Source organism: Pagrus pagrus (genome assembly GCF_965226575.1).
Source record: "Pagrus pagrus genome assembly, chromosome: 7".
Taxonomy (NCBI): Eukaryota; Metazoa; Chordata; class Actinopteri; order Spariformes; family Sparidae; genus Pagrus; species Pagrus pagrus.
The window spans coordinates 28,135,128-28,423,485 of record NC_140191.1 but is presented as its reverse complement, the minus strand read 5'-3'; the positions used below and the strand labels follow the sequence as shown (position 1 = coordinate 28,423,485).

The window sequence follows — 288,358 nt, the reverse complement described above, 5'->3', positions numbered from 1 at the left end:
CACAACTAATTACTGGTGATTATTTTTGCCTTCAACGTGAATAATAACTACCCAAGCCAGAGATTTGTAAATTAATGCCGTAATGAGCCTGGAAATTGGGCACATTAACACATATCTGCTAAAAGCATGTGACACCCATTTTTCATCCCATTTGCCTGAAGTGCATCCTGCCAGTACGGAGTACTATTAGTTCAGCAGTTTCATGGGAACAAGTCATGCTGCATTTTCTTACACTATCTTCGGTCCCCTCCTAAACTGCAGCACTGCCAAAAGGTTTCATACTACGTTTCATACGTACTTTTTCTTGCAACACACACATACGATAGAAAAAAAAGAAGAAACTTTCAAGCCCACCTGGGCAAAAATGAAAAACCCAGCAACCTTGTTTGTGCAGATTGATTGTGGAGAATATTTGGCTAATGGAATTACATGTGTTGGCCTCTCCCTCAGCCGGTAAAGTGTGTGTGTGTCTGTGCGCACGCGTGTGTGTGTGTGTGCCTTCAGGCTGGTGTAGCGCTGACGAAGGCCTTCCCTCTCTGGTGGGTCAGGCTAATTATTATTCTAATGGCCTCTCAGTCAGATGCAAATAGCTCTAATGGCAAAGCTAGTGCTGGGGGAGGGAGAGGAGGGGTGGGAGTTAACGGAGGAAAGAGGAGAGATGGAAGTGCACAAAATTAGATTTGCATTTTTGTTAGAGAAATATGCAAGTGTTTGTGTGAGGGGAGGGTATTTCATTATGAGAGTATGTATGCGTGCCTGTGTGAGTCTGTGTGTGTGTGTGTGTGTGTGTGTGTGTGTGTGTGTGTGTGTGTGTGTGTGCATGATTGTGGGTGTGTGGGTGTGTGTGTGTGTGGTTCCTTAGGGTCTACTTCAGTGGTTTCGATTTCCCTTCAGTCTAAACTCTTCAGTTCAGAACCATGAACAGCTTAGATTTAGTGAAAAAACATACATGGTAATAAAATCATTTTGGCTTAAGTACTGGTGATTGTGAAACGTCTGAATACTGTGAATCTTTTGCCATTTTCTTTGAACAATTACTGAAATTCAAAACATTTATATTATTGAGGGTTTTGTATATAATCTAAATATGAATTATTTACTGTACCATCACACAGCAGTGGAATGTAACTACGTGAATTTTCTGAAGAAAATGTTTTTAATTAGTTTTCAAAAGTACTGTATGAATTAATTATATTATTTTGATCTTATGCTATTTATACTCAGCTGTTGTGCTTTTATTGTAGGTATATCTGACAGATGTTCACGAAACTTATCACCGTATGATTTTACTTAAATAAAAAAATAAATGATACGCTGTTAAATAAAATGTCATGCAGCAGAATCTGATGCAATTAAATATGTATTAAATGATCCAAACTAAAGATAGAGAAAGGTATTTTTTAAAAAGAAAACATATACATTTGTTTATCAGAAAAGGATTTTTCTTTAATCCTTCCCTATAAAGCATCTCACAGCTCCTCAGATTTATCTTGTGACCCTTCAGAGGCCTGAACCCCAGGTGGGAAACCACTGGACTAGTCCAGACTAGGCAGTTAAAATAAGTTCCTCCTGAGCAGAGATGCTAATTAGTTAAATATACTGCTTATTGATGCATCAATATGAACAATCTAATGATATTTTATATCATAACACATCAGCCGCAGGAGTCATTTTACTGCAGAATGAGTACTGATACTTTCAGTAGATTTTGCTGATAATACTGTTCTTTTACTCAAGTGTAGTTTTGAAAGCAGGACTTAACTTTTATAGTGAGCTTTTGCTGCATTTACTTAATTTAAGGATCTAAATACTTCTTCCAACGCCATTTTCATTTTTTGCATTCTGCAATCTCTCTTGATTACAAAAACATCAAAACAATTATTTACGAAAAGATCATGCAGATTTTCTCACTGTAGAGTAACACCTCTGTAATAAATACACGTGTGAAGTCATGCATAATTATTAATTCTATCACTCAATAACACATTTGGGTACAATGGCTGACATCCAGCAGCACTGCTGAAATCGTCAGTAGGTGGAGGGAGACGACCTTGCCAGGCTATTAAAGCAGAGAAAGACGATGCCACTCTGGCAGAACACACCAAGGCTGCGCAGAGACGAATAGGTGGAGATTGCGTGGTGCATTGTTTCCATGCCCTCTAATTCCCGCTGCATCCCTGAGGTTTGAGAACCTCAGACACTGTAGATCTCCAAGGCCATCTGGGTACCAGTATTTTGTCGGTCTCAAATAGTATTGTGCCATAAAATGAGATAACTGCTGAGGAATGTAAGGGTTCGGTCATTATCATAATAAGACGGCAGGGAGAGAGGAGGCTCTGCAGCACAAACTACAACAAAGGACACATGGTGTGGTTCAGAGCCAGGCTTCATTTGTGGAAGTGTTTCAGCACAATCACTGAGTCAACGTTTTTAAGTGATTCGACGTCAAGGCTGCTGGAACTTTTTTATTTCAGCAACAACACTCGAGGCTGAATAGCTGCTGTGATTTTGGCCCCAAAAGTTGGACAAAAATGGATCCTCAAGTGATCACGTGGAATAAAAAAGGAGATCTGAGACACTCCGTGATCTGAAAAAAGCTTTTATTCTGTTTTTGGAAAGTTTTGAAGGGTGCAGATTTGTAAACCTACAATTACACCAGCACAGAACTAAAGTTATTTTAACTGACTTGTCATTTGTCCAGAAATTCTCCTTTTCATAAAAATAGTCAATGGATAATTGTGACTATCAAATGCTTTTTAATCACGTTTACTTCAACAAGCTTTTGCATTTCCTAATGGAATTATAATCACTTTCACTAAGAGGTTGATGTTTGAAAAAGGTTTAACATAATTCCTTTTTCACCGCTGGCTGTTATTTCAGTGAATTGATGGTGTCTTTTTATGATTTTGCGTGCCTTGAAAAAATATCATTTTTCTGATTTAATCAAAGACAGAATTTAAATGAGTGAATGCAGGATTAAATATTCCACATTGATCAGTCCTTGGCGCCTCTCTGAAGTGAGTGTCCATATTCACCTCGGTGTAAAATGTGATTCCCTGCAGATTCCCAGTAACCATGGTGAGATGGAGGATGGGAGGCAGCATTCCTTTAGGAAGCGGCGATGGGAAGCTCTCACCACAGAGAGACGATTGTTTATTCAAGTTTAGGCCCAATACAGAATGAGATGGAGCCTTTGAAAAGAGGAAGGGAGAAGAGATATAAGGAAGGGTGGAGAAAGGACAAAAAGGGGGAAAATAAGAGAAGTTTTAAGCGTTTGAGAGAAAGAGTGATGGGGAGGAGTGATAGCGATCATTTGTGATTGGTGAAAGGGAGTGTGTGTGAGTAACCTAATATCAGAGGAGCCAGTTTTGGTTTCACATCAAGTCCTCTCACAGCTTGCCATCCTTAAGTAAAAAGCATATCTCCCTCTGCCAGCTCCTCACCATTGAACTCTCTGTGGCAGAATTCAAGTCCCCAGGCTGTGACAGCTGTGGGCCCTGAAGTGGCGTTTCCCAGAGAGCCGGCCAAACATTCCTCCCTGCTTTGTGACTTACAATGGGCACAATAACTTCAGCAACAGTGCTGCACTCAGCCGAGGAGAGGAAGAGGAGAAGTGGTGGCTTGTTTTCTGAGAGTGTCAATTATCTGGCTGGCTATATAGCTCGCTCCGCTTTTTCCTTTTCTTTCTCCACTTTCCCTTTTTTTTTTTCTCGCTTTGACCGCATCGCCTCACATTTGAGAAACATTATATGGTTTGAAATACAACACTTTCCACTTTGTCATGTGCTTGGCAGCGCTGCCCACGCATTGTGTAGGAGCTTAATTTCCATCCACTCTCTTCTTAAGTGCAGCTCAATTCATCTGGAGAGGATGTTAAGGCTTGCTCAGAGAGTTGAAAGAATACTACTAAATGAGCGCTGACAAAGACCACTGCTGCAACAACAGAACCTGCTCTATAAAAACAGACTTCAAACTCTTTCTCACTGCTTTACTGCTTTGACTGGGTGTTAGCCAGCTCACTCACACATATCCTGTTCTCCCGCTTCAGATCACATATCAAGCCAAAACACATTTTCTTCTATTCTGACTGGCTTTGAAATGTCACATCCATCCGAACGGTGCAGGATGCGTTATACCGACACACCTCACTACGCACAGGCACCGACGCCTCATTAATGTATAAAAGCGTACTGTCGCTACTGTCTGTTTGGTCGACCTCCTCGGATGACCCTCACATCTCTGTTTGGATATTTAGGCCTCGCCTCATAAAAACAACTTGGCCTTTTGTGCAAAATCCAGTCGTTATACCTGCAGCGTGTTAATTTGTCTCTGGGTAACAGGGCTTTTAGAAAGCACGAGGCAGAGCACTAGGCAATTTATTAGTCTAATTTAAAATGTCTGTCAGCAAAACGCTTTGGGAAGCGGTAACTGGCTCCATGATGACAGCGCTGTGAATGGAGAATGTCATGTTATAAAGTGGATAGATACAGCCCTGTTTATTATGCCAGGTTTAAGACACTGACCTCTGGGAGGGAGGAAGGGGGGGGCTCGTACATACAAATTCATACAAATGTAAAAACACACACAAACACACACACCACCTGAGTGGATTGATCACAAGAGACTCATTTATTATCCAGCGCACCCCGACCTGAACTACAATTGGCCTCATACACATTCTCCCTATTTTGCGTGTATGTGTCTAACACCGCCACTGACCTTCTGTAATGACTCAGTTCTTGGCAGGGATCCATGCTGTCAAAAAGTGACTCCACAGTAATCATGTATTACCTTTCTAACATTCACCTCTTATTTCCGGACACATTTTTGTTTCCTTCTCTGTCTCTGGCAGGCCTGCCTTTGACCTAACCGTGGTTGGAACTATGGTGTCAGGAGTGAGGATATTATAACTCTAGCTAACGGCGAGAAGGTGGGTCTACTTGGTTAGAATAACACCCAGAGGACAGAGGGGAGAGAGACACAGGGAGAAGGACAAAAGTGATTTTCAGTTTGTGTATATTTAGATCCACAATATTACTATCATCCAGCGTATGGCCTAAGCTGAAAGGAGCTGTTTTTGTGTGTTAAAGCCCTGACAACAGACGGCCGGTTGTGTTTGTTGCCCTTGTTTTTGCAGTGTGTCCTGCACAGATGGCACTAGTCGGCACTTGTCGGCAGCTTTTTTTGGTTGATTGAACATGTTGAATCAGTGGCAGAGCCTGTCGGTGAGAGAAATCACCCAGACTGGCTGTTAAACTAAGTTACTGAATGCACGAGAAGAAAAATAGAAAAAAAAAAAGGGAAAGCCCCTTGAACCTGTCATTGTTTCCATGACTTTGACAACCAAAAGACCAAGGACTGACAATTCCTGTCAATTTTCAACTTTTTATCAGACATGTTCTTTCTTTGTTAGAAGAGGCTATTGCTCAAAGCGCTTTACAACACTTACATCACATTCACCCATTCACACATGCATTCATAGACTGATGGCAGAGGCTCGTCAGGGGCAATTCAGTATCTTCCTCATGAGGCGACACAACAGCTGGCCTTCATTGTCACTAGTTCTTCGAAGTCAGTTTGTTGTGTCAGAGCTGGCAGAGAGGCAACCATGAAGATGGACAGGTGAGTGATGAGAAACAGAAAAAATGGTTAGTATGACGAGGACTCACTGGAGTACAAATACATGACTGGAGAAACAAAGTCCGACAGACTGGGAGAGGTGATGAGCTGATTGCAGACAGGGTGCAATGTGCGATGAGCAGAGCTGGGAACCAGGAGCATGAGGACGGAAGACCATGCTTACACCAACCCAAACAAATCAAAAACATTTCATTAGGCCTGTGTCCGTCCTCGCTTCTCTTCCTTGCATCTTAGCTCCTCCCAGCGACAATGAAGACAGATGCGAGGAATTATACACCTGTGGTAGAGGGGAAGGATTTCCAAGTCATGGGACAGGAGAGGACGTGAGGAAGCATACGTGAGCATACGCAAAGACCCGGCAGAGAGACCAGGGAATCTTCTGGGGGTATGGCCACAGCTCAACATAAGGTTAAGTAATAGAAGCTTTGAATACGGTGCCTCAGTTTGTAGAAACATGCATTAGTATCAGTAGTAATTCTTCATCATGTGACCAAAATCCACTGGAAAGTTTCAGTAGCAGAGTGTCTGGCGTCCAACAGCCGCATATATTTCAAACACACCTGCACAGCTCATTCAGATGGTAACAGTCGCTCTTTAGTTGCACCTGAATATGACAATCTTTTTCACTTCCTACTTTCTCTGTCATCACTCATTTTAGATTTTGTATAGCTTATCTCAAAGCAGAGCTGGTTGTAGTTAATGAGAGTTGCATGTGCATCCTGGCCTTGGAGTGCTCTGGCTCTTTCTCACCTAACATCCTCTATGCAGAACATGGACAGGACTTAAACTAATGGAAACCCTGTACACCTGCAGTGCAGCAAAAAGAGCTAACAACTTCTATGCTCATTAAGAAATCAAAGTGGCCTATAATTACACATCTATCTTATGAAGAAAGTTAATTTAATAAAACTCCTTTGCTTAACGTTTTGTTTCTGTGTGAGGCCCTGTGTTTACATTTTTTGTGTCAAATGTAACTCCACCAATTTTACACATTAAAGGGTGTTTTGCGGTGTACTACCACATATGTGGAAATCTTATAAATTGCCTCCAGTGATATCGTTCAGTGGCTAAGTTGCATTGTGGGTAATTTAGGTGCCAGGTTTTGAAAAGGAAGAAGAAGGTGTGGAATAAAACATCTCTGATTCTCATGTATCAATTTTGATCAGTGTTTTTTTAAACTGTCCATAATCCAGAGTCCAACAGTGTTATAGGAGAGCAGTACTAGACCAGTGGACTGCTTTTCAAAACCCGATGCCTACATTTCCCTCAATGCAACAGCAACTGAGTGACAAATTGTCGGATTACATGCAACATTTTCACATATGCAGTAGTACTCCCCAAGACCTGTAAACATGCTTTAATGTGTAAAATTGGTGGAGTTACCCTTTAAGTGCATCTGCTACCAGCCTGTTCCTCCCCACTGTTGTGCATTTTCAAACTTGCTCAAGGATGCATCAATGCTGACATGGTTGTCCTGTATGGGCATCTGTGCTGGTTATGTGGCCAGGAGTGTGTGTGGTGTGTGTGTGTGTAAGTACACTGTATGCCTGTGTGTCCATCCGTAGCTCTCCCTTTCAGCTGGTGGGTGGCAGGGCTGAGCAGGACCAGCTGGCCAGCTGTACAGGGCACCACGGTGCCCTCTGACCCCCGCCCGGTGGGGGATCCGGGCCAACGGTGGCACGGCCATAAATCCACGGACACAGAGCATGTGGAGGCATTCAGGAGGCAGACACATCACCTGCTGCCTGCCGGCACGCAGCCTCCCTCACTGCCCTCCTCCACCGCAGCGCCTTTGCTCTCTGTCAAGTGCAAATTGTTCCCATGGAAATAGAGAGAAACACTGCTTTTGTTAAACGGGAGAGTTTAAGACAATAGAGTTCAGCCTGTGAGAGTCAGGCGCCGTTTTCTGGCAATTGTCTACTCATTGGTGGATTATACACACATATCAGTGTAGTGCTCTAATGTTCTAACCCTGAAAAATGACTGTCTTTCGTCCCCCGCAGTGAAAAACCAAAAACAGAGAGAAGAAGCAATGAATGACTGGCATCAAATCCATAGGAATACTTAAAAAAAAAAACTCAAGGGAGCGGGGGGTGTACAGAGGAACAAATGAGCAAACACCCCCCCATGAATCACACTTCTATTTGTCAAATGTGTCAGTTACAAATCCACGACTCTGCTGATTGTATTTTGATGAAACTTGGGATAATGATGTATTTCACCACAGCGTTCAAAGACTTTTCCAAATCATCGTTATTTCCTGACTGGATTCTGATAAAAATTAAAAAAAACAAACACATGCCACCATTTCAATTCAGTTATTTCAAAATGGCATAGATCATAAATCAATGATAAACAAAAATAGCTAGAAATACGTCTATAAATACACAAAACAACAACTTAGACTGTCAGATTCAAGCAAAAACAAAGCATTTAACGCCCAAATGTCAGTTGCCCTGCTCATTACATGACATTTCAGAGAGCACCCCTGAAATGACTTGTCTAATTCTGGTATTTGGAGGAGTAAACAAACACAACGCTGTGTAATTACAGACTTAATTAACTCAAGTGCTTGACTGGAAGATGGGGACGCAGAGACCAGAAGCAGAGAGCTCAGTACACAGGGGCAGCTCTGTCCTTGGTTTTTAATATGTTCACTCACTGAATAAAATCCAGTATTTAGTGCATTTGATGAACATTATTTATTCATTCATACTAGTCTTATCCTTGGTATGGTCAGTGTTGGGGGTAATGTGTTACAAAAGCAGTAATACATTACTTTTAGCAGTAGTGGAGTAATATAACACATTACTAATATTTCACTAATATGTTACTACAGTTATGTCAGGTAATGTGTTACAATTACTGTTGTTTTTAAGAACCCATCCACACCAACATGACCATATTAATATAGGCTCTGTGTGTTTCATACAGTCGAGCCTATAAGTTCTTTGTTCAGTCTCTGTGTGACTGAAATGATCCTAATGATGAAGCCTGATCCTCTGAGCGCACTTTAATTTACATTCTTGAATCACATACGTCCATGCATTCCTTGTTCTGTGGACTAAAGTAAGAAGGCATAGAAAGAGAGATTTTAGTCTTGTCATGTCATTATAGGCTACATTATAGAAGCTATATTTCTATTGTGTTTCATATGACTGAGCCTACAATTACAAATTTATTCCTGTCTCATAATATATCAGACTGTGATCCTTTGTCTGCCTGCTCATCCCTGTGTCCAAGGACATTTGCTTATTTAAAAAGATCTCCACTATTCAATTGTTGTATATAGATTATTTGGGCATTTTGTAGAAAGTAACTCAAAGGTAGTGTAATAAGTAATATATTGCTCTAGGCAGACAGTAATATTGTAACGTAATATATTACTTTAAAATGAAGGTAACTAGTAATATGTAATATATTGCATTTTGAAAGTAACTTGCCCAACACTGGTTATGGTCTCTCAGGCAGTTAGCACACAGCACAGACTAGTATGTTCAATCCTCTGTGACAGGAAGCCTCAGGCTTCACTCTCTTCCACCTGCAAAAGCTGCAAAATGTTTACACTAAATAACAAAGACTGAGCCAGATCCATGATGCACACAGGCGCAGCAATAAGATACAGCTCTTGTAAAAATGCAGGAGGGCTTTTTCATAGCAGACATTTTGACTTGTCATAGGAGGAGAAGAGTGCTTGGTATTAAAGCTAAAGCCAAGACAAGACAATTTACTTTGGGAAAGTGACAGAAATGTACTTGTATTATACAGGTTACACATTTTACAGGTACACTGCAAAACGTTTACGTTATACATATTTTATTTGTTTTCCCTGCAATATGTACAGCTAACCTTACCACATATGGGGAAAACATTGCCACTGAACATAAAGCCAGCAGCAATTAAGTTTGCTCTAAACCATTGAGCAGTAACCCCTTTGTGAAGAAGTACAAACTAAACGACACCAGGTGTGACACCCGTCAACATGCTTAGAGTCTATAGCCCATAACTACTCAGGAGTCACTACTACATTATAACATGAGTAGTCAGTACTCATGGGCCAGATCATAGCCATCTTTCTTTGCCTTTATTTTAATCTCAACGACAAAACCTGTAAGGTTTCGTGACTGGATCTTGGAAGGTTCTGATGCTCTCATGCTGACAAAAATCTTCAGACAGACAGACAAACACCTGGCAAAATCCTAAAGACTGCTTGTGGTAGTTCCCACCACAATAGGCTTCTCAATAACTGGATTTGGTTAGTAAACTGAATCTTATAAGCAATCAGACAAAATAATCCACATTACCACATAATAGATGTGGTCTGCCTGCAGTGTGTTTGGTGTGTTCAAATAATGGCTACAGATAACAGCCAGCTAAGAAAAAGAGATCATATGCAACGATAACGTGATTATTCAGTGTGTCCTGTTTAGTTACAGGTACATTTCTGTCACTTTCCCAAAGTAAGCTGTCTAGTCTTGGCTTTAGCTTTACTCCCAAGCACTCGTTTCCTCCTACGACAAGTCAAAATGTCTGCTGTGAGAAAGCCCTCCTGCATTTTTACAAAAGCTGTAGCTTACTGCTGGGTATGTCTGCATGTGATGCTACTGGATCTAGCTTGGTTTAAGCCAAGATGGCATCAGCTGAACTGGTGCTGGTGAGCCATACCTGAGCCTGATGGAACCAGCCAGACAATACCAGCAGCCTGAAACCAAGGCAACTGAATGAAGTTTAGTGTGACTGACATAAAAAAATGGACACACAAGTCACTGTGCTGAGGCTGCAAAAAGCCTCCAGGACCATAAATGTCCACTGTTGTGGATTTTCCTCCATTTTAATTTTTTTTGAAAAACAGGAATATACAACTTTTTGAGTTTAATCATAAGTCTCATAGTGATTGCTGTAAGTGGCCGTGGCCCATCAAATATTTGCTCACTAACTTCAACATACACACCGAGTTTGGTTCAAATGCGATGTAAGGGGGGTAGATGGCAGAATTTTGAGTGCACAGTTAATGAAACGCTGTAGGCTTTGTAATGTTGATGCAAGTGTGTGATTGGTCTCAGTCCTTCTTTACAAAGAATTCAACTAGATGAAGTAACTTGCTCATTATTGCAAAGGTTAAAACCTGGTCATTGCTGTGCAAGACACAATATATATATATATATATATATATATATATATATGTATAGACCTATTAATGATGAATTTCAGTCAAAATTCCACAGCTACTGACCATATGCATTTCATTTCAGTTGTAATATTAGAAACAAGCCTGCCTACACCTGTTACTGAAGTTTCAGTCTGACAGTACAAGACTTCTTTCTTTGTATCTGCTAAGCAGGCCCCAGGAGGAAGGAGGACATACACACACACGCACACACACACACACACACACATACAAAGACGGACACACACATGCAGGTGCAGGTAGGCACAGCAGCACCTAAGTCAACAGAGTGGGTGACAGGGAGACGGACTATTGCCCACTAGCTCAGAGTCATTCAGTCTAGACTCCAGATGTTGGCAGAACATAACCCAGCACACACTCACCCACTCACACACCTACACACACACACAAACGTGAACACACAAACATAGTGAATATAGCGAGCAGGCTCAGTAGAGCCTGTCTTCATGAGGCAGCATCCCTGCCAGATGTCACTAAGTGTTGATAGACTCTCACCACTGTTGGAGACCAGTGTGTGTGGGAGTGTTTGTATTTGTCTGTGTGTTTGTGTATGCGTGTAAGTGCCACCGCATTCATGTGTGCACTTTTGCCTATTTAAATGTGTTTTTCTGCATGTTTTTGTGCGTTTGGCACTCATAATTGTTTGTGTGTGTGTGTGTGTGTGTGTGTGTGTGTGCAGTATATATAAAGCAGAGCATTGGAGCAGCTTGAGAACAGTAGCGCCACACAGCAGGAGTCGTTGAAGACAGGGCTGCTCTGTTTGACGAGGCGCTAAATGTTGTTCTTTTGAATCTCTAATTTGTTGCCATAACATATGCATGTCATCAGCAGCTCAGTGATGATTATGAACGGCAAACTGTGGAACACTGTATTCTGTCATTACAAACGCCTTCAAACTGCAAATATTCTCAACTTTTAGCAGCGGCACAGCAGGAATCTATGACCTGTTCGACAGCAGTTGATTGATAAGCAGCTGCTTTGATTCAAAGAAGCTCATGTCTGATTTCCACAGAGAAATACAGACACATCAAAGAGTCAGTGTCGTCATTTATGATGCACAATGAACGTCATCTGTCTTTAATTGTAAAATGTATTACACTTTTTCATGGTGAGGTGTCTTTTTTGAAGTACTGCATTCTCACATGTTTCACACACAGTACTGCAACCCTGAGTCCAAAAACACTGGAGTGCTGTGGTTCTTCTCACTTTGCATGAGCAGACATCAAATTCAGAATGATTGTACATTTACAAAAAACAATAAAGTTTGAACAGCAAATACCTTCTTTTTATGAAAAGGACATAAAAATCATTTAATTCTATTTTTATCTACATTTAACACACCATCCCAGCTTTTTTGGAATCGGGGTTGGGTTCCTGAGGGATTACCTGTATTATTGCTGTATGAGTTCAAAATAATAAAATATCAGCCACACGACCAAGCAACCCACATCAAGGCCTGAACATGATCATAGAGTTGACTTGGCATGTCACAGTCTTGGAACTTTAAAGTAATATTTCAATATCACATCAATCTACTGTGTGTTTATCACAGAGCTTGAGTCAGGAGCCAAGCCTTGATCTGTCCGAAGACAAAAACCCTTTGAAGCTCACTACTTTCTGCATTCAACACATATGTTTATTCAAATCGCAATGTGACGGCTTGTGGTTTAGTCAATCTAAACAGATGAGCTGCCCAGTTCTTCTGAGTAATGTCTTTTGCTATGGCATGGGGTTACCACATGCAGTTTGTGTGCACAGGTTTTACTCTATACCAGGGCTCTGCAAGGGCATGCTGCTGCTGAATCCAACATCCTCAGTGTGATGACAAGACTGTGATGCTGCGTGCTGTCTCTCCACCAGGCCAAAAAATCTAGTTCCCAAATGCAACTCCTCTTTCATTTTTACATATAAAAACATATATACAGATAAAACAAACGAGATAGATGTTGGAAGGCATTTAACAGAGCCAACAAAGCTTATAGCAGCCTTTATACTAAACTAGTCCTTCCTATATTTAAGGTAGAGATATTCAATCGATATCAACTTTCTCATCTCAACCTCAGAAATATAATGTTGAACATTCTTAGTATTAAGTATTTTTCCATGGCTACTATAATGGATTATATCAGGCTGTACACATGGTCATAATACAGTATTATGTTCACGTACAGCAGTTATAATTACATTGTATCCCCACTGGCTGGCTGCCTCTCCGTAAGTATTTTGTTTGCATTTGGAACATTTGCATGCTTTCATCAAATTAAAAATGATGTGGTTAGCTGAAAGAATACTTTGCCTCAATGCAAATATACAGTACATTGCAATGAGGCAAATATGCAATTTTCATAGTGTATGGCTTTATTTTATTTTCATATATATAGCCCAGTTAGGGTTATTATAACCCTAATCCTAACGGTCTAATTTGGTGAGATGGTTGGTGAGATGATAAAAGAGCAGCGATCAGTACCTAAGAAAGCACTGCAGCTACAGAAAACTTTCTGAAATATAAGTGGGAAAAAAATGTCTGAATGTGTGACTATTTTTTAAATGCAACTTACCAACTGTTCCATACATCCATCTTTATCAATTTATCCTTTGCAGGGTCGCGGAGGGGCGGCAGCTGGGTGAGTGGGCAGGGTTCACGTCGCCAGTTCATCACAGGGCTGACATGTATTGGCAGATTAACCTCACATGCATGTCTTTGGACTGTGGGAAGAAGCCGGAGTACCTGGAGAGAACCCATGCAGGCACGTGGAGAACATGCAAACTCCAAATAGAAAGGCCAGTTCTCGAACCAGGACTTACCAAGTCTTCCTCGACGTAAAATTCAATAACAAGATTTTCAAAGTTTGAGTTTTGAGTTTTGTTTCTGTTCATAATTGCCAGCTTCAAACTGTGTCCTAAATTGTTCTTATCTACATCCACAGACACTGATGAATTCAGGTGTCTTTTAATTCAAGCAATTAAGGGAAATGGCTTTTAATTGAGATTACAAAACCAAAAACCCAACCTTAACAAGTAAAAAACTGAGAAAACTATCTTTGTTAGTGTGTTTCAGATCTGGCGTTCAGCTTGATTGACTTACAGCTTAACTGACCCTGAATAAGACGTACGTGAACAAAGGCAAACTGGACCGTCCATGTTTGGACAATGACTGATAATGGTGTCAACAAGAGACATGAAGGATCACACCTGCATCTGCAGCCATGTTGACCTAACAACACACAGCGAGCCAGGCACACACACAAACACACATACATACACACACACACACAGGCAAGCGGGAGGTGTTGTTGTCTGGCCTCCACTGCAGTCCATCTGTTGTCCAGTCAGTAGGTGAACCTGAGGGGGGGTGTAGGGTGAACCTCAGAGGAAACACTCCCAGTATTGCTCATGTCCAACAGCAGGAGGTAGAGTGTGTGTGATGGCTGAGAGGAAAGCCTTGTACCGAGACCTGAATTCTAACCTGGGCCTCGCTAACTTTGCCTGGTTGTGACTTTGGCTAGCTCTGACCTAGTTCCTACTTTCCTGAACAGGTGGTGAGACTCAGCCGAGCAACCCCACAAACTTGGGGATTTTGATACTTTTGACTTGACCCTGTTCTCATTCTGTTTATTTATAGATCAAAATTATAATGAGAACACACTCACACTTACACCAGGGCACGAACAGCTGACAGACCGTCAACTTCCGCACTTGCTGTGACCTTGTGACTTACTCCAGAACGTGCACCCTACGTGAATGTTTATCAGTGAGATAAACTTCATGTGTGGGCTTTCATAAATTATACTGAGCAGATGTTTAAGACGCTTGTCTAGAATAGTTATTCTGATCCCGCCACCATCCAGCCATTGTGAATAGTGAGGCGTAATTGAACTGTCAAAGGTCTGTGACCTCAGCGGGGTATCACTACATGGCCTATTAAGAAGCACTCAGAGGATCACAAAAGCAATTGATTAGGCATTAAGCTCACATTCAAGACAAGATGCGGAAAATCCAAAGTATGTAAGGAATGCAACCTCAAACTTTACAATGAAGATCAGGAAGCACTGTTGGTCCTTGCTCTTCCCATTGGCCTTTACGAAAAACAATATGGTTGTATAAAGCACCACTGGCCAAAAAAAGTATTTTTCTGTCTATCTATCTATCTATCTATCTATCTATCTAGCTATCTATTTATCTAGCTATATACATATATATATATTAACAAAACAATGGGGAAACTTTGATATTGAACATATTTGTAAAAGGCGCACTGCCAATGCAAAATGATCAGCTTGAACATATTGGCACAGTCCCCTCCTGGCATGTAAAAGAATGTCTTTGTGGTTATGTTTATACAACTTGAAGCAATTGGTTAATGTTAGAGAAAGACTTGGTTAAGTACTGAAAAAGCCAAAGCTGACTTGAAGCATGAGAAGGGTCTACCAATACCCACCTCACATCTGTTCATCTACATAACAAGCTACCATCAAGAGGCAGTTAGCATAGCTTAGCATGAAGACTGGAAACGGGAAAACCAAAAGCTACCTCAGTCTGACGATGCGATAGACAACTAAAATGTGCTGTTGTACTGTTAGCGACCAGGTTAGGATAAGGCTTACTTGCCAGTTTTAGCATGTAGGTTGCTAGCTTGGAGGTTGTTGTTGTTTTGACGGTGATTCCGAAAACAGTGACATTCAGAAAGCAGAAGGAAGAAGGGAATGCTGCCTGAAACAGTCAGCTCACAGCAGGCTAATACCAACAGTCTACATCCAGTTAGTCAGACTACTTTTGGATAGTTTCTAGTCTTTTTGCTATGCTACGTAGGCTAACTGTCACCTGGCTCTATCCTCATATTGAAGACACAGACATTCTCATCTGATGCTTGGCAAGAAAGCAAATGAACGTTATGTTGAACTATTCCTTTTTATTAACTTCATCTCCAGTATCCTTTGCTTTAGTGCCCAATCAGACCAAAAGGTGGAACCAACAAAAAGTATTTGTGCAGTCTTGTAAATAGTAAAAAAGTGACTATACTTTCACTCTAAGGACTCTATCTTACACTCGGAGCAAAGCGGTGCACAGCACAGCACAAGTGTCATGGCTAGTTTCAGACTGACGCAGCGCCATACGAGTGCCACTGTGTAATATGTGCAGGCCCTGATGTACCTGGCTCTTAAAGGGAATGGGAGACGACACTCGGATTGATTTATGTTCCACCCAAAACACACCCATGACTAACTCAGAGTCTAAATACCACCCCTTTGCGCTGTGTGCCACACTTTGCGCCCAGATTATCCGCCGTTAATCTAGCAAAATGGATGCCTAAACACAGTAGCGCATTGCACTTTGGACCATGTGCTATAGACCATCTAAATAGGGCCCTATGTTGCTAACCTGAAAGCATGCTAAGACATAAAATTTTAGGGACTGTGTTCATAGGCCTACCATCTGTACCTCTCAAGACTGACTGCTAAACCTGATGCATCTCTTTTCTGGAACAGTTTGTATTCCAGCAGAGCAGGCTTATACTGTCTAAAATTGGATGGTGAACACAGCTCTGACAGCTTCTGCCATTTACAACAATCAGAGGGTTCATTTCCTCACAGGACAGCACTGGCAAGATGTTAACTTTACATGTCAAAGATCACCAAATTTGAACTCTATTCGGAAGATTCATGAAGATTTATTTTGTATTTGTGACCAAATCCACTGACTGTACTCATTTCACTGAAGTAAATTGATTTTGATGCAGAAGATTGCTCGTCTGACTGGGTCCTCATAGACTTCCAACAATTAATCACACATTATTTCTGTACAAAATGAGCAAGTCAAGTTTTCTGGAAAATAAACTTGCTACTGAACATCATCAAGGCAGCTATCTCTTCCATTTAACTGATAAAAATGACGTCAAAGCTTTTACCCATTGACTTAATTGTGTTTGGATTCTAGGAATTGTAAAAGCACATAAGGAGCCACAGTAAGCATATGGGTGAGATGGTATACCCTCTAAGTCCTCTTCGCTCTATTGGCTTCCACCTTCATTTAATCCATCATCGACTCTTCCCCACCTCCATCAGCCATCTCTTCATCCTAACAGCTCATTAAATGATCTTCCCTGTCCTTGGTCTCCACCCTGCTTTACTCAATCCACCTCACTTAGACCTCCATCCTCTCACTGTCCCCTCTCCCTCCATCCTACCTCTCTGTGCTGTGTCGACACATCTCACCTCCCCACCTTGTCTCCTTCCCATTAACTTTGGAGCAGATGGCCAGGCCCTGCTCTCTCTGTGTGAGCTTGACTGACAGGGGCTGGTCATCAACGTCCATAGACGACCAGTCATATGCCGCTCCGCTCCGTCTCTCCTCTTCATAGTCCTGTCCTTTAACTCTCCTCTTCCAAGTTCTCCTCCAAACCTCCTCTTCTTTCCTATATTCATCCTTGCTTTATTTTCTCCTCCTCTGCCTCTACTGCTTTTCACCTTCTCTTCCAACCTGTTACCTATATCTCTACACAGAGTGCTCATGTACGCGCTTCGACAGAAATGCTCAATATTTTGGGAAAAACGCTTCTTTACTTTCTTATTGAAAATTAGGTGAGAAGATTTATACCATTGCCATGTCACAACACTAAACATGAAGCTACAAGGAGATGGTTATCTTAGCTTAGCATACAGACTGTAAACAGGGGGAAACAGCTAGCCTGGCTATGTCCAGTGCTAACTAAATCAGCCAGTGCCTCTGTTATTCTGTACAGCTCACTTAATCTATGCAAAATGATATTACTTGCCAGATTATGGCTATGTCTGAAATCAGTCTCTATTTACTTTATTGTATACTATATTTCATTTCAGTATACAAATTCTGAGTGTGTACATGTAGCCACTACATAATGCCCTCATAAATTGCAATGAAACAAAATAATGATGATGCAACAGTGTCTGTTTTTGCATGGATCACACAAACAATATAAAACGTGAGTAGTAAGTTATCCTTAAAGTAACTGGACATTTGTTACCTTTAGACAGAACCACACGAGCTGTTTCGCCAAGCTAACGGTCTCCAGGCTGTTGCTTAACATACAGACATGAAAGTGGTATCGACCTTATCATCTTACTCTCTGCAGAAGTGAAAAGGGATTTTTCCCCAAAATGTCAAACAGTTATATTAACCACATGTTCGTGCCTCCTAAATTAATGTCATGCATTTGCAAGATACGAGATGGATGCCGTATATCAGGACAAGAAGTAGAGTTAGACTTGCAGCAACACCACAATAATGGCTACCACAGGGAATTAACATCACTACATAACCACTAATGAAGAGCTATTCTGTCGACACCAACTTAAGTGTCAATATTGGTCCACAATGTGAAGATCAGAGGGGATTCAAGCAGGGGGTGTAGCACAAACTTCATTCCCTGTGCACCCCTCCCCAAAATCCAGGCTATTTATTCTAGAGCTCTCCTCACATTAGGGCCCTGTATACTCAGCCCTATTGTCCAACACTGCTGCTTTCAATTTTTAGGGGAATTGGGAAGGAAATAGTCAGATAGGGTAGTGATCGATGATGTATATGGCCTCAGCTTTATTATGTCACATCATGTGACCTTATTTGACCGTGTGTTTTTGATTTTGTTGATAGAGAATGGTTACAGCTGCCTTATTTGATGAATTAAAATGAATAATGTTGTATATATATTTTACCTTCAACTTTGTTTAAAGGGGACCACTTTTACACATGTTTTTGTAGCATATTAAAAAAATAAGGTTACAAGTCCTTTGAGGGAACCTGTTTAGAAATTATAAAACAGTGGCCTACAATGGTAAACCTACTGGTTTGTCATTTTTCCAACCAAACCAGGAAAATAACACTTCAGGAATACACCTCAGTGACCTCCTGACCTCAGTATTTCTTTGGCTATGGCCTCGCATGCCACAGCAACTTGTTTATGTGTACACATTAAAATCAAATATATAAGCCCTCCTTTTTCGCGCCCACCTCATTCTCCTTCCCTCTACTGGCCTTTTTACAATCCAACCCCTACAGCCTTCTTCTCCCACAGCCATCCACTGCACTCACAGAACCTTGCATGTACAGACTTTCCTGTTAGAAGTCGAAGAAGTGCAGGTCTTGTGTGTGCGTTTGCATGTGTGTGAGAAAGAGACGGAGGACAAAGGATTGTGTTTTAGTCACTTCTAACACAGCTGCCCTCTCTGACCTCTGAGAGCAAGAAAGAGAAACATCCTCCCCATTTTTTCACCTCTCCTCTCCGTGTGTTTTCTGGGTGACAGCTGTGGTGAGCAGGGGGGAGTCTTCAGTTGCTGATGACAGGCCAAAACCACCACATCACCACCTAAACATAAAGACTTTCGGCTCAATGTCAAATCTGCAGTGTCAGAACAGCATCCTACCTGCCACAATGTCATCCTGAAGAAGCAATATCATCTGAAAAAGCTCCTACCGCTTCTGTCAAGGTCTTTGCAAAATAAAAGCAGAAGGAGACACTTACATGACGGCATTCTTTTGTAAAACACTATTCTTCACAGCGGTGATTGATCGCTGAGTCAAATTGATTTTCTTTCTCTCTCCAGGGAAGCCGTAGGACTCTGTCCCTCCAAAGACAGTAAACTGGCAGCATAAATAAAGTGGCAGGATGGAGAGGAAATGAGCGAGGATCCATCTTCAACGCACTGCAGAGAAACAGCTGTTTCAGGTCACAGCCAAAGATAAGCTTCCTCATTTCTCTCTCTCCCTCTTTCCTCTTCAGTCTCTCTCTCACACATTTGACACTCCAGCCGACTGTCTTTAATCAGTCTCTCGCCGCCTCTGTTTCACTGCTTCCCCCGTCCGTCTCTTTCTGATCTGTGGCTCTAATGGGAAAGTGCTCATTGTGCTCATCCTCTCTTAACCTTCACAGTCCCGGGATGCTTTGTTTAAACACAGCACAGATGGGACGTGTTGATGACTAAGCTTAAAATTTCCAGCTAAAATAAAGGATATTCTCAACATCTGGCCATGGGTCCAGAATAATTCATGAACACGACCTTTAAGTCATATGTTTGTCTTGTCTCACTGGTGGTTATTTTCGATAGGAAAAAGCAATATAGAACAGCTGAAGTTCTAATGTGGCCCTGATAATGAGTTTGACTTCATTTTTGCCACAGCAGTTACATACACTGTTTACAAGCTACCTTTAAAAGGTGCATTTTGTAAGATCTAGACATCTTTTTTCGTTAAAACATTAAAGAACAGAACTAACCTCTTGTGTGATGACATAACCGTTCTGGCATTATATCCAAGATGCCTGTGTATGGCATTGTAGAGATATCCACTGTTAAACAGCCAGGGCAGGCGGCCCCTTCTTGTAATACCACCACCTGCTACGAGAGGCGATAGTGAGTCACTGTAACGCGGGGGATGAATAAATCCAGCTGGCTGGATGGCTACTGCAAAGAAGTTTACAACCTCACTTAGTTATTTATTTAAAACAAAGATGTGGAAGCAATGTAAAAAGAAGTTAAACAAGAGTGCATTTGCCCGGGCTTTCCAACGCTGGAGACAGCTCTAGGGGAGTAAAAAGCTGAACTTGCAACGCTTCTTTAGACTGGTAAGCAACAAGTACCAACATTGGCTGTTTACCGAAACATATCTTTATGTTTACTAATGACAACACAAACTGTAACAGTGTGATGTGACTGTTTTCTTGTTACAGTGGCGCTGCTAAAAGTAAGCTTTAATGTAAACTTAGACACAAACACCACATGTGATCACGAGGTCATTAACAATTAGTTTCTGACAAATCGCTCATGAGATTACACATGTGTGTTACTTTGAACGTAGGTGTGCATCCGTATGTCCGCGTGGTTGGATGTGTGCGTGTAGGTTATTAAAAGGAGAGAATGTGAGCAGGCGTTCAGCAAAGCAACAAAAAGAATAACACAACAGCCGTGAGATGCACAGTAGTGGTTCATCTATCAGTCAGAGGTTGGCAAGCGAAGTTAGGTTCTTTACCGTCAGGAACGCGACGTATTGTGGCCACACACAGTGACAAAACTAACACAGGCTATCCACTGAGTGGATCAGTGCAAACTAGCTCGTAGAGAGCCCAAACACAATAGACAGCATCCAGTACATTACACAAAGGATAGGATTCGGCTGTCCTTTCACTTCACACAGAAAAATAAGCAACACGCCATAACTATTTTGTTTTTGCCCAGACAAAAGCTTCTTTCTTGGGTCGCTTGGTGGGACTAGCGTGCATCCTGTCCAACTCGAAAATCAAACTCATTTGGATGAGTGCGGGAACAGCTGCAGCTTCCTAGCAGTGAGTGATGGCAGACTGTCCTCGTGTTAGTAGAGAAAAAGCAGTGGGGTTGACCAGGTTGAAGGAACAGACCTCTGTGCCTCCGTCTCCTCTTGAAGAAATGTTCTTCCTTCTGCTGATGGTGAAGAACGGCTGGGTTGTACAACATTCCCTCTATGGATCAAAAAAAAAAGGAATAGGGAATATTCAGCCAAAAAGAAAGAAAAGACAGGAGTCTCTGTCTCGTCCAGCGAGCTGTGGCCTAGGTCAAAGCAAATTTGACCATTCTAAAACACACCCTTACAGTAACTGCTGAATAAGAGCCGGAGCTCCTTCACAGCGACGCGTTACCTTGTGATGTGTTGGGCAGTGGGGCTATGCGGCACTGAAGCCTCAGTGAAGTCATGGTCACTTTGCCGGATCTTTCACCCAGTGGAGAGCGGGGGCTTGAATTTGGGACAGAAATTGCACCTAGGCACTGTTCCTTTGTTCTAAGGCTCTGCTGGTTTGAGATGACCTCATAGTTAGGCCTCTGGTCTTACCTACAGGCCTCTCTATTGTCTGCAATATTTGGATGAGGTCCCAACAACATAGATAATAGAAACTATTTTAGTCTTCACAATTTTAACAACTTGCAACAATGAATTTGCATAGAAACAAATGAAATATATAAAATAAATAACAAAAAGGGTTTAAACTAAACATTAAGAGGGGGTGAAATACTGCCCCTTTTGGTTTGAAATAGGTGCCTGGGAAATACAAAAAGGTCCTTTAAACTAGTTATCCAATTTGTTTAGTATTTGTAACCTACACAGCCACAGAGAATATTCAGTGTTTTAACCATCTTTCAGTTCACTGTTTTTGTTTTCTATACTGCAACTCTGACATCATTGGCTTTGCTCTCAGCCACAGCAGGCAGCTGTTTTCAGCTTGATACTTCAGCATAGACTCTACCTTACAGCATGCAGGTGTTACTTATGATGTTTGAAAATTCCCCTGACTTGAACTTGACAAACTTATGTCGTTAGACTGAGTTATTGATAACAGATGAGTTGATTTAATAAAGTTGATTCAGAGATTTGATGGTGTAGTTTAATTTTGTGAACGAGCTGGGTGGTGCCTTATTTAATCCTGTTCAACGTCTTACTAGAAGACAACTCTTCTTTTACCCAAAGTTGAACTATTAGAGTAACATAACGTCGGACTTGAGTTACACTAGATGTAGTGATATCTTCCCTTGCTGCATTGAATCCCTCCTCTTTTACTGATAATGCTGTGTGTCTGTACTTGTGCTGGATTACACTATAGAGGCTCTAGACAGCTTATTCAGTGTGTGTGTGTGCAGGCACAATATATATGTGTTAGTGTATGTGCGTTGACCCGGACTGTGGAGACCTCTAGACAGCTTATTCACAGCAGACAGATAGCAGCAGAATTCTTATCTAGCCTACCTTCTCTGATAGTGTATTGATGGGCCAATCTGCCTCAGACTGCTGAATTCAGGAACAAAGGCACTGATAAGTATGGTAGGAGAGTGCAGAGGACTATGGGGGATTTAAAGCACTAAAAAAAATATCCAATTCCCTCCCTGCATTTGTGTTGTAAATGGTGGGAGATGTGAAATAATACAGCTCACCTCCAGGCTGAATTCTACGACACGACGCTGCAGCTGAATGGCTGCTACAGCATAAAAGAAAGAAAGCACAGAAAAGATGATTCAAAGATGTTGTGTTTGGGTCACAATGGGTCACGTGCAGTGTGTCATGAAATAAAGCAAGTGTTAGAGGTGAAATGAAAGCTCTCTGCTTGCATGCAGAACACTGAAGGTACACAGTGAAGGTTTCAGGTTGGGTGAATACGAGAAATAATGAAATGAAACAATTTAAGGCTCTGTTGTGTAGCCAGCTATGAGGTCACTGAGGTCTGGACCTCTGTAACCTTTCCTAAAGAAATAGGCATTTATTTATTTTTTTATAGAAATGGACTTATATTTTTTCCAGTCTACTGACTGCTCAAAACACTTTACAACACTTGTCACATTCACCCATTCACACACACATTCATACACTGATGGCAGAGGCTGCCATGCAAGGTGCCAACCTGCTCATCAGGAGCAGTTTGGGGTTCAGTATCTTGCCCAAGGATGCCTCGCCATGCAGCCGGGGATTTGAGACTGCGACCTTCCAATTACTGGACGATCCACTCTACCTCCTTAGTAGAGTTACAGCTGCCCCAATTATATACAAAAAAAATCGGAGCTACATAACTGTATAATCAGGAGTTGAAACGTCTGGTCAATCCTTTAAGTGTCTGCGTGGCAGCACTGCTTTTATTAATCTATTATTTTATAAATTCATAGATTACGTTAAGAGGCTGTTAGTCAGCTGGTCCCAGGTCTGATGGCGCTCAGTTGTTCTACCAAAGCCATGCCTCCGTATGACTATGGCATTATGGCAGAGGCTGCAGGAGTATGGCTTTCAAACGTCGCCAACCACCAGTATTTACATACAAATTTCCAGTGCACAGTGCAGTACACTGTGAAGTCATCAGAGAACCGGGCTGACAGAGTAAGTGTGTCTTAAGAAAGATAACAGACTGATTAGGCCACATCTCTTATTCTATTGTTTTCACGACACTGGGCAAACCCAGATGTGGGGGGTCACACTGTGGTTGTTTGTGATAAGAACTGAGACTTGGTGCATCTATACTGGACTTGTCAAAGCTTAAGGATCTCTCAAGTGTGAGCAAAATTTTACATTATTATAGTATATTAAGATAAAATTCATTCATTTATTCCTTCAACCTTTATATAAATCTCGAAAAATCATTGAGGGCAAGCCCTCAGAATAGGTGAAAAAATGTGATAAACAGAAACAATGAACATAATCACAGAACAAGTAAACAGAATGGGTACATAAAAATGATAACAGATAAGAAGCAGTATGACAGAATACAAGTAAAACGGAAAAAAGTGCTGAAAATGATAAGAAACTGCAAGCAAATGAACATTACAAAAGAGAGGTGCATAAAAGATAAACCATACAGGGCAGCACGAAGTTAAAAACAGTTACATTCAAATGCAAGTCTTAAACTGACCTATAGGTATAACTGTATCAAGTTTAAATGTGCATTGTAAAATGTTCCAAGTGTATAGAGCACTGAAACTGAAAGCAATGTTCCCAAATTTAGTGTTTACCCAGGGAACTTGCAGCATTATACAATCACTAGAGCGTGTTGAATAGTGACTCTGTGACCAGATTAATAAAGAGCTGATATATGGTGGCATGTTGCTCTTCAAGGCTTTAAAAAGAAACAGAAACCAATGGCTGTCACGTCTTACTGTTAAAGGTGCCTACCTAATCTTTTCATATAGAATACAATGATGAGTGGAATAACAGTCACCAGTAATGAATCTGAGGATGGAGTGATAAACCAAGTCTGGTTGAGTAGGAGTGGAGACAGAGGCCTGTCTATAGATAACATCACCATAATCCAGGACGGATAAAACGACCGCTTCAATCATCTGTTTCCGACAGAACATGGGGAAAGTAGTTCTGTTTCTGTATAAATAACCATTTTTTGTCTTAGCTTGCTAACATGTGTGTTCATATGAAATTTAAATGTAAGTTTCTGATCCAACCAGATACCCAAATTTTTTGTATTCAGAAACACTTTCAATACTGTGTACTGTTAGAGTGGTAACATGCTGACCAATGTCTCTGGCTCTTGAGAATATGATGAATTTGGTTTTGTTTGCATTGAGGACTAATTTCAGGTTAAAAAGAAAATCCTGCAGTTTGTCAAAGGCTTGCTGGAGAATTGTAATGGCTTCATGTGCAGTTTTAGTACAGCAGTACAGGACGGTATCATCAGCATAAAGATGGGCGTTACAATGTGTTATAGAGGATACAATATTATTAATATAGATTGTGAATAAGACAGGACCCAGTATTGAACCTTGTGGAACCCCTTTTACTCAATGGTAAAAACACGGAACGATCATTTCCTACAGTCACACATTGTTGTCTATGAGACAGGTAGTCCTTGAACCAATTACAGGAATTACAATCAAAAACAACATCACTTAACATCTGTATGAGCAAAGCATGGTCAACAGTATCAAAAGCTTTTGTTACATCCACAAAGAGCACAGTATTTACCTTTATCAACAGCAGATATACAGTAATATCATTAGTACCTGAGGTGATAGCAATAACAGTACTATGCTTAGCTCTGAAACCAGACTGGTGAGGATTTAAAACAGGATATATTGAGAGGAATGATTTGAGCTGATTATTGACTAGTGATTCCAGGACTTTAGTCATACAAGCCTTATCACCACCTTTATGCAGTGGGACATGTGCAGTTTTCCAGATCTTACGGATAACCCCAGAAGAAATGGATAGATTAAAAAGATAAGTAATTTCATTAGAAATAAATGGAGCGCAGATCTTTAAAAGATATGGGTCTAGTTTATCCTCCACAGTTGCTTTCCTTATATCTACACCTTGAAGTGCCCCCTTAATAATAGAGGTAGTGAAGTTCTGCAGTGTAAACACAGAGGTATGGTTTTAGGAGGGCTCACGAGGCAGCAGCTGACTGTTAAAAGCAGAACCTGAGTACAACATGTCAAATTGTTTTCCAGCAGCAGCAAAATATTTGTTAAAAGCATCATAAGTATCTGATGGTTTATCTATTTGGCAGTTATTAAATGTTATACTAGAAGGTATAGACATAGAGGATTTGTTTTTCTTTACATTTACTGCTTTCCAAAATTTGGATGGGTTTATACAGGAGCTGGAGATGAATTCTATGTGATAGTTGGCCTTTGCTTTTCTCAATGAAGATATGCATTTATTTTTGAGTTGTCTTAAAAGTTAAACAGTGGGCTTCCTCACCAGTATGCCTTGCTAGAGCCCAGGCTTTGTCCTTTGCATTGAGCATTATTGATTGTTCTGAGCTGAACCAGGGGTTGGTGAAATGTTCAAGAGCCTGTTCTACATCCAGTATTTCAGTAGTATACTGTATATTATTGTTAGCAATGTCGTTTAAAAAGAAGCCTGTTTATTAAAATGCTTTAAATTTCTTTTGATAAAACTTCTTGACGTTGATTTTGCCAATCCAGCACTTCTAATGCAGGCTACAGGAGAGTGGTCACTTAGACCAAGTGCAAAACTCCAGAGGTAGTCATTTCTCCCTCCTATTACACAGAATCAGATCTATCAATGTTGACTTTGAGGAATCCTTCAAATTAGGTCTGGTCGGCTCATCAATCAACTGTGCCAGATTGAGATTGTCACATATCTCTTTTAGACAGTTTGAATCATTTGTTAACCAGTTTAGGTTAAAATCACCTAGAACCAGCATTTCTGAGTTACAGTACTGAGCAAGTAAGTCTGCTAAATTATCAGTTGCACTGGCGATAGCTGAGGGAGGTCTGTATACACCCACAACGATGATTGCAATATTACAAGATAAGTTAACTTTCAGAGCAATAAATTCAAAGGAATGAGGTATAGTGACAGCATTTAAAACAGTGACAGATAAACCTGATTTCACATAAACAGCCACACCGCCCCCTCTTCCAGCTCTGTCTGTTGTGTACAGGTTATAGTTATGCAGAGAAACCTCTGAATCATGAATGCTCTGCCTGAGCCAGGTTTCTGTCAGAACCAAGATATTGGGATCAGTCTGAGATAAGAGAATTTTCAGTTCATCTAATTGAGATTGATTACACAGACTTCTGATATTTAAATGTATCAAACCTAAGCCCTTTCTGCATTTAAAAGCATGTGAGTTGAAAATATTTTGCTCTGAGTCACCATAGGGCTTACTGGCAGAATGCAACTTAGAGCAAAAAATTATATTGTTTGCTTGTTGTCTCCTATATTATAATATGATCCATGTAACTATAAATATGTAACTATGTAAATATAAGCGTGTCAACATGTTGCTGTGCAACCTGGGAATATTGTCCTAGTGTATATGTGGCATTTTATCTAATAAGGAGATGATGATTTGTTATTTCGTCACAAATGTATACAGATATCTGTTCACCTCTTTATCATAGAAGACCATCGGTAGTTGAAATAATCTGATCACTCAGATCCACATTAAATGAATAACCAAAATGTGCTTGGTGTTTTTTATTTTTCTGAAGTTACTCATGACTCAAGTCATTTTCTTCGATAAGTACTTTCGTGCTTTTAGTAGTTATTTTGATTCCTACCTTTACTTCTACTCGAGTTGGCCTACTTGTTTTTGCAAAGTAACAGAACTCATACTTGAGTACAGTTTTTGGCAAATCTACCCACGCTTTCGCCCACTGTCTCTGCATATTTAACTGACAGCAAACATGAGGAAGAACCTCACTGTGGATTTTTTTTCACCAAAGAATAAGACAACAGAGTCAGGTATTAACAGACAACAGCTCCATGAAAAAAGCAATTCAAAAAATCAAAACCCTGGCTATGGCCCTGGTTGTGAACTTAAATAATGAATGGACTCTTGGAGGATACTGATAAACATTAGATGAGACTGTTTTTTTTGAAAAAAAAAGACTGTTACGATTACATTTCATTACACTCATTTATTTGTTAGATTTCCAGTTTAATGTGAGATAGTTAAAGATCCCATTTTTAAGATAGCTGATTTTTGAGTCTCATTCCCAACTTGTCAAATACTGACGCCTTGGATTCGTAGGTTGGGTCACCGAGTTTGACGAGTAGGGAATGAGACTTGGCCCATCCCACATGGAATACAAGACACTGATATGTAGATCAAACAGAATACAATATAAAAACCAAACCCATAAACACACAAAACCAAAAGAAGACATCAATAATAGCTCAAGTTCAGGCATCTGATCAGGATGCCTCCTGGGCGCCTCTCTTTGGAGGTTTTCCTGGCACATCCAACTAGGAGGAGACCCCAGGGAAGACCCAGCTGGAGAGATTACATATCTCATCTGGCCTGGGAACGCCTTGGGATCCCCCAGGAGGAGCCGGAAAGCGTTGTTGGAGAAAGGGGGATTCTGGGATACCCTACTAAGCCTGCTGCCACTGCAACCTGACCCCGGATAAGTCAACGACGATGGATTAATGGATGGATGGAACTCCTTTTGAGTCATCTGTCCTAAGTCTAAGTCAAGTCTCAAGTCCTGAATAACAATTCAAAGTCAAGTCTATATCAGTGTCAGTCAAGCAAGTCTCAAGTCTTCAAATTTGATCAAGGTCATGTGACTTGGTTCCCCCACCTCTGCAACTACGTGTTGAATAGTCTATGTTTAAAAGACCAATTTCTGATTTTATCTTTATAACAATATGTTGCGTAGCTTTTCTTTTATCAGCCTTTCAGTCACTGCTCCATCTACCACTGTAGCAACACAATCCTTTTGCACCGTAAAGCAACCCAGCAAATGTTTAGCCATGCTACAGACGTTGCTATAGTGAAGGTAATGTTGGTTGGTGGTTGACAACTTTGGTCCAGACTGAAATGTCTTTAAAACTACAGAAATAGAGGCGGCAACTACGGCCGTGGTTTGGATATGATGACAGCGACAGGGGACTGTCATCTTGTAAACAATGGCAGCCCCTGAAGAGGTTAGTGTGAATGCTGCCATGCAGCAGTTTTATCAGAACTGGACAACATTTATTCATTACAAGAAGATCAAAGCACTACAGGCTTTTCTTGATGGAAAAGATGTTTTTGCTCTTCTCCCGACCGGCTTCGGTAAGAGTTTGATTTAGCAACTGGCACAGCTGGTGCCTACTGTTGATCTGATTGGTTGAAGTAAGCCTTTGATCGATTCGTCCAATCCAGTAATCCAAAAGTATTTTTTGAAAGCGCCTTCTCAGATGGATTTGTCAAAAAAGCACCTTTTGTGAAACAAACCATCCTGGGTTCCATCATCACAGTGCTGGTGCTTATTTATATTGACTGAGGCGCTGATGGTCATTTTGTCTCAAATGTCTCAAAATTGAAACATTTTATTTATATATGTGACAGAGCACCTTCGGATGCTTTCACAGAGCTTTTTGTTCAAATGCAACAAGACAGATGATGGGATCAGATGTCATTATTACGCTACCTCCTTGACATTTCATATTATTGCCTAATGTTTAACAAGGCTTATTTGATCATGTGTTTTAATAAAGGAGCTACCACACTTTGTTCATTTGACCAATGAAATTCTCATGCAAAAAAAAACTATATTGTCAAATTCTCTTTTACAGCAACAGAAAAAACTGAGTTCCTGTTTCCTTCTAATGAATCCAAATATACTTTACTGAAAAGTGAATTATCACATTGATATGCGAGCCGTGTTTGAGTTTGAAAAAGTTTTTGTAATAAAACATTGGTCCATTAAAAGTTACTCCTCTCCATCCAGCTTGGTAATTTTGCTTGATGGAGTTGAAAACTTCTTTACTCGACCTTGTCCTCCTCTCAGATTCAATCTGAATCTCAGTGATGTGTGTGTGGGTGTGTTCTCTCCTCCTGTTTGTATGAGCAGTTGCTTGTGTGCGTTCTTATGTATGCATACAGTATATGTTTATATATGTCTGTTTGCATCTGTTCACGCGCATGCATGCATGTGTGTGTGTGTGTGAGTTCTCAGACGTCTTATGATTAATTTATGTCTTACCTGCCTTTTTACTGAATTACTCGGCGGGTCCTGAGGGGTTTGTGCTGCACGCAATGCTGCAAATAACAGCTCAAATGAAAAAATGCAAATGATCAGGCTAGATCCAGCACCAAATCCATAGGGACCCCTCACACACACACACACACACACACACACACGAACACAACCACGCAAACAAACTCTCTTGCTCTTTTTCTCTCCATCTTTAACTTTCTCTCTCTCTCTCCATCTCTCTTTCTTGCTATGGGGAGAGGAAGCCGGATGAATATCAGCAGGGGTCAGAGAAATGCTCGCAGTGAATAACAGAGGCATAATAAACAGAAGCCTTCACTCAAATTATGAGTGCTGCACTTTCACACACATACACACACACACACTCTTACACACACATAGGCTCAGAAACACACACACACACACACACTCATACCCATATGCGCACAAAGGAATCCAATCAATCAGCAAAGTTGCCTTATCTCCTGCATATGAAAATGGAACTTCAGAAATTAGCTCATTTATTTTGGACAATTAGGGTTATTGAAGTGTGACAGTGAAAATTTAGTGTTCACTGAGGCATCGCTCGGCAACAATAGCAGGCAGCCAATTGAGTGCGAGAAGCATTTAAAGCTGTAGTATTTACTTATCAATGTAACCGCCGCTCTGTGTTGATCTCATTAAAACCTCTTCCTCTGTGTTCCTTTATTTAGACAGGACAGAGATGGAGAGAGGAGAGTGGGGGAGAGAGGAGACAGGGGCAGTCATCCCTGTCGCATATGATATTATAGCCCGATCAAAACACAGAAATGGAGAAAAGGAACATGCAGAGTTCTCAAAACCAGGCCCTTCCTGTGAAATAAAGGAGCTCTGCTGCTTCTTGGAATTCAGTTTATTGAAGGGTAGAGGCTTCACCGTTCGTCCTTGAATCTCAAACTTGCTATATTACTCTGACGCCCTGCAGACACTCTGATACTGCTCCACACCAGTGCTGAAAAAACCATATGGCAACATTTCAGATTTTTGTTGTCTTGCAGTGGCTCTGCTGTGTAAGAAATAGTTTTTGCTTGGTTTCTCATTGTATTTTCAAAGTGTTTTTTTTTTTTACCCCTATGCTTTGTTGTATGGGGAATTTTTGACCGATTCATGGCTAATTTTATGCTCTTGTGATGTAATTCATTTTCACGTTTGCACCTACACCGTAAAAAAGGATTTGAGGTTTTAGCTATCTCAGCTCATTTTCCCAAGTCAGTTTAACTGAAATGTTGGGTGTACTTAAAATATCAAGTTTAGCTGATTAACCACTATAATCATACTACTAACAAGTACAGTATTATGTACAGCTAAAGCCTGTCTTAGCTTTTGCATTCGTACCAAATGCCTTCCAAATCAAACACACATTCTAAACATAAAACTATGACTTCACTAAGTTTGTGTGATGTATTCTTTGTTGAAATGACATGGCCAGTATATCTTATTTCTCTCAGCTTGTCAAACTAGCAAACCAACAGCAGTATAATCACAGAACAGTGTCCTGAGCATACTGTGCCCAAAACATCCTGTCACTGATCCAGAGATCACCGAGAGCTACTGTTATTAGTTACAAGGAAAAGAGTCAACTCGTCTGGCTGTGGTCATTGCAATGAAGGAAAATGCCTCCCAATGCCCTTTTATGTGTTTTTTGGTTTGGCAGTGATGTGGTAATACAGTATATAGTAGAATAAGCTATAATAGGTATAAGCTACACATATGCTTTTCTGGTACGAGACATTAATTGTATGTTGTATGCCTTATTATAGCCATTATTATTGTCTTATGACTTAAAGTAAAGTAAAAAACTAGGTTTGTGTTGTGTTGGTGACGGCACATGCCTAATGACTGAATACTTTTAATTATGTTCTTTAGACTACAAATGAATTGGACATTGGCCTTTTCACTGTCGCAGAAGAAGATGGAACCAAGCAAGAGTTGCTGGAAAACGATTCGATATTGCTGTTGGTCTGCATCATTCTGCACAACCTAAGAGAAGTTCCTGATGCCTTCTGATACTGATGGCTCTTCTTTACCGCCTTAACATTGATGTTCCCAAAGGACTGAAGTATACATCCCAGTTAAAACAAAAAGTTTACAGTTGTTCACCGCAAGTTCCTGGACTCCTAAACAAAATGTCTCTAGAAAGATAGAGAAACATGTTAAACAGTGGCATTTATTATAATATTCAACCATACCATCTGGTAATATTTTAATATTAAATAGATTCATACCAAAAAGGCCACTGTCAGTTTTGAAATTAAATAAAATAGCAATTGTGAATCTTCTTTAAATGTCCAATATACAACGTTCAGCTTCACCAGACCTCAACTATTTGCTATGTAAAGATGTTGTGGAGTAAAGACATCCTGAACAGAGTGGTGTCACACTCCTTCGATTTGTGCTGCTATTGAGCTTCTCTGTGTTTTGTTTTTTGGTAGTCGGTCTGGCCACACGTGCGTGTTAGCGCATGTGAGTGCCCTCCCTTCAGAACTGTTGGACCACCCATTTTTAAATAGACACAAGGGGCAGGTTGTGTGTTCTGGCTTATCCACATTTGGAGACAAACAACAGAGTCAAGACCACATTGACATGAAGATACGTCTACCTCACCTTCAACTCTTCAAAAGTACCCTGAGTGGGCTACTAAGTATTTTTATCATGGAAAATGGCAATGTCTCTGGTTTGACTTTGGCTTTTGTTACATGTCATTCCATTGGAATTGTTACAGCAGTTACTTGAAGAAATATACACGGCATGTTTACTTTATTAACACTAAATGAAAACCACCTTCCTGTTGTGTGAGGTACAGTACATACATTTAAGGCTACCTCCAAAAAAAAAACTGGGAACATAATCCAAGCAGTGACTATGATTCCTTAAAAATGCAACCTGGAAGCAAATCAGTAGTGTATAAATGGATGTCCAGAAAACAGTTTCCTGTCCATGTTTCCTGTCTGTCTTTACTATCTGTCAATAAAGGCTAAAAAAACAACAACAAACAAACAAATATATGCTGTGTATCTATCTTCTCACCTAGAGTGCACTGCAACTAACCCAGTGTTAACCCACAGTATTCTCTTTCACTTATAAATATATGAGACATCAGTGGGAAAATTTATAAGAATTTTCATTTTGCTTCCGCACTAACAAAACCCAACTTTATGTATATAGTACTTTACACACAAGGTTGATCCAAAGTGCTTTACAGCACACAGAGGAAAACAGCATTAAGAGGGAAACAAACACAAGAGAAGAAAAGAGTGAAGACTGACAGCAATAATAAAATACCATCACTGTTATTGTAGCAGCAACAACAACCACAACAATATAATTATTGTTAATATATTGTTACCATATTGTAACAGCAACAGTAACAACAGCAATAGTAATAATTATAGTAAAGTCCCATAGTCTTTTAAAACCATTAGTGACAACAAAGGCCAACAGAGACTTCAAGAGAAATACCTTAGTTAAGTTAATGCCTAATGAGTAATAAGGTGTTTTAAGATGACTCTTTAAAATCTCAATCGTGGGAGAGTGGGACGATGGGAGGAACTGGAGCAACAATTAATATCTGCACCTGCCTGCAGGAGCTTTATCCTTTTAAAATCTGTTAACAAACACAATCTATCTATTTTCATGTGATTTTTCTGATTCCATATCATCAAAATAGATTCTCGTTTTCATTGACTTTTAGTTATCATCAGGCATATCATCTGTCTGTCAAATGCATGTCTGTGAACATGAGACTGTGCTGAAGCCAGACTCTTTGTGCAGGATGTCTCTGATCTGTACTGTATGAGTCTTAAAGCAATGATTAATACACAGAGGTTATATTTCTCCTTCTTTCTCAAAGTTTTCTTCAATACTTTATCTCATTTAAAGCAAGTAACGATGATGTATCATTGTGCTTCCGTTTTGAATAGCTAACCTGTTTACAGCGTTCATTCATCTCCTTTGTAACGTAAGCTGAAAGCAGGTACGTTTATTTTGTTTATGACTTGATGAAAAAGTACAGAGATAAATGATCATTTGTTGCAGCAACTTCTCTGCTGCGGAAATCCAACAAGTTTGCACCAAACTGTTGACAGAGACAAACCACTGAGGTAGCAGCCGCAGCGGTACAGTACATCTGTAGCTGCAAACTTCTCACCTGTAAAATGCTTCCCACACTGTTAATACATACCTAATCAATATGCAGTGTTCTCCAGCACTCCAACGTCTACCTAAGAGGTCCAAGATAAAATGTTCATACGTACTAACGCATTTTGCTTCATTTCCTTACCAAAGTCTGCATAATTCATCACAATCTACTGTGGCAGTTGATTTTAATCAGGCCATCTCTGAAGGAAAGGGGGGTTGTGATAATCTGAATGGAGTTCATACATTCCCCTTGCCTCAGACAGTAATCTTCAGGGAGACAAATAAGGAAACAGTGACAGGGGCCATCTATAAAGTGATAAATATTTAAGATGCAATTTTAATAAGTAATCCTCTCTACATAAAAGCAGTGTTTGTTATGGCCTCCCGGTTGTCATTACATATTCAGATGCTGGTGTGCTTTTTCTGTGCCATCAGCATCTCTTTAATATTAACACCTCCGCAGATGGATTTCTGATTGCCTGGCTAAATGTGTGTATCCCCTGCTTCTAAATTATTATTGCCATTATCATTATTAATGGCTTTTCTGTTTGCAGTCAATTTACTTCCCACTCTTTGAGTAGAGGAGACACGTCTGTATCTCTGCAACATCATTTCCCCTCCTGCCTTCATGTTTTAGTTCCCTCTCGGCCTCCTCTCTTTCTCTCTCTGTCAGGGAGATGGCTTGGCTCTGTGGTCGGAGAATTTATTAAATCCCAATGCGAACTATGGGAGCCATAACATAAACCTTTCAGTAATGTATTCTATATGTAAATGGAGGAGGGTGACTGCAGCACCAACACATCATTACTCAGAGTATGTGCAGTGTGTGTGCATGAGTGTGCGTTGAAAAGCGAGTATCGGCTGGAGATCTCGAGCTGCAGAATGTATCAGAGGGTGTCTAACTACTGATCCGCTGATCAAATCAATGTCATCGCTGCACTGGGGCCTGCTCAGGATCAAGACAAGAGTCATGGTTAATGAACAGAAATAACACAGAGGAGAATGGAAGTGTGCAGAAAAGAAAATGTGTTTCGTTCGCCATGAAAGAAAGAAAGATCCCATTTTCTTCCCGCTCTGAAAGCGAGAACAAAAGGAAAGAAGAAGTCTCACAGTTCTTCACAATTGCTTTTTGGGACCTACAGTGCAAAAGCGACACACTGCCTATGTAAGTATCAAAATGTAGAAATTATCATAGCATCAAAGGACATTTTACTGGACCTTTGTATAGACTTACTCTGTCTTGCATGTTAACCACTGTTTTCTGTGATAAAAAAATAACGAGTTCTGGTTCCACGCTCCACTCTGTACACTAATAGGACGGGGAGTATAGTTTCCTGCATTGCTTTGTACAGAAAGCAAACACAGTTCCTCTGATAGTTTCCTTGTTAAATAAATATGGTAGTTTCACCTACCTTGTTAGATATGTACTACTAATTTGCTAAGTTTTCTGTATGTTTTCTAATCCAGGAAGTATAGAGTACAGCTTTTGCACACCTTAAGTTCGACAGGTGCGTAGGAGAAGACCAAGGGCCGACAAAATCAGGAAAAAACTCCTGCACACTGTCCACTTCACTTGCAATTAAGTTTAATGACAACAACGTTTCGATACTTAGACTTTTATATCACAACTGTGTGTTGCGATATAAAATGTTGATATAAAATATCACAATTTTATTTTAAGGTCATATCGTCCAGCTCTAGTTTAAACTTTTCCATGGTACATTTCTTCCCAAACTTTAACAATATCATAGTTTGTGCAGATATTATGAAAAAAAAATGTTTTCATTAAAACATGTTGTCATTGAACATAATGCAGGATTTTGTAAAATTGTCTTTTTTGCCTTTTAGTTGTATACAGTATGAACATGATTTTGAGATGATAGGTGTGAAAATAAAGGCTTATTAAATGAGAACCACACAATCTGTCTCTGAATGTTTTCTGATCATTCAGGGAAAATGCAGGTACTCATGCAGATGCTATGACCTCTTAACCTCAGCTACTCCTGCTCCATTCGCAGATTAACAATCCAGACAGATACATGCTGCATGGAGAGCACTAATGCACTCTCCAGTGCAGTAAGGAGCCCTTCTTAGCATGCCACTACAACAGAGGACACTTTCCTCCGCTGCGCTGCTGAAACACACACATAAACACACAAACACTCACAGATGCGCACAGCCTCTACCAGAATGAGCGAGTGAGGCTGGCAGCCAAAGCAGGCTTGGCACGGGGCCTAATGATGCCCGGCATGCGTCTGCTCTCAACAACGGCGGGGTAACACCTGCCAACTTTTACTAAGGTGTAAATGTCTCTATTAGCAAGCGGCTGGTCCCGCGTGTACAGCGCTCAGATCAGAGGAGGGACTCCGGGCGCTCTGGTTGCTGTTCAGAACCTGGTAATCGCTGGGTCCAGTGGGCCTGTTCAGCACACAGCCCTCTTTTTCTACTCTTGTATGCAATCTTTTCACATTATGGAGGTGGCATGAAAGAGCAGGTGCAAATGTGGAAATGGAGCCTTGTACAGGAATGGAAATTTAAGCTTGCTGCCAACAAATGGCCTCACGTCTCTGTTTGAATGCTGCTCAACAGATATTTTAAAACAGCTTGCGCACATGCCTTTAAAACTTAACAAACATGTATGCTTTTTTCTAATTCTGCAAAGATTAGATTTTTCCTCTGGGCCTTTTTGTATTTGAATGGAGGCAATTTTCACACAATCTCACCTCAACTTTATTTACATACAAGATCAGAAGGTCAATTAATTGTCATTTTTTAAAACACAGGTTTAAAAAAATTTAATTATGTTTCATTGTGCTACAAATGATTTAGAAAAATTGATTCTTGATGATGAATTGATGAGTCTCACAGCTCACAGAGAATGAAGCTGCCCTAGAGTCTGGGTGGGTGACCAGACAGTGGCTGGGTGAGTGTTGTCTTTTAGTATCCTTTAATGCACAAACCATACCAGTTTGTAATGTTTCCAGTAAAGATGCTTTCCATTGCTCCTCTGTAAAAGTTGACCAGAATCTGGCTCCAGAATATAGCCCTCCCAAGTTTCCATAGGAAGTAGAGCCTTTTTTTTGTGCTTTTTTAACCAGGGTGGTGATGTGTGATGACTAAGATAGGGTCTCAGTGATGGTAATTCCAAGGACCCTAAAACTATTCATCCGCTCCACCTCAACTCCACTGATGTGGACAGGGGGGCGTGTTTTCTTCCTTCTAAAATCACCAGTCAGTTCCTATAGTTTACTTTACTCCACAGTAGTGATTATAACGCAGGGGAAGTTTTTCAGTATGTATGTCTGACAGTCGGTTCTTCTTGGGGTTAAGGACAAGACTTCCAAGGCTAAAAAGCCTCTTCATGGGTGCACTGGATGGCAGCAATTTTTTCCAGTAACGGATTACTTTTATGAAAAACTAAAATAACGGATTACTTGAATTGCAGAACTAATGCTTTACGTTACTTGTTACGACAAAAAAGTAAACCGTGTTAACCCCAACACTGCCTTCCACATATCTTTAGGGTTGATGGTATTGAGGTCTCTCTCCAGTCTGCTGATATCTCCTCTTTGCCTTCTTGATGCCAGCTTTCAGTCTTGCTCTGGCAGGGTTGTATGATTCCTTGTCCTATTTTGGCTCTGGATGGAGCCCTCACCTCTCCATTTATTCAGGCTTTCTAGTTGGGGAATGATCTTACTGTCTTTGTGATCACCATGTCATCAACCCACATTTGCCGATGTCACTGGAGATGTATATTCTTCAAGACTGATGTTGTTATCCTGAGTGGCAGCATCTCTGAACATTTGCCAGTCTGTACAATCAAAACAGTCCTGTAGGGCTGCTGTAGCTTCATCTGTCCACACTTTAACATTTTAATTGATGGTTTGACCTCTGTATCAAGTGTTAGTAAGCAGGCAGAAGAAGCAGAGAAATATGATCTGATAGGCCAAAGTGAGGACGTGGGAGGGCTTTGTAGCTGCCATCAATATTTGTATAGACATGGTCCAGGATATTTCTTCCTCTGGGGGAGATCCTAACACACTGGTGGAATTAAGGTAAAGCAGTGGGGGAAATGTACACAGCAAAAATAAACACACTCTGGGCAGATAATAGTGATTTGAGTTGCACCTCATCCACTTTATTCTCCTGCGGCCAGACATTAGCCAGAAGAAGGCTTGGTATAGCAGCACCACAACACTTTTGGAGATGTTTTTATCCAGTTGGTCTGGCTGGGCAGATGCCGCTGGTGGAGATCGTCTCGTCTGCTGGACTCATTCCAAACCCCACACTTCCTTTTACGATGTTGATGAGAGCATCTCTATCATCGGCAAAGTTTGCTTCAGTAGGAGGGAGCATATCACCATCCTTACCAACATAGAGCCCACAGTTTCACACATGGCAAACAATACAGACCAAAATAAAGAATAATTGATAAAAAACTATACAGGACTAAAAAGGACAACAATAAGACAATCAATTGTTAAAAATCATTCAGCAAAAGTCAATCAAACAAAATAAACACCATGAATAATATAATAAAAACTAAGGCTATATAAGATATCTCCAAATTAAAAGCCGGATTAAAAAGATAAGTCTTTAATTTCCTCTAAAAAATATAGAGCTTGCTATTCTATCTCACTGGTGTGACATGGCTCATCTCCCTCCCTGCACTTCCCCTCGGCCAGGCCTAGAAAGACAACACACTGAATGTGATATTGATGGGATCTGGCTGGGAAATGGCTTTTCATCTCAACACAAATAAACATCCCACTGGTTTATAGTGTGGCCACATTTGTTTGATTAAGTTTAGCGAACTGAAATGGCCCTTGCTTTGATAACCCTTGGTCATGACTTTTTTCTCTCTCCCTTTCTGGACACGTTCACAATGCAGATAGGAAATTGATTTTTCTGCAAGATCATGTACCATGTTATACAGCCTCTCCAGTGCAAAATGGAAAATCCCAATATGTAATATTTTCTCTATCCTGACCTTAAAATCAGCTTCCCAACCACAGTAAAGCCGGTGTTTGAACAGGGCCTGTGTGAGGATTCTTCCCCGGACAGTAAAAAGACCCTGTTTTATTCCTGTGTGTTCAGGCGAGGTTTATTTTCCTCCAATCATAATCCTTACTTTGTTTTTTCAGCAGCCATTGTATTTGCATTCGCATTCATAATGCCTCCTCCCATATCATACCCACAGGACATATTGTAGGACAGAGTTTGGTACATTATGCATACTGCAGATACCAGGTTACTGGATATGAATTAACATAATCCGAATGGGAAACAGAAGGTATTTGCATATTTTGGCAAACGCTATTGTTACATTTCATTATACAACTTTGAAACCTATATTCCTCTGAGAAATGAATATTGATGCAACTGTGCACACACTTCAATAATACCATTTGTAACGCCATGAGATTAAGTGGGGCCTCTTCTGCTCAAGCACTGTTAGACTTATGCCTAATATGGGTATCATAGAGCTAATGAGGGGTTGGGTTTCTCCTTATTGGTTCATGATTATTACATGTATCACATCCAACAGCAGATCCATGAGCCAGTAAGACACATGCAGTAATATTATACTTATTAGGAGGTGTAATATGATACTTGTTGTGAAGTTGTTTGTCCAAATCCCCAAACCATCTGTAAGGAGATGGGAGGCATCTGCAGTATTACCCCAGTTTTTGCAGAAAGCTGAAGCTGTGCCCACATTGTGCATCTAATTTGGTCATTTTCATCTGATTTTATACTCCAGAGCAACAATCGGTTTTCAGCCATGGTAGCTGACTTTAGGGATGGTTATGATGGTCTGTCGTTTCATCCACTGATATAGTCCACAATGGTCCAGCTACTGAATGGATTGCAATTAGAGCCTGACAATAGATTTTGTAGCCGATCCCGATGTTAGGAAGTAAAACATTCTGATATCAGCCAGTATATATACATTTTTGCAATGATACCTCAAATGTGGTTTTCAGATACAGTACGTAACCGAATCAGGATATTTTACAGGTAAACAATTAACTTTTCATCACTAAAAAAAGTTATTATATCGAGGGATATCTGAAAACATATAAACAGATTCTGATATTTCTTGGATAGGCCAATATCGGGCGATGGGATCGGCCTTCTGATGTATCAGTTGGGCTTTAATTGCCATGAACTTTTGTACAGATATCTTTGGTGCCCAAGATGTGTCCTCATGACCCTGGTGCTAGCTTGACTTTACCTCTAGCTCCATCATCAAGTCAGTATGTCCAATACTTTTAACACCAGACACCTTCCAAATAAATGACATTGCCGTCAGTCTCAACTGTACTTTATGCTCATAAATGTTAGAATGTTGACATAACAACAGAAAACATTGATAAAAAATTGATGTAAACTGTGCAGAAATCACACAATACACATCTAGTACCAAACATATTATATGTACTTTTATTAAGGCTATGAAAACAAATAAAAACTGGTATGATTCGTGCTCAGCCCAGACCAGAAGGCTCTGCAGTGATTAAAACTGGCCAGAGCATCATTGGTACCCATTTACTGAGCATCAGTTATATTAGTGAAGTGAGGTGTCTGCACAGAGCCCAAAGGATACAAAAAGGCAACAGCCACCCCAGCCACAGTCTGTTCACCCTGCTGCCAATTGGAAGAAATTACAGAAGTATCTGCTGCCGTACCACCACACCACAGAGCAGCTTCTTTCCTGTGTGTGGGAGGCTGGGAGACTCCTGAACTCATCCTAAACCCCACCATGAATAGTTTATTATTTATTAATGAATCCGTACAGTTTTGGGGGGTTGTATGTGTGTATAACTATAATTACAATATCATGATACAATCTTTTGTTGCATAATTCATCGTGAATCTTGAGCTGATAGGATGACTTTACTTTAGTGGGTTAACTTTAATCTATCTATCTGTTTGCTTTCTTTACAATTAGTAGAACTGTTGGTGTGACTATTGTATGGAAGTCTTGCTTAAACAGCAGAAAATCTTTTTAATAATTTGTAAATTCTTTTTCATTTATTATATTGAAAGAAAACCAGGCTTGGTCAAGATGATTCCATAAGAAGGAGCGTTTTTGCAGTATGAGTTTGAAGCAGGATGGAGAGCGATAACAAAGATCTAAAGGACCTTAAAAATACGATATTTTAACAATGCACCTGTGTACACCTGTGCTCTTGACACTGACTTTATACTCAACACCAACTCTCATCACTGATGAAAGTTACATTGCTCCCTGAGCTGCTGTAAAAAGTTGTCCATGTACAGTGTGATGACCTTTAGAGATCACAGATGGAGCTCCTGTCAGTCAGCTCGTAGACTGGTGCTGAGCCGGGGCAGGTTGGGGTGCGGTCAGGATGAGATGAACAGGTGTGAGTGGAGGGAGGGCCCGGCATGACTCTGTAACCTTGGTTATTACACTGTGTGTGAGCATGTGTGCGTGTGTGTCTGCATATGTGTATTTAAAAGCAAATACTCAGTGTGTGCAGATAGGTATGTATATATGCCTCGAAGTACCAGAGTAAACCTTACGCACTGTTGAATTTTAGAGAGTGAGAGTGTTGAAAGCTGACATCACTGGATAAGGATATGTACAGTGCGTGTGTGTGTGTGTGTGTGTGGCTGAGGGTGTTAAGGTTAGCTAACTCAGCTTATTTATATGTGGTGCAATCTGAGATGTAGGAATGTGGAAATCAGCATAGTGTATCTGGGTGTTGGGTTACGTTACAGCCTTCAGTGAAGTTTGAGAAGCGGACACGCTCTGTTATCACAAGCTGAGAAGTTCTGGCAGAGCAGGATGAGCCGGTTTCTCCACAGCACACACACTGAAAAGAAAAGTCACTTAGACTTTCGATTTTTCACTCAGACTGACATATCTGAAATAAAACAATACAAAATAGATTTAATATTGTGCACTGACAGTAGTAGTGGCAGTAGCAGCAGCAACACTAACATGAGTAGAACTGGCAGTAGTAGTAGCAAAAGAACTGCAGCAACATTGGCACTAATTACTTTAGTAGCTGTAATAACAGTAGTAGTACAGAAGTAGTACAGTAGCAGTACACTTACAAGAGTAGTGGTTGTGGTCGCATTACATACGTTGACCGAGAGCACATTCCTGATACTGCCAATGATTAATGCCAAGAAGAAACTGCAAACTATATAATTATGTCCTGGTTTAAGTGTTGTGCTACATGTGCTACAGTGATGAATGTCCTTGTTTTTCAGAGTACTGTGGGAGTGTTTCAGAAAATATGCTTACAGTAGACATTTGAAACAACTTTAAGACATTTAAATAAACCATCATCAGAGGGACTTGTAAAATCAGCATTATTTTATGGTGTAATCTGATGAGCTACAGCAGGGTAATCAAAACAAAGGTCAGTGTGTATTTGACCTGTACAACAACAGCACTTATATTTGTCTATGTTTGCACACGTCTGATATTGTACAAATTCAACCCAACCGCCACAATAAATGGCGGCAATGAACATTTCTTCAAACCACAGATATGTTGAAACTCTTTTGGCTCAGTTTCATGTTGTGACAACACTGTGAGTACGGTTAGGTAAATGCACAGATGACTTAGTTAGGGTGAGTATTGCAGGTTCTGACTAGCAGCGATGGAAGGTAAAAGTTCAAGTTAATTTACTCAAGTATTGTATTAAAGAACAAATTTCAGGTATTTGCACTTCCCTTGAGTTTTTCCATTTTATGCAACTTCTACTCCACTACATCTCTGAGGCAAATATTATATTTGTTTGACAGCTTTAGTTACTAGTTACCTTTCAGATTACAATTTTTCATACCCTTCAAAATGTAGGATTGTGTGTTATTAGGATTGTCCCGTACTTCTTAAACTAAATAAACTGAATTACTTGGATTACCTGGAAAATGGGTTGATGCTAACCCCTAACCCTACAGTCTGTCACAAAACTCAAAACAGGGCTGTTTTATTTGATATGAGATATGTGGTTCTCACAGGTTCCCAACAGTATATAAAGTGGTTCAAATAAACTCAACCTTAAAAATCTTCAGCAGTAAAATGCAACATACACAATAATGCAGCCAAATTATTATTCCAAAAATATCAGATATAATAGGGAAATGCGTACATAGGGACATGGCTTTACAGGCTGAGTTGTAATCAACAGACTTGTGATGTCTAAAAACAGTGGAGTGTCCCTTTAAAAATACTGCTCAGGCCATTTCTTTTTTTCAGCTTAGCACAATACTGTTTATGACCGTAGTTAGCGTCAGCTTCAATACAAAGATATCAACTCTAGCTTTCAAAACTTTGCAACAGTCAAATAGAAGCAGACTTGACTGTATGTTTGTTTTCCTGTAATGGGTGAATGAGAAGACGGGTGGAGTTTATCCTACAGATTAAACGGCTCATTGTAGTAGGCAAGTAAGTCCGGATCATGACATCCATCACTGTCCTTTGTCAACCACTGTTTTGAGTTGGTTTATTTTCAGCCACATGCTATAGTATCAACTAATCCTCATATCAACAAAGTAAGGTGTCACTGGCTTTACTGTGTACCCGATGTGACTAAAGGTGAGACCGACCCATGTGTTAGTGTCGAAGGCAGTGTGGGACCTCACCTTTGGCAAACACGATTGTTTTTAATGGATGGAACGACACAGAAGAGGGACTCGAGGAGCCGTAGCTGACCAAACATTTCTTTTTGCCGATCATTAAATATCCCTCGCATGCCTTTGTTCTCTGAGCAAACATGCTTATCGTACTCATGCAGAACACAGGCACTGGGAAAATGATGACTTGCATACTCACACTTTCTTTAAAGAACGTGACGTTATCTATCATTGTGCTTTCTCTCCTTCTCTCGCCACACCGCCCTCCCATGTGAACAAACACAACCGACCCGAGGCGTTACTTACAGAAACAGAGCTAAACATTCCACAACACACCTGCATGCTGTTCTGCTTTGATTGGTTGATGAATGGAGAACCTTTCCTGAGAATACGCACAGATACACGTCGCACCTGCACACTGTTCAACAGGAGAGCTCATCTTCACGGCCAAACATCACATTATCCACTTTTTCAGAGCAGGGCCTTGTGGGCCAGCTGCAGATGCATCTTTTTCAAGCGTTCCAAGCTTTCTTCCCACTCAGTTTTTCAGATTTGCTGGCTTTTATGTATATCTGAGATAATGAATAATGAAATGAAGGCTTGGAAATTTAATTCAGGGATGGTATTAGGTTACTGGACAGTGCCAGGTTCAGCTAAAAATGTTTACAGTGTTGATTTCTTTGCTTAAGACAAAAGCTCAGCAGCTGGTAAATGGTCTCTGTTTGCAAAATAACATGCAAAAGGGATCACAGAAAATTGGTTTTAAAGGAAATTGAGTCCCAGAAATATTGAGTAAGCAGTGATTGTAGCTATATATTGTCTCTGCAGTGGAAACCAAGAGACCTGCTGGGCCTATCAGAAAACAGCTCACAGTTTGATAAATACACACTGGCGCAGGAGGAATATTTCCTTATTAGAAATTCAAAATCCCTCCTGGAAGAATATTGGCCACGATAAATCATTTAGCGCGGCCGTCCGCCTTCACTAATACTGCCGAATCAGCAAGGAGAGCCAAGTCTTATATGACCATCAATTATTAACAAACGCTAATGCTATTAGCATATTCTTCTCAGCTGCAGAAACACACTATGGAGGTGAATGATAAACAGATGCAGAAAAATAGATAGATAGATAGATAGATAGATAGATAGATAGATAGATAGATAGATAGATTGGTCCATCCCCTCCATGGCTCTTCTCCTGCCTTGCTCTCTAATCTTGGAGTCTAACTAAGTAGGAGCTGGATGGAATCTGACAGATGGATTATGAGGTGATTATTTATGGAGACTTTTTAATTAAAAGAAAAACTGCTTATTAGGAATCCTCACTTCCCTCATTAATAGCAGACAGAGGAAGAGTCTGTGTTGTTGGAAGGTTGGCGGGGACCACTAATGAGAAGGTGGTGGGGGGTGGGGGAGTAGGGAGGGGGGTTAGTTAGGGAAGTAGGAGAGATGAGAGACTGTTGCCGGGGTCAGAGATTTCATATGATGAAATGTAATGAGGTGCTCTCAGTCCATGCTAATGGGTTAAACCAGGCAGACACCACTATGACCAATACCTACAGCCTGGCTTCTTAACATGAAAGACCACCTATACCAAATCTATTCAGAAAGGCTTTTAAGCTGCACTTATTCATATTTTTATGGGTCAAATGACTGTTTTGGTTCAGTCTCACTGATCTTATCAACCTGGTGTCGAGCAGTCAGGTGTTTGAAGTGAAAAGGCTCTGATGGGCCTGCTGTATGCTACATGTCCATCATGTAGCATGATGAACATAGTGGAGCATGTCGGAGCTGAGGAGCGTCATGTGTGAGACCAAAAACAGAGATAAAAGAGAGTGAATATTGGACTAACATTTATTATAATAAGTTCCAGAGACAAAGCAAAATTTTCACACGTCAAGATTACTTACAAAGTCAATGCAAGGATGTCACTGGAAGGTCATCAAGCAAATGACACAGCACGCATGACGCTAGTATATGAAATTCGCTTCATTTGCTTACCTGTATAAAATATTCTGCTTTCAGTAACAAATGTGGATGTATCGTGGGGCTTTGCAGAGTGATGTGTTCTATGAACATACAGAGGAGAGGGGAAAAATAAGAGAGAGAACTGGAGTCTCTGGTGAGTGCTGAGTTCAGTATTTGACCTGGAATCAAACACACAGACACGCACACCCTAGCTGCGTGCCCTTGCTTGTTAGCTCATGTCTAATGTACAGTAAAATAATCTGGCTGTTTTAGACACTAGCAAATAAACGTGAATAAACACAAATTATCCAGCCATCAAACTGACGTAAGTAAAGTGAGACGAAAATTTGCTTTGTGTTCTGTTTGAACACACCATTACATAGCCAATGCTAATGTTGCTCTTTGTCTGGTGGATGTGTAACTAGGCAACTGTTTGCTAACATGTTCACCGTATAATATTATAATATCTTGTATTCAGAACTAATTAATACTGATTTTTAGATACAATCTCAATGATTTGAACAGAAAACAAACTGTACAACAGTACGCCTTATTAGAGTCTTGACTAAACACCAGTGACTCATGTGACATATCCTGTTCGGAACAACAACATGCTCATTGTTAACTATTATTTCATGGTGTTCTTTGTGACCAGTAGCTTGGGGAAGCTGGTTGGGTTTTAATCAAAATACTGAATGATTATTGCATGCTAAGGCACGCTTACTGAATAACACACAAATACAAAAGAAGAAAAGCACAATGAGCTCTAGATTTGGCATATCCTGAATGGCAACTTCAAATCTATGATGTTGAAAATAAGCAGAGCTCATCTTTTAGTATAGAGTATAGGATTGTTATAATCAGGCCCATATTGAGGCTACTGCCTTAAATGTGACCATATCAGTTTGTATTGAATATATGTTTTGTATTTTCAAATTGCAATTGCTTGTATTGTTATGAAATCCATTATCTAATACCAATATTTTGTATTTTGATAAATTTTTGTTGCAAGTATTTGTAATTTGTCACAAGGTCAAGTTTGATGTATTTGTGCTGATCACTGACCAACACTACACCAGAATCTAAAAGAACACCATGATATAGATTGATTTTCACCTTACAATGCTGCCTTTATATGTTGCTTTTATTTTATACCCTTATCAATTGACATATTTTTGCAAACCTGTCTTCTACAAATGACTAAATTGTGATCACTGCCTGCACTATGCTTACAGGTACATTTTTCTGAGCAAATGCAGTGCTATATTGTACACCACACTCAATCAATCAATCAATCAATCAATCAATCAGTCAGTCTTTATCTGTATAGTATGTTAAAAACCGAATGTGTTTAAAACCATACTGTTAATGATGTTTGTGTTATTTTATTGTTTTAAATCACTGTAGACTTTTACTGTTAAACCAGACCATGATCTTTCACAACCAAATGCTGAGTGTTCCAACATAACCAATAAAAAAGTTTCAAAATGTTTGAGTTAATTGCCATGTTGTTGATTATCAACATTATTGGGAGATGTCAGATACGTTACATTTTCTTGGTAAACAGTGTGGCTTGATGTTTTCCTACTTACTGGTAACTATAAATAATGTATAAATGTAAATGTGAGTGACAGGGTGGATTTTTTGACACTTGTGTTATATGATGTTGGTTTCTAGTTTCTATGGTCTCTGCCTCATGACCCTGAACAGTTTCTAACTATGTTTTAAGGGAGTTGTGGGTGTGGGCACTGCTGTATAATGTGCTAATTGACTTTGAATTGAAATAGGAAATTAATTTGAAAAAGCTCAACCACTGTAAAAGAGAGAGAAAGACCCTAAATGACCCTGCATTCATCATTAGTAAAATCATCATCATCAGTAATATTGCGGTGAATGAGTCTGAGACAAACACTGTCTGTGGAGAAAGCCCTTGTGTGGATCACATCATGAGAGGGAAAATATTACACTTTGAAAAATGACAAACCAATGGAGCATGAAAGCATGCATTGCCAAACAGCAATTACCATTTCCTCCCACAGCCCCTGCAGAGAAACTCCACACAGCGCACGTCTACCACGCCTATGTATAAACAGCATCATGAATTAACCAGCAGCTAGACAGATCTGAAAACTCATTCCAGCCGAGGTCCGGTGCAGTGCAATGTGTGGCCGGCCGGGGTTTCCACTTGATGTTGTGTATCCTGAGGTAAACCCTGCTGGTTTGAATAAAGTATTTGAATTTGAATGCAATTGTTGTGACTTGAATCCAGAAAGTCTCCCACGCCAGTCAAACGAGCTCTAGAAAACACCAAAAATACCCTGGGAGGGGGGGTTGAGGTCAGGCTACACACACACACACACACACACACACACACACACACACACACACATACACACACAGATAAACCAGTGACAAGCCCTGCTACTGGAACTCTCATATTGTCTCAGTCCAACAATGCAGCAGCTGGCACAAACAGGGAGCTATTTAACAGCCACCAATTGATGCTATGCCACCAGGTGCTACTGTGTGCCTTTCCCATCCTCATTTTATGCATCAGCAGAATTTCGTTTGCCTTTATTTTCATAGCTCAAATGCTGGAAAACATGGGGGGTGGGGGTGGGGATGGTGGGATACCATAAACACTGATATTTACGCCCGGGTCCTGAAATGGGGCAGCGTGAAAGGTGTGACATTGTACTTTCACACACAGCAAAGATAGATAGATTGATACCCCATATCCTGCTGCCTCCCTCCACTGCTCTGTTTGCGCACACATCTATGTTCTGCTTGTTATGTGTGTATTTGCATGTATTGTACATATTTATGGCTGTTTGCATGCACACACGCAGATGCAGACACCACTGGGTGTCTACATCTGCAGGAGTGTGTGTTTCCCAGCGTGTCTCAGTATCTGTGTGGGTTGTAAGCACCAGAAATAACACACTTCCATGGGACCTTTTAAATGGACACCATCTGTCTTTATCAGGGAAGGCTTTGGGAAAACTAATGCCTCGGCTCAGATGCTTTTCACCAGCGGCCAGCCGAAAATGAACTGGCATCGTTATTGTGGAAGAAAAAAGAAAAGAAAAAAAAAACGCAAAACCAAATTTGAAAGAGAGAAAAAATGTTTCTTTTTCTGAGAGGGGAAAGTAGATGGAAAAGAGGGAGAATGAAATCTGACTGCGGACTGCATTTCCAGGGATGGAGAGTGTGATTCAGTGTTGTATTTACAATGTTGGAAGGTGCAGTCGATGGGACACAAAACATTTCTCACATGGATATGACTTGTCATGTTGTCCCAATGCAAACAGATTCTGTATGTAGACACACACAGACACTTTCACAAAGAGCAGCACCTGGGCAAACTCCCTGTCTGCCTCGGCCTATATTAAGAGCTTATCATTCATTGTAATGGCTCCCTTCTCCACTGTATTTCCACTGTCATCTCTATTGTTTTGCACACAACCGACGGAACTGCAGCTACAACTGATGCACCTGTGCCCCTGTGTCATCTGTATGGCCTGCCTGTCTGTTTTATCCATCCATCTTTGCCTTGCATGCGTGGCTGTTCATTAATCAGTCTATCAGCCTGTCTGTGTTTCTGTCTAGCTGTCTGTCCAGCCGCCTGTCATATGCGCTACTTGTCTGACAGCTGTCAGGCTAGCTTTCTCTCTCTCTCTGTGTCTGAAACCTCTCTGCCTTCCCTGTCAGACACACTGAGACAGACACAGACGTGATGTGATGGCCACACTGTCTGATAGCCCCCAGATCCTTCATGCTTTAACTGGGCTTGACTGTGGATGAGCCTCTAAACTGCCTGCTACAATAAGGGACACGTCCAAGAGAATGGGTTTGACCCCACGGGTCATCTCGCAGATTAAGCCTGTTGGAGACAGCGTCGGGCGGACCCGCAGCCTATTCACACCTCAATAACACAGCCACAGCCACACACACACACACACACACATCAGCACATACAGTAGGATTTGATCACATCACATATGATATGTGTGCGCAGGGAGGGAAGGGAGTCCGCACGCCAAAGCCTATGTGAAAGAAATGATCTGTTTGCACGACACATATGTTTGTGTTTGTGTGTGTGTGTACCTTGTGTTGTGTGTCATCTGTAGAGTAAGCAGACATCACACACACACACAGACCACGAGAAGACACCCTTGGGTTTTCTCCTGACTTTAAGCCTACCTAATCCCTGAAAAAGATTTGCAACAGTTTGACGTAATCCTTTTGCATTTCAACCCTCCTCACTCCCAAATGCCTCCTCTGCCATGGCTTTGCCAACAATGCACGTGTGATAGCTTGATGTAATTAGGGCCATTAAAGAGTCCCCAACAATGAAAAGGTTTGTTCATTTTTAACACTGCATGCTAAAAACAGATTTATGTGGTTATTAGGATGCGTAATGGCTCGTATTGAATAGCTAAGTGCCAAACATTGGGCTGAAAAGCAAAAAGGAGTTTTACACAAAAACGTATGTAACTGATACTCCTCTTCATAGCTCATAATGTGCTCGCATATATCAATATCAGGTCTGAATCACAGCTGTAAAGGGGCATATTCACATGTGCTTCATATGATAATCTAAGGACAAAGCTTACAATGACACAAACTCACGGTATCGCTCTACAGGGCTGTGAGTGTCTCAGCTTGATGTTAATTACAGCTCACATGAGTGTTTTCATCAGCTTTCAGAGTATCAGTTGACGGGGGTGTCATGGCAGTTGTGTCATGTTGTGTCCTACCTGAAAACGCTCTTTTCACAAAAGGAGCCACAACTGTTAGAAATGTGTCAGGCCCCCATCCAGAGAGAATAAATTCCCTGTCAACATCCTCACCATCTGCAACACGCAGCACCATAAATAGGATCGTGTCAAACGTTTTGTCACGTAAGTTAAAGGATTGTTGCAAACTGTAGTATAAACTATGGAATGAGTCTGTGTACAACTTACAGTAAGAGCATTAACACAGGCATTTGACAAAAAACATTTCATGTCTTTTACTTTACATTACCATCATGACACAATAGTGTGGGTGGTGTAATAGTTGTATACAGTATAACCTCAGTGGATGACGATTGTTCTCACTGTTGTGTGTCTTATTTACACTTCCTGTATGGTGACACTCCGTCTCCTCCAACACCTTCCACAGCAGCACTGTCACAGCACATCACATATCTTGTCATCACAGATACCTCTTCTTTACCACTGGTGAAAAGACCGTCTTCACAACTTTGGAAATGTGTGTGGTTGTGTGTGTGTGTGGTTGCATGTGTGTGTGTTTTCCAGAGCAGAGCACAGCTGTTGAGACTGATCCTGGTTAACACAAGAGAGGCAAACAGGAAGAGAGGCCAGCATGTCTGCTATTTGCTAATTGTTCTACTGCTATTTGTCAGCATTTGCCTGTAATTAATTACTCCATTGATTAAAAAGGACATATTTCACAAATTAATAGTTACAGGAATCTGTATGTTGATCTGTAATCAGCATTACCTACATTACATTCTGGCTGGTCTTCTATTTTATTAAACAGTACTGTAAAAAAAAAAATCTATTTAGTGTTTGTAGACTGTTTTTAAATATATATATATGCATTCTACGATCAAAGGGACTAAAGCTGAACAAGATCATCTTTTCCACCTCCATAATGCAGTTCTCCTTCTCTTGGAGTTATGACTGTGGCTGCGTCTGCTCTGGTGTAATGATGTCTGCTATATGATGGCAGCAGCAGCAGCATCCTCATCTGTCTGTCTCCATGTATGGCCCATGCATCCTCATTAATGATCTATTTCATGGCACATTAATTTAAATGATTTTAGGGAATGCAACATTAGCACATCTCCCGGCTCATAACTCTTCTCACAGGACAATATTTGGATGTTTCATTTTCTAAAAAGCTCGCTTCATTCAACAATGCTCCTGGTTGTCTCAGATATACGAAGCTATGGGCTCTATCTTAGGCTCTGTGCTAAGCAACACACAGCGCAAGTGTCATTGCTAGTTTCAGACTGACGCAGCTGTCATTTTCACGCCCAGCGCCCACGTTGCGTACATAGCAAATGTACCTGCGCCCACCTGTGCGCCCCTGGGTGTGTTGGTCTTAAAGTGAGGTGTGGTGAGACGCACTGATGACGGATCTTTATCTTGAGGCAGCAGAAAGTGACTGCGCCATAGACCAACAAAAAGCTGGTCTGAAGTCAAAGGCGCAGTCTGTGTCCTTCTATTTAAAGAGCGCATTAGATGCGCCTACACAGGCGGGTTCACACTGTTTATACACTGATTTTATGATTTGAGAGGCTGCTTTCAGTCATTTTAAACAGTTCCATGAACACAGTAATGTGACTGTAACACATATCATGGCACATTTAATCATAAATCATAATTAATCACATAAACCAGCAAAACTAAAAGCTGTAACTAGGAAACGAGTCTGGAGATTTTAAATAATCAGTTTCCTCTTTAAAGACATATTTCTCCCCTCTCATAGCAAAATGGACTTGGACACGCCATAAACACAGTAGCGTGCTGCACTGTAGACCATGTGCTATAGACCGTCTAAATAAGGCCCTATATTATATATTTATCCGTTGGGGTCAACCTGTACAGGTTAGCTTAATAACAGGGCATCAACCATTGATTTTATCATCATATTTAATGCTATAACTAACTAATAATTTTAAGGTTGTGTTTTGGAGGGTTGTTTTTTTTAGTTTTAAAACAAGTCCCCATCTACAGTACTTCAGTTGTGCAGAAGAATACCGCAATGCTGTTTTGCTCTGCAGCCCCAGAAATCTTTTGTGGACTAGTGAATAGAGCATGACTGAACTGTCAATTTTTGGGTGAACATTTCCTTAAATAGATGAGAGCCAAAGTAAAAGTAGTACTTATTGATTTTAAATGATACGTTTCTGTTTTAAATATAAAATACTTAGGCTTACATTTGACTACATTTTCAATTTATCTTCGCTCCGTTTAGATCTTACAGCTCGGTTCTTTGTCACGTTTAATGTCCTTGTCCATTTTCACCTTTACCAGCAAAAGGTCCATGTTCACCTTTTTAAAGCAGATATTTCACCACATTGCATCATCAGACTTTATAAAAGTCTTTCTTCTTCATCTAAATGCTGGTGTTCCCTGTACTTTCTCTCAGTGCTGTTTTTTCTTTGCAGTATAGTAAACCTACAGTGTTTCTCTCAGATTCTTCTCCTTCTCTTCCCCCTTCTGATATATTGCTTCAGTTTGCATCATTGCCCTTGATAAAATCATGAATCCCAGCGCGTTTTATTTTCCTGTGTGCTGAAGTCACTGTGTTTTCTCTCTCTTCCATCCACTCTGTCAAATACACAATCTTTCTTATTCCCTCAGTTTTCTTCCTCATATTTTTTCAACATGTCTCCTTTCATTGTGTAGGTTTGATACCTGTATGTTACGTTTTTCTCTGATGTGTTTTTGTCCTCTCTCCCTGACTCAGGGTTCACTCTCCCTGCAGGTTAACTGTGCTAAAGCAGCTCTCCTGTCCTCCACAGGGCGACCTCCATTTTTTACTGAGAGTAATGTTTCTTTTCATCGTCTGTCACCTGCGATCCTCTAAGCTGTCTCCCAACCACACACACACACACACACACACACACACACACACACAGTTACACTCAGTAAATATGTGACAGACCAGTCTATGGGCTCACAGTTGCTTTTTGCTTGACTGGAGAAGGACATGGTGGCACTTCTGACAAACTGAAAGGATATTGGTTTGGTACCATTACTCTGTCTCTCTTTTTATTTTGTTCACTCTCCCTCTATCTATTCACTCATTCATTCAACTCACTTACTTTTCTTCATATACATACTCAAACACTTAAATACACAGCCCTTCGCCTCCCACCATGTACTAAAACAAACAGTGACATCTGTGGTACACAGACACAGTGATGAAGATGGACTCAACCCTATTTAAAACTCCATCAGCCCTTGCCCTACACTCAATCACACACAAGAAGTGATTACAAGCCCCAACACACATACGGATACATACAGGATATACAAACAGACTATCCTACAATAATAAAGCACCTTTTCCCAGATAATTCCTTTTGATGGAATGCAGCAACCATATGCAAAAGATGAAATGATGAGAAATATCATCAAAGATCAGAGTATTTGAGCTCTAGCAGGCAGTCCTGACTCGTACTGTCTGCAGTAAAATGTAAACCCATCAAGAAACAAGAAAAGCTGCTTGGATTTTACTCTGGTCAGTGATGAATATTGACATTTTATGATTTTATGGCTTAAAATACCACCCATGATGTAAAAATTAGGACATACAAAGGACAATTGGGGATGTAAGGTTTTCCACAGCAAACGTCATAATCATCATAATAACATCCAAGAGTGCGGATCATGGGGGGATTATGGGATGTAATTAAGAGGGTTATTTAATGTTTGTGAGGGGAGGGTCGTCATAAAATAAAAGCGGCAGCCATAGCCGGCGCACAGCCACGCACATTATTACACATTGTGTGTATGCATCGGGCATGTGCACGAGCGCTACATGTGCTCATTTTTAACATATGCACTACACACAAACACATACAGTTGTGCACATACACACATGTGTAAAGAGGGAATCCCAGCGAGAGGTCTAATAAACATAACATGCAAGCATTTAAGCCACATGTCATGATTTTTATTGGACAATTTTGAATAATTACCACAGCTTATTACACTCATAATATTCATTAAAGCCAGAAGCATTATCTTGCTTTAATAAGGAATCTATTGTCTTCTTGGTTTTCCTTTTTTTTCCCAAGTAAGACAGAGCTGTCATTCAATTTAAGTATGTAGGAAAGACTTACACTGCCTTGGATGTTGAAAAAAGCGCTCACTTACAAAAGGATAAGGCTTTTCTATATTTTTCTAATTGTCAAAAAGAAGGCCCAGTAATTTCCTAAAGCAACTGGACATTGTAGTTTTTGTCAAACATTAAGCATTTTACCTGAGTCCATAAAGAAACAAAGTTAAAGGTATAGTTGGTAATGTTGGAGAGCTAGCAAGATTTGAAAGTGGCACCTTGTCTAAGCTCCGCCCCCTTCTCCCCCTCCCGTCAGTGCTCCGTCCAAAGCCCCGCCCCCACAAACTTGAACGCGCATCAGACATCCGTCAGCAGGGCAGAGGAGAGCCGTTAGCATTGGGCTAATACAAGCTACAAAAGTAGCTAAGTTGGCTAACGTTACATATTTCATGAAAATAACAAATCCCCCAGAAGCAAATCAACTAATTACCTGTCCAACAGAAAGACAGCAACCTCTGCATCACTTCTGGAAGTGCTAATTTTAGCTGCATTTTCTCTGCCATCGTTCTCCTGCTAACTGTGCTAACTCTTCTTCTGCTGCTGTTTTATGGCTGTTGGCAAACAACTGTTAGGTGTGCATTACCGCCACCTTCTGACCTGGAGTGTGTATCTCCTGCTAACTCCATATGCAGTGTGCTGAATATATCCGGCAACAGTGACACGTGATGAGTGCGCGCAGGGAGGAGGGCAGGGACAGAGGGGGGTGCAGGCAGGACGAGACATGAAGGCATCTGATTGGTTCCTTCAACTCAGACCGAGAGGGAGGGATTGGTCAGAGTTTTTACAGGCCTGCAGCTGCCACAGAGGTCTGATTTACTTTGTTCCTTTTTCTGAACACATTATGTATGGACTACTCTCAGGGTGGGAAGACCATTTCACCCAGTATAACAAATAGTGTTTCTGAACAGGATTACCAACTATACCTTTAAGGCTGAAGGAACACGAACATATCTGTGATGTGTGGCATTGTTCGCGTATGGCCCAGGACAGGGAGGCTCTGCAGCGGGTGGTTAAAGTGTATTGTATTTTTGGGGGGGACTATTTTCAGCAGATGATTAATACACATTTAGTGCTTTAGTGAGTGTTTCCAGCAGCAGGACAATGTATGTGTGTGACTGTGTGAAAGTAAACTACAGTGTGTATTCATGAAGAAACATGGCACCCAGTGCAACAGTGTGGCACATGATGTGTTTTAGTAATGATTTTAGAAATAAGAAGGGTGTTAATCTAAGCCCCTCCATGCTAACACTAATGATTACATTCACACTTATGTATATATCATATATCATTTATTCACTTAATTATTAAAAACAAAAATATCAGAATTCCCCTTTGTAACTTTTTAATAGTATATAGTTAATGAATAATAAGTAGATAGTGTGCACATCCAACAGTGAAACGTCCACATACTGACATTTCAGTCTGTAGACTTTTTCTTCTTTATCTACCTTTTTTAATTGCAAAATGAACTCGCTATAGGTTCCTTACAGACCCAAATAAAAGTAAACAATTTAGAGGACATGACTATAGTGTTAATGCTAATGCAGTTACCAAAAGAGTCAGAGACCTGAATTGAGCTCTCTGGCACAGAGGAATAAGACGTATCAGGCTCTGCATAAACAGACAGTACCTGCGAGCGAGATACATTCTTTATCGCTTTTAGTCTTTAGTCTCTCGACAGCAACAAAAATCTAGAAAATTCCATGCTCATCCTTTAAGAATTTTGAATATGTATTTTCAATATCTTGTCACTGATTGCTTTTGTTTTTACTTGTTGTTTAGAGAGAATGAAGAGATATGCAAGGACAAAGCAGCTGATGACCTTTCACAATAGATCTTTTTAGCTAGTTTATCTTTTTAATGTTGAATAATTTATATCTGTGTCGGATTTTGTTGGCTTTAGTTTTACTTTGATTAGCCAATGCATGGGAGAATAGCTATAGCTAATAGCTCACCAGCAGTGTATAAGTTAAGTAACACTGAAAAATGCACATCAGTTTTTAGAGCCAAGTATACCATACTCCTTCCTATGAGTATAGCTGTGATGCAAGAGTGCAAAAATCAGTGCTAACAGAGAAAGTAGAAAAAGCAAAAAAATATATTATCTTGCATTTTACTTGAGTCCAGAAAGAAGCAAAGTTAAGGCTAAAGGAACACAAACATATCTGTGATGTGTGGGATTGTTCGTGTATGGCCCAGGACAGGGAGGCTCTGCAGCGGGTGATTAAAACCGCCCAGAACATAATTGGTACCCATCAATTATCAGAGATATCAGTGGGGTGAGGTACTGTACTTGCGCAGAGTCCAAAGGATACTAAAAGACCCACCCAACCCAGCAACAGTCTGTTCACTTTGGTGCTGTCTGACTTTTGATACTTGTGTATCTGCTGCCATATCACCAGACTACAGGACAGCCTCTTTCTCCAGGCTGTGAGCCTCCTCAACTCATCCTCTGCATTCCAATATAAAAAGATAGCTTCATATTTTTATAACTTATTAATTATTCATCCGTCAATGTCATTTTTGTCTTAAGTAATAGCAGTAAGGGACCACAAACTACATTTCGTTACACGACTTGAGTTGTAAGATGATAATAAAGGGATCTTGGATCTTGTCTTATAGACTGTTCTCAACAATATACAAGGGTGTGGAAGGAAGACAAATGTAAAGCTGGTTCCTTTGGTGTCACATACGATGAGTGAGGTCATATTTCAGTCACCCAAAATGAACATCGGGAGGAACCTCTAAGAGAGACGTGGGGGCGGAAGGTGAGAAGAGAGGAAGAGGGAGAGAGAAGGATTTCTGTGTCAGTTGTTTTCTCATTGCTCAATCAGCCAGTTATTCTGCCTGTCAAGGCACATGTGCATCTGTATGACAGCACGAGTTAGTGTGTGCATGATGATTTCTCTGCAGTCAAACTGAATCTGTTCTTCAACTCGAATGTCGGTTTGATTCTGTGAACTTGGCTGTCTCAGGAAAGACACTTTTTAACTGAATATATCAAAAAGTGTTTATCATCCCAGAGGAAAAGAGTGTACTTCTGTATGTGCGTGCATGTGTGTGATTGGAAGTGTTTGAGTTGGTAACAAGTGATTGAATGCAATTAACTTGCTAGGGCATCTCTGGAGAGATGGCAGCACTTTGCGATTCTTTACCAACATAAATTAAAAGGATCTAGCCTGAGGCAAAGTTAGACACTGACAGCCTCTTAGGCCTGACAAGCCTCCAAAGCATTCCCATCATGCCACAGGAGGGCCAAGTGGACTACTATGTTTGCCAATCATTAATATGCTTTCCATGTGTGTTGATGTGTGAGCATTTGAATACCTCATGCTTTCAAAATCTGCGGTTGAGGCACTTCTGACAAAAGCCCTTTTAATACAAGCGACTGCAATAATCAATAAAGCTCAGCTGTCTCTTTAAAATGACATACAGGCCTGAACCACAGATCATGCTTATGGAAACTTTGGCGCATGACTCTGAGATGATCCAGAGGCAATTAATGGGGGAAAACTTCCTTGGCAGTAAGTTTAATCTCATTAACTACAGTACAGTGTTTTTAGGCTTTGTTATTTGTCTGTGCATTCAGCCTGGTCTAGACAATATGTTGTCTATTTCACAAGTAGGAGCACGACAAGCTGTTTAGGAGATCTTGGGGGAAATGTGATGCTGCAATATGGCAGGGCTTTTAGATAAGCCTCCCTCCATAGCACAAAGTCAAACAAGAGAGAGTTGCTCCACAGCCTGCAGGCGTTTGCTGGCGTTATTGACACAGAGCTTCCAATTTGCGCACAGCCATATTTAGAAAAGTTTTTACAGAAAGATGGCAGAGACAGGGTTTCATTTTCTGACAGTGTATTTGTGATGTTTATGGCTATTGTTACTACTGTATTTTGAAGAGGTGCCTAACGTGTCCTTTTATAGGACTTCAAAGCAGCTTAAATATGAACACCTATGCAGCCCATTCATTAAGTAGAAGTATTCCCATGGATTTGGTGGCTGTAAGCAAAATAGGCAAACATTCTTTCAAATATAAAGATTGGCTGCTTGTGTGTTTTATTTGATAGAAATTGACTACATTTGGGTGGGTCTTGGACTGTTGGCCGGATATGCTAGACATTTTATGACGTTACCTTAGGCTCTGGGAAATGGTGATGAATAGATAGTGAACACAGTCTTTCAGTCTTATATTGGACAAAATAGTTTGAAGGTATACTTTGCAGGATTTTTTGTTGCTCTTCAAAGTTGGACCCTCCCCACTGGCTCAGCTGTCGAGACTGCAACTGCTAGTCACTATCAAGGGTGAGAGAGCAGCTAGAGAGTCAATGAAGAGAGGGAGCAGCATTAGCGAGAACCAAGCAGTAAATCATACTGTAACATAGTGTAACATAGTGGTTACGTTCTTAAGCCCAATAAACACACCCACAGCAGGCACGTCTCTCTTCTCTGTGTGTTTGTGTGTGTGTGTGTGTGTGTGTGCGTGTGTGTGTGTGTGTGTGTGTGTGTGTGTGTGTGTGTGTGTGTGTGTGCGTGTGCGTGTGTGTGTGTGTGTGCGTGTGTGTGTGTGTTTGTGCGTAGCTCAGCCTCACCCTTGGTCAAACATCGACACAGATCTGCAGCTTTTTATGACAGACCAAGAGGGCAGGTTTAGGCCTTAGACCTTTAGACACACATCTAGTGGGTCATAAGTAAGAAGTAAGTAAGTTTTCGGAAAATACTGCAGAGTATACCATTAATGTGTATATAGACTTACTTATAGACACAGTCACTTCATCCAAACTCCAAAACATATTTACTTAGTTTTTACCGCTAGGAAGTTTTTGTTTTATTCGTACAAATTTCTAGATGTTAAAGTTGTCTTTCAGAATATTGTATCCGTCCCAATACAATACAGTTGAATAGGATCGATACGCAGCTCAGTGGAGAAGCTGGATACCATTTTCCAAGAAAGTACACACACTGAAAAGTTTCTAAGGGTTCTTTGGGTTTCCATGTTTTTGTGCCTATAGTATGGTGGTCATGAGAACTCAACGTTTGAGAACTCAACGTTTGATTGTGTTTGTGTAAAATTGGTGAAGATGGTTTCTGAAATTGATTGGTGATTCTACTTTTAACTGAAAGCAAGACGAAATATTAAATTATAACAAGGTTACTAGAGTTTATAACAGTTCTTTTGAGTGAAGCCATGTGCAAAATCGTATGTAGGAACTGAAAATTTCTAATTTGCCAGCAATCTGAAAATCTCTAAAAATCCAGATTGCTGATTGTTGTAATGACTGACAAAAAAAACTGGGTTCACCTCTCAGCCCAGCATTGTTCATGGATCACTTATCTGGACAAATTAAACCTGAAATTATTCACTCTAGAGTTCACAATTAATTGAACTTCAACAAATGCAAGATGTACAAGCAAGGAAGGCCCTGGACATCTGGGGGCCCTAAGCAGGATAAGTTTTGGGGGACCCTGTTGCGCAGTGAATAGACACTTTAGTCCTCATAGAACCTGATACTGCACGCAAATATAACCCTTATGTGTTTAATTTATACCTCTATCAACATGATGGGCCGTGGTTCTGCTGATAACTAAACATACTCACTGAAACACTCAAAGTAAAGCTGACTGCACTCGCCATTTTACTTCTATTTTTCTGCTTAGTGTTGAAAATTTTACAATGGCATTAACTGTTTGACCACAAGGCAGCTCTACACCCGCAGTAATAAAACATCTGCTCTTAATGTAGCAGAAAGATAAAAGATGCAACAAAAGATTCTAGTTTGATTTTCTATTTGTTTTTTACATTATTATCTATTCGATATGATAATGGCACAGTGTGAACAACTATGTAAAGTGCAAAACAATTTCAATACAACACAAATCACCAGTGTACACAAAAATGTAACAGGCCAATGGCCATGAAAAGAACAATGCTGTAGTGTAAATACAAGATTCCAGACGTTCAATCAGTGAAATATTAAAATCAAATAAAAAGTGTAATAACCACACTAAATGGTAAGATATATAATGACTTCCTGTTGTGACAAAGACATTATTAATTTACCATTGGAAACATATAGTTCACTTATCAGCAACATCTGTTGAGGTATCATCTATTGCTGAACTAGGAGTTAGAGTAGAATCTCCAGCTGCTGTGTGGGGCAAAAATAAAACATGCATAACATGCAGAATAGATTTTAGAAATTATACAAGGTAAAATCTAAGTAAAAGAAGTCAACACAGTGAATCATGACTTTTTATACAAGTACAAGTAGGTACACAATACTATATGAGAGAAGGCAGTGGCACATTTACACTTACCAGTGCTTTCATCGTCTGTGGCTCCACCACCACCAGAATATTTCAGTATTGCTCCTGCTGAATAAGTGTTTTACCTATTTATCTAACAATTATTGTGAACAAAAAAATTATGCAAGGTGTAAATTAATGTAAATCCAAGGGTAATTGGTATTACTTACCTATGCAGCTTATGCTTAGTATGGAGTTTTTTAATCCTTACATACTGTTCATATTCTGACCTCCACTGTATGGAGCAGGTCGTTTTTGACCCTTTATGGTTATAGACTATGAACCACAGATTTTGCATCCATAGATATCTTATTGGTCATTAATAAATGGGTGATTAATCCTTCATGAATGTTACAGAGAGTAGAGTGTTTTCTTTAGGTTTGACACCATTTAGTCTACAGCTAGCTAGCTAGCTGCAGCCACACCTGTTGACATCTTTTTATACATGTTAAATTAAAAAACAGATTTTTTTTTTGCTAAATGTTCATCACCTGCTAAGCACTCTCTGCATTATTTAACATTTTCTTGATCTTATTTATTTGCTTCCTCAACCTTCTTTTTCCTTTTGTCGGACATCTTCGCCATCCGGCTCACAAAAACATTCACTCCCTAAGACCCCCACCCCCGGCCACATCCAAGGGCCACCACAGGCGACGTCACGTACGTCATTGTTGCTAGTTTTTGGATCAAACAAACATGATGATCCTCCCTTGCTGCCCTATCAACAAAAGTAGGCTACGGTTCACTGTAGATACTTGGGTTGCCAGGGCAGAGCAGAGGTCATACGTTCAGTCAAGTCAGCAATACGATGCTGAATCAGTTTGGGGGGCCCCTAGTGGCCTTGGGGATCTAAGCAGCTGCTTATGCCGTTTTTCCACTAGCACTTTTGACCGCGTCGAGTCAAACCGAGGCACATTGCTTTTCCATCACCAATTTTACTGCATCGAGTTGAGCCGAGCTGCGCTAGCGATAGACCTGCTCCGGAGTAGGGCCAAGCCGGGTTCGCCCTGCCTCTAAGCAGGTCGTGGTGACGTCTCGCGACTGCAGCCAACCTATAACAAGCACCGTCTCCTTCTTGATAGTACTGCAGGGATCGGGGCAAGCACGTCATTGGTTTAAGACACACCTTCAAGCAGGTAGCCCAGTTGTGGTGGAAATGCAAAATCCTGCCGACTGCCACGCCGAGTCAAACTGAGTAGAGCCAGGCCGGCAGATGTAATTGGAAAAACGGCATTAGTTGGCTGATAGGGAGGGCTGGCTCTGTGTACGAGGCAGTAAGCATGCCAAGAAAATCTGTATGTTTTTGTCCATTTGTTGGGCTTGTCTAATGAATAGTTTCTCTCGGTGCAGTAAAAAACAGCAATTGCTGCCAAAAGCACTTATCACGTTGTTATCGAGCAGCAGATATTTTTTCAGGATAAAAAGGAATACCTCCGGTGGCAAAAGCTAATCCAGATCAGACAGTGTCTGTGTGTAAATGAAGCATTTGTTCCAAAAAACAGAGAGGGTATCAAAATTATCTAATCATCAAGGAATAAAATTTGGCAGCAGTACACACAGTGAGCATGGATGAGACTAATTTACTAAACATACCCTCCAGTCTCATAATTACATGTAATTTTACCGGCATAATTAACTAATTTAATTACTACTCCTCAAGAGCATCAATTATTGATATTACAGAGCATTCAGATGGCAGGCTGAGCTCTCGACGTGGCACGCATTCAGAGGGTGGTAAACACATGCTGGCTTTCCGAGAGTCTTGGCCAGCTTCCTGCTAGTGCTCGGCAGAGGGGTGAGAGAGGTAGAGACAGACAGAGGGAGGGAGGATGAGAGAGAAGAGAGGAGGACTAGCGTGTATATGTGTGTGTGAAGGAAAGAGAGAGAGAGAGCGTGCCATCACAGAGGTCCAGCATTCCTTCAGCAGTTAATTAGAGCTTTGCGCCGGCCTCATGAGGAATTTCAGAGGTGGACAAATGAAGCTTTTCGCCCTCAGATGTCTGGATGTCAGCCCAGACGTGTTATCAGTCAGGCTACTGTGTGTGAGAGAAAAATAATATAGTCTAAGAGGTAGAGAAATGATTTAAACATTATATCTCTCAGTCACTGCCTATGGTTCCATCAAATCATACAAAGCAATCTCTTTCTGGAACACCCCCCAACCCCCCAGCACTTCATGTGCAGCAGATTTAGCTGTCCATTATTTGTTTACAATGGAACAACAACAAAACTTATCAAAACGGGTGCTTATAGGCTGGTTCCAAGTCCAGTGGGCACTGTCTCTGCTTCTCATTTTAATGAACTAATCCAGCCCGCTCGGCTCTCCATGTAAAGTGAAAGCAGGTGTGGATGTTGTTGAAACAACACCGTGATGACAGGCAATTTTTATTGGCTTATTTTATATTCTTGGCAGATTACATGTGTAATATCCATATTCAAATGACATCATCACTGCCTGCTAATGTTTAAAGGAGGAGTTTACAGAAACAAGCAGGTCTGCTTGATGCGACTGTTGGCACGCTGCGGAACAAGAGCTGACAAATGTGTTCGGACCACAGTGTGAACATTTGGATTGAGAACTTTTTGATAACACTTTGAGTGCTGTTCATTGTTGTTACACTGCTGAAGGCTTTATTGTACTATCACACAATCACAGATGATTTTAGTTCTGTTTTTACTTCTAGTCTTCTTGTGATACAGTAGATCTATTGTTTTAGAAAGTCCTTCAATGAGTGTTAGCAGAGTGCTGTGTCCTTACATCAAAGATGGAAGTGCACAGGAAAAACATATGTATATAATTACATTATGTGTTTAACAGCTAATAACTGAGCTGCATTCACGGACCTGCTGTAATATTTGAACCGTTACAGCATTTTGATAATATTACTTTTCACTGTAGCGCTGCTTAGTTTCACTGTGCTGGACCTCTCTGTTGTGCTATGTGTGGCCCTGCATTACCACCCACTTTTGATCCATTAGTACCCTTCAAGACCTGCAGCACACTTTTCGGAGCAGTGCTTCAAAATGCTGCATAACTACTACTACTAGAACAATAAATAACTTTCAATAACATGTGGAAACTATTACAGCTATGCAGATGCTGTTCATTTGAATATTGCTTGGTTTCATTTAATAGCTAAAGGGATAAGGCTGTTGTTGTTCTATACTCTTCATATTTTTGTAATAATTCCCATAAAAAGACAGAAATAAGCAAAGTGTTTGACTGCTCTGAAAATGGGATGTAGTAGCCTTTATTTGAACAGCACTTTTAAAAACAGTGATAGGAAGTGCTTCACATGCTTTTGACAACCAAGATAAAACAAATCAGCACCATGTTTAGATAAATTCAGGCAAATTAAAATACAAAGAATGAAAAAGAATAAGATAAACAACAACAATTTGAGAAAAGAAAAGAGAAATTCAGAGCTGAATCAACCAAACAACCACCAAACAAACAACCAACCAATCAAACAAACAAACAAAGAAAAAGAACACGACTAAATCCGTAACAGAGGGAATAAAAGAAACACATGGATAATGTACGGGTACTGAAGATGTAAAAACGGGTCATGAACATGTACTTTTATTATTTTAAAGGGCTAAATAATTACCTTAAAAAGCTGCTCTCTGTAGTTTTTAGCAAACGCCACTGAAACAGTTTTTATTTACTGTGGATTAATCCACAATTGGTGTTTAAAGGTCCTGTTGGTAAGATAGTTGATTTTTGAATCTCATTCCAAACACTACAAATACTGATGCTTTGGGATTGTAGGTCAGGTCGGCCTCCATCCGATATTGTGAGTATGTGACAAGTTGAGAACGAGACTCAAAAGTCTAATATTTTACCAACAGGCGCTTTAAGTAGTGAGAATTTTCTGCAGCTGGACAGAATGTGTGAGACTGAGTTAAAATAAACTAATGTGCGTGTCCGTATAACAAAGCTGCCGAGTGCAACACTGGCTCACTGATGTTGTTTTTGGGCAACAACAGGATGAGTTATAAGGCTTCAGATACACACACAATACTTGTTAGTAGGATACATGCGCTGTTGTTTTTGGTTTTTTTATGGGATTTAATGACGATAAAAAAAATATAAAATATTACCAGACTTATCTTTCACCACAGTGCCTCCAACCTTGGCTGCTTTGTTTTTCTATATTTCTCTCGTCTATTTTTCTAGTACTTCTCTTGTGACCCCTCAGATATATATATACAGTATATCTATACAAGAGTTACTGCACCAACATTACGATCCAAATGTGCCGGAGTGGCTGAGGCCGGTCCCAGGCGAGCTGGCTGGCCCGTACTTGAAGTGGTGAGGCAAGGCACACTGAGCGCTGAGGTGAAAATTAAGTGTCTGACATCACGATAAGTGTGTGTGTGTGAGTGTTTGTGTGTGTGTGTGTGTCTCTACGTCTGTGTGTTAGAAGAAGAGGGATATAAGTCAGAGAGAGTGTGCACCCATATGTGTCATTTTGCACTGTACACGTCAGTCCACATGTGCATGTAAGTGATCATGTTTTGTGTGCACGACAATATACTGCATACACTCATTTGTGTGTGTGCTGACATATGTGTTTGTGCACTCACATATGACTATAAGTGTGTGTGTGTGTGTGTGTGTGTGTGTGTGTGTGTGTGTGTGTGTGTGTGTGGGAGAGAGAGAGAGAGGGTGCCCTGAACATCTCCTCTGTGCTCCTCTCTAATTATATTCATAACAGCAATCTGAATGTGCAGGGCCCATGATGAATGTGCCACCCAAGTGTGACTTGCTCCTAATAGGATTCTGGGATACGCCAGCAGTCGACAACAGGGGCCCCGAGTGGCAGACAACACACCTCGGTGTCACACACAGGCACACACACATAAACACATGCGCGCAGAAACACTCGATCACATACACATTGTATAAAAAGTTCACATAATTGTGTCAGTGAGTCTTTTCTTAACATTCTGTCTTCCTTACTCACTTTCCATCTCATTATCCTTCACTCCCTGGAAATTTGTAGTACACCTCACCCTCACTGCATTGGCGACAGATTGACACCTTCGGAAAATTATTAATTTAATTACATGTATATTATTGAGTTTGCAGTGCTGTGCCCATCTCAGGAACGCATGCATCCATATTATCTAGTATGAACAGGACACATCTCTGACTTCATCTCGACTGAACTAATGGAATGATTTGTAAGACCAGAGAGAGTGGCACAGAGATGGTCACCAACCTATTATTTTTCACAGCACAAGACTGAAGAGCTGGAGCACCATTTAAAAATGCTAAACACAACAAATTTAACTTTAAAGATATTACAAGAAAACAGGAATCACATTGGATCCCCATGAAGTACTGTGATACTCATGCATCTGGCTACAAAAGGACTTCCTTATTCAAGAATATTACCATATTCATATCCGTATTCAGGAATATTACATTGTCCCTTTGTATATATGTATTCTATATGCTGAAATCTAACACCTGTCTAATATTATGCATATTCTGCGCTGAATGCTTGATTAACATAAGAAAGAGCTACGTGTTTTCTACCGTCAGGTTCAATTAGGAGGATGCACCTATTTATGTATGTAGCAGTGAGATCTGAGACTAGGAGTGGATGTATGGCACAAGACATATAGTCAAAGGCCATTCCTCTGGGATGCCATTACCATGGTGAGTTTGGCACAAGAGGCCCTTACTCACAGACACACCACCCTACATCCATCCGTCAAAGTGTCAGCCTGGTTTCTTCTCTCTCTCCCTCTCTCTCTCTCTATATATATATATGTGTGTGTGTGTGTGTTTGGTATATATCACATACCTGTATCTGTCCTGTGACTGACATCAAAGCCACGGCTGTTTGATATGTTGGTCGTCTTGGTTGGTCCCAAATGAGCATGTGGGGGGGAGTATCGGATGGTACACACACACACACACACACACACACACAGTTACATACACAGACGTGCACACACACATGCAGGCAGGGTACTGGACAGCATATCAGGCCCCCAGCAGGCCCCTCAACAGGGCTCTGATGGGCTGTGGCATTGATAGACCATCTGTAACTGTGTCACGTTGGATTACAGTGAGTGGGAGAGAAACACAAAAGAGGGAAGAAGAAGAGAGAAGGAGGGAGAGAGGAGGAGGGGGAGACCGAGGGATCAAACCTTCTCCTCCTCCAAGAGAGCCTCTCCCTGTCTTTCTCTCAGAGACAGGTCCTTATCCTGGAAGAAAAGACTTAATCCCTAATGCCCCCCCCATCCCCCCCAATTTACCATCTCCTCCTCTCCTTCCTCGTCGTCCTCTCGCTGCCCTGCCTCGCTCTCTCTCTCTCTCTGCTGCTAAGGGACAGTAGTGTCTCAGCTGTAAGGCTTTATGTTCCTCCTGGGAACCTGCCTAAGAGATTGATCTGCACAACGTGAGGAGCACAAAGACCTTGGGGTTTACGCGCCACAGAGCCAGCCATGTATCAAGATGTATCCGGCGTGGGAGTAGCCATACCTGTCTTATCGCATCACGGCTAAACGGACAGATGATGGAAGCACGAAGCGCAGAGGGAGGAGAGGAGAGGGGGTTGGATGGGGTTGCGCTGCTTGTATTCGACACAAATTGAACAGCAGTGAAAAGAGAAAGAATTCATGTTGTGTGCTGTGTTTCATTCAAGGCTTTAGGCGAATCTGTCTCTTCGTTGTCATTTTCTTACAACAAAGCTGCTCTGAAAGTTGTAGCTTTTTTAAGTGGTACTCTTGTGCCATAAAAGGGCAAAGCATCTGTCATGATACCGTATTTGGAACGTACATTACCAAATATAGCTAAGTGCATTCCATTAAAGGGAAAATTGAGTGGATGCATGGAGACATATTTTAACTCAAAGTTTGACTTTTACACATAAATATCTTAAGCTAAGTTTGCCTTCTTGGATTTTAATAACTGTTGGAAGTGATTGTAATCCATGAATCAATAACCTTTTCTTTTACATTTAAAAACAAATGATCTGTAATTTGTAATGCAGGTTTTTCTCTTGTCTGTTAAAAGTCTAAAGCTAAACTGATCTTCTTGTGTCACATCAGTGGGGTTCTCCTCCTGAGATTTTATATGCAAAATGTACGACCTCTAAAGTACAATTCATTATAAAAGATTTATAAAGAAGCTCAAATTACCTTCACCCCAACATCAAAATGCTCCTGTCATTACATGACAATAATAAATATTAGTAATAGCAATCCTATAAAACTAAAATACAATCCTCTCAAAAGCAGCTGGACTTCTGTCATGTTTACTAGTGTTGTAATCTCGATGGCTGTACTGTGCTTGCACTCTTGTTTGCAATACAAAAAACAGTTTGTCCACATCCATCATTTTTCTGCATCTTCCAAAACTGTTGCAAAATATCCATTACATGATGTGACAATGTTGATGATAGAAAGAAAACAGGAAACAACAGCAGTCTGTTGACATCCAATTTTTCATCCATCCACTTTGACCTCCTCCATTCACTCTGTAATGATATCACCTTGCTTCCTCGTGTGCTCCTGCCTGCCTATCACTTGACATAATGTCACTTTGGGTGACTTATTGAAACATCTGGGGAGGACAGTCTCTGTATTTCTACTTCTGCTTAAATGAACAGTCAGAAATGCAATTTTGTGACAAAATACCCCTGCCTGAGAGTAACAGAATCAATTAACTAAATATACAGTAGTTCTTTATTTACATAAATATTGAGCATATAAAATAGTCACAAATAAGTGCTTAGGTGGAAAAAAAGCTTATTCAGAGAGCAAATTGCTTAAAATGTCATAAATAATGTCCAAACTTAGGGCTTTAACTCTACCACATACACACAAGATGGTCTGCCAAAATGAAAACAAATACATTTCTGATTTTTGGATCCTTGCTTGCAAAGATTTGAAAGGTTTGTTTGTTTGTTTGTTTTTCTGAAGTTTGAGAGATTTGTGTGCACTACTGATGAGCACTGTATCTGTATTATTTTTACAACTGGAAAGGTTAGCATCAGTTCTATCAGTTCATACTGTATATTATGTGTTCATATCTTTAAATACATGTTCATATCACTAACATAGCACTAGCAGTCAGTGAAAGTTTAGTGAAATATCTTCTGACTTCGTTTCATGAACTGCAGGGGAGGCCCCAATAGGGAGTTGTTATGAACAGTAAAGGCCTTTTTATATGGCTAGTTTTGGAGTTAACTTTTTTTTAAAATATTGTATACTTCACTCGATTACACCTTGACTGGGGCACAACATCTTGGCTCTAAATCTGCGCTCTGTCTCACCAGGCTGTGTGCTGCAGCTCACCCACACACTATAAGCACCCCGGGGCTCTGCCAAGGCCTCTCAGCCTTTGTGATAGATGGCATTCCTTTTTCTCTATTTCTGCTGTTCCACTATCGCAGCATCCACACATGCATGCACACCAACGGAGGAACACACACACACACACTTGGTGTCGTGGCCCATAGCATCAGTGAGATCCGGTCTCTGGCTCCACTGTGTGCTGATGTATCTAAGAATCCTATTTTGCCGTTCTATTGTGTGAGTGGAGATAGAGGCCCATCACTGAGAGCGCAAGGTCACCGAACACATCAGCACAAAAAGCCCCATCTCCCGCTCTCTGTCCGTGTGTGAGAGTGTGTGCTCTCTTTCTATCTATCTATCTCCCTCTCTCTCTCACTCACACACACACACACACACACACACATACTTTATCACTGCCGCAGTCACTCTCTCTTATTCATTCACTCTACAAGCCATGAGCAGACAGCTCCTTGAATGTCCTGACCTCAAATACGCTGAAATTGCCACAATAGGCTCCCTGACTACAAAATATCAGGCTTCTCAATCTGGACTCAGTGACTCAGAGCTTCTATTTATCAGGATGTGGAGAGTGTAGAGAGCTGATCACATTATTAGATTGGTATCATAGACTGCGGGGTTCTGAAGGGAGACGGCAACAACGCGGAAGAAAACTTTACCATACGCCTTCCCCTTCATTAGATGGTCGGATAGAACAAGTCACCTATTAAAGTCATTTCATCATTGTTCATCGCGTGTTTTTTTTTTTACATTTGCAATGCTGTGTCATCCCCCATAGTGATGTTATTATTGATATTAACATCAGTATGACTGATTTCTCATGTCCATCACAATACAATACTGGCAAGTCACATGTAGTTTGAAAGAGTTATTGTTTTGTTACTGTTTTTAATTCCTCCTCTTCATCCTGGCTGTGAAGAGATCTCTTACTGGTGCGACTACATTATAAGAGATGGGGGACAATATTCACAGTCCTTGTTTTGTGCAAAAATACAGTTAAAGGTTTAGTCAGAGCTAATCAGGGGATTCAGCAGTCTCATTTAGCCAATTCAAATAAATACCTTCAAAAGCTATAGTATTTGTAGTATAAGTACCAAAACAAACACGCCCATCCTCATTGGAAAAGTGAGCTCATAGGTTGACTTTGAAAGCAGCTTATTATGACCTATATTTCCTTGTCTTGTTAGATAGCAACCTGTAGTGGCCACATTTATTATTATGGCAGCAAAGGCAGCAGTCAAGTGGAGGAGTATAAAGAGTAAGTCCCCATAGAGAGGAGGTTGAGGTGGATGGATGTGTCAAACAAACTCAGTACTTTCATCCAGAAGGCTGCTCTTTGTGTCTCATATGAAACCAAACACACTGACTTATTTTAAATTTGTAATGTAGTTAACTCACAACACTTACATAAGTAACGTACTTATTTAAACCCATCCACTGTACAACAAAGTCTGTGTCTGTTGCTGGTACACTGGAACAGTCATGTTGTTTTAGAGTCACTGGCAATTAACTTATTCTGTCATTTAGGTGTGAGAATGTGCTGCACTGTTTATGTACTGTAGTGACATTTGCAATGAAAATGTAAAAAGAAGTGGTGAAAAAGTCTTAATGAGAGCTACATCCAATCCAGACCTATTCTTGATACTCTTAATTGTGCATGTATATTGTTGTTGTAATCATGTAATTGTGCTGTTAAAGTGAAATATGGCAGCAACCGGATTTGGAGACTTAAGATTAAAATATTTACATATCCAGTGTTGGGGGTAACGCATTACTCAGCGAGTACTCAGCTTTCTTTTCTGTTGTCACAAGTAACGTAACGCAATACTTCTGCAATTCAAGCAATCCGTTATTTAGTTTCTCAATTATTGATTAAAAAAAGACACATGGGGACATGTTGATGAAGGTTCTCAATCATCCAGGTCATGGTAATTCTAAGTGCTATATCATAAATCAAGTGTCCAGAACTGAAGAAGCCTCTTGGATGACAGGTGAAACATCTTCAAGAAACTGAAACAAGTTCAGTTGCCTATGATACAGCCCTTAGAAACACCAGGTACAGGTATAACTTTCACAGAAGAAAGAAACTGTGCTGCACAGACACATTTAATGTCTGTGTGGAAAGTAAAGAAAAACCCTAAGTAGACTTTTCTCCATGTCCTGAAGGATACTGAGCTTCCTGTCTCATTAGACAAGCAGAACAACCATCACGATCATCTGATGACCTACAATGTCTTCCTCATTACCATAAAGCATACATCATTATCATTAATGATCTGCAGAGTTAAACTCTGCTCTGTTACTTTGAGGAGTTTGATGCACTGCATAGTCTTGTTCTTTAATTAAACGCGCCTCTGAGCCTCTTCAGAAATATATTTGGCATCTCTAAGGAACGTGTTACCTATCTCCTCTTTTCAAATAGATCATCACTGAGAATGCTCCTAGTATAGAAATCCCAAGTGAAAGAAGTCATGGCTGGCCTGGATCCTGAAACAGACACAAACAATCTGCAGTATGTGGGCCAACGCCATGGAGAAAGTGATAGTGTGACATAAAAGGGAATCATCTTAAAGACCTATTACATTCTGTTATTACCAACTAGTGTCCGACACACACAAATGAAACATATGACCAGTGTTGGCTAGGTGTAAAGAGTTTTATGTTGTTATTAATCCACAGAGATAAAGGTAGTCTATCCATATGGTTCTTGGCAGCAAACACCAAGGTTTGATAGGGTTGTGTGTGCGTGTGTGTGTGTGTGTGTGTGTGTGTGTGTGTGTGTGTGTGTGTGTGTGTGTGTGTGTGTGTGTGTGGCAGCACTGCAGTATACTACATAAATATTGTAGTAGGTTCTTAACCATCCTCTAGAGTCTCCTCTTGGCAACTGGAAGTGAATAATGCATTACAGAGATGCTGGAAAGATAGTGCTTTATTACAGTTTTGAAGTATAATATGAGTTGTTTGCCTCTGAAACTGTTCAGCGGGGGAAAAGCAGCTACTTACAGTGGACCTTTTTATGGGCCATTCTGTCTTTTTTTCTCTATTGATACATGTTTAATAATTCAGGTTATCTCACACAAAGGAGAACTGTTTTTGAAGTCACAGAAGTAGCACACGTCAATAACATTTGAAAGCTAAACTGAAGCGTTTTTTGGGGGGGGTTGGCTTTTTGGTTTTCTTTCAGAGTTTTTTGTGCTGGCTATTGGTGTTTCCATGGTGATATAAATCATTCTTCTTCCACTTAACAATGGATCAAATGGAGCTAAAAACTGAATCAAAGTGGCTTGTGGATACAGCACAAACAGTGTTATTCTTTAAAGAAAAAAAAGGTAGAAACCATTCTGGCACCCAGTTGCCCTCATTTACTCTGAAAATGCAAATATCTTTAGTTACATAAAAAAGTAAGAAATGCTCAAAATACAAAAAATGACACAAAATGAAACACTCTCCAGTCTCCAGCGCCTTTCAAAATAATCTGTGACACAAAATAAATAAATGATATGGAACCATACAGAGCATGATTGATTTTCCCAACTTTTTAGGATCTTAACAGTCCATTCAAGTTATGCAGCTCTCTATTCTGCAGCCTTTATTTATTTTGCTACAGAGTCCCACTTCCCACACACACACATATGCAATGTGACATCACATTTAAGCATGGCAACAGTTTCTTCTCAAAATCATCAGAGAGGAAAATAAGTTTTGGGGGGAAATTAAGTGTTAGAAAATGGAACAAATAGTGCAGCCTTGTAACTTGAAATTGACTGGGGGAAGTTCAGGAGATATACTGCTGAGAGGCCTGACTCCGTCCCTCTCTGCTCTTACGATGTGCTGGCTCTTTCATCTGGTAAACAAATGTCTGAGATCTAAAGGCTTTCCCATAGTTGTTATGCTAACCTTGGAGAGCAAAGCCACTCCATTAGCATTTGAAGGAGCTAAATATTAGCTAAGAAAGAGAGTGCTCCCATTTAAAGGCATGAGAAAAAGTCTGCTGCCTTTGGTACCTAACCATCTGTGCTGGCTCCTCTCCCCGCACTGCAAACACAACTTCAGGAGCCGACCAGAGCTCAGGGTGCTGGCGGCACATACTTTGAGCCCTGCCTCTGAAAATAAGCCTCTCTTATGCCACGTCTTTAAATTCAGATAGGCTCCATACTGCGCTCCATCCAAATAAAGCTATTTGGACTCAAGACCAAGCAGGCAAATTTTCCATGACAAGTTTTTGAAAATCTCCAGGTTTCTGTGTGATCACATGTGGATGCTTTGCCAAAGCAAACTACTAGTGTGCAGGAATATAAAATCACCGTGGAAGAAAGCCTCACACCTTGCAAAGTACATCAACCCTTTTCAACATTTCACAATTTTAGGATTCACTCCCACTCTTATCATTAGGCCTAAAAAAAAATAAGTAAAGCCTGCAGTGCTATGTAAGATGTTTGAATGCAAGTAGGTTGGGAAATGTGTGAAAATTAACAACTGAATTTTGAAGCACCAGTTTGATTTTTATGATAACATAAGTTACATTTTCACTTACCACAATTAGACGCAGTCAGCAAAGACAAGACATCTCTTTAGGTCTGCCCCAAACAATTATTTGAGACTGAAAATTCATTGTTGACCCTGATTGAAGGCCACGGTATGCCTGAAACAAAGTAGCTACAAGGAAGTGTGGGTGAACAGTGTTTATGGTCAGAAAAATATTAGCAACTAATAGCAACTCAGAGCAGACGGTGGAAGGCAGGATGAAAAGACCTGTTATCGTAAAGAGGGGCATGACATGATAATTGTCCAATGGAGTACCGACGCCAATTTCCAGGCATTCATGGAAGTGCACTTACCTGTATATATAACAAAATGAGAGGAAAAGCTGTGTGAGGACTGAAAAAGGCTTGAAAGAGAATACAATGTTGCCTCCTTTCTCACCTTCCCACAACTGGCCAGTCGTTGTGTGGATGTTTGTTGGATTTTTGGTATTGGAAAAGTACAGTTCCAACACTGGAAAGAGGGAGAGGAAGGGGAGTTTTTGTCAACAGCTTCACCAATATGGATAATGTCTTTTAAGTGCCCAGAAAAACAATGGAAATTTCAACATCTACAATTCCATGATAACTGGGCAAAATCCATTAAAGGAACTTAGGGCAGGATCAAGAAATAAGACTCAATAGTGACACAACGGCCGTTGCGGCCGTTAGGGTAGCTGCAGCCATCAGCCAAGCCGGCGGGGGAGCGCGCATGAACTCTTCACAGCAGTGCAGCTGATGCCTTATCCCCTACACACATGAAGCAGCCGGGAAGCTGGCTCGCTGTGTGTAGCGACACACAAGTGCGGCGATTTACCGTTACGGTCGATGCAGTCTGAAGGCACAGGTGAAAGCAAAGACGGCTTATTGGGGGACAAAAATATCGTCTCTGATACGGGATTGCTGTGTGTGAGCGGCTAATGTTACTACACAAACACAAACAAACCGTTAGCCTGTGGCTACAGCCAGCTGCTAACGTCACCTCCCGGATAACAGGTTGGGCTTTCGGTCCCATATATAAAGGGACATATTTCTAACTATTCGGTTTCAGACGCAAGGACAGTGGAAAATGCACAGTCTGTAACTATTCAGTGTTACACAGCAGTGGACTAAGTTACATGTTTGCAGCTAACTCTACTTTGCACGTTAGGTCACTCCGAGTCCTCGGTGATCTCATATGATTTTCAAATCAAGCTCTGAACATGACCTGTAATGTTTTCTTACCTGGTTACTAGGAAATGAGCCGCGTCAGCATCTGTTTTCAGTCCCAATTCAAGTTGAAGCTGCCTCCATGAGTCGAGCACGTATCCGATGTGTATCCGGGTGCCAGTCCGGCTTTGGTCGTAATTTCGTTTCAACTCACGACATGCCGCTGATAAAACCTTCTTTTTCTTCCTAGTATGACTTTTTAGTGGACTTTTTGTGGTAGTGGGTCGTTTGCTGGCTGTAGCAGAATCCATTACTACCCAAACATTAGCTCGGGTCCACCGCGCTTGTCTTCTTCGCGTATCCAAGTCGAGAGCCGCCGAGGATGCGCATTCAGCGTCATCTGACGTCACGTCCGCAGGACTGCGCGGGAAATTCGGACACCGAATTGCAGTACGTTATGCAGCACACAGCCTGTTCAAGGCAATGGAGAGATACGTGGGTGGGCTCATTCTTTTTGGTTTTGAATGCTTCATCACCCATTAACATTAAAAAACTTCAAATGCATGTTTATTTTTTCACAGATCCTGCCCCATGTCCCTTTTAACTGAAGAAGATCATCAAATGACAAATGGAAAGCTCCAGAAAGCTGCTAAATGGACCTTCTGGTGAGATTTTAGCAATTGCTTAGTTGATAAAATGTTATTATCAACTCAACAGTCCAAAACCAAAAGTCACACTACACCACAATGTCAGCATGTCCTCATTAGAAACACAACCCTATAAAGTAAGTTGACTGTGAAAGCAGCTTATTACGACCCATATTTACGTTTACTTTTAGAGGCTTTCTCTGGGGGTCGTACTAATTCATTTGGCAGCAAAAGAGGAAGTCGTGACGGTGACGTAGTATGAAGAGCAGCAAAGTCCACTTCGGGAGGAGGTTTGGGTGAATGGATGGGTGTCACAGCAACACAACCCCAGGGACTTGATTTCCAACTTATGAACAGCTTCTGAGGTTTGGTTGCCCAATTATATACTGAATTCTGCTTTTGGCTTTAGGCTATAGGTCTCTAGTCCGACCATGTTTAGCATCACTAATCCAACGACAGTTCATTTATAGACATTTACATGCAGACATTAACTTTAAAACCAAACCTTAGCACTTAGCAGCGAAAAAGGGGGTTCCCCCAGCAGTCCCATCAGGAAATTCTTAAATATCTGTTCACTCTGCATCTCCCAGGTGTTCCAACCTCATGACACCCCTCCCTTTTAGTTGTTAGTATAGGCAAATTAGTTATGTAAATACTATGACATATCTACACTATGTAAGAAACTGAAGTAAAATAAGTAAGGTAGTAATTTTACCCCAAACCACAATGTTTTCCCTAATCGAACCAAGTTGTTGTGTTGCCTAAACCTAACCAAACTGCGAGTGGATGATGACAGTTGGGTGACACTTGTTGATTTGCGAATGGTGTTATATGTCATTTTGGGAGTCACTGGCAATCAACCTTTGCAGTTGTTTAGATATGAAGATGTGATCCAAAATGCTTAATGGTTAATCTTCTGCCGGTTAAACCGGTTAATTGACTAGCTAAATGAGTAACTCTACACCAATTGTAGTCATTAGTTTTTTTGTTTTTCAAGTGGTTTAACGGGAAGTAACACTAATAAAGTCTGACAACGAACAGGTACAGAGGGGTGAAGTGTGTTATGAATTTGCCACTTGGTGCCTGCAGCACTTTGATAAAACTATATTTTCAGGATAGTATGTGGGTGATCTGCCGAGTCAATTGTCATGTTAATGCAGTAATTAGCTACCACATTCTTCGGCTTTTTTCTCAGAAATGGTGCTGGAGCCAGAGGCTGGTGGTCAAGGGCTGATTTAATGGACAGGATGCATGCTGGGCAACAGCACCCACAGGGAGGTCAGAGCACCCTGCCCAACTGCCTTCAGCCCCCAGCCCTGCTACTACTGCTGCACTGGAAGGCACACCTGTTACACTTTCCCAGGGGTGTGGAGGTGGAGAGGGCACAAACACCCTGCAGCACAAAGAACACACACATACACACACTGTGCACACAAGAAAGGCAGCAACAGTAGCCGCCCACACACACTATAGGGCACGAAACCTTCATTCAGCTTCTATCGTCTCCACCACATACCACAACACATTCCAGTACCAGAAGTGGATCTGGACCTCTACCCCCCACAAAACACACACACACACACACACACACACACCACACGCACACACACACACACACGTTTTTCTTTGTGTAAAGAGTCTAATTGAATGGGAAAGGGGGAGGGATGCTTTGCTGTGTGGAGATACACTCTTTTTCAAGAGAACACAAGAAAAACAGAAGGAGGGGAAATGGGAGTGCAGGAAATGTGTTACAGGCATTTTTTTTAGAGAAGTGCTTGGGATTATCCTGGTCTTCAAGGTCAAAAAGTGAAAAAACAAACTGCTTGTTCAAATGGATGCAGAGATCAAAATAGCGAGATCAGATTAAATGTCGCCTGTAGAGTGAGAAGAGATGTGAAGGGATGATGAGACGATGGGTAATAGATGGGGGGTGGGGTCATTCTGCATGGGGCTTCCTTTTCTCATTACGGAGGGTTAGGGAGCGGGCATAATATAATCTCTTGCCGCCACAGGTAAGCTTTTGCAAGACAATAGTCACAAGGTGAAGGAAGATAGAGGAAAAGGTTCACATCCATGTATTTTGTTATAATGATAAGAAAAGTGACTATTTCTTGCTGCAAAGAGCTTAATGTGCTATTGAAATTGTATTCTCTTTAAATTATGATCAAGCAAATTTGCTCAAAGGAAGGAAATATAATAATATTGTGGCTATGCGATTTATACCTTTTTCAAAAGAACTTAAAACTGGTGTGGGACATATTGTAGAAATACCATTTAAACCTCAAGCCTTTCGTTGGCGAGCAGTCAATATCCATGTAGTGCTACTGACTGGATCACATTATAGCCTCGTGTAGCCTACAAACAAGAAATTAATTTCTCTTTTTCAACAAGCACATGGTTGGTTGTGTACTATTAGCGATACAAGACATTTGTTCCAATGTTTGTATTTCATTCGGAGAGTGGAGGCTGGTTTACTGCACAGTAAAATGATCAGAGTAATTTCTACTCAAATTGATTAACATTTCTCTCTAAAAGGGAAAACATTTGCAGGAGTTTTTTTTCTACTTTCGGTGTTTATATTTTACTCTATATGATGATAATTTACTCTGTGAAGCATACAATCAAAACAACTCTACCCCAAATTTAATCGATATAGAGTTCTATTTAACTCAACACAGAATTGTATTTCACTCAATATATAGTTGTATTACACTCAGTCACCATGATACACTTAAAGGTTAGCGTGTAAAGTGTTAATCAGTGTAAATCAAAACACTCACATTTAACTTTTTCCATTACAAATATCATTTTAATAAAACAATTTTGCAATCCAATACATTTGGGTTTTAAAGAGCTTACTGTGCACTTCTCTGGATCACAGGGAAGAGTGTGGAACAATGAACAAACTTGAATCATAACGACTGTATGACATCTGTATACTGTATCAGATGCTTTGTAACAGAAAAGCTCTTTGACATGAACTACATCAGGTCCTTCTGTTGTACACAAAACTGTATATGTATTAAAAAGCTCATCAAGACATACTGTTTGTAGGGCAAAGAAACCAACAGTAACCTCTCTGGATTGTGTGGAAAAACTGGCATCTCATAATGGACATTATTACAACAACTAAACCTGAGTAAACCTGAATACATATTTCCATGGTGTTTGGCTCATCTCACATTTAAAACCTTGGTGTCAATTGGTACCTGAAGAGTCTCAGCTATCTCAGAGTCCCAGTCCATCACATTTTAAGATAACATTTTACCTGGTCCTCCTGGGGGATCCTGAGGCATTACCTGGCCAGATGAGATATGTAATCTCTCCAGCGAGTTCTGGTTCTGCCCTGGGGTCTCCTTCCGGTTGGACGTACCCAGAAAACCTCCAAAGTGAGGCAACCAGGAGGCATTCCGATCAGATGCCCGAACCAACTCAGCTGGCTCCTTTCAATGTGAAGGAGCAGCGGCCCTACTCCTGCCAACCGGAGAAGGCAATCTCCCATTTTCGGGCAGAGAACCATGGCCTCAGACTTAGAGGTGCTGACCCTCATCCCGACCGCTTCGAACTCGACTGCAAACCGCTCCAGTGCCTGCTGGAGGTCACAGAATGAAGAAGCCAGAAGAACCATGTCATCTGCAAAAAACAGAGATTCCACTGTCCTCACCACCACTGTGCCTTGAGATCCGTAAATATCATGAATAGGATCAGGGACATGGGATAGCCCTGGCAGACTCCAACACCCACTGGAAACGTGTTTGACTTTGTGCTGAGCTCGAGGAGGAGCTATCCGGGCCCAGGAGGAGCAGGAAAGCATTGCTGGGGAAATGGATGTCTGGAATACCCTAATGAGCCTGCTGCCACCACGACTCAACCCGTGATAAGCAGACGAAGATGGATGGATGGATTTTACCTGGTCCGATCATCATTCTGTTGCGGTCAAATGTCTGCTAACTGTAAGCTATTTGACTTTGGTGTTTCTTTGCCAATGTTTTAGTTACATTTTTTAACCTTTTCAGTTGCTCTTAAAAAAAAAATATGGGTTGCTTCATAGCTCATGCACAAGCTATGCAAAAGTGGTCCAATTTTAAGAATACATGTAGGGTAACGCACCATAAAAAGATGCTTCGCCAGCAGCTTCTAGTTTGGAAACAAATGCTTAAAATAAAATGTGGTGTTCAGCGATCAAGTGTTTCAAGAAAATGGTACAGTAATACTGTTAGATAACACTGGAGAAAATACAAAGTTTAGAATTTGAAGCAACAACAGCAAATACCAGTGTTGATTTTTGGACAAAGTCTCCAAAGATAAGTAGTAGATTGTGAAGTAAAGACCAGGATTGGAAGGCATTTAACTCCAAGTCTTTTGAGTCCTCTACTAACTTGCAGCAGGTTTGTTGTTTTGTTCTATTTAGCCATATAAAGCTCTTAGTGCTCTTGTCTACTTCCTTTGATGTTGCATATTTGTCTATCAAGTGCAGTGTTAGCAGTTTCATTTCATATTGTGCCATACCCTCCAATACATCAAGCATAATATCAACTGAGATATTTTCCCATGTATTGAAATACTGCAAGGAATTCACAATGCAAGAACGTTTAACACCCATCACATAGAGAAGCCTGGATTTGACGCGATTTTTGTGCTTGAGTTCACGTAACTATCTTTGCTGAACCCTCATTAAATTCTGTCCAAAAGTCCTCTTTCTCAGCAAGACAAAAGTGGCAACAATATCCGGCACTGAATTATTCAACAAAACCAAACAAGCAGTGAAGACCAAAGTTGTCACCTGTAACTTGGACAATAGTTCCATAGTCTCCACCTCCAACACTGTGTCCAGTAATAAAATGTCCTTAAATAGACCGCATCCCAAATTCCTTCCTTATTTAGTGTGTTCACCTGGGTCTTATGTTTGGATCAAAGCCGAGCTGACGTGATAAAAACCCATGTCTACTGCAGAGTCAGTTGACCCAGGTGTAAATGCTGAGTTTACATTCCCATTGCACACAAAAGCCCTTGGCTGGTTTAAGTGGGATTTTTGACCAGTGGAAAAGGGGTATAAGAGGATTTTCTTTCATACTGGAATCAGTCTGCATCATCTCCTTTATATGAGGGTGTTAAAAATAAACTGTAATGTTTTCAAAACTAGGATGTAAACAAATTTATCAGTAAGAACAACCTGATCATAGGCTCCAGTAGTTCGATTGCGCAGGGTATCAATCAATGCTTCCTTGGCCCTGGCACGGTTTGAAGCGGTGTGCTGTCACGGTACGGTTACTCATGCACAAGCACTAGCATGGGTGCGCAACATGGACATGAAGTGTTATTATGCGTATTACGCTGCCTTGCATAATCATGAAATCCAGGAATGTGAGAGTGCCATCTATGACCAAAAAGACACCAAATAAGTCACAAAAAATCAAGTCGTGTGTGTTGTTCTCCATTCTGCTGCGACTGCTATATGACGTGATTAAATATGTACAAGAGGTAACAGTGCTCAGGCCCGGTCGCAGCCGGAGCAATCTGAGTGCAGGCCAGCGGGGGACAGGGGAGGAGGGACAACCATGCTTCGGCACGGTACGGAGCAACTGGGCCAAGTGTGAGTGCGCCCTTACTGAGTAATGAGTGAATCAAAAGGGACACTTCTAGATGGAAAGTTATCGCAATGACTTGCTGCTAAATCTTCAGCTGTAGTGGGGCCTTCACCAGGATCAGATCGTGGTTATATGAGGTACCAAAGACAAAATTAACTATAAAGAGCTCATCAAAACAAGCAAGAGAGTCTGGTGACTTACAAGGTACTGCATGTTTGTCGATCACAATGAAATACTTGAATCACACTCCTCTGCGTCCCAACAGGAAGCAGATAAGATTGAAGAACTCTATTAGTCTATTATTAAAATTAATCACAGTCTACAAACAGTTTGAGAAAACTTTGCAATCCAAAAACAAACTGGATGCTTGTTCAGTACTGCGAGCAAAGTTCGTAGCATTTTAAAATCCTTCTTACTGTACACATACTGATCACAATGTCCTCCAACGTGCTCAATAACAGCAACACCTCGTCATGTCTCAACCCAGGTATGAAGTATTGCGTTATAAGATCTTATAAAACATTCATTGTCACCACTCTATTCTCTTTCAATGTCACACCCACAGCAAGTATTAGCCTATCAACACTGAAGGCTACTGTGCTTCACAGGCAGAAGGACTGGAGCTTCTTCGTTTCTACGGAGAGCAGAGCTGTATTGTAGCAGATATTGCCGAAGATGCAATAAACATCACAATCTCATGATTTACTTTGATGATGGCATTGTCATCATTACACAACCTTAATTCATCTATCATTTATCACAAAATCTTCAATTTTGGCATTTGTTTAAACTTTCTGAAAGGATGTGAGGCAATCTGCAGAGCTTACTTGAGCTAGGCGAGTATCCTCTGCTCTCTTTGTAGCAGGACTACGCTGCAATACTATGGTGTCATCAGAGTCTGCCTCCACTTGTCTTCACTGGAGCTTGCAAAGGAGCTGCTTGCAGGGGGGCTCAGCCAGTGTATCAATCATGTAACATTAAATTGATGCTATTAATTTTCCTTTAATTGTCATAAACATTACACAATTAAAGGGAAAAAACTCATTATCACTACAGGACTGTTTGTTTATGACAAGTGCAATGCAAAAAATTCACAATAGATTTGATTAGGCCCACTATTGTTCCAGAAGGCATGTGACAGGTGAGCCCAAAAAAGATTAGTTGAAATGACCAAAATGAGAACCAACAATTCAGCAGCTGCTTTCCAACACCTCCTCATAAACTTCAGTCTTTGATTCATCATAGACTTTTGAGTCCTAAGTTGGAATGTCTAATTTCTTTGCAAATGTGAAGACTAAATAAGGTTGCACAAGCGTATTGAGGAATCTGGTTTGTATTTGTAGAAAAAACAGAAAAAGACAGAAATCAAAAGGTCATCTTTACTTGAACAGCAGAAACCCAAATTGAATTTGGTGCTCTTTTCCAGGTAAATTCCAATGATATGCAGCCTGTCTACTACTGCCTCGTACTTAACTATTAACACCACTTCTGAGTTTTATCGCAATACACCTCATGTTTCCACGGCAACTGTGGCAGCATACAAATATGAAAGTATCACTTTATAAAACCATTACTGAAAGGCGAAGACAATGAGCACAGCTTACGTTTATACAGATAAGCATAATTACGGATGGCTCCAAAAACACAAACCAATCTTTGATCTGTGATTTAGGGAGGCATATATAACTGATAACTCAAATGAATAATCAGTAAACTAGTCTAATACTAAAGTAACTGATTTAGTCTGCATCCTTGACAACAAAAAAAGTTCATTTTAATTACATCACAAATACTCAGCAATACAAGTTACAATATACGGAAAAAAATCTTGAATGATCGTGATCGGAGATCATTTAAAAGTTTGGTGAAATCAAATTGTAAAAAATCAGCAGTAGAACTCATGGCTATGTTTAAAGTGAAAGTAAGAGCATTACCAGACGCACAATGTAAAGAGAGCTCAAGAGATTGGGACTAAACAGCTGTGTAACCCTTAAGAAAAGCACTTATCAGTGAGGCTAATCGGGGAAAAAGGGCTTCAATTTGTTAGGTAGCATAAAGACTGGACTCTGGAGCAATGGAAAAAGTTCATGTGTCAAGATTTACCCTGTTCCAGAGTGATGGGCCCATTAGGGTAAGAAGAGAGGGGGATGAAGTGATGCACCCATCATGCCTAGTGCCTACTGTACAAGCCTGTGGGGGCAGCGATATGATCTGGGGTTGATTCAGTTGGTCAGGTCTAGGTTCAGCAACGTTATGTGCCCAAAAAATGTGGTCAGTTGACTACCTGAATATACAGAATGACCAGGTTTTTCCATCAAAGGATTTTTTCTTCCCTGATGGCATGGGCATATTCCAAGACGACAATGTCAGGATTTGTCAGGCTGAAATTGTGAAAGAGTGGTTCAGGGAGCATGGGACATCATTTTCACACATGGATTGGCCACCACAGAGTCCAGACCTTAACCGCATTGAGAATCTTTGGGATGTGCTGGAAAAGACTTTATGCAGCGGCCCGACTCTCCCATCACCAATACAAGATCTTGGCGAAAAAATTAATGCAACTCTGGACGGAAATAAATGTTGTGACATTGCATAAGCTTATCAAAATGATGCCACGGCAAATGCGTGCCATGATTTCAAAACATGCTGAGTCATCACAAAACCGGCTCCACTGCCGTGGCGGATCAGAGACGGACTGAACACGGATCTGGTGTGATTTGGGGGTTATTCTGTTTTCTTTTCAATGTTCACTATTGAAGTCCAAATGACATCATTACAGGGTTCAAAAAGAAAGTTTTTATAATGTCATTTTTGGGTGTCTTTACAAAGACATCCAAAGGACAGCTGCTTAGGGGTCAAGATTAGTATTTCATGATGTCTTTCATTAACACAGTCCTTCTAGCTTTCCTCCTTTCATCTGCTAGAGCGCTTTAGCAGTTTATGTTTTACACAGCCTCCCAACTCTTTTAAAAAAAAAATAGAATAGGGGTTGTATAAGCTACAATTCTTTATTGAAATTGGACAAGTATACCTGATTCCTTGGAAAATGTCTGTAAATCTCCCCGAAAGTCTGCCCCTTTGCAACCCTCATGTAATTATGAATAACTGGATAGCCTCACTTGGAAATAGCATAATAATAATAATAATAATAGCATAGCCATTTTCACTATAATTTAATGATTTTTTCTTTATATAGCATGTATTTCACTTTACTATTTGTCAAAAAACTTTGATTGGTTCTGATGTTGAAACTGCGTTAGATACCTGTAGAGGTCTGGCTAGAAGTCAAGATATTTAGCTTTCTTGCACGTCCACAAACATCCAAAAAGTAGTGTCCTAGATTGTGGTTGAGACATTGAACCTGTTTTGCACTTTAAGAGACTTCCAAAAGGGGTCAGACATTCAAATATTTAACCTATTGTGCATGTCCATAAGGGTCCAAGACGCCAGACGTTTAGATACTAAACCTGTGTTGAACGTCCACAAACATCCAAGTGGCTCACTAGCCAGACATTTGAATATTTAACCTGTGTTGCACGTCCACAGATGTCCAAAAGGGGCCAGACATCCAAATATTAAACCTCTCTGAACGTCCATCAGACATACAAAAGTGGGTCCAGACTGACAGATGATAAAAAGGCATGTTCTGAACATCTCCCTGACGTCACATGTTTGCTGGGAAATGGCAACATTGTGTAGCATATGGAGTTATTACAATTTTGACCAAATAAGTACACAAGATGGTGTTTTTGTGGATGTGTATTTTTCTGGCGTCAAGAGAGATTTAACCTTCAGTTAGCTTGTAAAAACACACCAGATTTGAATTTCATCCTCTGCAATGTTTCAAAGGTTTGCATAAAATTTGGATGCTGGTTTAATGGAATGCAAAAGAGGGGAAAAAAAACTGAGATGATGATGATGAGAGAAGTGGAATCCTCCTGCTCTCAAGACTCCATTCTTTCTTTCTCACTTACTGCCTTCCTCTTTCTCCCCATCATCTCTCTCAATAACATTCCAGTCAGTGGTCTGCAGTTGGATCATAGGGATTTAGGGTCTCTGCTGGCGTCCGGGGTCGCCAACAAGAAAGACAAGGAGCAGATGGTGGTCTTTGTCATTCCCTCCTCTTTTCAGCCTCCTGGCAAGCCTCACCACCTCTCTCTCTCTCTCTCTCTCTCTCTCTCTCTCTCTCTCTCTCTCTCTACACCACAGCAGCATTGCGGGCGTCTGAATAGGCCCCAACCTCCGCAATGCAAGCAGCCTCGTAGGTATGGACCTCCACAACCAGATGGTGAGATTATTTGGAGCAATTAATTCTTTAAGAGAATCAGTGGGAACATGTTTGCAGCAGAGATTTGGGGGCGCGCGGTTGAATGTGTTGAATGACATTCTTCCTTAAAGTCCCTCCAAGAAAAAAAAGTTCAGAAGGGGTGGGGAGGTGGGGGGCTTTGGTGGGAGGTTCCAGGAGGAGCAGAGTGAAAGGGAGGGTTTTTATTCCAGGCAAGAAAAGCGCGCGTAAAGCATGAGGCCGAGTATGGGAACTTTTCTTAATGAAAAGGGACAGAGGGTTGACTTTGGAATTTCCACATTCCAGAGCAAAAATAAACAGGAAAAACATGTTTTCAACATAAAAAAAAAACTAGCAATCTGGTGTTACAGAATAATTACAAATGTTTAATCTGTAATGATACGTACACTTATTAATCGGTGAGTCAAATTCTCAAATAAATATGTCTTCATCACATCATAGAAATTATCACTCTACCACGTCAACTGATTAGCTGTCCAAAGCGATCAATCAACATATCAGTCAATCTGTCCATCAACTGCTGCCTTTTCATGTCGAGCAGTCTGTTGTGCTAAGTAGGCGAGCAGTGACATAAGGGCTGTAATCCGTCAACACACTGCATCATAGACCTCCTAATGACCCTGCAGGTCACAGGGTCGAGTCCCTCATTAACTCTGACACCGGTGTCATCATCACTCCTTTCTCTGGATATTTTCTCTGAGGAATTATACTCTTTTATTTCTTCTTTTCCTCTCATTCCCACTCCTGTTGATGAAACATCTGTGGTAAAGACTGGTGGAACAGAAGATCCAAGTGAAACCTGCAGAGAGGTCCCAAGGAAGACTATGTTCAGGAAGAGTGACTATCTCCACACCTCCTCTAGTTATTATAACTGCCTTGCTACTTTGTTTAGTATCTGTGATTTGGGCGTATGGCCCTAGTTCAACGCAAGGAAATCCATTTCTTTGAGGAAGGTTAGAAATGCCGCCACAAACATGGGAGAGAAGCTAATTTTCTGTTTGTAATGTTCATGCAGAAAATGAGACAAAACAGGACCAAAAATGCATGGCAACAAATATGTGAGGAGGTTGGCCTGCAACATGTTATGTTAAAGACAGATGAACCAACCAGACATTTTAAGATCACAGAGGTTGCCATAGAAATGAATGAACATCACAGGGGTTCTGTTTCCAACTTAATCAGCTGACTGAAGTCGTTCACTCAATCAGATTTTTCTATCACTTCAGTGATCCAATCATCTCATCGCTGTCAAAGTGTAAAAACAGGTCCTTCCTTTGCTGCTGTCAGGTGTTTGTGTCAGTTAGGTGTTAAAAAGTCGACTATGTCATGGTAACCTAGCTGCTAGCTGACATCTGTGCCCCAGGCAGCCACACTTCTTTGATGACAACTGGTTATTTTGTTGTTTCTTTTATTTAGAATAACAAAAAATGCTTCTTTTTTTTGTCATGTTTATAAAATGTGATCCTACATAGTGTGGCATGTCACAGTGGAATGCTTAAACATTCTGCATTACGAAATACAATTTTCATTGTTCGTTAGAACTCCTCTCACTGCATCTTTCTTTCATACATAACGACTAGACTACTAGTTAACTGCTACTATGAAAAACTTTTGTGAAACCCTTAGTGTCAGCTCAATGCAACCCTCCCCCACACCATTCACATCCAGTCTTCATCAAAACCAGTCTTCCCAGTTGATCCTTCCAGTGAGCCCTTTAGACGTCCTTCTCTACATCTCATCCATGCAGATCTTCAACATTGCTCTTCACCCCTTCACCACCACCACCCGTGTCTAGACTCCACCATATGATGTCACAGTGGGGTTTAATCACCAAACACTCACTTCATCTTCTTCAACCCTCCTATTGTGCACTATGTCAAAAAAAAAAATTAATCACTCTCTTCAATTTAGTATCTGCTGATTGAACTAGGCTCGGACTAGTCAGCCAGATCAGATGATGGTCTGTGGATGCAGACACTTGAAATTAATTGCATAGTATGGGTGGCTGCAGTAGCCTAACTCCTCATCAGGTGAAAAAGTCAGAGATTGTCTACGCACAGCAAACTAAGTGCAATGGTTATTCTTTTATATTTTGTCCTTGCCAAGGGTAGATCATAAAAATCTCCCACTTCTCCCCTGTCAATTATTTTCTCCTAACCTAGGTACTGTATATGGGAAGTGATGCCATTGATATTCAAAGTGAAGTTCTGCAAATTAATATACTACAAAAAGCAAAAGCTGATGAATGCTTCCAGTTCAATTTCAGGTGTGCAGAATTGTAATATTTAGTCATGTTCAAATAATTGACGATGGTTTTCAGCTGTACACACAGCAATCCTAACCCTATTGCCCACCACCCTCAGAGAATGTATGTACTTCTCATTAACGAGTTGGTCTTTTTTTAAAAATTATTATTATTAATTATTTTCCTATATTTTTATTTTTAGAATATTCCACCGAACCACCAGACTGGGCCACTCATCATTTACAATTAGCTTAATGGCTAAATGGAGCTCGTTTAAAGCTCATTTTTCACTGCTGAGATAATGTTAGTCTCTTACTATTTCTTAACATACCTTATGCCTAAGTGTTACTCACACTATAACAAATGGCATATGGTTGAGTTTACAGGAGGTGCTCAGCACCATGACAAGGAGATCTCAAGGAATGCTTTTGATTTGCCCACATCTGCAGGAACAATGTTTTATGTTAAAAATGAAGTATTCTCTATTCTACAGCAGGGCTTCACTGAGGGTGCCTTAAGGATATGTCGAGCCACAAGCCACTAGATTTGTTCCCATGTTTTTTACTGGACATTTACTGTATGTCTTTAATTATGCCACATTAAAAAAGGCTACATTTACATTACTATATTTTTATATTACTTTTGAAAACATAATAATTCATTATTATATTAAATACACTGTTGACGTAATAAAAAAGACCGGTGACCACAGCTCATGGTCACTAGTTGTCATTGTAACACAACGTGTGTTCCCCGCAGACACATTTTCCAAGAGCACAGCAGTTAAATATAAGGAGCAAATGATTTTCCACTGCAGGTAGAGCTCAAAGAAATGCTGATACATCTCAACTCTCAACAGAGGGACTAGAATCAGGCTGCACAGTAAAAACTACTTGTATTACAGCTTTTCACAGAGAAGCCGGCAAAAATGTGAACTGGTGCAGTCACAGAAAGGTAAATTAAAAACAACACATACATGTGTCCATCTATTTTGCCCTTGAAAACATAAAATGTAAGCTAATTTTCCTTTTAACACATTTTAGCAATGAGCATACTTCATTACTATTCATTGTTTTATTTATGCTCAATATTTATATGCAAATCTGTACTGCAAATCAGCGGAATAAATGTTGGCAATGTACTTTTTTGCAAACCACAGATATGTTGAAACATTTCTGTCAGGTTCAATTTTCAATTTTATTGGTTAGGCTTAGGAACAAAAACACGCAGTTAGGGTCAGCGAAGAACATGTCTGGGTTTAAAATACCTGTTCTGGTTGTCACAAACACAGCTGGAGATGTCTGGACATCTCAACAAAAATATCCAGTTTCTGTCGCCACAAACAGCTGGAAATCGCCCCATGGTCCTTAAATACTGGCTTGGCAGCCTTCTAGCCCAGCTGTATCTCTATCACAATCCCCTCCACCTCCTGATTAAAAGGTCATGTCATAAACATGTAATGTGAACGTGATATGACACGTATTGTAGAATGTCAATAAATGATTCTGGGCATGATGTCATGCACACAGTCCAGCTTACTAATGCTGCTCAGTTCTCACTTTGACGTGTTTGTAGACAGACAGGCGTTGTGTCCTCTGTCTCTCTCTTTGGCTCACATCAACATTTTGTCACCAAACTTGCATCATCAGCAAAGGAAACAAGTATTCAGCTGATGTTCTGCTCAGTTACAGGAAATGTTTGAGCCGTATATATATATATATATATACATATATATATATTATAACAAAACAGAACAATAAAATATGGTACAAGGCTTACCCTGAAAGAGGGGACAATTTAGGCTCGGATGCTAGTAGAAGAGACAACAAGCAGGGCAGCAGCTGCACAACAGGATGCAACAAAGGTGCACCTGTTGTTACACACACACACACACACAGAGAGACCATCACAAACACAAAGAGAACACTTCACACAAATATCTGTCTGCACCTACATGTTTTTGTGTCTCTCTACAGTTTGGAGTACAAACAGGACAAACTGAGCGAGCATCCAAAACGCCAGGTCAGGAGTGTTTGATGTGACCACGGTGGGAAATGGGGAAGTGAAAGTAGCAGCTGGGGGAATTATGAAAAACTCCCAGTGGCGATGACAAGAAAGCAGTGAATTATGCTTTTAGACTTCACTGAACTGCTCGTGACCTAAATGAGTGTGGCCCAGAACACGGCTACCACTTTTAGCACAGTTAATGCGAGGATAGATCATGGCTACTAAACACAAACCCCACAGGTGGACTGGCACATGGTGCGCCTGCCAGCGGAGAGAATTGTCTAAGTGGGTTTTCTTTCCTTTATACGCTATTTTTATCCTATACCACATTTTCCATCCCTTTTATTTACTATAACTATCTCTCAGCTGTCTTTCATGATGCATTTGTGTTTGCAAGTAGGTGTGTGTGCATGTGTGTGTCTGTGGATGGTTACTCAGGTTGCACAGTGTAAACAGTGAATGCACCTGTGTAAATGACACAGTGAGAGATGTTTAGCTGGGAGGCCATCGGGGAATTAGGCCTGTTGTGCAAACTGTGTCACCTGGAGGGAACAAAAAAAAAAAAAGTGGCTTCACCAGTCAGAGCCATAGCTGAGCCAGCTGACACAGACAGATCTGGGTTCAGAAGATTCCCCAGCTCTCCTACACCTGAGAAAGACAGATAGCAAATACTGTGCATGCAAACGTTAGATGTAGTTTGATAGATTATTGACTGTTGTGCAGGCTGTGTGACTTATGAAGACACAGAGAAAGAGTGTCACTACTAAAGCTCAGACAGAATGACAGAAAGCCAGTCCACCTGTTGGGTTTTATTTACAAGCTCTTCTGTCACCCATCCAAACCAGAACCAGCAAACGTGCAACCTGCACAGCTGGGCCAGAGTTCAGGAGTCATGTGATGGTGAAGGTTTCTGAGAATGTGCTGGGATAGGTAGCAGGGTTTCAGGCTGTGATGGCTCGTGTGGGCTTGAGATAAGTTGTGTGACTGCAACCTCTTTCAGGCTGGGTGTGTCTGAGAGGTGGGGGCTTTTTACAAGTCAGTTTCCAGGGGCTGTAAGCTATAGGTTGTTTTAAAAAAACTGGCAGTTATTTGCTGATATCATTTAAAGTTGTTTATTTTGGCATTTGGTTATTACACTGAATAAACCATGTAATTATTCATGCTGTAAAGTTTAAGAGCCAAGGCTTTAAATTTGAGTCTTATGAGATTGTAAACAGATTTGGTCGAGCTTAAGATGTAGCTTCTTTTCCTTGTCAAACATGTTATCAGTACAAGTTTTACACCCAGTGTATTTTGTAGATTGTTTGTTTGCGCTAACTTTTCTGGCACTCAACCAAATGAGTGTTCACATATAGCTTTAAAGGCATGGTAGTAAGTCAGGGTTCAGTGTGAAGTGGAATGGTGCTTTGTGGTTTTCTTAAGCTGTAGAATATTATTTACTCCTACATCTGGATATAACGTGTGTACGTATGTGTACACTGGGATCAAAAATATTATCCTTGTGAGGAAGCAGCCTTCCACAAAACCTTATCAGGCAGTGGAACTGAATATCATTTTTGAGTTATCTTGAATCCTAAACGCCTTCAGTTGAAACATTTCTGTTTCATACAATTGTTATCCTCACAATGTAAAATAGATTCTGTCAACCTAAACATAAATTCAACATTTATAAAACGTGGAAGTGTCAGGTGGCTCTTGTTGTTGGCTACCATCATAACATGCTCCGTGAAATGACCTTACCTCCAGTTTGAAAACCAGGGGGGAAAAGGAGGTGTCACCTGAGAGTGTGTCCCCACACTCAATTCAACCACATCTCACGGAAACCTCTTGCGAAATGTGGCCATCGTGTAATTTCCACTTTGTACACGGTTGCTGCAATGTTGGCCCACTACCAAAAATGTAGCTGAAATACCACTAATGCAAGACTTTCTCTCAGTTTTCTTCTGAACTGCATAAATGGAGTTTTGTCAGAAAGAGCAGACTGCTTAAGTTAGTAGTCTGGTCCCTGTCTCCGCATTGTGTAGTCACAACAAACAGAGGGCTTCGCCTATTAGCCTTATCTAGTAATGAGTCTCTGGTTACCAAGATTCATTCCCCAGTCAGCACCGCTATAAACCTTTGGGGAAGTAGTGCCAGAAGGGCCACAATTAGAGAAGTACATGCAGAGGAAGCATAGGACAGCAAACGCAAAGACAGAAGGGCAGAGAGATAATGCACACTCATGTTTCCTCTTTGTTCTGACCAACTTTGCCTTATTGCATGTGTTAAACCCGAGGTTGATCCATGCATCGTTGACTGTGTACAAGGCGAAAGACAGACAAGAATAGAATATAACAAGGTTATTGAGCGCAAAAAGTCAAAGAGCATCTTGTTTACATTTCTGCCAAAGGACACACAAAACTCTGCATTTATAAAGGTTATTCCTTGAACCTTAACCTGCCAAGAGTAATGAAAGATGTTATATTAAGGCCTGGTCTGGTGGCACAGCAAAATTAATCTGTGCATCCTCATAAATATGTGGTTATGGAAGGGAAAACTTGTAATGTCAGGTTGTAAATAACTGATCTACTGGTCTACCAGCAGCTCTCAGACCTTCTTTATTTTTACTCTGTACTATGCCTTTTACTACCCTTTGCATTTTGTCCTCAGCATTGTACATTATTCCATCCAATAAAGAGTTACCAAAGTGCAACAAAAGCTCTCTCTAAATGGCGTTCATTTTAGCTAGACTAATCCGAGACATATCTGATGCTTTAGCTCCTACCTCATAACTGTCTGCAAATCACTCCTCTATTGTGGAGCAGTTTATACTCCAATAAAAGAGGTTAAATAAAAGTAGATGTTGTGACAGAGCAAATAAGCTATGAAGCTGATAGCTTCCTCAATTTTGGACTCTCCAGCTCTTTGTTCCCTCACAGGTCAGTACTGTCAAGATCAAGCCCCCAGGAGGAGCGCCAGGCTTTGAAGCCAATTTGACATAGTGGCCAAACAGTGTAATTACAAAGTCATGTGACGCCCAAACGACTTTTCCCCATAAACATACATTGTAAAAGAAGTGGCTGTACATTAATGGATACATTTATGTTGGCGTCACAGCTCCAGCGAAATGACTCATTTCACTATGAGACTTTGATCCATTCGGTCCGATAACATTTGGAAAGTCTAGAAGAGCCACACTGTTAAATCATTTTATCCCAGATTAAGTTGGCCAGGGGCTTAACCTGAAGTTAGCCAACTCAGCAAGCCGAATCTCTAGTGTCCTCATTCTATGGGTCCAACAATGTTACAGATCGGGTAATTTTATAACTGGGAAGTCTAACTTTTTTGTCTTTATGCACCACTGAGCAGCTTTAATGAATAGGCACTGTAGGCACTGACACTGTATCCAGTTCTCATTAAAGCTCGATGGTCAGGATGGTTTGGTAAATGGTTGAATGGAATCAAAGTTCACTAAAATTGAACTTGACATTAAAAAATGTGGACATGTTTAATTTTCTATATAATAGCCAATCATCATTGCAGCAAGCCTACATTGGAATGACCATGTTGCTGGGTGAACTGCTATTGTGAGCAGGCCTTCATACTTTAGATAAATCAGGAAAACTTAGAGGATGTATGCTGTATGTAAGAGCCACCAAACACACATACTAATACATTTCACGGTTAAATTTCATTCATTCAAACAGAAAAAAATAATACACCTTTACCCAAAATACTTACACACACCCACACACCACCCCTTTCTTAATAACAACGTAATATACTGTAGATACAGTTGGCCATCCCTTTGTTGTTTATCATTTCTTTTCACAATTAATATAAAAATGTAGCAATACATACTCAGATACAATCAACAACAGTCATCTGGACATATATATCACTCGACGAGTTCATAATGTCTCACTGGTTTTCTGTGTAAATTCCCTAAAGTTGGATCATCAGACTCTGAGCAGAATCTCCAACTTTCTGTTTTTATTATGGACATACATGGTCAAAATGGAAGCATCAGTGAGTCATTGCTTCAGCTCAGCTGGACAGTGTTTTTCTCTCAGACCTAGTCCGTCATCTGCTTGTCATGGGCAAGAGTTCGTGGACCATGTTGCTAGTGGAAAGGCTACTATCAAAGATTTACACCACTGAAACCTTTGAAATTGTCCATGAACCAAACATTGTTGCACACATTACTGAGCAGAACAGTCACTTCCCATGGCAACAGAAAACACAGAAAGAGAGAGACAGAGGCAGGAAGACAGAGACACAGAGAGAAGAGGAAAATAACCATTTAAAGCCATTTAAGCCTTTCAATATTCATGACAGAAGAGACTGTGGTGGTTCCCATAAAGTTTGGGACATTAAACCTCCAAAGAGGCGCTGAGGTGGGTGTCATCCCTGCTTGACTCAGACCTCAAGGCCCCCCTATGCATCCTAGATGGAAAACACTCAGGATTCAGGCTGACCTGAAGCTGAGTGGAGCTTCGGTGTTGTCTTGGCAACCTGTCTGACAAAAAGAAAGAAAGACAGAAAAAAGAAAGAAAGTAAGAAAGAAGGAAAAAAGGAGGAGAGGAGAGGAGAGGAGAGGAGAGTGAATGGATGAGCTCCCCATGTGTGGCGCCAGGCAGTCTACCCGGCGGGGCAACTCAATAGGCGGCTGCGAGGGAGGGAGCGGAGCGGCGACGCGTCCCCGAGAGCGGAGGAATGTAGGAGGCACAATAACACACAGCTGGAGCAAGGAATGGCAAGGAGGCGCCGCCAAATTGGCCTGTCCCGGCTCCCATAGAGCTGCAGTCATGGGTTGTGAGAAAGAAGATATTTCATGAAGTCATATTAACAGTTTCTTCAGTCAGAGATGACGATGAGCTACAATTAGATGTCCTTAACACCACGTTTTTTTTCCAAGTTTCAAAGTAAAATTACAATTCACTGAAAGAATGCTGCATAAATAACGTTGTAATAATTTACAATGAGGGCAAAGTTAGTTAATCAAGTTAACGGTCAATATTAACGCATCCTCCGTCCCGACATGAATTAGAATATTATCTTACTTTTGGCTAGTTTTATTTTTTGGGAAGTTGAATTATTTTGGCTAATGTCAGATTACGTTTACATTTTCATTTCCGCACTGAAGTGGGACAGGTTACTATTTCTAAGCAGGTGGTTCGGCTCGGGATCATCTGTCACATCAGTACAAGCGAGGCTGTGCGTAATTACGCATCAATGACTAAGGCAGTAAACATGCAATCCGACGCCAATCAGCCTGGTGAATTGTGCAAATATACCACCACCACCACCACCTCTGGCTCGATCAGTCAGAAAATATTCAAGATATGCCTCTCAAGATACTTGAGACTTTTTTCTTTGTATGGCGTCAGTAATGCATTATTGAGTGTTTTAAATCCCCCCGCCCTCTTTTTCTGCCTCTCTCTCACACACACACACACACACACATGCAAACACCTCTTCTACCAACAGGCAGCCCATCGCAGCGCACACAGAATGAGACACGCCTTTTTCTCGGCTCCGTTGTGGGGTCGGTGGGCAGCGGGCTGCCGGTGATTGACCAGCTTCTCTCCCTGATCTGTCAGCCGGCTGGCTTGGCGCCTCCCCTCTCCTCTATAAATGTAGGAAATCTATTCATTCCTTTCACATCGAGCCCGCTGAAGTAAGAGGAACTGTAAGGCTCCACGGGATGTGTTGACAGACTAGAATTTCGCTTTTTGATTTCTCTTTTTCTCTCGCTCATTTGCGGCTGTATTAGAGTAGCTTTTGTCGTGTTTACAGCGCCGTGCTGTAATCTCCAAACCTCCTGCTACCAGTAGTGTAATCATTTGTTTGGTTTTTTTTGCGTTGCTTCTCTCTGAGCCGTTGGTTATCTAAGATGAAGGCTGTTACTCCAGTCCGCCCCCAGAACTCCTCCTCCAGCGGCAACGAGCTCTCCCTGCACTATCTGTCGAAGCAGAGCCTCAACATCGCCCGGTGCAGGATGGAAGAGGAGGACCTGTTCTGCCTGCAGTACGACATGAACGACTGCTACAGCCGGCTGAAGCGCCTGGTGCCCACCATTCCGCAGGATAAGAAAGTCAGCAAAGTGGAGATCCTCCAGCATGTCATAGACTACATCCTAGACCTGCAGCTGGCCCTGGAGACGCACCCATCTCTCCATAAACAACAGACCGGGACCTACCCTCCTCCAGCTTCCAACCCCAGCCGGACACCGCTGACGGTGCTCAACACTGACCACCATCAGGTAAGCTTTAATCAGCGGAGAGGACTCTTTCATTCCTCGTTTCTACCGGGACTTACCGGAGACCCCGATTTACTGTAACTCCCCGTGCCATCTGCCAGTCAGACTCAGACAAAGCGCGTCATGCCCTGTTATGTGTCATTGTCCTCTGGATGTTGTGAAAAGAAAGGAATCAAAATACTAAACACTTCACGTTGAAAAAATCGTGCGCAAAAACGCATTTGATGTGGGTTAGATTGCGCACTTGATTGCGGGCTGTATGATTTGCATGATAATGACAGTGTGTGTCAGAGGCCCACCTTATCCCAGGATTGGTGAAGTACCTCAGCCTGCAGCCCACTCCACTGCGCACAATAAGGGCAATTTGTTATTCAGTAGGCAATAAGAGAATTTATTATGGCAGATATCGCGGGCTAATTCTCTGCTGCTCTGCTGCATATCATTTATTTTGCAGTGCTTCGTGGCTTGCTTTTATTTAGTCTTTTCCATGGCTGCTCAAATGGTTTTACATGTTTCTTTTTCTTCTCCTTTTTGTAGAGGACGTCTATAGTCAAAAAGCCGGAGGACTCTATTTTATGCCGCTGAGATGTAAGCACTGCATTGGTAAGTTGAATTAAAATATTACTCAATATTTGAAATGTTTTTGTCTTATTTTTTTATTTACAATCAGAAGTTTAGTTGCTGCTCTTTAATTAATAGATGTGACCAGTAGAAACCACCATGTGCTGGTCACTGAGGCATCCCCATTAACTTGATTATTGTTGCCTATATGTGGTGTGGATTGACAATCTGTAGAGTGCTCTGGGGAGGCCAGTAGATCTCAGAGAAAACAATAATTGAGGAACACTAAATTGGCACCAACCTCACAGGCAGCTGTGCTTTGCGCAATAACTGTCACTGGTGTGGCAATCTGGAAAGAAGAGAGGGTTAAAACCTCAGCGTGCCCTCTCTTTTATTCTTACACACACTCCTTCCTCTCTCTCACTCATTCACTCTCACAGTTTTTTATTCAAGCTGCTGCTCTGGCTCTAAGGTTAGATTTATAGCTTTGAATCTAAACACACCTGGATAAGGCTAAAAGCATGTGTGTGGTGTGTGTTACAGTAAGACACTCTGGCAGTCTGTCTGAGAGCCTCAGCAGCCTCTCGGCAGCCTTGCCCCACAGCCTGAGGAGCTGCGTGGTTGTTGTTTGACCTGGTTTGTTTTGGGTTGTTGATCAAGCATGGCCTCTGTTTTATCGGTGGCGCCAGTCAGTCTGGAGCACTGTAGCTCACCCCCCCGCTGCTATTCATCCCCTCCACAGGTGTGCAGGCTGCTCAGAGCCGCTCCAAAGCCAGCAAAGCTTCGCCAGGGACTCACACCCAACTGGAGGCACAATCACAAGGGGATTTCAAAACCGCTTGGAGGAATTCAACCCAAATAAAATCACTATTCATATCAGCTTTTTTGGTTCCACTGAACAAGGAATCAGTATGTAGACATCTCCCTCTTCTTCCTCCTGTTTAAGTTGCTCTAACTTTACACCTTGTCACTTGAAAATTCCAAAAGAGTGAAAAAATGGAATCCGCACGGTGAGAAGTTTCTGTTGGAAACCCGTCTGTCAACAGCTATGAAAACTGTTTGTGAATTGTGCTTAAAGAATAACTAAAAATGACTCCAGTTTAAAGCTTTACTAAACTGCGAAAATCATTGTACATGTTTTGGACATCTATTGTTTAAAATAGATGATTTGTGTTGAACAGGGATGTCGTCCCTGGAACCTTTAAAATGTTTGATATTGTACAAAAGAACAATTCTGATTCGAGACAATTAAGATTGTACATATAGAGACACAAATGTTCTATAAAAAGTATGTGAAAGGAAGACTTATATGCTTAAAATAGACTATTGTAATTATAAGATATTTTTATTAAAACCTTTTTTTGTCGTTATGTAAATATTGTGTTTCCACTTTTAAGTCTTTAGTAAATGAACGTGGTTATGCTCTGCCAATAATGTCCTCACATGATGATATCAGTTAACTCTTTGCAGTGTTTTTGGACTAGTTTAATATGTAGCATGTCAGGCTCATTGCAGAGATATTGAATGTGCACTGAAGCAGCCCTCCCTGTGTAGATATGTGGTGGAGTTCAACACAAGTTCTTTTATTATTTGCCCTGCTTAGCTTTCTCTTGAATTGTTTTGTACTCATTAACTATGACAACTTTGACCCTCTCAGAGCGAAGGCTTGGTCTGCAGTTTGATCTTTTTTTTTTAAAGGCCTGGTTTGATTCTGTTACATTGCACTCTTGTTGATAATTTAATCAGAGAGGTACAGCACTTCTGACAGTGTTTATAATGTAATAGCTTAACAAAAATCACTGCAACAATGTCTCAGAAATGTTATATTTGCGCAGTCGGAGCTTCTACTTGAGAAGTTAATGATTGACACCATCGAATCATTAAACTCGGGTTATGAATTGATAGAATATGTGAACATTAACAGACTCATTTTGGACAACAACGGATTGTTTTCAGACAGGCAGTGTCTTTAAGTGAATATGAAATGATTTCCCTGTTGGAGAGTCAGCAGTCATTGTTAATGTAAAGAGAAAGAAAAAAACCTTTATTTTTCATGACATTGAACACCGAATTTACCTCACCACCCTCCTGCCAGTGTGAGAGGGCACTTGTACATTACTGTCAGCTGCACTGTTGGACTTGACCTTCACTGGCTTGTGAGGAGTTGTCAAAACAATTAAAGTTTCCAGGAAGAATTGTGTCGTCTCAAGTTTTGTCTCAGGGGGCATCTTTATGTTCATTCCTTTCAGTGCCAACGTGAAATAACGAGGAAAAAAGGGGGGAGGTGCAGGATAACCAACTAAATGTAATACAGTATGTGAGTCTCGTGGAAAATAACGGGTGGGTGAAGATATTAAAATGTTGCAGATGTCATCTAAGTCCTTAAACCTATTTTACAGGATTTAGGGATAAAGCTTTTTGTTTTGTGGCCTTTTTTATTAATTCCACCACAAACATGGCCACAGCTTCAGCAGGACCGCAGAAAGTCAGGAAATCACATGATGAAATCAGATCATGTTAAACAATAACCAGGTGTTAGCCATTTTAAATGTTATAAGCAATAAAATCGTCTTCTTGCAAAAGCAATCGTTGGTCATATAAATGTTTAAAGTAGAGGATTTATTCTTGCAACACATCTCCTTCAACAGAATATGTGCATATAATTGGTAGACAGAAGTAATATTATTGTTCTAAATAATATTGTTTTTTCAAAAAGAAAGGGATAATACAAAACAACCCCAGCAATGGAACATTTGTGGAATCGTATTCACTGAGTAGAGATTTCACAAACTTTATTTATGTCATGCACTCTGTAAATCTTAAACAGGCCTCTGTAGCAAGTACAATGCAAATAGCATGTGCCAAAAATGGAAATACCTCTGTGTGTACAAATGAAAATAGCAAATCACGACAAAAATGCTAAACCGGCATCATTCAGGTGAACCGTACATTTTTGTTTTTTACTTGAGCTGTCTGGCATTCGTCTGACACTTTCACCTGGAGTAACCTGTGATCAGTAAAAACACACAGTAAACACTACTTCCTAGATTACCAGTATTGCCAGTAAATAGAATTCAGGGATTAAAAGTTTTCCATCTCAACAAAGATACTGAAAAAAAAAAAATCAAGTAAAGAAGTGTGACGTAAAAAGGAAGAAATCACCACATAATCGCTGGGGTAAAAAATAGAAAACCAATCATTTCAGTCACAGTGTTAATTGTGAGAAAGTTGCAGTATTTCTGTACAAGGCCTCATCGGGTTTACGGGAGCATTTGAGCAGAAATATCCGGATATCTTAAATGTTTCAAATGTTTCAAAGATTTGAAAAATAGTCTGATTAATGTTATAACGCTGATGATGATTTTCAAGTGCGGGGGAAAGAAAAAAAATCTTAAAAGAAAAATTCAATCCGTAAAATTCTTTTCTAAATATTTTCTTGATTTTCTAAGGCAAAGTGTGGAAATGCAGTGAAATAACGATTACATTTATTCTAAATAACATTACTGTAATCGCTTGAAACAACTGTCCTCAAGTATCCACCTCACAGTAATTAGTTACAGTGAGTATCCTTTCTTTCCTCCTCCTTTCTCACGGAGCTGCAGCTCTTTCTTGTAGACACACTGACCCTTGTTCAGCTGTCCCCACATCAACCTGCTGAATGCGGGTTAAAGCGCCTGTTTGACACCGACAAGCCCAGCGACAGAGATGCCATGTGGGTGCTGCAGACACCTTTCAGACATGCTGCTCCACCGTGACCATCTGAGGATAAGCAGGCCGTGCAGGCCACCTGTATGTGTTTATAGTCCACACTGCCCTTGACAAGAACTGTCCTGGTGATGTGAAATGTGTACGTGTGTGAGAGTGATAACAAAAACAAGACAGAATTAAAAACTATGTTAAAGCGCAGGTGGCCAGCTTTACAGTTAGACCTCCCTGATATGATAAAATATATTCTGGTTCTCAGAGGGAGTGCAACACGAGTCTGACAGTCCAGAGCAGGCTTCATTAGCCGTGACTACATAGTTGGTGAGAGCATCACAAATGAATTTTGTCTGAGAAATGCTGCTTTTCATAGATAAATACAGGGATACGGTGGAGATAACCCAAGCTGACCCTTTAACTCAGTTAACCCTGCTAACCATCCATCATATGACATAGCCATTTACTCACTTTATACAACAATGCTGGTCATTTTATCGCATATAGATCAAAGACGTATCAATATTCAACGGATGTTACCAGGAAGGTAAGGAGGATTTGAACTGAAACATTATGACAAACCATAATATGAATGTTTATTTGCCATGTGCATTTTCTTGGCTACATTAAAATATTCATACAGTGTTAAATGTTTAGTGATCAACTTAAAAATGTGCACAGCTCCTGTTGGAAAATCAGTCCTGATATATGATTTTCCTCCCACCTCATGATCATTTTCACATTCAAAGTGTTCGCCACTGTAGGCCGCACTTTTACAGAAAATATCATTTTTACATTCTACATAGAAAACACATTTATCTATATAGGATGTAATAAATGTGCCATTTTCTGGCAGAGACATACGGCTTTAATTCAACAGCCAATCAGCTATACGCTTATATTCATATGCACTACATGTACATATTAACTTTATCCTGCTCGCCATTACATGATGTTTCATAAAGACACGTTTTCCCTCACAGCTGCAGTGTAATAGAGCATACACACAGGACAGGACTTACCGCTCCATGATCTGTAGGTCTAATTCTCTCTATTAGTCAACACTCAAACTGCTGCCATCCCCAGATACATTATTCATTTATGCTCCTATTATACTTTGCTGCAGCCATATGTTGACTCACTGTTTCGCTATTAGCTACCACAGTGGCGCCCCATCCTGCATGTCTCCAGCATTAGCACTGCAGGATTTTCCAAATAATCCCTGTTGGGAGAGAAACAGCCGTGCAGCAAACGTCTGGGACTCTTCATCAGCTCTTTCTGCCTCTTTTCTTTTTTCCACCAACTGGTTAAACATTACGGTTCAATTCTTACCTGTGGCCTTGCTGTGCTCCCTGCTCCAGATCGTGGGAAAGCATCACATCCTGTTTGATAAGGAGGCCCAAACCGCATCGGTCAACCAGTTTTCCACCCTTGAGCTGAGGCTGAGGGAGTGGACGTGCAGGCCCTGTGACCAGTCACTTGGAAATGTCTTTATGAACACAGTATCATTATTATCAAAACAAGGGACTGGCCGGGCTGCAAGTGGAGCCAATTGTTTGCACAGGTGTGAGCGTGTGAGAGTGTGTGCTCTTATTTCTACGCATGCAATTGTGTGTTTTCCCTATGTCTTTAAAATGCCTGTCATGCATAAGATTCAATATAAAACTAAAATTACAAGGGGGATTTTGCAGTTTTGCGAGATTTCTGATTAAACCTCCCATGCTCATTGTCTAGCCTTCTTTTATGCTCCTCTTTCAGGTGAAACTACCACCACTGATTGTATCTACAAAATCTATTGTTTTTTTCTAGTGCGGTTCCAAACAGAAGAAACACAGCGGCTCCTAATTTCACAAATTTGTACTAGGCACCGTGACACAAACGCATAAAATGAGGATGCTCGCCATCGTCTCTGCCTTGAATTAACCTTCTGCATATGTTAAACTGCAATAACAGGTTTGGTTGTCGTGTCTCGCCTCCCGCTCTCCCTGATTTAACTCCGCATTACGGCGTTCCACGGGGGCCTATATCCCTGCGTGTTAATCACTGCTCTTCCTGGCGCACAGAGAAATATATGGCGGGTGCTTGCAGAGGAACAGTGGAGGACAAAAACGTGCTCGCTCTTGGACACTACTTGATTACAGACTAATTGGTCTAGAGTGATTAAATATCTCATGCTTCTCACTAATTGCAGCTATTTAAAGCAGCTATTAGCTTAAAATGCCTGCCACCAACAGCCGTTTACTCATAAACAAAATGTGAGCTGCAGCAATTCACCTGTACTGCTGCGACTGGAAAACAAGAGTTGGAGACGCACAGGAAGCTTCAGCTACAGCGAGACATCACAGCACATCTTAAATATTTAAAGTCTTATTTTTTTCAGAAAGCCAGTGAATACTTTATGGAATACTCTGCGCTGCTTTTTAAAGAATACCTTTGAAAAATGAACTGCTATCTATCTTTTTTCTCCTCACTGCTATTCCCAATAAGTAACAGATGCACATTTGTTACTGGAGCCTAATTAATCACAATTATATTTTCCACATTCATATTGCTAGTGATAATTGATGTGTAATTATTTCTTCATTTGGGCTGTTTGTGTCTTAATGATTTGACACTTATGTTTTTATATATTGAAGGGAAAAAAATGAAGAAACAATAATCCCAACGTGGAACATTCGTTTTAATTTAGCAGCCGCGGTCGACGCTTTGCTCTCGGAGATACTCGAGGAAGAAGGACGTGCACGCACACACTCCACGTTTTCATGCGATCTGAGCCTGGAGTGGCCATCAAACACAATCACAAGAGTTAATGTGTGTACACCCACCAGTTTAGCTTTAGTCAGGGCCTCTTTCAGGGCAACAACAAACAACGACAGGGGTGAAAGAGAGGAAGACGGAGAAAAGGGACGCAATAAGAGAGGAGGAATAGGGATAGGGAGTGTGAGAGAGATAGAAGAAGGAGGGAGGAGGGAGGACTTGGCATCACCAGTGCCAGCCGCAGCTCCCGGGAGACAGGCGATGAATTACAGAAATGAGATCTCAGACAAATGCCAAGCTTTTCCAAAGAGCAGCGAGAATGGCTGCACCCCCCTGGAGAACACAGTGATTAGAGAGGGGGAACCAGGGGTCTGCCAAGCCCCTTAAAGGATCTCTGTTAGTCTATGTGTGTGTGTGTGTGTGTGTGTGTGTGTGTGTGTGTGTGTGTGTGTGTGTGTGTGTGTGTGTGGCACTGGGACAACAGCCATGTCACAGAACATGACCCTGAGGTGCAGCCATCAGACAGCCAATATGGCGAGTTAAATACCGCTGCTGCATCAGAGCGGAAGGGCTCCAACTGCCTCCAATCAAACAGGTTTCTGTTCACCTAATGAGCTTAATTAATGAGGCTTAGTTTACACTTCTTTGCTCTGAAATAGGCAACAATGTGCCGCATTTCCAGAATAATATGATATACGTCTAACTCAGGTACAGGTGCTTTTCAGTGAGAGGTCTTCAGCTGTTTAAAGCCAGATTAAAAGGAGAGTGAAGAGGGAGCACATGCTGGATGACAAAGAGAGGATAAAACTCATTCAGCTGCTTTTTGGGGATCCATTTCTCATTTGTTTTTATTACTCTCACCGGTGTATTTATCTGGATCTAGCCTGTATGAATTTACTCTGATAGATATGTGAGGGACATGTGCCCTTACCTTTCAAACTCCTGCTTTTCCTCTGTGATTGGTTGATGTCAAAGTTGAACGAAGACTGAGAAGAGGAGCTGCAGACATTGTCAATGGCTGCAGAAACTACTGCCCGCTCCTCTGCATGATTTTCAGTCAAAAACAAATTCTCTAATTGTGATTTACAGCTAATATTCTCTATAATATACGGCCATAAGATGCTCTATTGGGGACATATGCAAATACAACCTTATCCGTCAAAAATCAAAAAGATTATTTATTATTATTTGCTAGATTTTTTGTTACCAATTCTAAAATTTTAACATAAGCATGGATATAAAGAAATGCATTGACTACAGGGGCCATGTAGGCAAATCACACAACAAGCAAATAATACCAAACAAATCAGCAGCAACTTGAAATAAGAGTGTAGGCCAAACATAAGTCTTTGACCACATAATGTTTTTTTCAGGCAGAAAAGTGCTGGCAGTGCGTTTGGTAGCACTTTTGAAATGATAACACGCTACACATTGGTTTTGATTAACAGTAGCAAACACTTGGGTAACAGAGGGTTGACTACAACGAGCTTACAATGCATAGGGTGATATAACACTCAGCAGCAAAATTCAGTGTACGAGGTTCTGCCCCTGCAAATGTGCTTTTTGTTTCTGTTATGATAGTTTCTGCTAATAGAGCTCAGGATAGTCAGATACAGCCAGAACAAGCTTCTCCTCCATTCTCCTGGTTACCAGAGTGACGGATGACAAGTCCCACCTGATGTCAGTCTAAGTCTGTGGCCCAACAGGTAAATGAGGCCTCCAACATGATGTTAGTGAAAGTGTGTTGTAATTAATGAGGTATGGAAGCATCGAAAATGCATTTACAGGTAGGGTGAATGAGATGTTTACACTGAAATAACATCATGAAAAAGGACACTTAAACTGTATGTAATCTAGTGTGCGATGCTGGGGTTTTCTACCTGGAAGTTACTGTAAACAAACTTAGTATTTGGTTCGATATATGATTGGTTGCCTAAAAACAGCGACATTGATGACACCAGCGTCTTTCTGAAAAGTTCAGAGATTTTGAACTCGTAGCACTCAGGGTGGCTGTAGATAAAAGGTGAAGAGCTATGATGCAGCCGGGTGCTGCTGCATACGCTCTCTTCTTATTGGAAACTATTGAAAAAAGACACTGGCTCTCAGAAAAAAAATGGTTATGTAGACAGAGGCCCTAATGGATAATGAAACTGGGCAGCATATTACATAGATTACATCACTACCAGAGAGGTCACGACACTAAGTGTCCCTTTTTCCTGACCTACATCATTAAAGCTTCTGAGCATTACAGAGTGGAGATAAAGAAGAAGAAAGAAAGATACCTGTCTACCCTGAGACCAACCCCTAAAAACGATTCAATCACAACTCAGCAGAGAACTGAGACAAAGAACAAATCCACCAACAAGTCAGCTAGTCCAGCTACACACCAATATTACAATAATTGTATATTATGAATTGTTTGATTGTTTCATGTTGGCAGCATTCAGTCAGCTGCTAACCAGACAAGATTTTAAAAAACACAAATGATTCCACCAGCAGAAAATCATTCTCTTTATTACTGTTGCAGCCATAAATAATATAGATATTTCATAGACTGGCAGATTAAGCAAAGAAGTGCCATGAAGTCATGAAACAGACCATGAAAAAAAAGTCACAACTGGACTGCAGAACCATAGCAAATGATATGTATGGATTGATGTAAATGTATAAATGCATGAATAGCATTTACATAGTTTGACAAAATGATCTTATCTCAAGGTCAATTTCCTCAGGAGATGGGAGTTAGTATTATTGTGAGCTGCAGAACAGGTTAATATTATTTTGACTAGATAGATAGATAGATAGATTTTTAAAAAAATGTTAATTGAAGGTCATGACAGAGAAAATCTCATATAAATCAGTGTTTCTGTCTTGATTGAGGATGACAGGAGTCTGTGTGTCACTTTCTGAAATTCTTTATGGGATTCAGACATAACCCATCAGATTTCCTCAGACAAAATTGTTTCTGAGTGGGAATACCGATTTAAAAATGGGGATTTTATTTCAGCGACTGCCTGAGGGGAAACTACATCAAACCAAACAGAAATCACATTGGAGTCTGAGATGACGAATGGGGACCTTGAATAACTGCATTACTGCTATTATATTTGGAAATGGAAAAAATTAATTTCAGCGCACTGCAATGTTTCAGTTTCTTACAGATTGCGCATCCAGCAGCAGATATACGTTTTGATATAGATCATTTACAATTTCATTAGAAAAGCATTCGCCCACATTTACAGCAATCTATATTTGTCTGTGTTATCTCCCTGCACGGTGGCACTGAAACGCAACTGAAAGCAGAGACACTGAGGGGAGATATGGTGGACAGGAAAGACACGATAGACACATAACCATAATCTATGAATATGCAAAACATTTTTCATTTGAAAAGTTTAACTGCCGAACACAAGATGTCTGCAAACTAGTTGTGATGTCATAAATACTCAACCACGCCTCCTCAATAAGATTAAACTTTTTTCTTGTTTCCTCGCTCAGAAATGCGGGTGTGTATCTCATGCCTTTACATATTTAATTAAATAACTATTGTTGTGATCTACTTGACACGTGTGTGCGCGCGTGTGTGTGTGTGTGTGTGTGTGTGTGTGTGTGTGTGTGTGTGTGTGAAAGTCATGGATATAGACCACCTAATTAAGTAAGTCACTACTAACAGCAGTATCCCAGTCTCCCTTACATATCGAGTTGCATGAGGGGAAACATCTACTCATTGGTGCCTTCTTGTCAATTGGGCATTCAGAACATTTTCCTCGTAAAAAGTGTTAGTTTGTCGCAGCATTTCTTTGTAGAAAGAAGAAAGCGGATAACCAGACTCCCTTTAAAAAAAGCTCAATTTTGAAGCTTGTGCCGTTAGGGGAAAATGTATAAACTTTGTGAAAGACTGTCTACAACACATTCTTAAATATTTGGGCCTACTTGTTCAGTCGTTGTTATACATTATACATGAAGATATTTCTTTTTTTGTGTAAAAAAATATTGTTTGCGTTTGTTCTAATGATGTAGGTGTAGGCCTCTAGTTGCATATAATGCAAACAGAGGCCTAGTACTTGAGATCCAATCACAAGTGGTCACTCAAGACGCATGTCGAGACACATTTAATGTCAGGTGGGAATTGATGGGCTTGAAGCTGTCCACTTATTGTCGGATCACTGGTGGGTGGTAAAACCAAACGTGCTGTTTTTTTTAATAACAACTTCTCTCTCTCTCTTTCTGTCTCTTAGAACACACCCGTTGTATTCACAACTATCCTATTTATCTATTTCTGCCCTAACGTTGCTTCAGGTTTGTTCTTTTAGAGACCCCACAAGTGGACAGGCCGCCATTAAAAACAACATCATTGACAGAGAGACACATAATGACAACAGTCATAACATTCATAAAACATGAATGTTAAAATCCCCATCAACAACATTACTGTCAAAGTCAGTGAACATTATAGAGAGCATGAACTGCTGATAACTCGAAAACTGAACTGAGCAGCAATAAATAGCACTGGGACAACAAATTCACCTCCTTTCATACGTACTCAAGGTTACAAACATTATTTACACATATTTACAGAAGTGTTTTTGTTACCTGAGAAAGCAACTTTAAAATTCTTCCACGAAGTCGGCCTTGTTGCACTGTCACGTTTCTATAGTAGCCCAGAACATAAAAAACAAACACTGGCTCTCGAGATGACCTTTCTCAATTTTAGTGTTTTTTTAGTGGCCACTGTTGGGGAGGCTGAGAAGAGGAGTATTCAGTTGGTCGCAATCTGCAACCACACCATGAGATGCCACCAAATTCAACACGCTAGATCTTTAAATCAAGGATCTGACTACTTTTGCAATAAGTGCAAAACATTTTTGACTGGAGGGGGAAGTTAAAATATATCAAAAACATTGTCGTCCAATCAAAGGACTTCAAATATTCACAAGATAATGGCCTTTCATGCACTTACAGTGTGTGGAAAATTTAAATATAACCTTCTACAAAGGGAAAGCTTCAGTTTCAACAGGCCTCAGTTCATCAGAAATAAAGCACTACATATATTTATGTCATTGCTGAAAATGTAATTTTTTTCTGACGCGTTTTCTGTTGCACACTGGTAAAAAAAAAAAATTCTCACATGCTGAGCTAAAATTCAGCACAAACTGGATCAAAATGAAGCAGCACAGCCTGTGTGCCTGATCCCGCCATATGTTTCCATATAGATATCAAGCCATCGATTAGGGGAATGCTGTCATCAAGTTGGCAGCGATTAGGCTGCTGGCTTTGGCACCCAGTCAACAACTAATTCACATGCTAATGTCTTCCAGATCAGGTCTCGCCCCCAAACTGGTTCCCCTTATTGACTTGATTCCCTGATTGGACAGATGGCCACCTTTCAATATCACAAACGTCTGTTTGTGTTTAGGCTCGGGGTATGGGGTTGTCAAGAGGAGGGGGCAGGATTCCCAAGCTTATGAATAAACAACAACAATCATCTAGATAAACAACAACATTATCTGGCGTCTGAACCTTGACGACGATCCATTATGGCCATTACTGTCACATCATGTGCTACAGTCGGCTTTTAATTGCTTTTATTCGCTATTGAGAATGGGGGGAAAACTCAGACACTGTATCAGTCGAGGCTCTTAATTGATTTGTCCTCGCGCTTGCCAAGACTGCAGTCAATACAGTCGAGTGTGCTGAAACCTATCAAAGCGGAGCGAGGACTGAAGGCACGAGCACTGAGGACAAAACAGCTGAGGCTTGTGGAGAGAAAAGGGAAAAATAAAGCAGAATTTTTATTTCTCTCGACCGTCCCCCCTCCTTCTCCTCCTCCCCCACACATCTCTCCCTCACCTCTTGCTCTGCTCTTTCTCTCTCCGCTCTCTCCATTTTTGTGCCTGGCAGCAATCTTTCTCAGGAGACTTTCTCTGCAGTTGTGTAAGGGGAATGTCAGTCCTGTGTAGTTGTGTGTGCTTCTATCTGTGTGTGGGTCTGCCTCTACGAGAAACGTCCCCTGGATGTGCTCATTAGCAAAACACAAGTGCGTATGGCTCCCCAGAACAAGGCATTCTGGGTACTGCCACTGTCTATCTCAGCTTTGTGAGTTCGGAAGCAACTAATGAACAGATTCAGGCATGAATACAGGGCAGCGCACTGCACGCATTAACACACACACGCACACACGCACACACAAAAATTAAGTCTTTAAAATGACCTTTCACTCATAACAGACACAAAGAAAAACATTCTACAAACTTAATATTCTAATTTTGTGTGGGGACGGTCTGAAGCTCTGTGTTCTGGTAAAAACAAAGAAGAAAAAAATAAAAAATTCTGCTCTAAAGGACGTTTTTTCCAACACATAAGTGCATATTGAATATTCAGTATTTAACACACAGAGGAGTCTCCTGGTCGGCTGGGAAGAGGTTCCGTGTGATTTGTGTGAAGGGATTTTAATAAAAGGTACTATTTTTTGTATCTTGTCACGTGAAATGTGGCACCCGACTTTTTACATTTCATTCAGTTTTGTATAGGTGACTTCTCATCTCCTCCTTCTGTGAGCTTGTTACTGTAATATACAGGAACGGCTCCACAATGTTTCAGTTATGGGCTTTGGTGAGCATTAAACAAGACAGCAAGTGTCATCTTTCTAATGCCGTACTTTGAAAGTCTTCAAACTTCATTAGTTTTATGACAAGCTGCTACTTTCTCAGGTTGAAAAATGTTCTTTTAAATTGACAGACATCGTATGTGTGATTCATTGCACAATTCAAAGAGGACCAAAAAATAATTTGTCTCTCGCCATTCATTACCATGAATGTTTTTTTCTGAAATCCCATAATGCGCCACCAGAAGGGGAGGAACTTGACTCAAAATACACCCATGCCTTTCAAACTCTATGTTGTTTGTAACAAGGTTTTTGTGTTATACATTTGTAATTTGCAAGCTCAAGGTGAGATATCTCTGATTTGACAACGTTGCTCCGGCAGTGCTCCCAAATACACGAAAACATATCGTCTGGTGTGAAATCAATGAAGAAAGCTATCCTGGTTGCCCACACTGTCCACATGTTCTCCATACACACTGTATTAGAATAATAAACGCACCCAAAAAAGAGCATATTCCCTGTATAAACAAGGTGCAAGGTGCAGTAATTGATCAGTGCCAGAAAATGAAAGCAAGTATACAGCATGTCCTGGAATTCAATTTCAGTGTCGCATCTATCTGAAGACACAGAGTATCTAAAGATAGTGTCCTAAAGTATTGTTCTGTGAAATTAATTACATAACGTATTTCAAGCTGAGCATAGGCACTCATAAATATGCATTTTCATGTACAAAAGGAAACAAATTTAGACCCAATCACATTGCCACTGTTCAAAACTAATCAGTGCATAGCAACGAATGGAGAGACACTGTAATCTCACATGCAATAAAACGCTGTGAAATGAGCAGAACAGGTGCATAGGTGAACAAAGATAAATATAGCCTGGCTTGATGAAATAATTTCTCTGTCCTGGATAATAACTCATTATGTTAATCACAAGCCCTATTAATCATTTTCTCATTTGAACTGTCAGGATGTGATTGTCGTACGAGGAGATTGTGTAAAGTACAGCGAAAAGATTCGCCTTTTGCCATTCATCAAAGTCGCGTGGGCACAAGAAAAAAAAAAAAGGAACGTCAGAACGGAAATCGATGCTGGAGCTGCTGCGATGGTTTTCACCCGAGCCATAACAATGAAAAGCCTCCTCATATCTGGGGAAGTAAAAAGAAAAGAGATGATTAACACATTTGCACCCACTCCGGCTGTTAGAACCTGATGGCGCTGTAACACAACAGCACAACAGGAACCATATTAGCAAGAGCCAGGAGAGTGTGTGTCTCTGCATACTGTATGTCCTGTCCTGTGTGTGTGTGTGTGTGTGTGTGTGTGTGTGTGTGTGTGTGTGAGAGAGAGAGAGACAGAGAGAGAGACAGAGAGAGAGAGTGTATATGAGTGAGTGTGTGGCACCAGGCTCATATATTGTGATTGTCTCATTGTGAGAATGCCCTACTGGGGTGGCCAGCTGTTCCTGTGCCCATAAAAAGGAGGCAGGAATGTCTGGTGGGATGAAGGAGGCTGCAGAGACACACACACACTTTAGAGGAGCAGATGTAGGGCAAACACACACACACACACTTACACACACACTTGTATCTATACACATACGTAGCAATGCAGCACACACAAAAACTCCCACAAACACAGAAAGACGCACACACACAGATACAATGCACAACCTCAAACACAGAAAAATTCCACACAAAAACTGCAAAGACATATCCACATTCGTAGATACCTGGATGTACGTGGGGTACAGCACTACACACATCCAGATACAAACACAAAGACACACACACACACACACCAGCCGCAGCAGCAGGCGAGGTGGTGGAGGCGTTATCGGTCCATATCTGTGCTTGGAGCCACAGCAGTCTCCAAGGCTGCTATCAGCTCCCCCATTATCTCTGTCTGAGAGTGTGGAGGAGGAGAAGGAGGAGGAGGACAACGATGAAGCCTGCCCCCCCACCCCCTATCAACCAGCTCCCCTCATAGCTTCCGTACGCACACACACACATATTAACACACACTCACCACCAACTCGTTAAGAGGGCGGAAATGAAATGTCTGTCCCCTGAGTCGCCTGAGTAGCAGAGCTTTGCTTCTGTGGCACAAGTTTGGAGACGACAACAGGCATCCAATAATAAATCTACAGACAGAGAGTGAGGGGAAGGAGCTGGAAGGAAAAGAGATGGGAAGAAGGAGAGTGAAAGAATAAGAGAGAGGATGAGAGAGAGAGAGAGAGAGAGAGAGGGCGACATAAGGGGATGGCGGGGGGAGGAAAGGGAGGGAGCAGCCTGCTGCAGCCGCCCCTACCTCAGGTCTCATTAACTTAATGGTCTCTGTGGATGCTGAAGGGCTGAGCAAGGATAGAGGGCAAGAGGGGAGGGGAGGAGGTCTGCAAACTAAATTTAAAGCAATGTTTTCTTTAGGATGAACTTTTTAGCACACATGTCAGCAGTGAATTGAGGAGAATGCTTTTATTTTGAAGATCTATGCGAGCCTCAGCTGGTTTCAATACCTGGATTGCTGGGGGAGAGTGTGAAAGGAAAGCAAGACACATAACGCCAAAGTAGTCCTGTGGAGCTGCCGCAACAGTGGTGAACATTTGTATTATATTATATTTATATTGTGGGTGATGGTTTACAACAAGATAATAGTGAGGCTTAGAGTGAATATAGGGTTTGTTGTATATTAATTTTGTTAAAATCTTTGTCGCACACGAGTGTCTGTTCTGCACTCCTCCACAAAGAGGAGTAGCTATAGTGCAGAGAAAAACAAATGAAAAGATCCTGGTTTAGGATTCCGGTGTTGTCCATGGAAGTATGCTGCACTAGGGGCAGAAAGGCTAAACATTTGTGAGATGTCATACTGGATCCATTAAGTGCTATGCATCTAACAAGGATAGTGTGCAAAGTCTATCCTCTAAAATAAAGCAAAGACATATTTAAAATAAAATGTGCAAAAGTGTAAAGTACAAACAATCAATCAATCTGTGTATAATAGCGCCAGTTCACAACAAAAGTCATCTGATGACACTTTTCAAATTGAGCAGGTCTAGACCATACTCTTTAATACCTTCACTCTTCATAATTATTTACAGAGACCAAACATTTCCCCCATGGGCAAGCACCTGGCGACAGTGGAGAGAAAAAACTGCCTTTTAACAGACAGAAAGCAGAACCGAACTCAATGGTGGGCAACCAGCTGCCTCGACCTGCAGACAAGACTGGCATTCAATCTTCGATCCGTTGCTCATTTTGTTCAGCAAGATAATCTTCACAGATGATCACCACTTTTCTGATTTTCAGAGCAAAATAAAAGCGCTGTAAGTAAAAATTAACTAAACAGGCTACATTGGTCACATGACTTAAACGTCACCGCCACTATGCGTCTTACTACACAATTATTATACGTTTATTATTATTATATGATTAAAAAGTGAATTTATCTTCACTCCTGTTTATTAACCTGACTGCAGCAGAGGTGTGTTTATGGGGTGTTTATGTTCTGTAATGTTGACTAGAGTTGGAGGGAAAATGTCCTTTACATCATGAGCGTAATGTAACAAAGGGGAGTGAGAAAGAAGACGAGAGAGAGAGAGAGTCTTTCATGACTGTGAGTTCAGAGAGCGGTTGACCATAATTCAAACTCACACACACCCTGGGTGCGTGCTGTTGCTCACTATTTTACGGCAAATGTAAGGTCAATAATCTGGCTGTTTGGGGCAAATAAACACTCGCACTAGTCACGTGAATAAACACAGATGATTTTGCGGCCAAACTCACATGAGTAACGCCTTGCTGGTAGTGAGCACACCATTAAACAACCAACATTGCTGATGAAAATCTATCTGACGTGACTCAGGCAGAAATGTGTACAGACGAGGTAATGTTTTAAAGTCTTGTTCATGTTTTGTTTAATCACGTCACTTCTTTCGTCATTCTCTCCTGGAAGTTCCAGGTCAATGGAAAGTACCATTATCTTGAGTAAGCTTGTGGATGTATCCAGGTTTAAACTTGAAACATTTGAAATAATGGAAATACACTACATAAATAATTAATAAATAATAAATAAATAATTTTGTGCTGTTTCAACTTCAATTGCTGTTCAATTGCTGCCTTAAATATTTGAATTAACTTAATTTAGGTTTACTAGTTTGTATTCTTTTTTTTTGAAATACAATTTAAAGTTTACTGAAAAAAAACTGCATGTATTCAGTTCAGTGACAGTCTTGTTATTGAATTTTCTGTAATAGATGGTGTCTGAAAAAGGTCCAATGTGGGACATCTTCTTGTATGTTTTTCTTTATGGTAACATAGATTTCAGTTCATGTAAATCACTGGTGTAATATTTTTAACCAGCCTCCCAATTTTTGAATTCCTTTCTTGGACCAGTTAAGAAGGGGAGAAGTTAAAAGACAGATTTTTGTTTTTATAAATGGAGTTTATAAGTCACATTTTTGTATATATCTCCTCTGTACAATGAAACACTTACTTGTCTCCATGAGTGTGCCACAGCAGCACTCATAGTTCTTTTGTGCTGGTGTCATGGCCGTCAGTGTTGACAGGGTATCAGCTGCTATCATCTGGACTGTCCAGCCACTGGCGCCACACTCAGAGGGGTGTCTGCACCACCTGAGGTCTGACATGGACACACTCAGACAGACACATGGGACGGCAGTCTGGAATATAGATGTAGAAAGGGTAGAGAGGTAGCTTCCTGCTACACTGCTGTTGAATCTTAATATAATATCATTATTGTGTGTGTAGGATGGATGGGAATCAGATTTACAAAGCCCAACAAGGCGGCCATCAGAAAGTGCACTGAAATGCTGCTCTCGCCATGGTAACACATTAGCTTTCTGCGGGCCACCCACTGTATTGAAAATGTATTTCCATGACACTATTAATCAGAGGTGTCAAGTAAGTGTAGCGTGTAAAACAACCATTCAGTAAAGTGAACTGGAATGGAAAGATCATTCTTCATTTTCTAACTCTCTGCTCTGGTCTGAAAAAGCTAACAGCTGCTGATTTGCAGCATGACAGGGCACAGGCCACTGCAAGAGACAGAGACAGACAGGCTGAAGAGCAAGAGAGATGACAGACCTCAAACCAGTCCACATACTGTACATCAGACTGCCACTGGGTGAAAAGCAAAAGGGACACTGCAGTGATGAATGGAGAGAAAGGGAGCTGGCGAGAACAATATTTAACATAGAGGGACCAATGGGAGAGAAACGTGGCAACGCTGGACCTAATACAAGTAGAAAAGCTATAATTCATGAGAAATGCAGAGTGAAATAATTTGTCATTTCTGTTAAAAGCACTGGTGGGGGAAGCATCGTTAGAGAATTGCTTACAGCAACTACACTATATTCAAGTTTGAATTTCACATGCAAGGTTTTCTGTAAGTTAATGTGACACAAGCAAACAAATACACAAATACACAGCGACACACTCCCTCTGTCTCTCTCTCTCTCACACACACACACGCACATAAAGTCACACTGCAGGGACCATCTGACAAGGCCAAAGTGATGTTGGTTTCAGGGGACCATGAGTCGGTCCCTCCACAGATGGGCCGAGGCCCTGCACCCTCTCCCTAATGCTCCATTCTGCAGCTGTGTGAGATTAGCTAGGTACCATCAATGCTAATTTGTGCTGATACAACCAAAACTTTTATTGAGAGGAGGGAAAAAAGGAGATAAAACACACACAGCTTTGGTACAAGGAAGATGTCTCCTTGAGTCTGCTGCAGAGGTTGCACTCAAGGTGTACCCTGCACAGAGGCCAAGGTGTGTATTTATGTACATTATTATACTGATTGTTATAGCTTGATATATAATGATCGTTTCTAGGGATTGGAACAATCTTGTTAAGCTTTGTAGAGGTTTAAATCATGTCATGTCAAGATTTCATAACATATTTTGCTGCACAGTAATCTGTCTATCACAAAATACATTTATATTTCACTAGTTTGGTTTGCTGAATACATTCTGGAGGTAAAGGCACTTCAAACTTTGACACCAGAGACAAGTGTTCACACCCTGCATCACACATGGTGGGAAATTTGGTTAAAGTTAAAGGACTTTTTGTAAGAAAAGTTGATTTATGAGTGTCATTCCCAACGTTAAATAAAGACTCTCTGGGTTTCCCAACTCGTCAAAAACTGATGCTTTGGGATTGTAGGACACCCGGCCTCCAACCCAAAGCATCAGTTTTTGATGAATTGGAAGTGGGACTCACATTTTTTTTTGAAGACGAAGAGGGTTTCGGGACAAAAAAAAACCCTAAAAAGTGCTTTAAGTCAGCATTGACTTTTATATACAGGTATAACCATGACCACAATGTTCCCTTACCTTACTGATCTACCTGAATATAACCATAAAAACTTGCATGCAAATCATGCTTTGTGGTTGGTAGTTGCTATTGTAAGAAATCAAATGAAATACATTAAGAGTGAACGTTTTGCATATGTTCATTTTATCATTATGTTGATTAAACAAAAAACATATCATTATTATTTCTTTCAAAACTTGTTGCAAAACTGGGGAAGCCTATTCCTTCCAAAAGTCAACCCACTCCTTTATGAGATACTATCATAGTAAGTATTTTCAAGTGTCTAGAGTGAGCTTCTATACAGTACATAGTTGTATTTGGATGTAGGATTTTTGTAAACAGGGTTGTGTTTTTGTTTTGAAAAGTTTGACACTTTGGGAAATACACTTATCTCATTTCTTGATAAGAGTTTGATGAGAAGATCGATGCCACACTCCTATCAAGCAGCAGCAGCAAGCAGCCGGTTAGCCTAGCTTAGCATAAAAACTGGGAATGTGGGGAAACGGCTTCGTGGCACCGTCCAAAATGAACAAAATCCACCTAGCAGCACCTATAAAGATCACTGATTAACACGTTACATCTCCTTTGTACCACTCTCATGTCTACATAGTTCTCTCAGGATTATCTATCCATCTGTAATCCTTAAGTGAACTGCAGAGTTAATGGGTCCTCAATCAGTGTTTAAAATAAGCCTTTTTTACAGTGGACACTTAGACATGACATATAAGAAAAGCACAGATGTTTCAGTTAGCATTAACAATGGCTCACCATCATACCTTTCAATAGAACATATCTAAGGGTGAGGTAGCAGGACCCTGAAACTGAAGCAGCTAAATAGAACTGAGCCATTATTTGTACTATTATTATTATTATTTACGCTGTTCCTTTTCAAGTGACATGTCAAAATACTTTTCATAAAAACAGGCCTGGAGGACAGAAATGTTCACCAGTGAACAGAACTATAAATGAACAACACAAGGATGGATATGTGTATTTGTTGAGACATGACACGTATAAAGACTTCAAATCCTCTCACCCCCTTTTATTCATCATTCCTTTCCTCCGTTCCATTTGCCAGTCATCATCAGTCGTATACTGTCTAATAAAATGACTCTCTTGTAAATGTCTCCCAAAGGGTTCAGAGACTGTGTAGAGGGTTTCATGTTTTTGTTATTGTGAAGAACAGAATGTAATTTATTTTGTGTCATGGCAGAATTTTAGCCCCGTAACGTTGCACACAGATCATCTATTTACAGCTCTTTACACTTGATGCATTTATTCATTTTCTTTCCTGCTATGTGTTCCAAATGTCTTCCACTGTAATAACCCACTGAAATACATCAGACCTGTAAACCACAATAACACACACACACACACACACAGAGAGAGAGAGAGAGAGAGAGAGAGAGAGAGAGAAATATCCCACATATGGCTAACCCTAATATGGTAACTCTGACTGAATACATTATTCGTCATATACATAATGTCTCCCAGCCAGCTTATTTTCCCCAGATAAGTAATATACAGTGTAATGTCATTGGCACGCATGCTGCAGTAGGAATAATGGGAAGGTTTGCTCTCTTTATGAAATAGTATTCATCACAACAGAGACAAACAAATTTGATTTCAGCTGTGGATTATTCACTGGTGGAGATTGATATTGTTTTCATGCAAAACCAATAAAGAGGCATCATGTGGATGTTTTGATTACATTATTGGAGCTACAAATACAGTTAATAATAAAAGTGTACTAGTGCCTCATGACTGAATCATCCTACAGTATGGTATATTCCTTGGGGACCATTAATGTTGTGTGGCGCTGCAAAAATAACTCAATAATGACGGCTTACATAACCTAAACCTCCCTCCAGACTTGTAGTATGCAAATTTATGGGGCAAGTTCTGTGATCTCCTCTTTTAATTTGCAACAAGAAGTTCATGGCATCTATTGTGGCCCTTTATATCAAAGGTTAGAGTGAAGTTACTGTCTAAAAGCTTGACAATTATATTTCTAAAGGCATTGAAATGGCCCCTCCATAAAAATGGTGTCTTTACTTGTAACGTACAGTATCATTCAGTTAAAAAAAGGCTTTGTAAGGGCCTCTTAATTAAAAATATGTAGATCAAAGTGACTCCGGATTTCATTACCTTGATTACATACCTGTAAATGTCCTATTTGTAAGAAAAGTAGATTTTTTTTGTATTTTTTATTTTTGTTAAACTAATTTCCAAAGCATAATTTTTTGACGTGTTGGGAATGAGACTCAAGAATCAACTTTTCTTACAAATAGGACCTTTAAATATGGCTTCATTGAAACTAACTATATCTCTTTGCATGTTGTGCAACTTAAAAAGTGCATATGGAGCTAAAAGCCATTATCTTAGCTAGCATGAACACCGGAAGCAGGGCCTGACTCTGTCCAAAGCACATTGTATCACGTAGTTTAATATGTATACATACACAAAATGTAAAGTTGAGGAAGTTACAGTGTGCACTATAACAATTTCTTGGTTAACAGCAGCCAGGTTTAGTGACTTCCTGGAGTTTTGTCATCACCATGAGGTCACCAGACAACCAACGGAGACTTAGAGAGTTAACTTGCTGCTTTCTTTCAAGCATTATGTTTCTGGAGGGAATGTTTACAAAAACAAATGGAAAATGGTGGCTATCACATTAGTATCTGTGGGGAAACAGTATGTTTAGGAAGCACTGAGCCCAGCTGCTACCAATTCTGACATTAAGACGTCATAAATTAGTTGTGTGCATTACAGTCCATTGACCCTCTTGGCTACTGGTAGCTCCTTGTAAGTGTTAAGCTGTGTTTCCAGCGCATGGTACAGTGCAACTCAGCTTGACCTAACAAGCTTTTGATACCAGCTACTTTTCTCAATTTCATTTTCCACTGCAGCTGGTACTCCTTCGATGAAAGCAGGAGAGATCCTTTCATAGGCAACCAAATTGGTCAATTGACCAAAGCATGTGTTTTTGGGGTTCCTGTTTTAGAATCTGGGTCTAGTGAAGTGATGATGTGTGCAAGACGTCGGTACAAGTGGCGATTCTAGTGACAGTTCCCTCTGTACAGTCAGTGGTCTGCAGTGTTTTCACTCCACTGTTTGGCATCAACTCAGTTCACTTTGAATCTCAACAGAGGTGTTACTAAAAAGTACCAGGTAGTATTCTTTTTACAATGGAAACCAAAAAAGAACAAGCCAAGCCAAGCCAGGCCAAGCCAAGCGGAGCCGTGCCTCAGTAAGAGGCATGTACATTATCCATTCAGCCTCATTCATTTGTAAACAAGGTGTGACAAGCATAAACATTCTCTCTCTCTGTCTCTCTCTTACTCAGATCTGGTGGCAAGTGGGCATCACAGGTGCACCGTGTGTTTGTCTAATGGCTACCTGCTGCCTGGCATAGTTACATATGGACACAGGGAAATCTGATTAACTACGCAGCCACACTCTGCAGTGCCTTTAATGCACCTTGTAAACATGCATTTGTCTGTAAATACTCTCTATGGTACTGCACATAACAAGAAAAAAAATCCTGTTTTGTTTTGTCAGGGTTTTTTTATAGCTTCATCACTAGAACTACATTTCACATTACATATAACATTTCATTTTGCATTGAATTCCACAACTTATCGGTCCACCTGTGTTTTCTTCATGACTTTAATTTGTTAACCTTACATCTTCTATGGCTTTGTTCAGTGCTGTCAGAATTGTCCAATAGGGTCACAAGTTTCTTTTCTTAAGCTTCGAAATGAATAATAAAAAAAAACTTCAGCGATCATGGCTCATTATGTGAATTACTGTATCTCCTTCTCCTGTAATTTTCTTTCTTATTTCAAACACATTTCTGTTGTTGCTGCTGCTGCTGCAAACAATGAGATATCATGTCTTGTTTCCAGATGATTCTCTCCGAATGTTGCCTCCGGATTGTAATAAAATGGACTGTTTTTAATGAAAATAAAACATTATTTTATTTTAAAGATTTCAAGAAAGGAGTATTTGATCTCAAGCAATTGAATCGTCTCAACCTAGCGAAAGAATGAGCTCATGTCGAAAACATATTCAAGCTAGTCACGAGAGAAATAACAAGACATATTAAAAATGCACCATCTTGTGACAATGTTGCTTTGTTTTCATCTCCCAGTTCCATAAAGATTTAAATGAATCTGTTTTCAGAAGTAAAGCGGCAAACAAGGAACAAGAGCTGACACATTTAGATGCCTCTCCTTCTTTCTGCTTTCATCTCTCATAAACAATTCTTCCTGTCTCTGTCTCTGTCTCTCCCTCGCTCACTCTCACATTTTACCGTTGTGTCAATTACTGTCCCAGTGGTTTTCCTCCTCAGTCTGACACATCCACAGAGTGTGTGAGCATTCATCAGAGCTGTTTAACCCTTGCATCGCCCCGAACTGGAAAACAGCCAGGGAACGTCACAGAGGCAGCCAGTTGTCAGTGACTATCATCCCCCCCCACCCCCCTCGTCAACGACGAGCACATCAGACAGGGAGCAGGCCTTGTTGATGAGAAGAAATTCACTAATTGTTTGATTATACAGATCTTCATGATAATGAATCGCTACTCCACGGTTCGGGAACATGGTGTGCAACCCGAATTACCACCCCAACACTCAAGCTGTGAAAGTTGATTACTCATTAGCGGGTGACTGAGTGGCACAAACAACCCTGGCACCCCCTTTAAATCCCCCTACTCTGTTTTTTACTGTATGTACTTGTAATTGCTGTACAGTACACTGTGGCTCAGGAGACTGCCCTGTGCCAACATGGATAGATTAAAATCCAATCCATGATCACAAGGTAGCATGTTTTCACCTTTTTCCACCAGCTCTTTAAACACTTCACAAAGTTGCCTTGTGTCTCCCTGCAGGTTTGGAAATCTGCAAAATGTAACTGAGACACAGGACCAATTTCTGAAGCTGGTACACCTCGACTCAGTATGTTCATTTGTACTGACATTGCTGGTTGCTGCGCATGAAAAAAAACTACTAGCAGCAGTATGTTCTGTCTGCTGTTTGGCTTACAAGTGCTACATGTATGGAACATTTGTTCACATTACAAGTAGGTGGACAATACAATTGGATTTTAAGAACATATACTGTATAAAGCCATCAAGACTACATCACTTTAATCCTAATACACTAGACACAAAAGTGACTGTGCACTACATTTAGTGCATTTAGCAGACGCTTTTGTCCAAAGCGACTTACAATAAGTACATTTGTCACAAGAAAGAAACCACAACATATCACTGTTGACAAAGTAGAAAAGAAAAAATCTAAACAGTTTTAAAGCCCTCATCTGAGCATGGTAGCTGCTATTTATCAAGGATACCTTAATTACATAAGTGCTACTATGTAGGGTCGTGGTGAAGTCTGAACAAGTGAGTCTTGAGTCTTTTGCGGAAGATGGCGAGTGACTCTGCTGTCCTGACATTGGTCGGGAGTTCGTTCCACTACTGGGGCACCAGAGCAGAGAAGAGTCGCGACTTCGCGGTACCAGCCGGCCAGCTGATGTCGTAGAGCGAAGTGCTCACGCTGGGGCGTGTGGCCTGACCAGTGTTTGGAGGTAGATGGGTGCAGTTCCGTTGATGGCCTTGAAGGCCAGCACCATCATCTTGAATCTGAATCTGAAAAAACTAACATGTATTATTAAAGGGAATCTGGGAGATTTTCAAAAGATCTGGGGGAGCTTCATCAATTTTTTGAAACAAACTGTTGGTAATGATCAATAAAGCCTAATACTGGGGCATGGAAATGGGGTCTAGGTGCTGTGTAAATACTGGGAAATTATCAGAACGTTCCGTGGAGAAATGCTAACAGCCCATATTCAGAAACTGTGCCTTCAAACAAGCTGTCAGGACTTCCGTAAGGTTCTGATGTCACAACTATACAGTCAACTCACAACTAGTCTGCAAGGCCGTGACTATGGAGCTGATGTGGAAACACAGTGGGTGGTGCCTGCTCAGGCCTGTGAGTGCTGACCAATCAGAGCAGACTGGGGTTTTCTTAAAGAGACACGCACTAAAACAAAGCGTTCAGACAGAGGGTGAATAGAGGTGCTGCAGCAATGGACAGTTTGAGAAAAATAATGTTTTTTAATCATTTAAAGGTCCCATATTATACTGTTTTTCATCAATTTCACACAGCTGTCAGAGGTCCAACAACACTGTATTCGAAATGTATTGCCCCAAACCCATCCTGGTCCTGAAATTCAGCTGTCTGAAAGTTGCTCAAGTGAGCTCTACTGAGAGCAGCTGTTTCTGTGCCTGCACCTTTAATGCTAATGAGCTCCGTCCTGCTACACGCCGCTCTCAGGGAGAGGATGCCGTTCACGCTAGCGGTAGCATGCGCTAATGTTTACGGTGGATGTATCGCTATGGCTCGCCGAGATGCTGTCGTTCAACCATACCAGTTTGACCCAGAATCGGACCCAGAAGGAGAGGCTCAGAAAAATACAGACTCTGCGGCTGCAGCAGGACTCCCCAACACAACCACCCGGCTCCCATCCCCCACTGACCTGCAACAGGTAACGTCTAAAAACAGCTAGCGAAAGATGTGTTCCAACACAGTCTCCAAACTCTTGGACACTGTTCATGGACACTATCCCCCCTCTCGGATATCTCCAGGGAGAGGGGGGAGTGTTTTCGGCCTATGCAAATCACTCTTTTCATTACGTAACGAAAGGAGCTGAATCTGAACAGCCTGTAGGAGCCCCGTTTTACCAGTGGGTGGGCTGCAGAGACCATGCAGGACTTGTTAGCTTTCCTCATTCTGGGAGTTGGTAGGCTCAGGGAGGACATGTAGGACATGAGTTTATACATGTAGAGACCAGAGAAAACATGTTTTTCATAATATGGGACCTTTAAACATGTAGACACTTTCTGGTGAACATACCAAAATGAAAGTATGAACCTGAAAAAGAGCATAATATGGGACCTGAAATAGTCCATATTAGATATAACATGCACATAGTAAATACTTAAACATCTTTATAGTCCCCTGTTTTAATTACTATGTTTTTATATATTTATCTCTTCATTTGATGATTCACTGTATTTTGTGCCAAGACTGACTATTTTATCGCTATGTGATATTGAAAACGGGGAGGACCAACTTTATTCTTTTGAACTGTCAAATAGATTTACCCACACCTCTATTCCCAGATTATATCTCAGCTGAACAGTTTTCTTGATTCAATCAGATATGTCCTGGACCAATTAGTTAAGTATGAGACTGTGAAGATAATGATGAAACCTTATTGACGACAATTAAAACTAGATATAAACTGTGGTAGGTTTCTGAAAAGACATGACCTGTCTTTTATTAACTCAAGTCTTGGTGGATGGCTATTTGGTGGATCAGGTGATTCTCGAGCACAGCAGACATCCTAGGAAAAAGAGGGACTGGAGCACACTAATTGACTTGCAGCCTTTAATTGTGTTAACAGACTACTGTTTCAAACTACTGTTTTTTTATCAGAGTAAAAATAAGACATGAGGCAGACACGTGTAGTAAACGTAGAACAAGTGTACAATTGTATCTCAGAATTTCAAATCTGTTGGATGATCAGCATGCACAAGACCTTTTTTTCCCTTGGGTCTCGCACGCTCACAAGGATACACATGCACGTGTAGCAATACTTCAACAAAGTGAATGGGAAGGAAATGGTTGGCTGTTAAACATGGATGTGAAAAATGCAGGATTTAAAGGTGCTATTTGTAAGGAAAGTTGATTTTTGAGTTTCATTCCCAAGTGTCATTATTTGACGAGTTGGGAATGAGACTCAAAAATCAACTTTTCTTACAAATAGCACCTTCTAAATATTTCCAAAACTACTCAACATGCTTGTTCAACCATGAGGGATACCAACTTTTGTTTCATTTAAAGAAAAATCCAGTGCGCACCTTTTAATTCTGTCCATCTTACAGAGACTCAGCCTTTGTGCCTGAATGATTCATCCACTCCAAGTCAGCAACAGAGGTACTAATTCACACAGTATCAGCCGCAGTGCTCAATGACCTGCATCAATCCGACAATATGACACTGTGATTGATTACGCCCATTTTTGGAGACCAGCCAGCTGGCAGTGAGGTTGTTGCCAAGGTAGGCAGACAACAACTGTCTTAGCCTTGAAAACGTGTGTTGACATGCAAACTCGCCTGCTGCTATATGTATGAAAGAGAGACTGACACATTTTAATTCATTTCTACATGCAGAGCAATTGGACTTGATCGCTTTGAAAAATGCTCGATGTGTGAGTCGACCCATTGCAAGTCAACATCAGTCTGTATCGTTGATATTAGTGAGTAAATTTAATTGTTTTGATTTGATAATGACATTCATATGCTCATGAACCAGTTATATAACAGTAATGATCACAGTGGCAATCAAAGCAAACATCCGATGCATAAATACTGCGTGGGTTTATTATATATGTTGGTTGTAGGGAGAACTTCAGAGCCAAAGATGGACAGCTGGATAACAAGAGCAGTGTGTGTGTGTGTGTGTGTGTGTGTGTGTGTGTGTGTGTGTGTGTGTGTGTGTGTGTGTGTGTGTGTGTGTGTGTGTGTGAGTGTTTGTGTGTGTGCAAGCCAAACACAAAATGAATTTGTGTGTAATTGCATGTGAAGTACAACCAGGAGTGGGTGGCTGGGTGTTTTTGTGAGCACATGTATGTGTGTGTGTGTGTGTGTGTGTGTGTGTGTGTGTGTGTGTGTGTGTGCGTGTGTTCGACTGCCACAACAAGACAAAAGTTAATGAGGTTTGAAGGCTGCTGTGGCAGCGACGGCCTCGTCTTTGTCTCCGTCCTCTGCCACCCTGCTTCCTGCCCAGGCCTTTATTAAAAGGATAATGCAGCAAGGGTCTTTAAGTGTGCAGCTGCAGAGAGAAAGACAAGGGCGAGAGAGCAGTAGAGCAAGGTAGAGACAGAGAGAGAGAGAGAGAGAGAGAGAGTTTGGGGTGGTGAGCAAAAAGGAGAGCCAGGAAGAGGACAGCGGAGAAAAAGAGAAACGGGATGAATTCATGGATAGAAGAAGAAGGAGGAGGATTTAAACAAGCCATGCAGAGATGGATAGGTAGATGGATGTATCGAGACAGCAGACATAAAGAGAGAAACGACTCAGCCCTGTAGATCAGGGATGAAGCCAGAAAAGAAACTGAAACAGGAGAGAGAAATGAGAAAGACATTAAAGAGCTGCAGAGCAAGAATAAGAGGAGAGATTCAGAATGACAGATGCAGGGATAAGGACAGGCAGGAAGACCGATTGGAGAGATTTAGAGCAGGAAAAGCTACTGTAGCGAGCAATACAATATGTGAGCACAATGAATACACAACAGAGAAAAGCCCATAGATTAAACACTTAAACAGAGCACGCATTAGGACAGTATTTGTTCTGACATTAAACAGTGAGCCATTTTCACTGTGAGTAAACTTAGGTCTGTATATGAAGAACATTAAAATAGAGATATTATGTTTAAATATACATTTTATGTTCTTTCTATGTTGATAATGTCAATGTCAGCAGAAATCACAAACGTGCACCACCGTCATATGTAGAAGGTAGAAGCCAAAAAAAGGCACTCAAACCACTTGAGCAGAAATCCATATTCTATAGTTGGCAAGAGGTGAGGGGCACCCCAGAGAGATCGACAGTCCGTCATTGTCATTTTTTACCCTTCAAAACCCACAAATCTTCTGGTGGTGGGTCAGAGTCACCGAGATTATAACAAATGGACTTTTTGATTTTTGATTAATGAGTACTCTCAAGTAGCAAGACCTATCTCAACAGCGCTGCTTCAGCACTGGAGAAAGGTCTGTCTGCACCAATTCACATTCTGGTATAGGGGACAAAACACTGCCTTGTTTGTATTCTTTAAACTAATCACAATCATCTTGGGTGGTACTAAGCCCAGGAGGCAGCATCAGTGCCCTGCAGAGTAGTGTTGGGGGAACTTGTTTTGCACGTTGGGAGGTGAGCCCTGACATTAAAATGGTTAAATCCCTGCAAAAGAAAGGCTGAGAGCTGCGGGCTTGTTTAGTTTTGTTACGTTAGCGACACAGTTAGGGTTAGGAAATCTTGCCTTTTAGTATTTTAGCAGATAGCGGATGGGAGAAGAATGCCGATTAAAATAGTCAGCCAATTAAAGGCTTATGCCAGCAATCCACATCCGGTGAGTCAGACTCTTAAATGAATTTGTACATAAAGTTGTCAAGAACTATTGGACTGCTTTGAAGGTAGGGAGACATTTTCATTTTCTGCCCTGCTTTGTACATTATTTTTACAACAGGACTTTCTTTTTGGAAATGATTATGTGTTTGTGTTCATGGAGGCTATCTTTTCATTGTGCTAGCAGCCAATGAATGTTTTAGATAGCGCTGTATGGTTGCTGTGTGGAACAAGAGCTGGGAGGTATTTAGCTTAGCTTAACAGAGGTAAACAGCTAGCCTGGCCATCTGCAATAGTCAAAAACACCTTGTTCAACCTGTTCAAAAGTAGATATTTAAAAATGATCTTTGATTTTACAACTATTTCTAGATGAACAGCAGTTTCCATTGAAACAGTATCTCTGTGAAGCATGTTCCCTAGACACCTGACAAACCCATTACCACTTTAATTTCCCTAACACCCACAATTTGCTGTTTTTACATATGTGCACTGGTTTCGAAACGAAATGCAAAGTGTTTAAGCATTCCTTAAACAATAGCTTCTGAAATATACCAACAATGACTCTGTTTCTAAAATCTGTTGCTTTCTGACTGATCAACCATACAACACACAGTAACAGCACACTTCCTCCCCTGTGGATCAATCAGTCTGCTGAGGCAAACAGATATTTTTTGTTATGTCCTGCTTTGTACTGGCCAATTAGTCACCTGTTAATTGGCGCAGGTGCACATGTCTGAATCCAGGGGCATCGTTATTTTTTAAAGAATCTCTGCAGACCTCCCGTTGGCTGAAATGAGCCGTCCTTTCGGCCAGTGGCAGGTCTCAGGTGTGGGTGTTGTGGCTGAGACGTGTGCCTGTTAGTGTTGGTGAGTACATTGTAATTAGTCTGTGGCTGTAATAAGTCTCTCTCTCCTCTCTCTGTGTCTGCTTGGCCTCTCTCACCAGCTGCCCCTCTCCTTTGCCCCCTGCTTTTCCCATCTTTCTTAACTCTACCTGTTTGTTGGTTGAAACATAATATACTGTACAGAGTCTGTACTCCATTCTTCAGCTCTGCATCTGTTTTCTTGTTTTGTTTCTCTCACATCATCTGTTTCATTGTCCTGTTTCCAAATTTGAATATGTAAATTTCGCATCACATTAATACTGGGCCAGATTTTCAGACTCTCAGCTCAGAGCAGGTAAAGCCTTAAAGCCTCACCAGGTACACTTTAATGGAAAATTCTCAGTCAGAAGTGATAACTTGTAGAAATGTAAAAATGTGTTGTTTGTGACCTTGCTTGTAGAGAGACAACACTGGCTTTAACATGAGAATTGTACGACAAACAACAGAAGGTGGAACATATGGACGCAGCAGAAATAAAAAGTTTTACTTTTAGCTTTGTGCAGTAACCTTCAAACATCCTGTTTTCATCTTTTTTATTCAAGTGGCAGTTAAATATAAATAAAAATATGGACATATTTGTATTTGGAAAAATTGTCTATGTTGATCTAGTCATACAGTATATTATGTGCGATCTAGTGACAATGTAGAAAATCGATACAACAATGTTTATACAAAATTAGGATCATAGTAAGAAATGTGCTTTTCTTGTGTGCTTAAATACACATCTATATAATTTCATTTTATTTACACCATGAAGCTGTTTAGTGTACGAGTAGAGCTGAAGTAGCACACAGCTGAAGTAGCACACAGGGTTCATGTGAGTTTTGTGGGGGTCTCTAGCCTAACTAACATTAGGAGTGGAGATTGATAAATTATTAACAGCCTAACGGGTGCACTTTCTGAGAGAGCGAGAGAGAGAGAGAGAGAGAGAGAGCTCAAGTGAGAATGAGCGAGAAAAAAACACACACACCCACTACTACAATTGTATCAAGGAGATTGCACAACGACTGTAATTGAAATATGAAAAGGTATGATGGCGCACACCACATAACACAAGAGCCCGGTATAGAGTAAAAGGTCATCCTCTGACCGTTACACAGACAGTATAGACCAAAGTGGTCTGTTCTCAGCAGGCTGCGGTTGCGGTCCTGGAACCCATGATGTTGAGGTCCAGTGTCCTTTCTTTATCCAAGACTGGTTGAATGGGAGATGGTCAAATCTGTCAATTTTAGGTCCACAAACAACTATGCATTAAGGCTACTGGCTCGCAGCCAGTTCCTGGTCTTACAGTCAGAGTCATTACATGCAGAAAAGCCACTCTCGCACTTCTAACCACTAAGTCTTTTCAGAGGTTCACCTTGATGTTCCTTGCCTTGTAATTTCCATTCTTCAAACTCACTGACAGCTTCACTGGCCAACTGTCAAAGAAGTTGACAGCAGAAGCAAACTTCCCCAACTCATGCTCTCCAAACAGAACAAGTTCCGTTCTCTTTTTCAGCCAGAGCCGTTGATAGGCTGGTGGGAAAGAGAATGGAGTTCTGAGAGAAAAAACCCTGACTGATTACAGCCGGCAACTGCCTTTAATGAGTCATTCAGCGCTAATTCTAAATGATGCGCAATACAGTGAACTGCCTGAAGTCGAGGGAAATCCTGTTTCAGTCTCGTTATGAGTCCAGTGTTTCTCCCGGTTAGAGCGGTGGCCCGTCTGTGGCTATGCTGATTAGGATTTTTCGGAGAAACTCCTCGTCCATTGCTGAAGCCCTCAGGCTGCTTTTCAGTGCATCACACAGTGACTCCAAATCTGTGCCATAGTCCAGTTCAACAATGTCTAAAAACACATCCATTGTCCATTTCCTGTGACATCGCATCTGGCATAGATAATCATCTATGGGCGTCAATGAATTGTGCCTTCTTCTAGCGTTATGCTTGTACAGGAATCAAGTGATTTGACATTAGAAATAAATGTCTTTTCATTCCTTGTGCAATATGCTCTACGATTTGAGCACATGAATGATCAGATCGATGAGCAGAGACAACTTTCTTAACTGGATTCAGTTTTGTATAAGTCAATCTTTCTTAAGCAGCAGTCTAGACTGCCCTGAACGAACAGGCTGTCTCCTTCAACATACCGGAGCTAAGGTCAACAACTGTCTTTGGAAGACAATATGGTGTATAGTTCAGAAATTTATAACAATGGTTGTTGGTATGTATTTGGGACCCCCACAGATGTATGATTTTATTGCATTTATTAGAGCTCAGACTTCTCCTTATGGGAGCTCAGCTGCCATTGGCTCCCATGTAACTCGAACCCTGGTAGCACACATTGTCCTAATTAACACTGCACAGTATATTTGTCTAATTTTTGCTAAAAATATCTCATTACTCTTCATATAAGACATAATCACCTTGAAAGCAACATTACAGTGAGATAAATGGGACATATTTTTAGTGTTTTAACGTAAAATGCAGAACATCTGTCGAGTTCAGGTTGGGATCGCACTCTAGCTTGCTTTTAATCTAAACAAGACGTTTTGACGGTGGAATGCAGATAGGATTAAGCCAAGTATTGACTGGCATCTTTGGCACCAAAGAGATGCACCATTCCTGTTATTGTAATCTACAAAGCTTTAAAAAAAAGTCCAGCTGCGTCTCCACAAGTATATTTAAGTCACAATAGAGCTACTTTGATATAGGTTAATACATTAATTCTAAGATATCACTGGAGGTCTAATGGCATTTTTCCATCACATCTGCCAGCCTGGCTTTACACGGTTCTATTCGGCACATCAGCCCAGCATGGCAGGGATTTGTGTTTCCATTACAACAGGGCTACCTGTTGTCTTTAACTGACAACGTGCTTGGCCTGTGTAGGGGTCAGAGGAGCAGCTGTTAACACTCTTCCTCCCAGCCCTATTGAAAAAAGGCGCTAACAAAGCTCCATTAATTCAGTGGCAAACACATTTCATTTCCTATAAATTCTTCACAATAAAACTCCGTCATTATGTAGTTATTAACGCTGGAGGTGGGGCGGTCACAGCTTGGCCCTACTCTGGAGAAGGGACATCGCAGGCGCAGCTGGCTCGACTCGGTGTAGTAAAGCTGTTGATGGAAATGCAAATTGGTGCAGCTCTAAGTGGCCTTAGAAGTTAGAAGATGATAAACCGGAACTGCGACTATCATGATATCTTTTCTCTGAAATGTTAAGCAGATGCAGTTTCTATAGATGATGCATTTTGCTTTGCTTAGCACTGATGGCTGTACTTGGCAATTCTTATCTGTTCTCTGGCTCTGCTGCCGGTATCATAACACATCACCTCCTGTGCACCACTGTCTGTGATTACCAGGAAAACGTGGTTCAGCAAATCTAATGAAATTCTAAACCCATTGCAAAATATGGATTCCTACTTTAATTTGCAGCCCTCTGAACTCAATTTTAAACTTCTTCCATTGTTAAGACCTGGCCTCACAGTGAGACACATTCAATATGATCATCAGAAACAATGAGGAAAACATGCAGGTTGTGGTGGATGCCTCTCTGGTAAGCATGATAGAAAGGAAACTGCATATGTTTATGACTGTGGGTGAACGTATTGAACAAGGCAGCCATTAACCCTGCTGAGGAAGGAGGACAGGGGAGGAGAAGGGGATCCAGGGCAGGTGTCCAGAGGAGGAGGTGACAGAAAACTGCTGGACTCCTGCTGGGAGCTTCATTTACTCGTCGAAACAGAGGACAGAGCAGGAAAACAGGTCTCTTTCTTTCTTTCTTTCTTTCTTTCTTTCTTTGTCCAATGATCTTGGACAGTAAAGTCTTGATTTGTGTCTTAGACTGTTTCTCATTCAGATGTGTCAGTAGTGGAAGAAACATTCAGATCCTTTTGTTTGTAAAAATAGTAAGATCTTAAAGTACTCCTTTACATATATCCTGAATTGACTTTTTTTTTAAATTTGTCATGCCAATTGGCCCCTTTGTTATACACACAGTATACATACATATGTTAGGGGTTTGCATCTCTCCCTTATAAGATGATCCAATAAGTATCTAGATACAGGGGCTGGGATACGAGTCAGAGATGATATGTTGTTAATACAGGATGATTTGGTACGATTAGGTGCAATTTGCTAGAATTCAGTGCGATTCGATGCGATATGATGCAATCTAATACAATTCTCAACATTTGTTTTATGTAGTCATTCATTTCATTATAAATATAAGTGTTTTATTAAGTATTCCATATCTTCAAGAAAGACCAGGGAACCCAAAGTGTTTTTGTTACTCTATGGCATGTGGAAGAAATGGAAGAGAAATGTTATTTTGAAACCACATGGAGGGAAGCAGCAATGAGAATGACTAGTAGCACTGTCACTAACGTCCACATCACCATTGTCTTCTACTCACTGGCTGTTGCCAATCATGATTGTAATTATGACTTTTACAGTAGACACAGACAAAAACAAATTACTGCATGAACAAACATTCTGACATTATGAATATAGACTGTCTCACACAGCCAGGCCCATGTAGCAGAATTATATGTTGCATCCCTGTTTATAAGTGGGCCTGTACTGTTCTGCTTTCCCAATCACTCGACCCCCATTATCCAGTCGTTGTAGGAGGGCATGCTATAAAGGCAGATAGTTGTCATCTCATCTCTCTCTTGCTCTCTGATGCCGAAGGCACACCCCACTTCCATTTCGCCTCGTTTCCTGTTCACCTTGCTGCCACTTTTGTCTCAGGTATGGTATCAGTTGCTGCATTGATTGCGCACCAGTTTAGTGTCATTTGCTGTTGAAACATTAGTCATTTTTGTAGATATCCCTTTCGGGGATCCCTCTTCTTTGAGAGTGAGTCACTCGTAGGCCGCTACCGGTAAGTCCTCGCACTGTAATCTAATGATGCTGCAGTAATAATAATGTAGTAATCAGCTGTTTGGGATGGTCACCATAGCTGTTTCAGCACTATGCTCCTGTTACAAGGTGGAAGTATTGTTTTTTTTTTGTGTACATTTGTGTATGTTTTCTTATATATTGTGTTTAATAACTAAATGTTGTTTTTTGCTGTGTTTTTATTGCCACTGTTTTATTGTATGCACAATCAAATTTATTGTGGCGCCCCAAAAACGAGACACCAGCCAGCAGCGAGGGGAAACCAGTGTTACGATGCGACATACACGCAGCAGCAGAGCAAGGAGCTCTGCCAGGCGGTGGGAGAGCCCTTTAGGGCCATTAGTAACACTCTGGTACATGACAATGGCAGTATGAAGTTTTGCAGTGTGTGTACCTGTACTGGTGGTGTTTTCTGTGTCCCTCTGGCGTGAGTCTACTATGAGGTGACAGTGACCAGCCTACAACCTCAGCACGACTAGCACTGGTCATTTGATTATCCTCCTTTGCAGCAATTGACTTTTAAAGGGTAGGCCACACTGGTTGCATGAGCAGCATGTGTGCATGGTGAAATGTCTTGCTTTTCATTTCGGTATCCATATTATCAGGTTAGAGCAGCCATGCTCTAACCTGTTAACTCTCTAACCTGCACGCTCTTTGTTTTTCTCTCCCTCTCTTTCCCCCTCCTGCTTTCTCGCTCTTGCAATGGGGGGAAAGTGAAATCACGTCATCATATTTATTGATAGCAAAGGCAAACTCCATGTAAACGGAAGGGGCAGGCTGAAGTTATGCTGCAGCGGCAGCCAATGTGGCCAGCCCGTTAGCCTTCTGCACTGTAATTTATTACAGACTTTAGGTTTCTCCTCACCCTACATTTTTTATAGAACATTTTAACCCATTTTTAGCCCATGTTTTAAGGACATTTTAGTTATTGTACTTTTCTTAATCTGGTTTTGTTTGTGGGCTTCAAACTTTGGTGTTACTTTGGAGTAACCTGTAAATAAATCACTCTGTATGCACCCAGTAAAGCATCTGTAACTATTGATCACTCAGTATAACTCTTATATAACTCTCTAATCAGTATTTCAACCAAGAACCTGTAAATTGCAATAGACTCCAATTCCACATCATTCCACACACACCCTCGTTACACTCCCCTCTCCCTTCCAAGTGTGCTAACAGACTGCCTGATCAGTATGTAGGCTACATTGCGACAGTATTATTCTATCTAGTTATCATTCCTGTTGTTAACTTAAGTTTCCATTATGTATGATGGGGACTGTGAGCCAGGATCTGTGTGTATCTGTGTGTAGCTGCTGTGGCTACGCTAACTCACGTGCAGAAATGCTGTTGCTTTGCTCTGCTTTGCCTTGCTTGGATTATATGCTTTGCTTACATGACTGCTTTGCTTGGCTTCAACAAAAGCATCAACAAAAATTAATCCTCTTTGCCCCCGTTTCATCAAACTGTCACTCCAGGTGAGTGTTGCCACCCGGTGAACTTAATCACTGTTCTACAGACTTCACAAACAACCAGACTTCTGTCCAGTTTTCCTTCTCTCTGTATAGTTGCACTGTTAACTGTGTCAGCGTTGTTCGACATTTGTTTTTGTTTATCCCTCACAAGCATGGATCCAATAGCAACAGAGGCGGTGCACTTATGTAATAGGCTGGCCAAACAGGATGCTTGTTTAGTGCGTGGCGACTGTGTTGCTGAGCTGCTGCTGCTAACTGGTGTGTTTGTGTTCACATAGACAACGTTGCCGCTGCAGTGTGGTTCCTGCCTGTCCTATCTGTTCACATGGAGTTTGCCTTTGATAATTATCGATAAATATGATGACCTGATTTTCCTTTACCCCTGTTGAAAGAGAGAGAAAGCAGGAGGGGGAAATGAGAGGGAGGGAGGGAGAGAAAGAAAAAGAGACACGGGGAAAAAATAGGCGAGACCACGAACCTCTAGATGACGCGACGCAGCAGCCCCACTTGATATTCGCGATCGGTCTAACCTGTTAACATGGATCGCGAAATGAAAAGCAAGAGGTGACACCACGCACCAGCACTGCACAGGCATCCAGTGTGGCCAGCCTTCAACTCTAATAAAAGTAATGCAAGAGTCTCGCCTTGAACTTTAACCTTGAACGGGATTTGAAGATGCTGTGCAGAATTGGCAGTTAAGCCTCAGTCATACAATTAACTTTAAAATCGGGCTATCATCCAATTCTTAGTATGTTTATATCAATGCAGGCCTGCACATCAATATACTTGCATCTCTAATGTTAAAAAACGTCCTATTCATAACGGTGAAACTTTACACCCAATACGTGTGTATATATTTTTTTTCCTTGTGAATGGTCAAAGTTAAGCTGACTTAAACAATTATAAAGTGATCAGCTGAGTTGGTTTGTTCTGCAAAAACCTCAGTCTCATGACGACTTGTAAAAAACAGCCACAAAAAACAGCCAAAGACCAAAACTACAAAAGTCTGTTGATAACTGAGTTCTAAAAGCCTTCATCTGCAGTGCAATAAGAATATTTCAACCTGTCTTTGATTTAAATCAACTTGTTTTAAGAAGTTGCACTGTAATTATAAAAAAATTATATTAGAAAATTCCTGAAATAAGTTAATTTGCATGAAGGACCAGTTGAAATATTCATAAATCAGTAGCAATTTTCAATTATGTAAAGGAAATAAAAAGACAAAAAGGTCTAAATTTCAGGCTGAAATTATTCCATAAGAGGGCAGATTCTTCACTGAACAATGCATCATGTTTTAGAAGCTTGTAATAATGTATGTATGAAACAACAGATGCCATATACAAATAATGAAGTAATAAGTGCAATATTTCCCTGTGAAATGTATTTGAAGAATAAAACTAATTAAATGGAGAACCTGAGTAAATTACACCCCACTGGATCTATTCAGTCTGAGCCTCCACAGTTTCTTCAGTATCTGTCCATGCAGGAAAAACCTAAATCAGCAGCAGTGATGGAGCTGGTGGAGGCAGCTAAGTTAACAAAGTAATGTCCACTTTGTGAGAATAATATGAAAGCTTGGGTCTATTCAGATATATCTAAACATACCCACACTGACAGCAGACATTTTCATCAAAAAATATGAAAATATGTTGGCACTGTTTTTATGACCAGTCTGAACTATCATCAGACAATCAACGTGAACAGAGGCAGAAGCTCATACCAGTCATTGTCACAGACCTGGATATCACACAATCTAAGGTGGATGTACATCCATCAGTGTTTTTTAATAAAATGTTGACATGCAGTAGAAGGCAGGTGGTAGATTCTCCTCTTGTGCTGAGTTAAATAAGACTGTTTATATTTATAGAAGCACATATATGCAGTTGGAACAATACAACAACGCAGCAGTGACGATGCATAAAATCAGAGGATGAGCAGAGCTTTTGCACACATGATCAGTTTATATGATTCATTAACCATTGTCAAATACAGTGTTTGGAAGAAGCTGACAGTTATCTCAGCTGTGGTCCTATCTGGTTTCAATAATTATAATGTTTTGGAGCCAAACATTTCGCACCTGAAAGATTTCTTTAATATGATGAAAAATTATTTTCGCTCATTCGCAAGGGTATGGAAGCATTAAACACTCATTTCAGTTTGGTTTCTATATACTCAATCTTTCAAGCTTCAAATAAGGAGGGAGTAACACGTTTGTCCAAACTGTTAAATGAAGAAGAAATGAAGGGAAACATTTGCATGACATGTAGGTCTCTTTTAATGCACTTGTCTGTGTATAAAGCATTATTCCCTCCATCCTCTATGTAGATATGGCCTACATTTTCACAAAACGCATCATGGTGAAACACTGAGATCTAATATGGCACAGAGGACCGACCAAACCGAGTGGATGAATCTCGCTGCTTTTATGTGGGCCATTTAGTCACATCCATCACTTTCTGTTTGGAGCGTCAGGAGCCAGGGAGACTGGTTAATTCATCAGTAGTCTTCCTCCTCAGTGGGTTCGGGAACATGGGAGGGAGCCAGGGATGTAGTACAGAGATTCAACACGGGGAAAGACCATTTGACATCAATCAGAGTGACAGAGCGGCATGGCACACTGCAGTTCCTCATAGGTGTGAAGCAAAGACGTGATACATTCTGAAGGATTTCCCTAATTACAAATAAATACGATGTCCTTTTATATTTATTTTAGTTTTATTACAGGAATGTCCAGATTTATGCTGTTTAATTAATTTATTTGCATTAATTTCATCAAAGTCTGTAATCACAACAGTATAATTAATGTTTACTACCACAAATCTGAAGCTTTGCATAGTCCCTTCATTAATTTTTGTTGAATTAATCCATGTCTCTTTCAGTACTGTTTGTCCCTCTCCCTTCTGTTGTAAAATACAGAAAGAAAAGACAGAAGTGGATGTCAATTCTCCTGAGCCTGAATTGATTTTGAGAGAATATCCTTGCAAAAGAGGAAAAACGAGGGATGCGGCAAAGAGAGGTAAGAGAGGGGCATAAGAGACATAGGAGATAAGCGGCAGAAGAAAGAAAGTGAGGTAACAGGGAATGAGAGGTGAGGAAAAAAGTACACAGATGGGAAGAGAACGAGGGAGGGGGAGAGGGGGGTGAAGGACCACTCCTCCACCTTCCTCTGAAGAGAAAAAGGAAAGAAAGTGAGACTGGAGGATGACAGCAGGGTCTGAAAGAAGCAGCCTTCTGAGAGGATCATACCTCCTGTCAGACCGTCACTCTGTCATAAATTCACACACACACACACACACACACACACACAAACAAACACACACACACACACACACACACACACACACACACACACACAGGCATTAAAGCACACAGCTCAGTGGGACCTGTCTGAGGAAAACACGAGTGAATGGAGGAGAAAACACCGGGGTCAACAGAGGTTGATGGACACACAGTAATACACAAAACACACACACACACCACTCTTTCTGCACTTTTCTACAATAACTCTTGGTTGCCATTCAGGGGAAAAAAAGTGACATGAACGGACAACCCTGTCTTATAATGATTATTCTCACATACAGTTAAAGATATAATATATAACATTTCTACCTTAAAATGTCTAAAATCGACTAGAACTGCTTTAATATATGTAGTGTGCTTACATTATCTTGAATGTTTCCAACAATGTTCAAACCTGGAGGAATCCATATGTTTACTTAAGGTAAAGGTGGATTGCTTTTTGTCGCTTGCTGTTACAACTCCCTGGACAACACCAGATAATTTATCACAGAATGAGGAAGAATAGAGGAGAATAAAACTTTATAACATTACCTCGCCCGTGAACACTTCGGTCCTCAACAGTCTGGGGTAGAAAAGGCAGGGTAACAGGGTCTTTTAACCTTCTCTGCCCTTTCCTGTTTCAACATGACAATGCCTATGTGCACAAAGCCAAGTCCATATAAAAAGTCTTGCCCAGTTTGGTGTGGAAGAACTTGACCGGTCTACACATGGGCCTGACCTAAACCCCATACAATTCTCTGGAATAAACGGGAATGCTGACTGCGAGCCTTACCACGCAACATCAGCGTTACCTTACTAATGCTCTGGTGTCCGGGTGAAAAAAATCACTGCAGCCAGGTCCAACATCTGTTGTGGAGGCTGTTAAATGAGAAGAACGATGGTTTTGTGAAGAAATGATCAATAACCATGTACTGTATCGGTGTAATGCTCCAGTGTACTTGGCAAAGCAAATTATCAGGATTTAGATGTATGTCCTCTGTTATAAAAATGACTGCAGTGGGTACATTTTCCTTGGTAGCTACTACATACATGGGGGACATTTAATTTTTACTCCGTCTGAACAAACAGCCCACTAGGTGTACAAATCAGCTCCGTCAAATATAAGATTAAGTGAGCAAACTCATTTCTGAGGTGTAGCTGAATATTCCATATCACCGGTGGCACTAGTGTGTTTTTAGTGCGACTGCTCTCAGTGGCAGAGAGGGACGAAGCTCTCCAACACACACTGAGCATCAAGAAAGAGCCTCTTTATGCCACTCCTCTGTATTCATTATCTTGTTCTGTGCTACACTAGGTGTGTTGTGCTGTGATGTGTGGTGCGGCGCTGTGCTCTGCCGTGTCGCACTGAGCTGTGTTGCTTGTGTACACTTCCCTCCTCTCTGCTGCGCTCCCTATCACTAATGCAACAGACATTAGCATAGTGTTTGATGTCGAGTTAGGAGACATTTAGATGCTCTCTGTTTAACAACTGTGTCAAGTGTTTGCCGCGTCTATTTACTTCTAGAACAACATCAAACAATGCACACACAAGGCCACAATGACGCCCCGGCTGTGGAGGATGATGAGAGGAGGAGAGGGGGAGGGAGGTAGATAAAGAGTGAAGAGAGGGAGAGAAAGGAATGAGAGGAGTCCTCCTTCCCGTAGAAAATGTGAGTGCTGTGAATCAGCAGCACTGTGGGGAGACTGTGGTGTCCACCGCGGGTCTTCATTAGAGCACAGCCAAGATGAGCCGACTCAGCCGACTGCAGACCCAGCTGAGCAGTAAAATAAATGTTCTGTTTCTCCACTGTGTTTGTCTACTGTAATCTGATCCACGCCAATATTCTTCCAAATTAAAAGAAAACAGTGTGTGGGTCTGTGCATGTCTTTAAATGTCTGCAAATAGTATTCCCATTGTGAGTCCTTCCTTTGTGAATCTCACAACACCCTTATACCTAAGCGACTGAATACAATGATTGCCAATGACACTGAAAATAACATATATGACAGTCTCAAAAACGTCATAGGCTATATGACTGTTGAAGAGCACCAGCAACTGGTGTACCGGATCTTCGTTGTTGTGGTTTGCGTTGTGAAAAGGCTGCAGTTTGGTATAGGTTCACCAAAACTACTTTGTGAGGTTTTAGGAAAAGATCATGGTTTGGATACAAATAAGCATGTTGGTTACTTACGTAAAGTAAGTTAAGTGCATTCTGTAAGTTTTAAAAAAAAGTCAACGCTGTGGTTTGGTTTCACACAAGATATGAATTCTCCTGGGTGAAAGTCTGGGTGTGTTTGACCCATCCATCCACCCCCCCCCCCCCTTCTCCATCTGCACTACTTTGTGCTGCTTTATACTATGTATACGTATCCTATACCTGACTTCCTCCTTTGCTGCCGTCATAATTACTACAGCCACTAGAGGTTGCCCTGTAACAATAAATGTAAATATGGGGGTTAGATAAGCTGCCTGTACAGAAACCTATATGGTGGCATTTTTGGTGAGGATGTCTACAGAGAAAAACTGGAGAAACTTCATCAGTTTGTGCCACGTCGAGAGAAGTTTATGCAAGACTAATGCAGATAACTGAAGATGAATCAATTTGAAGATTGAGGCTCCATCAAGCCCAAAGAGAAAGACATTTTGTGATTGCCTTAAGCACATAGATGTTTGAAACAAAGAATCTGATGCTTTCTGTATGCGTGGCATGATCAGCCTCTCACCTAAAATCAGAATTTCCCGTGGTGTAGGATTAATAAGCCTACTGGGGGATTGGTCAACTGGCTTGCTCGATGCTTGTTAAAGTTGTCAGAATTCAAAGCTTATAATCTCACAGCTCTTGACACCCAATTAGGTTTTGGTTTTGGTTCAGATGTGGTTTCATTCATGACCAATTGTCCCATCTTTTGGGGCTTGGAAAGAAAAGATTTGCCGTTCTACTGTATGCAGCCATTGCAGTACTACAGGGTCAGCTATGGGAATTTTAGTATAACTGAAGAAGACCTGCATTCATCATTGGAGGAACCTTTAGTTTAGACAATGTTTTTTGTTTGGTTTCTGGCTTTTTCAGCTTGCGAGGTTAATTCATCAAATTGACATACGATTATAAAAGGCAAAGCCTTTTATAAATAAATATGTGTATTGTGTGTTCAAAATTTACAAAACTAAGAACAAGAGCACAATAAGAGCCCATCACCCACTGTCTGGCTAAATAAACAGATCTTTGTCAGAATTCCCTGTAAACTGTACAGCAACTGAGTGTATGTTATGTCTGTGTCCCTTTGTTCGTGTACGTTATTTTCAGATATAGTTTTAGATGACTTAATGATTACAATTAAACAACTCAAGCTTGTTTCATTTCCATTGTGTGTCCACAATTTATTGCCATGTAAAACAGTGTATCATCTGCATAAATGCATGCTTTTGCCTGGGTGTGCATGTTTCTGTCTGTTTGCATGTTTCTTCTGTGCAACATGTAAGAGTCCATGAGATTAAGAAGAGAGATGAGAAAAAAAGATAATAGAATAGTGAGAGAGCAAAAGAAAAGGGGAAACTCTCTCCTAAGAAGGACAGAGATAAGAGAGAAAAGGTGAACAGCAACACTCGTCACAAACCCCAAGCCTTCAGATTGGGATGGGTGAAATTTAATGGAATCAAGGAAGGAGTGGATGAGCTGAAGGCAAATAAGCTAGTGGGATCTTACTGGTGGTGGTTTATGTTTCACAGCACTGTAACCAAAACAAAATAAAATATCTATTTTCATTTGTTTAGTATTGGTGAAGTTCCAATAAATCATATTTGCATTGCATAAAGGTATACAAAACCTTTTAACCTCGTTGTGTCCCAGGCTTTTCATTTCATTTTTGTCTTTTTTTTTATCATTATATAGTCCTATGCCTGCATTTCATTCCTGTAATCAATACCTGTCCATCATCCTGACCCCATGCTTCAGACATGAGACTGTGTCCAGTTATAGCAGGTGTTTCTCTGTTTGGGCTGTCAAGGACAAATGGTGGGAGACGGGAGGGTCAGTGCTAAGTAACGAAAAGCAATCTATAAGGCATCTCTGCTCCATTCAACTCCATCAGCTGCAGGCTAAATGAAGGCAGCAGTAACTCTGGCAACCAGGGCCGACGGAGTACGTCAAATGACACTGTCGATGTGCTTGTTTGTAATGCATGTGTATGTTGTGTGCACAGGTTTGTGTTTTTTTGTAAATCTATGCACACGTTTATAAGTTAAATGTGTGTGTATGCTCTGGAGCTCTGCCCTCTGAATCTCTACTTCCTGTATAACAATCCAGCAGAGGTGTGCAGCGGCCAGAGGCCTCTTTTCTTTGATATGAAGAGCATCCGAAAGGTCTTTGGCTGGAGGCTGATATATGTCAATCAGCTCCTTTTTTCACCCCTCACACAGCAGCAGCGTCTGCCGTCCTGTCCGTCTCTCTCACCTACAGCGAATCCCTCCCCAGCGCTGATAACACTCCAAATAACAGGTGAGCGACTGCTGGCAGAAAGGAGATTGCCTGACCTTATTGTTTGCCTTCGCCTCCTCTTTGTTCTTCACAAATAAAGGGTTTTTTAATAAACTGAAAGGTCCTCTGCCGTGGCCCATAGAGAAAATGAAAGGGGGCAGTGAGGTATGGTACAATGTGGCGGGAAAAAAAGAGCAGCTCATCAGAAAATAACAAAGGTGCAAGTTAAAGATAAGGCGCCTGTCAGAGATTAATCCAGGCCTGCTTGATTGTTTTCTTTAATACCAGACCTGCTACAGCAAGCGATAAGTTTGCTGAGTAATTTGGTTTTCTAGGGGACGGGCAGCGAGTGGGTGGCTGGGTGCTCGAAATAATATTCAGGTGTGCTCCATAATTGATTTTTTTTCCACCCCTCAGTTCTCAAAGAAAAATGAGATGAAACTCAAAACTGCTTTGACTTGCCTTTCTGTTCACTGCACCCCCTCACTCCCTTTTTTTTTTTCCCTTTTTTTTTTTTTTGCTTTCTTCTCTTCCCTTCTCTCTTTCCCCTTTGGATTAATAAACTGGCTTTGTTGAAGACAATAAAGGGAAGGAGAGAGTGTGCTTGAGGAAGCAGTTTTCTCTTCTTGCTTTCTCTTCTTGCTAGCAGCTCCATTGTGATGGTTTCTCAAAGAGGCAGAAAAGAGAGAAGGATGGGTTGCACACACTGCAGACAGACAGCGTAGTCTGTGTTTGCGTGTGTGTTTGTGTGTGTGTGTGTGTGTGTGTGTGTGTGTGTGTGTGTGTGTGTGTGTCACGTCCTGATGAGTCGGAGCAAAATGAATGCAAAGAACAATAGATTAAAATCTATTAGTTTGGTAATGAAAAGCGCGGAAACAGTCACCCTATGTTAATTTGGCTGCAGAAATAAAATATGTAAATACGGTATGGGAGGGGGAAAAAATGCTGCCTAGCTCATCTGAAAGGACTTTTTAATTTTCTGCAGCAATTACCATCCTTTCCCCTCTTCTATCTCTTCCCTTAGAGATCATTCTAGTTAAGTTTTTCTCACTTGCTGTATAGGAAATGCTTTGGGAGACATACTTTAAATTAGATTCATCCGAATAGACAGCAAACTCATCAGACAATGCACACACTGGCTGTAGGCAAAGTTCCACAAATTGTATTTTCTTTTATTATATCTCAAATGTGTTTTATTTTTTGAAAAGTACAGTGGAACACAAATTATTGTTGAATCAATCATTTGTCATCATCATTTTCCAGCCTTTATATGCCAACAGCACTGTTTCCGTTTACCTCTCTGTATCCAAAGAAACAACTTGTTTTTACCCTGGAAGAGGGATTGGAAAAACAGACACAGAGGAGATAAAAAGGTTCTTACATTTTTCATAATTTTGCCATTTTGATGCCAGAATTGATCTGCTTCACAAATCCCTCATCTCTCTACATCTCTCCTCTCCCTCCCTCTCTCTCTCTCTCTCCTCCATCCCTGCCACTTCTGCAGAAGATGGCCTGTACTCTAGGGCTGTTTTCCAATTACAGTCCAACCTTTTCAGAGAAGGTCTTTATAATTAGAGATCCATTTAGCTTTTCCGTGAAAAGCACGAAATAATTTTTTGTGATTGTGGTCCCTGGAAGGAGAAAAAAAGAACGCTGTAGTGCTGATCTCAAGTGGCTCCATTATTATGGTTGGGTGGACAGGTTGCATGCATTAATGGCCTCACTTGGGGGAGAGACTGGCCTTTTGCACATTACTAGTGCATGAATAGAAAAAGGACATTTTGGAAATAGCTCTCCGAATCAATACGAGGCCCGTATGTGTCTGTGTGTTCACCTCAGCAGAGAGAGGATAATGAGCAGAGGAGGTAATCTGAGGGAAAACGATTATAGAGCTACTGTGTCCTGTTTAACAAGTCTTGTTAGGATTGCCTATAAGCTGACAAAACTGATCCTGTCCATATGTATATTTTATAACTGCCGTGGCCTGGATCCCAACCAAAATACCTACTGTGAGCGGTGCTACTTTCTAGGTAAAGGTCATCTTACTTGTTTCGACATTAACTGACCATTCACTAAACCCCCTCAGCCGAACAGCAATAACCCAACGGCAGCTCTTAACACCAGGCACCACAGGCCTGTCAAGTACTTTGCGTCTGAAAACAGCGACCCATTGTTTAAAAAATGACGAGTGGTAAATCTGATACATGTGATAATGGAATGCTCATCTTAACTATAAGTTAGTTTTCTAATGTAAAACAGGTGGGAAGAGCCTGTGCCACACTGATGACACATTCCCCCCAATATTCAAATACACTCCTTGATCACAATGTTATGCTAAACTCTTGTCAAAACATTAGCTTGCATACATTCAGTGCATTAGCTAGCAAAATCAAAGGTTCTTCCTCTTTGTTTCCAAATTTTTAAATGTTTTTAAAATATCAGGAAAGGAATTTTCAAAGTTTTAATTATCGGTGCAGATTTGAACCCCTCCCCCCAAATATTGACTCTATTGTTCTGTTATCCAGTCCATGATGAAGGAATGTGAAATTCACTTTTATCACCAACACAGTGCGTGTGTTACAAAGTATGTGCCTCTCACAAAATATAAGAGACTGTGTTTATGGACAAAGATCCTAATTTAGATTCCCTCAGCAGCAGCACAGAGATGGGAAGTGGATCTGTGCAGCATACAATCTATACTACAGTATGTTTTCTCCTCTCTGTATTTCAGAAGCAGATGGCTTGGGACCAACACTCCAAAGTGGTGGAAACCAACTAATTGGTTTGAGAGAAATCGATATGGTGCCGGCAGAAACCCCTCCTTTCCCCTCACAGTCCATCAGTCTCGCTCTGCAATTACCCCATTGATTGGCCAGTGCTAATTGCAGGTCTCATTATTGCAGCTTTCAGCCACTCGCTATCACAGCAGCTGAGTTCAGTGAGGAGTAACTGCAAAACATATATAGCATGAATAAGGATGCATACAGGTGCACTGGGGATCAGTGGGATAGTAGTCTGTAAGTCCATACTTGTATATCTGACCCGGATCATGATAATCAAACCTTGTAGGAAAGGTCCCTGATGATCTGCAGCAGCAGAAGGTCAGAGGTCAGGTCAACTTCACATTCTTTCAGCTGCAAGGGTAGTAGTGTGTTGTGTTATATCCCAAATGATGACTCTTACACTTGACTTCATGTCAGATAAAATATAGCACTGTAGTACTCAAACCCATTAAAACTCACGCACACACACACAAATGCACACAACACCCCATCTCTCTGCTTTTATTCCACAGTGAAAATAAAACTTGACATAATAAATTGTCTTTTTCTTACTTTTAATCCGTCATAAAGGTTTTATACCTGAAGGTTCTGTTTTGAAGCATCTTGCATAATAATCAATTTTGATGCAGCATAAATTATTTTAAATGAATAAAAATGCATTACACTTTACTTCACCACCAACAATGAAACGTTATGATGAAGCGTGCATTATTACAGATGCATCAATATATACTTTACTGAAAACATAAGCTATGTCTCACTTTGGGGGCTGTATCCGTGACTGTGACCCAACGCGTCACAGCCACGAGGCCATCCCATCTCGAAGGCTCCTTCAAACGCGACTGAGGAATGCAACCGTTCCTTTACGGCCAACCCTATCCCAAGTTTCATTGCGCAAAGCGAAACAGCAGCTTAGTGCAGTTTTTAAATGTAAGTATGGCATTTCAAATCATTCCAATAGCTAACGAGTGGCGCTGCATGACGCAAGGGTAAGGTCATGTAGAGCTGGTTATATAGGAAATTCCCCGGGGTATCAGAAAGGCATTATTTGTGTTTAATTGTGTTGTCATAAAGTATTATGAATGCATTGCTGTATAATGCACTGTGAATGCCCCGACTGCACACTAGATGTGGTCTTCATAGAAAGTGTTACCGAATGATTTAACACATTTTGGATATAGCCAGTCAGGTCATGAAAACTATGTAAATCATGTATTTTTGTATTGTATTTGAGTTTGACCCTGTACAAAAGTCTCTTATGTGATCAGTGCAAAGGTACTTTCAGCCGCTGCACGACAGCATAAAGAGTTTTGTGTATTTTGGTTAAAACCTGTTTGCATTTGCATGACATCTAAATGTTCAACACAGAACATTTTTGGTGCGATATTGAGTAATCTCTGAATGAACTGCATCTTTCTTATTTGTATTAACTGTACTTTAATTGCTCCTTCACACATGCTCTCCCTACACTATAATATCTGTGTCTTTATCTCAAAGCAGCATATCATTGTACTGTGTAGTTACTATTTAAAATTTCCTGCTGAGCAAATGCCTTAAGCAATTTTATGGTCATATTTCTGCACCATATGGAACTCCACACTACTGTTGATAATGTTTACATGACAAGCTTCATAGAGAGAAGGATGCACTTTCTAATTGGCCATTATTAACAGGATGGTTTCCTTTACTTCACAGCAGTCTGCTGCTTCTGCATTATAAGAAACATTTTTGTCCATTTCAGCTTCATTTTATCTCACATAACAGTACTGCTGTCTGTTACAAGAGCAACTGTGAGTAATTACTGGCTTCACTGTTATGTTAGCCTAAAGTGAACAGATAGCAGACTGAAATTTCCACTGGTGACGAAGGAGAAACTCTGCAGAACAATGGCCTAAAGCTCCAGCAACATTACTCACATTTTCTTCCCACACAGTTTTATCTACTTGAAATATGAAATTCCTTGCAGAAGAAACCATCAAGCAAAATAAGGATGTTCCACTTTGTTGTTGTTAGTTTTAGTTAATTACAAGTGGAGTACAGTAAAGAAAGCAAAGAATGTACACTGTAAAATATGCATCTTATCCATAAGCTCTATTCAGAGATAATACTCCGAGAAGAAATGTGAAAGGAGTCATTTCCATGATATTCATTTCACAATGGGTGTGGCTCTGCCATATTTCACAATATCGTCATAGGCGAACTTATACAATACAAATGATGAATGTAAGAAATAAATCTGAATTTTTTCATGCTTAAGTCATGTGACATGGCTTGTTGTGACGTGCGACATCAGTGGCGAGGTCCCTCTCTTTGGCGTCAGTGATTCAGGTAGCTATCTTTCTGTTATACAATGAGCAGTGATCTATCAGTGACATACATTGATCATTCACTTTTAACAAACTTTAACTCTATGGCTACAAGTGTGAAAGACAAATACCCTAAGTGGTCAGAAAGGCATTTTATGGCCTTATTTTGGAGTATATGGCATGTTTGGTACTATTGTCTTCTGTTACTGTATACGTAACGGTATACAGTAGGCGACTCACATCAGTTTAAAAATCTTTGTTCCCCCCAGCCCAAATGTCAGACTCAATAGCATTTCAACTCCAAATATGGAGCCAAATACACGGCTAATACTGACATGTTGGCATGTAATTGAAGTTTGAAGAATAAAGGTGCAATTGTAACAGACTAAATTCCAACACAGCAGGCACTCGTCATCAGTTCTTTAATCTGCTCAGTAAAGCAAGTAATGAAAAAAGGTTCTTTTCTCATTTCATATATCAGAGCAGGGCTTCTGCCAGATATTTCTCACGAAAATAAATACATAGATAAAACTTAATTTTAAAAATTCTAATGTAAATCACTATGTATAATGCTTGTTACTTGTGAGGTAAAAATGCTCTTTAAAAAGTAGGTTCCCCAATTGTTAATCACTTTTCATAAGAGGGTTATACTTTGAGCAGGAAGTCAGTCGATTACATGAACTTGAACCATTTTACTATTTTGCATGTAACAATATAACACAATAATTATTCACGTTTGTCCTGTGGCCCGCCATTAAGTTTCAGTTTGGGCACCTTTGCATTAGAGTACTGTTTAGTGAGGAGTTTAACAGAGGAAAGATGTGGCAACATTTACTTAATTATAAGTTATGTGAAAATGCTGTTTCATTGAAGCCTTACTTAAGAAAAGTATTGACGTATAAGCAAAATATTAAAAGTAAGTATTTATTATTAGTAGTAGTAGTAGTAGTAGTAGTAGTATTGTTATTATTATCATTATTACAGTATGCATTATTAAAATGTATATTGTTGAACATTTCACTACTATAACACGATATATTATGAATGTACACCTTTAAACTGACATTTTATTTTTTAAATCTCAATCTGTAAACAGTAACTTTATTCATTCACAAGTGAAGTACAAGTACCTCAGAAATGTACCCAGTTGCTTTCCTCCATTGCTAGGAGAATGAATTACAACACTGTAGGTATCAAGTTTTTATTATAGTATATTATAAATGTATGTATGATATATGAGTTAATGTACCGACCATAATTATGGACAATTCCATTCACAATATGAATTTCATGCATAATTATTTCCATCATACTTCAAATTCAACTTCAGTGGGGTTTTCTGAAAAAGGTTGGTCAGTCTGTCAGGTTTATTGTTTTCTTTTCAACAGGCTGTGAGACTGATGGTAAAATACAGCACACACACACACACACACTATCCATTCAGTCATACATGTTATTCAATCACTGTAGTGTAATGCACACAGGTAAACACACACAAACACATACATACGCAAACTGGGTCTCTGCTCCTCCTGGTCTCTCCCATGGGTCTCTGTTAAAATTGACCTTCTCTGCCTTTCATCACAGGAAAATATCACCCTCAAAGAATAATAAGGCCGCTAGACACATTAATTAGAGAGCATCTATTTAGATAAACGCCTGAGAGAGAGACAGAGAGAGAGAGAGAGACGGAGAGGGAATGTAAGGGAAATTATTGATATGAAAAACAAAAATAATTGCACACGATTTTTCTTAATATGTGGAAATGGCACCTCTGCTTTTAGCAAATATGTTTTCCTATAACAATTTGTGAGTAGTATGTGCTTTTCCTGTTTGTATTATCTTGGTTTATGCTGAATATCCACATGTATTTATATTATTATTATTGTCATGAATAGTGTTACTGTTTTTGCAGTCATGCAGTATTTCCTGTGATTTAAAATCTGGCAGCTTGCAGTGCAGCATGATGCTCTGTCAGGCACTCAAACTTTGGTTTCCCAGCACTGCAGACATACCAAGTCTCAGTTTTCCTCAGGTTAGGACACTAACATGTTGCAGTTGTCCTGGCTCGTTGTCAGCGTGTGTCTCCTGCAACAGACACACAGCTGGTCCAGAAACAACAAAGACAAAGCACATAACACACTCCACTCGTTTTCTTTTATGTCTCACATGTGTATATGAACATGAATGTATTCATATCTGCATATGCACGTAGGTCTGTGCAGGTGTGTAACTGTGTAAACAGCCTACATGATGAAATGTGTATCTTTTGCTTGTTGTGCATCTGCAGGAGCTCGTGCATGCATGCATGTGACCCTCTGTAAATGCGATTTGATGCTCCATCTGGTCCCAGTCAGAACAGTTTGAGGCAGCGTCTCAATCAGAGCTGCTGATTGGTGTTGTTCTCGTGTCGGTGCAGCACCTGCCCGGCCCCTCAGCCCAAAAGCACAGACTGGGACCGGCTCTCACACCTTCTTCTCACACTGCAAATTGCAGGAAACAGCACGCACATGCCATTTGCCTCTCGCAGTACATGTTGAGTCAGATTCTGTATGGGACACAAAATGAGACAAATGGGACAAAATCAATGTCACTGTTGCACAGTTAAACTTCTGTCTTTTACCACTGAAGCTTCTATTCATACAAGCATTTACTTCCCCTGGTCTTTGTTGATCCTTGTGCTGTTGGAAAAAAGTATTTATTAGGAACTGAGCATGAATAAAAGGGGTTACTATGACAGGGAAAGTAGACATTGTTTGTCCTAGGATGCAGATATACCATTTAAGAGCCAGTAAACTGACAGGAGTTGCCATGTATTTTATGAAAGAAACACTTTCATAAAATACATGGCAACTGGTTGTGTTTGTTCTGTTAGATTGTATTCTTAATGAAAAATTAGGGGCCATTTCCATTCTTTTCTTCTGCTGAAGCACAAATTAAGTAGCTGACTGCCACCAACATCCAAGCTTTTGTTTGCTTCTCAATCAACTGTTGGCTGTGCGACAGGTCACAGGTGCACATTTTCATACTCAGGGACTATTTGTTTTTGTGAATGTCTGAATTGTTGCTTTAATGCTGCTTAGGAGCAGCCGTCAGTATCTACACAGTTTGTATGTGTGTGTGTGTGTGTGTGTGTGTGTGTGTGTGTGTGTGTGTGTGTGTGTATCCAAGGTGGGGGGCAGCAGGATGGTTACCAAGGTGACAGAAAGATCTGTTCCGTGTTCTTTTCCAGCAGGAAGCAGGAAGATTTCATCAACTCTGGATGACCCCCCAGAAACACAGGTGTAACATTTTCCCTTTCACATTCTTTCTTTCTCTTCCTCACTGTCTCTCACCCACATATACATGAGCATACAACACACCCATAATGATGAGCACAAACACACCATTCCCACCATCTGCAGATGGTGGTTAGTCGATTCATTGATTGGTCGATCAGCAGAATACTTTGTCAATTTTTCATTTGTCATATTTTCTAGAAAAGGGTACCAGGCATTCTGTAAAGTTCTACTTTCTCATCTCTGAGGATTTGCTACTTTGGTCAAACAACACGGGAGTGTTTATTAGTTGATTGGGAAAATAATTCTCAGATTAATCGCGAATGAAAATGAGACATAACTCTAATGCTGAACATGTAAATGAGTAATATATGCATATGTCACTACATATGGATGTACATTAATATCTGGCTGACCATGTACCTTCTACATTAAGGATTTATATGATAAGGCTATTATTAGTCAATCAATAATGATAAACCATTATTGATATAACTTTATATTCATTATTATTTCTGTTATTATATATGAATATACAGTATATTTTTACAATTTTTCTTTTGAAAATGCAGATGAAGACTATATATATATATATATATATACATATATATGTGTGGGGGGGGGTGTCAACATTTAGCAACTTTTGTTTTTTTATATATATATATATATATATATATATATATATATATATATATATATACATACATATATATGTGTGGGGGGGTGTCAACATTGAGCAACTTTTGTTTTTTTGTGTTTTTTTGTTTTTTTCATGTGACCCACCTAGGTGGTGGATACACAAACCAACTAGCTAAACTCGCAAGTATTAGGCATCAATGAAATATTTGTACAACTACAGCTGATTTTTTTTTTTTTTTACAAAAAGCAGAAAAAACAAACAACAAACAAAAAGTATTACAGAGTCAAACACAATTAACACAATAAATGCACAATAACAACATCTGTATAAAAGGCTTTGCAGAAGATGAACAGTCAGTGTAATATAATAGAAAAAGAAGTAGCTTACAATCAAAATACAATTTAAGCAAAGTGTTTTGTCTGAGCTAACTAGCATCAGGTTTAATTGATCCCTTCCTGGGTCACATAGAGATATGTTTTATTGCTGCGTTTCTGCCATTCAACAAACACATAATCATTAGGGGGTCTACAACATGAAAACAGATACAATTTTTTTCTCATTTTTCAGCAGCGTCACACCAATCAACTTCAATTTCTTTCCCTCAGTTTTACAACAATATTGTTTTACAAGATTGCCACCCAGCTGATATAATCGTTGTTAGAAACTCTATGTAATGAGGGGAATAAGGACAAACAGCTAATATATTAAGGGTTAAGTTAGGGTTCACCGCCTTAAATCATTTATGCTTTGTTTTTTGAGTTATTGGTCGGGAAACAAATTGAAATTAATATTGTTATATTACATTAAGATATCAAGAAGGAGGGTGTGGAAGCTGGAGAGGGCCTTTTTTTTTAAGTGAAAGACAAGATGATTTACCTACAGTCCCTTTATACCTACCAACACCATATATTAGAGTTGTAACTTTCCATCTTTGTTGCAAATAAGAGGGGAGATTTGTGGAAAGAAAGAAAGAAAGAAGGAAAGAAAGAAAGAAAGAAAGAAAGAAAGAAAGAAAGAAAGAAAGAGTGTGGATCGATAAGTGTTATCCAGTCATCAACACAGTGTCTAATGTGTGTGACTGTAGGGCAAAAGTGCTTTGACCTGCATGCAAACTATACAGTCTGATCCCACTGTACTGTTGACTCCACTGCTTTGACATTTTCACTAATAAAAAAACAAAAGGACAGACGTTTCTCTGGCAGAGATCTGTGTGTGTCACTCACTCACAAACCCGATTACAGCAGCTGATAGAATTATCATATTTACAATGAGACCTTTCCATTATAACGCTCCGCTATTGTGCTCCAGATAGCTGCAGTATGTGATGAAATACAACGTGGGAAAGACGCAGACAGTAAATGTCAGACCAATTTGACAGACGGGGAGGAAAACACTGAGATAGATGCCTGACAAAATGAAAAATGAAATGGAAAAATGGGCAAAATGACACTGATTGTGATCTTGTTTTATATGCATATTAAACTGCATAGCAGATCAATAGAGCTGTGTTAGGCAAAGTTTAAAGGTGTATTTTTCATTTAGATTCTCAGAAATAATTACATGTACAAGTAGGAGGGATGTGTGGTCAAAAGGAAACGTTAGGTTCAAGTGTAATTCAGTAAGCTCTTGGTTACCTCTTCACCAGGAAGACTCGGGGAATGTTTAACATGCCGCACTCTGGTTTGGACCTTTTCTTGGCTCCGTGCCTCATGAGTGTAATTTGGATGAGTGCAGCTCGCTTGCCTTTGGGCTCATTAACAACAATATAAACAGTAATTACTGTGATCGCCTAATTAATTCATTTAAAAATGCTGCATGGCGTAAAAGGCATGAGTAAATCTTTTCTGGAGATAACAATTTTACGGAATCATTGTTGACATAATTAGCAATTTTATGTTCCAAAATACAACAGAAATAATTAAAAACTTTTTTTTTGTCCTATTTCATACATTTATTCTTTTATTATTCGGATTGCTGCCGCTTTTCTTTCCTTTCTGGCTAAGCCAGCTTTCTGTGAGTTATCCTCCTCTGATCCCGTCTCTGTCTGCATGGCGGCTCTGCAGTCCTGATAAATGTAATCCTCTCCTCTGGACACACTCTTTTGTTTTTGGGCCATTTCGACGCTCTCCTCTGATCACAAAGCTTTGCTCATTATAGAATTCTCTCTACCCACATTCAGTAGGTTTTGTTGAGGTAAAGAATGGTCATTTGGCCCTCAATTGTCCATTAATTCTATCTGGTTTATTGGCGAGTTAATTGTGATTAACAGTAATTAAGATTTGGCTGAACAAAAAGTGGATTTGTTGAGGCTGTGCACAATGAATGATGAAATCTTTACATTTCTTCTACCACACCCACATTCTACAAAGATTTTCTCCCAAACAGTTTCAATTAAGCCACACATAAAGCAGCATAGATATGTTCCGTGATAACCAGTTCTCATACTTTCTATATGAAGGCTAAGATAAGCTCATGTGCAAAAATTAACGCAGAGAGAAGAAGAATACAGCAAGCACTCGCATGTTTTGTGTTTATTCAAATCTTAGTGGACTTGGTACGTCAGACTTATACTGAAAATATATATTTTATCATAAAATCTACTGTTTTGATTAATCAGTGCTTTAATGGAAGAAACATTAGTGCACAAGACGAGAGCCACAATGTGAGAAGCATGTGACAAAGTGGTTTATGTCACAGGCTCAGTCCTCTGACCCTTCAAAACCCCAATTAGTATTCCCGCAGAATTTATTACCACGCCTGGCATCACTTCTTGTTGATTACCTCTCTACTCATTAAAGTGAGAGTAGATTTATGGACAGATCTGACTGATGCATGGGTGAGAGGACGCGGGAGGGGATGGGGGGGCAAAAAAATCTCACTATGTCAAAATGGTGACAAATTTATACAGGACCCATTGCAGTGTGGTTGATGGTTTAAAAAGTGCCAGAGATTAATAAGCATCGTTATTTTGATGGAAACAGAGGCAGGGGGTTATGGGAGGTGACCTGCTTTAACAAAATAGAGACAAGTGATATCTGAGCACACACATTTACAGTATGTACTCAATGAAACTTAACTATTCTTACTTTACTTTACATTTATGTATCATTCCACAACACTGGGTTGTACAGTGAAATGCTAGTTGTAATCTCTTTATGCTGTGAACGGAACAAAAATAAAAAACCCGTCCTCTTGATGTATGTAATGCAACATATGGACATAGATGTGTACCTAGATTGGACAACCATTGCATTAATTCTAACTGACTATATACAAACTGAAATATCGCATGAATGAGATTGTGTTGGGAAAATTTGAACAGTGTGAATGCAACACAACAAAATGAATTAGTCAACTGAAAAATGATGTTTTTTGGCACGTCAGCTTGTGTGAGATGAAGTGAGATGCAGGAAATGAGAATGTACTGCAGAGCACAGCACTTGACCACCACCTGCTGGCCTTACGCACAACACCATGTCCTGGTTTAAACTGTTCCATTGAGGGAGTGATTGATAATTCTAGGTACATCTGGTCAAAGCCTGCATGTCCCTTCCCAGAAATGATCGAATAAAACATTTTGAAGGAATCAATGTGCTGGTGTGTATTAGTAAGAGGAAAGCAATCAAAGGGTGGCGTCACTTTGGAGCATGCCGGCTCAAATGTCTTGTTTTCTCCGGCTGCTGCTTTTTCTTTTCATTTTTTATGTTTGGAATTTTTTCTGGACGAATTACTTAGAAGATAAACCTGTTATGAAAATAGTTGGTGATTACCATTTTGCTAATTGGCATTATTTGCTGATGCTAGTTATTTTTTTACACTGCGTCGTGTTTTTCACATTCTTCATTTGTTTTGTGTGTGTTAGATCTTCATTTGTAAATTAGTTAGTAACTATTATTGCCAAATAAATGTGAAGGTGTAATAACACAATGTTGCTGTGAAGTGGAACAGAAGTGGTTGACACAGAGATACTCAAGTGAAGTGCAGATACCTTAAATCTGGCCCTGAGCACAGTACTTGAGTAAATGTTGTTCCATCCACACTCTGCACAGGTATCACACTGAATACTACAGCACAGCTTCTAGTTCAACAAGGCAGAGCTGTTCTTATTTAAACTGCTTTACTAATTTCATTGAAACTGTAGTTTCAGTGTGCTGTGCAGTTGTAATATGACATTAAATTATAAATTAAAACACAAACATTGGATTGGATGTGGCTGGCATATTCTCAATATTAAAAAACATCATCAACACCTGATGACAGTGTAAATCCTGCCTTAGACTATTTTGTTGTTTTGCTGAGACTCAGTGTTGATTTAATAAACTGGTCATTTTCAGAATGAATCTATCTACACTGCTCATAATGTCACTATGCAGTGCTCAGTATTTCTAACACTAGCAAAAACAGGAAAATCATGTGATGGAACCGTAGCAGACCTTCAGCAGGAACCTTTCACAGTAACTAAAATTCAAGATTCAATACTTCATCACCATATCAACATAACTGATGGAATTTGTCTCGGCGAGCTCACCCAAAAACAGACGAGGGAACCACTCACTCTTCAAATACATTAAAAGAGTGTGAAGAGAAAAGAGAAAATCAGATCAATAAAATGTATACATAAATACAATAAAACGTAAATTAACGTATGAGCCATAAAAAACACATACGCACCAGCACCCATTTCTCGGATGAGCCGGCCCACCAGTGACCCATTACTGTAGATAAAGTGCATCGAGTGAATTAAGTGCATAGTAAAGCAAAAACATTTGCTACCTGCCCAATAATTAAAACCTACCAAGTATCCTCCGGGGGCAAGCTAAGAGTGCTAAGGAAGTGGACAGCTTCAGGACGTGTGCTTTTCTAAAATCTGTGTGAAGACTTTAGTCTTTTGTGAGAAAATTAAAAAGTCTATTAGCTGAGTGGGAGTCCTTTAAAACCTTAAGGCCCTTTTAATCTAGCATCGTAGATCTGTACTAGAGGTGGAAGGTCACACCCAGTGATTTATGATGCAGTGCACACAACCTTATTCAATCATCTCTCATCCTCTGCCGACAAAGATCCAAACCAGACAGATATTCCAAAGGTAAGGAAGCTCTCTACCACTGCTCGATAAAACAGCACCAAACCATTGCTGGAAACACCACATTTTTTTCAGTTGTCTTTAAAAGAAAGATTTCTTCAAAGTAATAATGGTGTTATCCCCCAATTAGAATTAGTAGAAGAGATTTTCACATGTTGTTTGTGCTGCACCAGTCCACCAGAGATGAAATCTAACTTTTGTAGGCAGTTTCATCATTTCTGTAGTAATATCGTCCACAAAACAAACAATCTAACAGACTGACAATGTGAGATACAGTCATTTGTATGCAGTGAGTACAGGAGTGGAGACAGTACACCCCCCTGTGGGGCCCCAGTGCTGATGGTCAAGGGTTTAGATAGTTTGTTGTTAAGCTTGACCACCTGCACCCTCTCTCTTAGAAAATCAAGGACCCACTGACACAAAGATTGTTCAACTCCTAAATAAAGGAGCTTGTCATACAACCTGGATGGGAGAATAGTATTAAATGCTGAACTGTAATCAAGAAACAGAACCCTCACATAGGTACCAGGAGCTTCAGATGTTGAACAATATCATGCAGGCACAGCAAAACAACATCATCGCCAGACCTATTTCTCTACATGCAAACTGATTAGGCTCTATGGCAATACTGGAAAGATGATTACGTACCAGGCATTTTCAGTAACTGGTCTCTAGTAACTGGTCTCTAGTCGTTAGGTTAGGTTTTTTGTTTTGGCACAGGCACAATCACAGCTGACTTTTAGCTTTTAAGCGAACTGAAAGTCTAGTCAGTAAAGTTACTCGAAGTAAAGTCATCCAATGTTATCCATACTAAATCACAGTAGGTGAGGAATGCACTTCCTTCCCTGATTGGCCACTAGATGGCGCCATAGTCTAAATATTTATGAAGTTCAGTTCGAGGTGGCTAGAGAGGAAGAATGAGACTGAACTCTCACTCTGCTCTTGTTTCTGGATACCACAAATGTACGCAGATATAGCAGTCACATACCCTATTACCTCCAGCGTGTCGAGTTTTGTTTGGAAAAAGAAACAAAACTACAACACTCGTGTTATGTTTTAATAAAATGTATAATGTGTAAGTTTGTACCTTGTCCGAAGGCGCATGCGTCATGACAGATACAATTTCTCAGACCGGAAGTTGGTCCATTTTTCCTCTCATGCAGTACATCTTCGTGATACATCATCTTTGATGCAACTCTCTACACACACCGACACTTGTTGGGATACATGTGTTCTGTGTGTTGCTCTGTGGGTTAGTTTACCGAGTTACCGGCAGATGAACAATCCTAGTCGATTTCTAACCTAAGCGGTAAGTGTTCTGCTTGAGGTTAGCTCATACCGACCTGTTTCCTCTGAAAGACCCTCATAGAGACTCAGTATTTACGTCTGTTACGTGGTTGTAAACTCAAAACGTAGCGCATCTTCTTCACTTGGTTAAAATGAAAGCAGTTCGGTGAACGTTGCCGCTCTGCCAACGTTTACAAAACGTTTAACCAGCTATCGCTATCTGTGTGTTTCGTGCAGCAGCTTAGGTCAACACATACAGTACAACGTGCTTAGCTTTGCTTTGTCGCATCCAAAAACTGTAGCATTTTAGCTTTTTATGCTAATTGAGCGTTGTAGCGCAGAAACAACTTGTTTCTTTGGCTCACTTCTGACGCGACGTGCCGCTAATGTTCCGGGTCCTGTTGTTCCACTGTTAACACCACGTTATTTCATCCTCACGTTGATCAACATGTGTTCTTGTTGTGTATTTAAAGAAATGCTCCAAAGATTTCCGCAGGTTGTGCTGTAGGCGGATACACAGTAAAACAAGTGAGACTTCGCCAGGACACAAACGTTTTGTTTCCTGTGCTGCAGGCACAAAGTTTAGAGGGACTTGGGCTGAAGTGAAGGTGTTTTTGTAGACGTTTATAAAATAAGAAGTCAAGAAGGTGTTCGTCAGGAACCCACAGACCACAGTCCTGTCTGGAGGGATGCATGGCTATTGTTCCAGACCTGGCACACAATCACAGCAGTGCACTGGGGAGATGAAACTTGTACAGCTGCCACACAACTGTCATCCCTGCCTCATGTTTTAACTGTAGTGGGCTGAAGTATTTCCTCATTGTCCTGACAATCAGAACCGTGGACCTGACATTTTAACCACGTGTAAGCTGAGGTGTAGTCTGGCTCAATACATCCCCCTTTAGAGAGTCTGCAATTGAAAGAAACTGTCAACTTGTCAAGGACACAGTTCTTAAAAGGCATATCAAGATTGTTTGTTTCTGCTGTGTGTGTATCAGCCAAACAGTGTTATCGTATTTGAAACTCCCAGATATGGATATTAGTAGCAGCCCCAAACGTTCAGTATTGGTTGGGCTATATGAGGATGTGACAGTGTAGGATTACGTATTGTATTTTTAATTTCATTTTAGCATCCGATAATTATTTTCCTTATAGATTAATACGTGTTTATGTGTGGTGTGGTTTTAACATTCTTGGGTCACAAACATTTTCTCAGCTCGTCTGTGAAACGAGAGATTTCATGTTTTATATGTTATTAAGTGTAAAAACATCTGTGCACAGTGTTAAGGAGGTGTTGTTGGGAGTCGATCCCCCTGCTGTATGTGCAAAGTAGATTTCTCACCTTAAATCGTCAGTTTATTACATATACAGGGAGACAGATGAGCCGACATCTGGGGCAGGTCGCACATCATCAGGCAGTGTGGTCGTGACAGCTGTAGTCAGCATCAACAGTTTAAGCAGGTAGGTATCTTACTTTGAGCTGCAACGATTAGGCCATTAATAAAACAGTCGATCGAAAGAAAAACATTTGCTGACTAATTTGACAATTGATTAATTGTTTTTAAGTCATTTTTCAAGGAAATTGTCAAACATTTGCAGGTCCAGTACAGTGTGAATGTACCTTTATGATTACGTTTATTACAAATCCAATTAGTGACCTTACCATCGCTGCACGACTACCTTCGATAATTCTGCCACTATTTTTTAAATGATCTCTTTTAAAATCATTCTTGTTATGTGGTTTTTTGCCAGCTATAATAAATCACGTCTTGAGTAGAGGAATAGAGTAGTCAGCGAGCATCTGAGCAGCTCGTACATCGTACAGTAGATCGTACAGTAACATCATCCAAGCTTTGCCCTCACTCAGTGTTTACTCTGACCCCATGTCTGAGCTCTGAAGCCAAACCAGGATCTCATGCCTCTGTTGGGTCTGTCTACTGAATCAGATGGGCCACACATGTCTGGACCTCAGTCAGTGATACACAACCTCCCTTTGACCCACTCATTAACTCAACATGCACACTCATTAACCCATACATTGTTTTATTTAGATTCATGCATGAACGTTTATGGATACAAGGACTGACATGTACACTACAGTGCATATTCACATGTGGAATACAGTAAGGAAATTTAGCTGTCCTTGTACAACACTGAGTTGCACAACCTCTGTCAGCTCTGAACCGGTACGCCCGTAGAGTGCAACAGCTTGTTGTTGTGGTGGAGACAGGTCCTCAGTTAAGATTTGGAGAGTGGGGAAAATAGTTTGATTTTTAGCATGTTTGGTCGGCCTGAGTCGCATTTTGTCTTTTCATTTTGCCAGGACCAGCTGAGGCAGGTTGGACAGTCAAGATTAGATTAAGTGCATGAACACCGGTTGTTTTACCGGTCAACCTAATACCAGTGTGACATTCATTCTGGCAGTAAAACTGAAGTTTGAAAGTGCGTCTCTTCATCTTTCCCCAGGTGCTGTTAACTTCCAGATAAGATCATAGGTGGATAAAGGAACGGCACTAAACCCAAACACCAGAAGTTACCCAGCAGTCCGAAACCACCCAGCTGGGCTGCAGGCCTCTACACGCTCCGACCGGTGAGTGATACAACTGCAGTAGTTTCGTAAGTCAGCTGACATGATTTATAGCTTGTCTGTTGTTATGAGACGCTGTAAATAAGTGCAAAAGGAGTTTTGATATATGGGCACGTCGATGTTTAGACGTCAAACAAGACGTCAGACTGCAAACAGCCACTGGAAAAGATTGATTTCGATAATGTGAATGTATCTTAAGTGGGGCGTCAGTGATTACTTTTAGGTAAGCTGACAAGAAAATGACACTGATCATACCTTTACTTCATTTCATCGTACTGTCCTCTGTCTGCACCCACTTTCCATGACACACTGCATTTGTTAGTGAAAGCTTTGGTTGACACTGCGGTCTCAGAGCGTGGGGTGAACCTGTTTTTCAGCACAGTCCAAGGACAACAAGCAGTTCAGCTGAATTTTCCTACATTTACTGTAAGTCCGTGATGTCTGTTTAATGTGAGCCCTATGACAAACTGGCATCTTTCCCAATGTATGTTTTTATGTTCATAGCTGATAAAAAGTTAAGAGGAGGAGAGATGAATGGAGTATAAAAGCTTTCTCATTCCCTGTTTTTTAGATAAAGAGGAGACTTTTCCGACAGCCAGTATCCACATGTCATGAGGCAACCATTTAAAAAAGCAGGTTTTACTTCATCTCACAACTTTTTACAGTAGATTTTATAGAAAATTACTGGATTTACTGTGTACTGTGTTTGAATAGATACTAGCTCCTGGTGTTAAAATTGTATATAACTGCATTTATACATTTGTCTAGTTTTGCGGTACCAATAGGGATGGGTTTCAATTGTCAGTTCCATTTTGGATTCAGTTCCCGGTCCAGTAAATATCTGGATTTGTTTAACTCAGATGCTAATGATGCTAACTCCTCGCTCCTTGTTACTAGAGAGATGGAACATAGAACAGAGGTGGGAGGTGTCTCTTTTCACTGGACTGTCACTGCTAAAAATGACAGACATCACCAGCAGCAGATTAGATTACCTGTGACTAATTAACATTAATTTGATGAATTAAAAGTTAGTCTGTTGTCTGTCCCGTCCCATCTTGAAAAATGGGCAAATTTAATTTATACAGTTGTTTGTGTCCGTTTTTATGTCCTGTTTTTTTGCAGCAACTGTGTGTAGGCTACTCTGTGACAAGATAAATCAAAAGTCTTTTTTTACCAGCAGATCAGCTGAACAGATGAGTGCAGCACACATTGTTCTGCACACAGACAGTTCTCTCTGTATGTTATTCATTTCCCACCAGTATTGCTTTCATTTTTCATGCAGTTCTGTTGAATAAGGCATCTTCTGGTACTGTCATGGCACAGAATAAATGTAAAATCAGTCTCTTTCAGCCTTTTCAATGCTCTGAATTTGAATAACAACCTATAGTTTGTGTTATCTAAATGCAAATATCTATAAATGTTATGTTGTGTACAGATGCACGCAGGTTGTACAGAATGTGTTTACACCTACTTTAGATACCAACACAATGCAAGCCAGACGCGGTCGAGCAGATCCGATCACATTCCAATCATGACGCAGATATACCAACATTTTTGCGCTCTCTGTAGTATGTGTCACGTCATAGTGTTACCCTTCACCACACTCGCCATGATCGTTGTCCCTGTGCCCATTATTCCTCTACCAGGTGAGGCTGCTCTTTCTGCATGTGGTCAATCCATGATGGCACTCTTGGTCAGTGCCCTTGCCAAGAATGAATTTGTCTTAAATAGTCATGATATGCAAGCAACTGAAATGAGTTGTCGTCGCTTAGTGTCTACACAGATTTAAAGAAACCAGTAGAGGTAGTTTGGGTATTTGATTGGGATGCCTTCTAGATGCCTCCATGTGATATTCCCTTTGGAGGTATTCCAGGAGATCCCAGGCAGGGTACACAAACGGAGGGGATTATACATCCCATCAGACTGGGAATCCCCAAGCAGGAGCTGCAGGAATTAGCTAAGAGAGAAGCATCAGGCTATTTGCGTAGCCTACCACCACTGCAACCCAGTCCTAGATAAAGATATAGGTAATATAATGTATTACACAATGATAAATGGTCATACAATCATACTGTACTAAGTATGATGTCTAAAATAAATTAACTAAACTACATTTAATAACAAGGTAGTTATGAAGAAAAAGCTCAGTAAAGACCTTTCTTTGAAGGACAACTGGAAAAATATTTCATATCACAGGAAGGTGTGAAGCAATTTTATCATGGTGAGATTAAGAGTGTCCTCACTTCTGGAATAAATATGGTATAGAAATATGGTATATATATAGATAGATAGATAGATAGATAGATACTGCATATACAATGGTATATACCATAGATGGTTTGCTGTACTGATAGCCTCCCCATGCGAATGCTTGTTTCAAATATGTATTTTTTATTATAAAAGATGAATCACTTGTTGTATGTCCCTGGGTGATTACTGTAGATGTGAGATTTTTGTTTTTGTTTTGTGTTTACTCACCAAACCAAATTTCTATTAACTACGTCAAAAAGTATTGAAAGTAATTATAAAGTGCGTAGTGAATGGCACAAACTGTGAGTAGTGAGCAGAATGAGAGCAGTCGACGTGTTCCTTGTACTGGTGTAATGACCACGGAGGAATTCAGCCAGGACTGACAGCATTGCATCACTTGTGGTGGTTGGTTTTCTTTGGCTCTGTTTCCTTATCAAACACAGACACAGTGTGGGAAACAGTGTCTACATTTGTCCTTCAGTTTTCCCAGGATAGATAGTTTGAATTGTTGGCATTCCTCATTGAAACCAAGGAGACGGCTATACTGAAGCTACTTAAGCCCCCTGCTCATAATGAAAATATTGAACAAATCAAATTAGAGACAGATTTTCTTTATTTGTTTATATTTGCCTTTATTGCTAAGTTAATTTTGAATAATGAGACTGGAGAGGTTGAGACAACCTGCGGGGGATGACATGCAACACATGCCAGATCTGACCCTGTAATATCACAGTCACATGGTCTGTGCCTTTAGCCCAAAAAGCTGTCCGGATGCTCCGTATAAGGCAAATTCAAAGACAAATGCTCAAACGATATTTCCATGATGCCCTGTGAAGTAGGAATTCTAAATGTTAAGGCATGTCCTTCATTTCCTTCACTAGTGTACAGACAAATATCACATCCCACCCACCCTCAGTGTACAGAGCTCTGCAGTTGTTCCTTGGTGCCTGTTCTCTGCTCAACATGAGTGGCTTAGTGGCTGAGATCAAACAGAATCATCAACTGTCAGCCTCATGCTTCCCACAGACATGCTGGTGACAGCCTGAACAAGGGAACATAATGTGATGCTCACTGCCCTCAGGAGCAGGCCTGGCACACTGCAGCCCCTCACTCCATTCCATTCATTAACGGGCCATTTTGAGCGTAGTGTTTGTGTTGTTTTAATGCTCACTAATTAATTGATGCCAATCGGTTTCAGGTTATTTACAAAGATCACCCAGCTAAATTTCACCTATTCTTCAAATGTAACTTCTGGCTGCAAACGTCAGACTATTCAGGCCAGGCTTTTCTGCAGCCTGTGGTGTTATCATCCAAAAATATATAGGTTGAACACAACTTTAGTATATTTCCTTATTTACATTGTCTACGTGCCCAGGGACTGAACCTAGCTAATGACTACATCTGATACAAAACATCTCTTTTCTTGAGATACATGTCTGTGTACACTGTGACTTAGTGCTTTACATTTAGTCTTTTTTTATCTTCTTTATTTTAAATCAAAGATATTTTGACAGTTTTCTTTACAAGGGGTTACGTCATTTATATGTTCTTATACAGTATATCTGAAACATTTAACATGAAAATATGTATCTAAAATCTAAAATAAGACTAAAATTGGTTATATGTAGGTTCAGATTACATAAACATACATGTCCAGTCCAATATACATTGGAAAATATTCATAGCATTGATCAAAAAATACTAATAATTTGTCTGAATTTAAAGCAGTCATAGTAGACTACCTCAGGGTATCACCTGCAGTCCAGTTCCTTAAGTATATGATCCCTCATTTTTCGATCTTAATGTTCCCCCATTAAATCCATTAGTTGTGTCCATCTTTCTAGAAAAAAATCCCACTATAATTTCAGCATATAGGTAATTTTTCCATTTTTAAAAATACTAGACTTATTTGCAAAATATATCCCACTCATTATAGTTTCATTATAAAAAGAATGTACCACTTTTATTGATTTTAAATTTTCAGCTGTAAGTGAAAGCGACAATACTTGTCCAAACTGAACTAAAATTAAAGAAAATCAAAAAGTAGCTTTAGTTCCTTTCAGTGTACGTGGGGGTACCCACTGATATTTCGAAACCTTCTTGAATTTGAAGATATGACTCGATGTCTGAACCAGTGCCAACAAGTCAAACCACCTGAGTAACATCACTCAGGGGTTTTCCTCTGACTGTACACTGTAACTCATAGAGCTAGAAAAAAACATTTCAAATACTGTATCAGAGTTTAACAGAACACTCACATATCAGATCAATTTGACATATAAAACTTCAGTAATTTTGTGCTGTTTATTTAGAGCGCTGTCCGATTTCATTAGCTTCACTTAACATTTCCTGTTCTAGATTATTTGCATATGCATTTGCATAAAGTAAACAGCATGTACATAAAACATGGACAGATTCATCCAGGATTTTTCAGTTGTTTGCCCTAAAGATCATAAAATCACTTCTCCTCTGTCTGCCTGCCTGCCTTATTAAGTTTGTTAGAATCTGATTTAATATCTTCTAATTGTAATTGATTCGCCTCGTTTCATGTTATACAACATAAAGGGATTACCTAGGATGAAAGCCCCCGCACAAGTCTCGTGTGTCTGAGTGAGCCTTCAGTCCATAGATGACTGAGTACTGACACCTGCTCCTCTGATTGGTCGGATGACTTTCTCTGACCTGTGAGTCACCAAGGCTATGCACTGCCAGCCTGTCTGATGTGTTAGATCATCACAACGGCTGGCATTAAATCTGTTGACAGACTGTAGTGAAATCTCTTCCTCTCTGCAAGCACTTCATTATTTGCTTTTAAATACACAGGCTCTGGTGACTTATGCTGTGTATTTGTTACTATGCAAATTATCATCTTATTGTGGTGAAGAGTCCAATAAACAGTCTTTGTCACATCCTTTTCATTTACCTTCTCCCTTTCCCTTCAATACGATCTGCATCCGTCACTGCACCCTCCTGTTGGTATGCCTAGAAAGCCACATCCCTGTGCGGCCTCTCAGTCAAATGTCAGCTGTCCGAAACAGCTGGCTGTTATTACTCAACTCTGTGGGTGTCTGTCTGTAGATCTGTCTGTATGGCATGAATTCCCTCAATTAAGGTCAGATAGAAAAAGACCAACTGCTAGCATCTAACAGTCTGGTGATGGGCTTCAGGGCCTGAATACAGCCAAATATATCTTCCCTCATGCTCGATCAGAAAGGATTGCAGTGGAGTCTGTACTGCATTTAGCTGTCAATAGCCTTTAAAATGAGCACTACTATGAACCAGAAAAGCCTTCCAGTGTGTCTGTCAATCATTACAGGCACATTGTCGAGCATTGTTAGAACCCACATGGCGTTATTTTGAATTGTGGTCAAGAAGTGGAATGAGAATGATAAAATATAGAATGTTTCTGCTTGGAGTGTGTCTGTCTTGATCCCGACTTGCTCTGACGTCATGCACACGCGGGCAACGGTAATCTCACGGGATCGAGACGGCTGCAGTGTTTTGAGCCAGGCACTGCAGTTGCTCTCCGCCAACTGAAAACGCCTGGCTGTTGCCTGGCCTTACAGCTCATTGGCTTAGATGTTGACTCAACTATATGACGTCTTATAGAAACTTTTTCTTTTTGCTGAATTGGAGAGATTTTGATCGTATTTGTCTGATTTTGAAGGTAGTCTATTCTGTTAACTGAATACATGCTGTGTGGTCGGTGTGGAGACTAAATAGATCACATTTATATTTTAAACAGCACACAATAAATAATTGTTGTCTATATAACATTTGACTAATTTACATCGGCCTGTAAAATATTTAACAACACCAAAAACTTGTGGGAAGTGGTGTGTGAGGATTCAGATGTGAAGCCCTGACGATATAAATATGTGACAGATTGATCATGAAATCTATTGTCTTTGTATTTTTTTTTTTTCATTTGTGTTTGAGTTTTAATGTATTCCATTTATTAATGTAGCCTGAGAGGGACTGAGAGGTCTGGTCAGATGATTTATAAACAGCATCAAACTAATACGATGCTGATTTACATGAGAATTTATGTAAAATGGAGGTTGATCTATGAACAGAAATCATAGATCGCCTGTGTAGAGTATTAATAGGCTGTGGTGTCATAATTAACAACTGAAGACTGATAACATTTTAAATCAATGAGAATCAGATCTCACAGGATGTGAGTGTTTCTGTGACCTCCTGTACAGACTGAAGTCTGCTGGAAAACTGTCCGACTTCATCGCAGCTTTTTGGCTCTGCCTCCTGCTGCCGCCGCCTGGTCTCGTCCGCTATCCAGCAAAGGCGCAGTTCATCTCGAAAAAGCCTCATGGCTACAGTTGTATTGAAGTTAGTCAGTTTTTTGGAAAACACAAAGATGCAGAAGCTCCAGAAAAACAACTTTTATCATCATCTCAAACGACAGAAAAGAAGAAAAAGTAACCACATCAACTGCAAAGGACACAATGTAAAAAGGAACCAAACATGAGTACATATTGGTGTGGCTTTCCAACACAGGAGACGGCTCCGGGCGAGTAAAAAGATGCAGTTTGATGCTGAACTCGAAACCTTACTATAACAGTCAGCCTAAAGCTTTTCAAATGGCGTGATGTGACTGTTTTCTTGTTAATGTAGCATTGCTAAGACTGAGCTAATTAAGCTATAATGTAATCTATAAGCCTGATGTGAAGATTATAAATTAGAATTATTTTGACCGGTTGTCAGAGTTTCTACAGTTTAGTTGAGATCAGCGTAGTCATGCTCTGCTGTCAGTTGGCTGTAAATAGCAATTTCTTGCTCCGGCTACGTCTTCCACCCCCATAAAGAAATGACCAGGGCCTACGGAGCTGGAAGATCCTGCTTTATCAAGCATTGGGTCTAATGATAGTAACAAGTCTAAAGTGACTGAAGAACTTACTTATTCATACTTTTGTAAAGCATGTGCTCTGTGAAAACCATGTGGCTGTCTTTTCTCTGCAGGCCATGTTTCCACTATGTCACAATATAAGATTGTAAGTTATCTACACAACTGTTTCTTACTATCTCCCTGAAAGAGGACAGATGGCACTGTGATGTGTTATATTACAAAGGTCCTATTGATCATATCTTAGAGTTACAGAGGGCTATACAAAAAACATAAAAACACTACAGTGTTCACTAGGGTTGGCCCATGGACGATGACATCGTCATCATTGACTGCTGATCCCTGACCATCGTAACATTGTGATTTAAAAGGCTCCCCACCAGAGAGTTGTTGTTTGTGATATGTGGAGAGGAAATGAAAAGAACTATGGTGCTGCTCAGTGCACTAACATTACGTCTCCATGTCCCGTTTATTATTTTCTTATTAAACCAGCTCAGTTAGGCGAACCCAAGACACTAGGTTAAATATGTGGCAGCAGTGGTTTTTTTTCCCACGGGCCGCTAACAGGAGATGGTTTCCGGGGTAGTAGTTTCAGGGTGAGACAGTTGGAGATTAATGTCAGAGCAACAGTGGGAAACTGTGGCGGCTACAGTGGTGAGCTAATACCCAACTGCTGCCTTACGACAACTCTGAGGGGACACACTGCCTCAAATTCATAAACAACGATGTCATCGTCCATCATGATGTTTCACTGTAGACATCGTCATGTGCCAGTTTCGGTAGACATCGCCCAACCCGAGTGTTCACATAGATCATATTACTGTTAACACAAAACAATGTGTCTGAACCTTTGTCTTTTTTAGGACCAAAATTCCAGTCCAGCCACCCCCATTGATGAATTACCACCCTGCACTTTATTCTCATCTGCAGCTGGTCCCATCAACAAGCCCCCAGTGGACTTATGTCTCTATACATTACATTAGTTGACATCTTTGACCATCATCCCATGACACATATTCTCTAATCTGTGAACTTTTGCACATCCCATGATGAAGAGGTTCTCACGAAACTACTGTATATAGCTTTGTGATTTTAAAAAATACATACTTGCAATGATATTTATTATAGTATTTCCTTATATTTTTATTGTGATTTTTGTATTCTATATTCATGGTCTTGACCGATGCAGTCATTAGCCTTCTTTGCACTGATATTTTGTTTTTGCACTACAACATTTGTATTTATCGCTGGTTTCTTGTACCTTTTGTAATAAATGGCAGATCATGAAAGGTGATTTTTGTTGGCAATAATTGAAATGAAACATGCCAACCTGCTGGAAAGGCTTTTGTGCCGGCTTTACTCAAATGTGGGTTACAACGGTCGTTTAGTATGCTTACACAGACCTCTTTGTTACACCAATATAATGAGCTGTTCTTAGAATATAGTTTTAATGTATACCTCCACAAGTTTTATTAAGCAGTTATTGTGTAACAAAAGAATGCAACAATAAAACTAAGGAATGGTAAATATATGGGTAAATAAATTCATACATAGTAATTATTTCGATCTTTACACTTTTGACAACTTGCAACAATGAATTTGCACAATTCGCAATGTGCAATTCGCACATTGCTCCTTTCAAAGGTGATAATATGTCAGCATTGTGTTTACAGCTTGTTTCCACTGGCCAAATATTGCCGCCAAATGAAGCGATTCTTCTGTAATACTGATTTTGACACATTTAACTAATTGAAAAAAACACAGCACTTGGTACGCATGCATTAGCATGCAAGTAGAAAATAAGCTTTGTAAATGTGTCTGCACTTTGTCAGCAATAATCATTTATGAAACGGGATGCTAGCACCAGTTGCAATCCATGTGTAAGCAGTAAATCTGTTTAGTGAAATGGGCCCCAGTATCCCAAAGATACCCTCAGTACTTAGAGCTAAAGTAAAAGACCCCATTCCCAAATGCAAATGGACGCACTGGAGACTTATTGATAGACACCTCTGTCAGCACCACCCAGGTGCTCAAAATCAATGTGGAACATCTGCCCCAGCGGGCAACATACCATGATGCATCCATTTATGAACTGCCTTAATGGGCAGCAGCTGTGGCATTTCACAGTGATCTCTGTTTGTCTATGTGTCATTCTGCCTGCTCAGAGTGTGGCTTCAAACTTACCGTAAACACAGCATGGGCTTTGCATTGCAAAAGGTGATCGATAAGTTCATGGCCTATGGTAGAAGGAAAACAGTTCCCTTCACGTGCACTTCAACTCTTTGACTGGTTATGCCGGAAGTTTAAAGTTAATAACTTCTATGGTATTTCTGTTTCGGGTTATTAAAAATAGCAAGACAGCACTGTCTGAGACAACGCTCCATTGGCAAAGCAATCAGTAACAGTAGCTGTTTCCAGTTGTTGTTGCTAATATCAGATGTTTGTGTAATCTTCTGCAACAGCTGCTAAATTTCAGTCTGAGACATATTTGGTGTCCATGTCATAGACTGAGACAGACTAATAGGCAGTGAAGAAGAAACAGACCGCACATATTTTATGAAGCTGTGAGTGATCACACAGATATACGCATACAGGTAAAATCACACAAAGACATACAGCATTGTACACAGGCAGACAGACAGCTGAGTGAGAGTTCAACAGTTCGTTAAAAGTATGCATTTTTAATTGAATACACCCTTAAACCCTACACTCCATTACCTCACCAGCTACACATTGATACCCCTCAGCCAAGGTCAGAGGGATTGTCAGAATTGGGGGCATCAGTAGCTGTCTGTTGTGCTGGGGGAGCCGAGACGAGTTGCTAAGCTTCACTGACGGGCTTTGGCTTCACGCCCTGGCTGGCCAAGAGTCCATGGGCAAGCCCTGAATTAGCACGGGGCTGTCCCGCAATGTGTGAATGCCCATCACTGTCAGTCAAGTGTGAATACCCGGGTATACAACTGATTTCACAGGGATGTTTATGGACCTAGGACACCTGTTATTTTAACCTGTTGAGTATGATCTCCTGGGTGTCCATACAGTCATAGGGGAACATTCACAGATTTGACATATATAGGATGAGCAATTGATTCTGGCGAGTATGAAAGAATGGGCATAAAAATAAGAGTCTGATAAACTAGAAACACTGTGATAGAAAGGTACAGACAGAGCAGAATTAAAGGGAAACTTTGCCCATTTCCAGCCAGCTTTGTATCAGTGTTGGTAGTTTTGCAAATGAACAATTGTAAACTTCTCTCCATTTGGGCTGCACCCAGAACCCCCGCTATTTTGCCAGCAAAAGTCACAAAACAAAACAAAACACGTCATCTGGGGGATTTTAGGACTGTTGTTTCCACTTCACATTGTTCTTCTGCGTTTTTGTATTGCGCATCCACAGACACAAAGAGTTGAGAGAGCAAGCCGCCCCTCTGTCACTCTCTTGTATCAAGTGAGAGGTGTCTCACCAAACTCCGATCAATCTGTCAATACCAGGCAGTTCTGATAAACTACAAACCAAGATTCTGGTTCTACACCGCCTATTTCTCCCCTAAATTGTTTCAGAAATATATTTTACCGTGCTGTTTAGCTGCAATAAAGAAGGATTGTGGACCAGAATTGGCTGCAATGTTGTTTCTGTACTGTGGACTGTGAGGCTGAAAAAACTCACACTGTTTAATCTTAAATTGAGATTGATCATCTTAAATGTTTCTCACTCACTATTCCAAGAGAAGGTATGAATTTCCTCTCCATACCAACAGTGAGAGGACAAACAGACCAAAGCAGCATTGATCAAATATGAACCACAATCCTGTTTATTGTCTGTTTCTCTCAGAAAATGTTTTCAACAACACATTTTAGTGTACTGTTGATACTGTTACCCGTTGCAAAATGGGCACAGAGCCCAAACCAAGCATTGCTCGACTCGTACGTCACCCGTGTTTATTGGTCCAGTGTGGCACGGTACATTCTTGTTGTAGGTTTTCTAGCTTTACCACAGCTCCTTTTCTCTGTTTACCCTGGTCATGTTCAGAAATATTTGCATCTTTTTACTGCATAGACAGCCCAGTCGTATGCAAAGCCCATCTTTCCAACATTTAAATATACAAATAATATAGAGGGAAATTAGTCTCAAAAGTAGTGAGAAATGTGTCTTTTATGATCCACAAATACGTTTTAGCTAACAAAAATACATTTTGAGACCCAGAATTTATTCAGAAAGCGGCATAAATCTTGTTTGTTTTGTTTTTTGTGGATCATGAAACACATTTTTGAACTGAAACGCTATTCAGACTAATTTTGCTCCGTAAAATAGCACAGATTATAACTTTAGATGATTCTTCCAAAGCTTACCGACACTTGTGGAGATAAGCCCTCTGCCGTAATGATGATCATAATTGATTGCATACTGGATTCTTCTCTTTTTTCTCATTTTGTATCAAACAAAACTTCTTGATAATTACCTACTAATTTCAGTGAAGATTTTCCCTTCACCTTTTTATTTTCTATCATCTTGGTTTTGCCATTTGTTAAATGTAAGCCACATTTATCACCATAATTGAATTGAATTACATTCACTAACCTTTTTATGATGCAGGTGAATAAACACACGTAAATGCAGACGACCTCACAACCACACAGGTTCGGCCCACATTGTCTTTATGTAATGTTTCAGTTTGCCACCCAGTGTGCTTTAGAGGAGAAGCAGGATGAAAGCTTCTTGGAGCGACAGTTATGAGAGGAACGGTAATGAGTGGGCTGGAAACCGTGACAGCCGGTCTGCCGCAAGTAGGGGAGTGCGAGAGATAGAGTGAATAAGAGGAGGGGGTTACACGTGGGAGTATACCACAGCAAATATGGTAAGAAGACAACACGATGCAGCCGCAGCCCAGATTTTATTCAGCAGATGAGCGAATGAGCAAGGAAGCGTGTCTCGTCCAGACACCCACACTGCCTGGGCTGGTGTCCAAGGAGATTAGCAATACATTGTTACGTCTTTCTCTGTTTCTCTCTCAGTGTTAGTTTGTTTTTAATACACTGTACCTTGTATTTCTTTATATATCCATTCCAGAGATATTAGATAATAGGCCTGGTGAAATTCCTTCGTGCTAGTCTTTCTTATGTGACAAACATACTCACCATCTCTTGTGTTGTTGCAAAGTGTAGTCCTGATAATATTAATTCACCCCCTACTTCTTGGGATACAGGGCCAGCTACTGTGGTGCACCTGTTTAGTACTGCTGTAGTATTATAAAAAGGGCAAAAGTTTACCTCTGCTCCAAGGCTGCAACTAGTGGTTATTGTTATTGTCAATTAATCTGTTGATTATTTTCTCAATTACTCGATTAGTAGTTTGGTCTATAAATTGTCAGTGTTTCCCAAAGCCAAAGATGACGTCCTCAGATGTTTTGTTTTGTCCACAACCACAAGATATTCAATTTAGTGACATAGAGGAGTAAAGAAACCAGATAATATTTACATTTAAGCAGCTGGAATCTGAGAATTTTGACCATTCCTCTTTGAAAAAATACTCAAACCGATTAACCAATTATCAGAAAATCAGTTAATTGTTGCAGCTCTTCTCTGCTCTTCTTTTTTTGAGCCACTCACATAGTGAGTAGTCCCTCCCACCGAGGATTTGTGGAGAGACGCGAGGAAACCATGGGAGGACAGAGGAGACGAGGAAATATGTGACGAATATGATGACGGCAGATCCTAGCTGGATCAGCTGTCAGTCAGCTTTAACAGCTGCAGAGACTTTTGACGAATTTGTGCCAAAAATGCCATTATCTATATATTTTTTTAATAATAACACAGAACTAATAATTGTCGAGAGATTCAAATAATCGATCAAGTTCAACTGTGAGTTCAGTTCCTTTTTACCTAATTTCCCCTAGGGGATTAATAAAGTTATCTATTTCCTTCTTGCAATTTTAATCACTCATTGGACATGTCGGGATGTGATGCTCCTGCTGATATCTTGGTTATTCATTTTCGTGCAAACAAAGCTTCTGTTATACAAATTAACTTCTTCTGGATATTTATGAACACACAACCTTAAAGTATAAACTGCACCTGTGATTTTCTGTCTGTTACCTGTAACAAACTGCGCATGAAGAACAAGCTGCAGTCTGTGTTGATACTGTGTACCGTGTCTGCTCAGAGGAACATCCATCTCAACTGGCAGAACGCATTTATATTATTTATTCATCGTTGGCCTCTGTATTCAGTGATATTTTGATTGTGAAATCAGCATTTATAACCCAGAATGTGATTATGGTGTCTTTTGAACACTGGAAACTATATTTAGACTAAATGTTTATGGGAAAATTGTAACACATCAAACCCAACACTCAGGAATGATCAGCCTCGAGTGCGTAAAACAGACCATGAAAAGAAAAATGTTTGTAATAAGTTAAGAAAGTTGTTTGTGGTCCTTTAGTTCACCTACAGTCAGGCTGTCACATTTTAACTCGGTGATGAATCAGAAAGCGAACAAGATATAAAACCTGATGGTGACACACTTGAGTTTAATCTGCAATCTGTCTTCACTCCGATATGAGACTCAAGTGATGTTGTGATGTATCAGATCAGTCTGATCCACTGCAGCGTCCAATCAGTGACTAAGGGTACCCCCCTTAGTCAGCCCGTAAAAAGACATCCATGAAGGCTGCTCTCGTGTCCTCGCTCATCGCTCCTCAGAGATCACCTCTTGCTCCTCGCTCCTCTGTGCACAAATAAGAGCATTGGCACGGCCTGCAAGATGGCGGACAGGAACGACTTCCGGTTCAAGTGAGGAAGCCACAAATAAGAGAAATGAGACACACCTAGTGTCCTCCTGTGCATGCAGAGTCTGATCTGCTGGTAGCTGCTCCACAATGCGAGCTACCATGATCACAGCCTGTAACGATGGCATGGCACAGTTGGTTTCCCACACAGCAAGAATAGCACAGTGAACATTTCTGTGTCAAGAGGAAACACTGAGAGAGACCAGGGAAAGCAAACTTTACGACACTTAAGTTAAATGTGGTAGCTCACTACTAAAACATGATTAGGCCCTTGAATTACATAATATCCTTGTTCAGCTGTGAGTAACAGTGGTGATTGGTCATTTATAAGGATGTTTTGGCCTCATGAATATAACAGAAATTGAGCCCACGAGCTTGCTGGTAATGAAATGTTAATCTCTTGAGTTATAGTCTTCTTGCTCATTTGACACTGTCGCCAGTGTTTGATGTTTTGTATGAATGCACACACATACATACACACACAGAGGGTTTTTTTTAACCCTCTATTATTTTATCCTAGTTGAACATTGTTCTGGTTTTTACACCTGATTCTAGCTGATGTTTCTTACCTACCATCTGCATGGAGCATGTTGCCATGGCATCAGTGAAAGGGCTGAGGTCTCCCTGTTGTCACATTTTGTTCAAAGACAACCTGAGCTCTCCAGCCCCTCCGCTTTTCTGTGTCTCTCAGTACATTTATTTTCCGTTCCGTCTCTAACTCTTCCACCCTGAGACTGAAACCATGTGTCTCCACAGGGGAGCGGACCACTTCCTTACAGACCATCTTTACAAAAGCCAAAATGGAAGCAATAAAGAAGCCACACCGCTAAACTGGTTTAAAGATAATTTTTTATGTGCTAACATATTCCCACATAGTTCTATTTCAGTAACTCTGTTCCGTTTCCATCAGAGTTTGTGATGCCTGATTACAATAATATCATTAACACTATTTGCTTGCTACTGGTCTGTTTAAATGGCTCGGATCTGGATTTTTAGACATCAAGTTGTTCTATTTTTAGGTTTGTTTTAGCTCTTTTCTTTTTTTCCCTGTACTGTAACATCAGAGTTATTGAGTAATTTTGTTATTGAGCAGAAGTTGCATTCCATATACGGTTGTCAGGAAGGCCAACCTCTAGGTCAGTAGAGTTTGTGCAATTTCACAAATGGTGTGCGAAATATGCCTGAACCCAGGACAATCGGTGATGTTACACATGTATCTTTGTCTTTGTGAGAGAGCAGGCGCGTGAGAGTGAGAGCATGAATGTGCATAAACTCTACTGCTTCTGCTTTTACTCATGGGACTACTTAAATTGCCCTCAGCCAAACCAGCTCTCACAGAACCAGGGGAAATAATGCCCTGTGATTCAGCAGTGGATTGAGGCAATTGTTCCAGGAATGTATTTTGATGGATTGACTATTATCCATGGTACAAATCCTAGCTTTTTCTCAGGAAGCAATCTCTCTCCTGCCTTGGTGTGTGATTGTAAGGTGTAAGCTGAGTTATTGAAGAAAACAATAGTGGTTTTGTCACATGTCTTGAAAAGACGAGAAATGTTTGCTTCCATATCGGCAAATCTATTGTAAGATATTTATGGAGAAGCTCCCTAACATAATTACACTAAAAATGTTGCTAAAGTGTGATTATGTGATAAAATGTGTGTCTATTTATCTTTAAAAGTGCAAAACCTCCCCACTGAGTAACTATTCTGGACAAGCCGCAGCAGCAACACCTCCTGTGTGGCGTTATAGTTGGAGCTGTTACGGAGGCCCCTTAGCAGGGTTCTTCCCAAAGAATGAAGCTATGGTGCTGCACCATTATGATCATACAAAAATAAACATTTAAAATGTGTCTCGCTCACTCTTCCATTAGAAGGTACTGAATGAATTTCCTCTACACACTAATACTGAGAGGACAGACAGACAGACCGACAAAGGGTTTATCTGTCACAGAGCCCGGGTTTAAATCTGATTAATTGAAATTAAAAGTGTTGAAAGTGCCTCAAATCAGCGAATTGTGTTTGTGGATTTATCGTCAGAGAATTTTGTGCCAATCCATCTTGTAGATGTTGAGATATTTCACAGGAAAGGAAAGCTTTGAACTGCTGGTGAGGCTAGGGGACAAGTCACATGTCAGGGGATCACCAGAAGGGTGATGACAATCAAACAACCATGAATGTCTGTAGCCTCTTTCATGTCGAGCCTTCCAGTCGAGATATTTCAATCTGGACCATAGTGGTGGGAAAACAGACCGACACTACCATTTTAGCATGACTGAAAACAGCAAATAATTGATTGTTTAAGTATTTACACCCTTACAATGACTCAGTTAAATCAGTGATGGTGCAGCCAGTTGTTTTCATAAGTCTCATAATAAGAACAGATAATCTTTGGCATGCTCTCTGCAGTAATACTCTCAGTGCTAGAAGTGGCAGTAACATTAGTGGCAGCTTTGTCTCTCATTGGTATTTGGTTAGAAAATATGTGCCACAGTAAAACCAGTTCCAGCTGTTTTGAACAACTTTGCTCCTGAATGCAGGATTGGCAGGTTTAACGGCATTTTGGGAATTTTCTTCTTCTTCTTTTTTTATCTTTCTTGTTAGGGCTGCAACTAATGATTATTTTCATTATCAGTTGATTTTGGGATTATTTTCACGTATAATCCATTGATCCTTTAGTCAAAATGTCAGACTGGTGTAAACTGTATACCTGATTGCATGGAACTAATTGGCATCATTCCCTTTCCTTTCCTTCCCTTTTACAAATTAGCTAAATGGTGTGTTACGCACACACAAACTCCCTCTCACACACATGCAGAGTATTCAGTTTGTCTGCAGAGTATGCGGTTATCACGCTGTGCCCTGCCTGAAAAGATGTGTTTCAGGCAGGGCATGGGCTTGGGGAAATGAGAGAAAAGGAAGATCAGGAGCTGTTATGTTTCTCAGGAACTGCAACATGGAAGGAAGATAGCTTTCTTCATACTTTCCTCTTACTTTCCCCTAACCCTCTATCACCAAACAGGAAAAAGCCTTAATGGCATCAGCTTGTGCTGCAATAGCTGAGAAAAACACTTTGTACTTGCAAAAGCACGTTATGTGCATTAATATTTAGAAGGAATAACAAGAATTAAAGTTATTGTGAAATGACTCAGCTCTGTGGTAAATGGAACAATAATAAACTGAAGTCCTATATTCTTAAATAAATAACCATTGTCAGTGTGACAGCCTCCATTTACTGCTCATTGCACATTATAGTCATATGATGAGCTGTTCCTGTTCCTGGCGGCTTCCAAAAACACGCTTTCATTGTTTTTGAATGTCCTCTGATTGGACAAACACAAGTTAACTCCAGATTTTTAGTAATTTCCATTGTTTTGATTTCCACAGTCCTCCACACATTGCACACACAAAACAGTTAGTATAGTAGTGCAGTTGTAGTCATTTTAATTGGTACTTATTCCAATTATGTCAGTATTTGTCAGTACCATATACATCATTTTACAATGCAGATATTACACATATGTTTGATCCATTAAGGCTTTAGTCTCTAGGGAGGTTTTTAGCATGCAAATGGCACTCAGCTGGCCTGTACTTAGTGTAAGTTTAGAGGCATTTGTTTTGGCCTAAAATGAGCTTTGAGGTTTGGAATTTTTCTAACTCTGATCTAAACATAGAGGTTTACTTTAGGTAGGAGCTTCATTCTGGTCATCTCTGGTTAATTAGGCTATTTCTCTGTGTAGCTATGTTTCCCAGCAGACTGGGAACACTTAGTGTACGCCTAGTGATGCTTGCTGCAAGGCTATAGGATGGAAATGGTTAGTTCATCGGTTTGTTAGTCAGTAGTTTGGCCTAAAAAGGATTTTTGTGTATAAATGTCTGTACTGTAAGATAAGAAATTAGTGGTTACAGCCTCATGTGACCTTGCTCATAGAGGAGTGAGCCCATGACCTTTCATCAACACCATCATTCAGGTCAAAATGTTAACTGGTCCAATTCTTAGAGACCAACTGCCTGAACTGAATGACATTAACATCAGCCTCGACTGTGCTTTGTGTTTATTGCTGTGTGTTCAGCAACAATAGTCACATGCTAGCATTGGCATTATGTATACATATGTTAAGGCACCAGTATGCTTCAGCAGAACTGCTCGAAGATGAGCTTTGAAAACAGCTCGCTGATGTCAAATTTGCGCGAGGCAATGTCCAGCAATTTCTGTAGCTTTCCAACAAACAACTTTTTCTATCACTGACTATCACAAACATCATACAAAATAGTATAGCATAATCTAGCCCCTAGCAAGAGTTTGTTTGAATACCGTTATTAGTATCAGAAATGCCTGCGCTACAGCCTCAAATGTTGGATCAGGTATGGAGTGTGGGAGTATGCAGATCTATTCACCGATCTGTTACCACTTAATTTTTTTAACCCCCGAAATGGGACCCAGCTACTTCCCAACAGTGCACCGTAACCGATTTTTTACTGCCCAAATATTTAATATCCATGGACGGCAAGTGACTTGTGTAACTGCAAGCAAATCTCAGCAAACAATAGCAATGATAGCCATCATGTCACATCCATACAAGGTTAATGGGGGTATTTTTGTTTGCTTTGGTTTGTGTTTTAAACGCACTGGTGTCAGATCGCTTATTTATCGGCCAACACGCAAGTTCAGGTATCAGAATTGACATTGGGAAAGAGAAATCTCTACCATTTGCATACTGATGTTAGCAATTAGCTCAAAGCACTTCTGTGCCAATTTACCACCTTACAGAGCAGTTAGCATGGCTAAGTCCTGTTTAACTCTTTGAAATATATTCTTTTTACAGATCCAAGTCTGTGTGAGGTCTAAAAGGCAGAAGTTGTCCTGTGAGCCCAGAAGAAGACACGGAAGGTTGGTACAAAAATAATTAAATCCATGTTTTCATCTATCTACCTTGAACCTCTACACTTACAACATAAACTGACTGTTTACTTGTTGTATCGGTACTAACTTCTCCCTGCTTAACAATATTACAAATTTACCAGTGGATATTATTTTTATAGTATAGAAAGATTTTATAAAAGGTTAAAGAATATGACACACAGTTTACGCCATTAGCGTATCTTATTTTTCCACCCAGATCCCAGATCTTCCTCTGCATCTACTAAGTTTATGGCCATTCTATTTATATTTGTCCGTCTGTATAATCATAAATAATTCTTATATTAAGAACTTTTTAATCTTAAATGCTTCATCATGCATTCATCCTCCCTCCTTTTATCTGTGGCAGAGGTTGGTGTATAATGTCTAGTCTAAACAGTTTAATGCTGGGTGGTCAGGCTGCAGCGTGCACAATTCCTGTTGTTTTTGGTCAGTGTTGTTTCCCATGACTCTGAGATGAGCCAGAGGAAGCCCAATGTGATTTCCACACAGTTCCCAGGCCCCCAGATCCCTCCGAACACAGGCTATTACACACAGTCACACATACACACTCACTGATAAATCAGGGACGTGTGTGTGTGTGTGTGTGTGTGTGTGTGTGTGTGTGTGTGTGTGTGTGTGTGTGTGTGTGTGTGTGTGTGTGTGTGTGTGTGTGTGTGTGTGTGTGTGTGTGTGTGTGTGTGTGTGTGTGTGTGTGTGTGTGTGTGTGTGTGTGTGTGTGAGACTAACATTAAAAGAGATAAATTGTCTGAACATCCTTTGCTCTTTGATGCACACAAGTTCTGTGTAAGTTGTCAACCATAAACACACACACATACAGGCCTGAGGGCCTCTCAGAAGGGGACAGCTGCAGCTTGTCCAGTTAAGAGGCCCACTGCATAAAACAAGAGTCGTCTGCAACTCTGCCTCACACACTCACTCTTCAGGTCACTTACTGACATTGAAACCGCTGAACTTGCTTAACATGATGTCCACTTAGTGAGAGCATTCTTGAAATCAGGGAATTCACTCATTCTGAAACTGTAAAAAAGGCCATAATTAAATTAATTCTTTGTCTCTTATGAGCATGATATCGGTGCAGAGGATATGCAATGGTTATGGACAGAATATGCATATAAAACTTTCAGGTTTCAATTGTGATGAATATGAAGTTCATACTGATCAAGTGTATTGAGGTATAGATTTACAAGTTCACAGGAGCAGATTTGGTAGATCTGAACAACTGTAACCAAAGGAGTAGCTTGACATTCTCTAAAATAGCATTTTAGCTTCCCCGCCAAAGGTTTGATGCCACTCTCATGCTAAGTGCTAAATAAAAAAGCTAGAGCCAACAAGTGGTTAGCTTAACTTAACATGAAGACTGGAAACAGGTGAGAAACAGTCAGCGTTGTTCTCTATAAAAGATCCTGTCAGAGTTGTTGATGGGACAGATGTTTGTGAACCGGCGGGCCGAGGAACAGGCAGTCAAGGTCCTGGCACACCTGGCTCATAAAGGGAATGGGAGATGACACTCAGATTGGTTTAATTTCTGTTCCACCCAAAACACCCCCACGACTAATTCAGAATTAAAATACAGCCCCTTACTCTGCGCCCAGAATATCCGCTGATTCACTCGCAAAATGGACTTGGACTTGCCTTAAACGCACTTTAGACCATGTGCTATAGGACGTCTAAATAAAGCCCCTGGTGTCACTGTGACTGTAGGGTCAAGAATTTGTTTCAGCATGTGACTCGCTGTAAACCAACATTTGTTGTTTGTACATTTAGTTTTTTGTACAGCTTAAGCAGGCTGTATAAAAGTAGTAGCAGTCTTAACGCTAACCTAAGCTTATCACTAAGTGGCTCCCACTTTATATTTTTACTAAATAGACGTAACAGTGGTATCAATTTTCTCATGTAACTCTCAACAACAAGAGATCCCAAAATATCAAACAGTTCCTTGAAGAAATGGTATTGTCCCATTAAATGAACTAATAGCTGCTGAAAGTTTTGAATAGCTTTAAAGTTTGTTAGTTTTGTCTAATGTTCATTAATCAACCAGTGATATCAGTGTGGTAGAGTGGCTGCAGCTGTAAAGCTGATCTTTTTCGATAATTTTGCCTCAGCTTTTTGAACACTGCTGAGGTCAAGCTTGCCTTAACAAAAGTTATGTTTGGTAGGATTACCTCACCCTCTCTGACAGCCTTTCACTTTTAGCAGTGGTTCACAGCACTTAAAGCAGCTGGTTTTATTTTTGGTTTTAACGAGTTGCTCTGGTCAAGACACTGAACAAAATGTTTGGCACGTTCCCACTATTTTTCTTTGACAAATGACCATACACAATTAAGGGATCATCAAAATAGGTGCAAATAATTTTTCTGTCAATCAACTACTTATCACTGCTCACTCTTACAGCCTAATCATTGGTACAATCATACAGTTGCAGCATCTTATCAGTTTTGAATGGAAAAACACAATCAACCAGTTAAAATGACATTTTTTTATTAATGTAACAAGTGAAAGGGTTTGTCCAAAGTTGGAAAAACTGTGACTCACAGGAAAAGATTTGCCAATAAATGCCATGGCTGCTGCTGTGTGCTTACTCCGTGAATATAGTTGTGTCTGACATTTGATAGGCAAGCTGTATCTGTCGGTCCCCTCCATGCCAGTAGATAGTCATCAATATGCAGAGACAACAGCTCTATTTCTGCATGAATGTTATTGATGCACATGTGGGAGTGTGTGAGTGCATGCTGGGTCTGTATATATGTGCTTATTGTGTGTGTGTGTGTGTTGTGTGTGTGTGTGTGTATGTGTGTGTGTTCAGTAATAGTGAGCAGGGGACCAGAGCGTGACTCATAGGGGAGGTGGTGATGTGTCTTTTTCCTGCTCCTGATTCCCAACCTACTGCTCTCCGATAAGAGAAAACTGAAACTGTGGGCTCTGGTTAATCCTCTCTCTGCAGCGAGCCTGCCGTCTGCCATAAAGAACAATAGATGAGACAGGCTGGTCATCCATCTTTTCTTCTGGCTTCTGTTTATAGCTCCTGAATCACCCAGGATGGAGTGGGTTGCAATGCTGTTGAGTAATTCTGTAGACACTTTGCATTGTATAACAAACCTTTTCCCTCCCAATTTCCTGTCCACCTCCCCAGCTGTAAATGGGATTAAATAATAATACCTCTCACCACTCTGGATTATGGGGAAATATAGACACATCAAAGGTTGAGTAGTACACAGTGATATAATTACTATGACTACCAAGAGAGATGAGAGAACCGTAATGCTGCTCAGACACACCTGAGGAGAAAGTGTTTATTTGTTCAAGTGTCCATTAAGATTAGGGTAACATGTTTGAACAGAATGACTAATGTGGGGGACCGTAAATAAACATACAGTCATGTCCCCCTCCGAATGAGTTGTAATAACTTCGGTGTTCTTAAAGAGTGAAAAGCCAGCAGTGGTCAGTTGTCACTGTAAGCATTTTACTGATGTTGGGGCTAAGCGAATGAGTGTGTTAGAAGAGAAACGGAAGAAGAAAAGGAAAAAAAGCCCCCTTGAACCTGCAGCTGTAGCATCCATGATTTCAACAGTTTAGTGCAGTTTCTCCTTATTTCTTGCCTCCACCTTTTCACCAGTGCTGTTCACATCTTTGTATCATGTTTTTAGGTTAGAATTGGCTATCCATTAGTCACCAACTTTAGTCCTACTGTATGTTGTGAATGTTTTTATCTTCTTTGCTGATAAAGTGTATTTTTACAGTGAGGGGTTACAGTTGCAGCTTTACTAATATGCTGTATTAGATAGAGGATAGTTGACGCAGTGAGTCATGGGCCTGAGTGCTGTGTTGACACATTTTGAATGAATTGAATTTCTGCACCTGTTCAAGCACAGATTAGATCCGTAATTTCCTCCATTACACAATCATATTTTTAATACTAAAATACTTTTTATAATGGTATGTTTGCCTTTTTCCCTGGCATCAACTGCCAGAATGCCTCAGCTAATCACTTGACAGCCCAGAAAACGTTCCTACAGAATGTTGCAGTAATCACTTTGAGCATAAAAACTGCCCAGAGCGCTGTCAACTTGGACTTATTCCTTGTATGTAACAGATTGTCTAGGCAGGAAAATAAAACATGGGTGACGGAAAACAAGTATGAAGCGAGAGATGGAGGAGGATAGTGGGCAAAGTAACTACAGTTTGTCTCTCTGTGAACTCAAACTTATTTTTTTATTGGTTGGCATCACTGTAATTAAGTTCAATATTGCCAAAGCAAGTTGTGTAAGCTTTCACAATGTAACCGTGCCATTTCAGAATGAACAAAAACAAAAAGTGGTAGGCAGAAAGAGAAAAAGAAACGAGTGAAACAAATTGGATGATATTTGAGTTTGGGGGCATGAATGCTTCACCTCCTTTCTCTTGGGGAGTGATTTTCTTCATCTCTTCCCTAACAAACGATTTCATTTGTAAGATTTTTGAGTGCGAGTGCATGTCTCATTTGTATTACTTGGAAATTGACTACATTTCCACACTGTTATTACAGTAGTACCATCTTAAATGAAAGTTGTGTGATTTAACTACAAATTATGTCATTAAAATGTTAACAGTCAATTATCTTTCTTCCTATTATAAATGATTGCTCAATCAATTGACACATGGTTATTTTTTATTTAATTTGCAATTTTAATCTTACATTATAACCTCTTTTATAACACAACCACACAGACCTCTAAGATGCTTTCATCATTTGTTTTGGCAAGCAGTGTGGTTTATTGGATTAGCCCGTTCAGCGAGGTGCATCAGCTCGCCCACCTCATGTACGGAAGTTGCATAACACACAAGGAAATTTGTTTTAAAACAATCTTGTCTACTCGTGTCAGTGACTTGTGAATTATACTACTACACTGATATACATGTATAGTTATGAGAACACCTGCTGTTTGTAAGAGCCACTCTGACTGCAGCTGTTGAAGGAAAAATTTTTGTTTGTTGTCACAAGTAGTCTCTCTGAGTGGACTGCTATTCAGTGCAGCTTCTTCTGACCAGGTTTCCTACAATATGTGATTTCACGCATGATTGCAAATTTACACGTCTGTTGGTGGTGGGGGGTGAATGCGGATGTCCTTTTCCCTCTCCGTCTCTCCTCTCAGGACAGTGCATTGTTACAGTATATTCATAACCATATGGTGTGTGGGAGATGAATTCAATTCCCTGTCTGCCAGCCAGGTTTCTGCTGATTCCTGTATGTGTTGTAACTGGCAGTTACATAGAAAAGCGACGCTGGTAACCGTGCAGCACCACAGTCTCAACGTCACTGCAGCCACCATGTGTTGTGTCCTGGCTTGACAGAAATGCTGTTCCTCTTGAGGGTGGAGCAACAGTGCATCAGACACCTACATCTGCACTTGTTGACCATCACCTCAGAATAAAGGACAGACAGTGAAGTTGGTGTGGACTGGGAAAATAAATGCTAAGTCTCCTAACTGTCTGGGTGTTGGGGGGGTTCAGTCAGCTTAACGGCAAATCTGCAATGGGTCTTGTTTTGGCTGTTTAGTTGAAAGTAATCGATCAATCATTTTTGCAGCTTTAAATACAATTAACCTGATGATGATGATGCACTGGCAATAGAAACTTGTTTCCAGTGAAAGCACAACAAATAAACAATAGATCATACTTATCAGGGACGAGATGTGATATCCCGAAATCTTAAAACTGTTTTAAGAATAAGGTAACCCTAGCCTGCATAAAACCCTAGACAAAGACGGAATAAGAACAGACCTGGTGCCTCATTTATAAAATTGTTCTTAGATTTATACTTGAACTAAGTCTGAAGATAATTTCCAACGGTGTGCCCAAGTTCCATTTATAGAACATGCTGGGCGTGAGGGGTGGGAAACACAGGGTACCTCACGATATGATACAATACGCGATACATGGCCCACGATGCCAATTATATCACGATACAGCGATTCTGCGATAATCGATATATTGCAAGACAGTCGTATAACAATACATCACGATATCTGTCAAACTCAAGAATACAAAATGCCTGTAAAAAGCTAAAGTGCATTTATTCACTGCAATTTGGAGTCCATTTGACAGAATTTGACACAAACTGAAATGAAACACTGAACAAAAAGTGCATAAAGTCTTAGCATAGTGCCTCTTTTACAATCACACTGACTGTTATTTTGTCAGTGTCCACATGTACCATCACACAAACTGGCAAGTCCATACTGTTGGAAAACAGCATAGTTCTGCAGCCAAAAAAGTTTTCAGTCTATAGCGCACTATAGCACAACTGAGTACGGAGTTGGCCACATGGTTGAAAAGAGATGTGGATATCCGTGCTCTTGAATTCACAATCCGTTAACCAGATTTTGCACTCTTGTCATTGATCAGCTGGAGGCACTATGAATACAAGCAACCCAGCAAAGCTGCTGACATTCCTATCCTTCTATCTTTCTACATGGAGTTTGCCTTTGACAGTGATCAATAATAAATAATGATGATGACAGCAACTGTTTGACTGTATATGAGCAAAATGCTCTTTTTAACTGGAGGAGGAGCGCTGCAGTGCGTCTCTGTGTGTGTAATGTGGTGCGCGGTCCTCTGATCGGACAGGACATACAGACTATCATTCTGGTTAATAGGGGATGGGGTGTGGGTGGGTGAAATAATTCATCTTTGATGAGTAAAGTTTACCTTCATTGATTATTCAAATCTCCCGACTCCAGAGCTCCATCACTGCTGTTTCCTCTGAAGAGTACCCTCTGTTCCATCGTGTTTATAACTACAGATTTTAGTTTTGCTGCTTACATGAGCCATGATGTTTGCTACAGTGACATTACTACATGCACTGAAAGGAAACCTTTAAATGACTGAAAGCAGCCTCTCAAATCATTAAAGCACAGTGTACGTGCGTTATGAAACTGCCTATGAAGGTGCATCTTACTATATGAATACTGAGCCCTCTGTATAGCAGGTAAAAAACTGCGACATTGACTTTAGATCAAGGGCCCATCTTATTACTGCAAATGCTTTCTGCTGCTCAAAGATGCGTCAGCAAAGCTCCTGATCACACCTCAGTTTGAGACTGATTGTGATGGTAGAGGAGATTGAAACGACAAACAAAGCCACACACACTTCTTGGGAGTGCGTCACTGCTGCACATTGTTCATAAAACTAATTTAAAATCAACACACCTGATTCTAATGAATAGATTGTTATCAGGCTTCAGCACAGCTTGATGACCAGCTTATCATTTGACTCAGGTGTGTTGGAGCAGAGAAGCATCTAAAAGATGCAAGGCAGGGGGCCCCAGGAACAGGATTTAAACACACTTGATAGTTACCTGACAAAGCATTTACTTATACCAATGATAAAAATTCGGGTTAAGACTGAATGAGCTTGGATAGAATTGACACCACACGAACAGCACATAATTGGACTAAATGATTTGATGGCCAGTACAGCAGACAGAGGACAGTATAGCAGAAAATATGCCTGTTTTGAAGAGTAAATATGCTCAGCCTGATTCTAGCAGTTCTGATGTAGGTTTTACCCCCAGATGTCAGAAAGCATGTGCTGTGTTCCCAGGGGATCATAAACTATATGGGCAGATAAAAGCCAAATCATCCTCACCACTGGAATAACTTCCTTTTATTTTGCACAGCATGAACATAAATACACAAAGGACACTTAAGGAGGTAACAATATTGTAAGTGTGGACATCGCTCCTTTCTGTCATTGTTGTCACTTGTTCAGAGTTTGCTGTTGACCTTATTTGACATCAGTATATACTGTTTTAAATGTTCATGGATTTACCTGCATCTTGCTCTGTAAAAGTTATTCAGGGTACATTTAAATACGTAGTTAAAAGCTTGTATATATGATGCGTAAGCCACAGAGGTTGGAGAGTGTGCTACCTTAAAGAAAATGTGTATGTCAACACAAAAACACTCTTATCATGTCTGTATCACAGCCTGTAATCACAGTTGCTCACTGTACAGGTTGGTGCAGGTATAGTATCCCAGCTGTATGGAAATTCAGCATTTTAAGTTGCATGTTATGAAAATTGTTCAAAACAGTTTCATCCTACAGCAATTACTTTATTTGTTCTGTTATTTGGGATGCAAAAATACACATTTATACCTTTCACTGGGATGCATGATGAAACGGCAACACAGCCTGAGATTAGAGGGGAGACATTGTGTGTGGGTGTGCACATGCTGTCTGCTTTCATTGATTTGTTTGACAAGACGCTTAAACCTTGTTAAGAGTTTTGTGCCTTCCCTCCCTGGAAGCTGATTATCCAATCTATAATCTGTTGTTATCTAATACCTCTAGTTTATACGCTGAGATCTAACATGACAGCTCTCTGACACAGGTCCAACCTTCAGGTTTAAGGTCTCTGCTCAATAACCTCTTTTCTAACTCACTTTTTACTTTATCTCTCAGTGTTGCTTGCTTTGGGTTAATTTGCAATTTTAGGAATTAGTAGGAGTCTATTGTTTCATAGCTTACTTTTTTTCTTCCCTCAACTTTTCTAGAAACTTGCTGCAGACAATGATGGAGTTATTTAGGGCGGAGTTTTTAACAGTGACATAGTGTGAGTAGTGTTTCCTTTCCCAAAGGAACAACTTCTAAAGGGCTTGCCTTGGAAAGAGAAGTTGTTTTTTTCTTCCTCCCATGCTGTTGCTTCCTGAATCTTTAGGAGGAAGGAATTCCCTCTAGTGCTGGTTACCCACCCTACATCCTAACACACACACACACGCATACACACACACACACAGGGCCCTATTTAGACGGTCTATAGAGCTTGGTCTAAAGCGCAAGGCGCTAGTGTGTTTAGGGCATGTCCAAGTCCATTTTGCTTGTTAAATCGCGGATAATCTGGGCGTAAAGTGAGCCGCACAGTGCAAAGGGGAGATTAAACCAATCCGAGTGTTGACTCCCATTCCCTTTAAGAGCCAGGTGCGCCAGGGCCTGGCACTTATTCAACAGTGGCACTCGTGTTCGCTGAGGGACAGGGATGTGGTCCTCGGCTGCTGGACCAGCCCTGTGTGTGTGCAGATCTCAGTCCTTGGATCAGGCGGGACGGGTCATTAAAAGTATCACCCTGATTAATTAGGGGGCTGGATGAGAGGGGTGAAATACATCCTTAATGAGGAAAATATTAATAACATTACCTGCAGCGATCCTCCAGCAGCAGAAACAATATGGGGATCTTTACATTAACATGTAATTTGCGCACGAGGAACAGCTGATAAACTTCACTGATTATTTAAAACTCCAGACCCGCCGACGGGATCAGTTAGTATTTCATGTTAATTAATGTTCTGTGTTCTTGTACATGTAGAAAGGTCACTCACACAGTTCAGATTCATACAGTACATGGAAATGTTTAAAATAGTGGAACCCACTTAAAATAGTATATACAACTTAGCATGGTGGACAGTGCATCACCCAAGCTTATTTGCATTCGCCTTAAAGGGCTAGTTCTGGTCTTTTGATGTGGGGTTGTTAAGGTATTTATCTCTAGTCAGTGTATTACCTGCAGGAGATGACTGTTAGCTCTCCCCCTGTGTGGAGAAGCAGTGCATAGCACCAGCAGGGAAGCAGAGCATTGTCATGCTGTAAAAAGTACCGGCAGCAAGACATATTTTAGCCACCTCAGAGAATACACACATAAAAAATACATATCCATTTACGTCACATTGCCTCAGACAGCTGCTGAAAGTCCCACCTAAACAGCCGATCTGCGGCGTAATACAACGCTCTGCTTCCCTGCCGGTGCTACACACTGCTTCTCCACACGGGGAGAGCTGACAGTCATCTACTGCATACACTGACTAGAGTAAGTTACCTCATACAGCCCCACATCAAAAGACCCGAACTATCACTTTAAGGCTTCACCAGTCAGCCCACTAATCCAGGAATCTAAATAATTAATCCCTGACCAGTTAACTCACCTGACAGTCAGACTCTCATTTCAGTTTCTTTTATCATTTGATTTCTTTGTGCTTTGCTATTCTCTATCCTGATTACTTCCACTCTCTTCTTTACTCCGCAGCAGGATCTTAACTGTCAAATTTACCTTAGCCGCAGGCTTTATTAAATTACTTTTCTCTGCACTATGTTGATTCCGCCCCATGTGGCATTTCATCTCGTGTCTTTGTCCATGTCAGCCATACATACCCTTAGTCACACTAGTCCAGTGGGGGCTGGTTTTCACTTGGCTGACCTCGCCCCACTCTCCACACTACCCCACCCTAATCTGGGCCCCACTGCGCTCCATTCAACAGGCGAGCAGATGCTATTCAGATGAATGCAATAAGCCCAAAGCTGTTCATACTCACAGCTTGAGTGAGTGGAGGATGGGGTAAGGAGTTGGTTGGCCCAGAAATACTTTTTCTTCCCACACTGCAGACCCTCAGTCTTTGTCTGGCACTCAAGCTCTGCCCCAGATAAACTTGACACAATGCACATCACATGTCAGAACTGGAGGCTTGGTGGACTTTTCTCATTCATATAATTCATACTTTCAGAAATATTAGGAGTTTTACGAGCATTTCTCCCCATTCGAGTAAATGGACGATATGTTCAAGAAACCCACATTTTTCAAGCATTTTCGAAACTTAACTACTAATTCATGCATTCAGCTAGAAACTGCATTCAAACTTTGAAATGTTCCACATCTTGTCATATTAGGTTCAAATCCCATCAAAACTTTCAAAGTATTCTTTATCCCTTTTCCACTGGTGAAAAATCCCACTTAAACCCGCTGAGGTCGGACTTTTGTGTGCAATGGGAATGTGTAAACTCTGCATTTACACCCGGGTCAATGACTCTGCAGTAGACCCGGGTTTTTATCACCTTGTTACAGCTCAGCTTTGATCTAAACGTAAGACCCGGGTGAACACACTACATTCCGCAGTGCGAAGTGATGACGCGTTATCAACATCCGTTGGTGGCGCGTAAAAAAGGAAGCTGCTCAGTGGTGTTTTGAAGCCAAAAAATCTCGACTTCCCGGCTATGAAAATACCTGGATCGCCGACCGACCTAACTTCCGGTTTAGCACGGGGATAAAATAATTCAATCATGCGGCTCTACTAGACTTTCCAAATGTTATTGGACCGAAAATATCAGCTTGTAGGAAACTTTGTGCTGGTCGCACACATGTGGTTCTGGAAGCAATCGGACTAATACTTCTGGCTCGGTGGGATTCTAACTGACAGGAGCACCAACCAGCTGACCACCGGCTCCCATTTAACTGAGAAGAAAAATATCTGGAGGCAAGCAAACACATCCTCTTTTCTTAACTGCTGCACTAGACACATTTTTGAATCTTTATAAATCAGCTGTTTCAAAGTGACCACTCCTGACTTAGTTACCATCACATGGCAACCTTTGACACACAGAGACACAAAGCCCACGCACATACACAAAGACACACACTTTCCCACTCCCAAACATTTAAACTATATTAAACTAGTATCTGCTCATTCATTCTTAAAGCCTGAAACTCCATTTAAATATTAATGTTCCCCATCTTTGATACATAATGAAATGTATTCAACTTTTTCAGTTTCATTCATAATAATTGACTATTTCCCAGTCTTACTCCTTCAGCGACTTCTCAGCCTGTAGTATATTTTGGATCCTTAATTCTCACCCCACTGTTATGACTTTTCATACTCTTCAGTCATATACAAATACAAATCATATACAAAACATGCTGTAGGTTGTCTCCTTGTTGTAGTTATGTAAAGAAAAATGAATGACACAGTTTTCTAAAATAGACTTTAACCATCATTGTTGAAGTAATTATTTTGGGAAATATGCGACCACCAGAAACCCATCAGCCTGATATGGCACAAAGGTAACAAAATCTGTCAGTGCCTCTAAAGCTCACTAATTAACATGTTACATCATGTTTGTTTAATCCGTACTGAAACTGCAGAGTAAAAATAACATTGTGCGGCATTTGTGGTATTTCTGTATACGACAAATGACTGGACAAGACTTGTTGTCACCATGAGGTTACCTGGTTCCTCCTTTAACATATGAATTAGTCAGCTTTAGAGGTGCTGATGGGTGGATTTTGGAAAGAGCCAGGCTAACTCCCCCTGTTTAATGTCTAAGAAGCTGCTGGCTGTAGCTTCATATTGCGCTTACAAACATGAGAATGGTGTCAGTCTTTCTTAAGCAAGAAAGCGAATAAGTGTAGTTCCCACAATGTCAAACCATAACTTTGGTTTCCTTTTGAATAATCTACAAGTTTCTAGCATCTTTCTGTCAAACACTGTGACCTGAAAGAGTCCATGCTGATGTGCATCATTAACTGTGACAGTGGCAACAATACGTCTCTTTAACCTCTTCTCTGCTAATGAGACATTTAGTTGTATCGCACCCATATCTCAACAGTTGATTGACACCATTGTTGGTTTCCCTGTTATTGTGGTTGATTGACTGTTAATCATAGTGTTATACTTGAAATCTGATATTTTTGTAGAGGTGCTCTTCTTCTTCAGCCTGTCTCACAGAATTATTATATAAATGAAATAAAAACACAATTGAAACTGAAGAAACTGTATTCCCCACTTCCCTAAAGTAATGAAAGTTCTTTTTCTTTTCTTCTCGCTATTTCTTTGCACAGATATAGTTCTTTTATTAGTCATGTGTTGAATTAGTCACTGGAGGCCAAAAGAAATGAGGATTCTTGGCCAGTGACAACACAGACGGAAGGTCTATTTCTAATAACTAAAGTCTTTAGTTGTACCTCTTCCATCTTTAGAACAAAATAATGGCAAATACATGGATTTCTGTTACAAAAACCCTGAATCCTCCGATTAAATTGAACTGAGAAAGGTCTTAAAGATACAATGGAAACCACCCCCTTCTATCAGTGCCCCCCAAAAAGGTCATACATCGTAGGAAAAACAAACTTGGTGTAAAGAGCAGAACATGCTACTTATTTAGGTTCAAGGAGTTGAAGCGCAAGTTCAAAATAGCAGTTTATCTGGTGCACGCTCCTTTTTGCCTGCGATCTGTTTTTTGAGAACTGAGGGGGAAAAAACGTAGGAAACTTGATCCACTCTGTACCAGTTTCTAACTCTGTTTCTCCTTTTCTGTCTTTAGCTCCTTCACTCCGTTAACCTTTTCTAGATCAGGCTGTCTGTGAGGCACTGAGCTCGTCCTTAACGAGCCTCTCTGTATGTCAGAATCTGCGTGTGCATGTGTGTGTCAGATGACCTATTGAAATCATTGCGGTGCAGTGTGCCTGTTACCACAGCAACGCAGGCTTCTCCGTCTCGCTCGCTCCCTCCCTCTCTCTCTCTCTCTCTCTCTCTCTCTCTCTCTTTCTCTCCCTCTCCCTCTTGTCTCCCCTCCCCTTTCATTTCCCCTCCACACCAGAGCGAGGTCACGTGACCACAATGACGTCAAGCCGGAGAGGCAGGCAGGCAGGCAGAGGAATGAATTAGTTTGTGGGCTTTTAACAAACCTCCTGCTCAGACGACGAGTCTCTGGGAGTCTGTCAGTCACCGTTAGCCGTCTCAGTCACTCAGCCAGCCAGTCCGTCTTCTCCTTCCCTACCCTCTGCTGTTCTCCCCCCCCGCCCCTCTCTCTCGCTCCCATCTTTGCTTCTATCTGGTGCTCTTTCTTTATTCTCGCCTGTTGCTTCCTCTTCTGCTGCTGCTGTTGCTTCCACAAACTTAGCCTAGAAAGAAAGTGCCGGGTGATGGGCTGCTGAACGGCTTGTACATTGCTACAAAGTGAGGTAAGCTTCCTGTGTTTTCTCTTTGTGTGTGTATTGTGTCATTTAGTAGCTAGTGGTTGCTTCCAGAGGGCTGTGCAACAAGTTACAGCTGGATACAGGAAAGCTCTCAGTTCAGGAGTTTGAGTCGCATACTTGTGCAGGAGGGAAGTTGTCTTTTAGATGAAATCCCATACAGAGCGTGAACCTTTCAACCTTTAATCCTTTAGCTAAATTCAGAGCTAATTTAGAGTCTAAGAAATGCAGTGTGATGTTTGAGGGAGATCCCTGATCAGGGTGTGAGACTAGTTGCTTTCTCTCTCAGCCAGATCTGTTTCACCCCCTGCAGGAAGTGAGTGCATGAGAAAAATGAAAAAGAGAGCGTAGTAGTTACAGGTTGTCTTCATGTGTTGTGTAGCTGGAAGTGATGGGCAGCTCCACATGGCTTTTTTCTCCCAAAGCGTTGCTAATGTTAGAGGCAGTAGTGTGGGCTGGAACTGCTGGCTCTGTCTGCTAGAGAGCCAGAGGCAGGGAGGGGGCAGAGCAGCTGCCACCTGCCCCCCTCTGTGGGGATGGGAAAGCCTCAGAGGTATGCGCTGCAGAAATGTAGCTCTCTTCATCTCAAGGTCAGCTGTAATATTGTGTTCAATAATGGGGTGAGATAAGGGCTTTTTTTTATTTTTTGCAAAGAAGTTTCAGTTTTGCAGATATTGTCTTTACAAGTGTCTAGCTTGAGAACCCCCCGCCTCCCTATTGCCCTGCACACACACACACACACACACACACACACACACACACACACACACACACACACACACCCGCCTCCCTGTGTGCCTCAAACAAAAGCATGCCAGCCCACATTTAGCCCAAATAGGGTGGAAAGAAAGGGAAATGTGCATAACAAGTGGTTTGATTCTCCCTACAATACTCCACACTTTCTCAGTCTCTCCTCCTCTTTCTCACTCTGTCTCTGCTGTGAGACTTTATCTCTTCCTCTCATTCCCTCCCCAGCTGTGCCTCCCTCCTCTAACTTAATGAAGTGGAGACGAGCCAAGAGCATGTAACAGGTCTTTGTCACTGTCTAAAGTGTCCTAGTCGCAGATATCTACTGACTTCATCCAATTAAATGTTCAGCAGTGTGCAGAAGATTAAGACACAATTAGCTTTTGCTTCCTTTATTAGATTGGATTTACGGTTTGGTTTTTGGTTGTGGTGACATAGCAGTACCTCACATGGCCTATTTGAATACAAGTATTTCTTTTTTTTATCAATGAATAGCATGAGGTTAGGTAACCATCAGGAACATTTTGATTACACTTTAAGGAGCAGGATGTTCAGTGATCTTATAATCAATAAAATGACACTCATAGTTTGTACAAGCTACAGGTTAAATCATAAATTAGTCTTCCTCTAGTGTAAAGCAGTGTGAAGCAGTTCCATATGTCCTGTAAGCCTTACGGTACATTCACAAGTGTCTTCCTGTTGTGAAATGAGCTGCATGAAAACCACAAGAGGCCATTTTGAGTTAAGAGACAGAAAAGTAATGTGATGCCTGTCTACATGTCTGTCATACAAAATAATACTTTAGTGCACAAGCATATGTGTTGCAAGCTGGCATTTACCCTGAAGAAAGAGCCACTGGCTCACATACCTCTAGCATACAGCCAGTAGCTTTATCTGACATCCTGCAGCAGTGGTTCATTCTTTGACGCGCGTGTGTGCAGGAGGTTGCCAAATACAGTATAATACAATGAAATGAGCACAAATGTTTCATAATATAGTAATCTTGCTTGGTAGAAACATAACATTGAAGTGAACAAGGTGTCAGCTACAGATGATCACGTATGGCTTCTTAGCGATTATTTGGAGCTGTATGGACATGATGGCATGTTTATTTACTGTCAAAAGGTCAATAAGCAACGTATGAAGGTGCTGTTATTTAGAAGAATTTTCATGTGTTATGTTAGGGCTTGGCGATATGGCCTTTTACTAATATCCCGATATTTTTAGGCCATGTCACGATACAGGATATATATCTCGATATTTTGCCTTAGCCTTGAATTAACACTTTGATGCATACAATCATGCCAGTATGATGATTCTACGTGTCTACATTAAAACATTCTTGTTCATACTACATTAATATATGCTGATTTTAAACATTCATGCCAAAAGGGTGAAATCACAACCAAACAAATTTATCAAAACTGTATTTATTAAATAGTTATTAAGCAGTGGCACAAACATCATGTCATTTCAAAACAATTAAAGTGCTTTTAATGCATGATGTAACTAATATGATGGTAAACAGTAAATAAACAGTAAAATAAAAATAAGCTGCATAATAGGAAATCAAATGGTGAAAATGAAAAGTTCACAGCTTTAGTTTTGGTTTCTTCTGTATGAAATGTATTGGCCAGCTCTTCTCTCACTTTAATGTGCAACTCAGGTAGAGCTTTCTCTGCAAAATATTCGCAACTAGGTATTTTATATCTTGGGTCAAGGGTGTTGATGAGCTTTCTAAATCCGGGCTTTTCAACCACACTCACTGGGGCCATGTCTTTCGCTATGTGGTAGGTTACTGCGGACGTGATCTACTTCTGTTTTTGACTATTTTTTCCGTATGGTGTTGTTTTGGAAAAAGAAGACGCCAGACTCAGCTGCGTCAGTGCGGGCTGCTTCGGCACTTTCTTCGATATGGCACCGTCCGGAGGAGTTTCTAGCACTCGTTGTTTTCTAGCAGGTGGGTTCTCAAATGGTGATATAAGTTTGTTGTACTACCACCTTTTGTGGCGACGCTTTTGCGGCATACTTTACATATTATGGTTATTTGTTCAACGTCCTCCCTCTTGAACCCAAACCACCGCCATTTGTCATAGCACCTGCTGCTGCCGCTACCTGAGATCTCTGCTGTTACATGCTGCCGGGCGTATGACGTTGCACGCACAACAGAATGTGATGTACGTAACTAGGTGCGCTTGTTTTAACTCTCTGTGCAGAGAGATGAGAGAGTGAGAGAAACCTGTAGTTCAATGCCCGCGACTAAAAGCAACTGCGTGACAATTGAATGTATACTCGAATATTCACGATATAGTCATTTTCTACATCCCACAGAGAACAAGCCGCGATACATCGAGTACAGCCCTATGTTATGTCAAACCAGTGCGCAAAGTTAACCTGGGTTGAAAACCTCGAGGCAGAGTTGTACACTCACACAAGCAGTCATGTTGAATCTAAGCATTGAACAGGTTACTGGCATTTGTTGTATACATTTTTATTTTATACTTCAGACTCACCTTTTCATTTCCGGCTAACTGCTCAACACACACACACACACAGAGGGTGACTGGGATGGTTACCATGGTACTAGGTCATGGTAACCACACACTAGGTCATTTTGGGCTCTTTTCCAACTTTTCCACTGGCAATGGCCTTATCTCTGGGTCAGATGCTCCGTCTAAAGGTGACATACTGCTTTTTTGATACTGTATGTGCATATTTTTCAACATTAAAATAATGTCACATTGCTGTATTACATAGGACCAGGGTTGAATGCTACAGAGTTAAGTTTATTATAGCAAATAGGCAACATAACGGAAGAGAACTCACAAGTTTTCTCATCCGCCTTGCTAGTAACAACTTTTTGGAGCTGCAGATTTTGTTAAAGCAAGACACTGACACACCATTAAAAGCACTATAGCCATAAGCTAGACTTCCACCCAAAGGTAATGCCAATTTTAACCAAAGTTTCAGAAAATCTGCGAAAGAAAAATGCTAATTTATGCAGGTTTCCATCCACTACTGTTCATTGAGATAAAAAGTTGGTGGCACTAATGCACCAGTACACCATTGTGGGAGAAGAGGGCACAACAAGATACTGTAGTTAAGAGACCCCCATCAACAATCAAATGGTGGGAAAAAATGTAGAAAACATGGATTTGTTTGAGGAACTGGATAATTTCCTCATCACTCCATCACATGCTTCTTGTATTTCATGATTAATTCACTGAATCTGTTTCCATTGCACTTTGTTACAGTTTCCATTTTATTCAAGTAGATGAACCAAAAGGAAATTTGGCAAAAATTATAAAATAAAGACAAACCCACCATTATTTAGCTCTCAAATGAAATATATTCTGGATTATTTAGCTGAATTGTAGTTATTGTTCAATTTGAAGGGTGGTTTTGAAAAAACAAATTGGAGAAACAGCTGGTAAATTGCTCTCCTCAATGCCACCAGACTCCATTGACAAAAACAGTAATTTTACCTAACAGATCATTGTAAAACACATTTCATTCAAACCCGACAGAGACAAAATATAACTTGCCGAAACCATTTTGGTTGTTCTTTCCACTGTTCCAACAATCACCATCACAGCCATCTTAGTTGTTTCTTATCAAACTCGCCCTATATTACATAAACGACTATGATTGGCCTGACACGGACCAGGATGGAGGGGAAGAATGAGAGCAGATAGTACATGAGGTCACTGATTCGGCTGCCTCTCAGGCTAGCTTAATGTTTCAGATGCAAAATACATAACCACAACATGACTGGCTCTATTCTTCCCCAGGATCGTTGTTGCATGTCATTCCCTTCTCTCCTCTCCTCCTTTCCAGTCTGTTTGTCTGCTTTCACTATCACATAAAGGTACAATTCCCCACCAGCACCACCAAAAAAAAAAAAAGTCTTTAAAATATTGTGGTTTACTGCTGAATTGCCTGGGGTGCACTGTAGATCAGTACCCAAGAAATCATCACCAAATGACAGACAATGACCCACTTTAGGAATAAAAGCAAACAAAATGTAGGTAAGACATTTTCTGCTTTGCCACTGCAAAAAAATATGCAATAGACAATACAATATTACAGATTACATAACCATTAATCTTCATTTGTCATTTGTTAAAGGATATTAGTTGCAAGGCTACCAATGTCCTTAGTCTGCTCTAAGGTTATTACCATCAGAACACTGCACATCATCAGCACCACCTGGGTTTACAGTACTTGTATGTTTTGTGTGTGTGCAGTATGAGTTACTTTCATGCATAACACTAAGAATGCAGGCGTTTTCTGCCCATCCAGGTGAGTGTAAATGTCTACATTGATTTAAGACAGTTATGTCATGGAGACATGACTCCTTCCTAGTGTGTTCCTGCAACATAGCCCACACAAACACAGAGACAGTTGCAAATGTATCTGCAGTTTTTATGCCCACATCCGTTTAAAAAACCTGGAGAAAACTGTTTAATTCTGCTACACACAAACTTGGCTGAACTGTTTGAACCAGGCTTCTATAACATCCTGTTTTATACTTAAGGGAGTCTCATGTAACACTGGTGGAAACTAACTTGAAGGCAGTTTATGTAACTGTTGATTTATGACCACAGCCAGAGATGGAGACAGAAACCGAGAGAAATAGAATGAAGGAGATGAAGTGAGAAAGGCACTCAGATAAGAGAAGAGACAGACACTTAGGGAGGCAGTTAGATGTTTTTCCTCTCTGGATTCCTCTCAGTCTTTTATCAGGTGTTAAATAATGTCTGCTCTAAGTAGTGGGAGATTTTTTAAACCAGCAGACTGTATCAAAGAGTGCAGAACTGTCTTTGTTGTATTTAACTGCTATTAATTCTAAAAAAAGAGAACAATTGGTTCTGTTTGTTTAAGATATCCACCAGGACATTAATTTAGTACACTACTACCTGTGAGAATTGTTCAGAGCTTTTGCTTTAGAAAGCAACAAACTACTCCACTAGGGTGTAGATGGAGTGTCAGTAAGTGGTTGTGGTTGTAAGACTGTAGTAAACAACTTATTGTGTGTGTTAGGGCTGGGCAATAAATCAATATTGTATTGTTCAATTGTTTGAGACTGTACATCATTTTAGATTTTGGATGTCATTATTTGGTGTCTTTTCCTGGTTTTAAAGGCTGCATTGCAGTAAGGTGATGTAATTCAATGAACTCGGATTGTTCTTGTACTTTCTTGTTCTTGTATATTTTCATTTGCCCACTTAGTCATTATATCCACATTACTGATAATTATTTAAGTCTTATTGTGCTAATATTTTGCCAAACTACCACTAGTCATCCCCTACAATAATTGTAGAAATATTGACTTCAAGGTATTTGGTGAAAAATATTGTGATATTTGATTTTGTGGCCCAGTCCTAGCATTTATGAAGTGCTTATGAGGAGATTTCATAATACCAAGATATACATTGTGATTGAGCAAAAATACCACAATTTTATTTGCAGGCCATATTGGCCAACCCTAGCGTGTGTGATGGCCTCAGCAATTCAGTTCAAACCTTTATTTTACCTTTCGAAAAATCATTGAAGTTTCCCTCATTTGTTGTGATGTCGAGATGTCAAAGTTTGGCAAAAGATGCTTGACAGACTGCCAGTCACTGCAGTTTTGCATTAATGTTCATTCAGCAATGTAATTCACTCTTCTGTATGTTACTCAAATCTTAACATGTGTTGTAGGTTCCTAATTTTACTGAAGAAGGAGGTGTTGAAGCACATATGAGTGAAGTGTTTCACTACTCTGTCTGCACCCACCTTAAAGGTCAAGACAAAATAGAAACAGGCAACTGATACTTGAAGCACAATTGCATCTCTCTGGAGAGGCGTTGTTGTGGTTAGAGTTTACAGTAACTCACTGACGGTCATAGCACCACTACACTGTGTCATGCAGTCATTTGACACTTTTATTTTCATTACATACAGTATTAAATGCTAATTAGTCTTCCATTTCTGTCGCTTTCTGCTACTTTATACCTCCTCTCCACTACATTTATTTGATGGATTTGGTTACCAGTTAGTTTGCAGATTTTATAGGCTGTTAATTGTGACATGTTACCAATCAGATATTGTTGCGGGTGGGACATTTTGTGAGAGGATGTTGCATCAGAGTCAAGTAGCACATTTTTAAATTAGCTTATTTTATCGGCAATTTGACACAGATACAAGTGATCAGGAAAAGGCTGAATATCAGCCTCGGTAATCGGGTCTACCCCTACTCTGTTATGTAAGTTTTCAGCTCGGATCTTGGAAGGAGTAGTTTTTACAGTCAGGTTTATACAGTAGATGTTCAGACATGTACAAAATGGTTTAGAAAATATTGTTTGGGCCTTTTATTTTGAGCTGTATTCAGTGTTATGTATTCATTTATTAAACTAGTAGTTGAACTATATTTTGCGATGGCTTGCTGGTAGTTCAACTACTTTCATATGTGGGTAGTGATTTAAGTAGTTAAAACCCTTTTGTTTGTTTGGTTGTTTGTTTGTTTGTCTGTTTTTTTCATTTTTTGTGTGGTTAATATAGTCAAACTACAACTTTGGGCCATGAAAATTTGAGGTCTCAATTAGTCATAAGTATTGATTATTGCAATTTATTTTAATTAACACATTATTAGAGAGATTATTGCATGCTATTTAAGACGTTACCTGGCTAACCTGCTTGGAAAATACCTATTATGATAAAATTAAGGGAGTGGCAACTAGTTTTGAAAATAGTTTTAGTCAACCAAACTAGATTCATCTCTAGACTCACTTTGCTGTAGATCAGCTTCTTCCAGTGTGAAGTAATTGGTAACTTACAAAGCTATTCTTTCAAAGCATCTTCCCCAAAACTGGTTGTATATGACCTACAGATTAGTATATCAGTTGTTTTGGCAAAAGAGAGTAGAAATATCAATAAATTACCATATAAGTATATTCACTCTCCCTCTCCATGGAAAGCATTCATCTCTGTGACGTACAAGTTAAATGGGAGCTTGCAGAGAGACACATGTCCATTTTGTTATCGAGGGACAGCTGGTCAACCATAGCTTTCTCATTCTCTAAAAGGCTTCTTTATAAAGGGGTCATAGGTCACTCAACCAAAATCCAGCCCCATTGGGGTGCAGAATGCTCTGAGAGATTGCCCCCAGCTAAAGGGTCCCACACAGGCACAAACATAGATCATTTCTAAAGGATAACCTTGGTCTATAGGCTCCCATGCATCGGTTTAGGGGAACTATGGGAAACAGATGTTCTATTTTTTGCCAGAGAGAGGAATTCACACACATTGTCAAGTCATGCTGGACACAAGAGACAAAAGAAGGACTTCTTCTTCTGTGTGCTTTCTGTGAGTATACTTGTTGCTGCTGCTTTGCACTGCAACAAATGAACTCCCCCTGCTGCCATTACTGATTTTTTTTTCTCTTCACATCGTCAGTTTCACTACACCAAACGTTACTACTCTCACTTTGTGAATTAAGATAATTATTGGTGTAAAACAATGTACCCGAAAGAGTGAGCTTTATTACCAGCTGGCTTGTGATGTTTTCACTCTGCTACTCTGTGTGCGTGTTTGTCATCACGGCAAAATCTTGTCCTGGGAACTACCACTGAAGCAAGTTTGAGTATTTTGGCAGATGTTCATATGTCTGTTTGTGGAGGGATTTAATCAGTGTTATAGCACCACAAATATGCATTTTTGTTTGACTTTTTTTGACCAGTCTGGGTTCAGTTAAATGTGCTTGATATTACTGCCATGGATGTATTTGTCTGCTAAGTTAGTCCTCATTGAGATTCTTACACTCTGAAGCATAAAGACAGAATTGGAATAGCCTCTGCATCACCAGCAAAACTGACACCTGATAATTGTGGTTCACTCACATGTGATAATGTTGTTGGACATTATAAAATTAGATAAGCAGGGTGGTCAGTATTCCTAAATAAAGAAGCTGGATGTTTATTCTTATACAACTGCGAGGTAGCGGGAAGATGACATCTGATTTCAGTGTCAGCTGAATTGAGCTATTTAGATTAGATTATTCCAAATCTGACTATAAATTTGGAATTAAAAATCGAATTGGCGAAAACATCATCATGCTTAGTAATGTTTAGCGATATAATCGTTGTACTGGTCTGTTCAAATTTAATAGCATGTATAAAGGCTTTATAGGGTTTATTAAGTCACTGCACAATAATTCAAAGTACTATGAGGAAGGATTTTATAAGTTTGGGAAGCTACCATATAATTTGCTTTTTTGCAGGAGTAGCCTGCATGTTTTTGGCTCTTAACGTACTTTAGTCAAAATTATTGTTTTGTTTTCAAGAAGCCTTTTGCAAAACTGTCTCTTAAAGGCTAAATATACTATATGTACTCACTGGGCCTGGATGTGTTTCATGCTTGTGCAGACTGGGATGTCGACTATAAAGACTTTATGAAGGAACACTTAGTGCTGGGTCACTGTACACACATCATAGACTAGGGCGTTAATAATTCAATAATTGTTTCCTCCTAACTTAATTCAATATTAAAATGGATCTTTCCCTGACAATATGTACTAACAGATTAGTAGCTGAACAAATAGAGTGCACTGGCATTAAATAAAATGTTTTTGGATCAGTAAAGAGAAGACATAGGGATGAATAATGAGCTGTGTTTTATAAGAATCCTGATTTGACGCTGATACAAAAAAATGATCTCTTTTTACTGTTGACATTAACTTGCACCTGGCTGTTTTTCCACCTTTCACATGAAGCACAGAAGAAGCTCTCAGCCAATATGGAAGATATTGAATTATTCACAATATAGCATGTGAATTATTTCCCAAAGGGAATGTTGCAAATGACAGTGTGGCAGCTAGGAGGTGATGGATCTCAGATACACAACTACTTAAAATTCCTCAGTGCTTGCAGAGATCTCTGGCAAGCAGGAATCATTCCTCACATACCCCCAGTGAGGAAAAGGGGAGACAATGATATCACTGAATCGTCACTTAAAAACCACTTGAATGTAATATCTGCTTTAAAATTGCTTTCTGAGGCTGTGCATTTATTGTGAGGTGTCAGAAATGAAGATGCTTCCATGGAGGGGAGATATTGAAGCAGAGTTGTTCCTTGTTTAGCTTGTGTGTTGTTGTGGCAGCTGTTCATGAAGCAGATAGATATTGTAAGCCCACACAGCTGACTGTTTTATTGATGTTGGTTTTTAATATATTTTACACAGATAAGAAACAGAAATAACAAATGCTGCGTTAGGATTTTCCTCCACTGTTGATCAGATGCTCTTATAGCCTTTGAATAATTATCTACACAGTGAGTGAGGCGTCCTGTTGGGTCTGTTGTCATTATACATAACTCTAACATTGTATAGCAGGAGAGACATTCCTGAAAACAGCATTGGTATAAGGATCCAAGCCTGCTTTGGCCTGTTCTGTTCCCAAACCTGCATGTGTGCATGTAGTAAGTGTGAATTAATTTAATTAATTTTAAATATAACTCAGGAACCATTCATGGAGTAATAGGATGGGAATATGTTTTTAGTTGATCTGAAATTCTTTCTTTCTTTGATTCTTTGATTGCATAATTTGAAAGAATATGCACATACATAAATTAATAAAATAGAAAATTAGAATTTTGTATGTTTGTCGTCTGGTCATAAGTGAAAACATAGACCCCGAGCCTGTTTCTAAGAAGCAGATGTACTGTGGCTTGGATTGTACCTAATTTATATGTTGCTATGGACAAAAACATCTGCCAGATAAATAAATGTAAGCAGGTTTACTGAGTAAAACTAAGTACCCTCTTAATTCTTACACATGGACTTAGGTAGCCAAAGTTTGCAAAACTACAGATATATTAAGTTATTTTCTCCTTACAAAGTTTGAAGTCAAACATGTTAGCCAACAGTCGCTTATTTACACATTCAGCAGTCACAGAGCTCTGGAGTCTGGAGTCCTTTGTCCACCTGCTGAATGTCCAATGTCCACTCTTCTTTTAGATCCTCTTCAGTCTCAAACTGCCACTGAATGCTCAACCATGTGTACTAGCTAGTCCCTATTTTTGTTAGTTTAGCATTTAGTGCCTGACACATATTCTACGCAAAACCGCTGCCTGCTGCTGTTTGAAAGCTGATGAGAGCTGTGAGAGTGAACCACAACAGTAAAGTTGCAGACCATGAGAGCAAAACAGTGAGCTTCAGAGTTAGGTGATAATTGTCTTAGAGTTCATCACTCCAAGTGACCACTTGTACTCACTCATTTCTCTTGATCTATTATTACTTTGTGTGTGTGTGTGTGTGTGTGTGTGTGTGTGTGTGTGCGTGCGTGCGTGCGCAAGATGGTGTATTTATAGACCAAAGAGCTTAAGCGCTAATACTTTATGTACCTGGCACTAAAATGGTGATGTTGAAATCTCATTATCTGTTTAGGGCCTACAATGTAACTCCATAAAGATGCTGTCAGTAGAATACTTTCATTAGTATATCAGTGTGAAAATATATGGGATGCCACATACCAGTGATATCATAAGAAAAAAATGCAACAGGCAGTGAACTCACTGACCTTAATTAAATGTAGTCTCTCCCTGTGAATCCAGTTAAAATCAAACAAACAGCAAACAACATAACGGGTCCATATTTTGACAAACACTTTTGTGATTAAAGGTCGTAGCTTTGGTGGTCACCAGTACTTTGACACCTTCACCTTAAACACAATGTAGTCTGCAACAAGGGGCTTTGACACAAATTACTGTGTACTATTGACTATTGAGCTGATTTTAAATACGATCTGAGCATGACACCTGATCACACCAAGTTGGGCCAGACCTGTTCCAGTCTGGGCTGGTTGGTGTTGATAATCAGCAGTTAAAATATATAGTGATATGAAAATATTTAAATCAAAAGTCTTCATACAACCTATTTATTCTGTTATGAAACAAGCAGCTGGTGTTGTGGCTGTTCCCATAAACATAAAACAGCACTCTGCGAAGGATTTTCACAGGTAAGCAATACATACTTCAAAAGCTGTACACAAGTGTACAGATTGTACATTGATTGTTTTATGAAATTAAGCTCTGGTGAGAGCAGCAATACAGTTTCTGCCCACCAGTCAAAATATTCAGTAATTTTAATGCTCCCAAACATTCTCACTGTTCAACACATCCCAGTTCCCTGGGTTCATTTTGACCCCTGACCTCCACTGCGATGTAACTTCCGTTCTGTTTGTTTCCGTGATGTTACATCCTGTTTCTAAATTTTTCTTTGACCACAGGAAGCAGAGTGAGCTTTGTAGAATCCCCAGAGTATTCTTCAATCAGAACCATCTCCAGGCTCGAGCTATGCCCAAGTCGCATTTTCTCTTTCCCTCCACTCTCTCTCTCATATTGCATAGGCTGTTAGACATAGACCATGAAACACCATGCCCTTATTCTGTAATGACAATACATTGGCAAGCTGGTCTTAGAGTTGCTCTGCAAACATCTTTTAACAGTTATTGTTCTGCTTTGACACACTTTACAGCATTCATTCTGCCTGGAGGATAAGATTGATATTTACTTCAGATTTTCCCATACCCAGATGGCAGTCATTATATCAATCAATTGAAACAATGTAACTGAGCACATACAGTGTACTGTAAGTGTTAATGCAATTGACTGGTTGCTAAACCTATCCCACAAGTGCTGTAGGAATGATGTATTTTTTTAGGCTAACCCGGAAGTTAGCATCTCCCTGTTGCCCTCGACACCAAAGTCTGTGGGATTTTTCCATTGGATTTTGAAATATTGCAGAAAATAGGCTCTGTGGTAAAAGGCTGGCTTATGACTTATTACACGTTTTCTTCAGCAAAGATAATCTTCACAGATGAACACCACTATTGTGATTTTTGAAGAGTAAATTAAATTGGTTGGAGTAAAAAGCTAATGTTAGGCTATAAACAAACTACATTGTAATCTCGTGACTTTAACATCACCACCACTAAGGTGGTGCACAGAAGATGCACAGGAGAATAATAGCAATCAGTGCAGTGTGTGACAACCACTACCATTCTGACCTAGTAACCTGGGTCAAACCGTATGCTATATGCTATCTTTGGACTGATGCACATAGACTTCTTTAGTGGAAGTTGCACTACTTGTCTCTCTATCTTAACCTTGGTTTCCACCAAGGGGCTTGTTTGCTTTAGTCTTATCAAAGACAGCTGCAATCGGCTGACAGACAAAGAATAGAAGGTCACTAACTGTGAAGGAAAATTCCTTCACATAAGGAATGGATTTAACATTGAGTTTGTCTGCTCAAAGTAAGCTAAGCTACAAATATTAGCATTTCAGGCTAACTAGCTAACTACCTTTAGTAATAACCAAGCAGTACTGCTAAAGGCAGGATAATGCTACTTATCATGCGTGATAACATGACCATGAGAGACAAAACCAAAAAAAAAAGTTTTCACAACTATCATATCCACTGCATAACAATCACTAATCACTGTAGGCTAATGTTAGCTACTATTTGTGAACGTTTACAGTCCAAAAACCCCATGAAGCTAAACTTAGCCTAATTATCTAGCTAGCTACAATTAATAAAATCCGCTGGCAACAGTTGTCAATTCAACTGACAAAATCGTCTCTCACATGCCAGAAATGAGAAGCCTGTTTTTGCCTACCTCTGAAATAAATGGACTTCCAAGAATTCCAAGTGGTTATATATTATTACATTTATCATTGAAAACTGCACTGTACTGTGCAAGAATGGCATTGCTACAGTGACTTAAGGGGGATGGGCTTAGCTAGTGGTCTATTTTATGCAAAAGCCTTTGAAGACTAGATCACAGAAGTATAATGACTAAAATAACAGACAGACATACATTCTGTTTCCCCCTGCTGGGACCCAGGAGTTAGTCATCCAACCAATTTACCAGGTCCAATGATCCAGTGCCAGGCAGATAGAGAACTCCCACCGAGGCACCATGGACAGGGAGCCAAGCAAATTAGACACAACCTCAGAGAACAAGGCAGGGGTCCTTTTCTGCTGGACAAAGAGGAAGTGAAGAAGAAGAGAGATTCCACACAGGCATGCAACCAGAGCTGATTCTCATAACGGTCCACTGTCCAAAATAGCTGTCAAATCTGACTCAGCTGAGAAGTTGCTTAACCCACTGTTATCTAACCCACCTTTGCACCTTTATAAATCTGATGCTTGCAAGTCAGTATAAACATTAAAGATGTGAAATAATCCTAATTTTATGCCTCTAATGTGGTTAATAGCAGAGTTGTACCGGCACAGTGGCCACAGATATCTGCACTGTGGCTACATAGATGAAATTACATAACCCTTAAGTTGATTATGAAATTGACTCGAGGAAGTGTGTCATCTTGTGCTTCTCACTGGTTCACTGTTTTTCTCCCGAATCAATGGGCACAATGTGTGGTTGCCTCCTCCTCCTCCTCCTACTCCTCCTATCAGGTCTGTTACCATAGCAACTTAATGAAGGCTAAGGAGGCCATTTACAAGTGTAAGGGCTGAAAATATCGACTGTGGGCAGCTTCAGGCTAACCAGCTAGCAACCCCAATCAATCCACCTTCAGACTTCAAACGCTGTTTGTCTGCTGTCTCAGGTCTGGTGTTGATTTGATGGGAAAGAGCGCAAATATGGTCAGCTTTATTAATAAATATAAAGGAGGGATCAAGTAGTCAGGTTCTAGAAAAGTTGGCTTTCGTCCAAGTAGTACAAACTCATCTGCGCTTCTTGGGTCACCCTCTACCCAGCTACAGCCTGGCCGCCTGCCAGTGCCTGTCTCTGTGTTTTCCCACCTTGTTCCCCAGTGCTAGAGCATTGTCAGGAAGTTTTAGGATTGAGATTTCTCCTTTTGGAGGCCTCTTTAGCATAGGATTTAGATGAGTAAAATCCCTCTTTCTTTCTTTCTTTCTTTCTTTCTTTCTTTCTTTCTTTCTTGCTTGCTTTCCTTCCTTCCTTCCTTCCTTTTCTTCAATTTATTTAAAGGGGTCAGTGCACAGCTCAAACATAAATGTCAACATTTGATGCACCATGCCACATTATAGTCTCCAGATTATTCACATCTGTTGTCCCTTGTGCAGTAACAAACAGTACAGAGTTAAAGCAATCTACAAAAGTAATGCATAAAAAGAACATATAGGACATGCACGCGACATGCACGCAACTAAACACAAAAGCACATCACAAATGTATGCTTGTCAAATAAAAACAAGTAATGAAGACCATGGCTCAGTAAGACGCTTTTGGAATTCTGTACTCTCACCAATGGAAAAAAAACAACATAAAACAAACATATTAGTGGTTATTTTGGACCAGGTAAACAAACAGTGTGGCTTGAGTGATGATTTTAGTATTGAATGGCTTGAATTGTCATAGGGTTTTCCTGTAGGGACAGGAAAAGAGAGAACAGAGGTGTGGCTCCTCGGGCCCAGAAGGATGTAGGCAGACACAGTCATCATCCATTCATCAGCACTTTCTTTTTTGAGTGTGTCTTTGTGTCCTTCTCTGTCTCACCTCCCCACTCCCATCTCTGTTGTTCCTGCTGTTCATTGTTCTGGAGACTCAAGCTGCTGCCCTGCATTAAGAAAAGTTTTTTCCTGGGAAACTTTCTGTCCTTTCTTTAAGATTAACTCTCCGCAAGCAGTGGTATTATTTGGGGGTTTCATCGCAAATAGCTTTGGTTTTCCATTGCAGATTTAGCATCATCACTTGGACTTTCATTTAGAACTAATTGCAGTGAGTAGAGCAATAAATCAAATCAAATAAAGGTCAATTACCGTTTAATAATTGCCATATGTGCCCATATGTTGACATTCAACTTTTTGACGCTGAGGCCAAAGTGCACCAAATTATAAATTAGATGTTATACAGAGTATTTCAGGAAGTAAACTGGAGGTTTCCAAAGTGAAGTGCTCTACTTACACTCAATTTTAAACCTTGTTGTAAATAACTTCTGTGCCACAGTTTGAGCAGACCTGAGCGACGGCTCTTTGAATCCAGCTAAGAGTTATTTCCTATAAGCTTTATCAGCATTGTGGGATACATGGAGTCAAGTCTTTGACAGGGGCCAGTGTATACAGACACCATAGAGGGGCCACTTCTACATACTTGCTTCTTTGCTGTGCTCCAGTATTATCCTACTGAGAGAGGAATTGTTAGACACATCCTTCAGTATTATTGAAGGTTACAACACGCGAGTAGAAAGACTATTATTACTACCACTGGACCAGTGTGTATTTTTAGTTGTTACACCTTTAAAAAATATGTAAATGATTGATAAGTGGGCTCTGAAAACAGCTTTGTCCCAGTACAGGGGCTGGATCATCCAGAGGATTAACCACACAAAGGTGGATCCTTCAGAGGATAGCCTTGGTGAACTCATAAACCCAGAGTTGTTTAAGTTTATTGCCTGGGAGTTGCTCTTAAATGGTCATAATGTAAAAGTGAGTACAAGTCTATCTCACATGAGACTAATGGTGGATGTGGTCTAAAAGTCCTCAGGATTCAGCCCCGGAATTGGGAGACAGCCATTGTTTGTTCTGTAGTTGTCATAAAACTGGCAGTGTTGGAGATGGCAGTTTCCATTTCTTAGTTTTCTCAGCTCACTGGATTGTTTAAACCTCAACCCAACAACTCAGACATCCACACAATCCCTACACTAGTCTTCTTCATCTGAGATTCCTTCTCCACAGGAATCTGCTGCAGCTGGACCTTAAGCCCCTTTTTACCCTCTGCAACAGCTGGTGCTGTGTGTTTGGGAACAGAGGGTAGTCGAGGCCAAAGGGAGCATTTAATAGTAGCAGTAGTTTGCTCATTAGTTTTGATCCGTGTTTTTTATAGTGGTTCCTTTGGTTGAACAAATGTTAATATAATGGTATATGACTCAGCAACCGGATGGAATTTTCATAGTAGCTGGTGATTTCAATCAAATATACCTCAGAACTGTTTTCCCAAATTCCACCAGCATGTTCAGATCTCCAACAGAGGAAGACATATCCTGGACCATGTGTATACAGATATTCCTAGCAGCTACAAAACCCTCCCATGTCCTCACTTTGGTCTGTCAGATCGTATTTCTCTGCTTCTTCTGCCTACTTACTCTCAGTTGACACAGAGGTCAACCCAGTCAATGTGAAAGGACTTAAAAGTCTGATATACGAAATATCAACATACTGACGATAAAATTTCATTAAAATTGATCGAGTTAAAAGAATGGTCTGGAGTAGCTACTTCAAATGAGCAATGCATGCAGAGTAGACTCCTATAATGTTGATCACAGTTGGCTTCTTGTTACTCACCTCACATACCTGCACCTCACCCACCTACCTATACACCCCCACACACAGACACACACATCCCTCTTTCCCTGATTCTCTGTATTTGACTCTGAGTAGTGTGTGTACCCATGCGTATGTGTATGCAGCGCACTCAGCCAGGCAGCTCATCAATGGCCGTGGGATTTTGCTGAATGTTACTATGGTAACTGCAGTGAAATTGCTTCATAAGAGAGAGGATTGTTCATGAGGAGGATGAAATAAAACAGGGGATGGAGAATATGGAAATAAGGTACAGGAAAGGTGGAAGAGATGGGGGGGGGGGGTTTATGAATGAGATTTGATTTGAAAGTGGGATTAATGAAGAGTGCGGATATGAGAAAAGAGGAAATGCATTGGAGAGAATATAAAACAAGGTGCATCTAGATGTTGAAAGGGTTAAAATATAGAGATATGTTTTTCATCCCACCCCGATTCTTCGCTATCGCTGTTACTGTTTCAGTCGCCTTACCTCTCTCTATCAGTGTATGCGAGCCATCTCATTAATGTATTCATACAGCACTGACACAATCACGTTCTTCACAGCCCTTCGTCGTCGAGAGGTTTCGTGTTTTACATAGAAATTGTTTTGTCCACAGAGGAAGTGGCTGCAAAATATTAACTGGTGAGTCTGTGTGTGAAGTGGTTAGGTTGTTATCGTCTGCATGTGAATCCGAGCCCATGAAACCAGCTCTCCCCAGGTTGTATATCGTCCACTACTGTCCACACGCTCGATTTAAATGAAAATTCCATTTGGTTGGAGTGATTTGAAGCACAGTCCAAATGAGTGTGCAGCTGGAAGTAAGAGAAGAATTGTGAGGAAAGACAGGAGTGGTGGAAGCTTCTGTCTGCTTCAAACAAACTACTTTCGCTCAGCTAATCAAATTGCACCGCCAAGGTGTTCCTTTTTTGAATAACTGCCGAAATTTGAGGTGGTGCAAGAAACTGTGAGTAAAAAAAAGAGTTTAAATAACCTCATTTAGTTAAATGAGTAGCAGACAGTGATATCACTTATAACATAGCTGTTCTTAATATGTATTTGTCAGATAGGAGCCTCTGTTGCTCAAGTGCTACTGACTTTTCTTACCATATATCCAATAGATTGAAACCTTTAGGTGTCTTGATTTTCTCCTTTGCAGCACTTCAGGTAGCATGTTGCCCAGGAGATGACTCCAACTGACTTCAGTGTTCCCTGACATTTCTTCCAGAGCCACAATGAGGCTGGTATTTTCAGTTTTGAGCGTCTCGACAGCTGTTGAATGAATTGCCATGACATTCCCATCAACCTCTTAAGCTGTAATTAGTAGGTGAACATGGCAAACAGCTGATTGATGTTAGCATCGTGCATGTTAGCATGCTGATGTTAGCATTTAGTTAAAAGCACAGTTTTGCCTTATTACAGTCAGATTGTCTGTTTTTGGAAAATGATGAAAATGTTTAGGTGTACCACCCCCAGCCTAACTGAAAGAAAGCAGCTTTCCAGCACTGACACTCTGAACAGTACAGACGTAGCAGCCTGCTGCAGAAACACTTTCTGTCACATACCAGTGCCTACACCTTTTAATGTCAGCTGCTGTCAATCTTAAATGTACAGTACGGTACATACACAAGCTCTTGTTCTCTTTTCAACTCTTGCACACACACACGCGCGCACACACACACACACACACACACACACACACACATCTGACTTTGTTTGACTTAATTTATCTCCTTGCCATTCATCTCACCTTGACATAAATCAAACCAAATTGTCTTTAAATCTGAAATTTGAACCAAAAACAAATAATATACTGTTCCAAAGGTCTACAGTAGTTCTGACGAGTATAGAAACACACGCATGCAGACGAGCAGCTAAAGGAGAGTCTGAAAAAGTTGTCTGAGTGTTTCATCAGGAGCATCACAATGATTTCATCTCTGTGGTTGTGTGTGTGCATTCTTATATGTACAGACAGGATGTACAGTGTATCATAACAGGTGCAAAGGCACAGTGGGTCAGTAATCAAGACGTGTGTGTGTGTGTGTGTGTGTGTGTGTGTGTGTGTGTGTGTGTGTGTGTGTGTGTGTGTGTGTGTGTGTGTGTGTGTGTGTGTGTGTGTGTGCCTGTGTGTTGTGCCTGTGTGTTGTGCCTGTGTGTGTGTGTGCCTGTGTGTTGTGCCTGTGTGTTGTGCCTGTGTTACAGCATTGGACAGGGTCATGGCTTTGGATTCCATTAGTGAAGTGCCTGGTGACAGACTCAAGTGTAATCACTCTGAGGGTCAGTTGCTGTAGCTGCATCTTATGCGGTGCAGTAATTGGAGCAAAGTCAGATTTTTTCTCAACCAAACCCTTGGCTGTTTCACCTGCCACTGTAGGACAGAGGATAATAAAAACATTGTGACATCTGTGATGTTTTGGTGTTCTTGTTGCTTTTCAACTCCAGTTTTAAAAGCCGGATAGACTATTTTACATTCAATGCTGAAGGCCTTGCATTTCTTTGCTTTCCTCCTTCTTTTATTCGTGCATTGCAATTCAAAAGTACAGGATACACTCTAGAGAACACAGACAAAACCTACTGAAAGTAAGGACTAATTAGATGTTGAATGAATAGCATCCGAACATTGAGGCAAAGGACTTGGCGTGTAGAGGATAGAACTCATTTCTCATTCTGAACAAGTTTTTCATTCCCATTTAGGTTTGCATTTTGTTTATTTTCTTTCTAGCCACATGACTCTATGGATGACAGTGAGTCCACTACTTAAGAAAAAGATCTCAACAACTATTGGATGGATTGCCATAAAATTTGAAGTTATACTTCATCTACATTCTAGAGTCTGTTTCCCTTTTGCTACTCTTGATTCCATATATATACTTATGGTGTTCTTATCATTACTGGTTGTGTAGCTTGTGCAATATGGGTTGAAGTGCAATATGTGTAATTTGTGTACACTGTCCTTGTGCAGTTTGCTGCTTTGTTTATGTTTTTGTGCTAATCACCACTATTAAGGCAGCTATATGTACACAGCATTTGAGTCGCAAATTTCCCTACGAGGACAGTGAAATATATCGTATTGTATCGCATTGTATCATATACAGTGTATGTGTGTGTCTAGCCTGTTGCATTTTTACGTCTACTTCTGTGTTCTCTCCCCATCCCAGTTTTAATATGCTGCTGTTTAAATGTTGTGTTTTGCTGCACACAGTGCGGCTGTGCAAACAAAAGCCTGGGATAGAAGTAAACAAAACAGTGTCAGAAATAATTCCCCACAAAAATCATTCTTCCATTCATTCATCTGCCACTCACATGATTGTTATTACGGTGTTCTACCCAGACATCAGAGCCGTTTTCATCACAAAGTTAAACACAGAAAAAGAGAAGCTGCTCTGTGGCATATTTTACTTGTACTTTGTATTTTACTGTGTTTTTAGGACTTGAGGTTTTTTTATCATGCTGTGAGAGGACATAATTCAACTCTCTGTTAAATTATAACTTCTCAAATGTCTTTGCTTACATTGTGGAATTTCTACTCAGTGGTAGTCTTGGTTGAACCTTGCGTGCAGGAGGTCTGTTGTCGTAGCATCTGCCATGATTTGACTCAATGTTGGCAGAAAGTCTGAGATCTCACTCTTTGTTCTCGGTCATCTCAATATGTGATTGTAGTCAGCCAGACACAGTAGATGACCTGCTCCCAAGGATGTGAAAGAAAAAAGCAGTTGATTGTCGTTTCATATGGTTTTCTATAGCACAGCTGCATTCAAGGACCTTGCTAGCTGGTTTTGAGTACACAAGTGACTCATTTCCTCAGAATTTTCAAAGTGAAGGCCAAGGCAAGGCTTACGGACAAATACATACAGCCTAAACACATACAAGATGAAGTATGTGGGGGAAATGACTGCATATGCGATGGTCATTTCAAGCATGTTTGGTTCTTATCATTTTATCTGTCTATATAAAAGCCTATAATAACTCACATCCTAAAATATGAGCATGCATATTCTTACATACACAAAGAGAACATGGTTACTGTACTGAGAGCACAATCTCTATGAGACCAGGAGCAGGCACTTCCTGTTTGTGTCACCAAAAGGCCAGATAAAAAAACAGACTCAGAACTGTTCCACTGTGGCCGTCACTTTTTACCTCACTGTCATCATTTCTCTGTCTAACACTGCCTCCATTTTTCTGTCTGTGTATCTGCTACCTCTTTTGTCTCTAGAATATGATATCTGTGGAGACCTATCGTGGTCAAATGGATCAATTAAAAAAGGCATTATGAGATAAATAATCGAACAAATAAAGACAGACAATATACAGACATAAATATGATTTCATCCTCGTTTATTTACAGTCAACATAGATAGAGATAGAGAGAGATTTTTGAAATTATTAACTTTTTTTTATTTCACACTACCATTTTCCCAAATGACAAGCTATTTGCTGATTCAGTCTAAAGCAATAGCCAATCACACAACTGGTTCTGCCAATTGCGTAACATAATTATAAAAATATTTGTTATTATATTGCTGTTCATACGTGTGAAATTGAAGACTTTGGGTCCCCATAAATACCAGGCTTCACTGGTTACTTAATTAGAAAAGAAGATATGATTAGAGTTTTGAATGACTCACAGTATTTGTCATTAACCAACAAGATCAATGGATCTATGAAACTTTTAATAGTTTCTAGAGTGAACTTAGTTAATACACAATTTAATGGAAGTGCATTGAGGTGTTTTATGACTTTAATGTGCAGGTCAAACTATAATTTCCCAGCTCTAAGTCACCAATCATCCAGCAGTGCAGCTAGCAATAAATCACCTTCATGAGCAGCATGACTTTTATAGCCAGAAAGTGATATAATGTGCTCTTATTCTGGCTCGACTGCATATAGTGATGACTCATAATTGTTACTTTTTTGAGTACATTTTTATATTTCTTAAATTACATGAGCATTTACATTGACAAACACTGCAAACAGGGATAATAAAGCTTTATCTTGTTCACAAAGATCTACAACACAAATCCACTGATATGCCAATTCCAGGAGGAGAATTCAAAACTAGATTTTTCTCATGTTTGTTGAGCGGCTCAATAAAATATAATGTGACTTAGCTGAGCTGAGTTTAGTGTGTGTGTGTGTGTGTGTGTGTGTGTGTGTGTGTGTGTGTGTGTGTGTGTGTGTGTGTGTGTGTGTGTGTGTGTGTGTGTGTGTGTGTGTGTGTGTGTGTGTGTGTGTGGAGATTTTATAGACTAATTAAGCCCATGTTGGGCATATGGTGAGTACACAGTGCTGTTTTCCATGGAAAGTTCCAACAGTTTGTAAAAGTGACGGATAAGTAAGTCCTGATAAACGTAAAGTCTTCAAAGAAGGGTTGCTTACATTTTTGGTTCATACCTCAGTAAATCCACTTGAGAACACAGCAGCTGTGAGCTTGGCTTCATCTGTTGGTTATTTAGCTGATTCATACACAGAATTTAGGATGGAAAACCAACACCCTACAGTCTAGCCAATTGCTGAAGAGGCATATGACAGCTCAAAACATGTTTTTCAAAAGAACCCATGGTAATTAGTTCAAACCACAGAAAAAGAGGACACCTTTATTTAGCAATGCACACCATTATACCAGCAATATAAGCAGGAAATACATGTGCGACAGGGGTGTAAACAGGCCACATGATGTCAGAACAGCTTATATATGGACATTTTCAGGGTTTATTTGAAACCACAGCATCCCTCTCACACAAGTAACGTAAGCATTAAAAAAAGTTACTTTTGCATTAATGAAATTCCTGCTGTTTGCTTACTACACAAGTTTACAGCGCAGATATTCCATGGTTCTTGATATTAGTTATGCCAGAAGGGAATTATGAATAGAGACTCAGCATGTTGTGCACATGATTTATTTTCTCTGAAATATTGTATTAACATGATGCATTTTCCAAAAGCAATCAGCTGTCACCAATCACACACTGAAACGCACAGTGCACTGATCATGCTGCGTGACAAACTTAGGCATAAACAGGCATTACAGGTGTGAGCTATCTTACATTAAAAGGGCAAAGTCATTTAACCCCTTCTGTAAAATCCAGGGCTATGACCAGATTGCTACAGTACATGCTACTAACTAATCATGCAGTCGGATCTGAAAAGGAGATTACATCTTTCTTCTTTTGCAAATCCTGCAGTTTATGGCACAAAAACAGCCCCACGTGTGCAAGCATGTCAGGATGACATCACTCTGAAACATGTCTAGAGATTAAATGATCTTTGGATACTGGTATTGAAGGTATATACATTTTAAACACGTGTGTGTGATGAACAGTTTTTTTCTTTTCATCGAACTCCATCAGCTAGGACCCAAGACATCAATATGATTGCACTTTAAATTGCCTTTTTGTTCAATCCCAAAGCTAACTCTTCTCTTCCTTCTCTTCCCCAGCTGTGAGCTGAGTGATTGACAGGGCCGACAGATATGGGGAAGCAGAACAGCAAGCTCCGTCCTGAGGTGATGCAGGACCTCCTGGAGAGCACCGACTTCACCGAGCATGAGATCCAGGAGTGGTACAAAGGCTTCCTGAGGGACTGCCCCAGCGGGAACCTTTCCATGGAGGAGTTCAAGAAGATCTACGGTAACTTCTTCCCCTACGGAGACGCTTCAAAGTTTGCGGAACATGTCTTTCGCACATTTGATGCTAACGGCGACGGGACAATAGACTTCCGGGAGTTTATCATCGCACTAAGTGTGACATCACGTGGCAAGCTGGAGCAGAAGCTGAAATGGGCCTTCAGTATGTACGACCTGGACGGAAATGGGTACATCAGTAAAGCTGAGATGCTGGAGATTGTTCAGGTGAGTGTGCACAGAGCTGGATGGACACGTCACATAAATATACATATACCAAATATTGAACAGAATATGGGTTACAAAGGGGGCTAAAGTCTGAAACAGACAGACAGAAAATGATTGTAACAAGAAGTTTGACACACTTGGCCTCAAGTGTTACACACACACACACACACACACACACACACACACACACACATTAACTGTAACATTAGCCAGGGCAGTGATTGTACAAACAGTCCTGCCACTGTATCCATAACATACTCTTTATGAGGCTGAGAAAAACAGTGCTGGCATGTTAAGATCAGGGGGACATACAGCTCTGCTCCATGGAGGGAGGGAGCTCTCACAGACATGGAGCTGGATTGTTATTACTACATTTTAAAACAAGACAAATGAGTGATATGGCCTTCAGGACCTCATTTACTGCCTGCATTGAAATGTCAGTACTTAAAAGATGCATTTAGGTATTAACATTAATTGGAAACAGTCCTCGTCCTGCCACTGAAAGCAGTTTTGTAAACAGTGAGGAATTAATTAGCTTTACTCCTTCTTAAATGTGACTTTTATTGTTGTCTAGAAGGGAAAATGATCAATTTTCCATCTACTCTGCACCTTTTAAGCTTCACAAATGGAACTAAAGCTAGCCTAATACATCTCTGCTCCTCCATTCTTGTAGTCTGTAAGACTGAATTAAGTATTAATTATTACAGACAACATTGTCGTGTTTATGTGTGCGTGATTTATCTAGTAAAAGCATTAGCATATTTTGTAAAGCCTACTTGGTTTCTTTTATAGCTGCCAGCAGCCTAATGCTCGAAAGATGAGGAAGAGCGTTTATATAAAATCCCTGACAGTGTTGAAAGCCCTGCATGCTAACCTGTTGTTATTCATTAAGGTAATGAAGGTAAATGTCAGTGCCCAGCAGGCTGTGTGGGCTTTCAAATGTTCTTACCAGCATATTATTCTTCTGTCGGAAAAGAATCTGACACGAGCAATTTGAAGGAAAAAAAACCTGCTCATTCTGATTCTACAGGTTTAGTTTATCGACATATATTTGTGTGTGTGGTTTGTTCAGCATTAAGTTTACATTGTCTTGGCCGTGCAGCAGGGCACAGCTCACCTTGACAGAAGAAAACGACAAGGAAAAGGGGAACAGGGTGGCATTTCCTGCAAGCGTTTCTCATGTAAACACACTACTAGAGCTGCACACACACAAACACTATATGTTGGTGCATGTGGGTGTGTGTAAGCGTTCCCTCCACACTTTTTTTTTTTTCTTACTTCCTCCACATTTGTGTAACAGCAGCTTTGTTTCTCCCACTTCAGTTTCACCTTGTTTCATCTCTCCTTGCGCAGTCTTCTTAATTTTAGAGACACTACTTCTCTGTGATCTATATACAGTACAGAGTCTAGAGCCCCTTAAAAACGCCCTTGGAATCCCCGCTGATTGTGCGTGGTGGTTGTAATTGTTAAGTGTAATGCACTAAACTGCAGAATTTTGAAAAGATTGATAAAAATGGAAGTGATGAAAATGCATGTGAATTGAAAAAGAGGGGCATAATGCAAAATAGAGTGATTAATAATCAATTTTCATGATTTGTTCAATTTAAATCTAATTCAGTTAAAACGGTCATATCTGATTGACATTCTGGGTGGAAGCACCAAAAACTGCTTCCTGCAAACGATAAATGTCAGTTTTGTATTGTGACTGATGAGTGGTAGACGGCAGACAGTAATACAACCCAGTTGATTACCGGAGCAACACTTAAAAATATAATGTCAACGTTTATCAGATCAGTTGACAATTCATCATGGTATTTTTCCGCTCACACACACTTCATCACTTCATCATTCATTTGTTAACATATCTTATCACTTACATTTTGTCAATTATCTCTTGTTGCTTCCACCCTTGAGGCGACTTTCCTTCAGTGGGGTGATGGGGCTAATGATGAAACATGGGTCTGTTTTTATCACATCAAGACCGTTGTAATTTAATTGGCTTTGAAATAATCAAATCATATGATAGTTTATCACTGTTTTCATTTCATGTCCATTTCTAGCCCTCTGTTTTTAATTCAAATGCATTTTCCTTACCTCCATTTTTATCATTTAAGTTTTGTTACTTATGTTTATTTATGTTTATAATATTTAAAGAAGGGACGGTGCACATTAATTAACACAAGCACCAGAGTTTATCATTTAAATGTGCCAGATTTAGCCATACAGGCTAATTTTCAACTGAAGAAGGATATACCTGTAAGCATAACAGCACATAAGCACATGAAAACACATGAAATCGCACACTTTAGGATCCTCCTTACCCCGGGAATATGCACAAACATGAATGATTTGTAAGAGCGGCATTTAACATTGTAACGGGACGAGCAACAGAAGTAATCCTGGCCAGTTCAGCCACAGAACAGCACATCGTCCACTGTAAATAGAACAGATTCCAACAATGTAATCCACTAAATCACACGTTTCCAGATCTTGTGTCTTGATATCAGACAGACAGCTACTGCTAGCTTTTCAACTCAAATTAAAGGCCGTGTCCTGCAAATCTCTAAAGTTACTCTATTTTACTAACGTTGATCGAGAGGGTGGGAGAGAGAGAGGGCCCTAATGTTCATAGATGACTATGTTGTACCTGTCCGGCTCTCACCAACAAAAAATAATTACCTTAATTATATATATAAATATATGTTTTTAATTATAAATATATGCCGATTAATCCGCTATCTGCTTTTTCCTCCTTCCAGCTATCATTATGATATCAGCCTTTAAAAATCCACTTACAGTCGACCTCTAACACCTGGCATCATCTGATCTAATTAAGTCTCAGATAAGTGATGACTAACCTATTAGCATTTGTAATGAAACAGATTATATAGGAAATACATCATATCTAATAATAATCAAGCTGTCATCACCAAATTTAAATGCGTGCACACAGCTCATGGTGAGCGTATCTGCCTGTATCTTTTGATGCAAATCTCGACATGTGAGCGTGCTTCCATGCATCATGGCTCACGGACTGCTTTGTTTTATTCTCCGCTGCATGTTAATGTGTGTGGATTTGGATTAGTGACATCCGCTCCTCATGTTTAAATCTGCTCTGTGTCTTTCCCTTCATAACAGACGTTTGGTTTGTATTTTGATATTTAGAATTTTGCTTTCTCCAAGCGTCTGAATAACTGATTGTGCAGGTACAATAGCTATAGAGTTGCGCTAATCAAGGCAACTTCTCTGATTTATTTTCAACGCAGACACAGCCAGTCCTCAGAAATACGAATCTATAATGTCTCACATGTGCCTACGTATCATTGCTTGGAGGTTAAATTAGCCTCCCTACCTCAAGGCCGCAGTGATTCAGACCTGTCACTTCCTTTAGATCTTGATGACACAAACCCTCTGCCCACTTTCCATTAAAAGGTGGTGCTGTTCCCAAGGACAAAAGAATAGAAAGCAATGAGTCAGACGCTCATGTCTGGCTCTCGGCAGGACTCATCAATTGAAGTGAAGATGAGGACAAGAGTGTTGAAATGTTCTGCCGTAATGAGGGTATGGGTGTGAGTGTGTCTGTGATTCTTTAGCAAATGTGTTTGTGCATGTGGCATTTGTTAATTAGCTGCAGTTTATTAAAACGCTCAGAGATGTTGTCCATTTGCGCCATGCAGAGAAAAAACAGTATTGTAGCTCAAACTCTAATATGATTAAAGGTTTTCAGATGCAGAAGCAGGAGCTCTGTGTCTTGCTCATTAGATTAGACGTTGCCATTCCTCTTTGCTGAAGTGCAGGTTCATAAAAGCCCGGGGCCATTTCTCCCTCTCTGTCTCAGACACACAGGAGCATTTATACATAAAGTATTCATCTATCTTCATGTAGACCCTCTCCCTCTCTGCATTCAGCTGTTAGAATCTCCTGGTTCAAAGCCATCTGCCTCTGCAGAGAGAAAGAAGGCTTAAGGGAAAAGTTTTCAGGTTGTGCTGACTTCTGCAAGTAACTGCTGAAGTTAAAATGATGCCTGAGCTCAAAGTCTTTGAGTGAAGTCTGCAGCTTAGTGTGATCACAGTATCTGCTTTCAGTGGTATCAGAGGGCAGATTGGCAGGTGGATCTCATAAAGCTAAATCCATCCATTTTCTGCTCCGTGTCTGAGTAGGAGTCGTGATTGTAGCAGGCTAAGCAAAGTAGCTCCAGCATCCTTCTACCTACCTCATCACCCTAAAAGGCAACATGATATTCACAAACATCAGTATTTTTACTGGAGCATCGGTTTAAACTGACAAGTGAGAACCAAGCGGTGAATGAGCTTTCCTGTTCCACATCTTTGAATGTTTTCTAATTTAGCACAGTATGAGCGCTGCTGTGCATTGTGTCATTGCTCAGAAGGAATTGTGATTACTTTGGTTACCCCCTCACATCATTGAGCACCATAGTCTATGGCATTGATTTTGGGAATTTTGTGATTGCAAACCATCGAAGAGTAACAAGTTTGACAAGGTCTACAATCTGAAATGCAAAGAAATATGATTTGCATCCACAATAACAACTTTTATGTGACTGTACTACCTGCATTTTGGGTTGCATTTCTTTCTCTTTTTTGTTTTGGTTGGGATGCACGATGTATATCTATAAATTAGATGATATATAGACTATAAATTATTGAGAGATCTGTATCATCAGCTATAAATCATATCGGTGAAATAATAGCCGATAAATGGAATTGTTAGCAGTATGCACCTTTTAAAGAACAACAAGCACAGCCCGCTGTTTTGGTGCTCAGGTCATCAAACTGCTGCACCTGGTCTTGTTAGAGCGACACAGTCTAGACTATAGTGAGCCAAACATGTCGTCACTGATGTCAACATCTTTTACATTATAATACAGAACACGATTGTAATTTACGATAGAGGAGGTAACCTTATTAGAGCTATGGAACAATACATCATCAGTCTTTGCTCACTACATCTTAGCCTTTGTTACCCTCAGGCGAGCATAAACTACAGGTGAGAAACTTATTTTTAAAGTACAAATATGTGAAATTATCGGTTATCTTTTTGGTTCTGGCCATGAGAAGCAGACAATTTTTGGTTAACGATAATCGGCTCCAAAAAATCTGTGTTGTGCACCCTATTTTCTGGGTTTTCAATTTTTAGTTTTGCTTTGCATTACGCTGAGCTTGGGCTTAAAGGTAAATTAATACATTTCTGGGTGATGGGATTCTGTGTGGTACAGCTCTGCTGAAGTCTGATGCTTATAGCATTCTGGCAGCAGCACACCAGAATATCCCGTTAAATCTAGAGACACAGTTTAACGATACATGTTTTCATGTCTTTGTGGTAAAGATCTCTAATCAAAATGAAACTCCTTATTAGTGGAAAAAAACATGATGTCGATGACAGCCAACATGCGTTAATCCTATTTAAATAAAAGCACCGCTAATATAGTCTTTAGCATTTATAGTCAGAGCCTTTAGCATAGCTGTGGTCTCTAAGGGACTGTACATGGTTGCCTTATCCGCTTGGACACAAGGGTCCATGTGACTTATCTGACGATCTGCCCATGCAGACGCCAGCCAAAATCTGTGACTGCGTGGTCTGTGGGCACTGCAAGCACGCTGATTGTACATGCACTCCAAAAACACACTGGATGCTTGTTTCATATCCTGTCATATGCGCTGTATTCCCCATCCTATCCGTCCTATTTTCTTTCCTTGACTTCTTTCTCTGTTGTTGCGGCCAGCACTTAAAAAAGCTTCACCCAAAGAACCCTGTCATTCCCTCCACAGTGGTCTCCATGTTTTCCGTTCACACTTGCCTCCATTTGCCGCAGTGATTGCGAGCTGCAGCTCACTGCAGCTAGCTAATGGTCTCTCCTGCAGAGAGTGTGTAAATGCTGGTGATGCTCATAATTAGCCTTGCTGTGGGAGTAATTGAATGAAAAGGATCACAGCCAGCCTGGCTCATCTTCTTCGGATAATGACAAAATGGGAACACAATGAGAAAGACAAAACCGTCTCGTCCACTCATCAATAGTTGATGTCTAACCTCTGTCCAGCTTTTATCCGAAACACGGCGCTATCGGCAGATCAGACGGGAACAGAGACAACACATTGTCTTGATTGTCAAAGAAGAAGGGAGAGAGTGTTCATACTGGTAATTTGGTGAGATTGAACAGAACAGTTGGTAAAATGAATAGATAACTGTTCAGGCATGTTTAAAGTCGCCCTGGGAAACGTATTCATCTTTGGTGTGAGGCTGAAGCAAGACGCTGTGTGTGTGTATGTGCTTATCACTGCAGGACGACTCAAACAGCTGGCTGATGGCTGAAATACACCTCGAAAAGTGGATCCCTCACTCTGTGCCCTCACACTCTGCCTCTGTGTCTGTCACCCTGTATGGTCTTTGTGGTTTATGTGTAGAGGGAAGGTAATAACATATATGTGATACTTTCCTCTTACTCTTATACATAATTGGCCAGGTAATAGTCCACAGCTGTGGCTGAGTAGCTGTGTAGTTTTCTCTTCTGCTCTCTGTCCTCACTTAACTGTGGCTCAGGCTGTTTCCGGCTCCACAGGAGACGATGTTGTGTTCTTGTCTGGAGGCTCCCTGCTGAAAGGGTATGAAAGAACGGTCTTTTTTTCTCCTCGTGGCATTCAGGTTAAAGAACGGATGCTGCTTAGACCTCTGAGGCTCAGTGGACTCTGTCCAAAATGTAAAAATACTTTTGTGTTAAAGACAAATACAGAGGAGATGCTAGCGAAGAAGAAAGAACAATATCCAGGTAGTTTTCATTTTTGAAACTATGAGAGAAATAAAGAAAATCCATAGTAGATGGCAGACAATCAGTCAGAGAGGATGCACCAGCTGGCAGTGTCATGTTGGAAGAAAAAAAGATAGACACAACCAATTAAGACAAAGGTTGTGTGGTCTGTAGATACAAGAAGAAGAAAGGATCAAACGTAAATAACACTGGCTTTGCTTCTAGTGCAGGACACTCTGCCTGCCTCAGGTATGCTAGCTAAAGACTGGTTGTGTTACAGGATAAGGCTGATGTTCTATATTTCTATCAACAAATCCCATGATAAGACCAAAAATGTGGTAGTCTTTCTCTTGGTATTTTTTGGTTTCACTACTTTGTCTTACTACTTAATGCATCTTTAACAAAAAAGAGCATACAGATATATAGTAATTTTTTCTAAACACTCAATAATGTGCTAAAACAGCTGGGCACTGCAGTTTTTAACAAAGGTAACTCAAACAGGTTGAGGTAGTGCATTTGTGTGGGACTGTTGCCAGAGTGCTTTTGTCTTTCTTTGTGTATTTACTCTTTTTAAGTAAATAAATAAATAATTGTACCATTTTTTTCAAGAATGTGTTTTGATGTAACATTTTTAACTAATAGATGTCACCATAATAGATACAACCATGAAACCTCCCCAGTTGATGACTTCCATTAAGCTTTGTTTTTGTATTACAAGTGTTCTGAAATTGTATGATTAAGTCTGCAAATGAGGCATTACCTTGTTAAAATGCACTGATTTGCATACATTTTCAGAACAGAAATCCAGACATTGGATAAAGCCAGTGAAAAATACTTGATGACTCCTCTGTAAAAAATCGTCAGAATATAGATAAAAATAAAACTGGAACTGATACTGAAACATTTCTGGCTCAGAGTACGAGACAAATCTTTGAAAATCAAATGTAATTTAATTCTGTTCAACCAATTTTTTATAACGTGTTTAAAGCATGTTAACACTCATCCAGTACAATTGTACAAGTGACCTTAAGATGCTGATTCTTACTTCGAAGAAAGTACAAAACCGATGTGGACCTACGGGCACAGGATGAAGCCACGTCAGGTGGAACATCCTCAGCTACACTGTAATTACTGCAGAAAGATGGATCAGGACCTGCTGCTCCTTCTGCGTCTGGCTGACATTCAGCATCAATTCTGCCATTGTCGGCATCCGCAATTGAGTCATTTTAAATTGTCCCCACTATCTACATGCAATAGTTGCATGACATATTGCTATCGTAGTAAACACATTTGAATAACAGTAACAGAAACTTAGGTTGACGCAATAATATGTAACCATCACTGTAATTGTGGGGCTATATATTTATATATTTTGCTATTTATATATATATATATATATATATATATATATATATACTGCCTGTTAGTTTGTGAACTTCACTAGGGATCAGTAAAGTCTTTATCTATTATAATATATTACAATTCTTTGACTATATGTTTTATTATTAATCTGCAAAGTAACTAGTAACTAAAGTTATCAAATAAATGTAGGGGAGTGGAATAAAAACTACAGTATTTCCCTCTGAGATGTAGTGAAGTAGAAGTATAAAGTAGCAAGTGCTTATACTCAAGTCAAATACCTCAAATTTTAGACTGAAGTACAGTACTTGAGTAAATGCACTTAGTTACTTTCCACCACTGCCTCAGTGTACCTGAGTGTTGTGAATTAGTGTCCACTGTAGTGGCTGTTTTGTAGTCTTAACATGCAAATACATTAAATGGCTTTTGAGTAGTGGCCCACTGTACACCAGCATGTATAGTGGTGCTCTAGTGACTACTTGTAACAGCAGGTGTGTGTGGGATTGGTTCAAAATAAACTACAGTGTGTGTCTATGATAATGAAGGAGCATGTCACCCAGTGCAACAGTGTGGCTCACTGATGTGTTTTTAATAGTTTTTGGACAAGAATGGACGTCTGTGGCAGAGTGGAAGAGGAAAACTCTTCTGTCCCTCTTTTGTTTCTCTCTAACTGCGTTCATAGCACTGTGTGTAGTCGGGAATATTGAGAGCACTATAAGCCCCAGATCATTTCACTTCTTATTGGTTGCTTGTAATATTGGGATTTAGACATTTAAGCTTATTCCGCTGCGTTGCTCTGGATTAGCTCGACGGCTAAATCCCCAACATGTAACATTGGCTAAATGTCCTAAACAGTCACAGCAGTTTGAAGGATTTTGATTAATAACAGACCCAGCTCTGAACTGAAATGAAGACTGATATTAACCGTGCTTGCAGCGCGCCCCTCAGCTCCACTGTTACCCAGGAGCTGAACCGCCCTGCTCCCTTGTAACAGGAGGCATGAGCAGCACCCATTTAAATCTCCCGCTGCACTGTAATCACTATCAGCCCTGCTCTTTTTACGTGTCAGCTCCCATTCCCCTCAAATCCGCCTCCTTATTAGAGACAGAGAGAGTGGGCTGTGATTCCACTGTTTACTGCCAAACAGCCTGCGATGCAACAGAGAGCACAGGAGACACAACACAGATAAATAGTCTGTGAGGGGTTGTATATGTGTGTATGATCGCATCCGCCCTCCTTACGTAAAGCACGAAGATGAAGCGACAGAGCGGTGAAGCAGCGCAACAAGTTGGAATTAAATTCTCATCTGAATGGATGCAACCGCTGAATATGGATTGACTCACCTGTGTCTTAGTGACACAGCAGAATAAATGTCTCTTATACCAGCAAATTGAATATCACAGGGACGTGTGTCATAACATTCTGTGTCGCCTCCCTGCATCTCAAGTTATTTGACTCTCACTGTCACAGGCTGCATTAAATACACAGATAAGGGTGTTTTCTGTTAACTCTATCAAGGCACACAAGGTTAGAAATTTAACACTTGTCACATTTCTCAAGTAGCCCTGATAAATCGTCTGTTCAGTACATTGAAGAGAAGCAGCAGCGACTACACAAAATGTGAGAAGAGAAGCACTGCAGAAAAAGAAAGTGTGGAAGTATTTGTGTGTGTGTCTCATCATCTGTAGGGATCATCACTCCCTTCTACATGTACTTGCAGTTATTGGACTAAATGTGTGTTTGCATCCCAAAAAGTCGGGACGCTGTGTAAAACATGAACAAGAACAGAATGTAATCATTTGCAAACAAACTGTGTTTACTGAGAACGGTTTTACGAAGTGGTCCCCAGCCCTTGATATTAACATCCTATATGCGATCGTGTTTCCCAAAATGGTGAACCTCACCCCATCCTTGCTTGTGAACGACTGAGCCTTTCGAGGATGCCCCTTTGATACTCAACCATGATACTATCACCTGTTACCTGTGGAATTGTCCGAACAGGTGTTTTTGGAGCATTCCACAACTTCCCCCGTCCTTTTTCTGCAGTGCTTCTCTTTTCATTTTTGTACAAGCTTGTTTGAAACATGTTACTGGCATCAAATTCCCAAACATAAAAAATATTGTCTTTGTACTGTTTTTAATTGACTGCATGTCAAAAAGGTTTAGCAAATCATCACATTCTGTTTTATTTATGTTTTACATAGTGTCCCACCTTTTTTGGATTGGGCTTGTATCAAACAACCCAGCAGAGAACATAACGTTTAAGATAAGCACTATATAATGATGTCTTTGCACTGTTTTATTATGTAATCATAAAAGGTTTGTAAGGTGGCTGAGCGTTGATGAGAGTTCTCTGTAGTGGACCAGGAATGCAACTATCCGATACAACGGGCTGATACTGGCCTTGTGAAGCCGATCATGTCTCAGCCGGGATGTGATTCCATATTAAAGGAAAAATTGCCTTTAAAAGTAATCCGTATAGATGATCATGTGTGTTAGCTGTTAGAAACCGCTTTCTACAGGCGTGGATGGTATATGTGAATCTCCATATACCTCCGTATATCTCCATATTTTTAGAGGTCCAGCTGGTTAACATACATTAAAATAATAAGTTTGAGAGTTTGAGACATCCACAGAGTTGTGACATTTCTAGAGGCAACAGTTAGTGCCACAATACTATAAATTCAAACACTGATTATATCACCTCACTTGTGTCCCTCTGTAGGCGATATATAAGATGGTGTCCTCTGTGATGAAGATGCCTGAGGACGAGTCGACACCTGAGAAGAGGACAGAGAAGATCTTCAGGCAGATGGACACCAACAGAGACGGTAGGATAACTTCATCTACTGCTTTGTGGGGATATTATTTTAGCAACTTTCAGTTTCAACAGCAGTTTGATTGTAAAGACAAAATGACTTCAGGACACTTTGTTGGTCATTTTGATGTCTGTTGAGTGAAAAACAGTTGCTGTGTGTGTGTGTGTGTGTGTGCACCTGCTCCAACTACTGTACAAAATGTGATAGAATTAGTGTATTTAGTTGTTGATTTCACTGAAATGGGACAAAACCGCCATTTCAAATGCAAATGTATTGAACAGCTTGTCACTGCCACCTGGTTTGCTTTACCGGCAGCTGTTGTCATTGTACAAACTCGCCCGGTTTTCCACTACACAGGCACTTGCAGAGCCCTCCAGCCTGAAGCAGCAGTTCATTGACAACAGAATTCACACTGACCTGCGCTTCTATGTGATACACAAAAGTACTGTGGACACTCAGAGAGCACATTCATACACTGAGCATAGGAGACACGGAAACAAGATCGATGCAACAGAGAGATGGACAGAGAGGAACCAGTGACGAGTGTGGGTAGAAGGAGGAGAAGAAGCAGCAAAAGAGGAGTGGGTTTGAAGAGAGAGGAGGAGGGAGGAGGATCTGAGAGAAAAGTGACAGCAGAATAAAGCCAGCAACACAAAGTGAGAGGGAGTGTGTTGACCTGGACATAAAAAAAAGAAGTGCCCTCTTTCTTTTGCCTCTTATAATGAAAATCACGAGTAGTGGGCAACTCATAGACAGACAAATCGAGTCTGTTTATTATGAGAGGTGGACAGGAGGGGGAGAGCTGTCTCAACACTGCCACCTATTGGTGAGAACTGGAACATTATGAGGATGCTCTGATTAAGTTTGTGACGCTCCAAAGTGAGAACATTCACAAAGAATTGTAAGATATTGACCTTGTGTGAAATGTGTGTTTTGTAATATCACAAAAAAATCTTTAATAACCCTTCAGCAGGTACAAGGTTAGTTCAGGCATTCTACCTCTTCGTTCAACATTGATTTTCTTTAACCCTGTCACAGCATGAGGCAGCCAATTAAGCGGGCACATTTTTACAGCAAATGAGCTAATTAGACAAGAGATCCAACAGGAACACGTTTAGTGAAGACCTAAAATGCAACATAGTTCTGTCAGTGTCAGTAATTAATGTCATTTTACTGTTTTAAGAAAAAAGTGTCTCCCAGTACCGTGTTAAGATTGGGCGGCAGAGTCACTTCTGCCTCTCGTTAAAACTGGATGTAATTGTGTGCACTATACAGTATGGACACAAGGTCCTACACTGCAGTAGAGGTTCTCTTTTTTACTCTTGAGAGATATATTGATCTCATCTAATACCTGTCTGTGCCCTGAGCCACTATACTGTCCATTGGGTTTCTGCTGTGTACTGAAATATACAGCACTGTTTGTATTTTGACCCTTTTTTGTAATCTCAAATGTGATTAGAACTTAATCTAAGTCCAAAAAATACACCACGGGACCTGGTAAAACAAATAACACAAAAAACATTACACCGTTCGCAATTTGACCCTTTGCTTTTAATACCTGGTGTGACCCCCCTTGAGCAGCAATAACTTAAACCACAAGTTTCTATAACTCCCACACATCAGCTTGGAGGAACTTTGGCCAATTCCTCTGTACAAAACTTTGACTCAGCCATTTCAGATGTTAAATTTTATCTTTAGTGTAGTGTAGACATCTTTGGAGTTATTGTCATTGTCTTTTGTTGAGCTTTAGTTTATGAACAAGTACCCTGACCCTGTCCCGTAGAACGTCTGAGTTCTGTCACTGATTGCAAATGCCCTGGTCCCGAGGCAGCAGAGCTTCCCCAAAATCATGACACTGCAACCGTGGTTGTTTGGCTAGAATTCAGTGTTTGGTTTCCACCAAACGCAGCCTTCTCCTTTAAACACAAAAGTTCCCATCTGTTCAGAGAATAATGTTTCGAGAGCCTTCTGGTTCATTCATGTGGCCTCAAGTAAACTTTAGAAGAGCAGCATGTTCTTCTTGAAGATTAGTGGCTTTCTCCATTCAATCATGGCGATACACAGTATTCTTCTCCAGTGTTTGTCTGACAGTGGACTCATGGACATTTAAATAGGCCAAACAAGAGAGCCGGTAGATCCTCAGTTGTTACCCTGGGGTTCTTAGTGACCTCCTGCAGCAGTAATCATAAAGCTACTAAGAGTTGCTCCTTAAAAAAATCTTAAAATTAAGACTAGATGCTAGTAAAGAAAAAGTTATTCACAAAGCATCTTAGCCCTTAGTGGAAATATGTTAGGAATAGGGAGGAGGCTTTCTAAGCAGAGAAGAAAATGGTAGAAAGCCAAAGAAGTCATGGGGGAAGCAGGGCTAATGTTTGTGGTCGATCTCATAAGAGCACAATAACGCTCTTACAGCAGAAATTAAAGTGATCACAACACTGAGGTATTAGGCAGCTTTTTTTTAAAAACAAAGCAGCTATAATCATCATAATCCTCCTTCAACACTTAGATCTTACAAACCAACACTGCTTTTTTAAAGTCCTCACTGCTGCGCCCCTTTTGAAACGGTGTTAATCTCGTCAACACAGATGTTCATTACATAAAATAATATTATTACGCCATGTCTTAATAGAAATTTAATTTTATGAGTAGGGCTGTTAGTTTCACTGGATATTTCCTGCCCCTCATCACTGTGAGTGCCTTTTTTAATTTCTTTTTTAATCAACCAATCACAGCTTTTAAAAGAATGTGTCATACCTAGCAACGGGGTCAACCAAGACAAAAGTTTCTGTCCCTTCATTGCTCAGATTCTTCTTAAGCTAGGACTCCTCACTACACGTGTTTGGCTGAGTTTGTGAATATGGCCCCTGAAGTATTACATGCCTTGCTCTTGGAGCCATTTTTGTTGAGCAACCACTCCTGTGAAGAGTAACAATGGTGTCTGTCTGACAGTGGATTGGGGAATGCCAAACTCTTGAGAAATGGTTTAATAACCTTTTCCAGCCTGGCAACAATCAGTAAGTCTTTGATTGAGGTATGGCACATTTCACAATCCTGTGTGGTGAAGACCAGACTTTAATAATAAGGATGCAAGTTTATTTTTTCAACAGTGCAGGGACAGCTTAACTCACACTGGATTGTCATCCAATGGTCAATATAACAGCAACATTTAATGATAATTTTGCTTAATAAAAAATAAATGAATATGTAAATTGATTAATAAATGAAGTATATTTTTTGTGGGGGTTTTTAACTGGGTCTTTAAGACTTCAGTAAAGAGCTGATCACAGTTTAGGTCACATTTATGCGGAAATACAGAAAGTTCTAAAGGGTTCTGCCGGTGTAAATGACAAAAACATCATGTCTCTTCTAATATTGTGCTGGTGATCTGTGTGTTTTAGGTAAGCTGTCTCTGGAGGAGTTCATCAAAGGAGCAAAGAGCGACCCCTCCATTGTCCGCCTGTTGCAGTGTGACCCCAGCAGCGCTGGACAGTTCTAAACCAGAGGCATCAACCCAACCTGTAAGGCTCACATGCAGCATCTCTACCTGCAGTATGACTCATAGCTAACGCTTAAGTTAACGTAACAGCAAAGTGTAGCTGAGCGAGGTGAGAGTCAGTGAAGGTGCACTGCTGTAGTTACAGTTTTACAGCCAATAATTGGAAGGCTGAGGTTCAGCCTCAGGAATGAAGGTGTTGCTTGCAGTCATGCCTCCCAGGCAGTGGAGATGCCTGCTGGAGGGAAGCTGTTGAGAGGCTGTGTGCACTGTGCAGGATGTGGGATGGGTCATCCACGGTGTCACTGGCTTTGTGACTATTTGTAACACATGGACTGATATCAGAGACTTTGTAGGAGGTGGCCTGTTATTTTGGAGCTGTTTTCGAAGGTGTTGGTGCCCTGAAGAAATTTCAGATTTTTAAAGCCCCCATGTGTAGGATTTGTCCATTTCTGAAGTACTGTTTTCTGTGGGCACCTTTTGTGGAAGAAAAACCCTCAGTATTCTCTTAAAACATGGCTCTTTACTAGATAATAAAGCCAGGATTTGATTTATGTTTATGACTCTTTTAAAAGGCTTACTGTCTTGTGTTGTCAAAAATATACATGTTTCATACATATTGATTCTGAATATTAAACATTTGAATTATTGTTTTATTACGAATGCAAATCTCTTTCTCTCTTCACTCCAACAGTGACTTTACACACATGGTGCAGTCCCTACATCTTCTCAACACTTCATCTCATTAATTAAGATACTGTTGTGCTATGAACTGAACTTATTTTCTAAAACTAGTTAGTTAGATAATTTTTTTTTCAAGCCTAAACTAAAGAGAAAAAACCTAACCTTAATGTTTTACAGCAGGGGTCTCAATCTGCTGGCCCCTGGGCCATGTCAGGTTCTCTCTTATCACTGAGTTTTGCCTCATAGACACTTTTGCTTTTCGCTTTGACAACAAATCCTCCGCCATCATCTTGTCAGTCAGCTCTCCAAACTCTCTCCACGGTTAAAGTGAAATGTGTCTCATGTTACTCGGTGCTGCGACTCTGCTGCTGACCCCGCATCTGCACAGAGTAGACGCCTCTGACAGTTTGTAATTGTTATTTTTTTCAATTAAAACGACGGTGAAGTTGGGCAAGTAATTTAATTGGCCGACAACTGTTTAACACTGGGAACACAGACTGCTTCGACAAGCTAAGTGCAAGGTTTAAATAAGTTACTGCTATGTCTGAGAATCTCGCTCATGCAGTGAATGTGCTGTTCATGACTTTGATTAAACTACCAGTTAATGACTTCATTTTTTTCAGTGTGTATTAAGTATTTGAGTTAATTGCATATCAGAGGCCATAGAGAGAGAGAGACAACAACAGATATATTAATAGAAATATCACTATGAACTGAAATTTAAAATGTAAATTTAATCACTAACAAACACATTTCAGCTTTACAAATCTAACCTTCAGAGAACCTTTAGGGAACGTTCCCTGAGGGTTACGTGTTTGCTGGGTTGTTAGTTCAGCGCAAGGTTTCAATAAGTTATTTAAGAGTGTAGGGACAAAAATATTTGCATTAACTGATGATGAATCATATAAAAACGTATACAAACTACTGTTTCCATTTCCTTTAGAATTATGTTAATAATGGAAATAAAAACCCAATTTATCTTTCCATAAAAATGTCCAATTTGATGCCCTTAATATAGTGCCATTTTTTCCACTTTGAATTGAATATTGATATTTGTCAAGGTATGTACGGAAGATAGATTCCAGTTTTGTGAACACTATTGTCTTGTGAATGTATGAATGAAGACATGAGTTGTCAGCACTAGGCTGTGAGTAAAAGTCTGAGCTGACAGTCAGGAGACGGTGGAGTGTGTTGTCAGAAGTTAGTGAATCATAAAATCAGTTGGTAGTTAAAGATGGAAATACGACAGCAGAAAGCAGAAGTGAAGTCAGCCAACAGCCGACTGGCAGATGTCTCTGATGGTCTCTGAATGTTTGTGTTGTGCATCCTGAAGAAACATGGTGATGTCATCAGCACCTCCTTCTGTGCCATAGGCATATTATTAGTATATTCTGGATCAGTTAGAGGCTGATCTTAATTAAGGTGTTTGTTTTTCTTGCTCAACCTTTTGTCATTTTAGGAGGTAGTTACAAGGTTTTATTTATTGTTGGTTATTGTGACTTTTCCTTGGCATCATTAGGAAAATGACAGAGGTGTTGTTTCATATAAGGTTTACTTTTTTATAGTGTATGAATCATACATTTAATATGATTTCATAGTTGTTAGAGGTTGTATTTTCTTTCCTGGGTAAAGCTTAATGTGTGTGTGTTCCCCTTTATAATGTAATGTTAAAGCTTCAGGGTTGACTGCTGCTACCATGAGATCTTTGACATGTGATCCATTCAGTGATCCACCTTTCCAGAAGATATTTAACATAGTTTACCATGATTCCTGCATTAACACACAGGCTTTTTCCAATGGCATCACTCCCTCTAACGTCTCTGGTTGTATTTGGCCACAGTGAGTACTAGGGGTGTCATGATTCTCCAAATTCAATTTGATTTTCGATTTTAAGGTCAAGATTTGATTCAATTTTGGATCTGAACAAATTACATTTACTGTTTCAAATTCTTCCTTTAAAAGAATAAGGGTATTTTTCAGGTTTAACAGCTTGACTTTATCCTGGTGACTTTCTGGATCGTAGAATTGGGCAACTTCAAATAGTATTTCAGCAAAAATACAGATTCCACAGTTCAACAAAAAACACCACTCTTTAAGGATTCAACAGTAAACAACAAAAAAGAGAAATTTGGTTTATTACAAAGTTTGGTTTCTTAAATCTGTCCCGAGTGAACCCTCTTCCCAAACATATTGATAACATATCTCTGAAAAAAGAAAATGAACCCAACATCTCCACTCTTTTGGAGGTCTCTCTTGTACCAGTCATTCATACAGGATAAGTGTCAGGAAGTACAGGTGCAGGCTAATGCTAAGCTAGCTGTGTCATCTTTAAAGTGTTGTGTTTTTTTTAGTTATATTAAGTTGGTGGGGGCTCCACAATCCTGCTTTTAATTTTGATGATCAAAATGAGAATACGTTTTTGTTTGGTTTTGTTTCTCCATCGCCTCAATAGATTGCCCAGAAAATGTACAATATCCAGCCTCTTTTTTTTATATTGTCCACATCTGGAAGGGGCGATAAGGACTTTTAAGAAATCTATTAACTGAAACACAATTATTAATACATTTTAACTGAAAACTGTTAACAAATATGCTACATTGTGTGGTTTTTTATTTGTAGAACAACAAAACTAAAGAAATAGTGGTGACATTTTTTTAAATGTTTTTGGAATGTATTTTGAATTGATCCCTTCACAGATAAACCAGATGACTTTTAAAGCACCTGTTCTCTTTGAGTATCATAATTTCAAATCATGAAACACTGATATGCGACAATAATGACCAACATGTTATCACCTATTGTCACAACAGCACGAATCTGACTGTCTCCCCTGCTCTGTCTCTTCACAGTGCTTCTTTGGGTGACTCTAAACGCCCTTAACTCTCCACTAAGGAGCAGACTGATGATGAAGAATGACAAGCTGATGACGATGAAGAAGACAGGCCTTCAATATGCACTGAGGACTTCTAAGATGGGCACAGGAGCCACATTCTCCTTACCCCCACCCCCCTCCCTGAGCCGTTTATCTGAACCCTCCAAACCCCAACAAAGACTTAACCTGAACACTTTTCCAAACCCTCGTCAGGTTATCAAACCCCACCGATTGTAGTTGACCAGGATCCCTCAGCTCTTCTAAAAGCATGTCAGAGTATAAAGAAGGTCTGCAGTAGGTTGTATATATACAGTATAAACTGGAGTCTCTGTATCAGTGTCTTTCCTTGGCTCTCTGTGCCCTGTGAGGCTCCAGCTGGGTTGATGCAGAGCCTCAGTCACTCTTATGTGTATCATAGACAGAGTGTGTGCATGAGACAACGAGAGAGAGAGAGACGTGATGGTGTTGATTAACAGGACATACTGTAGGTGAGATTATTTAATCTGCAGAGAGGACTTGTGAAGTTTGTCCTTCACCCAGAACGAGTACTGCTTTTAGTTTCCTCTTTTCTACTGTGAGAATGTGTACGTGTGTTTGTGTATTTTGCAAACTTGATAGACTTTGTTTCATATTTTGCTCTGGGACAAAACTACATGAACATGTAATATTGTGCCTCCACGGCGTATGCGCCCTAATCGGTAGTTTGATTTTGTGAAGTCCCTTTATCCATTTTTTTCATCAGAAAGAATTTGACCGAGGTTTTCAGAGTGGCGGTGTGTTACTGCACTCTAGCTTAAAGAAAATAGAAAAGTATTTCAGTGTAGATATTTTCACCTGAATTTGTGCACCTAAATTTGTAAATCCAGTTCAGATAGTCCAGATTGCTTAGTTCATAACAAATGTTGTGAAATAATGAAAAAAAAGAAATGTTTGTTTATTTAAGCTGTCAAGCATGCAAAACCAGTTCCTTTTTCGACTTTTACTATGTGAAGAACAAAGTCGCACTTCTTCACGTTCACTTTTAGATGTTTTTTAAATGCCGCATGTTGAATCAGTTGTCGAACAGTTGGGTTCAGGAGTGCATAGACTAAATAACACGTATGCATGTGACTTAAGCGCATGTGTGTGTTTTTACATATGTTTATGAATATCAGCGGCCAAACAGCCAGTCACCCTTTGGGCTGTGTGCTCGCTTCTGTATGTTAGTATTGTCATCGTTAGTGCTACCAGTAGTCAGTGTTATTGACAGCGTATGGACTGCCAAAGCTGACATATCTAATGGTTCATATGGATAACTTGATGGAGGGAAACAAAAGAGGAGCTTTAGGAAGACCACCATGCACAACAATTAATACACATGAAGACACACTGTTTCAAGGGGATGCTGGATAGTCGGAGCTTTTTTATTTTCTGTTTAAGTTCAGCTCGGTAATGAAATCACCATCTGAGTTTACAGTATTGCGTAAAACAAATGACATAGTACTGGTCACACATCAGTTGAAGTGTTCGGCTCCCACTAAATTTAAAATGGAAGGATTACATCAACCCAATCATCAGAATAAATGTTGGTAGTGGACATTTCTGCAAACCAAGGGTATGTTGCAACTTTACGTTTCTTTAGGTTCAGTATCTTGTGACGAAGCTGTGCTTATGCTCTGGTTAGGTTTCCTCACAAAAAACACTTGGTTAGACTAAAAAGTGTTATGTGTGACTATGGTCACTTGTCAAAAAAATCCTGTAGTCACTCTACCACCGTCCCCTCTACCTCCCAAGCTGAAAGTCAGGTCATAAACATGTAATGTGAATGTGATACGACACGCTTTGTAAAAATGTCAAGATATCACCTAGCCTGTGACATGTACAAATGTGAATGTCTCTGTGGCTTGCAGAAGCGTCAACTTCCAACATTTGGGCTGGATTTGATTGATATCTATCTCTTTCTTTCCTTCACTTAGCCGTCAAAGAAAAGGAAAAAAAAAAGGTTCTCCTTGAGATTTTAGGACGCACGACCTCCACCCCTGAATGTAACTAAGCCCTCCCCAGGGCTGAGCAAAGCCGTTTCAGTTATTGCATTGTTTTCCAATTAGAAAAGCTTTGAATGTTTTACTAAATAACTGCTGTTTTTTGTGAAGAAAAAAAAAAAGATGCAGACAAACAAGAATCACAACTACTGCAGTGATACAGTCACAATGTGTTGCTTTTATTGTATTTTTATGATGTCTTTTCTTTTTTTAAAAAAAAATAAAAAAGCAGAGTCAGGTGTAACATTTCTGTTAAAACACAAAACAGCATCTTGTGGTTAAGTGCCAAATAAAAAAAAACTAGTATTGTATAAATTTATACAATTGTACAATTGTTATCTGTTTAACAAAATGTTTGTAATTGTTGCATTTTGTAGGTTTTGTATGGTATCCTGTATTTAGTGACTGCAGTTTTGGAACACAGGATTCTGTTTTTTTGGTCAACTTTAAAAAGCAAGAATTAAATTTACAATTTATTGTGTGAAAGCATTTTTATGGTGTCTGGTTAATTGTTTAATATTGTGGTTTTAGTGACAGCATGACCGGTTTAGCCTATATTGGCTTATTGTAGATATATAGCAAAGGTGTATATGTTGGCCCAGAAGAAACAAGAAGTATCAGTATAGAGATGTTTTAAGTTTTGAGCAAGATAAGAAAGTGTTGTTTTTACAGTTCTTTACAGTTTATAATTAGAGAACACACCAAATTTTAAAATGAAACAAATCCTCATGGATAAATAATTATTTTTGGCCTATATTATTTATTTATTTTAAACTTTTGAATTTCATACATCTCCTGGCAATATATCTTACAGTCATTGAGATATTTCAGTCTGGACCAAAGTGGTGGACTAAACCAACCTTGCCACTCCTGCATCTATCATGCTGTGAAAGCTTCTGTTGATCAAAACCATCCAAACTGCTATTCATTAACTTTTCAGTGTTTTTCCCCAGCTGTATGTCAAATGCAGGCTTTGTCAGTTCAGCTTGCTATAATGAGCTCACTGTGACCTGTCAGACTGAGCTGCAGTCTGCGTAAAGTGCTTTGATGCTTGATTACAGAAAGGAACACGGTGAAATAACACATTGGAAAGCTGAAAATTGATGAAGCTAAAATGTCTTCATCTTTACCTTTTTCTTAAAGTGACAGGACCTATAAACTGTCAAGATGTCACCCCAAACCGTATCATTCAGATCTTCTTCTCTTTTAACCACTAACTGCAAAACTAAGACTCCATTCAACACAAATTGGTATGAAGAGTTAATAAATCATTTGATAGTTCTTAATACATTGGTTTTGGTATGTATAATGCATTTAAGAAATAGTCTTTAACTTCAACCTGTGAATAATAAAAATCTTAATAAAAATGGACTTACAGGCTTTGCAAGTGTTGTAAAATAAGGTCTACAATTATGTCTGCCGACTCAATCAGCCAATAGCAGGAATCCAGAAGTGATGTGTCAGAGCTGTATCACCACAGCTTCATGCATAGCTTTTCATGATTAGACTGGACTACCTGGTTCCAGTGCTTGAATGCGTCAGTATATCTAATATACACGATTAAAACATATGTTCTACCTACAACTTTGTTGATAATATAATACCTTCATTAATATAAATCTCGAGAGATACTCTTCTGTGTAGGTCCTGTAAAATGTTTATATGTGCATTAATACCTTTGTTTACAATTTAGTCAAAATGCAACACAGGCTTTAACCTTAAAATGAAGCATTTACATTTACAGTTTACCAGCAAGTTTATATATTTAGAATTATTTTCATTTGTCATGTCCATATTTTGTAATCTCTTTCAAAATGCACCAGAGTTTAGAAAGCTCAGTTAATTAAATATGTTGCACATTGACATAGATGTAGTTAATGTCAACAGTGGGATCATTAAAATGTGATCATGATTGTATTCATGCTGTAGGAGTGTGAGTATATGTTTATTTTTATAGGGACAGTGCACAATTAAAAGTAATTGCACCAGTGCTTGCTTGTAGCTAATTTGTGTATGTTGTCCCTGGGAGCTGACAGCAAATTTGAAACTAAGGACCATTTCTGCAGTGCCAATTCTTAATTCCAAAAATAAGAGCAAAATTGTATCATTCTCAGTATTTTTAGGCAAATAAGACTTACTCAGAGTAGCTTCACACACACCAGCCTACATGTGAACCATAAATAGGATTTGCCTGTATGAAAGCTTACCTTATGGAAAAGGGCTTCAAAGGTCTGAATTGAAATCAGAATATTAATAACTTAGTAAGTATCCATTAATTGAGAAAAAAGTAAAAAGTAGCAAAAGCCATACTTGCGTAAAAGTAAAGATACTGTGTTAAAATATTACTTTGGTAAAAGTTGAAGTCACCCATACGAACAGTACTTGACTAAAAGCCTTAAAGTATCCGATATTAAATTTACTTAAATATCATATAAGTAATCTGCCAGCAATACATGTACTTATAAATGTACAAGTAAAAGTAAATTATATATATATTGACATGTATTTATATACTGTATATGGGCCGACCAATTATTGGCCCGGCTAATGATCAGATCTGATATTCAACATTCTTATGATCACCTCAATTGTTTGTTTTTTTTCAATTGCCAATAAATAAATCAATAAAAAAAATTAAATGTAGTGGAGTGGAAGTATGAAGTCACAGAAAATGGAAATACTCAAGTAAACTACAAGTACCTCAAAAGTACACATCACCTTTTTGGTAAATCACCTTTTAGTTCCAAAATAGAATGGATAACAACAGGGATTTTTCATAACCTGGCACCAGAAAAAATAATCTTTTAATGGCTTATAACAGATATATATAAAGTGCCTAGCATTGATTTATTAACTATTAATAAAGCTTTTATAAAAGGTGGCTTATTAGAAAGTGGTACTGGCAATGTTAAGTTAACAAAACAAACTTTAAAAACAACTGCAAATAAAACTGCTGTTAGAAGTAAAACAACGGAAGACAGAAGTACCTCCATATAAAACTATATTTATTGACTCATTTAAAAGACTGTACATCGTGGTGCATGACAGAAATTAAGGATAAGGAAGCGGTCAGTGAACTAGGTGTAAACACAAGCAGCGAGTAGGAACGGAGCAGTTAGGCTCTTAAGCTCTGATGGTTTGCAGCGGCCTCAGAAAACGACTGTGTAAATGGATGGACTGGTTGGCTCTCACTGATGTCATAAATACTAATGACTGCGGTCTCTTCAGTAAGAGGAGATGCTATAAACACATGCACAGAGGAAGCAAAAACAGTTTAACAGCATCCTGGGGACTCGTAGTCCTGTTCCATAATGGTGCCTCATGTAATTATAGCATGTGTTATTTCACTGGGACTGATTGCAAACATTGTGTACATAATGACAACATGACCAAACATATTAGAAGAAAGATTAGATTAAGGTCACTTTGACTTAAAATTATGAAAACAATTTAAGACACATCTAAAAATAATTATATACATAACACACCATTACCTTGAACTGATGAGTACCAACAAAAGTGGTTGCATAGACTTATTTTGAATCGAGGGCCTTTCGAGGAGGAAGTTCACAGCAGTCCCTGCGGTTTATCCAATAAAACTACTGTATACTGTCTTCTGCCTGTGAAACCACAGCAAGCTGGCTGGATGCTTTGTGGTGGCTTGGATAAATACCTCTCTTCTGGTCCAACAAGTATTAAGAAGTGAATTTATAGACTTTTCATAGGTTGAAAAAAGGTATTAAACATATTCCCAACTTAGCCACAAATCCGGGCACTTCCAAGAGTTGTCTAATAAACAGGTACTGTAGCAGGTGAGGTTTGGTCAGTGCAACAAACCCTTGAGACTCCTTTGTTGCCTTCCTCAAGGGACACATTTCACACCGTCATCTAATACTGTGAGCAACATTCACAATTTCTATGGTTGGCACAGCTGAAGCTTCATCCACCAGTGATCACATCTATCTAACAGTCACTGCTGCAGCAAACAACCATCAGATCTCTGACAGAGTGACACGCAGGGAGTCCGCTGAGCTCTCCATAGCCAGGATGAAGGTGTCCTCGTTGGAGTATTGCTGGACGATGTTGTCGTCCATGTTCACCAGGACCCTGAGGAAGACGAAACAAGGGTGCTCTGTTTAATTTAAGGCAAATGCATTCATTGTCCCCAGAGGATGGATCAGTCTGATGCTGATCTTTTTTGGCTTAAAGTGAAATGTCTCAAAAATTTCTGGATGAATTGCCATTCAATTTTGTACAAATATTCATGGTTCCCAAATATATCCTACTGGCTAATTTTCCATCAGTTGGCTTTGTGAGGTTATTGGTAATTTAAGGTAAAGTGTATCATGAACTGGTCGACCATGGAACTAGTCTGAAACTACATTCAGACGTTCATGTCCCCTTTCAGGATGATTTGAAATACATAAAACATTACCCTTCCATCTACTTTGGTTTATGACCAAATACCTTTACCTGCAAAACATCAGTAAGCATTTAGCTGAGTACAGCCTCACAGAGAGGTGACCACGACTGAAGACTCTCAGGACTCATTCAGACCAAACGCTGCAGGGGTGTGGAACACAGCCGAAAGTTGAAACAGAATCAACTTTGGAGAAATGCAACCCGACTTCACATTGCGGTGTGCCAATCAAGTAAGACAGCGATCAGCAAAAATGACCAAAACAGAATGGAGTATAATGTATGTGTATTCACTCAATTTGGTTTTGTACACCAATTTAAAACACACCATAATGATATGGCTCATATCCTGGTTGTTTATTATTATTATAATAATAACAATCTGTTGATGTGGACAAACAATCACTGGTAGAAGCAGCATGCTATGGCACAACATAGCAGCTTCTCCTATATTGGTTAATGGCAGCTGGCAAACTGTTTGAGGTGCAATACCCCCCCCCCCTTGGGATCTTTAAGGAAGATTAAAGTTCACAAAATTGCGTCACACCGAAATGAAATGACACTCACGCACTGCAACACAACCCTGCAGATTATTGCCGCAACACCTCATCTGGTCTGAGTGAGGCCTTTGTCTTGTTTCAGAAGTTTGACCCACTTACCCTTTCTTGCTTTTTTGGTAAACTTTGGCCATCTTGTCAACAGGCACTGCATACTTCTCTGAGATCTGTGAAACACAATGAAGAAACAGCACATTAAGAACATTTTGAAAGACACTGAGGCCCAGTTATGTGTCACCGTTTTTTAAAAGAATTGTATTAAAAAGGTGCAATATCTAAGAAGTTGTTTTAAAAATCAAAGGAATAACTAAAATCATCAACAGAATGGGAAGAAATAAGAGATTTGACATCAAGTCAAAGACATCTGTACATTGTGTTGCAGAGACATCTACTTCAGTTAGCATGCTAACCAGCTAGTCCTGACCTGTCTTGTCTTGTAATACCACTCTGAGCTCACAGCTGGGACCGCTAACTGCCGCTAACTGTGGATGCCATAGATCAGTTAGCCATGCAGCTAGCGGTCACTCCGGTGATATGCTGCCCCCTATTTGTTTGCAATATGAATTCAAGAGCTGGACAATTCTTACATATTGCACCTTTACAGACCTAGGGTTGACTAATCCTGTTAAGCACAATGGATGCAATGTGTGTTTGTCTTCTTATTATTTCAGCCAGAGGCACTTAAAACAACACGTCACTAATACTTACCGCCTCCATCAAAGCTTTGAGGGTTGGGGTTTGCAGCATTAAGGCATCAAACACTTCATCACACTCCTTCCTCACATACAGCAGAACTGATGAGGCATGGAATGAAGAAAATAAATAATTCAGTCAAATAATAATAAGGTCGATGATGAAAAACTGAAAAGGTGATATTTACAAACCTCTCCTATCCACTTTGGATTTCTTGGGCTGCGGTGGACCGACATCTTCCTCAGCCGCACATGACATCCTTCTCACTAGAACACTCCTGAGACACACACACACACACACACACACACACACACACACACACACACGATCATCACCGTCAGTGTCATCGCCATAGTCATCATCATTTAAAAAGAAATATTACTGGATCTGATGTTGACAGAGGTCGATAATTCCAAATCCATCTTGGATTACTAAACCTCTTATTCAAATTAACTGTTACACAGGTACACATGGTGCAGTGAGCACAGTGGACACATGAAAGTTTAGCGCAAACCAGAACTGTGAAGGTAAGAGTATGATACTCACCCATCCTTTTTGACCTCCTCGGTGTTGAAAGCAAACACCTGCAAGTATAGTAAAAAAAAAAAAAAGAAGCAACATGAGGCACAAGGAAAGACTGTACAATGACTGGACAAGACATTCCCTGTGTGTTTGAGACAGTAAGTGGTCCCTCACCTGCCCTGCTCTCTGTAGGTTTCCAAAGTGGACGTCAGGGATGAAGAGGACAGGCTGGGAGTCCAGGTCTAGCAAGCTTTTGAGCAGCGTGTTTTCAGCCCTCTTAATGGGAGAGGTCGGCCCCGAGCTGCCATGTTTCCCTAGTCCAGACAGAGTGTGAACTCAGCATCAGTTGCCTGGCAACCACTCCCAAGTACAGATTTGATAAGGTTTGATTACATTTGCTCGACTTCTGCTGTGCTCTTCTATTCAATTTTTCAGTTTCCTGAAAAGCACTTTGTAACCTTTTATTAAGTAGATTTCAAATCAAGCTCACCGACTATTTCTGAACATAAAATTATAAGTTATAAATATCGTTAATTCCATTATTTAGCAAAAAAGAATATTTTTACCTTTCATCCTCTTCCTGAGCTGCTTCTTCTCCTCATCACGAAGCTTCCTCTCAGCGCCCTGCAAAACACACAAGGGGCTGACTACACAGAAAAGGCAGAATAAAAGACAGTAACAGAAAAAAAGTCATTCATCCAAGTCCAAATTATTTGTTGACCAGACCAGGCAGGGGCCTGCCCGATGAGGCCATTTTTACCTTATCGCAGAAGACCTTGATCTGAGTGAAGGCCCTGTGAATGGGCCTGCTGCTGCAGCTGTTGTAGCTGTAAGTGTCGATCTGGATTATCAGAGGCATCCCCTTCACACCCTTCTGCGAGGAGAAGTCTGTGCTCAGACAGTTCACAGAGATAAAGACCTAAAAACAAAAAACAAAAAATAAGATGCGGCCCATTTCTGGAGGTTTATGATTTAAGGGCCCAGACACACCAGACCATCATCCATGAGCTGGTAGCTATGATGGCTAAAAGTTGGCTCACCTTATGTCACCTGTGTGATGGCCAAAAAGCTGCACTTGAACACACCACAAAGACTACTGCCGGCAGCTAGCTGCGTGACAAGAGATACCTCCTCATACCACCAGGTAGCAGTAACTTGTATTCATCATTCAAAAATGGAAATAGGAAAACAGAGCACTGCCGATGTACAAATCGCCAAAAGCTAGTGTCAACCGAGTAAGGTACACAAAAGACCAAAACACATTATCGACAGCAGAGGGACTTAAAGCGTAAAGTTGATAATAAAAGGTATTACTGATGTACTTATTTTAAATGTGTGGAACCTGCTATTTACCTGTCATCAGCTCAGTTAGGTTTATAGCCAGTTTGGTTCAGATGAAGAGTGAAATCGAATGGAGATCTTCGTTCCCTAGTGATTCTCCACCTGACTCATAAATGGTGCAGTGATGAGTGAGACGGGCATGAGTCACAGCAGCAGCAGCAGCAGTTCACAGGCTAAAGGCATGTATCTCACCACCTCTCAACGCTCCTTATGTTAAATGTCTTATATGCTGAGAAATAAGCACCCAATCCACAACCAAACACTTATGAAATATATAATGTGTGTTTTGCGTGCTGAAATACTGAATTACTGGTTGTTTACTATCACTCCAGACCTCACTGTGCCAAAGCTTCTAGAAATGCAAGGCCTTGCTCCAAAACCACTAAATAATGTAGTATTGCAGTGCTGCTGATCTGCTGAATCTTTTAAGAGCTTGCAAGAGGAAAACAGAATTCACAAAATCTTTCCCTGATCACTGTACACTATGACCATTTCAAACAAAGTCAACAATACTCTGGTTATCTTGAGACGCGGTTACATGACCGAACAGATTCCCATGATTAATGGTGATAGTTGTTTAACGCCAAAGCATCTAAACCAATACAAACGGACGCATTTTCCAGTTAAACAGGACTGACAAGCCCGACTAACGGTAGATATTTGTCACCGCAGCCCGACAGCAGTTTTCCCAGTATGCATCAGCAGCATCGTGCCTGAACCTGCAGAGGTGACTGCTGATTGCCGAAAAAGCCCGGAGCACAAATGAGCCTCCTACACACCTCCACGGATCACACTTCCCCAGACCCGAGCCATTTAAATTTCTCCAGAAGCACTGGATGTGTTGCGGCTAGCATCTGTGTGTGTTTGTGTGCGTGTAGGAGGTTTGTTGTGTTTTGCCTTTACTGGATGTGTGAGCATTCAAATACCTTCCTAAAAAGAAAAGAAGTTCATGAGGGCACTGGTAAGTGGCTATTCAGTGCCAGCCGCTCAACCAGGCGCAAACAAACAAACCCAACATGAAAACAGAGTCATGCTGCAGGAAGCAACTCATCTCCCCTCCGACACATTTCACACTAGTCCTCATTACTCCAGGATGATGACTTTTTTTTGGCATGGCTCTGCTTGTTGCCAGGCGACAAAGGAAAACGGATCATTTGCACAAAAATATCAATTGTGTATGTAAGCCCCATCGGAGCCCAACTGGACAGCCAATTATATCTGAGAACCAAAATTTCTAGGTAGCACAACAGAGGGAGAGGGAGAGTGAGAGCGAGAGAGAGCAGCAGTGACGTGTAAGCCCACCTATTTCCTCCCAACAACAGAGGTGTTCTCGCTCAACCTCCTCCACCTTATTTCCAGGCAGCTCTGGTCGTGTGGAGGCTTCTGAGGGCGAATGCACGGAAAGAGTGCAGCAGCGAGGCCGATAATGGTCATCTGGTTTGCTTCAGACAGCACAGCCACACATTCACGGTCAACAAAATCTGTCAACCTGCTCACCACCAAACACTCACTACTCTGATTATAAATCAATACTCAGGGGAATGTTTCTTTCACCCTTTAGCTTAGGAGAAATACAGGGCTTTTTCAAATGAGGCTCCACAAGCGTGACCAGAAGAGAGTTAAGACGATGACGATGGTAAGTCAGGTAAAGTTTAGCATTCCCCTAAACAACTTTTCAATTTTGGGGCGAACTTATCCTTTAATATTCCAATATTCGGGAGGATTTTAAACATATCATAATATAGAAAATGTGGGAAGATCACGTATAAAACAAGTTAATTGATGTCCATTGTTAGATATTACATCAGTAAAACATTTAACATACTTTAAACAACAAGTCTAAGGGTCTGTATGAAATTTATTTGGTGGGAGGGGTGAGTTTTGTATTTTTTTAAATATTTACGAATGTGCTCTGCTGTCTCTGTATCAAAACTCCCACCACATTCACAAGCTAACGGGATCAATATGTCTGCTGGAGACAGCTCCCCTCCTCACCACAATCATTTTCATACAGCCTCTAAACATCTACAGCCATGTTAACTCCTCTGTAAGGCTGTAATTAGGCACTGTAGTGCTTTGAGTGAAATGCTAATGGCAGCAGGATAATATGATCACAATGAAAATCTGACAATCTGATCAAATGTAACCGTATTTACCATTTTAGTTTTGTGCATTAGCATAAGCATACTAATTTGCCAATTAGTACTAAACACAAAGTACAGCTGAGGCTGATGGGAATGTCCTTAGTTTTGCAGGTTGCAGGTTGATCTGGGTCACAATTAGATTTTGACCTGATTGTGGTGCTAGACACACACACACCCAAGCATCACAGCCACTGATGACATGGATTTCATCATAGAGTTACTAAAATTCATTCTATGGGGAACTTCAATGCCTATACCAAAGTTTATGGCAATCCATCCAATTGTCGTCAAGACATTTCACTAGGAACCAAAAATGTTGACCTATGATATCGATATTGAAATGTTTCACTCTCTAAATGTTTCGCTCTCTAATATCAGTATCAGCATTGACCCCAAAAACGAGTCAGATTCAGGCTCTAATGTGGACGTTCACCAGGCACAGACGTTTTAACAAAAACATGTTATGAACTTCACCCAATTTTGGCAATTTTAAGACAGGATCCCTCCACCTCTCCTGCATCAGTTTTGTCTCTCATGAATTCCGCAGACATCTTAAACTCTGGACTAACTAACTTTGATATTAAACGCAGAAAGCTGTATCAATTAGAATTCTAAAGGTGGAGCATGTAGACGTACGTATCCAACTACCGATGATGACAACTGAAGGAATGTCAGTCGAAGGAAAGTAGCACTGGAAAAATGCCACTTCAAAAATGAATTATAAAAAAAATAATGAATATGAAGTGTTTCTTGCTTGTAGTAGGAAAAAAATCTGCTAATGGAACAATCAAAAAGTGTCCTACATCCCACTTAAATGCCAATTTCTCGGCAAATGTGTCTTATATTAAGTGTAATGACATTTTTTGTCTAAAAATTACACAAATATACCTGATAACATTTTGAGTTTTTGTTTTGAGTTTACATTATTATGGTCAGGTGTACAGTATCAGCTTGAAGCTGTATTATCATACCACCACCTGAACACACCTAAAAGCGTTACAGTGAAGGTTTATCCCAAACAGTAAATGTTTACCCACAAACCCATGAAGCTCTCTAACAATGGGTCTGTTTGTGGAGTTTTAATTAAAGCTGAACGGGAGCCACAGCCCCACCTACTGAGTCCAAAACACCCTGAGGGTGGGCAGACACTGTGTGTGTGGATGTGAATGTGTTTACACATTGTTTGCAAGTCGTCTTTATCCAACTGCCAACCTTTACAAAGGTGAAATCTGAGTGTCCTTCAAGGTCTGTTGCCAAATGCCTGGCGTGTCTGCGATCCAAAATCATGACCCAACACATAACAACAGAAAGGGGATGTGGGACAATGGGGCTGGGGGTGGATGGAGGAGCCTGCCATATGGCTCCACCAACTATTCTGATACCCTGAGGTGTTAACAGTCCGTAAACAGTTGAATACAGACCGAGAGCCTCTACTGCTGAGGAGTCCTCAGGACAAACTGCTGTGGTTTCATTGAGCAATCCCTCCCACAAGTGGCTACAAGTTTTATACTAACAAAAAGAAAAATATGATAAATCCTAATTATTATCTGCCTTACTCAATGAGAACGTGAAGGCAAGAGAATAAATACTGACCAGTTTTACGTGTTGATCATTTTTTTCAGCTTTTTTACCTTTGCTTCCTCACTGACATCCCATGTGAAAGAGACAGCGTTGTAGGCAATTTCCTCCACGTTCCCGATCGTGCTGAAGCTCTCCTTGTAGTCAGCTGCATGTAAAGTCAAGATAAGAGAACATCGTTTCAGTGGGTGTCAGACGCTGAGGTTTGGAGTCAGCCCTAATTCAAATGTTTCAGGATACTTTCAAGGATTAAACCTAAAAGAACTCAATTTCCAAGAAATAAGCGCCTGTGACTGATATATTACTTTATATTACATTAACAGATTAATCAATTCTTATGCACCATTGTATAATTTGGATTTCATTCTTGTAGCTGGTCATGGTAGAACTAGATTAAACTACTTTATATACTTTTCGGTAGTTTAGTCCAGTGGTTCCACCTGGACATCAGGCCGCTTCAAAGGGTCACAAGATAATCTGTGTCTATTGGTATGGTATGTTTTTTTTACTGTTTCTTTTAAAGCTGTCAGATAAATGTAGTGGAGTTCAAAAGTTCATTTTTAGTGGAGTAGTATGTGTGTGTGTGTGTGTGTGTGTGTGTGTGTGTGTGTGTACATCTAAAGTAACAAAATGGAAATACTCAAGTCCAACTTTTGATCTAGTATTTTACTTAAGTACAGTACATGAGTTAATGTACTTACTTTCCACTATCTGTTTACACACATTTTCTGTGTTTTTTGTACTTACAGTAACACCATAATCTGGCATTTTTTTCACCCTTGAAATAATTTTGCCAACAAATCAAGTTCCAAATAAATAAAAATTCCCATTACTACTTCCTAAAACACTCACTTCTGCTAGCACAGGCTATTTTTTACCCACCAACTTAGGTTTAAGATTTTACCATGGTACTGGCATCAACTTGCCACTGACAAAACCCGTGTTTGAGATCTCTTCTTCATTCCAATGAGTTTTCAACCACAGGCTGAGGCCTGTTCCTTGCTGATCATTCAGGATATGGCCTCAGTCCAGGCCCCCACCCATTTCTCCTCTTAACGTCTATGCAAATGAAAAGTCATTGGCTGTTTCTTCACAGTAGTCCTGTGAGAATCTAGGATCGACAGTTATTCAAATTGAGTCAGGTTTCACCTCAGGATATGTGACGGGATTCTCCTGGAGGCTTCTGTAGGTTTGCCACCTGCTTACTCTTTTTACCTCACGTTTTTGTGGAGCTTAGGTGTCAAAAGTGTGATATTCAATACTGAAGTGTGTGCACGTGCCATGTTTGTATCTTGGCCTATTCCCCATCTGTTCTACTTGTAAACCCCATCAGCCTTGTCAGCGGGAAGGAGAACAATATCATCATACCAATGTCCAGGACTCTCTGTTTGGCAGTGTGCTGGCGGGAGTGCCAGTATTTCCAATTCTTCAGCTGCTCGTCCCTGCACTTTTCTTCCCCAAAGACAACCATGATAACACTCTGAAGCAAAGACACATAAAATATATTATAGTATTATCAGGCTAAAACGGAAAGAAAACCGATCAAAAACAAATACTACAACAACACCCAATATCAAGCTAACAGTAAAACCCTCAACATCTACTCTATACTTCCTCTCCGTTTACTATCTTCCCTCCCTCACCTGTACAATACTGTCCCGCTGCAGTTCAGAGCCTCCCATGGTGCATTGCTCACTATTGGACGGGCTCCCATCAGGCCTGTGTGATGGCGTCTGTCCACTCACCCGCACTTTGCCCCTGGGCTGACATAGGGACGATGTGAAACCGGCCTTGGACAATGTCAAAGCGTAGAACTGTCCCCGGTTCAGGTACGCCATGGGTCCTTCTCCCTGCCGCGGCCGCAGAGACATGCTGGCCTCCAGAGAGTAGTGGAAACTGTCACTGTAAGTACAGAAGCATGTGTAGGATATGGCTGAGTATCTCTTCAAATAACAGAATAGTCCTAATGTAGATTAAACTGAAGTCTAGTTTTTATGATGACACTTGATGCATGCATGTTTCAGCTGCGACTCTGAAGTCCTTGGATGCTGTGACCTTGGGTGGGTGACCCTGTCTCTCTTTAAGGCTTGACAGACACTGGGTTTTATTCATTTATGGGCCCTTGCTGGTTTTTTACCCCCTTACATTACTTCGGTGCGGCCGTTTAATGTGGATCCTTACGGAACACACTCAAATGATAGGATTGTACTTCAGGTGCCAGCTGGTTTTTGGAGCTCTGTAAATCCAGTTTTTCTCATTGTGCAACTGCAACCTGGAATAACATGCAGAACAAGGGTTATTTCAGTTTTATCCTCAGGGCAATTCAAATTCTTAATTCAATCTTGTTTAACTTCGAGCTGTTCTTCTTTTAGTTCATTAATTCACTTCAAATTTCAATTGCTTTATTTATTCTTAATGTTTTATTGTTTACTAATTAGGCTTATTATTATTGTCGGCATCTTTAATCTACTTTCTAATTTGTCTTTCTTGGTGCCTGGGATTTTTTCCTCAGGACTTTAATCCATTTTGACAAATACTCAATCAAAAACAGTACAAACACAACATATCTAATGTTTTACCTCAAGTTTCGAAAGTTGGGACAGGGGCAACAAAAGACCGGGAAAGCTGTGGAATGCTCCGAAAACACCTGTTTGCAACATTCCACAGGTAAACAGCTTCACTGGTAACAGGTGACAGTATCATGATTGGGTATGAAAGACTCAGTTGCTCACAAGCAAGGATGGGACCAGGTTCACCCTTGTGAAACACATGATTGTAAGAAGGATATATCTACATCGGCTTTTAGCTGATAAGTCTATTTTCATTTTTTACTGTCATCAAATCCCATAAAAAAGATCAAAACAAATATTGAGTTGTTGTTTCTGAGTAAAATTAGTGAATACAAGGCCTGCTCTCTGACGTAGCTACATTTTTGTCCAAAGAAACTACTAAAAACATGAGGGAGCCACACTGTTGCACTGGGTGGCATGTTCCATCCTTAACATGAACACACAGGCTGCATTTTATTTTGACTCAATCCTACATACACCATCTAACTACTATACAGTTAATGCTTGTGCATATGTGTATTAATCCACAGCTTCCACAGCTGTCCCTAGTGAACACTATTTACTCCTGTGACTAATTTTGTGTAAGTTGGCCAGCTATTAATAGTTTGCTGATCACCTTTAAAGCATGTCCTCTTGCCCCAAGGTGCAATTTGCCATAACAATTATCATTATTATTATATTGTGACCCAGGGTGACAGAAAGTTCTTTGAGGATTTTCATCTTCAGTAGGAATGAATGAGCAATGAGAGCCACAAAAAGGCTGAGGAGGTCTAGAGAAGCATTTAGAGTTGGACTTGGTTGGTCTTTTCACAACAACATTTTGAAAGCCTTATCCTTTAACACTTGATAAACACATCAGAACATCATATGCACACATAAAACCACCGTGAATCTCTTAGATTTGTCTCTATTTCATTCTTTTGCTTATCTGTGAATTTTAACTTACTCTGGTGGACCTAGACTGTAGTGGAATTCATCAACGCCTGAAGAGGGACTTCTGTCGTACATCTGTCAAAGAAGAAAAGCAGGAAATTGCCAATACTGGAAAAACAAAATCCCGCAAATGTGATCCTGGTTTAAAAAGCATGAAATAATACCACCGACCCCTCACTACCCCTGTAAATATCAAGCCTCACCTCTCCTTCCACAGCATCATCATATGTGCTGTCAGGAGTGCGCCTCTGTTCATCTTTCAAGTACCCAGCAAGGGGCAAATCATAGTGGCCGTGCTGCTCATAAACCATCCTTATCTGCTCTCTGGGCTCTTCTTGGTAGGCACCTCCGGAGCAGGACACTCTGATGGATGTCTGGCCCTCTGTCTTGACCAGAGAAAGAGCCGCTTCACCTCCACCTTTTCCATCTCCCCCTCTAGCGTCTCCGGCGAGGCAGGTACCTTCGTACTTGGAGCCCTGATGTTCTGTAGAGGAGCTACTGTTTAGGGAGAGGTTGACAGGCATGGATCTCAAAGCCTGAAGATGATGATCGAGCATCTCCAAGCTCCCACAGTTGTCAGGTCCAACAGCAGAGGGGTGTGTAGGTTTAATGCCACTGGAGGTACGTCTCCTCTCTCTGGGAACCTGACAGGGTTAAAGCAAATACAAAATATAAGATCTGAAACAAATCAAACAGGTGAAAATCATCTTATCGTGTCATTATTCTGGCTGTAATGTCACGCTTTCCACACCTTGTAGTAGTCGTACAGAAGTCCCAATGCTGCTGCACTGTCCTCATCTCCGTTGATGCTCATCATGGCCTTAGTGGCAGCAGTCAGTGGGTTCTCCAGGTAATTCCTCCAAGCCTCATCCTCGCTGCTGAACACTCTGCGAGACGGCACCAGCACTTCGTTTGGTACCACCACCACCAGCCGTTTACTGCAAGGATGACAGGAAAAATGGGAAGAAGAGACAATAAGCCATGTTGTTACCGCAAAGCCAATCTGTCATTAACAGAAGCAACGTCTGCCAAGCCACAGAGACTGCCCCAGGCTGTTTCTCACCAAGCTTCAATCTAATCACCCTCTCCATGTGGGGAGTGTTTATCCAAGTTCAATTGTGAGAATAACTGCTTGTATATCACATTTAATCAAATTGCACTGATTCGCTGTAAAAATGTCAAGTTGACTTGAGTTATCTTTTAAATATGTCACTTTTTACAAAGTATTTAGAGAAGCTGGCAGGAAGGGAGGCTGTTTTTAATATTCATAGGTAAGTCAGAAACCTTTATCAATAATTATAGTGCATAGACTGTAAATAAAGGAACACAAAACCAAACTTCAATCAATTACAGTAAGGTTTTCATAATGTAATACACATTAACATTACCAGTATATTAATTTTGGAAATATAAGGCCTTTAATTTGTACTCCCATACTTGATAAAAACTCTTCCTTATAGCAGATACATAAAGAAAACATACAACCGTGCTGCCTATGTGCAAAGAACAAAAAGACTTGAGACATCCCTAGTATTTTAAGCACTTGTAAAAAGTGAAGTACAAAAGGTATTAGACTTAATATGAATGAATTTCTCTTACCTGTCCTGGTCCATGTCGCCTCCAGGACTCTCTCTGACGCTGTCTAGGACTTGCTGGAGAAACTGGACTTTCTAGTTAGTGCAGGTAAGTTCGTGTGGGAGAGAAAACAAGGCGCGCGAGAGGCTGGCTCTATTTAACTTCTCAGTCAATAACAGCCAATGAAATCATCTGGCACTAATGCCTCTGATGTCACATAAATGTTGAGCCTACACTCACTAAATAAAAAATAAAATAAAATGTTTTAAAACCTACATAAGTTGCACGGCCCGGGTTTCTATCCTGTTTGGCGGAAGTTGGTAAATTATGTATTTGGTACTGAAGCATCTAAAAAGGCAGGATAAACAAGGAAACGAAAGCTGCCTCGCTGATTGGTTGGATGTTTCAACACAGGTGGCACAGTCGGTTTCCCATTGGAAGAGAGCGTGACCCGAAATGAAGAGAGGTAGCGGACACGCGGATGTGAAATGTAGATTTGTTCGCCCATTTGTGTATTATTTTATTTAATTTAATTGTTTTATATTTACAGCTGTGTTGTGCTGTGGTGCAAACTTTTTTCATACTTTAAGAAACTGAGCACAAAAAGTAATGAATGACTTTCTTGCTCACTTTCTTACTCCTCGCTCAGTTGACCAACGTTTAAAGGGACACTAGGACATTGCTAGACTTTGTATTTAAAGTGGTTGGTTAATCAGAGGTAATGTTATTCAAAGTTAATATCACAAAAGCTAGTATGCCAGAGATCATATATTAATTTAATCGTGGTTCTACTGTACAGATGTTAGTATACAGTTTGGAGGAAAGAATAGTAACTGGTCTGAGAGAACGTGGCCTTATTGTCGTCTGTACCGTGACACCTTGTGGTCGGCATTTCATTTTGCAACGTGCAGACAGAAAATTGCATCATATACTTACAGCCGGTGGAATTCACTAATGTGTTTGGTTGTGCGCGTTTTTATAAATATTCATGTGTAACGGGCTGCTTTACGTATATAATCTTTGTTACACTCTATGTTGTGGTCTTTTTGTAAATGCCCTTGGATCTTTCTACTGTAGCAAGAGGATGAAACTTATGCTGCCTTTACGTGCTGTCAGAAAATTTCCTACGCTGGTCCATATATATCCTTTGTGAAAGCGGCATTGTCACAAGCACTGACAACACTTGAAGGCAGCACGGTTTACGGTTCGGGCATGCGCATTAGCGCAGTGAGGACAAATTACCAGAGGCGGCGGAAGGTCCAGAGGACTTAACCCAACGTTTCTTGAATTTGATTTTAGTGTCCATCATCAGTAAGACATTTATTTTTCACTGGTAAGTGAACAATTATGAATCTTAACGCCGTCTGTCTGTAAAAAATAACTGTGTTTTGTAGTCTTATGTGTTCCTCCACACTATTCTACCAAGCATCAGCGATAGCAAGCGGCTAACGTTAACACAACGCTTGTCTTTCTTTCTTAGTATGACATTACATTTGTGTTGTGTCTGTGCTATACATGCACTAAAATATGTTTTTGTGTTTCTAGGACGACCGCGTCTAACATTAAAACTATAGTTTGTCCTTTAAAACTGTCGCACAGTGGCTACCTAAAGTTGTCTAACGGGACTGCTAAACCAGTCCTTTTAGTTAGCTATCGGCAGGTAGTTCACCGTATGACAGCAGAATATGTCGAAAGGTGACCTCACTCCTATCACTCCTACCTGTTCTTGAGTGGATGATATTTTAATGTGAAGATTTGGCAAACAGTTGAGTTGTAGACCTATATTAACAAGCGAAAGGGGTACCAGTAACTCCTTTTCAAGATGGACACTGCATTAATGATCGATTACAGTGTATTGATAAAGTATTGGTCCCTCGCCCGTCACTATCAGCCAAAAACAGGTTCATAAAACCATAACACTGACCCAGTTCTAGTATTGTGCGTGTAATAACTTTGGAAATCTGCAGTCACATTTTCTTCGGGGAAATTTCCAAGTTAATTGCCTGATCCCTGTGACCCAAAAAGCTGCAATTAACCTAATTCTAAAAGATGTTCCACAGCCACTGCTGCCTTGCACATCTTGAAGTCTTTTGATTTCATAAGACAGCTGTCTTTTAATTGGTAGCCATCAAGGTTGCTTCATCGGAAGCCTCAGCTGGTGTAACTGCTTTATGTTTCCAGTCAGTGCGTCTCTCAGCCACTCTGTAATTTATATTTTCCTTTACATCCCCTTCTCAGAAGTCATTGTTTGCAGGCTAGGTTTCTCTTTCTCAATTTATGGCTCCTTACCTTCTTCATGATGTTGTGCTGATCAAATCCCCTCATAATTTCTTCAGGTCTAGCATCAGATATGGCCCGTGGGCACCAGAAGTTCCAGTCCCAGCAGAAGAACGCCAAAAAGCAGGCAGACATCAAGAAGAGCAAAGGCCATGACCAGAAGGCAGCAGCTCAGGCTGCTTTAGTATACACGTGCACAGTGTGCCGGGTATGTGCTTAGACGGTAAAAAGAACCTAAAATTATTCTTTGATGAGCTTGGTGTCATATAACCGTGAGGTAAGGATGGAACTCAGTATATTTGGGGGGGGGCAATGCCTTTCAGTACTGAGATACATTAAATTGTTCTCAATAAATAGCCATTTTTGTAAATATGGTAAAAGTATGTAAGCAATGGCTTATGCAACTTTTGACACACACCTTGATGTGAAAGGCCAGATATCAACCTTTTTATGGTGCTATTAATGTACCTGGGCAAGCCCTCATAAAATGACGTCATGTTGCCCAGTATATAGGTAAGATTTGGCTGGATGCCGAATATAGAACTCCCATTTTTATTAGTTTGCTTTTCACATACTGTTTATTTAAATGTAGATTTTCTCATTTTTGTCATTTTTCTTTCCCACAATTTCTCAGACACAAATGCCTGACCCGAAGACCTTTAAGCAGCACTTTGAAAGCAAGCATCCAAAGTCCCCAATGCCCCCGGAGTTGGCTGATGTGGAGGCTTAACAGCGTCACCTTACTTTCAGTAAGACAGTTGGGTCTGATTCAGGACAGGCTCATACATTTAACAATGTTTCAGATAAAATGTCTTCAGAACAACTTCAGTGCTTCATGCTGCTAAATTTGTTAATTGATATATGGGTGTTTTATGTAGGGAGGGACCGACCTGTCTGCCTGCCCACTTGATTGGACTTTCTGCAAAACTACTCTCACTCACCAAAATTTGATCTGGGATCACTACTGAAGGTAGATACACAGCTAGTAGACAGTGACCCTGTTAAGGCTTGTGCTAAAAAATGAAATTTTCTGTCTTTGATTGTATGCAAAACTTCTATCTTATCATTTCGAAATGTTGTGCCCACAAAACCAGCTTGTCCATGGGCTCTACCACCATTACACAATCTCAGGTCTCCCACTGTTTCAGAAAATATGAATTGGCAATAGCTCAGCTAAGCAAAGTTGTCATACTAGGATGATAATTGGAGGTCAACTGCATCCAAATCCAATGTACTGTTTAACCCATTATGGATTTTGTTGAGTAAAACTAATTTGTGATGCACCATGGTTAGGGTCATGATTATAGTTTATTCAGAATGACTTTGGAGTTAATCATTTGCTTGGAAAGACGCTCTTTCAAACCACTAATGTGTTCTTATGAGTAGATTCAGATTTACTTCCAATCTGCACTGATGTTTTTTTCTTTCCTAGATAATGTCAACATTTTTAAGACAAGTCTGTAGTTTTTGGTTCATCTGAAGAATTTTGAACATGCTGTGCTACACGGGTACTGAAACTGTGCATTGCGTTTTCCCCTCAGATTTCCATGAAAGTATCTAGTTCATGTCCACTGTGAAACTTTTTCATGTGCAACTGCACTTTAAATCAACTCATAGCAAACCCTTCCATGATACAATTTCTTCAACTCCTGACTGCATTAAATATTTAATGATTGTTCTCCCTGTAAGAAATGGTCTGTTGAGTGAAGTAGGATGAATATAGAAAGTTTGCACTGGGTGTTGTAATCAATAGTACTGAGCTACTTCTATCCTCCCAGTGTATCATTGTGAAAGGAAGTATGTGGCATAAATCTGTGCACCACCGTAGTATTTGATAATGATTTAGTTCATCACTATTGTATTTTGCAGTGGAAGCTGTCACATACTGTCATCTCAGTGGCATATGTGACAACGATCCCAAGTGCAGTCCCACGTTTTTTAGTGTCATTCTGTCACGATGGTGCAAAAATATTTTGACTCTGAATCTGCATTGAAATTCTGAACTACATTACACTGTAAGTTAGCTTTGGTTCTTATTTTTATATTTGTTTCTGTTCATAGCATGCTAACAGACGAATAATTAATTTATAGAAATTAAATATTTTCAATTCATTTTGACCTGTTGGTCATTAACCACTGACATTGTATCACTGTACTATAGTCTGGACTGACAACCAGCCATGTTTCTACTTTTTTAATGATCATATCTTTGTCCATGCAATGTTATGAATATCCTTTTAATAAAGGTGTTACTTTTATATGAACTGTTACTAAGCTGTTGGGTTGTTTTTTTTATCATTCCATAAGCTTCCACATATTACATACTATATTGTTTAATGTGATGCTAATTAACATCTCACATGGTTAAAACTAATAATTAGTTAGGGATATGGGTGCATATATTTTGCCCAACAGTATATGTTGCTTCAATGGTTTTACTGGCTCAGTGTGTGTAAGGTCACAGACAGGGCAGATGACCTCCAGAGAGGGCCTTGAATGCCAGACACCGTCGGCGCCTGACGGACAGCAACACGTTTGGAGGCGTCAACATGGTCCTAAATCCTAGAGCTGGAGGAGGTGATGCAACAGTGCGGGCCGGAATATCGACGGACAGAAAAACTGATCTGGTGTTTGTCAATAGAACAGTCACGGGTCAGTCATATCTGCAGGACATCATCCTCCAGTGGCGCCAGTACGCCCGAAACTACATGTTCATGGGTTATAACGCACCCCCACATCGTGTCCGTGTGGTCACCACCCATCTCCAGCAGGTCGGTGTCCCTCATGGAATGGCCGGCCATGTCACCTGACCTGAACTCCATACAGCACCTCCGTGCCAGCTGAAGCGTTGTGTGACCTACCACCACGTAAACTCCAGGAAGTCCTAGTTGCTGTCGTTGCAGAGTGGACCGCCATGTGGCCAACCATGTTCGACGTCTAGTACAGTGTGCCTAGAGGAGTATGAGTCAGATATGTCAGGCTGTCATCAATGCATGTGGTGTTAATACCCGTTTTTGACTGTGGTAATGATCAAGTGTGGGGTGTGTCAGTAATGAGTTGGAGACTGGATGCAAAAGTCAAATGAAACATGTCACATTATTGTTGGGGACCAAAATATTCACAAAATAAAAAGTCAGATATGACAATCAAGTGAAACACTAAAATATCCCTTATTAGTTTTGAGTAGTGTATAATCACTATCATACTACGGTGAGCACTCATGCCATGGCACCATCTACAAAATGTGTCATGAAGGTGGATTTTATTCCTCATCTACCTCTGTTCTTCAGTCCTTTCAGTTAGTGCTCTAGGCCGATACAGTTAGCCTCAATTACATTACAGTTTTATTAGCTTGCTAGTTTGTACCCCAGTGTGACAACAAGACCCCTCTTAGCACTTGATCATCCACACGGTTTATGACCAAATCAGTTCTATATTTAAGAGAGAGAAATGTGGCATGAAGCTAATAATGAATCACAGTGTTGGTGGAAAGTTACAAGAACTGACACACTAATAATGTTGGTTTATTATTAGTCACACTCTTGATCTATTAATTCCTTGTTTGTTGCTTAGAACATGTGTTTCCAGTGATATGCAATCCAATAAACACAAATACAATCACATAGATACCCATACATTATATGAACATACATGCCTAGCCTACATATTCAAATAAGCATATAAAAGAAGATAAAGCAATATATAAACAGCACTGCTGAAGAGTTTATACTTAGTTATATTTGTGGTGGAAAAGTATTCAGATCCTTTACTTTTTCAACAGCTGAAGGATCCTTCAGTTTGTTACAAACATTCAAAACACTATAAGTCACAATTGGACCAATAAAGTCACACTATTGACTGAAATCAGACAAAATAAATATATAGGCTGCTTCATCTCGTTCAATAACCTGATGGAGGTCTTTGTACCGAAACGTTATTTAATTTTTCCTGGTTGCAAGTGAAGTGGACTGTGTGAGGAAGTTCTTTGTCATGATTTTGTTCATCCTTGGTCTTCTCCTAAGCACCTGTGTATCCACAGGTGTGCAAAGGTTTTGCTCTCCGAAATATTCAAAATCACATATTTAGAGATACATGATTTTCACTGGACACGAAGGAAATGATAATGTGTAATCTGAAAAGTACCTAAAGCTGTCAGATAAACATAGCTGAGTAAAAAGTACAATATCTGCCTCTGGGATGTATGATGGGGTAGAAGTATAAAGTTACATTAAATGCAATCACTCAAGAAAAGTATGAGGAAGGCTACCTCATATTTGAATTTAAGAGCAGTACTAAAGTAAATATACTTAGTTACATTATGTAGTTAAACTGACCTGACCTACAGAAATTGTAATTGTATTTACACTTTTACACTTGTAAAGTGTGTAACAGATGTACCCAGATGCAAGCGGGGGAAACCCTGTACACACAAAGCTCTACTACTACTACTACTGCAAATGCGTGTACTAAAATAACAATGTGGTACTATTGTAATACAAGGATTAAGTTTAATAACCCCTGTAGCACTCTCCTAAACCTGGATTAAGATTGTAAAGTGATTCAAGATCAAGACAAAGGTAACATAAGAAAAAAGTTACATAAGAGAGCAGTGGAAGAAAGGACAAGGTTATTTTAGTTAAACTGGCTGTATCTTAATAATCTGTTGATGTCCCTATTTAGTGACTGAGGATGACCTGAAAAACAAGATGGTGCATCTATCCTTAAAACTGCTGTAAGTGATATATTATTTATTTTTAAATATGTGTTAAAAGCTCTATATTCCAACAGTAATCACTGTTATAGTGTGCTCAGTAAGTAACCCACACCTCTTAGAAGTAAAGGAGCCTCAAGGAACCTTTTGGGGTTCCTCTACATTGCTGCTGTGGAGGAACCTTTTCAGTAGCAGAGAGGTTCTTCAAGGATCCACTTTGTAAAGTTTGGGGTTCAATTTTGAACATGTTAAATTTATTATTATTATTATTATTATCTTGAAATGTTTTCTCTGAAACATTTTATCCAACCACAAAATAGTAATTTACGATACATACAAAACAAAAAGAATACAACAAGTTTATATAGAGAATATTACAATTACAAAACAGAAATCACATACATGAATACAAATCACAAATCAGGTAAGTAAATATGATATACAGTATAAAAAAAGAGGCATTCATAAACATTTTTTTTTTCACAAATAGTTTAAGTAAAGACTGTATATAAATCAATACCAGACAAAACTGAATGTAAGTTGAGTTATTAAGTTGATACTAAGCAGGAACTGAAATGTAGTGTAGTTATCAAATGAATGTAGTGGAAAGTACAGTAGCTACCTCTGAATTGTGGGTTAGGGTTAGGGAGTAGAGTATAAGATAAAGTAGCATAAAATGGAAATACTGAAACATAAGTATCCCGAAACTTTAAATAAGTACAATACTTGGCTAATGTAGGCTACAAGTATAGCCCAATTATCAAAAACTTTAATTTGATAAAAACTGAACAGATCAACACAAATGCAAGTTATTTGATGCTTAGGCAAAGGACAATAACATGGAAGTATGTCTGTGTGTGAGAGAGGGGTTCAGAGATAGATGTAGGAGTCCTGAAGACAGTGGGAAAAATCTTTTTCTTTGGATGCATTTGATGTGGACGAGTGTTTCTGACCCTTATTGGTGCTGACTGTTAAAAACAAAATAAACAGACATGGCACTATGGGGATGTCATCCACCTGAGGACCTCCAAGAAGGGGTTTCCTGCAAATACATAGAAAGGCGTTGGGACCTCTGGATTCTAGGACAGAACAACAATAAACAACAAAAACATTTTAAATATGATGTTACCAGGACAGGCCAAATGACAGGGGGTGTAACAATACCAAAAACTCACCGAACGATATCATCACGATAGTCCACTGTACCATATTTTGTAACGATTGCTAACTGCAAAATGGACAGGAAGTTAGCTAATACAACACAAAAGCTCAGAGCAGCTTTTAAAGGATTACTCAAGTGATTTAGTATAGCACTTCCAATAAGTTTGGGGACTCATAAAAGATAGATTTAAAACAGAATGGTACACATTGAAGCAACAGAGGACAAAATAGTGTTTTTCCCACTGCACCAGGCTAAGGTAGCTGTTAGCCAGCCAGGCTACGAAATCAATCACACTGGCACAATCCTGGCACATTCCAAAGTGGGCTAACCCCAGCTATAGCCAAGGGGTTCTTGGCCCTGTTCTGGAGCAGGGTTAGCCCCTAGCTCGTGGGGTTGTCCCCTGAATCAACTAAACATAGAGCCAAAATGTGCCCATGTGAAACAGATAAAGTAAACACACATTCTAGAATGTTACCATTATGTGTGCTCCCACAGAAATTTAACCCAGGGCTAGTAGAAGTGCAGTGTGACTTCTTTAGCCCAGGGCAATCTGTGTTTCCCAGGGTCAACTCTTAGCCTAGTGCTCAGTATAGCCCTGGGCTAAGATGTGTGTGATAAGCACTAATATCCTAACTTTTAGTCCCTAGATTGGGTCAAATTATGGCTCTTTATTAGAGCCTCTGTGCCAGGTCGTCGCCCTTTCCTTTTAAAGTCTTCACCTCCAGTTTGTAAACCAACGCCCCTGTAAATTTTGGATTAAATAACAGACAAGCAATCACACGGGCACACAAATACCTGACAGATTGTTGTAATTATCTAAGAGTGGTAACGATATGATGGTGTGGTATGTGATGGATCATTATGAGGTGAGTAACTGGAGCTGGGTGGGATATTGCCTTGACTTATGAAGAGACTGATCCATTAATGTACAACAGTTTGTCCTTTGTTGACTCAATCCATGACGTGGTCACAGACATTATCTAAACATGTAAAAGTGTTCCAATAATGTCTGTGTGGCTCTCGCAGACTTGAGTATGACATAAAAATGTTTTTAATTAAAAGTATTTACAGACAATCAACTTAACTAATAAATCTCAAGCTATTGCTGAGAAACACTTAACATTAACACTTAACAGAACATTTGTGTGTGTGTGTGTGTGTGTGTGTGTGTGTGTGTGTGTGTGTGTGTGTGTGTGTGTGTGTATGTGAATGTGAAATGTGTGAGAAAGTGGCTCAAGTTCTCAAGATGAGGTCGATAGACTTACTAAGAACTCGCCTAACCGGTTATGCGTGTTTAGGTTATCACTTTGCTTGAAATCCCTCTGGCTTGGTACTGCACACTTCCTGGACCAGACTTCGACAAGTGAGAGTAGAAATGATTTTTTTAGCACTGGTGCTTTGTGCACTTCTACAGCCGACATTATCTGATCTGCCCTTAAATAGGTTACAAGCTTGAAATCTTGGCCCGAGGGGAAAACATGTGACAAGGCAAAAATAGCTTCACTCTCTCCCCTTGGAAACCAACCAGAATGCAGAAATAGTAGTTTCTATTAGGCAAGATATGCTGTAGCACTGTGTCCTGTGTTCTAGTCTGTGATGCTCTCAGCATCTCCAGCAAATACTCCTAAATGCAGTTCAAGTCAGTTTCAGTTTTTATTTATACAGCCCAGAATCCCAAATCAGAATTTTCCTCAGTGGGCTTTACAATTTGTACAACATGTGACACCCTTGGTTTGGATTTGGTAAGAAGCGTGAAACACGGACTTTAGCCTAGGGCTTGCTTGCCCTGCTCCAGAGAAGGGTGACATGGGGATAAAGTAAACAGAGTAATCATGCTGCATTCTAGTAAAGGTAGCTGTAACAGACATTTAACGCAGGGCTGTTAGGAATGCAGTGTGAATTGTACAGCCTAGGGCTTAGGTTACAAATTTGTGCATGAAAACAAGCTAATTAATCCAAGGGTTAACTTGTAGCCCTGGGCTAAGGATAATTCTGGGCTAAGAATATGCAGTGTGAAAAGCCATAAGGTGAAGTTTCCATAGCTTTGCACTGCATTTAGTGTCAGTAATGCATTCAGGGTTGTGAACTGATTAGGCTATATGAAGTGGTGTATCATAAAATGGTAACATAATTTTCTATATTTTAAATATTACTTTAATTCATTTAGAAAAACACCAAAATGTCCTTATATTGACGACATTATCATGCATTTGCCTCGTAAGACTAGGGCAGTAACGTCGATGGGGAAAAAACTACTACTCCCACAATGGCTCATGTTCGGTTGCCTTGGTAATGTTTGACGTCAGTACCCCTTCCCTGGCCGTGTCTTGGACTGGTGTGATAGGAGGGAAACCCCGTGGAACACATTCAGACGGGCCGGCCGAGAGAATCAGCTGTAGACTGAAACGCCGACATCACTGCTATCTGCCAGCACTCAGGTATGAAAGGAAATGCAGCTTCTACAACCGCACTCTTACGTTTGCATAATTAATCGTAAGGTCTTCGAACTAACCGTTAAACAGAGTAACAATGGAAGCGTATTGTCTCCAATGACTGGCGCTGAATCTAGCGGCGACAATCGTCAGACCAAAGAACAATGGTTAGCTTAGCTACAGTATGGGATATGTCTAATGGCTGGTTTCAAACTGGAACATCAGACGGGCAGAAAGGGAAGGCGTGTCAGGTCGAGGACTGAAGATCTGATATTCTGAGGTGTTGGCTAACAAACAATAAACCAAATAACTCAAGTAATTTGTCGGGCTATGTAAGCTGGGTTATTAAGTGTGCCTGTGGCTTGTAAAATATCGCAACTAAATCGGTTATGTCTTGAGGTATAATCTCAATTTTAGTTTCAGTTTCTGTAAGATTGTGATATTAATTAACAGCTGACAATGCCAGCAAGGTATAATATCATCTTGTGGCACGATGTTGTGGTGGTTTGGTTTTATTCGCTATTTTTAGTGGTCAAGAAGTGCATTAGCAAAATCCACAGGATACAGATCAAATCTGCCCTCGACGGGCAAACAAACTAACGCCAACAAACCAAGCTCTCTTTCGGTCCGAGGCTAAGACAAACGTTCGAAGTTGTGTATTCACATTATAAACGTGTCGGATTAGCATTAAAATGGGTGTAACGACTCGCCCTAAAACGCTTACCCTTGAATGCTTCTATTTCAGGAAATAGTCGGCGCCATACTGGTAACGGGTCACGAGGCCTGCACGGTGAAAGGCTACATGATATATAACGGTGCAGTTAGCTGTAGCTTCGCCCAGCGGTGCTTCTCGTCAGAACTGTGTACATTTATTTGACGCGCGTTTGGGTTCATACCGACCAGATTGACTGAAATCAATCACAGAAGGCCGCTTTAATTTGGCACTTTATTTCCGTGTGCTCGTCGGAGGAGCCACAGGTACGGGGATGGGTGTGGTGTGTGTACCGGGAGGCGCATCCGCGTCTGCTATGGGCGCTTACCAGCAGTAGGCCTGCCGAGAGCAAGTTCTTCATGCGTGAACCATGCGTTATTGCGGCGAATATTCTTACATTCAGCAAAAACTTTAATCATAGAACAATTGGGGAGGGTCTGTGATTTTTTTCTTTTTTTCGCATTAAAAAAAAAAGCTAGAAAACACATGCTGTGTGTGCGGGATAATACAAATGTATACTTTTCATCGGTAACGGGTATTGAATCCATGTTGCGCCAAACGTGATGTGTACAAAAAAAACTAATAATGATTATTTTGATTAAAATTTCGAGTTTATTTAGATTGCCAAACTCTCTATGATGGTGAAACTTACGTTAGAAATGGTTTCATTTTCTGTATCTCAGCAGATTGTGAACACTGCACACAAACTGCAATTCGGAATGGAAACAGTGATTGATTCTGTGGAACCCTCTGGCTGTTTTGGATGGGTCGAACGGATGTAGGCTATTGATCTAGTGATGATAATTCCCATGGGCTGGCTGTGTGTGTGTGAAGATTACACATTGACTGCATTTACGTTGTTTCTGCTGATGTCTTTTTTCCTCTTAGAAACCCATAGCATTCAATACAGTTTTTTGCAGTGCTGTAGCACAGTCATAGTAGTGCAGGCATATATTTTAATGCAACTACAACTTACTTCCTATGCCTTCTTATTTGTCCAAGAAACTTGCATTTCAGCAATGAATATTTTCACATTTCTTTAAGCTTAATATTAGTCCTTGTTAAACTCCTTGTTGTACTTTATCAAATTAAAGTTTTTGATAATTGGGCTATACTTGCATCTGTGTTTCCTTGAAAAAGCAGCACGCCTGAAAGATGGCAGTTGCATCATGTGCCACAACTTCAGTTAACCTATTTAATTTGATGTGATAGCTTCCCTGGACTGAGTAGAGACCCACATCTCTTGATGAATTCAGTTGAGAGCCAATACAGAAGATTTCTCTCTTCCTGGTGGTTTACACTCTCATTAGCCTCACAAATGACTCTTTCAAGTTATGTTTTTCACTTTCCTTAGTTCTACACCTTAAGTTATATGAAAGACTGGTAATTAGTCAATGGTCCGTTTACATTTGTCACTCATTTTATTGACCTTCAGATGTCCTCTTTTCCTCTGTGCTTTCCTTCCTCCAGTGAGCAGTCATGACCGAGGCACCCCCAAAGGAACTGGTGCAAAAGGCCAAGCTGGCCGAGCAGGCTGAGCGCTATGATGACATGGCTGCCGCAATGATGTCTGTGACGAAAGACAGCGATGAGCTGACGAACGAGGAGCGTAACCTGCTCTCTGTGGCCTACAAGAATGTAGTGGGTGCCCGGCGCTCCTCATGGCGTGTGGTGTCCAGCATTGAGCAGAAGGCTGCTGAGGGCAGCGAAAAAAAGAAGGAAATGGCCAAAGAGTACCGGGAAAAGATTGAAAGCGAGCTGGAAAAAATCTGCAGGGAAGTGCTGGTGAGATAACATTTCATTTGACAATATTGTTGGACTTGCATGCAAATGTATCTATCTGTTAAAGTAGTGACTGTTTAACAACAAGTGTTGTCTGTTCAGTGCTGTTAAAGGTGGAACAAGATGTACCTGTAGTCTTTCTGTGTGCTTTTTACCTTGTGCTGCAGTAACCCTTAAGTTAATTTGATCACATTGAATTATGACTTATGTCGGAAGTGTTACGGCATTTTTTAAATTTTAGCACTAATGCAGACATAAAACAGACAAGTAAATTGCCATCATATTTATACAATGTGATGCATGTCTCAAAGGGATTTGTTTCACTATAACTACACAACACTAACTGTTAAGACATTGTGCATGCCAAAATGTAGTGACTAGCGGTAGAGGGACAGTAACTGATGAGGCAAAAGCAAGGCCTCTAGACAAAATTTGTTTAAAAAAAAATACATATTAAAGGCAAATTATGTCAGACAGTCATTTCCTCTTGTAAGTCAGATTATGTGAACAAATGCTGGATGACTGAAGAGTGAGTCTTAACTCTACAGTCATTACCTCCCTTCAACAGCTCACGTTGTTGGGTGTGTCATGTCTGTCAACAAGACGAAGTGGAACTGGTTGTGTTCCAAAGGTTGCTTCATTTCTACTCGGCTGAAGTTTTCCAGCTATAATTATCTTTCATCAGTGATGACCTACAGCTTATCATGGCATTCTTCCTCATACATGCCCCTGTAATGAAAACAAAGTGTTTTTAAAAGCCCCTTTCACAAATTCACAAATGCACCCAACTGTGGATTTATCCAGAGTATACCCGGAGGAGCTGTGTGCGTGAACACAAATGTCTGCATTATTTGCCCCGGACTTTACCCTGCCAGCTCCCTAGTAATAAGTCCAGGTGAGCCACATGTAAATTCAGCGGACAATTGTCCGTAGTGAATTCACAGTGAGTGAGCGGGCGTGGCGACAGTGTGTAATCTTCCGTGTTAGTGCTTGTTTAATCACCTGTAACACAAACTTAAACGTACACTGGGACATAAATGGCGTTTGAACTGCTCGCCATCAAAGTTTTAGAAAACTGCCCAGAATATTTGCCTGCCTGGTCTCTCACACCTCCACCTTCATGCTGCTGATGGGCACAGATCCAAAATGCTACAGCTTTCTTTCTATGGTGGGATCTTCGTGCACGGTGTGTAGCTGTTTCATACTCCCCTCTGCTTGCTTGTATATTACTTTCCACTCTTTCGTTGATATTGCGGATCCACCTTAATACATGTAGCATTGATATCAACGCCCCAAACGATCATAAATATGGAGAAGTTTGTAGCCATCTACCCAGGCACCGCCTCATGCTCAAAACATAGTGTGAACATGTCTGACACTAGTTGTGTGCTGCGTATGTGAACAAATAAATGTGGAACATCCTGATCCGATCTTCTGGATATTCTTTTTTTTTTTTTTTACGTGAATCAGTCATAGTCCTGGTTAGCCAGATTTTCCAACACTATGTGAAGTGGTAAGTGTGTTAAGCCTATTGAGTAGGTATAGTGAAATGGCATTAACATCCTTTGAGCAGCAGTTCAGGCTGCCATCGAGTTATAAATGGATCACCCTGAGATGAGAATGACATAAAGCATGAGCTCACACAGTGCAGGAAATTGTGTGTAAATACTTAGTGACCACTTTATCTGTCTGTACAATCTAATGCAATCCAGTATAGCAGCCCTGAAGTAAAAATCACACACATAATTTGAGTTCAACAACTTTATACTCTGAATCAGGACTTCTAGAAATTGAACAAGTAGTTGGTGAAAAAACACCAGTTTCAGGTTGTAGCTACAGGTAACATTTAATCATACAAGCAATGTTTTTCTCAATTAATTTAGTAGCTTCCACTAAAAACTCAAGTTTAACTGATGATCCCGGACCTGAACCAAATGTTAGTTATAGTTATTATATTACTCTGGCAAGGTACAAAGGAAGAAAGTTAAACCTAATTAGATTCTGTAAGGGTTTGAAAGGTTTCACATTTTGCTGGTTTGATAAAATGCTGCAATACCCCATCTGTCTCTATGACTGTGTCAACAAAACTGAGCATTTTAGGCATCATAAAAATAGACTTTGTGGCAGAACAGTTGTATCAGATTACATTAGACTGTATGCTGTAGTTATCTGTTGGGTAAAATAAGCTGAGCTGTGGTTATACCTCCGATTAGTTTCTCTATGCAATAGTTAAAAAGGTGTAGATTGAGTGTTGTTCCTACGCACAAAAATAAAATAACTGCTGAATTTCCTGTATTATAATGATTGTGTTTGGCTGAATGTCATGTTGTGTCTTAATGAAAGTATTTGGCCCCATTCGCACTGCCTTTTCAAAATGGGAACATTGTGCTGTTATTCTGCCTCGCTGTCGGTATGAAAGTTACAGAGGCAGAGGCAGAACTGACCTCTGTGTGAAAGTGTAACAGGCAGGCCACACTGGATGCTTGCGTAGTTTGTGGCGGCTGAATTTCTGAGCTGTTGGTGCTCACTCGCATGTTTGTGTTCACAACTGTTCGCGTTGATGCTGCAGCGTGGCTCCTGCCTGCTCTATCTGTTTACATGGAGATTACCTTTGATATTATCGATAAATATGACAACCTGATTTTCGTTTACCCCTTTTGAAAGAGCGAGAAAGAGGAAGGGAGGGAAGGAGAAAGTTTTGTGTATTCTCTTCATGTCTTTGACATTTTCTACAGACATTAAAACTGTAGTGAAAAGCTTGTGTGATGTCTATGACTGTCTTCAGGTCATTTTCAGATCTATTTGTCCTGAGAACCACTTGCGTATTGCAGTAAAAATAAGCAAGACGCCAAATCTCTAGATGAAAAGCCACTGCAGCCTCATCGTTTTCACCCAGCCAGCTCTAACCTGTTAAAATAGACGCCGGAAGAAAAAGCAAGATATAATGCCATGCACAGGCTCTTCTCACCCATCCAGTCTGGCCAGCCTGTAAGCCGGCCGGGCGGGGCAGGGGTGTGGCAGTCTCATGCCATTCAGTCTGATAGCTTTATAGTCTTGACAACTGAACAGATCCTTCACTTGATATCGCTCAAAATAAAAGAAATGTCCCACACTCCTATGGAGAGCCTTTTCAACATTTATAGACTAAATCTGACTATCCTGAATGAAGTTTACAGATCTCGACCACCTCATTTTGACAAGTTAATACATTATGACTAGTCAAATTTTTATTAATGATATCGATGACGCCTTTTTGACTAGTCAAAACGACAGTTAGATATATCTGTAATTTATCTGAAATTACAATTATGGATATACAAAATGTTCTTTTTTGACCAGGAATAGTTGAATTATGGATATCTGCAATACCTATCCAATCTAGCTATAAAGTGTCAAAAGGGCTTGCCATACATTTCAACCCACAAATCAACGTTGCAAGACCAAACGCTAATGTGGTAGCAGGTAGTGTCCTTGGCCACTTAGATAAAATCACAAAATTTAATGTGGAAAAGTCATCGCAATCCAGTCCCCAAGAAGTCTTTGGTGAACTTCCCCCAGGAAAACAGCATCCCTCTTCATGAGTTGAGAGCCAGTTGAGGTCTGCAATTTACTGATGGTGGTTATGTGATGTAGTTTTGAGCAAAAATCTCAACGTTATGTGTACCACCACACCTCTTTTGGTTTAACAACGGCACCATGCTGTATGAAATGGCACGGCGTGGCTTGGTTCAGTGTGAACAAAGGCAATGTAGAGACGAGCCTTTGTTGTGGCGATATTGCGGAATCCCTGCCTGAAAAGGGCTTTTGTTATCCTAAAGCGACGAGGGTAACTTGACCCTATGCTAAGCATACTGCTGACCATGTATCAGTCAACACTTAGGATGTATAAGTATACAGAGCATTAGGCCTAGTCCACACATACAGGTATTTTTGGAAACAGGATTGTCCGTTCTAATGGGATCTGTCCAGATTTCAGAAATATTCCCTGTCCACAGTAGCACAACTGAAACACATATCCCATGGCCATACACTTTGCATATGTGCGCCGTTATAGACGGGAAGTAATTGTATATTTTGGTCTGTTGCTCAGATACAGAAAATACTATGGACGAGGCAGTGAAACATGACTGCTCTTCATAGACCAACATCCATTCAGTCACTGTACAAACTTAAATACAACAATACAAACACTGATAAATGTGAAAACAGAATTTCTGAATAACTCCGACCTGGAATGAGTTTTCCAAAAGCTCCGTTTTCAGTGACTTAAAATGCGGTTTACGCTAGGCCAAAACGCATAGAAAAAGCTTATATCCTGACAAGTTTCATATTGTCCTATGAAATACTGTAGCCATCTGTAGGAGCTCTGCTACTCTGTTCTTCTCTCAGCCTGTGCGTTCTCTGCCTGGTGACTCACCAGGTCCTAATCCTATAATGCCACCAGCGTTCTGGTTCATTGACCTCCACTTCGGCCGAAACAGCCATATGGGGACCAAAATAGAGATGGGTGACGGTAAAGAAGGGGGAGAAAGAGGAGGTGTAGGACAGGGATGAGGCTGGGGTATGCTTGAATTCAACGAGTGTGTACGAGGTGTGGTTGGTTACGTCAAAATGATGCTTTTGTTCCTTTTCTGAATGTTCAGACTTAAAAGCTGGATAAAAAGCCGACCTTCATACAAGGACATGGACAAACGCTATGACTCAAATGTGGAGAAAAGTGCGTACCTTTGGACAGTCTTTCCTCCATGGTATTCATGTTATCGCACATTACATTATTGTTATTGCAGTACACACAAAGTGACGGAAGCAGTTGTGTGAAGACCAAAAAAAGAGGCTTGCACCTTCTTTCTCACCTTAGCAAACCTAAAGTGGACGTTTATGTTGCTTGTTAACCCCCAAAAAACTCTTCAGTGTTGTTGATATGGACCCATTCTGCACCTCTGATGCATTACAATCCGAAAACGACACTCTGAAGTCACTTTCTATGCATCTGTGGATGTACCATATTGTATCCCAGAAAATGCTACATTGTGATCACCAAAAATATACCAACATAATTATTAAAGGAAACTCACTATCCAGACAGTAAAAAAAAAATCCACTGATCATCACTTCCGACCATCTGCGCACAGTGCATTTTGTAATGATCCTTACATGATGCTTTCTGCTGCCACAATTTAGACCAATCTTTGACACAGATTTCAACAACCAAAGCTACAAACGTTGTATTGGTTAATAAACTGGGTCACTGTTGACAATAATCAGCTCTGATCGATTGTGTTCTCTCGTGACAATGATGACGAATGCTTTACCGTTCAGGAGATGTGTATGATGAAACCATGGAAATAACCCACTATTTAGTTTATTTGAAGTCTGTAGACAAGTGTATCAGGATGATGTGAAAGAGCTATAGGCCTACCTGATGTGGGATTTTATCAGTTGAATCAGATTTGGCTGGTCAATTATCAGCCAACATGAGTATTTAACCTGTAGCAACAGATGCGTGTTTTAATGCCTTTCTTTGTCATTTGTGATTTGAAAAAAAATCTGATTTCAACACAGTCAGAAGAAGTAAAAGTGTGCGTCCTGCTCATAGTTCAGTTATAAAATCGCAGCACACCACGGTGCATCTCTCTTGCCGGCTGCAGACAGTGCCCACAGAGCAGGGCCTGCCCCATTGCATGTTGTTAGTTGGACTTTTTGTTTAACTAGTGCAGCAGCTAATAAAAAAGGTTATTTATGATTCCTTTTTTATATATAACTCCTCATTGAGATATTATCCGTGTGCATTTTTGTAAGCTTCTGTGTTCTATCCTGTTTTTGTCATTTTGTAATGAATGGCTCGTGAACTTTTTGGGGGCTGCCGTAGCTGTGCCCGTGTTTTATTTTCAGATTTGGGAATTTTATTAGTTTAATTTTCAGATTAGTTTCATCAAACATAACCATAGTTATAACCATATAACATCAAATACGAGTTTTACACAACAATTTGTCAGAAAACACATTTCAAAATCAGAATTCCTTTATTTGTGCTGCAAATGGGAAAATTTCTTTGTCACAGCAGCTAATTTGGGACCTACTAAATTTCCCTGGGACCCACTCAAATGACCACCTGTGGGTCCTGGGGACTCACTATATCAAGAACTTGGCAATGCCACGGGTTTACTCAAAAAGCATAGATAAAGAATAAATGAATACATTCATTCCACCCCCTCCCATCAGTTCTAGGGGCTGTTGTGGATGGGTGTGTGATTTTTCTGGTGATCAGATATTGTATCAAACTTAAAAATTCCAGTATCGTGACAACACTAGTACACCCACAAACCCCAATGCTCACACTGACATTAATAAAATTTACAGGATGTGCTACAGAAACAATAATACAAGTCAATTCAAGTGTGCGGACACCTACACATGCCCTTTTTAAAAAAATATTTATGGAAAATGTACATGTTTTATTTATTCCTGTTTTGGTTGTAGAGTTTTAGCTTTGCCCTTGCCAGTGGCCTAGTTCTACATTCAGGTCCCAGAGGGCTTCCCTTAGCCCTCATATCAGTCTAAGAGCATTCGGCAAATGCAGGCTCTTAGATCAGCCTAGTTTATTCCGTTGTACTTTGAGTAATGTACAAATACACTGTGTAAATGAACTTAAAGACAACACAAATGCTCATGTCTGAATTCATTTAGAATAATGGTGTGTCTTTAAACTATTAATATCATATAGTGGAATCGAATGGCGTAACCCAACATAAAATTTTTGGACCAACCAATGTTTTTGTCAATTTGTGACTTAAATGGCAATATTTGTCTTTGACCCATGGACCCAAGCACAACCCAGTATTTGACTTTTCCTATTTAGAGACTATTATTCAGGCCTATAACCTATGCTGAGTCAACGCATTGTTGTAGAAATCAGGAAGCTTGGTAAATTTTAGAGCCAGTCGGGGCTTTTTTGGGAAAAATTCTTCTTCTTCAACTCTGTATGGCACAGTTTTCGGTCATGGTTGTTGGAACATGAAATGTCCATATGGAGACGACATTAAAATCTATAGTTAAGCCATGAAGAGATCTGCACTTAAAAACAGGACACACTGCCAATTCTCATGCGAGCCTAGTTATTGACAACAGAAAAATTGAAGATTGAAACGATGTGATACAAGATTTCTTAAACACAATTTTAACCATACAGGCATAATGCAGTGGCATTTATCAAGGGTGTAAATATATAGGTCTATCATATGGAGTACACCAGTCTAGAGCAAATTAACAACAATAGTATACAATTGGTTGCCAATTTATGAGCTAATACAACAGCAGAGGTGGTGGTTCAACTTTATGGCCATTTTGGAGGCACTTTTTGTTGACATTTGTATCACATTATTCTTAGTAGGGTTTCTAATGTTTAAGTTGAATGTTATACAGTGCAGTCAAGCTAGGAATTATTGCACAGCCGTTGTATTGTGCTGCATAAGATTTAGCCAGATGTAATCAACAGGCAACTGAGAGACCGCAAAAGAAAATATTCACTTTGTTCAGCCAAAAGAAGACCCATCCCACAACCTGTTCAAACTGTCATTAGTTTGTTCTAACTACTCACCCTCAGTGGCAATAACAGCTAAGATACATATGTCATCATTTATTTGAATCAATTATGTATAACAATTTACAGTACAGTTTCCAATAGATTATCAATGTGTTTACATGCTAGATTTGCTCACGGTGTGCTCAAAAATAATAGGACGCATGCCAAAACTATAGCTACAGACCACGGCACGCACTGTCTGAACAATTGGTCAACATGGGTTCTGAAAGGAATCGGGCAGCACTCTGCCTCCTGTGTGTCCCAGCATTAGAATGAAGTATTAATTTCTTTTAATTCTGTAAAAGCAGTGTTTAACCCTCTTTGTCCCACATTGTTTTAACATAGTAGATTAACATTTTTCTGCTAGTGGTGCACACTTCTAATGTAAAGAGCTGGGCTCTGTGAGTGACCTACTTCCTCAGCAAATGCTCATTAGGAGTTCAGCAGCCTGGCTCTTTACTCCACCCCCAGCAGATTTCATCCATATTCCACCATCTTCACACCCTCGTCTTCTGTCCAGCCGTCCCTTTCTCCTCCCCCACATTTTCATGTTGTCCACCCCCTTCAGTGGTCTTTGAAGCATCTGTGGTATAGCTCAGGCAAAGTCTCAGGCTCAAGCCCTAAGACTATTGGAGGTAGCCAGCTTGCCTATACTCTCAGTTAGGTCTGATGATGACGTTTATTTGAATGGGTTGAAATGACAGCCAATGCTCTTCTGGCATCAGTGGATCAGTGAAGGCTTTAATTGAACCGTATAAAAGCTGTCTTATTCATCACGAATTGTATTCACATTTTATACCCATAGAGAGAGGATACAAATAAAGTTTGCTGTTGCTATTCTATGTTTTCTGCTGCAGGGTCTCTTGGATGATTTTCTCATTCCCAAAGCCAGTGCTGCAGAGAGCAGAGTCTTCTATTTGAAAATGAAAGGAGATTACTACCGCTACTTGGCTGAGGTGGCTACTGGAGACAAGAAGAAGGGTAAACTTTGTGTCCCTTTTTTATGCTTATTATTATCATTATTATTAATAATAATATTTGTGTATGTTTTGCCTATTAAAAGCTGGATTGTGAGGACATATATCTACAACTCCTTGCCAAGCCAAATAAGACGTGTTACATAAAATCCTCCTCCTTATTAAATGACCACTTGACTTCGGGAGTATCGGGATTAACTTGATAACATTGGCACCTTAATGCTGATTACAACAATATCACAGTATGCTTATCCTTACGTTGATAAATGTGCCTGAATGCCAACACTTCCTGTAATTTTTGTTGACTGTTAAAAGTCAGCAGCTAGTAGGTCAATTTTATGCTGTAGATGTCTGTAACAAGTTAAAAGTAAACGTAAGGCAGAGATTTTTTGTTGTGAATTTAACCTAAACTACACCATAAAAAATGTACAGGTTTCTGGTGGGCTTTGATGGCCTCAGTCAATGTGACCATCTTAAGCCCACAGAAAGATCATATTTGGGGTCATGTTATTTGAGCCTTTGTTAGATAAGCATACCCACAACATCACAGTGAGTCCAGACTGACTCTCCCTCTGTTTCAGGTCAATTCTCTTAAAGATTTTGCCCCCTTGTGGCTGTTAAGTCACATGTCTGTCTATATAGAGGTTAGACTGAAGCATTATTGTTGTTCCCTCATCTCTTCTCTCTAAGGCTACTAAACTATCTTTTTGCAGCTAATATATTTTACTGATTTCATCCTTGTCTAACAGTACAGTGCTCCCACCCCACAAAGGGTTGCAATAAAAATTTGAATGGTCCTGAGACGGTTTCCAGTCCTTGAAAGAGAAAAACATTTGGATTTTCTCTAATATTTCTATTTTAATGTAATGTAAACTTTTTAGGCCTCTATAAAGTCAAAGGAAGGAAAATCACTGCTCACATCTCACAGATGTGTACAATTTATTCCAAGTCTTCACAGCTGTAAACTGCCTTGTTCGAATGGCTCACAACGTTTGGGTAAGATATAGAGGAAATTGTAAGGCAATGAGTTTCCCTACTGACTTGGTTCAGCCCTCTACCTCTTACCACAATCGTTTATAAAAAAGAGTGCCACAGGATGTTTGACAGCTCCCCTCTGGGTTTCAGCTTTCCCCTAAGACTTTGGTACAGTGCCAGAAAACAACTAAAGGAACTTCTGACATAGTGGAAGCTTGTCTGTTGAATTTGCAGAGGTTGGCTTTAATTCATCTTTGCAGCAATACAGTGAGTGTACTATAGTTCCAATTTATTAAACATTACTGAAACAACGGTCTCGTAAATATACGCGTCCAAATCTCAGCTAGGCATGGATGTCTTTAACTGTAGAAAAGAGAAAGATGGAAGGTCTTGGGGTGTTAGACTGCAGGTCCACACTGTCTGCTTTTAAGAGTATTAAGGCATACAGCCAATCATAAAGTCAGAAAGTAGAAGTCAGTCAGTCTGCAGTCATTGCTACTTTCCAAATTACTGACATTTCTCACAGAACCAGCCTGTTATACAAAAAGCAAAGTAAAAATTGAGTTATGGTGGGTGGAAGCGCTTTCCGGTTGCCTGGCAACTCCAGCAAGCTACTGCACCCAGCCAAAAAATGGTCCCACAAATAACCCCCCATAAAACATCAAGTTGATGTTTTTATACTTGTTTTTTGCATGTGTTAAACCAGCAAGATGGAATGTGTAAATTAGTGAGCTCAAAGGGTTTTGTTCCTGGACACAGCTAGGGTGGCAGTCCCCATGTTTCCCAAGCCTCCAGGATGAGCGCAAGGCTCTGAAGCCAGTTTTCATAGTGGCCAAACCGTGTAATTACATCGTCATGTGATGCACTGTGAACATAGTGAAAGAATGGCCTGTAAAACGGTGGATAAATTATTTGGAGCGTCACAACATCCGTGAAATGACTTACTGTCTTAATTTGAGCCATTCGGTCCGATAACATTTGGAAAGTCTAGAAGAGCCGCACAATTTAAATTATTTTATCCTCATTCAAGTTAGCCAGGCGCTAAACAGGAAGTTGGTCGGCTCGCTCGGCAGAAGTCTCTAGTGCACACGCTCTATGGGCTCTAGGTCCATGATGTTTCCAGTCTATGCTAATCTTGATCCAGTCTAGCTAGAAGGCTGCTGATTTTAGTTTTATTAAGCAGACAGATATGACAGTGGTTTTGATCTTCTCATTAATCTGTGTTAAAGCAAAAGGTGCGCAAAATAGTCAATTGTTTCTGAATTAGTGTGGTTGCATTAGCTCTGAGTAGGCCTTACGAGAGCAACTGTAAGAAAGTATTTACAACTTTGCTTTTTCACATTGGATAGGCTTTTAGAGCCAATTATGTGTCAAACCTCCTCCATGGTGCTCTAAACTCAACAAAAGCATAAAAAGAACCCCTTGTTAATAGCATCGAGAATTGTTGCCCATCTGTTTTATGTTACCTTATTGCTGTAGAATGTTGGACAGTCAGAGATGCTTTTTGAGGTGCTGATTCATCTAACTTATTTCAACTGATAATTGAGATGGGGAAAATATCAGAAACCTGATTATAATGCAATTCAATTAAACGGCACCACAAACTAGTCTCCAAAATGAGCATAAAACAGTTAAAACAAAAAACTGAACACAGCTTTTATGAAGGTAGGGTTTGTTGCAGGGCTGTTGTGTTAGATGGCATTAGTTGAGGCTTGTATAAATTAAACTTAGAATTAAGATCCTTGTATAAAGCCTTTTTCTAAACAATTTAAAAAATCTTAAGAGAATTGTATTTTTCACTGTCACCTTCCACAGCTCTGATGCCATTTTCTTTTCCCTCCCACAGAAATCATTACAGACTCAAAGGAAGCCTACCAAAGTGCCTTTGAGATCAGCAAAAAAGAGATGCAGCCCACACACCCAATCCGTCTTGGTCTTGCCCTGAATTTCTCTGTTTTCTTCTATGAGATCCTCAACTCACCTGAAGAGGCCTGCCAGCTGGCTAAGACCGTACGTTCATTACACCACTTAAATCTCTCCTTATACTCATGACGATACTTTGCAATGCTAATTTATGAACATCACCAATTAGTTTTTTTCTGAGGACTTGTCAGATTAAATGTGCATCTGTTAAGTACATATTCTACAAGCTATAAAATACTTGTTTTGATTCCTCCAGGCTTTTGATGATGCCATCGCAGAGCTTGACACACTGAGTGAAGAGTCGTACAAAGACAGTACACTAATCATGCAGCTACTGAGAGACAACTTGACAGTAAGTTTTTCCAAGTTTCCATTTCTTAAACATGTACCAACTCAACTGACAGATTTTGTGCACTAAAGAAAAATGTTGATTAATGAAAGTAGGACTGCATCTAGTTATAATTGATAAGTCTGCTTATTATTTTCTCAAGTGTTTGGTTCATAAAATGCTAATCAGTTTCCCAGAGGCAACAGTTCAGATTACTTATTATCATTCCAAACCTCAAACATACTCAATTCACTATGATACAACAGTAAGGAAACCAGAGAATATTTTAACAGTATTTTATAACTTACTCCTGTGTGTCTTCTTCTTGTCTTTCCTCAGCTGTGGACCTCTGATAACCAGGTGGAAGGAGAGGATACAGAGGAGCCCAGAGATTGAGCCAGACCCCAATAGTCATCCCCGTTTTACCTGCCATCGTCCCAGCTCATCTTCATCATGATCACCTCATTATCATCATTGTCGTCCATCTCTCTCCATCCTTTTTCTATTTAGTTCTCAACGCTCATCTCACTCCTATTGGTTTACTATTCCTCCTTTTGTAGTAACTGTGGGGAAAAGGGGATAGGGAGGGAGGGTAATTTAATTGTGTGGTGGGAGGGTCTATGTGGAAGGGTTAAGTGTGTTTGGGGTTTGTTGCTTGTCTGCTGACCTTTTTTGTGTGGGAGCAACAGGGGTGCTGCATTAAGGTGGCGGGTCTCAACTCATGAAAAATGCAAGCAGATTGAGTTTCTAGAGTCAGAAAACAGTTATACTGTATATGTATCCTGATCATATTAACGGTCCTGTTCTTGATTAGCACCATCTTTTAATGATACATCTGTGGTTTCACAAAGTCAGGAGTTGGCTCTGCACACTAGAGGGGACGGCATCTGTTAGTCTGAACTAGGGAAGAGGTATGACAGTGGAGGTGTAATGGGGGAAGTGCTGGAGACAGAAGGCAAGGTTTTGTTGGAACACAAAGGTTACATTCCATTTACTGTTAGTTGCTCAACTTTCTATTCCTTAATATTTCGTTTTGTTTATGGGTTACCTGCTTTTGTATTTCTATGTTTCAATTACGAGGTATATAAAACTTTGAAGAACAAAAGAGCACACAAGCTTGTTATTTTTGATGTTTTTCTGAGCACAGCAGTGAAAAAAAACAAAATCCCATGTGCTTATCTAGTTACTGCTTTTTCAGATGAAGATTTTTATTTGTTCGGTCTTTTATTTTCCTTTTTTCTTTCAATACTTGCCTAAACTGCATGTTGATAAGAAGTAGTTTGTGGAGATGTAAGGAGATTGTTGTGGGGCGGGCTAGCTTTGTTCATGTCTTTGGAATTTTCATACAGAACACCCAAGCATAACTGTTATTTTGGGGGAAACGTGTAATTTCATGTAAGTGGAATAAAAAAATAATAATTTAAAAGTTTCAACTTGTCCAATTGTAGTGATTGATCGAGTTTTTGTTTCAACATTTATATTATCTCAAGTCATCTACAGTTCATATTAATGACTTTCGACTCTCCAAAGTGGTTATCTCAGCTCGAAAAGCAGTAAGTTTTACTGTATTTGGATGGTAAACCCAGCAACCAACATATAGCAGCTGCTCTGTTTTCTGTGACTCACTGTACAAGAATAAGTGAGTCACCCTGAGGTGGAGGCTGGGAGCAGACAAGTAGACCCACAGAAAGTCCTCTTTATTTTAGACGTGTGGTTCAGTGTCTCCAATGCAAATACCCCACTGTTGCCGGTCAATGATGCCTTTGTTCCTTTGTGATGCATCCTCCTTAAACTACATCATACAGACTCGTTCTTGTTGGATGAAACCAACCTAACTGCAAGCGCATGCCACGCCCCTCAATACATTGTGCCTTTAGAGGCAAGAACCATCGAAGAGTTTCAACTGCAAAATCTAATTTACCCCTTTTCAACCAAAGGGAACAAAGTGCTGGTTCTGGGCTGATGCTTGGTTGGCTTTTCCACAGGCATGAGAGCCACTGTAGAGGCACATCATTTGGTCACTGTATACTCATTCAATCTCCCAGCATTGTTGAGATACAATGGCATGGAGAATTTTATAAACAAACATTTGTGGCACTGCAGCAACCTTGTTTGTTGTTCCAAATTCAAAAAGACAGCTTGCTTCACTGCCAGGGTTTGGATGAACAGCTGAAGGAAAATAAATATATAAATAAAAAGACATAATCTGCACAGCCTTCAGGGTGTGTCCTACCCACATCCATTACCATGTAAGAGGAGCACTGCAGTACTACCATAGAGGAAAGTCGAGCTGTTGTGCCATCTCTGAAAGCATGAGTGAAGTGAAAATACAGGTAAGAGCACAGATGGCCCTGACTCAGTCTGCTCACAAGGTTTAAACAAGGTGGGGACTAACAGGTGGGTGATGTATATAAATATGCTGTATATTGTAATAAATAATCAGGAAGTCAGGATTCACCATGAGTATGTAGTCAGGTGGTTTGTGCTCCCTGATAGACTGATAGTGGTACGCTGAAAGCTGCCTACCTGGCCAGAAGTGCCTGAAGTCGGGACATTTAAATAATTTCTGGGGCTAACTACAATAATGTAAATTATACTATTATTATTACTTGTTCTATTATTATCTATATAGTTCCTGCTGAGGTTATCCATGATAGATGATCAGGCCTTTATGGATATTAGGGAGGGATCAAGTTCATCAGTGATCAAAATCAGTTTGAATAACATTTCCTTGATATGGTTGGTCTAAACCTCAGAGAGTGATGTATAAAATGTACTCTGCTAGGCCGAAACAGTCAGAAATATGTGCTGATGACATCACTGATGCATAAATGTTCACATATTTAAAGCAACATTATATAGAAGTTGCTTAACTGTTATTTGAAGGTAAAAAAAAAAAAAAAAAAAGGTTACATAATGTTGCTTTCATCAATGATCTAACAATTAAAATCGGCTACCAATAGATATAGCTGCTACATTTATTTTTAACAGCCATGGTCTGTTTTAAAACAGCTGTATATAAATAACTCCTCTCTTTCATTTTTCTCACTAGAGAAAAATAAATGCCGACAACAGTGCACAGGACAGTAGATAAGGCTCAGGCTGTTGGCCCAGCACATTGTATACGCATTCCTTGTCTGATGATTACGCCAAATACAGCTTGGAAACATTTTAAGTTAATGCAGAGAATGATCTGTGATGGTCGAAATGAAATCAAATATAAAGTATCGCGAGATTTGTGACGTCAACCTTGGTTGCAAACGCGCCGTGGTTTCGACTGCAATCGGGAAACAACCTCCACCGACCTTCCTTTCATTCCGGTAATCCGTCTGCGTAGGGTGTGCTCCGGAGCTAGTCTCGGCACACATTTTATTATTATGAAACAAACCAAAAGCTAGAGAGCACACGCAGACATATTTTTATAAGAAAAAAAAAATCGGTGAAGCAGGATTTCATTTGCCAACCCAAGCAACGCGAAGAAGACGCTGCCTTCGAAAAAACGAAAGACGGAACGAGAAGAACGCTAGAAAGCTAAGCCGTTAGCGTTATTGTTGAAAGCGTGGGTGACCAACGTTAGCCAGTTATCTTAGCTAACTACCTTTTTTTCCCCTTTAAGGGCTTTGTCATTCCAGTAACTGTAAACGAGGACATTTGCTTCGAATACTATCGGCAGTTTATCTAACTAACTGACTGTGAAATAGTAGAGATTACAATTTGTGAAGTCTGTGAGCCACATCAGCTAGGCCACGTTCCGACATTTTGCTAATCAAGCTAACTAGCGCACGTTGCTAACCTGTAAGACAGCTAGTAGTGTGTGCGCTCGTGATTTTTGTGAAGCCACCGAAGAAACCAACAAAAATAACAAGTCCACATAGAAGGGTGATATTGACTGACAATTGTCAGCAAAATACTGAGCTATTACAACCATACAGTTTGTCTCATTGCCTGAGAACACGCGTCGTCAGACATGAATCCCAGCGCGCCTAGCTACCCAATGGCTTCCCTCTATGTGGGAGACCTGCATCCAGACGTTACCGAGGCCATGCTCTACGAGAAATTCAGCCCGGCCGGGCCCATCCTGTCCATCAGAGTATGTAGGGACATGATCACCCGCCGGTCCCTTGGCTATGCCTATGTCAATTTCCAGCAACCTGCTGACGGTAGGTTTACCATCACGTAGTATAGCGAGGACTAGTTGCACCATCTGACTCCATTTTGAACATCCAGCACACAAGCCATGTTACAGCATTTCATTTGAAATTGGCACTATTGGTGCTGTAGTTAACACGTTGATGTGACACAATTTAATGATTTAGAACTGAAACTGTCATACATCTGTCATGAAATAACTTGCATAATGATATACATCTTAATTGCATATAGAATTGCTGAAGTTATTGCAGTAGATAAAGTGGACATTGAACCCCAGTGTGATAAGGATTTTGTTGTTTCGGGCCTGTTTTTGTAGCCGAGAGAGCCCTGGACACCATGAACTTCGATGTGATCAAAGGCAGGCCTCTCCGCATCATGTGGTCTCAGCGGGACCCCTCCCTGAGGAAGAGTGGAGTGGGCAACATCTTCATCAAGAACCTGGATAAGTCCATTGATAACAAGGCTCTCTATGACACCTTTTCTGCATTTGGAAACATCTTGTCCTGCAAGGTAGGTGGGGTCGCAATCACTCTGTTTTGTGTTTGATTGCTTTACATACAGAGAACTACTTTGCATGACTAAGGTTGCACCAGGGTGGTGCTGACTGTGTGTCTGTGTTTTTTAAATGCATGGTGTTCGGGATTGTTTTTGACATGCTCAAATCTCCCTTTTCCAAGGTGGTTTGTGATGAAAATGGCTCAAAGGGTTACGGCTTTGTGCACTTTGAAACCCACGAGGCTGCTGAGCGGGCCATTGAGAAAATGAATGGCATGTTGCTCAATGACAGAAAAGTGTAAGTGTTGACTACAATTACTTTGTAGTATAGATGAAATTTTAGGAGAGTCTGATTAACATGTAATTTATTTATTTTTTGTACATCTAATCATGGTGTGTATTTAACTGCATCTTGTCCTGAAGCTCATCTGTTTGGTCTCACACAGCCAATTGAGTGACAAACATACCTGCTAACAGCAAAAGTATTAATGTTAAAGATTCTGAATGTGTTGAAACATGCACACCGAAAATGTTGTTAATTTATCTATCACCGTATATCGTCGCACAAGTCTCTTCCTTCAAAACGGCAAAACATTACTTCCAGCTTCATAAAAAAACAGATACTTAGGGACCTATCAACATGTTGCAGGGCTTTAAATTAACACTTGCCTAGGTCCAACGAACTGCTTGGTCATCTAAATGCAATGACATGCTATTTGAAAATAATGTACTGTATGGTGGAAGTGGACCACGTCCAGTTGAACTTGAACTTGGTGCCAAGCACTGAAAAAGAGAAATCTGACATACTGGACACTAAAGAAACACTATGTTCTATACAACATCATTTATCTCAGTTATTGACATTCATCTCTGCAATGTTGCATGTGAGAGATTCAATTTTTCCCCCAAAAAAAGCTAACAGACATGCTATTCTAGCAAGGGCTACGTTGCAATCATATACCTTTCAGAAGCACCATCCAGCCTTCACTGCAAGACAAAAATAAATCTGATACAGAATGTCTTCTGGGATTAGTTATCAATTTTTCAAACCTGAAAACAATTACAATTCACGTAAGCATGGTTGTTGGCAGTCCGTCCGAATCTCATGATGCACTGGGTTGAGTCTGTCCAACAAACGGCTACATCCCAGACTTGTTGACCAATCAGAGGCTGTGTTAACAGCAGTTAAAGGGCTTCTGTGTCGCAAGAAAAAAGCTCAGTGTTGCAACTGCCCACCTGATTCCTGTGTCCCAGCACTAATGGCAAGGCGCAGTTCGCGAATGAGTGGAGTTTTTTCTGACTGGCCGACTCTTTTGCCTAAGATTCTTCTCGATGGCTAATGGTTTTTGACAGCTATTAGGGGGCAGCCCTAGATTGCATTCACATGAGTTTTTAATGTGTACAATTGGTACAAAACTTTACTTTTTTTAATACTGCACTCTAGGAAGTCCACAGTTGCAAGTTAGTGCAATTGTGAATATTTTTGAACTCCAAATTTTCTAGACTAAAATTGATTGGGGGCAAATCTTAACTGCAGTCAATTTGGTTGGAAGAGGCGCTGAAGAGCTGTAGAGTGATTAACTTTGGGAAAGGTTTTGTCTTTATGTGTGATCTTGTCTAATGTTGCATCATTTGACCGACAGATTTGTTGGACGATTCAAATCACGCAAGGAGAGGGAGGCTGAGCTTGGAGCACGTGCCAGAGAATTTACCAATGTTTACATCAAGAACTTCGGGGAGGACATGGATGACGAGAAGCTGAAAGAGTTGTTTGGTAAATATGGTAAGGGGATGACACAATTTCAGACATAGTATGCTTATTGTTAAGCATGGTACAAATGTGACTTGGCGTTGTAAATGTGCTAATTAAATGTTGTATTTTCTAGGGCCGGCACTCAGTATCCGGGTCATGACTGACGAGAGTGGCAAATCCAAGGGATTTGGGTTTGTCAGCTTCGAGAGACATGAAGATGCACAGAAGGTTTGGATCACCTCCTTATTTCTTCCTTCTAGGGGACATTACCCCATCATATTTATCTAGATTATTGTAAAATTTAATTTTGTCTGTGTTCCTCTGCTGATGGCTATGACTTTATACAAACTTCTGTTTAGCTAATTCTAGTGGTCTGTTGCTTTTATCATTGCAGGCGGTGGACGACATGAACGGTAAAGAAATGAATGGCAGGCAAGTCTATGTGGGTCGTGCACAGAAGAAAGGGGAGCGCCAGAATGAGCTCAAGCGTAAATTTGAGCAGATGAAACAGGATCGAATGACCAGATACCAGGTTTGTGTGCCTTCTATTCTGTTGTAAGAGCTTCTTTCAGCAGTCGTATCAAAGGGCAGTTATTTTGAGACGCAACTTAAAGGTTGTAGCTTGAATGTGACTCAAGCACAAATTCATAAATGCCTTTCAAGCGGACATAATTACTAGATTTTCTCTGGAAAGGCAATGATCTAGTTAAACAATGTTATTTACTAACTTAAAAAAGCCATTTAGTCTTAATTATTCTTCAAGGAGTTTTATCTTGTCCATCCAACTCATAGTGTGTGCAGTAATTTAAATTATGAATAGCAGTGATCTCATCTAAAACCTCATATTTATTAGTCAGTCATGGCTGGCTACAATACAAGAGCTGATATGACTTGATCCTGATATGTTGGTTTGTTAGAAAACATTACATCATTGTCATTTTCCATATAACAGGGTGTCAATCTGTATGTGAAAAACCTGGACGATGGCCTGGATGACGAGCGTCTGCGTAAAGAATTCTCTCCATTTGGAACCATTACAAGCGCTAAGGTGAAGACTTAATTTACTTGATTTGTGATGCTGAAATGTAAGAATTGATTAGATTGTTGAATTTTGTCATCAGTTGTCCTAGTTTGTAATTTTTTAATGTTGATTTAACAAGACAGTAATTTATCAGAAAGGATGCTTAACTAGTTTCTCCTCCCATAGGTTATGATGGAGGGTGGCCGCAGCAAAGGCTTTGGCTTTGTGTGCTTCTCTTCACCAGAGGAGGCCACTAAGGCTGTAACAGAGATGAATGGGCGTATTGTTGCCACAAAACCACTGTATGTGGCCCTGGCACAGCGCAAGGAGGAGCGTCAGGCCCACCTAACCAACCAGTACATGCAGAGGATGGCCACGGTCCGTGCAGTGCCCAACCCGGTCCTCAACCCATATCAACCTGCCCCACCCTCAGGCTATTTCATGGCGGCTATACCTCAGGTGAGTCACAGGTGTATAGCTGCAATAAGCGACTTGTGTCGCTTGTAGGGAAATGGATAACAATGTTTCAGTACCTACTTTGGCAGTGAGAGACCATGAAATGATAAGTCTATCTTCATCCTCAGGCCCAAAATCGTGCTGCATACTACTCCGCCAACCAGCTGGCCCAGCTTCGCCCCAGCCCCCGTTGGGCCACTCAAGGAGTGCGTCCTCAGCGTAAGTAGACACTTGATTGAAACTACCATTATTTCATGTGATTGTAACTAATTAACAGTTTGGTCACTCCTGGAAATTGGACTGCAGAGTGATGTGAAGGAATCGGTAACCTGCTGAAACTACTGCAAAAAATTTATTCTAACTACTCAAGTGGTGATCTCAAATGTTTCCTCTTCCTTCAGACTTCCAAAACATGCCCAATGCTATGCGCCCATCCGCTCCCAGGCCCCAGACCTTCAATACCATCCGTCCCACCGCCACCGCCAACACCCAGGTCCCACGGATGATGGCCTCACAGCGTATGCGTAAGTATTTCAGCATTGAGAACACATAATCTGCTTTGTTTTGTTATTTTGCTTGTCATGCTCATCTTTTGTTCACTCTCCTCACCTCAGCGACCCAGGCCCTCGGCCAGCGCCCTGCCGGTGCTTCAGCCACTGCCGCCCCAGTGCGCACCATGCCCCAGTACAAATATGCTGCTGGCGTGCGCAACCCCCAGCAACACATGGCCTCCCAGCCACAGGTCACCATGCAGCAGGTAAGAACTCTATTGACTTAGATAAGAAATATACTTATCCAAGTACTGCTGTACTTGCTGATTACTGAAAGAAAAATTTGGACTGTATACTATCTAAATTTCACCCTTTACATACAACTCGCTTCTTCTTTTGGCTTTTTATTTACCTTTCAACCAAATATATCAATCATAGAACTGATGACAAGACTAATATGTCAAGAACAGTCACCAGGATTTGGCAAGAAGCATTACCAATAAACTAAATTTGACTCTGAATCAATAGTCGTTGCCACACACACCACTATTCACATAGTAGCTATACAGTCAGAAATTTTAACAGCACAATTTGTTCCTGGACTAATCCTAATCTTTTTCTCCTTCCTTAGCCTGCTGTCCATGTCCAAGGACAGGAGCCCCTGACTGCCTCCATGCTGGCCGCTGCCCCCCCTCAGGAACAGAAGCAGATGCTGGGTTAGTACATCATCTACACACATTTATAAGGGACCTGCATGACCAAAACAGTTTGGGCAGTAGGAAATGTATCTTTAAAGTTATTTTGTTGGTTTTGTGTGTATTCACATTCAGTTACTTTTGTACATTCAAGAGGCTTGTTAATGATGGTTCTTCTTCCTGCAGGTGAGCGTCTGTTCCCCCTGATCCAGAACATGCACCCCAGCCTGGCAGGCAAGATCACTGGTATGCTGCTTGAGATCGACAACTCGGAGCTTCTTCACATGCTCGAGTCACCCGAGTCTCTGCGCTCAAAGGTCAGTTTCGGGCTAATCTGTTACTTGTATACCTGGAAGTCTGTCGCTTTACTCCTCCAAATGTGTTTGGTCGCTAGCAAAAACATCACAAGGCAGGACTCAGGATTTACTAATCATGCTGCTTGAATGAGTTCAGTGGTAATACTTCATATGCATCAATTGTTTTTTTTGTTTGTTGTTTTAGGTGGATGAGGCTGTTGCTGTGCTTCAGGCCCACCAGGCGAAGGAGGCTGCTCAAAAGTCCACCACCCCCGCTGGAGTTCCCAGCGTCTGAGGTGTGTGTGGGGAGATTTTTTAAGTTCTGGATAATACAGATGTAAATTTACATGGAAAATTTCATAAAGTGCACTTTAAAATAAGCTATTCTTTCTTTTTCGTCTTACAGATTGAGCTTTTTGAAACCTGCTTCACCGATGGAAAAAGAGAAAAAAATATTAAACATTGAAAAACCTAAAACTCTGAAAACATCGCAAAATGATAAATCATTTCTTAAAAAAAGAAGAAAACAATTGACTCTGCCAGGTCTATGGATGGTTTGACTAGACCTTGATCATAAATAAAAATTTGTTGAAAAAAAAAAAAGCAAAACATAGAAAATTGAGATTATAAAATTTGAATGCATTCCTCTGTTTTATGTCATTTTACTGTGTCAGTGCTCAGAATATCAGCCGTGTTCAGAAAGGTTGTAGCTGAGCATTTTGAAAGGTGATTTGTATTGTAAACTGCTGGCTGTAATAAATTCTCATTCAAAATATATGCCTTTTTTATTTCTCAGTGTTGTCCCCATGTAAACAATAGGACTACTGCACAAACATTTGATGCCAATTGAATGATTGACGGAACAGTCCCAGATTTATTGCACTGAACTGTCATTGGGAAGATGTTTTCCTGTGTTGGTGCAAGGACCCTAAAAAAGAAGGAAGGTTCATTTCATCACTGAATCTTACTTTTGGGGGCAGGTCAGTTGTGGTGAAGTCAATGGGAGATGCAAGGAGAAACACTGAAACCTGATGTCTACGTTACATGACTTCTGATGAAGAAATGCCTCCAGAAAATAACAGACCACATCAGAGAGTAAGTTAAGGACAGATTTTTTTCCCCGAATGATTGACAAAGCTGTAATATTGTGACAAAAAGGGGGCAGGTCTAACTAATTCCTGCTGATGAGACTGCAATTACAGTGCCAGCAGGAGCCTTTCCTACAGAAATTTGATGAGCAATGTTGATACTTTTTGGAGGCATTTCTTCATCAGAAGTCATGACGTAGATATGTTAGGCTTTAGCATGTTTCTCCATGCATCTCCCATTGACTCCAATCGAACCAGCACCACGGTCGGGGCCCCAAAGCAAGATTCACTGACACGAACACCCTTCCTCCTTTTTGTTTAAGTTTGAACTTAAAGGCGCAAGTCAATGTTCATGTTGGATCTCAGAGCGTGATGGATGTCTACTGTTGTCCACCAGATGTCACTGTTACTGAGCACATCACAAACTTTCCCTGAATTGTGTATAATGTATACCTGATTCTTTATGTATGAGGGGTTTCTTTTATCTGTACTGTATCTGATTTACAACTCTAGACTTATTTCGGCATGTGGATTGGGGCATACTGTATAATATACAGTAAGAAGTATATTTTGTGCGATTGAATGTTTACTGTGGATCAAAAAGTCATTACGGTAAAACAGCGTTGTGTGTGGCTCTGATCTACATCAATGACTTGATATTCATAGAAAGTAGGACAGCTTTGCATAAAGAAGTGACTGAGAGGCAGCAGCTCCCAGTCATTAAAGCTTAATTTCTACTGTATGGAGTGCCCCTTTGGAGATATTCACACACTTACTTGATTCATTGTTTTTTTTCTATCACTTGGATTATTCTTACATTATCTGTACCAAATGGTCCATGGTGGTTAATCTGAAATTGTTCTAAATCAGAACCAAAACATTTGCAAGAGTGGCATTTTACTTTGTAAAGGATATGAGACTTTTAACCATATATGTCAGTGTGTGGAAGCCATGCCCAGTCCCTCCTATAAGGCATGGCACTGCACCTATCAGCTGGCATGTGTTTACATTTGTGGCTGTCATGTTTATGCTGTCTTTCACAGCCTCTACAGTTTTTCCTACAGTGCCTGTTCTGTTTGCACTTAAAATAGTCCACTCTCTTACATATTTAATTGAATGGGGAAAATGACATGTCAATATGTTCCATCAGAGAAAATCCTTCCAACCAGACCAGAGAATCGAGCGTGTCAAGAGGATGACGGAGCAGGCACACTACCTGATGTTTTTTCTCATATTAACGGCCAACATTAATGTGCTGTAGACACAATCAGGTTCCTATCCTTTTGGACACAGAAGTTTTTATGTTTGTGTCTAAAATTTTATGAAACGTTGATACCAGAACTCATGCAGTATCCTGTCCTGTAACCTGAGAATAAAAGCCACTCAATCATAAAGGGGACCAT

The 288,358-nt window shown here is 40.3% G+C and overlaps 6 protein-coding genes across 12 annotated transcripts; 5 read left to right on the top strand and 1 right to left on the bottom strand.

Annotated features, from left to right (window-relative positions):
* Nucleotides 1-94,955: 94,955 nt before the first annotated feature.
* On the top strand, nt 94,956-98,473 carry id4 (inhibitor of DNA binding 4). Its single transcript, XM_084358297.1, has 3 exons — nt 94,956-95,720; nt 96,255-96,320; nt 97,021-98,473. The coding sequence occupies exons 1-2, from the start codon at nt 95,352-95,354 to the stop codon at nt 96,300-96,302; spliced, it is 417 nt and encodes a 138-aa protein (XP_084214423.1). The 5' UTR covers nt 94,956-95,351; the 3' UTR covers nt 96,303-96,320; nt 97,021-98,473.
* A 57,648-nt stretch (nt 98,474-156,121) lies between these two features.
* On the top strand, nt 156,122-235,804 carry ncalda (neurocalcin delta a). 3 transcript variants are annotated; one of them, XM_084356683.1, is made up of 8 exons: nt 156,123-156,255; nt 157,605-157,694; nt 158,700-158,823; nt 177,539-177,603; nt 214,894-215,304; nt 226,152-226,257; nt 229,644-229,763; nt 233,272-235,804. In XM_084356683.1, the coding sequence occupies exons 5-7, from the start codon at nt 214,927-214,929 to the stop codon at nt 229,739-229,741; spliced, it is 582 nt and encodes a 193-aa protein (XP_084212809.1). In that variant the 5' UTR covers nt 156,123-156,255; nt 157,605-157,694; nt 158,700-158,823; nt 177,539-177,603; nt 214,894-214,926; the 3' UTR covers nt 229,742-229,763; nt 233,272-235,804. The 3 variants fall into 3 exon arrangements, with proteins under 3 accessions (XP_084212810.1, XP_084212809.1, XP_084212811.1); XM_084356684.1 differs by lacking the exon at nt 157,605-157,694 and having other exon boundaries at nt 156,122-156,255; XM_084356685.1 differs by lacking the exons at nt 156,123-156,255; nt 157,605-157,694; nt 158,700-158,823; nt 177,539-177,603 and adding an exon at nt 191,057-191,398.
* Nucleotides 235,805-238,299: 2,495 nt separating this feature from the next.
* Nucleotides 238,300-252,657, bottom strand: LOC311259501 (grainyhead-like protein 2 homolog). 3 transcript variants are annotated; one of them, XM_084356710.1, is made up of 16 exons: nt 252,584-252,657; nt 251,672-251,742; nt 250,824-251,010; nt 250,276-250,716; nt 250,086-250,147; nt 248,213-248,471; nt 247,938-248,049; nt 246,623-246,717; nt 242,267-242,425; nt 242,073-242,130; nt 241,681-241,820; nt 241,531-241,568; nt 241,176-241,261; nt 241,000-241,085; nt 240,394-240,458; nt 238,300-239,422 (listed from the first exon to the last, which is right to left on the bottom strand). In XM_084356710.1, exons 2-16 carry the CDS (start codon nt 251,683-251,685, stop codon nt 239,308-239,310), a joined length of 1,917 nt encoding a protein of 638 aa, XP_084212836.1. In that variant the 5' UTR covers nt 251,686-251,742; nt 252,584-252,657; the 3' UTR covers nt 238,300-239,307. The 3 variants fall into 3 exon arrangements, with proteins under 3 accessions (XP_084212836.1, XP_084212835.1, XP_084212837.1); XM_084356709.1 differs by lacking the exon at nt 252,584-252,657 and having other exon boundaries at nt 251,672-251,934; XM_084356711.1 differs by lacking the exon at nt 252,584-252,657 and having other exon boundaries at nt 248,315-248,471; nt 251,672-251,934.
* Nucleotides 252,658-252,841: 184 nt separating this feature from the next.
* LOC311259575 (zinc finger protein 706) lies at nt 252,842-256,194 on the top strand. 2 transcript variants are annotated; one of them, XM_084356807.1, is made up of 4 exons: nt 252,842-252,980; nt 253,984-254,132; nt 254,559-254,673; nt 254,803-256,194. In XM_084356807.1, the coding sequence occupies exons 2-3, from the start codon at nt 253,998-254,000 to the stop codon at nt 254,652-254,654; spliced, it is 231 nt and encodes a 76-aa protein (XP_084212933.1). In that variant the 5' UTR covers nt 252,842-252,980; nt 253,984-253,997; the 3' UTR covers nt 254,655-254,673; nt 254,803-256,194. The 2 variants fall into 2 exon arrangements, with proteins under 2 accessions (XP_084212933.1, XP_084212932.1); XM_084356806.1 differs by having other exon boundaries at nt 254,559-256,194.
* Nucleotides 256,195-262,125: 5,931 nt separating this feature from the next.
* Nucleotides 262,126-277,937, top strand: LOC311259636 (14-3-3 protein zeta/delta-like). Its single transcript, XM_084356888.1, has 6 exons — nt 262,126-262,235; nt 264,412-264,726; nt 273,163-273,286; nt 276,104-276,267; nt 276,437-276,532; nt 276,848-277,937. Exons 2-6 carry the CDS (start codon nt 264,421-264,423, stop codon nt 276,902-276,904), a joined length of 747 nt encoding a protein of 248 aa, XP_084213014.1. The 5' UTR covers nt 262,126-262,235; nt 264,412-264,420; the 3' UTR covers nt 276,905-277,937.
* A 1,850-nt stretch (nt 277,938-279,787) lies between these two features.
* On the top strand, nt 279,788-286,642 carry LOC311260172 (polyadenylate-binding protein 1A). 2 transcript variants are annotated; one of them, XM_084357708.1, is made up of 15 exons: nt 279,788-280,668; nt 280,977-281,170; nt 281,338-281,453; nt 282,799-282,929; nt 283,042-283,136; nt 283,303-283,440; nt 283,861-283,956; nt 284,116-284,388; nt 284,514-284,604; nt 284,787-284,909; nt 285,000-285,142; nt 285,508-285,592; nt 285,758-285,888; nt 286,073-286,163; nt 286,274-286,642. In XM_084357708.1, exons 1-14 carry the CDS (start codon nt 280,476-280,478, stop codon nt 286,160-286,162), a joined length of 1,899 nt encoding a protein of 632 aa, XP_084213834.1. In that variant the 5' UTR covers nt 279,788-280,475; the 3' UTR covers nt 286,163; nt 286,274-286,642. The 2 variants fall into 2 exon arrangements, with proteins under 2 accessions (XP_084213834.1, XP_084213833.1); XM_084357707.1 differs by having other exon boundaries at nt 282,799-282,938.
* The last annotated feature ends 1,716 nt before the right edge of the window (nt 286,643-288,358 follow it).

What these genes read in the sequence shown, in the direction of transcription:
- LOC311260172 (XM_084357707.1), top strand. Translation starts at nt 280,476, where the DNA reads ATGAATCCCAGCGCGCCTAGCTACCCAATGGCTTCCCTCTATGTGGGA. An exon ending in GAACCATTACAAGCGCTAAG is followed by an intron (nt 283,957 to 284,115) that starts GTGAAGACTTAA and finishes CTCCTCCCATAG; the next exon opens with GTTATGATGGAGGGTGGCCG. An exon ending in GGAACAGAAGCAGATGCTGG is followed by an intron (nt 285,593 to 285,757) that starts GTTAGTACATCA and finishes TTCTTCCTGCAG; the next exon opens with GTGAGCGTCTGTTCCCCCTG.
- LOC311259501 (XM_084356710.1), bottom strand. An exon ending in ATGTCAGTGAGGAAGCAAAG is followed by an intron (nt 242,426 to 246,622) that starts GTAAAAAAGCTG and finishes TTTTGTTTTTAG; the next exon opens with GTCTTTATCTCTGTGAACTG. An exon ending in TACCAAAAAAGCAAGAAAGG is followed by an intron (nt 239,423 to 240,393) that starts GTAAGTGGGTCA and finishes CGTCTTCCTCAG; the next exon opens with GGTCCTGGTGAACATGGACG.
- LOC311259636 (XM_084356888.1), top strand. Translation starts at nt 264,421, where the DNA reads ATGACCGAGGCACCCCCAAAGGAACTGGTGCAAAAGGCCAAGCTGGCC. An exon ending in AAATCTGCAGGGAAGTGCTG is followed by an intron (nt 264,727 to 273,162) that starts GTGAGATAACAT and finishes TTTCTGCTGCAG; the next exon opens with GGTCTCTTGGATGATTTTCT. An exon ending in TACTGGAGACAAGAAGAAGG is followed by an intron (nt 273,287 to 276,103) that starts GTAAACTTTGTG and finishes TCCCTCCCACAG; the next exon opens with AAATCATTACAGACTCAAAG.
- ncalda (XM_084356684.1), top strand. Translation starts at nt 214,927, where the DNA reads ATGGGGAAGCAGAACAGCAAGCTCCGTCCTGAGGTGATGCAGGACCTC. An exon ending in AGATGCTGGAGATTGTTCAG is followed by an intron (nt 215,305 to 226,151) that starts GTGAGTGTGCAC and finishes GTCCCTCTGTAG; the next exon opens with GCGATATATAAGATGGTGTC. An exon ending in GATGGACACCAACAGAGACG is followed by an intron (nt 226,258 to 229,643) that starts GTAGGATAACTT and finishes TGTGTGTTTTAG; the next exon opens with GTAAGCTGTCTCTGGAGGAG.
- id4 (XM_084358297.1), top strand. Translation starts at nt 95,352, where the DNA reads ATGAAGGCTGTTACTCCAGTCCGCCCCCAGAACTCCTCCTCCAGCGGC. An exon ending in TCAACACTGACCACCATCAG is followed by an intron (nt 95,721 to 96,254) that starts GTAAGCTTTAAT and finishes TCCTTTTTGTAG; the next exon opens with AGGACGTCTATAGTCAAAAA.
- LOC311259575 (XM_084356807.1), top strand. Translation starts at nt 253,998, where the DNA reads ATGGCCCGTGGGCACCAGAAGTTCCAGTCCCAGCAGAAGAACGCCAAA. An exon ending in ACACGTGCACAGTGTGCCGG is followed by an intron (nt 254,133 to 254,558) that starts GTATGTGCTTAG and finishes ACAATTTCTCAG; the next exon opens with ACACAAATGCCTGACCCGAA.